Source organism: Leptopilina heterotoma, unplaced genomic scaffold (genome assembly GCF_015476425.1).
Source record: "Leptopilina heterotoma isolate Lh14 unplaced genomic scaffold, ASM1547642v1 Lhet_569, whole genome shotgun sequence".
In the NCBI taxonomy this organism is placed as follows: Eukaryota; Metazoa; Arthropoda; class Insecta; order Hymenoptera; family Figitidae; genus Leptopilina; species Leptopilina heterotoma.
In genome coordinates, this window is record NW_025111126.1 from 454,572 (window position 1) to 742,929 (window position 288,358).

At 28.1% G+C, this 288,358-nt stretch overlaps 3 protein-coding genes across 4 annotated transcripts; 1 reads left to right on the forward strand and 2 right to left on the reverse strand.

The window, feature by feature from the left end:
- Positions 1-45,392: 45,392 nt before the first annotated feature.
- On the reverse strand, positions 45,393-217,630 carry LOC122508760. Its single transcript, XM_043622282.1, has 7 exons — positions 217,570-217,630; positions 216,588-216,944; positions 216,332-216,463; positions 150,293-150,363; positions 149,959-150,195; positions 149,505-149,795; positions 45,393-45,442 (listed from the first exon to the last, which is right to left on the reverse strand). Exons 1-7 carry the CDS (start codon positions 217,628-217,630, stop codon positions 45,431-45,433), a joined length of 1,161 nt encoding a protein of 386 aa, XP_043478217.1. The 3' UTR covers positions 45,393-45,430.
- LOC122508752 lies at positions 59,335-74,269 on the forward strand. The gene is made up of 3 exons (XM_043622271.1): positions 59,335-59,814; positions 61,250-61,447; positions 73,745-74,269. Exons 1-3 carry the CDS (start codon positions 59,497-59,499, stop codon positions 73,751-73,753), a joined length of 525 nt encoding a protein of 174 aa, XP_043478206.1. The 5' UTR covers positions 59,335-59,496; the 3' UTR covers positions 73,754-74,269.
- A 19,525-nt stretch (positions 217,631-237,155) lies between the features above and the next one.
- LOC122508755 lies at positions 237,156-256,610 on the reverse strand. Of its 2 annotated transcripts, XM_043622277.1 has the most exons (7): positions 256,448-256,610; positions 255,877-255,904; positions 249,929-249,987; positions 249,688-249,850; positions 240,275-240,476; positions 239,310-239,501; positions 237,156-237,456 (listed from the first exon to the last, which is right to left on the reverse strand). In XM_043622277.1, the coding sequence occupies exons 3-7, from the start codon at positions 249,982-249,984 to the stop codon at positions 237,308-237,310; spliced, it is 762 nt and encodes a 253-aa protein (XP_043478212.1). In that variant the 5' UTR covers positions 249,985-249,987; positions 255,877-255,904; positions 256,448-256,610; the 3' UTR covers positions 237,156-237,307. The 2 variants fall into 2 exon arrangements, with proteins under 2 accessions (XP_043478212.1, XP_043478211.1); XM_043622276.1 differs by lacking the exon at positions 256,448-256,610 and having other exon boundaries at positions 255,877-255,973.
- Positions 256,611-288,358: the final 31,748 nt, after the last annotated feature.

The window sequence follows — 288,358 nt, forward strand, 5'->3', positions numbered from 1 at the left end:
CGCCTCTGGAAACTTTCTGGAAACTTCCTGGAAATTTGCTAGAAAATCTCTTTGGAAACTTATTGTTATTTACCCGTGGAAACTTCTTGAAAATTACCAAAGGTAGTTTCTCGGAAATTATCTAGAAATTTCCAAAACTTATTTAATTTTTTTGTAAATAAATCTACTATTTAAGAAGTTTTAAAAAATTATGAGATTTTTATATTTTTCATTGACCTAAAATAAAAAATTGTATTTAATGAAAAAAAACGAAAATAATAATCTTAAACGTGAGAGGGTGAGCAGACTCAAACCTTTGTATAGCCTGATGGATGAGTGTAAAGGTCTCAAGTCGGCTGCTGGGATAGCGCCTTAAGGGGGGAAACCACATAAGGTGGCTCATTTTTATGGATTTTTAAAAAAAAAATTTGGGGAAGGAAATATAAATTAAAATTCAATTACATTTAGGCATCTTTTTATTAGTGTTTTGAACAATGTTTATAAATTCTTTTGATTTATTTTAACTAGAAATAAGGCAGATGTGCTGTCATAACCACTGATGGTCCTGATATTTTTTCTCGACTTGCGTGACGTGTAGCAATTTTTATTTTTAACTATAATTTATAAAAAAATTTCTTACATTCTTAACTTATTTTCTAAGAATATAAACCTCAATTCAGGTAAAAATAATAAAATTTTTAAATTTTGAAGGTGTTTGAAATTTTTTCTTGAATTTTCACAAATTTTTTTACTCTAATTACACAAAAAAACACCCTTAAAATCGTAATATCTCCTTTCTATTTTACCAACTGTAGTAACAGTTTTTTTGGTAAGTGAGGTTATGTCATAGTAAAATGTTTACATTTACATATCAATTTTAATTTAATAGTAGTGTCAGTTTTATAATTGCTTATTACCTATATTACGCGAAAGTGAATATTTATTTTTGAATTAGTGTTTTGTGGTGTTGGTGTTTGTTAATAATAGAGAAAAAAATTGCGTCCTCATTTTAATAACCCTTATCATTATTTGTTTTAAGTTTATATCATACTTTTTAATACGTTTTTTATTATAGAAAATTTAGTAGACAATCAATTGTATGTAATTAATTTTTTTTTAATCATTAATGTATGTAAACTGAATTTTAATTTTTAAATAACATATTACATGCAGTTTTTATTTTTTATGAAATATGTGATTATACTTAGTGCCTTTTTACTAAACTATAAATTATTCACCAATATTTCTATTGATCAAAAAATGGGAGAAAAAATATATATTTTTTAAATATTTTAAATTAAAAAAATGCTAAATTGTGCAAATTTTGTTTTTGAAATTTACGTTTCATTTCGTTTCGTGTCAGCTCAAATATTAAGTCCAAAAAAACTTAAATATTTAGTGTTAGTCAAAAAATTACTAAAAAGAAAAAACAAAATTTTTTAAAATTTAAATGCATAAAAATCGTGTTCACTTTTCTCACTTTATAATTCTATTGAAGTCTCCTCATACAATTTTATATCTATTATAAAAGTTTTAATTCTATTATTTCTTAAAATATTGTATTTTGTTAGCTGTGATTTTTTAATTAAAACTAAATACTTGAGCTTCTAAAATATTTATTTTCGATGTGTACTAAAATAAATTCAATTTTTTTCAATTTTAATTTAGATTCTTTAGTTTAGTTTTGAATTAACACGAAGCTAGATTCAATTTATTAATTTAGTTTCGAGTCGTCACGAAACTAAATCTAATTTGTTAATTTAGTTTCGGGTCGTCACGAAACTAAATTCTGTTTATTAATTTACCTTTTATTATTTAGCTTGTTAATTTATTTTTGTGACAACTTAGAAACTAAAACGTAACTAAACTTTCGTAATGGTCCCTGATTATAATAATAAGAAATTTGAATTTTTCCATTATTTTTCAAAATTTTATGGATAAAGTTCCAAAAGAGCCCCCCCCCCCGATTTCAATGAAACTTGGTATACTTACGTATTTTGGTGCCCTGATTACGAAAATTATAGTAAAAATTGACGACTAAGTCATCTTTATAGTAAAAACCATAAAAAGCACCATAAAAATGCGGTTTCTGCATTTAACTTTTAAAAAACGAAGAATTTAAAAAAAAGTTATGTACAAAAGTTGTAGGTCTTAACAAAATAAATATTTTATAAAAACCATAAAAAAACAATAAAAATGCGATTTTTGCATGTAGCTTTTAAAAAACGCAGAATTAAAAAAAATATTTTCTACAAAAGTAGTCGCCAATTTTCACTATGATTTTCGTAATCAGGGTCCCAAAATACGTACGTATACCAAGTGGGGCCAAGATAAACGTATTTAATGTAGCCCTGAAAAGGACTGATTGATTTATTAAACTTTTACAAGCTTGCATTGAGTATGTTTTTAATGTAGCCCTAAAAAGGGCTGATTGATTTGTAAAAGTTTTGCAATCTTTCATTAGCTATGTTTTTAATGTAGCCCTAAAAAGGGTTGATTGTCAATTAGTCTGTGGAACCAGGATAAACGCTTTTAATATTCTTTAGTATCTGCGAGAAGGGATCAATTTGAAGTTTTTTATTTCTTCGGTGCCAAAGAAATTCACATAGGGGTCAAATTTTCTCAAAAAAATCAAAGTTGGTCATGGGTCTTTCAATTTTTTTTAAACTTGGTATAAAGGTAGTGTTTTATGACAAAAGATTTTAGGAAAAAAAGATTTTTAAAAATTTTCAAAATTGTGGATTTTACCGGGCAGTAAATATTAAAGCACATTTTTTTTGAAAAACGAATAATTTTTATCGATTTAGTTAGATTTTGTTTATATTTTAGGTAATAATAGTTGATTATATAACAATTTAAAGTGCAATATTAAAGAAAAAAAAATCCAAAATTTGCCCGGAAAAAAAGTCAAAAAAAATTTTGATTTCATTTTTTCGGGCATAAGCACCCCTTTGATTTTTTTGTAACTATAATATTTGGAATATAATAATATAATATAATATAATATTTTGAAGATATTCTCCAGAATTTTTTGCAAAAAAAAATCCCTGGAGACTTTAAAACTAACCGAAATATCGAATTTTTTGTCTCGAGGTGCACAAATATCGATCTCGCGTAAACACGCCTGAGATGTGCACCAAACGTTTTGAAGCGTGAATTTTCGCATTCTATAATGTTTTTGTTAATTTTTAGTACACAAGGAAGGTTTAAAATCAAGTTTTGCAATTATAAATTTGTTATTAAACAATTTTGAATCTCAAAATGTGTATGTAATATATAAGGGGCAAATTTTCTCAAATGTACCAATGTCAAAATTGCAAGTTGTTAGATCGGGCTAATATTTTCACAGTATTTAGAACTATAAATGAGTACTTAAAACCACCTAGTAATTATGAAATTTTTTTAAAAATTGTAGGGGGGAGGGGGTTGAAGAGTTTGGATAAGTATAAACAGTGAGTTTTATAAAAAATCGTAGCTTTTATATAATAAAGAAAAAATAATTGTGACCTATATGTTTTTGGTAGGTTTTTTTCTGCTCTTTCAAATGGTGAGAATTTTTTTTCAAAAATTCAAAATTTAACCCTTCTTTTGAAAACTAAATTTTTTTTTATTTTTCTTCAAAAAAAGTCCCCTTTTTTTTCTTGTACCAAAAGAAAGCTTATGATGTGTACTTTCAATATGTGAAACGAAAAAATGACGTTTTTTTGTTTTTGAATTATTAATTAATTAATAAAAATTGAAATATTTTACAATATGAAGTATTTTGACTAAATTGACGTTTTACAAATAAATATTTATAAAAATAAAGATAAAGAGTTAGTTTTTTTTAAACAAATGTTTATATAATTTTATTCTACTTTAAAAAAATATATTCCAGTTATTTGCAACGATTGTTTAAATAAAATATTCAACACCTTATGCATGTATCACGCTTGATACAGATATTAAAATAATTAAAAATTATTCTGATAAAAAAATCATCTCTTCTTACATCAAAAATGTAAAAATTAAAAAAATATACTTTAGAAAATGTCAAAAAATATTAAGCCTTGAAGTTTAGTTAAAAAAGTTTAGAAGTTTAGTTTTTTAGAAAAAAAATTTTTTATTTTTAAAAGAAGGGTTAAATTTTAAATTTTTGAAAAAAAATTCTCACCATTTGAAAGAGCAGAAAAAAACCTACCAAAAACATATAGGTCACAATTATTTTTTCTTTATTATATAAAAGCTACGATTTTTTATAAAACTCACTGTTTACACTTATCCAAACTCTTCAACCCCCTCCCCCCTACAATTTTTTTAAAAATTTCATAATTACTAGGTGGTTTTAAGTACTCATTCATAGTTCTAAATACTGTGAAAATATTAGCCCGATCTAACAACTTGCAATTTTGACATTGGTACATTTGAGAAAATTTGCCCCTTATATATATTACATACACATTTTGAGATTTAAAATTGTTTAAAAACAAATTTATAATTGCAAAACTTGATTTTAAACCTTCCTTGTGTACTAAAAATTAACAAAAACATTATAGAATGCGAAAATTCACGCTTCAAAACGTTTGGTGCACATCTCAGGCGTGTTTACGCGAGATCGATATTTGTGCACCTCGAGACAAAAAATTCGATATTTCGGTTAGTTTTAAAGTCTCCAGGGATTTTTTTTTGCAAAAAATTCTGGAGAAGATAACGAATCCAAATATTATAGTTACAAAAAAATCAAAGGGGTGCTTATGCCCGAAAAAATGAAATCAAAATTTTTTTTGACTTTTTTTCCGGGCAAATTTTGGATTTTTTTTCTTTAATATTGCACTTTAAATTGTTATATAATCAACTATTATTACCTAAAATATAAACAAAATCTAACTAAATCGATAAAAGTTATTCGTTTTTAAAAAAAATGTGCTTTAATATTTACTGCCCGGTAAAATCCACAATTTTGAAAATTTTTAAAAATCTTTTTTTCCTAAAATCTTTTGTCATAAAACACTACCTTTATACCAAGTTTAAAAAAAATTGAAAGACCCATGACCAACTTTGATTTTTTTGAGAAAATTTGACTCATAGATGGTCTGCAAGGCCATCTTTGTGAACTCCTCCTCGTGATAGAAACCGACGCATCCACCTCCAAGAGGACTCGATATTCTGCGTGTGGGCTCCTGTATCGTGGTTCACGAACTCTTCGGAATGATTTACGGTTCCATGCACATAGCCATGCTCTTCTAAATTGTTGTACCCTTTACACAAATCTGTATGGATTTCTGTCCCAACAACAACGTGTTTCTTTATAAGTTCGATTAACGTGTTTTGATCACGTTTGTTGTCAGGACAAATCTCCAAACGATATTTATGTTCATGGCCCTGATGAATCATTCCTAAGATTTACGAACCTTCAACTACACGTCCTCTTTCATACTTGCGGCGACCAATCTTGCATTCGTCGATTTCTACCTCCTCACCTACTCCACCAATTTTACCTTCTTCTTCGAAATTATGGTCAAGTACGAGCATACAGACCTCCCGACAATATGAAAATCTGACAGCAACTGTTTCGCGAGACAAATGCTGATTCTCAACTACACTGCATTCACGTATATTTTGTTCAAAATTAAAATTGACGGCAAAGCTATACGTGAGCATTATGCAAGTTGCAGCATGGCTACTTTAAAACCGTGTATTTAATGCAACACTTTTTTTATGATCGTACTTGACGACTGGTCAATTTTTTTAAAAGCTAAACCTTTACAAATCGTATAACAGCGAAAACAATACTAGGCAATAGTAGAAGTCACAGAGATAATGTCAATATTGCAGTCAGACTTGATATGAGCAGGAGTACCTCCAGTAATGAAATGGTAAGAACAGGAGTGGAATGTGTAAAGTTGTTTCGTTACGGGGGAAGAAAAAGGGTTTTTTTACTGTTGTAGGGGGATTGGTTCTGTGATCAAGTACCTTTTAGTACCAACTAAAAAGTAAATTTGAATATCTTTTTAAATAATATACATAGAATACAATAGAAGTAGATGCGGCGGACTTCGCCCGCCGAAGCGTTGTTTCGTTGAGTGGGCAAAAAGAAAGTTTTTATTCTACTGTTTTAAGGGGCATTGGCTCTGTATTTAGTACCTTCTAGTACCAAATATGAAGTAAATTTGACTCTCTTTCTAAATTAATTAATTAATGAATTTAGAAAGAGAGTTTTATTATAAATTTTATTGTTTTTTACGTTTTTTTCGAAAACAATTCACTGTTGGGCAAAAATGTATTACATAAAAAATTTATTTCGTTAAGACCTACAACTTTTGTAAAAAATATTTTTTCATATTCTGAGTTTTTTAAAAGCTACATGCAAAAATCTCATTTTTATGGTGTTTTTTATGGTTTTTACCATAAAATTCAAATTTTTAATATGATTTTTATAATCATCTACCTGAATTACACAAATGTTACTGATTTTCTTTAATACTTACTTGTTTTTATTATAATTCATATTTTGGACAATTTTATGGTATTTTATTTTTTTTACATTTTTCTTAAAAACTATTAACTTCTGGGCAAAAATGTGTAGAACATAAAATATTTACTTTGTTAAGACCTACAACTTTTGTACATAACATTTTTTTAAATTCTTCGTTTTTTAGAAGTTAAATGCAAAAACCGCATTTTTATGGTGTTTTTTTTATGGTTTTCACTATGAAGATGACTTAGTCGCCAATTTTTACTGTAATTTTCGTAACCAGGGCACCAAAATACGTAAGTATACCAAGTTTCATTTAAATCGGGGGGACCTCTTTCGGAACTGCACCCTTTTTTTTGTTTTTGCAAACAATAGACAACTACTTATATTTTTCTTTAAAAAAATAACTTTTTTAAATTTAAAGTCGCTGAGCAATTCAGACGTTTTCTTCATTTTCACTCCCTTCGGTGTCAGTGCTGCTACCGTTATCATCATCAGTCATGCGTTCTGTTCCATCATTTTCTCTTTGCTGTTCTTTATCCATCTTTTCCCTAAACATAAGAATATATTTAATGGGCTGTCTAACAAACTCTTAAAGATTAAGATTAACATAACTTTTTTGAATTATTATAATTGATAATTTCGGCAAATTTTTAAGGTAATGCACTTTTGCGAATTGTTATTGTTGTTAAGAGGAGGGACCGGTGAAATTTTAACTCATCTAAATTTTTGATGTTTATAAGTGGTTAATGTTTTTTCTAACAAATTTTGGTATTTTAAATTGTAATATGCTTCAAAAAATAAAAAAAATTTAAGTAATTAATCATTTTTTAAATAAATATCAAAATCTTCAAAAAATAAAAGTTTGAGCGAACGGTTCAATTATTATTTTCAAAAAAAAAAAAATAAAAATTTTACAGAAATTTAATTATTTGCCAATTTTTCGCTTTAATTCAATTATTTTCGCAAAATAATAAAATTTTTACAATGATTCAAATATTTTCGTAAATAATAAAATTCTTTTTAGGAATTCAATTATTTTCATAAATAATAAAACTCATTGCAGAATTTTAATTATTATTCTTAATACAATTTTAATCAAATTCCTCGAAAAATGAATTTATTTTTAAAAATTTTATTAAAATTCTTCAAAAGAATTCAATTATATGAAAATTTATTAATACCATTCTTTATGAGAATTTAATTTTAAGAAAAATGCAATAATTAACTTCTAGTACAATTTTGAAAAGGGTTTAAAATTAAAATCTTTGAAAATAAAAAATTTTAACGTAATTCTTCGAAAAATTTTATTTAAATAACAAAAATTTTCCCATAAATTCAATTTTTTTCAGGAATTTTAATACAAATCATTGCAAAAGTCAATTATTTCCAAAGTAATAAAATATTTCGTTTAAATTTAATTATTTTCAAGAATTTTAATAAAAATCATTGCAAAAGTCAATTATTTCCAAAGTAATAAAATTTTTCGTTTAAATTCAATTATTTTCAGGAATTTTAAGAAAATTCAGTGCAAAATTCAATTATTTTCAAAAGAAATAAAATTCTTCTTGGGAAAGAAGAAAGAAGAAAAAATTCAAATAATTTCATAACAATTTTAAAATCTATTTACAACTTTTTTATGTAATACTACTATTTGGGTACTTTTTTAGATTTCAGACCACTAAAATCTACTACTTTTGTTGTTTAGAGAATTTTCATTATTTTAAATTTGCTAATATTGGAAATTAAAAAACTATTCTTAAAAACTATAATAAAAAAAATTCTTTAAAACGATTCAATTAGTTTCCAAAAAATACTCTAAATTCAATTTTCATAAAGTTTTGCAAATTAAATATCTGTAAATTTAAAATACTTTTGAAGGATAAGTAATCTGATATAGTCAAGTGAACCTATAATAAAGAATATGGAGCATGTGACCACTAACTAAATAACATAACCTTAATTCTAAAACAAAAATTTCTTCTAGTTTCTTCATATTGTTGATGCTTCAGCAAAACCCCAATCAATAGGAAAATTCAACGAGGGAACACTTTCTTATGAACTCTTAATTTAATTCAATACTGTTATTACCAATTACATGATCCCTATAAGTGAAGTATAATGTACGGTAGTAATACCAAAATTCACAGTATTTCAGGAAATTGCCAGTGCATCAACAAACATTATCCGTAAGTTATTAATTATAAATGTTGTAAATTTGAACTATGCATTTTTAATCCTAGAAGGTGTGTTAAATAGTAAATAGCTATTGCTATTGCTGCGGGAAGAGAAGAATGAGAAATGGCATTTACCAAATATTGCTGCTTTCTACTGGTTCCTTCTTCTTATTAATACAAAGAATAATTTAAGGTAAAGTTTGTCTCACTTTTGAAAAACCATATAAATGATTTTCTCTTCTGCGAAAGTTAAAACAATTTATAATCTACGAAAGTCAAAAAGCTTTTTGTATTTTAATTTTTGAATTTTAATTATCTATTTATTTATTTACAACGTTTCAAATGTGTATTACTATTAATTTATTTATTGAAAGGAATAACAACGCTTTATACCTATATCAATTATTATTTGTAGATTTCATTATTTCATTATTTCTTTCTGATACCATCTGACATCTTCTATTATTAATAATATATATGGATCCTAGAGGTGAAATTTCTTAACTTCATTATTTTGAAATGAATTATTTTTGTTTTATATTCTTTATATATACATATAAATATTCTTTATAACATCAAAAAAGCCTTGATGATGGCTCTCGATTAGAGGCCGAAACGTTGGCTACTGTAATAATAAAAATGCTAGAAAGGAAAAACGTCATCATTATTTCTTTCTGATATCATCTGACATCTTCTATTATTAATAATATATATGGATCCTAGAGCCATCATTATGGCTTTTTTGATGTTATAAATAATATTTAAGAAATCTTAAATTATTTAAAAATAATTTCATTATATGCCGTTACCCAGACTTTACCTTTTGTGTTTCAATTATAAAAGTATATATATATATATATATAGACATTTATCTATAGTTTCCCTTGCTATGAAGGAAGACACAGGTCTCCTTAGTGGTGGGCAGGTTATTTTAAAATGTAACGCTACAAACTTGGTGAGGAGTTGTTCCAAATGACTTTCAGATTCTAAAATTTCAAACCGATAAATCATACCTGATCCTCTTTTCGAATTATCTCTTTTACAGATAGTCGGAAACTTAAAAATATATTATCTTAATGTGGAAGCTTTGATTCAGAAGACTGCTGATTTTTCGTTATTAAAAATTTTTTATACAAAGATTTTATAGATAATTATGTTCATGATTTTGAGAAAAGTGTGGGTAGGGGAGAGTGGGTCAAGACGGGGTACTTAAGGTTTAAAGCGCAAAAAAACGAAAATTATCGAATACATATTTTGCTATTTTATTTAATAACCATCTTTGAGAATCAGTCTTTAGTAATAAAGGCGCACAAAGGCCATCTGTTTCTTAAAAAATCATAAAATTAATAATATGGAAAAATTGCAAATCTCCCCACCTTGCCCCACCGCACCGGCGCGGTACTAAAAAAGCAACCTACTTCTGTCGACAAATTTCACAAGTAAAGGTTGCATCTTCATCTTCGTCATTGGCACGAGCACAACGGCACAAAGCCCATTGGCCGCAGACAGAACAAGCAGCCCAGCTTTCATTCGAGTCTAAATAATAACCATTACAATTTATAAAGACAAGGTGTATTTTCCACTTTACCATCGCTAATTATTGATTTAACCTGACAAGCTTTTTTTTGGTCACTCTTATTTTATTCAGTTTTGGTTTAAGTAGTTTTCTTAACTTCCCTTATTTCTCTTTTCTTTTGCTTCATTTGTGTACCCCGCCTTGCCCTACTCTTCCCTACCCTATCTTGCCCGCACCTACGAAATTTAATAAAATGATTAATTACTACAATTTACGATTCAACAAAGAAAAAAAGATATGCTTCCCTTCTTCTGTAACCCTTGTCAATTATAAAAAATTTTATATAGTTCATTAACTGTTATTATTAAATAATAAACACCTCCTAAAAAAGTAAAAAATTCACAAGAAAATTGTCGAAAACAGTTTTTTTTAGTAAAACAGATAAAAGATTTGTTCTCATGGCTTTTAGGTTTTGTAAACAAGAAACTATCGTCTCGGTGCAGCATTATGTAAAATATAATCGCGATTGGTTGATTCGTTTGTTAAATAGGGCCGGTACCTCGTCTTGTCCCACTCTCCCCTATAAATCCCAAAAATCACTTTTTAGTTTTTGTAAATACAACTGTTTTTATAAAATGATTGGATTGGTTTAAAATTTGTTACTCAGGGGTTTCGGGGTCGCTGATTGTGAATATGAATATTTTTTGATGTCAAAATAAAAAAATCTGTGGACAAATTTAGGTCAATTTGTATGCAGGACAACTGTTGAAAAATCAATTTTGACAGTTAATTTAGTTTATTGTTGGCAATATCGCTATATTTTCGTAAAGTAGAGGGTCCAAACTTTAATTTAACTCATATGACAAGTCTGTACCACGTCGGATTTACCCAGTATACATTTTCAAAAACTGCTAGGAAATGATTGTTCGGTACTTTACCCCCAATTTTCTCAAAATCCTGACGTAATGGGAGGTTTTTGTTAAATGTTAATTCGGATTTAGCGCACAAAAAGCTACGGTGAATGACTTCTTGATCTCAGACTACGGAAATTTTTATTTTTTTGCAGGCTTCTGAAATTATATATATATTCATATATGTAGCACTTTAGCATGTGACAGACGTGTCCAAATTCAAAAAATCAAAAAGTTTTTCGAAGAAGAGACAATTCGGAACCATAATTATCTATAAAATCTTTGTCTAAAAAATTTTTAGTAACGAAAAATCAGCAGTCTTCTGAATCAAAGCTTTCACATTAAGATAATAAATTTTTCAAGTTTCCGACTATCTGTATAAGAGATAATTCGAAAAGAGGATCAGGTACGATTTATCGGTTTGAAAATTAGGAATCTGGAAGTCATTTGGAACAACTCCCCACCAAGTTTGTAGCGTTACATTTTAGAATAACCTGCCCACCTCTGAGGAGACCTGTGCGGAGTGATCAATTTATTATTTTTTTTAAGAATTAAAGATAATCTAGGGATAAAATTATTATTTTATATAAGAATATTGTTACTCTAATTTTTTCTAAATTTTTATTAGAAAATTTTATGAGAATTGAATTATTTAATTACAAAAATAAATGAATTGTTTAATAATTGAATGTTTCTTAAAATTTAATTTTTACGAAGAATTTTATTTTGAAAAAAATTAATTTCTTTTAAGGAATTTAATTAAATTTTTACTAAAATTAATGACATCAAAGAATTTTATAACAATTTTTGAAAATAATTTAATACTTTTAAAATAATTTTATTAAAATTTTTGGAAATAATTGAATACTTTAGAAGAATTTCGTTATCTATTTATAAAGATAATTTAATTGTAGAAATTTTTTTTAAAAATTTGCAAATAATTTAATTTCTGCAAAGTATTTTATTACTTTTCAAAGTATTTGAATTCTTGCGATAAATTTTGATTTCCAATAACCTCGAAAATATATTGTGCAAAATGTATACAAAAGAAATGTCAAACATAGAAATAAAACAAAAGAATCCACAAAAGTCTAACTTCAGGTGTGGACAGAGATCTAGAAATCCGGATACGAAGATTATTATAGTTTAAATTTAAATTTTAATAAAAAGTTTAATTTTACTTAATTACTTAAAATTTTAATTTCATTTAAAATTTTCATAAGAACTTTATATTTTTATATAGCTTTTAAAAATAATCAAGTATTTCAGGTTAATTTTAAAATCCCGCACGGAGAGAATAAAGTCGTCAATTATACTTAGTACTGAATAATAATTGCCAAACAATATTGTAACATTTTCGTCATATTCGTTCAAGAAAACAAATAGTAACCTTCTCTAAACGTCCGTTTAGTTACTCAGACTACTAACAAGATAAGAATATCGCCTCCAATATGAACTGTCATATCTGTAATTCTGTTTACAATTTTAATTAAATCAAAATTAACCTCTTCATAATAGATACAATAGTTAATCCAAATTAAAAATTAAATTTTTTTTAATGATAAGTTTAAAAAAGAAAATTATAAAATATATTTCTTAACAAAATATATTGCTCTCAAAATTAAATAAAAATTAATTTCTACAATTACGATAACAGTAACCTAATAGTTTTTTCAATAATAAATATAAATAATAATAAGTATTACAAGAAATAAAGTTTTCAATAATGTCGATTGATTTTTTAATAATTTTTTAATTAATTGAAATATATTTTTAAAAGTTAAATTAATAATTTTATTAAAAAACTTTGAACAAAATCAATTTTGTTTTATTGTTAAAAAATTTTTAAATGAGACAATTCTAGACAATAAATTATATTATTTTCTGCGTGTAATAATCTTAGAATCATTGCTGATAAATTTCGTTCTTTATATAACCTTTAAAACTCTTAACTTTTTCGGAATTTGGTTAAGGGTAGTCTGATCAAACTGAGGATTCATGCAAATGTGTTTTTTCTAATGATATGTTATATTCTTATTAACTAATACTTACTTTTGACATAAAAGGGAACATATTAAAAAGAAAATTTATACAACAAAAAATTAATTTAATTACACATATAGATATAGTAGTAACAAGCAAAAATTGCGAGAAAAATAGAAGTAAAATTTTTTTTTCATTTCTTTTATTCTAATTTTTTTTATAAAAAAAATCATAAAAATTAAAGATCTGGAAATAAAATGAAATGTTTACACTTACCGACAAGAATACACAATATTATTGTCTTCATTTTTAATATAAACTTTTGCGAATTACAAACTGCGAGAATCTAACTGAACTAGCCTGCGTGAGACCGACTAATAGCACATTTGGGCATATGCTCTAGAGTGCTCCAAGATGGCTCCGACCAAGAATAATGTGTTCGAGTTAACATTAACTCTACTCTGGGACAAATCAGGTGGCGTATTTGATTTGAAAACATCCACCCGGGAGCAGACTGAAAGCGAATTTGTGTTACATATTTTGCCTTTAGTAAGAGGAATTGTCATATTCGAGAAACTTTGCTTTAAAGCAAAGAAAAAAACGTATTCAAGTTTTTCTAAATATTCGCCCTAAGGTTAATATAGGGTCATTTTTCGTGAAATTTTCAGTAAAAATTTTTTTTGATATAACAATTTTTCTCGAATTCTATACGAAAAATAAGTAAATGGGTGACTTCATTTAAAAGGGAATATTGCTGTCCCCCACTCCAAAAATTGACTTGTAGGCTTGTTTTTGCTAATATGAAGTTTTTTCGCGGTAGTTAGTGATGTAATAAATTTATTCTCCAAGTTTGATACCAATTGACAAAATAGAAAACGAGATAACCCATTAGAAACAGGCAAAAATAGGCAGAAATGTCATTACTGTCCCTGTCCCTGGGCTACTTCTGTAAGTTTCAAACGTTCATACTGTTCTCACATGTTCACTGAATCTTGAAAAAAATTCTGATGGCTTTGTCTACCCTCTAGTCTGATAATTCGAAGTATTTTGACAAAATTTTTCAATTTTTGTACGCAAATAAAAATCCCGAACAGATGTCCCTCGCTTTTTAAATTTCATCTTGGAAAAGACATGCTTACCTTTGAAGTCTCTTTACAATTTTTTAATCTCACGTATTGGTTTCAGAGTTAAATTTTTTTAAAATATTGATTTATAATTTCGAAAATAAAAAAAAATTGGCTCCCTTTGGTTTACTGTTATAATTTGACAGACAGGCAGAAAAATCGGCAGAATATTTCAACTTTTTTTGTCATTGCTGTCCCGTCTGCCCAAAATTCAGGAAATGATGAAAAATAGTTAGGAATAACGAATTTTCAGGTGGATTTGCAAGCATTTTCGAATACCATTGACAGAAATATTTTAAAACACATATTTAATGAATAAAATTTAATTTTCGGCAGAATGTCATTGCTGTCCCTGTCATTATTGTCCCCCATTTTTAGTATAATTTATAGAGTTTGAGAGAAATTAATTGCGTAATGACTTCAGAATGTGATATCTATACGCATGTGTTCGAATTTATGTGTGTATGTGGATATCTATCAACAATTATACGTCAATATTTGAAGACGACATTATTTGTACAGTATCAAAACCGACAAAGTTGAAAAAGAACAATTTGTTCTCTCTTAAAAATTACGATAAAGTTCTCAAAAACATGCGTCAAATTTAAATTTCTTTTCTGACAGCAAAATATTTCTTAATTGTTTATGTCTGATATGTTATTTTTTAATTTAAATTAATGTTAATTACAATAAAATAAATTCTATAATACTCGTTTGCTTTAATTTAACATAGTTCATATCCAAATGTCATTACTGTCCCTCGGTTCAGTTGATGATTTTTGCCCTCGTGATGAAAAATTTTACTGGAAAAAAGGAAAAGTTTGTTTTGTTACGTCTAGTGGGAGGTTATTGAAGAGTTATCATGTAGTTTTGATTAAAAAAGTGTGGATTTTAATACTCTCGCAGAATTTTGAAAGCAAAATCTGAAGTTTTAGAGTCAATTTCTGTCTGCTTCTGTACTTTTCTACTGTTCTACTTGCATACACATAAAAAATCTGTGAAATTATTGTCTGCTCATATCTTTAAAATATGATGAATAATTGAGGGGCTGGATGCTATAATGTGTTACGCGCCATGTTAAGTGAATGGCGCGTAACACATTATAGCATCCAGCCCCTCAATTATTTTGTAATATTCAAGATTATAGATTCTCAATAAAGGTTAATTTGTCAAGGTAAAAATAGGCAGAAAATTGACGGTTTTCTGCCAGAAAATCATTTTTTTTTACAAAGATGTTGTCATGTTATGCTCAGTGAATATTATTTTCGTAATTTTAAATATATAAATAACCCGAAAATAATATTGACAACCCCTTAATTGAAAATTGTGATTCCAACATTCCACGGAGGCAGAATTCCCTTTTATTTGAAGTCACCCAAATACCTGTTTTTTTATTTCTTTATTTGATAAAAATTACGAATATTATGATTTTTTTCTCTGTTATACCAAAATATAAAAAATAATATTATATATGAAAATTATTTGTTTTTTCTTGAATATTTCAAATAAGTAATAAAAAATAACATTAATTAAGCAGAAATATTAAATAAATTTGAATATATGTCGTCTAAAAAGTGACTTTTCTCAAAACCGAAGTAATGAATTTTCAATTTCATTCTTTTATTACAATTACTGATAAATAAAGAACCCAATTTTTCTAACTAATGACAAAGTGGTGTTCTTTTGGGTTTAAGGCATTTGTTTTGTATTGTAATTGAAGGTTAATATTTAAGAAAGTGTAAAATTTGAATGGGACTCTGTGCAACCACTGAAAAGATTTTAAATATCATTTGAGGAGCCGGGAAGAAGAACTCGCTGAGCGCTCAAACGCATGCGTTAACACCAGTCGGGTAGCAGTGCCAGGCCCAGAGGCGCTCACTGCTCCCCGACTGAAATTATAAAATACGTTCTTGCGCTCGGCGAGTTCTTCTTCTCGGCACCTCATTTAAACCCTAAAGAACACCACTTTCACATAAGTGGTAAACATTTTTTTATTTATCAGTGATTATAATAAAAGAAAAAATCGAAAATTCATTACTTCGGTTTGTTAACCACTTCAGCGGCAGGGCGTCAGAATTGGCGTTAGACGTAGAAGTGACAGAAGCGGCAGAAAGGCGTCAAGACTTCACTCCGATTTTATAATTCTGTAAGGAGATTTATAATATCAAAATAAAGTATTCTTTTTTTTAATATAAAAGAACAGACTTATAACTTCTTTAATCTTAAAAAAATACTTTATTTTGATATTATAAATCTCCTAACAGAATTAGAAAATCGGAGTCAAGTCTTGACGCCTTTCTGCCGCTTCTGTCACTTCTACGCCCGACGCCAGTTCTGACGCCCCCGCTCAAGTGGTTAATCTTTAAAATACAACTTACTATTATTGAAAAAATTTTGTCACAGTTTTAACAATCAATTGTACGTCTTAATTTAATAACTCGTGTTTGTCGTTAGAACTTCAAAAATGTTTTACTTGATATGATAATTTTAATTAAAAAGTTATGCACTTTAAGATTAAAATCATTGAATATTACGACCTTGCGTAAAAAAATTTAAATTTATTATTTTTATTAAGAATTATTTCGAATAAAAAGTACAGATTCGAAGTCTCTATGCTATGTATTGTATATATTTATATAGGCAATAAAAAATGAGATAATACATATTTTTTATTTTAAATAAGAAAATAAAACGTTAGGACTAAATTTTCTTCAGACTTTTTGACAAATTCCTCCTAAAGTGCAATGGTTCAGGAGTATTTTAGATAATATCTATCTAAAGTTACTCTCTTCCTTTCCTTCCTCTCTCTCTCTGTCTTTTACGACTTTTTTATTATTGTTAAATTACTCAAAGGAACCTATTTCGATTTTCCAAAGGAAATATTCAGAATTTTGTTCTCATTTGACATTTTGGAATCACCGGACTTAGTAGTGTGATGGATTCTGATGTTGAAAGTATCGTCAGAGAATTGGAAGAATTTATTAGTATGAAAACAAAGTTTTTTAAAATTCGTAATAAAAGAATTAGAATTCCTGATATTTGGCAACTAGAAATTCGGGAGTCATTAGTAAATGAAGCTAAATATCAAAATTTAAAACATGGATTTGATGGTGCCTTATTTATAAATAATTTGTTTTGGTGTCTGGAAGATGAGTTTCTAAAAAACGTAAGTAAACTGGAAAAAATATAATTAGATAAAATAAAAAATTATCAATAAACAGTAATACCTATCAAATGCAAACTACTTCTATATATAAATGTAATAATTGAAGCTGATAAATAATGCTTTAAATCGGTTATAAAAATTATTATTTTATTCGAAATTTCTTGTTTTTTAAATGAAATAAATATTTACTTGTAGGAATAAATATTTGTTTTGAATAACTAAAAATTTTCTTGTACCAAAGTTTCAATTATTAAACATAATTAATTGTGTTAATTGAAACTCAACTATTTGATTCAATTTTTGCATTAAAAGAAAACATATTTTGATACAAATAAATTGAAATTAGGCTGTAAGAAGGTTTCAATACAAGGATATCGTAAATAGATAGGAACCAAATGCAATATACTCAGAAAGTGCTATATATAATTTCTGGGACGCATGATTATTCCCCAAATGTAATTTTTCCGAAATGTCATTTTACCGAACTGCACTTTTGCGAATAGTCAGTTTTGCGAAAAGCTATTTTTGCGAATTGTCATTTTTGCGACATGGCATTTTTGAGAAATGTCATTTATGCGAATTGTCAATTTTGCGAATCGACATTTTTACGAATTGTCACTTTTTAAAAAAGTCATTTTTGCGAATTGTCTTCTTTGCGAAAAATGTTATAGTGAATCTATATATACCTATAAGTCTACTATTGTAATTTTCGCAATCATAACAATTCGCAAAAATGACTTTTCGGAAAAGTGACAATTCGTAAAAATGTCGATTCGCAAAAGTGACAATTCGCAAAAATGACAATTCGCAAAAATGACAATTCGTAAAAATGACTTTTCGCAAAATTTACTATTCGAAAAAATGACTATTCTCAATAATGTCATTTCGCAAAAATGACTGTTTGCAAAAACGATTATTCACAAAAGTGCAGTTCGGTAAAGTGACATTTCGGAAAAATGACATTTGGGGAATAATCATGAGTCCCATAATTTCTTTTGAAAATTTCGTGCAACATAATTCTTATTGAATTTTTATATCCAATAAAATGTTAAATAAAAAAATGTTAAATAAAATGTTAAAAATGTAAATTGTGTTTAATAAAATTTTAATTTAATCGTAAGTTCAATATTATGCTTATTCGAAGAAATTTTTTTTTATTACTGAATCTTATTTTTCCAGATAAATGTTAACAGAATTATCTGGAACGATAACTTACAGCGGAAATTAAAAAAGCAAAGGAGTTTTAAAATCACAAATTCAGGGAAAGAAATATCTATTTTATTGCCATTCGAATTGGAAGTCGATGGCAAAATAAGACATTTATATAAGTTGAATATCTCTTTAAAGGGAGATTTTGTCTTCCGCAACAGATTATGGCGGGTAGAAAATAATATTATGATCCGTGTAAGATTTTTTATAATTATACATTATTCTTTAATTCAATTCATTTATTTTAATTGCATAAATGATTATATAATTAATATTTTTTAGGTTGGTGACGTGAAAAAAATTTATACTTGAAGAAATTGCCATATTCAGATCAAAGAAGAGCAGAAAAGATTTGAATTTAATGGTATATGTTTGATTGCGCCCTGGGAATGGATCATTTCTGGGACGCATACATTCGATGCTGCTCAAAAGCACATGCGTAAAAATTTATTTTTTTCTTCTGAAGGTTTCCCGCTTTTTCTATTTAAAGGAAAACGATATACAATTATTAATAACGAAGTTATGGAGGTAAGATTTTATTTGTTTTATATATTCAAGTATTATTCAATACACTAAATCCTCCGAACTTTAGACTGCTCGGTACTGGTGTCTAAAGTTCGGAGTGGACACCTTGACGCCAAAAAGTATAAACACTCAGAGCCGTACAGTGCATGAATGCAAAATTGTGTTCGATATAAATTTTATTTTTCTTTCAAATGTTTTCTTTATTAACTCTCTCGTCTATTCTCTTTAATATTTCACGTTTTTCTTTTCAATATCAAATGCTACGTATTTTTATTTTCGATTAATTTTTAAATTTTTACACGCAAAAAAGAAAGTCACAAAAAAGGAACACTTTAAATTTACGCTACTGGTCCTAACCTAAAATCCGCCATTACATTCCCTCGACCCCTCTCCCTGCCTCGCCCATACTTGATGTCAACACAGTCTAATGTTCGGAAGTCTAAAGTTCGGGGGTTTCAGTGTATAAGTAAATTAAAAAATTATGTTTCAAGTTTTATTAAATTGTAAAAATAAATTATAATCAAGATCAAAATCATGCACTGCGTAGACAAAGGGAATTAATATTCTTTTTTAGTTTGTTTCTATTGAAAATTGATGTTTTGTACATTACATCTCTTTTTTTGCGACGCGTCACATATTTTTAGAATATTTCCTTTCTTTTCAGTGTCTACATTGTGCAGACGATTGACTACTGCTACGCAGTCTATACATATTTTTCTTACCCGTGCAGAAATTTTGACCGGTGCCAAGATGGAGGGATGAAACAGGGAACCCGGTCGTGGCTATGGAAAGAAGCCCGATTTAAATGGAAGTCAGGACCAGGACTAAAAATTTCTATACTGGTACTTTCAAGACAAAAAAATATAAAAACTAACAATATAGTAATTGAACATTTATAAAACTACATTAAGTCATTGTATGCAATTATCATAAAAAGAAATGTGTAAGAAAATATATCCATCCTTAAATTAACCAAATACGGCAAATCCACTATAATAAATATTTAGATGTTATACTTAATTATACTTCTTTAGTGTATTATGTATACTATCTTCAAGTATCCATATTTCACTGTTAAATTTTTTTGAATTGCTGTATGTATTATTGTTCAATTACTAAGTGCATTGCAGACTTGAAAATGTAAATTGAAGACGTTATGAATTGTACATTCTTGTTTCGACATAAAACAAGAATATTTTTTTATCGTTTTGGATTAAAGGATACAAGAAATTCACAACTACTTATTATATACAGTAAATTAGAATAGGTAACTAATATTGTTCATAAAATCAATGACAATAAATTTATTTCAAACATTTGTAACACTTTATTTTTATTCGAATGGAGAAAAGCAAAGGGAGCGTTCACAAATGATGCCACGCAATTTTTCAGGATTTTAGACCCCCCCTCCACCCTGTTACGCGATTTAATGCAATTTCACATGTTAAAATACATTGTGTCACGTTTAGTAGAATTCTCCTCCTCTCTCCCCAAAAACGTGACATCATTTGTGAATGCTCCCAAAGGTAATTACTACTCAGGCGAGATTTCGGGACTTCAGCGACATTTTTCTCAACTTTGGCTTTGGCTCGGGCGCGAAATTGTGTCCCCTTGATACAAAAATAACTATTTTCATCGCCTAAATTTTTCGCACAATCAACATTGCGAATCATTAAATTTAAATTTTATATCTTGCAATAATACTGTCTCGTCATTAATTAATGCTTTATCTGTTTCTTTTTTACCATTTGCTTCTAATGTGTTTTGTAATCGATTTAAAGACTTCAATAACATTGATATTATTATTGTTGTTATTGTTGTTATTATTGTTATTAGTATTAATACCGTTAATAATATTACTGCAAATATTTTTTTTTCATGTAAATGTATTATGTTATTACTTGCAATATATTTGTTCATTAAAATAATTTGGTTTTCTAATAATTGCAAATCAAATTCTTCATTGTTTGGTAGTTCGTTTATTATGTCTATCAATGAATCTGAGAAATGATTTGTGTAGTTTATAAAAAAATTATCTGGAACATGCAAGGATAATGAAGAGAATAGGTTATATGTGTGGTTTTGCCTGTATGAGAGCAAGTATGATGACTTAGAAGGGGTTATTTTACATGAAGGATGAATTTTTAATATACCTTCATTTTGAATTTTGAGTGAATAGTTTTGCGTATTTTCGCAAGATAATTCAATTTTTTCAGGAAGAAAATTGGAACACAGTAGAACCCGGTTAATACGATTCTGTAGGGATCGCACTAAGAATGCATCTTATGCGGAAAAACGTATTAGGCGGGATATAAAATGTATGTCTTTAATTGCAGGGACCACCATAAATGAGCGTCTTTAGCGGAAAATCGTATTAAACGGGATCGTATTAACCGGGTTGTACTGTATATCCATCCATAATAATTTTCTAACGGAATCCATTTGTTTTGTGTTCTAAAATTGCAATATCGTTTACAGCTTTTACTGCTAGAATTAATAAACATTTCTATTTCACAATTTTTAGATTCAAATGTTGCAAAACTCGGAGTATTAATAAAACAGAATAATCCTTTTGTTGTTTGATGACAAGACTTTTTTATTTTATTATCTTTGAGTGGTATATATGTTTTATTATCGTTTGATATTGCTATATATGATAATTCTGATTTCAGGTAAATTGAAAAATTTTTTTTTTCTTTGAATTTTGTAAAAAAAGGTATTGAATGAATTCTGAAAAGTGTAAATTGTGGAGAATAGGGTTTATAAGTAGACAGGTGACTGATTATATAATTTTTATAAGTATGCACATAGAATTTTGAGAACGGTATTATTTCGGTGATATGGCCTAATTTTAGTGAAGAAACCAATGAATTTGGAAGTAGAAGTGGATCCCAAAGTCCATTAGAAACATGTACAAGTCCATTTTATAGATCTAACAGAAATTTAATATAACGGTCTTGAGCTTCGTGAATGGCAGTAAACACACTTGTGCTATCATCAAAAAATCTGAATAAGTTACTTTTATGCATTGTTTTATTTTTTTCTCAATAATGTTTAACTGGATCAAATATGTTTATTGTTTGTGATAACATTGTGTTTTGAAGTAAAAGGGAATTGTTATCCTTTTTGTGATAGAAACCGCTGTGATTTTCTATTTCAGAAAAAAAAACCTTTAACATTGTTTAAAAATTGTAAATTTGTTTCATTTGGCAATAAGGTATAAATTTTATTTATTGTTTTTGTTATAATACCCTGTTTAAAAGTAAAAGTTTCTTGTTTCATCTCTGTATCACAATGGGTACAATTAATTAAAAGCTCTTCATAAGCTTTTCCTATGTCATTTTTCAAATCAAAAATTTTTGAGATATCAAAAAAGAGAAAATGTTAAATTTCTTTCCTAATGCCGCAAATTCAATATCTTCTTCAAAATAAAACCCTCCGGGCTGACCGAAGGGATTATCGATGTAGTCACAATTGCCATTTTGAAATAAGAAAATAACAAAAAATAATTTTGTTTGAAGCAGAACATGCATTGTGGTTTCTGAAACAAGAAAAATGAAATAAGATGTGATTTAATTGAATCATGTTATATTTTTATTTTATTCTTATACAACGTAGAAGTCTACTGAGTATTGAAAATCTATTAGAAGTGCTTTCATTCGAATTGCGGATCGACTTATTACAATTGTTTGTACATTTATGTTTGTTTTTTCTACATTCTTTAGTGGAATGAAAAATTGTTTTACAAAATTTACATGAATCTCTCCATTCTACCAACTTTGGTCGCGGATCTGTTTGTACAGATTTATTTTGACTTTTATTACTATCTAAATATTTAACATGTTCTTCATCGCATAAGTCGTAATTTCTCAATAATAATTGTAATAAATTTAACGCAGCCCTATCTTCGGACAATGCTTCTGTTTCTCCTACTTCAAATACCATAAGATGTAATATTATTAATTTTGTTACAAAAAAATGTTTATTATTATAATCTTTATTTTTGTACGTTGAAACTTCCGGAAACGGAAGTCCAAATCTTAAAGTAAAATTTGCTAAAAGTAGCATATTATTTAAAATTTGTGTTTTATTCAGTTTTATGTTTACGTTTTTAGGAACTTGATGATGTTCGGCATACATATTCTCCATTTTCCAATCTTTTATTACATACAAAAGTTCATAGTAAGTTAGAATTTTGATACGAATGAAAATTTCAAAGCATTTTTTTTATTTTAATTATTTTTTAACATGTTTTGTAAAAAACATTTGATTAGTAAAATATTTGTCTTTAAATTTTTTTTTTTTAAATATATTACTTATTTTGTTCAAATTGAGCAGTGTAATAATTATTAGTTTGTTCTTGATTTATTTTAGAGTAATGGTGTTTAAGAGATTTTGTATTCATTTCTTCATTACTTGTTACTACTTCCTTTAAGGGAACTTCTTCTTCAAATTTGTTTAGGATGTCTGATGAATCTTTATTAGTTTTTTTTCTCAAATATTCATCTGCTTTTCGATGGGCCGCCAAATGCAGCAGAAGATTTGTAACTGAATCCCAGAGAGCACCTAAAAGATGAAATGACCATCCAAATAAATTATGTAACGCGTAACCATGAATTACTGTATCTGCAATGAATTTGATTCCTCTTATAATTATAAATAATCCGATAAATGCGGCGCTAGTGTTTCCAAAGTTTGAAAAGATTGTCCAAAATCGACCCCATGTAGAATAAGCAATTTTTTCAACAAACTCTTCATCGACAAAATTTATTAAAGACATACCGTGGTTTTTTATTGATTGCCCATTAATCCCCTACCTACTGTACTTAATATTCCAGGTTTTTCAACTGGAAACATTATATGGCTTTGTAATCTGTCAACATCAGTTTGAGAATATATACCGGACGTAGCCAAGGAGGATGGATTTGTGTATGTCCAAGTATCTTTCATTTCAGGCCTCAATATTTCAGGTTTTTGTGCTTTTGTGGGATTTGGAAATTGATACCATACATCTCCAAGGAAATACATTTGGGGAAGGAAAGAATTACAAGGTATCGGAGATCCTTTGCTTAACAAAAGTTGAGTTCGCGGTGATAAAATATGCGACTCATTCTTAAATGATATGGGAATTTCAAGGTAACACTCTTCTGTGTTTCTATACTTTACTTCGATTGGTACGCATTTTACAATATGCACAACCTCTCCAGCTACAACGGCTATGAAACCTGGTTCTTTCATCAAATGAAAAGCGAATAAATCTGGTGCTAAAGTTGCCAAAGCCAAGGAATTTCTTAGAACTTTTTGCTCTAATTGACATTTGTGTTTAAGAATATCCCTATACATTTTTTTAATTTCTGTACAAATATGTCGTTCTGTATACACAAATTTAGAATTTGTCCATTTTTTGAACGTCAAGTTTTTCTCGTTTAAGAAATGAATTTGTTGGAGTAGTTTCCAAAATTATAAGTTTAGGATGTTCTGTTTGAACGAACATGAATCCACAGTGAGGAACTTTACTCCTTTCAGCAAGAGAAAATACAATTTCATTAGATACTAGAGAATATATAGTTTCTGGTGTTGATGCTGATGTATCAAAAGTTTTATTTGCTGGTCTTTGGTAAAGAACGTCATATTTTTTAGTGTCACAAATATCTTTTGGAAGCGTGTACTAAAATGTGTGACCACCCTCTACATCTATACATCTTGATTTTGAAAAGGCACATACAGTTCCTGACCTCAAGTGTAATTTGTCAGAATTAAGACTTACTACTGCTACATATTTTTGTAATGTTATAGTGTAAGATGCTTAAACCACAACGTTATCCCAAGTTCCGTAACTGTCTGAGTATTGTGTCCCGTCACATGAACCATCAGATGAAAGTGATCCTGCTAATGTAACACTTCTTTGGTTACTTACATTTTGTACTATTTGATTTAAATGAATGTTTAGAGTTATGAGAATTGATCCAGTAGCATGTAACATTTCGCATTGGTCTTTTGAAATTTCTTGTATACATGAACTTAATCCATTTAATACGGCAGAATTATGCGAGTGCATACCGCAATGAAATATAGTTCGTATAACTTCTACCTTGCATTAGTCGACATCTGTTTTTGAATATTCATTTATTTGCAACAGTTGTACATAAATATTATCAACTTTAATTGTACTTGTTGATTTTGGTAAATCGCACTCTTCTACTTGCAATAACGACAAAGTTGTTATGTTTGCTTGGGCTGAACCACAGTCATATCCAACGATGCAAAAAATCATTGGCGAATTGATTAATATTAATATTAACGAATAGAATCCTTGGAATTCCATTTCTGTAACAGAATGGATCCACTTAATTAACTGTATTTTGCATACATTTATTTATATATATATATATATATATATATATATATATATATAATACATTTGTATCTTTTTACAACTGTGGATTAACTCGCATCCCTCGCATAGTGAGAAGTTTCCTCACCCAATTTCTTTTCTATTTATAATTTATTATTGTGAGTAGTTTGCTCACCTGCGACTGGTCGCGTTACCAAATATTTTTTATTTCCGAGCAAAAATTTCTGTCAAATACCGGTATTCACAACAGGCGCAGTATTGCACCAGTACTGGCATGCCAACAGTTGGATTGATAGTACTGATTCAGTACTAGCTTCAATAAAATTTATGTACTATGCCAGTACTGCACTTTAAGACTGATATGCCAGTACTGTGCCAGTATTGCGAAGACAATACTGCCATACATTTACTTTACTATTATTATTAATTATTATTATTATTTTTTCATAATCATTAATAACTATTAATACATACATAACATACATTTACTTGACTATTATTATCAATTATTATTATTATTTTATAATCATTAATAACTATTATAATCAAGTACGTATATATAACCAATCTCTAAATTTGAATAGGGAGTTTTCATCCAAAAAAATTTGTTATTTAAATCGACAGATTAGGTCTTCTTCATATAACAAATTTTTTTTCTAATAATTTTTTAATGAAAAATAAGTGTATAAATAAATAAAAACAGTTTGCATAATTTGAAAATGTCGAAAACGGTCCGGAAATAACCGAATACTACCGGAGGGACTGTAACATCAGAGGTGCTTATATAGTTATCCATGTTGCCACACGGAGACAAATCTTTTGCTATTATTGCTTGCAGAATCTTTACAAATTTTATTAGTCACTGCTAAATAGAATATTAGCTTGAGGTTATAATAATTTATATACGAAATCATCTATTTAATGTAATGGAGAGTTCGATGCAATAAAAACAAAAAGCAGCTGCTAATTTTGCACGAAATCTTTATTATAACGAGAACGATCGTGCGCTCCAGCGCGCGCGTTTTTTCTCTTGCGCATTCCTTTTTTTAATATTTTAATTTTTTTAAACAAAAATACTTACAATGAGAATAATGGCGCAAATATAATAAATGTTTTAAAGAAAAATTGGAAAAGAAATGTTTATGAGAATGACAATCAAGATCACCATCAGCAGTTGTAGTACAAATTGCTGCAACTTCATTCACACTTTGTAAATTATAACGTCTACTATCCATCCCAGGCTTTAATGAAAATAATAATTGCATCTCAGGCTCAATTTCTGCATTATTTTCAGTCATTGTTTTTTTAATTTCTTCATGCATCATACGGTAGGACTGTGCAAATAGGTTACAATCCCGAAGGGCTGTATCTATTCCATCAACAATATCTCGGTTTCATTGAACATTATTCTTACAACGAATTTCGAAAGCTTCGTTTTGATCAACAATAAATAACTGTCCAATTGAAGGAGTATCGTTTCTTTGAGACGCATGCTTATTCCTGAATTTTTTTTTAGTCAATTAGTTATTTGATATAAAACTACTTAACTTAAAATTCACATAATATGCACATTATTTGACATAAATTTCATTGCACACAAAAACCATTTAACATAAATATCATTTGTCATAGAATTCATTAAACAGAAATATTATGTTACATAAAACTCAGATAACTTAATTCCCATTTGACATAAAAATTATGTAACATATATTTCTATTGACATAAAAATCATTAAACATAAATTTTTTTTGACATAAATCTCATTTAACGTAAATTTTATTTGTTATAAAATTCATTTGACATCAATTTCATTTGACATAAATGTCATTTAACGTAATTCTCATTTGACATCAATACCCAGTAAAAAAAACTAATTCAAACGGATTGAAATGAATTAAGATTTTGGTAGAAAGCGGGATTCATTTAAGTTCTTTGTATATTCGATTGAATTCGATTTAATTTGCCTGAAGTTGTGCAAACGAATTCGCATTCGTAAGAAATGACCAAGGCATGCATTGAATTCGTGCTGACGAATTGAAAAAAATTAAAGGCCCCAAAACTTGTCTATTGAATTAGTATGAATAGAATGTGTAGAAGTTCAATACAGTTTGCCGAATTCAGGAAAATTGCAGCATAGCTTCAATTCGTATTTGTCACAAAGCGGGATTTACTGAAACTCTTTGTAAATTCTTTTTAATTTATTTCAATTAGTTTTTGTTTACTGGGTATCATTAGACATAAAATTAGCTTGACATAAATTTCATTTGACGTGAATATCATTTAACATAATTATTATATAACGTAAAATTAAATTTATATAAATTTCATTTAGCATAAATTCCATTTAACATAATTCTCATTTGGCATAAAATATACTTGACATAAATTTCATTTGGTATAAATCTCATTTAACATAATTTTTTTTTGACATAAACTTCACTTGATATCAATTTCATTTGACGGATAAGTCATTACACATAATTCTCATTTGACATAAAATTCAGATGTCATAGATTTCATTTAACATAAAGATCATTTGACCTAGAAATATAGGCGCGAATTTCAAAATTGGCGAATCACAATGTTGTTGATAATATCTAATTGGTTACTTTTAAAACTGGCGCCGATATTTTTATGTAAAATGTAATTTGTGTGAAATGATTTTTATGTCAAATGAGAATTTTGTTAAATTACTTTTATGACAAATGAGAATTGTGTTAAATGTCTTTTATATCAAATGAACTTTATGTCAAATGAAAATTATGTTAAATGGGATTTACACCAAATGAAATTTATGTCAAGTAAATTTTATGTCAAATGAGAATTATGTTAAATGGTATTTATGCCAAATGAAATTGATGTCAAATGAATTTCATAACAAATAAAATTTACGTTAAATGAGTTTTATGTTAAAAGAAATTTATGTTAAATGATTTTTATGTCAATAGAAATTTATGTTGCATAATTTTTATGTTAAATGGGAATTAAGTTATCTGAGTTTTATGTAACATAATATTTCTGTTTAATGAATTCTAAGACAAATAATATTTATGTTAAATGGTTTTTGTGTGCAATGAAATTTATGTCAAATAATGTGCATATTATGTGAATTTTAAGTTAATTAGTTTTATATCAAATAACTATTTGGTCAAAAAAGATTTCGAGAATAAGCATGCGTCTCGTTTCTTTCTGCATACAAAGATGTATTCATTTGATAATAAACCTGACTATGTATTTTGAAACAATATGGTCCTGGTCGTCTATTGTTAAAATTAACTAAGTTAGCGTTGAAAGAAGCAAAACCAAATGAATTATTGTAAGGTCGTATATTATGAAGAAAATGTCCAGATAATTCTTGGGTGCCATCAAATAAATTTTGTAATATGAGTGGAGGAGCAGGTAGATCTTCAAGAATGACTTCGCCATGTTTACAACAATCATGAAATGAATTTTTTTTATTAGATACTCTTTCTGCTTGGAAATGTTTAGCATTATAATGCTCACATGAAATGTTTATCGCACCAGCAAAATGTTCTTCTATATGCGAGACTGAAATACTGTCAGAGAAATTTTGATTCTGTGTAGAATTCCGTTTTTTTTGGCGATAAGTTCTTTGATAAGCTGCATTTTTTTGATGACCAGAAATATTAGTATTTGATAAATTTGCTGTAATAGTTACATTATCTTTTGCTAAAGATGTATTAACAGTTGTAGAGGATTTTGCTGAATTTATATTTGGTTTAGCCACTGTAATAATACTATCCTTTGTTTGGATTGATTGAGGATTAAGAATTCTATTATTATCTTGTTTTTTTTGTCGAAACTTTCTTTGAAAAGCAGCTTTCTTTTGACGTTTCATGACTTGATGTTTTTCTTCTTCCTCTAAAGAACGTATTATTATTCTTTTTTTTACTTGATTTTCATTTTTTAAATTAGTATATTTTGTAACATTTCTTGAATCAATACAATTATCTAATGATCTCGAAGTCATGCATTGTAATTGTCTATTATTAAAAGTTTCCTCTGAACTGTTGATTTTTGAATTAATTGTTGTATGTTCAATAATTACATTATCTTTGTCTTTATAATTTCCTTTGTGTATTACTTCTCCTGATGTACTATTATTATTCTGCGCTGATGTTGAAGGCATACTTTGCAAACTTCTGTTTATAATAATTTCTCCCTCATTTCTATTAGTTTCTGATTTTATAAATAATTCACTGTTAACTTTATGTTCACAAAGTTTTACATAAAAATGATCACGTGTAATGTTCATTTCATTACAATAACCTGTCTCTATATGTGACTTTGAAATAATATCAGATTGATTTTGTTTTTGAACAGAAGTATGTTTATTTTGTCGAGAGGTGCGCTTGTAAGCAACATTTCTGTCACGAATTGACGTTTTAACTTTAGAAGTAGAAATATTTTCTTCTGCTGATGATAAAGCTGTGGATGTGGTTTGGGGCCTCTTATTTAAAGTTTGCTCTGCACTAATGAATTCATTAGAATCCAATGATCCAGAGCGAACAATTTTATTATTTTCTCGCTTTTTTTGTCGAGGTTTTTTTTGATAAGCAGCTTTTTTTGACGTTTTATGATTTTATATTTTTCTTCTTCAGAAAAATGAACCATAGCTCTTTTTTTCGTTGATTGATAAATTATTGTCAACAATTTTATTTTCTTCATTTTGGAAACTTTTTTCTCTAGCTCGATTCCTAAGATGACACTCCCAATTATATTCAACAGTCATAGTTCTAATATTAGTCGACCTTACTGACGGAAATTTACTTAAACGATTGTTTTTGAACATTAACATTAAATGATTTCTCATCTTATAATAAGAGTAATTGACAGAGTGGGGCATAATATTAAAAAATATCGATGTTGCGAATGCTATTGCATATATTCCACAAGCAAGACTATTGTTTGGTTGTTGATCAACAGTTGTGAAAACTACTGGAGGTTTAAAAGGATATAATCTACTTAAATATTTCCTTTGATCTTCATTTAAACATCCTTCATTAAGACTATCATAAATATAATGTCTCATTCCATCATAATAAGTGCAAATCCAATGACCTTTCTTGATAGGTCCACTAAAAAGTATTTGAATATGCTTTTTACCTTTTTCAATCAGACTAATAAATTCAAGCGTATATAAATACAAAGTGCTTTGCATGCTAAAAGCAGAATTTGATTCTCTTCTCAATAATTTTTCGAATTCATCAATATGAGTATCATTTAACGTTCCTTCTTCAGTAAGTATAATATTAAAATCTGTAACACTTAAATTAACAGTTTCTTTTTTGTTCGACATGATTTCTTTTAATTTCTTGAAAAGATATCGCTTCTAAAAAATAGTTTTTCATAAAATTAACTAATTCAGAACACATGTAAATAATGTTACTATTGTCACATTTAACAGTAACTGGAATTTTTATCTTTTCCTTTCTTATTGAAGATTATTAAGAATGTAAAGAATGTATCTTCATCTATTAATCTAATTTCGTCTTATCTCAAGAATGTAAGGAAGGTATCTATTCATCTTTTCATCTAAATTTGTTATGTATTTATTTATACTTTCTCAACAATAAATATAAGTATATGTTTGGTAAGTTTTTCTGTTTTGTATCTGTTTATATTTTTTATTCTTTTATCTTTTATTCTAGTATCTGTTAATCTAGTAGCTCTTGGCTAAATCTTTGTTTACCAAGTATCTGGTATCTCGTAATCACATGTTATCAATAGTACTTATCTTTAATTTTTATATATTTTATCAACAATAAATATATGCGTACTTTTTGTAAGCTTTTCTGTTTTGTATCTGGTTTGTTTCTGTTTAGTATCTGTTAATCTAGTATCTGTTAATCTAGTACCTCTTAACTAAATCTCTGTTTATCAAGTATCTGGTATCTCGTAATCACATGTTATTTTTAGTACTTATCTTTAATATTTATAAAGTTTTTTCCAAATAATAATAACTAACTACCAAAATGTTGAAAAATCAATAATTAAGATTAAGAAAACAAATATAAATCAATATTAAATCACAATTATTACCACTATAATATAACTATGTAATGTACAAACATCAGAATAAAAAAAAATCAATCAATATTCTACATTCAGAAATCAAAATAACAGGCAAATGTCCTTTATTCCTTTAAACTTTAATTAAATTAATGTCTTTAACTTTAATTAAATTAATTAAATCCTTTAAATTAATAAATCAAATAATTCACATTATATTTACAAACTCCTCCTAATTAATATACAAATAATATTAACAAAAAATTTAATTTGTATTTACATGTATTTTAATACTTACGTACGTATCGTATGTAATGTACTTTAACTTTTTTTCAATGTACAAAAAACAAAACCACAAAATTCACAATCAACACTTTCAGAAGAAAAATCACTCGGCAAATAACAGTCCATACTTCTTATCGAAACGATACACGTGTCACACTTTGCAAATGGCTGACAATTGCTAACACTTGTAACATTTTGTAATGTTTCGTACCAAAAACTTTGCGTTTCACACTGAGGTGAGGATACATAGCTGTAGCGAACAAACAATTTTTGGTTGGAAAAAAGATGCGCGCGAAACAATTTTGAAGCGTCTAAAATGAATCATAAAATTAAATATATTTTAATATTAAACTTTTAATTTATTACAAACCAAACCATAAATAAAAATTATTATAATAAACTACTTTTAGTTAATTTTTAGTTAATAATTTTAATTAATTATTTTTTTAATTTTAAAAAAGAAAAAAGAAAAACGAAAATATAAAAGTGTGAGGTCACTATCATTATAAAATTCAGCCAATGAGGAAAAAGTTCTACACTTGAAGTTAGCTGCTTTGACATCAGTAAGTAATGTCACGATTATATCCAATCAAAGTAAAGGATTTTGAAAAAGAGCCAATCAAGAAAAAGTTCTACACTTGAAGTTAGTCCATCTTACGCACCTCGTTTTTACGAAAGGAATATAAAGAGAACGTGCTATAAAAGTATTAGATTCTTCTTATAAGAATCGCTCGAACTCCAACTGATTTTCAGGCGGACTTTATACAACACAATCTTACTTGCGTGTACGCACATATAACTCACACACACATATATTTCTCTGGATGGTTTCGAGAAACGGAACGCGTACAAAGCAGTGACGTTTGCAATAACATAACCTAACAATTTTCACATGTTGCTTATATATTCAAACACGAATAAAAATGCAATAATTTTTAAATAATATACTTACTATTATATAAATATTATCTTTTTATAACAGCAACAAGTATTAAATACTACATATAATATATAATGTTTTACAGGACAGAGAAATATCAAATATAGAGAGAGAAATATATGTGTGTGTGAGTTATATGTGCGTATACACAGGTAAGATTGTGTTGTATAAAGTCCGCCTGAAAATCAGTCGGAGTTCGAGCGATTCTTATAAGAAGAATCTAATACTTTTATACCACGTTCTCTTTGTATTTATAATAAAGATTTCGTGCAAAATTAGCTACTGTCTCTTATGCTTATTGCATTGAAAGTATTTTTACAATAAGTATATGAATCCATGCTAAAAATATAAGAGAAACGTTAAGCAATTTAAGTAATGTGCTCTTTCGAGTAATATTAGCAGCAGATTTCTCTCCGTGCATGAATTCTTCATATAAAACGTAACGTGCAACATAATTTTTTTCTGAATATTTTTATACTATTGAGAAAAAGAAAAGACATAAGACGTATTTTATGCCAGAATGTATCAGCCAACAATCAAGACATCAGAAAAATTGTTTTTTTCTTTACCACAAAAAAAATCAGGAGACAATGACAATTTGCTGTTGTTGAAAACCAAATTTTTCTGCTGTCAAGATCATTTTAATTTATATATTTACATTGCAATAATTTTAAATTACAAAATTATATTTTGAGATATGCAAGAGTAAATAAAAATTTATAATATTATTGTATAATGTAAAATTGAGTAATAAACATAACCAAAATAAAATAGTAAATCGATATTTTTTGTCAAATTCGATGAATATGCTTTTTCAAATCCCTGGTCTAATTCATACGTGGCATTTTTTGATAAAAATAAATCACTTATTTTCACTTTAAATAAAGTAAAATAATTTAAAAACCGTAAATCTTTAAGAAAGATAATGCATGGATCATGCAGTAGAAGGCACGAGAATAGGCACCTGTGACGTCACTATTTTTTAAAAAAACATAAAATTTTTTGGATGACTAAAAAAAAAATTTCTTAATTTTATGACAGTAAATTTGTTTTAAATTAATAGAATTTATGAAAAAAATTAAGTTTGACAGATAACCTTTTAATTATCTCAAAACATGTCGCGTCCGATTTCCGTGAAACTTATGTCAAAATGAAGCCTGAAAATTCTAGTTTTATTCCCTGTAAACATTATAATGGGCAACTCATTAAAAGATAAATTATTTAAATTTTACATAAATTTCGAAAATTATAATGTATGTACTGAGAGGAATTTGTTTTTTCAAATTTTTACACAGCTTAACCTCTGATATATTTGTAAAATTAAATTATTTTTTAATTTCAACAGAATTATCCATTAAAATGTTTATAGAGAATGAAATTAGAATTTTTAAGCTGCATTTTAAAATAAGTTTAAAGAAAATCAGACGCGACATGTTTTGAGATATTCAAAAAGCTACCTTTCAAACTTACTTTTTTATAAATTTATTTTTTATAAATGTAAGAAATAATTGAGGAGCTGGGAAGAAGAACTCGACGAGCGCAAGAACGTATTTTATAATTTCAGTCGGGGAGCAGTGAGCGCCTCTGGGCCTGACACTGCTACCCGATTGGTGTTAACGCATGCGTTGGAGCGCTCGGCGAGTTCTTTTACCCGGCTCCTCAATATTATTTAAAAATTGCTTTACATCCCAGGTGGAAATTTACAACCGACTCGGAGTAACGGTAATGGCTGGGAACCGCCCGAGAACTGGTATTCTACCAAAAGATAACTTGGCCAGGAGCGGGCTGGCCATCCGTCTCGGAACTGGCATTCTACCGCCTGACAAACGGCTCAGATCAAAATAATTATTTCAACAAATATCAATAACAAAATAATAATTAATTGCAAAAGACAAATACTGATAACAATTTATTGATAATTAACTTTACACATTTTTTTATACACTTAACGCTGTTACTATTATTATTATTATTATTATTATTTTTTTTTTTTGCTTAGGGAATTTTGGGAAATCTGCCTACAGATACCTTGGACTCCGCACTCCAAGGTTATGTGGGGTTGGTGTGATAAAACAAAAGGAAATAAAAAAAAATTGAAAATTAAATATATAAAATAGTAAATTTAATAAACTGGCGACCTACTGCCAGCCCGACCCACTAAAACCCGTAACCCTTCTTCTGGAGCCCTTTACCCTCCCTCGGAACTGTCGTAAGACTTTAGCCTTCGAGGGTGGCGCTCCAACTCTGTCGCTAATGCGACTTTCTGCTTTTCTCTGCGGTTATCCTGCGTTAATAGTTAAAAATTTAAAACTATTTCAATATAAAGCGGAATTAACAGCACAACAATAATTAAAAATAACAAATGTGTAGGGGAGTGTAAGGTATGTAACGTCACATCTGAAGCGCCTTATCACTATAGTCGATGTCTTTTATCGTGATGACATTTTATATGCAGTAGTATTAATGATCAAACGCGTGCTTTGTACTTTAAGTGATTTTGAATAAAAAAGTAGTGAAAAAAAGAAAAAAAGTTTTATTGGATATGTGTGTTAACAGTGCCAGAGTGAAGATTTTTTGAAAATTAAGTCTGGTAAATGTATGGAACGTATTGTTTAGACCTTGGACAACAGTTTTTTGTATTTTACATTTTTCTCAATTCGCGTTGTATGAAATTAACACCATCATATTTTCATCAATAGCTTGTAAGGTATGATGGCGCAATTTTTGCAACGTACAGTGGCGGATCATTTTTTGCACGAGTTTCAATTGTCTTTGCATTTTTTGTGTACTAATGCCTCATGTGCTCTAACGCAACAATTCTCGAATATGTGACACTTGCGGTCTTCTCTTATTCTAGTTGCGTTAAAACAGCCACCAGCTACTTCACATGTCCAAAATTGTAACCATAACTGAAGTGAAACTTTTTTTTCTATAATGTAAAATCATCAGTTTTCTCTACTTTTGTTATTTTTCATCATTTCTAGTAGTTTTAAAAAATAATTTTAACATCTACATAATATTTTAGTTAAATACACCAAATGCGCCACCATACCTTACAACTTTCAAAAATAAAAAAATCAGTTTTTTGCGCCAAGAGCTGTAAAATTTCACTGAATTTAAATTTTAACAGCCGCTTCTGACAGAAATATGCTTAATAGATGTCAGCAACTGCCTGCTTTTGAAATTTTGAAAAATATTGTTTTTTGAGAGAGAGAGACGCAAAAAAGAAAGTGTCCGCCACCATACCTTACACTACCCTAATTAAGTGTAAAAAGTCAGAAGATAAAATTATAAACGGATATATAAAAAAAAGAAAAAATAAACGCGTATAAAAAATTGAAAACATAAAACTGTAAAAAGATGAATAAAAAAAACACAAACAATTAAAAAATGTATAGGGACAAATAAATCACAAAATAAATTAATAAAAAACAAACGAACAAAATTAAAAGCTGTTTAAATTACGCTTTTTGGCGGCCGTCGAGATCCTTCCTCGACATAACCGAGATTATGAAGTTCTCGACTTGCCGCCAATTCTCTTCCGACTGGGTCATCAGCGATACCATGTTCTCCGGTGTAACTTGACTGTTTACACCTTCGAACATGGCCCGCCTCTCCAAGTCCCAATTCTTGCATGAGAAGAGGGTGTGCTCCGCGTTGTCCTCAGGGAACTGGCAATATGCACACACCTCGTTCTCGCGTAATTTAAAGCGACACAGGTACGAGTTAAAACACCCGTGACCTGAGTCAAGTAATAGGAAACCTGACCGTGTTTCCTATTTATCCAGGTGGCGAGTGCCGGGATAAGGCGATAAGTCCATCGACCTTTCTCCTCACCATCCCATCTTTCTTGCCATTTTTCTATGAGCCTGTGCCTCGCTTCTTTGCGGATCAGGCCCTTGCTTGGTCTTAATTCCTCATCCAAGGAACTTCTTTCTTTAGAAAAGAGAAACATTTCTTCCCTTTCCCTCGCCAAAAGATCTGCTGGCGGGACACTTGCAAGGACATGCACAGCACTCGTAGATACCGTCTTATATGCAGAGATGATACGCGTTGTTATCGATCTCTGCGCCGACAGTATCTTTTCACAGATGGTAACACATCTTTTGCTCCTCAGGGATGGGGCCCATGCTGGTGCTGCGTAGAGCATTTTAGCATGGGCGACACTCGCCACCAGTCTTCTTTTTTGTTCACAGGGTCCGCCAACATTTGGCATTAACCGTGAAAGATTAGCCGCACACTCGATCGCCTTATTTGACGCCGAAGCCATGTGGTGGTGGAAGTTTAACCTTCCATCCAACTCCACACCAAGGTATTTAATTTGTTTACTCCACTTGACCTCGAATCCGTCTATCACGATTCGTGGGAGCTCATAACCACGTCTGTCTGTGACCAGCAGTTCCTCGGTCTTTTCCAGGGCCATTTCAAGACCTCTGGTATCCAGCCAGCTTTTTGCTAGTCGCAGACATTCGTTCACCAATGTCCCAAGAGCCTCCTCACTCTCGGCAGTGCACACGAACAACGCGTCGTCCGCAAAGCCGATGATCATCGCACCTTCGGGCAGATCCATTCGCCGAAAATCATCGTAAGATACATTCCATACAAATGGACCCACCCTCGAGCCTTGAGGAGCCCCACGCTGCATCTCTTCCCTGAGAGTGCAGGTGTCTCCCTCATATATAACCCACCTGTCGCTAAGATAATTATCCATTATCCGCAACAAGTAGGGCGGCATGTTTTTCTTTTCCATCGACTCGATGAGATCTTTCCATCTTGCGGAATTCAACGCGTTGCGTATGTCAATTGCTACCAACGCGCAGAAGCTCTTCTTTTTCCCAGGTCCCAATTTGTTTTTTCCTGCTTTGGCTATGTCCACAACTGCCTGGATGGCATCAACCGTGGACTTGCCTTTACGGAAACCAAATTGGTGATCGGATAGACGATTCTCTTCGGTCAAGTGGCTTTGCATTCTCTGCAGAACCATATCCTCTAGAAGTTTACCCATCGTATCTAGCAGGCATATAGGCCTGTACGATGAAACCTTATCTAGAGGTTTTTCACCTTTCCTTAGTAGGACTAACCTCTGTCGCTTCCAGTCGCGGAAGAACTCTCCTCTCTCAAGGCAAAGATTGAAGCATCGAAGCAGAATCTGGGGTGAAGTGTCGATTACCAACTTTAGGATCTCGTTACTTATCCCATCGATTCCAGGCGCCTTGCCTGTTTTCAATCTTTTGCCTGCTTTTTGCAATTCGCTAAGTGTGAAGAGTTCTTTCTCTCCGACTTTGCAAAAACTCCAGTCCCGTCTAAGGTATGGTTCTGCAGGAGGAAACAAAGAACTTATTATCTTTCTGACCCAATCGGGATTGTCCAGGCCGGGGGTCTTTTGCCTTGTCACTAATTTCTTAGTCACGATTTTAAAAGCCAGACCCCATGGGTCCTTATCGACTTCCTCGATTAGGTCCTTCCAGATACGGCGTCACGACTTACGGATCTCTTTCTTGAGGTTCTTTTTCGCCTCCTTGAAAGCCTCTTTCAGCAAGGGCAACACCCTTAGATCGGGTGTATGTCCTTCTTGCTTTGAGGCATTCCTTTCTCAAGGAGGCCAGCTTTTCTGACCACCTGTGCAAGGATTTTTTCCTTGGAAAGGCTCCTTTGCGACGTGGCATCGACGCATTGCAAGCGGTGAAGATTATATTTCGCACCGCTCGCACCTCTCCATTTAGACTTTTCGGCCTCCTCACCCAACCAAAATCCTCAATTAAGATAGATTCTTCTAGGGACCGGCTGAACTTCTCCTTGTTGAGTTTCTTAATGTTCCACGAGGAGGTTTTGCGACTAGGAGCTTCCTGTCTTTTTCCTCCTCGTGTGTCTCCCATTGAGACTGAGAACTCAATGTACTGGTTGTCACTTGCGGTATATTCCTCAGAGACCCGCCAGTCGCTTATGCGGCTAAATATATTAGACGATGCGATCGTTAGATCTATAATCGATCCGATCGCACCACGTCTAAACGTCCATGTTTTTCCCCGGTTTACAACTAATAAATCGTTCTTGGAGATCATTTCTCCAATCAGAATTCCTCTCTTGTCGAGCCTCGTCTCACCCCACTCTGGCGACTTTGCATTAAAATCGCCAGTGATGATGACATCCAGCTTGGATTCTATGAGGCTCGATTCTAGGTCTTCTATATTGGCTTCGAAGGTGGTCAGCGGGTCGTTGGGTGAGAAGTAGCAGCTATACATACGTATATTAGCCACCTCTATCCACACAAACCCGCTGCTTGTCTCCAAGAACTTGTCAACCCGCAATTCTGGGTTGCACAGCTTGATGGCGGCTCTCTTCGCCTTATCCTGATACCAAGGTGCGAGGTCGCTTCCTTGATACTGCTCACTGCAGAACAGGATATCGACCTCATTTTCCTTAGCTGTTTGCATCAGGAGCACCTGTGCATCCTTACTTGTATGCAGGTTGACTTGAAGGAGCTTTAGGGATTTGCCCTTTTAAGTATCTCCAGTTCCTCCTTGTAAACCGGGCAGGAAATTCTTCCAGGGATATGGTTGACTTCCGTTTTTCCCAAATCTGTACACGTAATGCACTTTGGCTTGTCGCCAGTACAACTCTTGGCGAAATGTCCCGCTTCGCCGCATCTCCGACAGTTTTTTGTTCTGTCGGGGCCCTTGCAAATTCGGGTCACGTGTCCATAGGCTAGGCACTTTTGACATCTTGTCACTTCTAAGTGCGTTCGGATGGATGCGTTTATCCAACCAATACCGTCTATTGGAGACGGTTTCAAAGTCTTTTTCGTTTTCAGGCTTATTTTCCACAGTTGCCTCCGAATAAGAAGCAACCTTGGCCGAAGCAGCCTTACTCACCTCCGTCTCCATAACAGTAGGGTTTGGCTTTGTCTCCTTGCTCTTAACCCTCTTACCCTTGGGAGTGGTCACAGTAGAATCAGTCTCCGGACCTTCATACTCTCTAGGGCGCTTCTTTGGGTCGATGGGCTTGCTCTCGCCAGATGTGGCGTGAGACATCGATCTAGGAATTCCAGGATTCGACTCTGGTTTGCTTGGGCTAATGAAGGGCCTAGGTATAAAACGCAGGTTACTGCGAAGCACCTCGTGCACCTTCCCCAATCCCACCATTCCATCCTGAACATCCTTGCTAATGTTTCTTTGTTTCCTGCAAGCACGCCACATGCTGTCAAGTATTTTTGGGATCAGATCGACCTGTTCTAAAACATTTTCTTCGAATCTGCTAAGTCCCACATCCTCAGAATTTTTGCTTTGGCTCCCTCCAAAATCCTTGGAGCCGTCTGCACCGACTACCGGGGCTTCAACCCGATCAGAATCGGTGGTGGGATTACCCTCTACAGAGGTACCCACTTGGAGTAATTTAATTGATTCTTTATCCATTTCATAATTTTTTTTTAATTCTTTGCCCCGTATCGAGGAAACGATCGAGCCTAAACAGGGTACTACCATCTGGCCAAGATGGACCCTGAACCGCCTCCGTTAGTTACATAGACGTTATAGCATTGCCGGAGCATTGATGCGACGTCTATGATATCCAAGGGCACGTGAACATGAATGTTCGGACGTAGAGGTCGATGTGTCTCTCCAAGATAGCAGGAAGTTTCCGCAAAGGAAGTGCTAAATTTTTTCTATGAAAATGGTTAATAATATTATCAGAGAGTAGATTTTATAAAATTAATCGAGATATAAAAAATGTCACTTTCAGAAGAATCAGCCATAATTAACACATTGAAGTTTTTGTTAAATTACTATAGCCTATCTCATAAAGATCACTCACAATCTTCATTTCATAAAAAGTAACATTTTTGAAAAGTAAGATTAAAAAATCCATTTTTTCTTAAAAAAAATGTCAATTTTGGTCTAAAAAGAATTGGAAAAGTACTAATCGCTGGGAAATTTTCCAAAGAATCCAATTCCGTTCGAATTTTAGAGATATTTCAAAACGCATGCGCAGTCGATTAAAAAAACTACTTTTTAAAATAAATTTATAACTCAAAAACACCTTTTACGATTTTGCTCAAATTTTTAGGAAAAATAGTTGAAAAGCCATACTTTAAAATGATTATTTCGGAAATGTGGGTATTTTGAGTTTTTAGCCATATTTTTGCAAAATAGTGAGATAATTCGATGTTTTTCAATATTTCCTTACGGTTTTTTCCTTTCTGTGCTTATACGCAGCTATATAGAGAAAATCTGAGCCCAAATTTACAATCTTTGGAAAATTTCCAATCAATTATCTATAATGAAACTTAATTTTATTTATTTTAGACAAATTATAACAGCAAAAACAAATACAAGTTATAAGTAAAGAGTATTAAAAATGTGCGCATGACGATTAAGGTGGCCCAAAAAATTTTTTTTCTGTATCCCTTTGCCGAAAGTGCTGTCTTCCCGGTCTGATTTGGAGCCGGGAATAGCGACTTTTGTGGCCGGCTCGACAGACCCAACGAGCGCTCTGATTGGTTACAAGAATTTCAACACACGTACATGTTAGCATAACAACCACACAAACACGTTACTTACAGAGCTCACGTTTTGAAAACAACTGACAGTCATCAAAATAATGCATGAAATTTCTTATTTTCTTTTATTTATTATTATTATATTTTGTATATTATTAAATATTTATTTGTAAAATAAAATTTCTTGTTTACTATTTTCTAAATTTTACTTCCAATTATTTTTTACTTATAATTTTTTTTCATGCCCGCCCCGACCAGCTAAGTCTCGGCTTCGCCCCGACTTTGCAAAAGTCGGGCGGGCAACTTATTCAGCTATTTTATTATTCAAACAATAATTATTTAACGTACTTTCGGCTGGGGATACAGAAAAATTGTATACGACACACGGCCAGAAATTTGGATAACCTAGCGAGCGTGATATATAAAGCCTCGGCTTCGCCTCGGCCTTATATATCACGCCGGCCAGGAAATCCAACTTTCTGGCCTAGTATCGTAATATACTATATTGGAAAAAAGCAAGTAACTCTTGCAATTTATTCCAGTGACAATAAAAATAAATACGTATTTTTTATAAACACAAAATCCGACAAAAAAGTTTAAAAAATCTATATTACACCACAAAAACACATTAAATTATAAATATCCAAAAAGGGGAAACTTTGGGTAGTGCTGTAGAAGGTAGGGGTGGTAAAAATTGAAAGTTATATAGGTCAAATTACTTGTCGGAGAGCTCTCTATAAATCCTAATAGCTTAATGTTAACTTTTTTGAAACTCTTGCAAATGATTATGATTTTTCGAAAATTGAAATTTTTCCCATACATTTTACATAAAAAAATTGAAGTACTCGGTGGCACCTGTTAATATCAATATTTATTCAAATAAAAAAATACGTATTTATTTTTATTGGCATTGGAACAAATTGCAGGGGTTTCTTGCTTTTTTACACTCAAAAATTTTTTTTGGCTACCCTAATCATCATGCGCACATTTTTAATACTCTTAATTATAACTTGTATTTTTTTTTGCTGTTAAAATTTGCAGCCTTCGCACTCTTCTACTAAAAGCTACTATTTGCTAATTTTTTGCGCCTAATGCTACTAAAAGCTACTTTTCTGAACAAATAGTCAAATTTCGATTTTTAGTTTTCACATTTTCATTTAAAAACAGTGTTAAAAACTAAAATCGTTCATGAAAAACGACCGTCAATAATATATTAGGAAATAATTTTATTGACATTTACTCTATCAATAGTGACTGATTATAAATTGTGTTTAGATTTTCTTGCAAATGATAGTCTTTAGATTTCCTGTTTTTCCCGGTTTTATTTTCTCATCAAATTTAAATTTATTTGATTTCGAACATAAATAAATCTACAAATGGTTTCAAAAATTTGTGTTAGATTTTCTATGAATAATTAAATAGTTTTGACGAGTTTCTTCAATTTTTTTGCAAATAATGTTTTTTTTAATAATTTTAATTTCAAATTTGGAAAATAATTGAATTAAACAAAGAATTTTTTCAATTTTTCAAAAAAAAATCTTGTCTGTTCATAATTATAGGGGAACATAGTCTAGGTCGGCCACCTTTTTGACTTTTGTTTATAACTTTTTTTTAAAAATGAATTTGGACAATTGAAGTATATGGTTGGAAAGTCCTGTTTAATAGGAACATTTTTTCTGTACAAAGTAAATTGACAGGTTTAAAAATGAAAAAGTTATAAAGATTTAAAAAAAAAAAATTTGTAGTCCAGGTTGGCCATTACAGTCAAGGTCGGCCATTTTTAAAATTCAAAGGGCATTAATCGTTAAAAAATAAAATAACATGTTTGGAGTTACGGAAAATTGATTCTTTATTGTTTACAGTTTGTAACTTAATGAAATAACAAAATAATAACAATAAACAATATAAAAAAATAAATATAAATAAAAAAAAGTTTTGCACTAAAATATTTATAAAATTAAATAAAAATATTAATAAGATGATCAATTATATTATGAGTTATACAGAATTGCAGTTTTTGCAAATGAAGTAGCTCGTCCTCAACTTTGCGCATTTTAAACACATAGTGGCCGACCTTGACAGTAAGTAACATTACCGAATTGTTGTAACCATAAAGAAATACGTTTCGGGATTCGATTTTTTACTTTGTTTTCCTTTCAACCATGAGTCCCACAAATTTTCTGCATACTTGCCTTGACGATTCAATTTGTTTTTTATCTTTTATTCATGGTTTTTCACATTATGCACAAAACTTTTTTTGAGCTTTTTTTGTACCGACGTCACAGAAAACACAATTTTCGATTTTCCGAAAATGTAATTGAACAAAAAGTAAGGTTTCACTAAGACAAGCTTCGACAAAAATGCGCGTAGGTGGCGCTAGTGAACTTGACAAAAAAACGCGAGTGGCCTACCTAGACAGTAGGCCAACCTTGACTACATTCCCCTAATTGAAAATTTGATTAATTCAATTTCATTAAAATTTTTGAAAATAATTGAAAATTGTAGAGAACAATTTAATTATTTATAAAGATAATTGAAATTTCGAGGATAAACTCTATTTTAAATAATTCAATTCCTATGAAATTTTCATTTTTTTAGAAAATAATTGAATATTCGTGTAGAATTTTGTCAAAATTGTTTTTAAGTAATTGAATTCTTTTTGGAAATTTTATTAAAATAGTAGACATACAAATTCTTGAATGAAGAAAAATTTTTGAAAACAATTAAATTCTTGTGGTGAAAATAAATGAATTCTTGTTATTTATAAAAATAATCGAACTTTTGCAATTAATTTTATTTAAATTCTTGAAAATAATTTAGTTTTATCGAAATTTTACTATTTATATGAAAATAATTTAATATATTGCGAATTTAAAAATAAAATTATAATTATACAGAGACTAACTTCCCTTGATTATTTTCAAAAATTTTAAATAAAATTCTTTAAAAGAAGTAAATTATTTGTTGCAGAATGTAAAGAAATTTCAATTACATTAACAATTTTCAATTATTTGTTTATAAAAATTCAATTATCTTGAAATAACAGAATTAAAAAATCTTATTTTTCAAAATTTTCAAAAAAACTTTGCAAACATTCAATTTTATTAAAAAATTTGAAATGTGTATCTTTTAAATTAACTAATAAAACCCAAGTAGCACGTAATATTGGGAACATTTTAGCAATATGCCACGACATTGAGGGAATATTGGTAATGTTAAGGCAATGTTCTCAATATCGCTGTAATATTGCGTGCTACTGGGGAAAATTTCAATTATTAATCTTCGCACTTAGAAGCATGAATTCATTAGGGCCAAAATAAGTGAAACCGGCCGCTTGAAAAATTTTTGTCTCTAATTTTTAAGGTATCTATGATTTTTGGTCGATATATGAGTACACTTTTCCCCCCTAAAATATTTTTAAAAAAAAATTTTTATTTTTGAAGTAATCAGGTATTGAAGTTTTGGGTCATTTTATTTTCATTTTATTATTACTTTGAAACAAATAAAGATAATTGAGTAAATTTTTTTTAAATTAAAGCTTAAAGTCTATACTTTAAAGATGAAATGAAGCGATTGCTAAAAAATGAAAATTTATAATTGTTATTAACAATTCTTTTAAACAATTGTAAATTGAAGAATGTTCTCAATGTTTTTGAAAGATTAAATTACGATATATTGATGCTCAAAACTCCAAGGATTAATTTAAAAAAAAGAAAAATCAGTAACCTGATCCTAACATCCGTCATTCTTCTGTTTCGTGTCAGTTGCATTTTTGGATTCGAATAGGTATTCGGTACAGACCATCGGTTTGTAAACTTCAACATTCATCCAACTTTTCCTCCTGGGGCAATGCCAATTGTTTATAAGATGGTTCGTTTTGAAATGGAATGCCCCATACATATGTATTTTATATATTATATATATATTATTATATATTCTTCCGTGTTCTAGAACTAGAACATACTCGTTCGATGACAGTGTTCACAGGGAATGTAAAATATTAATAAAATCCTATACAATGGGGCAAAATCGAACCTGCGACCTACAGACTTATAGACTAACACTCTAACCACGTCAGATACAGACAAATTAAAACAGTAAAAATGAAAATCAACTCCAAAAGAGAGTTAATCTCTTTGTTAAATTTATAATAACCATATCTTACCTGTATCGTGTCTTATTAATCTTTTCAAACAGGAATGGCGGCAATTGTATTGTGTGAATGAGTATAGTCCTGTCCACCTGTCCTCAATGATGCGCCAACTGACAAAAATCTTTAAACGGCTATCTGTAAAAAATTAATCATTTTATATATTACATTTGGAATTCGTAAAGTTAAAATGATAATTTGTACGTTAACATTTCTAACCTGAATATTGAAAATAGTAGACTATATAAAATGCAACACACTGCTTTAAAAGAAAACAGATATTAGACATAAAGTAACTTTCGGTTCAGTTTTCGGGTATATATTGTAACGCTTTTTTCTATACATTATTATAAGCAAACTAAATATGGAACATTAATAATAAACAATCATTTGTAAATCCAAAATAGTCCTGAAACTATAATTTTAAAGTTACTGTAACTAAATTCTAAGACAACTTTACATACTCAAAATCTAATTTTAACCGAATTTCAATATTTAACCAAAGAAAACGTTACTTGTGCAATCTAGTTCTTTATAGTTTGTCTAGGCGGTCCCCGGTAGGGCGCCAGACAACTTTTGTATCGCCGGTATTGTCAACCGGACTAAAACATAATTAATCAAAAATCATTAAATCAAACATTACTCAATACTCAATTAAGACCGACTAAACAAACATTAATATTAACTAGATTTTTTGCACGTGCCGGTACTAGTCAGCTATGCTGGTCGTGGAGAGAGGGGTGAGTTTTTTATTTAAGAAAGGGAAGGTAGTTTAAAACACAGTGACGGAATTATAAATAAATTAACAATTGATTAGATAAAAATAATTAAGTATATTGTACCAACGAAATTCAATTGACAAGTTACAATAAATAGTGATGATCATTTTGTCGTTTATAATTAATAATTAAAATAATAAAAAACCATAAGCAGAATTACTTGAGTATTCTGGATTATAACAAAGAACCATAAATAATATAAATAACTTACAGATTTTGTATCGATGATAAGTTGACTCGTGATAGGGATCATGATTTCATTTTACACTTTTAATTTATTATTTATTAAAGAAAACATTAAACTAATAATTAATTGGAATATTAAACTCACTGTAACATATTATTTAACAATTCGAAACCATAAAAGAATTAAACTATAACTAAACTAGAACTGATTCTAAATCTATTACATTTTTACTAAAACCGGAGAAATTAACTAACGATGTTAACACAACAAGGGATCGATGACAAGAGAGAGATTCAAAAAGGTTTTTCAGAATTATTTTAATTTGAAATTAGTACTGTATTTTGGCGTTAGGTGACTTATCGGTATTCTCGATATTTTCATACAAAAAGGAGGTTTTCTCCTACCTTGCTTCTCCCAGAATTCTGAATTACTAATACTATGATACTTAAACTAAAACGACTTTTCCTATGGCAAGATTGCGACCTTCTAGACCATAGGAACCTGTCAATTAACCCAATAGGAGAGCTTCTTTGCCAAACGAAGTCGCTTTCGTTTGACAAAGCCTGCCAACTCACTAAAACTAAACTAATTTATCAAAATTCCTTAATGTGGAGCGCCAATGTTTCAATTGGACTTCTGCTAAGTGTAGAATAATTATTTAAACAAATACTAAAACAAACACTGTAACAAATTTACTTTAACAAAGACAATTAATATTACCAAAATTCAAATACTAGAAAAAATGTTCTCAGATTAGTGTTATTGTGACGTAAATCGTAAAAATAACGTCACAACTCGCCTCTCAACGGAAAGATTATTGAAGGGAAAAATATACGTGAATAAATATCCTCTAAAATCCGGACACCAACTATTCTGAACTTTAAACGGTTATTGGCATAACAAGAAATATAAACGAGACTCTATTACTATAAAACTAAATTTCACAAGGTGCACTCCCGATACCGAGCTAACGCTCTGGAGGTTCGAAAAAAAGGGACTACTCTCAATTGACTACTTAGGTTTAAATAGTAATGAAAATTGGGGATTGGAAGTATCGGTTCAGATAAGACAACATAACTTTTAAATTCAACACCAAGTACTTTTTATCTCAGAGACTGAAATCTAATGGTACAAATAGTATGATAGCAATGGATGTTGTATCAACAATGGTCATAGGGACACTGGGCTGGATTATTAGTGAAGTAAGGGACAATAATATATTGAAAGTTATAGTGAATTAAGTGAATTAAATGAAGTGGTGAAAATTATCTTATTTTATTATGAAATTAGGACTTAAAGTAGGTACGTCCAAAGGCAACAGAATCCAAGTCTGCGGAACAGAAAATTATGAATATGGAGGCGTTGCTTTAGATTGAGAAGGAAAATTCTTAAGTTTGTTTAAAATGAGGGTAATGAAAATTATGAAAAATATTACAAAAGCAAATTGCGTCCAGAAATGTTGCAAAGATTTACTTTTAAATTAACACACTTGTACTGTAACGTAAGTAAAACGAAAACAAATTGCTTCCAGAAATGTTGCAAAGATTTACTTTCAAATTAACGCACTTGTACTGTAACGCGTCGTTCCGACGCCTTGTCACCAAATTTTCAAAAGATTTAATAATAATAATTGTGTTAATCACAAAAGAGAAAGTTATCGTAGAAATCATGGGATTCTATCACGAGTCATTACAATGTGACAATGTGGATTTAACTGAAGTTACAATTCTCTGAGTCAGGAAAATTTGTAACACAAGGAGTGTTCTCCCCCCGTCAAAATTAAATAACATAGTGAATATACGGTGAATATGAAATAGAGTGAGAAATGAGTAATTATAAATTAATATCAAGTGAATATGAGTGAAGGTCAATATAATTAAAAATTAAGTGAATTATAAGTGAATATAAGTGAAAAATGAGTGAAAAATTCAAGTGAATTATAAGTGAATAAGTGAAGAATTCAAGTGAATTATGAGTGAAAGATGAGTGAATATAATTCAGTTAAAGTGGGTGAACAATGAGTGAGAATGAGTGAAAATTGATGAAAAATGGGTTAACAATATTCTTATTTTTATAAACCTAGCACTAGCCTGAACGGTGTCGCCGGTACGGATGGTGGTGGTCCCTGGGGATGTTTGTTCCATACTTCGGGACGTATGGTCCCATCGCCGCCCATGTTTTTGCGTCTTTCGGGCAGGTTCTTGCGGTGTAGTTCCGTCAGCCACACATTTGGCAAAAAATGGTCCTCGGGTAAGGGCAGTCGCTGAAGGTGTGTCCCGGCCTCTGGCAATTCCAACAGAGGCGTCGAGGGGCTGGAACCGGTACTTGGTCTGGTTCTGGTCCTGGTGCTCGGCTTGGAACTGGTTCTCTGGATGGACCTGGAGCTGACCTTGGTAATGGGATAGAAGTTGGTCTTGGTGCCGATGTGCCTAAAACCGGTTCTTCTCTACTATTCCGGAAGCACGTGGGTTCGGGTGGCCAGATGCGGGTACCTTCTTTTACCCTTCGACGTGGAGCCCTTCTCCAGTGTTTCTGCCCTCGTTGTTGGAAACGCGAATCTGAGTGGTAACTCGACGAGTCACCCTCCGTCCACCAGTCAGGCTCTTCATCGCGTTGCCTCTGCTTCCGAAATTTGTCGAACGGGCCTTCCTTACTTTCTGAGTCCGACGAGACTGACTCACACTCCATCGCCGCTGTAGAGTGCCCAGGCATTGGTTCCCTAGATGGTTTTGGGAGGGGTTCCGGTGAAGACTCCGGACAGGCTCCCTTCCTCGTTTGGGTGGCGGTTTCTTTACTGCTGGACACGGTTTGTGTTGTTTGGTCGTGCATCACAGGATCCGGCAGCGGCCAGTCCTGCACCTCGCCTGCAAGTGCTGTTCTCCCAGCTAGGTTGGTCCGCCATCGGATGGGACACTCGGTGTTGTCTCGGTGGCTGCACCTCAACACCATCTCCTGCAGCGACCGGAACAATCCTGGCTTTAATTGCTCTAACCATACCACTGATGGCAGGAACGGCCGAATGGGATCCTAGAAAGAGTCCTCCTCCAATCTAATCTCCAGTTCCTCCGGCGGTCCCTGGATTTCGTCTGGACCTTCGATGTCTGGCTCGGGCGAATTCCAAGGGGGTGGTGTTGGAATTTGGGGAATCTCTTCGGGTTGGTTTTCGGGTGCAGCTACTCGAGGTTCCTCCTCCATTGGCCAGTCCCCATTTTCCCGTTCTTCTTCCCACATATCCCCATTGTACTCCATTTCCGCCTCATCTCTCGGTTCACCCATCTCTATCACCTCGATGCTTGAGGAGCTCGACGAATTTGGTGACGATGGCGGCCGGATGTCGTCCTCTTCCTCTCCAAGAAGGTGGCTATCGAGGCTGTCTATCGTCGATAGGTCGTCCTCCGAGTCGGAGATTTGTAAAATCTCTGCCTCATCCTTTTGACACGCGGAGTCGGGTGGAGGGTATTCCATTATAAGTCTGTAACATTCTTTTATTGTAATTTTCGAATACACTTACAGGATCCACCACCTGGACGGTAACAAAACGACTTTACTGTAACGTTTACAGATGGACTGTAACTTTGTTAAAATACTGGAACACTAGATTATACTGTAACTTATTCTGGACATGAATGTCATACCAAAATACCACATTTGGAATTGGTGTACAGGAACACAAGAAACACAAATATAGACAAGTACAAAGACAAACGTTGAAACTCGATGTTGAACATACTGAGTCCTGAGGAATACTGTAACGTTAATTATGTAAGACATTTTAAATTCTGTAACGATTTTTGTTAAGTACTGTAACTAATTTATTACTTTAGGTTAATCTGGATTATCTTGGAGTGGTGCATGGTAAGGTTTTAGGTCATGTACCGAAAACTTTCCCATCGATTGCCCCTGTAAATCTTCTAGAACATAAACCACATTTGATATGCGCTTAGTGACAATAAAGGGACCGTGAATTGCATCTGCTAGTTTCGCCATGAAGTGTCTATCTGCAGACGATAGCACGCGTTGCTTTTTCCATACTAAATTACCGACTTCGTATCGTTGGTCGCGTCGTTTGCGGTTATAATAGAGAGATTGTTTTTGGAAGGCACTGTCTAGAGCGTGAACGATACTACTTCGCAATTCGTTAAGCTGTTGCATTCTTTTAGACCAAGTTAGTGGGGGTTGGTGGACAATGTCCATCTCTCTTTCTAATTCTCGGCGTAGGGATATCGCGGCTGATGGTTCGCGCTCGAAATTAAGGAACGCTGGAGTACTTTGGATTGAGGAATGGTACGCTGTGTTGTGTGTAAAACGAAATTCTGGGAGGTGTAGGTCCCATTCACGGTGACTTCTTTCTATAAATGCGATTATCATGGTGCGTACTACTCGATTTACTCGTTCGACAGGGTCGCCCTGAGGTCGATAGGGTGGAGTGGTCATGTGTCGAAATCCTATTTCAGTCGCTAAGGCTTTCATGTTATTGTTTACAAATTCGGTACCGTTGTCTCTAAGTTAAACTTTAGGTGACCCCTAACGGTTAATAACTAAGTCCTGTAACGCTGCTGATATTGTTAGACCTGTAGCTTTTCTTAAAGGCTGTATCTCTATCCATTTGGTGTAAAGGTCTTGAATGACCAAAATGTACACGTTACCTCTGGAACTAGGAGTCAAAGGTCCCATTATGTCTGTAGCTACCATTGTCCAGGGTTCTTCAACAGTCTTTTTTCCCATAAAACCAACAGGTCGGATTTGCTCGACCTTAGTGCGTTGACAAGTTTCACAATGCCTAACAAAAGAAACAACATCCTTGAACATGCTTGGCTAATAGTATTGAGTTGCGATTCTGCGATGAGTCTTCTCTACACCAAAATGCCCTGACTGAGGAGTTGAATGGTTTTCTTGTAGGACCAGTAGACGACATTCCCTGTAGAGTACCAACTTCCAGGCATTTAGATCTGTGACTTTGGTTTCTGGAAAATCAGCTGGTTTATGGTAATAGAGCCGATTGAGACGATGAATTTTTCCCGAAAAGCCAACTGGCAGAATGGTCAATTATCAGAAAAGCAAACGGCAGAAACCTCAACTAGCAGATGGGTCAATATTTAGAAAGATCAACGGGCAGAAACGTTATCTGTTAGAAATGTCAGGTAGTCGAATGCTCACTTGTTAGAATGGTAAATGAGTTGAAGCCTTAATCCGCAGAAGGGTCAATCGTCAGAATCGTCAATATTTAGAAAGATCAACGGGCAGAAACGCCATCTGTTAGAAATGTCAAGTAGTCGAATGCTCACTTGTTAGAATGGTAAATGAGTAGAAGCCTCAATCCGCAGAAGGGTCAACCGTCAGAATCGTCAATGTTTAGAAAGATCAACAGGCAGAAACGCCATCTGTTAGAAATGTCAAGTAGTCGAATGCTCACTTGTTAGAATGGTAAATGAATAGAAGCCTCAATCCGCAGAAGGGTCAATCGTCAGAATCGTCAATATTTAGAAGTAATTTTGTTGTGCAAGTTTCCTCTCTATGTTACATGTTGATAAATTAGATGACCAATAGATGTCTATAGTTTGATAATTTATGGACAGTCACATAGTAATTATGAAGAATATGAAAGGTTATTTAATCATTTTTATTAAAGAAATCAATTATTTTTAATAATTTTATTAAAAATTGTTTACAAAATCAATCATTTTCAATTTTAACAAAATTTATAAATTGTAGAGGAAACAGTATAGTTTTAATAAAAATTTTATTACATATGACATTTTTTTTATATGATTCAACTTTTTTTATAATAAAATAATAATAATGAAAAATAAAGAAAAGAAGACTTTTTGATTAAATAAAAAGAAACTTGCGTTAAACACAAATTCGTATGATAATTTTTAAACAACACATTTTATGTCTTTTGCAATACACCAATGAGTTAAAGTCAATTACAATTATTATTTTGAAAATATAAAAAAAGTATTAAAAAACAGTGTCATTGAATCCGAAAATTTTTACATTCTGGAAAATAATTTTCTTTTTTCGTTTCATTTTTTTTATCAATAATTCTCGGATAAATATTTTTAAAAAATGTAATGTTACCGAATTTTTAATGAATCAGTGATTTCGATATGGTATATTTAAAAATAATGTTCTCTTCAATGAAAAAAAAATTTTTATAAATTGTATTTCAAAGACATATTTCCTTTTGTAGATTGGACATTTTCGCGGAAATATGTCATTTAAGATGAAGAAGAAAAAGAAGAAGATATTTGTCCGTCTGCTTTGGCATGCAGAGTATGTAATTATTATACCTGCTACAAAAAAGAGAAAAAACAATACAAAATTTTAACTCTTTGTATTATTACTTAACAATTATTAAATTTTTTTTTAAATTTTCATTTACTTTATACTCTCTGTCGCTTGAAATAATTTTGTTAATAGTTGTAGAAACAATAAAGAGTAAGGGATGGTATCAATTATTGTCGAATTAATTGTCTACATTTTTTAATTATTTTAATAATAATTTTAAATAAATTTCTCGAGAAATCGTATTACTATTAAAACTTTTATAAATATTCTTTAATAAAATTTAATTATTTTTAAAAATAATTAAAAATTCATCATTATAAGTTAATTAGCCAAATTCAACTTTTTCAACAAAGAATAAAAATAATAATTTCCTTAGAGAAATTTCATTACTTTAAATTCACTAATACTAGAAATAAAAAGAATATTCTCCAAAAATTATAATCAAATTCTTTAAAAAAATAAAATTATTTTAAAAAAAATATTCAAAATTCAATTATTTTCAATATCTAGTATTTTTTCATGAAATTTCGCAAAATAATTCAATTAATTTAAAATAGTATTTTCAAAAACATTTCAAAAAAATCCATTATTTAACAAAATTTTATACAATTTATTTTTTACAATAATTCAATTCAATTCTAAGCATTAATTTAAATTATTTCATAAATGAAAAACTCTTTAAAGAATTTCAATAATTTTCATACTGTTTTAAATTAATTAATCGAAAAATTCAGTTATTTTCGCAAAAAAAGTTTTCCACAAGAATTCAATTACTTAAATTAATAAATTTTCATAATATTCATTATATATTTCGAAAAAATTAATTATTTGAAACAATGTTCATAAAATTCTTATAAAGAATTCAATTACTTTTAAAAATAACAAAAATTTTCACAGAAATTCAATTCTTTTTAAACATTTTATTTAAAAATATTCTTAGCAACTATTCAATTATAATTGAATAGTTGCTTTGCGAAAAGTTTTTAAAAATAATTCAATTTTACACAGAATTCTATTACAATTTTTTACAATAATTGAATGTCTGTTGGAAATTTTATTACATTCATTGAAAATAATTGAATTCCTAAAAAAATCATATTTCTTGGCAACAGATACATTAATATCAAACAATCCGTAATAAAATTTTAAAAAATTTCATAAAATTCATAGCAAAATTTTATTTAGGTATTTTTACCATTATTTTAAAACATTCATCTCTTTAAAATGTCAATTATTTTATAAATAATAAAATTCTTCTCCGAAATTCAAATTATTAAAAAAAAATTTAATTACATTCTTCTCTGAAATTCAAATTATTAAAAAAAAATTTAATTACATTCTTCTCTGAAATTTAATTATTTTCAAAAATAATAAAATTCTTCGCAGAAATTCAAAATATTAAAAAAAAATTTAATAAAAATTTCATTATTTGCAATAAATTTTAATAAAATTCTTGTCAAAATTTCAATTACCCTTATAAATAATAAAATTCATGCTAGAAATTCAATTATTTTTTATTTTTCTTTAAATTTCTCGTCAAAATTTTAATTATCATTATAAATAATGAAATTTATCCTGGAAATTTTATTATTTTTAAAAGTTCTGATAAAATTCTTTGCAAAATTCAATTATCTTCAAACATACGAAAATTCTTTACGGAAATTTAATTTTTTTTAAAAGTCCTAATAAAATTCTTTTTAAAATTCAATTGTCCTCAGAAGAAAATTCTAGGCAGAAATGAAATTATTCTCAAAAATTTATTTCAAATTCTTCTTTAAATTCTAATTATCTTTATAAATATCAAAATTCTTCTGCAAAATTCAATTATCTTTAAAAGTAATAATATATTCTTATCTAAAATTCAATTATTTGCAATAAATTTTAATAAAATTCTTGTCAAAATATAAAATATCTTTATAAATAATAAAATTTATCCAAGAAATTATATTCTTTTTTATTTTTCATTACATTTCTTGTCATAATTTTAATTATCTTTATAAATAATGAAATTCATCCTAGAAATTTAATTATTTTAAACAATTTTTCACAAATTCTTCTTAAAATTTCAATTACCTTTATAAATATGAAAATTCTTCTGCAAAACTCAATTATCTTTAAAAGTAATAAAATTCTTCTCTAAAATTTAATTATTTGCAATTAATTTTAATAAAATTCTTGTCAAAATATAAATTATCTTTATAAATAATAAAATTCATCCAAGAAATTTTATTCTTTTTTATTTTTCATTACATTTCTCGTCATAATTTTAATTATCTTTATGAATAATAAAACTCATCCTGGAAATTTAATTATTTTCAAAAGTCCTAATAAAATTCTTTGTAAAATTCAATTGTCTTCAGAAGTAAGAAAATTCTTGTCAGAAAATAAATTATTTTCAAAATTTTTTTTCAAATTCTTCTTAATATTTCAATTATCTTTATAAATATCACAATTCTTCTTCAAAGTTCAAATATCTTTAAAAGCAATAAAATTATTCTCTAAAATTCAATTATTTTTTATTTTTTCTTTAAATTTCTTGTAAAAATTTTAATTATCTTCATTAGTAATAAAATTCATCCAAGAAATCCAATTACTTTTAATTTTTCTTTAAATTTCTTGTTAAAATTTTAATTATCTTTATGAATAATAAAATTTATCCTGGAAATTTAATTATTTTCAAAAGTCCTAATATAATTCTTTGTAAAATTCAATTGTCGTCAAAAGTAAGAAAATTCTGTGCAGAAATTAAATTATTTTCAAAAATTTTTTTCAAATTCTTCTTTAAATTTCAATTATCTTTATAAATAATAAAATTCATGCTGGAAATTTAATTAGCTTTAAAAGTCCCAATAAAATTTTTTGTAAAATTCAATTTTCTTCAGAAGTAAGAAAATACTTGGCTGAAATTAAATTATTTTCAAAAATCTTTTTCAAATTCTTCTTAAAATTTCAATTATCTTTATAAATATCAAAATTCTACTGCAAAAGTTAATTATCTTTAAAAGTAATAAAATTCTTATCTAAAATTCAATTATTTGCAATAAATTTTAATGAAATTCTTGTCAAAATATAAATTATATTTATAAAAAATAAAATTCTTGCTAGAAATTCAATTATTTTTAATTTTTCTTTAAATTTCTTGTTAAAATTTTAATTATCTTTATGAATAATAAAATTTTATTTTATAAATTTTATAAATTTTATTTTTGTATACCTTCACGCTTACCAAGAAATGCTCCATTATTTAAATTAAAATTAGCCAGAACCAATTATGTAGATAATTCGGTAGTTCATAAATTAAGTCGCGAGGCGAATAACTTCTGTCACGATTTAGATTTCTATGGCGTTCAACTAAGTTCCTTTCTTACACAGTTGAGCAGAAAATTGTATTATCACAATAATAGTAACGATAATGTTAGCAATGCGGCTATTTAATGTATTTTCTTTTGTAACACTCCTAGTACTTTGTACGACTGGGCTCTGCTAAAAACTTTGCCCGTTTATGAATAAATAATAAATTATAAAATTCATCCTGAAAATTTAATTATTTTCAAAAGTTCTGATAAAATTCTTAGCAAAATTCAATTATCTTCAAACGTACGAAAATTATTTACAGAAATTCAATTATTTTCAAATTTTTTGTATCAAGATAATTGAATTCTTTGCAGAGTTACTTAAAAATTTTTGAAAATAATTGATGTATTGAGAAGTTTATTTAAAAATGTGTTAAAAATATTTGAAATTCTGCGATAAAAATAAATGAATGTTTTTATATAGAATTGTATCAAAAAATTTGTTTTAAATAATTAAATTATATAATAAATTTTATGAAAATAGTTAATATTGAAAATCATTGAATAGCGATAAACTTTTGAAATTATTGAATTTTTGATAAGAATTTTTTTACTGTTGAAAATAATTGAATTTTTGTTATGAATTTTGTTATTTATGAAAATAATTGAATTTTGCAGAGAATTTCATTAAAATTTCTAAAAATAATTGAATTTTCAAGAAGAATTTTGTTATTTTTAAAGATAATTGTGTTAAAACGTTTGAAATAATTAAATAATATTAAAAAATTCTTTTTTGTTAGAAATAGAAAAAATTGTTGAAGGTTTTGCATTTGAACTCGTGGTAGTTTCATAATTTATGAAAGAAACAAAAAAAAGACACCAAAAATTCAAAATTTTCTTACAAATTCTAAAAATTTAATTTTTCCCAGTACTTTTAATAAAAATCCCTGGCTTCTTCTTGACCAATTCTACTTTCCCTGACCTGTGGTATCTCTCATAATATTGATGTTCTTTACTATGCATTTGAGTTTTATGTTTTTAGTTATTATGAGTGTTGTCAAGTGAAATAAGGTACCTGCATTGGTCGTGCTGTTGAGAAGCTGGGAGAAGAGTTTAAAATTACGATACATCATTTACACGATCCAGATGAGGCCTCTAATAAAAAACGTGAATTCAAACAGAATTTATGTCGACGTGTTATGAGAGAAGTCTCGAAAAACAAACAAATATACAACTCAGCACGTTTGGAATAAGTTTTTATTCAGTTCTTACTCATTTTGGGTTAATTAAATTTTTTTGGTTAATTATTTTTCGCAATGCTAGACTTATTTTTATACAGAATAAAACTAAGAAGCTTAACGCTATAAAAAGATACGCGCGAGTTATTTAACATGGCGTCTATTCCATTATAGCATCCAGCTCATCAATTATTCTAAAAAATTCAATTATTTTCATTATAATTTAAAAAAAAAATTTGAAAGAATTTAATTATCTTTAAAAATTATAAAGAAAATTAAAAATTCAATTAATTCGCATGAATTCGAGTATTTTCATTACGATATTTATAAAATATTTTGTTATAGTGCAAATATTTTTAAAAAATTGTAATAAAATTGTATGAAGAATTTATTTATTTCCAAAAAATGTTAATAAAATTCAATTGTGATGAAAAATTAATCATAGACAAAATTCATAGAGGAATTTTTGTATAATTTTTGAAAGATAGAATTTTATAGGTGACAAGTTTTCTTCAAACAAAATACCTTGTCTAAGAAAATTTATTTATTATTATTTTCATTCAAACTACTTACCATAAATATAATTTTTTTCATAAATACAATTGCATTTTTGTAACCCATTTTTGGTTCTTTTTAGGACTGCGGGGCTGTATATTCAATAAATAAAAAAAATGTAAACTTGCTACAATTTTTATGAAACAGTATGCCATTTAGACGAATTTTTAATAAGACATAGAAATTTTTTTCAAAATATTTAATATTATGTAATTGGAAGTTATGTCCAATTAAATTTTAGCAAAGTGTACTTCTAATGCATAATACAGAAAATTGCTAATGATTCGGCAAAGAAAAAATTCTTTTTAATAATTTTTAAGTCCCTTAAAAGTTTGTCCGAATGACATTCTGTTCAATAAAAATTCTAGCAAAGGAAATTATGATAAATTAAATTTCGATGTAATGCATATTTTGTTAAATGACTATCTTGAACTATGGAAATTTAAAAAAAGTCATAGTAACTAAATATCTATAAAAAAATTTAAGTTTAAGAAAATTTCTAACATGTAGCATTCTGTCTTTCCAAAATTGATTTACAGGGCTCGGATCGTCTTTGTGAATAATAAAATTCTTCTCTAAAATTTAATTATTTGCAATAAATTTTAATAAAATTTTTTATTAACCTTATAAATAATAAAATTCATTCTAGAAATTCAATTATTTTTTAAAGTTCTAATAAAATTCTTTGCAAAATTTAATTATCTTCAGATGTAAGAAAATTTGTGGCAGAAATTAAATTATTTTCAAAAAATTTTTTTAAATTCTTCTTAAAATTGAAATAATCTTTATAAATATAACAATTCTTTTTCAAAATTCAATTATCTTTAAAAGTAATAAAATTCTTGTCAAAATTTCAATTATCTTTATAAACATCAAAATTCTTCTGAAAAATTAAATTACTTACTATAATGTTTTATAAATTTCTTTCCAATAATTCAATTATTTTCATAAAAAATAAATAAAAAAAATTTTTTATAAAGTCCTATAATATAAAATATAATGATTTCATCACTCGGTCATCTTTAATTGTTATAAAATATTAAGACATCGATTGTTCCGAGTCGAAGACTCGGAGTGATCGATTTCTTCATGTTTTATAACAATTTTTTAAAAGTTGTTTAATTTTAATTTTTCTATGGAAAAATAATATTAAAATATTTATTTTAAAAAGAATTTATTGATGTTTTTGAAAAATTTGAAAGAAATTTGTAAATAAATGTAACAAAACATTTTTTTGATTCAAACTTTTTCCTTTAAATTTAAATTTTTTTAAAATTTGAGTCTTATAGGGTAAGTGTACCAATTGCCGAAGGTGTTCCATTTGTCGATGTTACCATGGTAATAACCAAAAAATATTGTCTAAAATGTCTTATTTGTTTGTGGATATAATATTAATATATTTTTTTCACATTTATAACGCATAAGAAAATTAATATTTATCACTTTTTTACATTTACAATGTGCTACAATGTTTAAATAAAATTCAAAGTTTGTTTACTCGACAACAGGAACCATCCTCGACAATTGGTACGTTTACCTTATTACTAAAAAAAATCTTGAAAAAGTCGATTAGTCGCATTTTTTCACAAAAAAGTTAAAAAAAATCACATTTCCTTCGAAAAGTCGAAAAAATTCGAAAAAGTAGTACAATCCGAGCCCTGTTATTTATAAAATATAATAACGCGCCTCTATGATCTATACTACTATAAAACTATATTTAGTGTATTTTCTTTTAATGTTATTGAAATTAAATGAAATTAATTTGAATTAATTAATTACAATTAAAATCATAGCTATTAACTATTTAATTTTAAGGGACCCTGAAGCTGCAGTTGATGTCACTTTTTGCATGGTTGAAAGAAACATGTACAAATGGCGTGAAAGAACATTACCTCCATTGCCTCCTGTTCCGCAGTCTGTGCAACAATTGTCCGATATTTTAAATTCAGAAGAATACAATGAATGGACACGATTTAATGGGGGATCTTTTACAGTATCACCAATTACTGATAATAACCAGTTTACTTCAGTAATTTTTATAGATGTCCCGTTTGCCAGAGAAATAATTGCGAATAATGATGTTCTTTATTGTGATGCTACATACAAAGTCAAACCTACGATCACGGATGCATACCAGCTGCTAACATTTATGATAAAATTCAACCATGTAAGATAATTTGTTTTCACTTAAAATATGATTTATTATAGTGATTTTATTCGATTGTAACTTTTTATCAAGTGGAGATTTTTTGGAAAAAATCAACTCATCTTTTAAGATCTATTATTTATTACTTTTTCACGATTCGCTAATATTCTGAAACTTTTTCTAATTTTCTTAATTCTTAAAATTTGCTCTACTTTAAACCCGTTAATATTTCAATTGAAAACATTTATTTTTTCCAAAATTCTTTTAAAAAATTCAATTATTTGACAAAATTTAAATAAAATTCTTTGAAACAATTGAATTATTAAAATAATTTTTAATAACATTCTTTAGAAGAATTTAATTCGACATCATAATAATTGCAAAAATTGTAGGGTCAGTTGGGGTAAATAGAAACAGATTTGCCATCTTTTACCAATATCATGAGTTTCTTCTTTTAAATCGGAATACTTACGGTTTTTTGTGTATTGAGTTATTATTACACATACGTGGAACAATTTTATGGAGTAGTAGAAAATATGGGTATCATTAAATCAATAGAAACAATTTTCTCTCTTTCAATTATAAAAAATATTATTGAAATTTCTACTGTTTCTATTTTCCCGAATTTTCACTTTTTAAGGGTAAATAGAAACCATTTGTAATTAAAGTTTGCAAAATGAAAACATCAAAGTTGATTTTTGTTGTATTATTAATCAGAGATAATTATAAATTTTAGTAAAATTTTTAGTTTATTTTTCTCCAAATGCGAGTCAAAAAAGTGAAAGGATGCCTTCTTTGATTTTCAATTTTTCATGCAATAGGAAATATTTCTGTATATACTGCCGCTAATTGACAAACGGAAAATACATACAACCTGTTGGGGGTGATCAGAGGTTCAAGGTTTAAGGCTGTATTTATTTTTAAAATTTTTTATTTAACTGAAATAACTCTTGATTCGATTTATCCCTTGTTTTTATGTACCCCAACTGACCCTAACATTTTTCAAAAAAAAATTTTGTCTTTTTAAGTTAAAAAAATTATTATTAAAATAGTATCTAAATGTGAATTTAAATTTTGAATTTAAAATTTGTAACTAATTATGTAGGACGAAAATGATGTGTAATTCCTAAAAATAATTTTTTTTTAATTTTACATAGAAGAAAACTTTTAAATAAGTGAATAATTGGATAATTTTATTTATAAAATTTTTTAAATAGCTGAATTTTCGAATTTTAATTATCTTTAATAATTGAATTCTTTCGAAAAATTATTTGTGTAAATAATTGAATTAAAATTGTATTTAAAATAATTAATTTCTTTCGAACAATTTTATTACATTTTTGAAAATAATTATTCAATTCTTCTATAGAATTAAAAAAAACATTTTTTAAATAATTTATTTTTTATAATAATTAATTTGGCTAGTTAATAATATTAATTTACTTAAAACATTCAGGGGTTTCCAATCAGCTATGCATTAATGGAGAGTAAAAGCCAATCAGCTTATGAAACAGTTTTGACAGAGGTACGAAGGGTCCTTCCGCAATTAAACGTTACAGCGGTCATGACAGATTTCGAAATTGCACTACAAAACGCAATACAAGAACATTTCCCTGAATCTGAAGCACGTAGGTGTTTCTTTCATTATATTAAGGTAATTTTATATATGTATGCTTACACATTTAAAATTTTATACTTTTTAAAATCCTAAGATATTTTCTTGCTCCTGCGGTCAGTTGATCATTAAACATGCAGGTCTCGGATGGTTCTACTTTTTCGACTATATTCTGAAAAAAGAATCTAATTTAAACTTTTTTTTTAATGTACATTTTCCATTTTTCCTCCAATTACTACGACAAAATAATACTCCTCTGGTATAAAATGCAAATTTTCCAATTTTAATAACATAAATAAAAACTAGTTAAATTGATTAATTTTTCTTAAAGATAGTTGCATTTTAGAAATATGCAATTAAAAAATTGTCAAATAATCGGAATTTTGTAAAATTTTATTAAAAATAATTGAATTTTTTAAAAATATTTCAGACACATTTTTAAATGTAAAATTTTGAAAATTTTAAAAATAATTCACTTTTCAAAAATTATAAAAAGAAATCGCAGGGGGAAATTGATGTTAGAAAATAACTTATTGATAAATTATTTTCTAAAAACGTAATTTTTAAAATTTTTGTTTTTTAATTTCAATTATTTTTAACATTTTCAATTACATTATACACCAATTGTCCAAAAAATATATTATTTTTTAAAAAATAACATAATTATTTAAAAAATGACATTTTTTCTAATATTTTCCTCAAATTCGTTTAAAAAATTGAATTTTTGTTGAAAAATTTAATCAAATTTCAGTTTTCTGGAAATTTTCCAAACGAGTTTTATAAAAATCTATTCTTTTTTATAAATTAGTTTTCAAAATTTGTTAAAAACTAATTTTAACAATTTGTAAATTTACTCATCACAATTCGAAGTGTATATATCATAATGCAATGACGCTTGGATTGAAGAGATACCTAATAAGAAATCCTGAAGGAATGAATACGGTTAGGCAACTCATGGCTTTAGCTCTTTTGCCACCTGAAATGATTACACAGGCACACAAAAAAATAAAAAAGTCAAAACCCAGAGGTCACACCCCCCTATCCCCATGTTTTTGGGGTCGCTGAAACCGAATATGACCATGAAAAATTTTTTTCATCGGCCATTTTCCCGCTACAACCCCCTTACACCTGCTCCCGGGGGTTGAAATTTCAGTTTAAAAAAAAGTGGAGTAGGGTGTCTATTCCTATGTTTTTTGGGTCGCTAAAACCAAAAAAGACTACCAAAAACAAATTCTTCCCTCCCTTAACCCCCTACAACCCCCTTAACATCCGAAAGGTGGGGGGTCGAAATTCGAATTTTCACGAAAAGTCGATTACGGTGTCTAAACCTACGTTTTTTGGGTCGCTGAAACCAAAAAAGACTACCAAAATCAAATCCTTTCCTCCCCCGACCCCCTACAACCCCCTGCAATAATTTTTTTTAAATAAAACGAACCGATTTTTGGGAAATTGAAAATTAAATATTAATTATCAAAAATTATTGCAGGGGGTTGTAGGGGGTCAAGGGTGGAAAGGACTTGCTTTTGGTAGTCTTTTTTGGTTTCAGCGACCCAAAAAACGTAGGTTTAGACACCGTAATCGACTTTTCATGAAAATTCGAATTTCGACCCCCACCTTTCGGATGTTAAGGGGGTTGTAGGAGGTTAAGGGAGGGAAGAATTTGTTTTTGGTAGTCTTTTTGGTTTTAGCGACCCAAAAAACATAGAAATAGACACCCTACTCCACTTTTTTTAAACTGAAATTTCAACCCCCGGGAGCAGGTGTAAGGGGGTGGTAGCGGGAAAATGGCCGATGAAAAAAATTTTTCATGGTCATATTCGGTTTCAGCGACCCCAAAAACATGGGGATAGGGGGGTGTGACCTCTGGGTTTTGACTTTTTTATTTTTTTGTGTGCCTGTGTTATCGATACATATGAAGAGATAAAATTGTCTAAAAGTGCTGAATGTCTACGAAGATTGCGACTTTTATTAGAGTACTTTGAATATCAATGGTTGCAAGTGCGAAGGCCTGAAGGCTTCAGCGTTTTCGGTCTACGAAGGAGAACAAATAATTTACTCGAATCTTATCACAAAGTTATAAATACTCAATTTGGGAAGCATCCCAGTGCTTGGAATTTCATAAGTTAGTATATTTTTGGTATCCTTAATATGAAACGAGTAGATATGCAAATTAGGTAAAGAGAGACAGTCTAATGTTACTTATCCTCGAAAGAGAAAGAAAGCAATAGCGTTAGATTTACTGCGTTATAAACAGAGACCGAATTATGTTATTTCTATTTGGAAAGAGGAAGAAAGCAATAGCGTTAGATTTTCTGCGTTATAAACAAAGACCGATTTATGTTATTTCTATTTGGAAAGAGGAAGAAAGCAATAGCGTTAGATTTTCTGCGTTATAAACAGGGACGAAAGGTCTGCTCGAGTACCTGGCCTATTGTCTGAAGGGTTTCTTTCAACCAGTAGGCAGTCTATTGAGTGACCAGTGAGCAGAGAGAGAGAGAGAGAGAGAGAGAGAGTTGCATTGGTAGTCTATTTTATACTTGAGTATATACATATATACACTGTAAAAAATTTAGGGAGTTAACGGACTCGGGAGTTTGGAGTGAAATTTTTCGAGTTGAAAATCAACTCCAAAAGAGAGTTAATTTCTAACTCCTTTCATTCAACACCCGCGCGAGTTATTTTTTCATTGGGGAGTTAGCATTTGGGTGTGAAGTTTTAACTCTCTTTATTTAACTCCCCTGGCATTAACTCAACAATGGGTGCCACTTTTATAGAATCCCCTGGGAAGTTAAAATTTAACTCTCTTTTTTTACAGTGTAGTTACAGTTTATTAACAGATTTTTGCATTATATAATACAGAAAAATAAAAGTGTAAAGTGAAGAACACTTTTTTTCTCTTTTCAGAATTAAAAAGAATAAGAAGAAAAAAATTTTTGTGATTAAAAATAAGGATAAGGAGGTAAGTTTTTAAAAATTGTGTGAAATACTACTTTTTAATGATATAAAATGATTCTTTTTGTAATTTAGAAATGCAAGTAATAAATTAACAACTTTCCCGTCTAAGTCACTAAAATTATCTACTTTTTCAACAATTAAACTTGTAAAGAAATTTAAATAACTTTCTAGAATCATTATAAAAATGCTTGATCTCGTCCTTGAGTTTGCCTTGTTTTATTAAAAAATTTATATAATTTCAGTAATACTTTACATGGTTTAATATTTTTTTAATAAATCTTAAACAAGTACCCAGTTTTTTATTATAAAAAAGTTTATGTTGTCTTAAACAAAAAAAGAATATTTTTTATTTCAGTTCAAAATTAGAGTCTTCAAGGTAATAAACAGGTGTCATAATAATAAGGTGCCACTTTCAGAATCATGTGTTTGACTTATTTTGAAAGTAATTTTGATAAGTGATTTTTAACTTTAAATTCCTAAAAATTGGTAAAAATCTAAAGCTTAGAGTGACCGTCTCGACGCCCCCCGTTCATATAATGCTTATTAAAAAGCGAATGCAAGATCATTCTTATTTACTTTTTGGTGCAACATAATTCTTATTCGATTTTCCGTGCAAGAAAAGGTCTTATTCAAAATTGTGTGCAAAACAATTGCCACTGACAGAGCAATAAATGTAACCCTAAATCTTCGTTTTAATATTAAATTACAATTAAATATTTGAGAATTTCAGTGCGTATGTATTATTATAAGAAACTTTAAACATGGATTCTCTCTTACGTATTAAGAAATATTTTTTTAGCAATTGTAATTAAAATTTATATTGAAATGAAAATTTCATAAAATTCATAGTGTAAGCTAATTTCAGATTGTACTTTTTTGCATAGAATTTTGAATAAGCATTTTATTGCACGAAAACTTTAATAAGAATTGTTTTGCACTAAAAATTGAAAAAGAATGATCTTGCATTTGTTTTTCTATAAGCATTATATGAACGGGAGGCGTCGATCTGTACTGTTAATTTCAAAGTATTTTTATAATAGTATTTAATGTTAAAATACTTAAATAAAACTAAAAATGACTTAAGGGGGGAAACACTAGACGTCTGAAAAAATCTATTTTTTCTTTTTTGCATAAATTGTTAGTTAAGGTATTCAAAAATAGGCTAACAAAGTTTTTAGAGCAAAATTCAAAGTCCTTGCTGTACTAGCGATGAACGGAGCGCGCTCCAGGTTACCGTAGATTAGTAGAATAAGCGTAGCACTTTTGAGACTAAGGAGAGCAGAAAGTCACGAAAAGAGGAATTATTAGACTTACATGCTACTTATGAAGCACATGAAAGGATATATATAGTGTTGAAATAGCCGATTAAAGTGTAATCACTTTAAAAAATTTTTTTGTATAAATATGAATTTTTGATACTATTTTTTCAAATGCGTTTTTCTCAAAACAGGATTTTTAAAACTGCCGTACAGTGTAGCTCAAAAAGTTATTGACCGATTTTAAAATGAAAAATTGGAAATTGTTCGTTATTAAATTTATTATTAAGTGAACTAAACTTGAAAAGAAAAAAAAATTTGGAGTACCTTTTTTAAAATAAAAAAGTTGCAAAAAAGTAGGCAAAAAATCGAATTTTTTTTTAAAAGTAGTGTCAATTTTTCAATTTTTAATATTTTCACTTAAAAGTTAGTTCACTTAATAATAAAATATTTATAAAATATGATTAAATTTGATTTTTTGCTTTCGGACAAAATTTGTGGGCTCAGGACTGCACGGCAGTCATGAACTCCGGCGGAGCAGCTCTATATAATAATAATAATATATAATAGCTCCCAATTTGGAAGATTTTTTATATAAACGCCTATAAAAAATATGAATTACAGTTAAATATTTGAACAACATAGTGGAAATGTTTTATTTCATTCAAAAAAATTCGCGAAAAACGGCAAAAAACAGCGTTCTAAATTGGTTTCCCCCCTTAACTGACTAATATTCAAATTTTTTTTATTTTATAAAAATTTTGTATTTTCTTATAAATCTAAATTTAAAAATAAATTAATATAAATAATATAATTTTTTAATTTTTAAACTTTATTATAAAAATGTTTTTTGTGTAAAAAAAATTAGGTAGGATAGTGTTGTATTACTATGATTACTATGAGTAAAAATGAAAAATTTAAAAAAAATTTATATTGTAAATGTTTTAAAAAAGACAATTTTTGATTTAGCTTGATACTTTTTTAACCAGAAATGGCCAAGCATTTAAGTTAGGATAATACATAAAATTCTGTCATGTTTGGCTTTTTTATTTGCATATTTACTTGTAGATTTTAATGTTAAATACTATTAGCATTAATTAATACTATTGACATTAATTTTATTAAAATAAACTGAATGCTTCTTTCAGCTTTATCCAAAGAACATTAAAACATGTAAAGTATTTCTAAAATTATATTAATTTTATTAAACAAGACAAAGTCAAGAAATTTTTTAATGATTTTGGAAAGTTAATTAAATTTTACTTTTAAGGGCATGTTATTCAGTGTGACGTTTTTCCATAGTAAAGTACATGGGGCACGTGACCACTGAATAACATAACCTTAAGTTTAATTTTTGAATACTTATATTGAGTTTTAGTGTCTTAGACGGGAAAAATGTTAATTAACCCATTAACGCCCACCAGGACACAAAATGTACCATGATTTCACGACTCTTATTTTGTATGAAATATTTAGTTAAAAATTTTAGGAAATACCATTTCCGACGTAAAATTTATCGCTCTTTCTGAATATGAAGCTAAAATTTGTTTATAATTATCTCAAAAAAATTTATAACATTTTTATTGCAAAAAAACACACTTTTTTATGAAAATTTTTTTTTCAATTATTATTTTGACATGGAAAACAAAAGAATATGGCCTCCAAAGCACAAAATATCGCGTCGTCGAACTCTCAGCTATAAAATTCCATAATTACTTTTTATTAAATTCAAGATGGCGGATTCGCTTGAAAATAGTTTCTCGGGGGTTTTTGGGGTCGCTGATTACGAATCTGATGTTACTTTTTTAAAATTCAAAATGGCGGTTCCAATATGGAGGATATATTTTTTAAAAAGTGATTGGATTTGCTTGAAAATAGTTACTCGAGGGTTTTTGGGATCGCTAATTACGAATCTGATATCACTTTTTCAAAACTCAAAATGGCGGATCAAATATGGCGGACATATTTTTTAAAAAGTGATTGTATTTGCTTGAAAATGGTCATTCCGGGGTTTTTGAGGATGCTGATTACGAATCTAACATCGGAACAAAAATATGTTTATCGTTGCTCTTACCACCAGGAGGTCGAAGTGCAAAAAAGCCAGTTTTTTTAAATTTTATTTACAAATTTTTTTTTTGTATTTTGCCTCGAAAAATATAGCCACTATCATGCAAAGTGCAACAAAAGGACACAAAAATTGTGTATTCAATGTGGCATATATATGTGCGTCACTTGTTTTTAATCAAACCACATGTTGTGTTAGTCTCTTTTTTATCTTTGTATAAAAAATGTCAAAATAAAAAAAATAAAATAAAAAAATAAAAAAAAAATAAAAAATGTTGAAGCAAATACAATTACTTTTTAAAAAATTGTCTGCCATATTGGATCCATTATTTTTAGTTTTGAAAAAGTGACATCAGTTTCGTAATCGGCATCCCCAAAAACCCCCGAGTAATTATTTTCAAGCGAATCTAATTACTTTTTAAAAAATTGTCCGCCATATTGGATCCGCTATTTTGAATTTTAAAAAAGTGACATCAGATTCGTAATCAGCGACCCCAAAAACTCCTGAGTAACCATTTTCAATCAAATCTAATAACTTTTGAAAAACATTACCCGAAAATTTTTTTCGGCCTTTTGCATTTTGGAAAAATGGCCATTTTCGTATCCGCCATCTTGAATTTAATGAAAAGTAATTATGGATTTTTATAGCTGAGAATTCAAAGACGCGATATTTTGTGCTTTGGAGACCATATTCTTTAGTTTTCCATGTCAAAATAATAATTGAAAATTTTTTTTTCATAGAAAAGTTTGCTTTTTTGCAATAAAATTGTTATAAATTTTTTTGAGATAATTATAAACAAATTTTAGCTTCATATTCAGAAAGAGCGATAAATTTACGTCGGAAATGGTACTTCCTAAAATTTTTAATTAATTATTTCATACAAAATAAGAGTCATGAAATCTTGGTACGTTTTGCGTCCTGGTGGGCGTTAATGGGTTAATACATTTTGCAAAATGAAAAAAATATTTATAGCACTAAAATGTAGCATTTACATAATTTTTGCAGATAGTGTACAATTAATTAAAATTGCTTTAATAGATGGTAATAAATCATTAATTAGAGAATAATTTAATCCCAACAAAAACATCTTTGATGTTTTAATATAATGGGTTTTGACCCAATAAGGAAAAAAGAATTTTTCCTAATAAGGGAAACTTTTTTAAAAAAAAATTTTATTATCGAAGTAATTTGGTGTTAAAGTTTTAGATCATTTTATTTTCATGTTATTAATACTTTGAAACAAATTAAGAAACCGCTGACAAGTTATATATTTTTTTATAACTTTGGTGCGCTCATTTCATGAATACTTTGCTTCCTCATAGAGATAATAGTAATAGGAAAATATATGAATAACTTTTAATAAATATGGTAAAAGTAATTGAATCTTGGGTCAGTCAATGTATTTTTAAATACTCTACAATATAGTTTTAATAGTTTAATAGTTAAACAACAATTTTCAAACAAAAAGTTGAGAAAATGTCATTTTCCACAATTTTTGGTTTTTAAAATACCAATAATGTCGAAATTTATTATCGAATTAGGTTCAAAAATAGGTCAATCGAATCGTTTTATAATGCTCTACCAACTGGTAACGACAATTTTAAGATTACTTTTACATTTTTTAACAAAATTTTCAAAAAAATATTTTTTTCTAAAATTTATGATTCTTAAAAGTTTAATATCTCCGGTTAATATGGACGAAAAATTTTCAATTAGGACTTAAAAGATGCGTTTAAAAAAACTCTACAAAAGTATGGAAAAAAATTTATAGGTGTCCTAACAGTTTTTTAAAGTTTTGGGCAAAAAACGTTTTTTTTGGAAAATTAAAAATCCAAAAAAAAAAAATTAGTTAAACTTTATTAATCTTTCACAAAGTACTCTCACTTTATGTCCGCAACTCCTGAGGTCAAATAACATAAAGATATATCAAAAAATCGAACTCGAAAAATTTCGGTATTACAATACTTCCTCTATGAGAAAGTAATAATTAAGTAATTTTTTTTAAATTAAAGCTTCAAGTCTATACTTTAATGATAAAATAAAGTTATTGTTAAAAAATTAAATTTTAAAATTGTTATTAACAATTCTTTAAAACAATTGCAAATTCAAGAATGTTCTCAATATTTTAGGAAAATTAAATTACCCTGTATTGATGTGAAAAACTCTAAGTATAAATTTTATAAAAATTTCGCCTGTATTTTGGCAGAAAAATCTACACAATTTCTATAATATAGAAGGTTACTGATTTTTCTTCTTTTAAATTAATCCTTGGAGTCTGTACATAGTTTTTCAAGTCATTTGATCAATATTTTATTTAGACATTTTTAAAAAATGATAATTTTCAATGTGTTACAAAAATTTTAATGACTTCTAAAATACTGAATGCTTTTTAATGATTTTAGGCTTATTTTAAAGGTGATTTTCTCCAGAATGAGAATTTTTTATAGGCATTAACGTGTAATTTTTTATAGAAAATTCAATTCGTCAATCTTAGATTAAAAAAATTAAAAAATTTTATACAATCTTATTAACAGAAAAATAATTTTTAAAATATAAACATATGTTTTTATTAAATTCAGATTTAATTTAAGGTTATATTAAGGTTTTATTTTGTGTGGTAAAAAATCAGGAGTGGGCGCGCGACGCGCGCCCTTTTGGTTCTAGTAGTTTTAAATAGAGGTCGATTCCAAATCGAAGTTCGATTCGAACTTGTCAATTCGAAATTCGAGGTTTCGAATTGCGAGTTGCACAACTCGACTCGGTTTATTTTCGATTCGAATCGGCCAATTCGAAACTTTGAATTTCGCGAATGTCGAATTGCACCACTCGACTCGATTTGCTTTCGATTCGAATCGGCCAATTCGAATCTTTAAATTTCAAATCGTACGACTCGGCTCGGTTTTCAAATTAAGTCGGTCAATTAGAAAATCGAAGTTAAACTTTAGAATTGCTTTGTAATGCGTGCTACGTTGTGTGTGCAGTATATTGTGCAATTCAAATTTCGAAGCTTCGAATTTCGAATTGACCGATTCGAATCAAAAGTAAACCGAGTTGAGTTGTGCATATCTCAATTAGAAATTTCGAATTGGCTGATTTGAGTTCAATTATCTCCGATTGGAATTTTCTGTTGTTTAGTCTCTAGTTTTAATCTAAAAAAATTTATTTAATTTTACAATAATAAGAATTACACAAGTCGACATGAAATTTGCAGCTTGACATTTAAGATATTTTTATGATAGATTTATCGACAGATATGATAAAAAAAATTATATTTTATCAAAAAGTTTGCTTTTGTATAAAGGAGAACGTTTTTACCATATTTTTGAAAATTTATGATTTTCTGAATTAAATGTTCAATCAAAAATCTGTAAAGTACGTAATAAAACGTACTCCACAGATTTTTGATTGACCATTTCATAAGTATTGCATAAGTATGGATGTGCAAAATAAATATATTTTTTAAATTTTATTAAAAAATGGTGGCTGTGCAGCATTTCATTAGAAAGCGTCTCGTTTCAGGATTCCATGTCCAGACAACTATCGTCTTTAATTTTTGATCTGGAAAAAAACGAAAATGTTGTCATTTTCTATACATCAACAGCTATCGACACACTAAGGTTTTTTTATATTACTTACTTTTATTTTTATCAACAATTTTTAGAATTATTTTTTTTTTTGAAAATTGTCATTTCAATCACGCAACATTTTGCAAAAAATAAAAATATCGAAAAAATCCTATGTGTGTCAATAGCTGTTGATGTATACAAAATGACAACATTTTGGTTTTTTTTAATTAAAAAGCGAGGACGTTAGTAAGTTGTTCGGCCATGGAACCCTAAAAAACATACGTCTTCCAATAAAATGCTGCAACACAGCCATTTTATAATGAAATTATTTTGAAAATATATAGTTTGCATATCAATACTCATGGAATAAAACGTACTTTACAGATTTTTAATTGGCCATTTCATTGAGCCAAAAAAATCCCTGAAATATGCCTAATTTTCGTGATTTTCCCCCTTAAGGTCATGTTATTCAGTGGTCACATGTCCCATATACTTTACTATAGGAACACGTGACCACTGAATAACATGACCTTAACATGTCTGCAACTACTACAAAAGCAAATTTTAAAAAGAATGTGTATATTTTTCCTTTATTTTAGTGAATAATAAATAGAAAAATCATTATATAACCCCAGGCGCAAAAATCTTTCGTTTTTTTGTTGAGCTATGTTATATAAACAAAATTTTTTTTCATTATAATTTGTACCAGAGTCACTGTTGATCAGTATATTATTTATAAGAAAATGCTAAATAGTATTTTCAGTATGGGGATATAAATATGTTTTGGGATAAAGTAAGTCTACTCTTGTAAATTTTTTAAAACAACGAATCATAACTATTACTTTCATTCTTTAAAATTAAAGTTTTAATATTTAACGCAAGTTTTCTCTATACTAAAATAATTTAAAATTGTTTTCCAATGTTTAATTACTGTTAAAAGAGAATAAATGTTTTTTATTTTTTTTTGTATACATATTTAAAAGCCAAAGGATTTTTAAAATAACTCTCAACAAAAGCATTTTAAACTTGAATTTTGATCTTTTCCAATTCTATATTGTTTAATTCCAAATCAATACTTGTATACTATATAACCTTTTCCTTGGCTTTTAATTATTTTTGAATTATTTTAACGATTTTATTTGACATTTTTAATTATTTTACAATTTTAATTATACCAAATCCAAGAATACTTTGACAATGGGTCAGGAAAGAAGGTTATCTACACTTTGAATTTAACGATTTAATTAAATTTTAGGAAAGAAAAGATTTATTTAAGCGCCAGGATATTTTGCACTAAAATATCCAAAAGATTTATTAATTTAATTTTAATTTTGCCAGCTAGTTCAGAAAAATTATTAGGAGATTATAAATCAATTTCCTAATAAAACCGCGGAGAGGGGGGAGTAAGGAGACAACACAATAATTACGCAGTCACAGAATTTAATTGTTGTTAAACAAAATCATTTTTATTCAATTAATTTTACTCTAAGTTTAAGTTTTAATTTTAACAATTATATTCGGCAGAAGGCCGAATTTTCAATTTAATCTACCGCTTGACAAGGCGGTGACAAGCATCACTTTTCACAATTTCGAAAATTTTTATTTTTAATATTGCCAATCTGGCGAGAAAATGGCAAGTTGAATTTACTGGGACTCACCGTCGATGCGACGTCGACCCCTCATGGCTCCTCGTCCAGACATTGCACTTAAATTTATAATTTTTTATTTAATTTTTAATTTAATTGGCGTGATGCGCCTGATCAAACTACCAAAACGAGAATGACGAAAAATGGCCGTGTGTCTGGCTACGAGAGCGTCGCTACACATACGCTTCTTTATAGTTTTTGGTGAGTCCCCGGCGTACTATTATTTTATTTTACAATTTATTATTATCTGCCCGAGATAAGATATCCGCCGCCGGTATTGCAGAGCGCCCACTTATTGGTCGCTGTCGTTCGCTTCGTTGGCCTTTAAATCTAGATGGCCGCAGTCAGTGTTTTGACAGGCCCAAAACAATTGATCTTCGTCTTCCTGGTGGTCTTGAATATTCGGGAATCACTTCCAAATATATACACCAGGAAGCACTTCCCTTGTTGATTACGACCAATTAATAATCCGCGATGGACCGGCGAATTATCGGTGAAAAATATTCTCGGGAACATGAAAAAAAACAAAATACGAACGGCAGAAAATGTTCCAACTTCAAGTTTATTTATTATTTTTGATCTGACGAGTTGGCAAGTTTATTTTACACAAAAATCAATTATTTAAATAATTGATTTTTCAAGGTATAATTTTTTTGTTTATTTTTAATTTTTTAATTCAAAATTTTAATACTATTTTTTTTTGTTTTTAGGAAGGAAATAAGAAGATTCTCGTTTTGATAGAATTCCTATCAAAACATTTATTTTGCGAAATTTAAAAACTTAATATTGTACGAGGCAAAATGCCGCGTCACAACTATTATTAATATTTTTTATTCTTCTTTTTTCAGAAAAACTAAAAGACTTTCAAAGTGGCTTGAGGTATGATTATAAATCATTGTCTGAAGGCAAACGAATAACAAGGCCGGAAAAAAAGATTACGTTGATGAGAGACGAATTCGTTATTCGTCAGTGGAACGATTTGGATGAACAACATCCGCCCACTGGATTAGAATTTGTTAATCGCATTGTAGAGTTTAATGCAAATCCAATCGACGAATATATAAATCTATTTGCACTTTAATCTCTTTTCAAATTCTAGACGTCGAATTACGCTCTTTTTGTTTAATTATGTATTGAATTTGCAGTTAAACTGTGTCATGTTATTAAACAAAACAAAATAAGTTTGAAAGGCTAAGTTTACGCGTGTAACTCCTTAACATTTACTCTTTACATACAAAAAATCATTATAATAATCATCTTCCAATCATTTCACTTATTGTATAAAAAAGAAAATGTACTTTTGTTAAATTGTTAAATAAAATTTAATAACAAAATTTGCATTCCTAATTTGTTCAAATTATGCTCATGTTTGAACATTAATAACAAAAAAATCTATAAGTAAAAAGTATTTTAGACTTTTCTACGTGAAAGAGAAACTCTAAACCTATATAGAGTACTATTAAAACTCGCAATTAATTTTTTTGGAAGCTAAGGCACCCAAAAAAACTTTTTGTCGTGGACCGTCATATATAAAAAAAATCGTGATGATCTATTTTTTCTTACATTTGACCTATCATTTTTTCGATTAAGTAATCATTTGATAATTTAAAGGTACTGCCACAGCTCTTTATCGACAGCTGCCTGCGCAGGCAGCTGTCAACAAGATCTGTGGCTGTACCTTAAGTTCCATGGCTGTTGGACTTGTTGACTCGAAATAAGTATGGAATTCCCCTGTACTATCCGCAGTGGTGGATCCAGGGGGGTGTCATAGGGGTCAAGACCCCCCCTGGGACGAAAAATTTACATAAAAAAGGTCAGCTAATAGACCTTTTCATCTCGAATAATTTTTTCTCAATAATAATAATAACTTCCGGTCGGTCATATTCAAATTTCCCATGTTAATACATGGTGAATTTTTGAATATAACCGACTATCATGGCGGACTAAGATTGCGCATTCTTCATTTCCTATTCGAGATGAAAAGGTCTATGGAGCGTTTACACCTTCTGTGAAAATTGTCCAGAAAGGAAAATTTGCATTAGAGTAAGAGAGTCAGATACAAAGTCTGTCTCTCTTACTCCAATGAAAAATTTTCCGTTCGGGAAAGACCGAAGGTGTAAATGCTCCCTAATTATGGTCGTCGCTCGCCTCATCTATAGATGATCCCCCCTGGAGTAAATTCTGAATCCGCCACTGCAACTATGCATATGTATTGGCATGCTTGCAGAGCTGTGAGAGCGCCTTAACTCATTCTCATATTCTCAAAGTACCACAATTGGTGTGTGCATTACCCAGCTTAAATAGACCAAATCGCAGAAGAAGAACGAAGAATATAGACTCAACGGCGGAAGGAAGAAATACTTGTATTTTCAATTAGGGAAGAAATGCAGGCTGAAAAGTAAGTATTGTATACAAAAAAATGTTAAAATAAATTTTTATCACATTTTTTGTCCTGAAAATAGTTTTCTGATATTAGAAATAATTAATATAAAAATGGCGGAGTTCGATTTTCACCTCCTTTTACCGTCATGAAAAAAAATTTGCTGATAATGAACAAGGAAGAATTCTATTGTTTTATTATCATTTTTAATGAAATCATAATTGTTCTAATAGTTAGGGGAGAGTGGGGCAAACCAATTATGTGTCAATATCTCTGAAATGGCGAAATTGGCAAAAGTGCTATTTAGAAATTTGAAACAATCACGTGTTTTTATCGAAAAATGAAATCGGTTGATTCGTTTAGTCACAAGAGTAAATAAAACCGTTAGTATGGCCGGTTTGGCTTACTCTCCCCTATACAAAATTTTTTAGCATTTTCCTATTTTTCTAATTGTTTTTTTGCTAACCATACATATATCTAAATTTTTTTACATGTTTCACACATGTACTCATAGTTGTAGACACAGCCTATATATAATTGACATAATAGTAGAAGTTTTTTTATCAAATATAAATTTTACACAAAAAAAACTTGCCTGTTCCGATTAAGGTTTAAATTTTTTCTTAATAGGTTTTGTAATTTTTTTTCCTTCATTTATAAAAAAATTTCTTGAAAGCATATATTTTTGGTCCTGAATTGAAGGTGCCGATGAAAGAAGCGTTCCTAAAATTTTTAGTTTAAAAATAATTTTCAAATAAAAATTTGAGAAAGTTGTAATTAGGGGAGAGTCTCCAGTTGTGAGACACCTCCAGTTGTGAGACAGTAAATTTTTTTTAACATGCAATATTAAAATGCCGATTGGTTTATATAAAAACATTTCTTTTTATATGAGCCAACTTTTTCGTGTACGCCGAAGCGGATATATAAACTGTTTTTGTTAAATACCAACACTGTGTGTGATAATCGACTAAAAAGCGTTTTTTCAATAAATGCAAAGTACTTTTTTTCCAAGTTAATTAATTGAAAAAGGTAAATGTAATGCATTTTCTTTTAGTGTTTTCCTTATATTTTGTGATGCAATATTGCATTGTTCCAATCTACGGTTGAAAATAATTTAATTTTCCTTTTTCAAAATAGCGCCAATTTCTGGGTGTGAGACACAGCATATCACCAGTTGTGAGACGGTGTCAACACCCATCTGGGCAGCATAAAAAATACGACTTTGCAGGCATACTATTTAAATGTTGTTTTGTTTTTTTTCTAGTATTTTTGGGTATGTCAAGTGAAAAAAGTCAATTGATTCAGAAGAAATCAATTTTAATGCTCTTGTTGAAGCTATTAAATTGTGTTTATTTGATAGTCATATTTTGGCGAATAAATATTATTATTTAGTATATAATAATATATATTATTAATACATTTAATTATTTCTACAAAACATAACGTTTTATGTCAAACTTATTAAATTTTAGCAATTTTTAATGAGTGTCTCACAACTGGAGACATTTTTTTTTTTTGAAAAAAGCGCTGTGCTCGGAAAATGTATCGTAAAATTTTTTGACTTCATCGAAACACTATACTTTCTTTTAATAAAAGTTGCGTATTTCTGTTACCTTTCGAACAGTGTATTTTATTTACAATTTCGTTAACCCGTTTACAATTTACGGGTCAAAAATAAAACCCGTCTTACAACTGGAGACTCTCCCCTATAAAATTGGAGGAATTTTTTTCTAATTTTTATACAAATACGAAATGTTTACAAAAAATTGTAATCTAAAATTCTTTTTTTATTTAGGAGAGAAGAATTTTGAGGGTTTAAAAATACAGCAGATTCTTTGATTGGAACCCTCAATTTCTTTTTTGAAATGTCTTTTTTAAAACTTTTTCTTATATACAACATTACGATTTTTGATAATAATTACACTCGATTCTTGTTATAACGACAATCTCGATGACGGAAGGAGAGAATCAAAACGTCAAATACGTGCAAAATTTTTCATAAATTTTTTTTTTCTATTTATATTAAAAGTTTCTCAATTATGGAATCAGTTTAAAGAAAAAGTAAGTATTTTTAATAATAATAAGATCACTAGATTCTTTAGGTTTAATAAAGTTAAGGGTTTATTACCTTTGTCGTTTTTTGAGTTAACCAAAATTTTGGTTAAATTAAATTCTTAAATTCGTTCGTGTTTGTTTGTCGTTGTATTGAGAATTTTAATGTTCGTTATAACGAGAGAACGTTGTAACGAGATTCGTTATAACAAAAATCGAGTGTATGTATTTATAATAGTCAAAATTGTATTTTCTGAAATATATATATATATGTCGTAGGCAAATAGAAAAATCTGGCATTTAGCTTAATGCCTAGGCATTGGGCTAAATGACGGCAAGTAGATAAATGAATCGTGAAAAATGGTTATTTTTCTAATTGCCTGAAATCAATTAGTCATTTAGCTTATTGACTAGGCGTTAAGGAAATTGTCTAAGTAGCACCCGGCAAATAGAAAAATGAGAATATGTGCATGTATCACTCAACAGAAATATTTAAAAAAATCTGTCAAAATTAATTAACACAAATATTTTATTATCAATAATAATTAAATTTTTTATTTATTTATTGCGGCATGTAGAGGACTGATGACACCGCGAGTTACATAGTATTTTAGCCTTGTAACAAGAGCATTTGTTTGTTTGACATTGATTAAAAGCTGCCTTACAGTTACATGTTTTGTAACCCTGTCCACCAGTCATAGATTGCTGAGACACAGCTTCCCTTAAAGTTAATGTAAATCTTTACAATATACGTCGTCAACTTTTATAATTTCGGTTCCCGATTGCACAATGTCAGTTCGAGGAAACCAACATTATATAATTCCACCCTTAGTTCCTATCTGATAAACACCATTTTGAACATCTAAAAAGACACCAAAAATAGTCGCGAAATCAAATGGTCCACGATCTACAGCCGGAACCGAAAGAGTTATGCAAGACCCAATTTGTGTTAATTAATTTTGACATATTTTTTTTTAACATTTCTGTTGAGTGACACATGCACATATTCTCATTTTTCTATTTGCCGGGTGCTACTTAGGCAATTTCATTAACGCCTAGTCAATAAGCTAAATGACTAATTGATTTGAGGCAAATAGAAAATAACCATTTTCCACGATTCATTTATCTACTTGCCGGCATATAGCCCAATGCCTAGGCATTAAGCTAAATGCCGGATTTTTCTATTTGCCTACGACATATATATATCAATATCTTACTAATGGTTTCATATTTTTCTGTTACTGCGAATGAAAATTAAGCTCCTTATCAGTTCGATGGATATTATTATGTAAAATCTTCAAAAAATAAGTTTGGAGTAATGTGTTACGGGTCTTTTTAAATAAATTATTAAACAATCAATTTATTTATAAACTTTCACAATAATATTATTTATTCAAACTTATAAGTTTTACAATCGGAAGAAATAGTTTTCGTTGTGTTACATAAAAGGTCTGCCGCAGCCTAGACGCAGTTACATACTGCTGGAAAAATGCATAGACAAACGTCAGGGACCTTAAGGGTCTCAAGTTAGGGAGAATTATCTATGGAAAGAAAACCGGTTTATTCTATTTTAAGAAAAGTCTCTATTCTGACAACGCCCAGCGTTACAAATGTGAGTGAAATTTTATTTGATATTATTTGATATTATTTTATTTATATATTATTCTTTTATAGTAATTTAAATTAATTTTTGAAAATAGTTTAATATTATTGTCTTAAAGTATAATTATAACTTCACCAAAAGAGATTTAAGGAAATAATTTCTTTTATAATTATTATTGTTAAAATAAAAGTGGACGGAAACTGGGAGATCCACAGTATAGTAAGTTTTACTGACACTAGTACGTAAAAAAAGAATCCAGCTACTAATTATTATGAAGATCTAAATCTAAAAGTAAAGCAGGAATATAATTTTAATACTTAGAACGACATTGATTTGATAAAATTTTTAAATTATTCGATGCTACCTTTGAATTTGATATTTTGAATTTGGAAAATCTGATGTAAAATTTTTAATTAGTAGGTTTGTTTATACACCTTAAAGGTTTAAAATAATGTAAATTGTGAATTAAATTGGTTATTTCAGATACTATAAGTGCAATATGTCCAACACGTTGCAATGCAAAGGAAGTGGGAAAATTGTGCCTGGCCGCGAATTTTCACCCATAACAAATCATTCACACGATCCAGATGTATATTTGGAAAATGAATTGTCATTCCGAAATGAACTTCTGTCTGCCGCTGAAACCCAAACTCAACCTTTATCAGTAGTTTATCAAGAGATTAGCGAATTGTAAGTATATATGCAAAATTAATTAATTTAAAAAATTGTCTTTTTAAAAAATACGATTTTTCGGGCAGTTTTTGTTTTTGAACTAAAAGGAACTTGAGAATTATTTTTAAAAATTTTTTAAATTTCTGAATTAAATTGTACATAACTTCGACAATTCTTATTAAATACTTCCTCCATGAGAAAGCAATAAATATTGAAAAGACTTACTGTCACTTATATTTTTCAAAATGAATGGAAATCTCAAATAATTTCAATTTTAAAACCTTTTGAAATTTTATTATTTTTAAAAATTGCAACACCACAATTTTTCCAAAATTAAAGAGCTACATAAAATAAGGGGACGAACGCATGGTTGATAGGGATAATATCAGTCAGGTAGCAGCGAGCGGCTCAAGGTTTGTCACTGCTACCCGTACTGAAAAAATTACATTCTAATTTTAAGAAAAACTTATTAAGTATGCGCCAAGAATATTCCCCACTTAAATGAAGTGGGAAATATTCTTACAATAATAATGTTCTTCTTATTGTAAGAATATTTCCAACTTCATTTAAATGGTGAATATTCTTGGCGCATATTTAAGAAGATTTTCTGAAAATTAGAATGAAATTATTTCATTGCGACTGGTAGTATCCTTTCCAAGCCTTGCGCTTGTCCCCTTATTCGGAGAAATTTGAAAAATCAGGGTTGCCACAAATATTTAATTTTATTTTTCCCTGATTTTCAGACAAAATTTTGACTTTTTCCCTGACCATAAAGAACATTCTAAATCACTCTAAACATTATTAGAAAAAACATTATAAAAAAAACATTCTATTACATTTACTTACGAATTTCTTAAATTGTAAAATTATTCGCAAACATCAATAACTAAATTTTTAAATAAGTAGTTAATTATTATTTTTCCATAGGAATTTAAATTCTTTAAAACATTTAAATTCAAACATTTTTAAAATTAAACAACTTATAAGAATATTATTATAAAACATGAAGATATAAATTACTCTGAGTCGAAGACTCGGAGTAATTGGTATTTTCATGTTTTATAATAATTTTAATTCCCATAAAATTTTTCAAAAAAAAATTTAATTATTTACAAAAATTATAATAAAATTTTAAGCAATAATTCAATTATGTTCATAAATAATAAAAATTCTCCATATGGTTTCGATTATTTTTCATACAATTTTAAATAAATTTCTCGAAAAATAAAATTATCTTCAAACATTTTTTTGCAAGAATTAAATTACGTACATTTCATAAATAATGAAACTGTTTGAATTTGAATTTTTAATCTGTTCCCGCTGAAATGTTTTATCGGCCTCTGCCGTTTCTTTTTATGTACTACTGTTTTTCAATATGGCGATTAAAAAGATGTTCTCGCACACACGCTTTCGTCTTTTATTCGAATTTATTTGTGAAACCCAGCTAAAATAAACTAAACAAAATGGTCCTTCGAGCCGGATGGCTTAGGTGAAGTTATTCGGACGTTATTTGTGAAGTTTTGTGACAAATTGCAAGTTGAATCTAACAATCAAACTTTCTATTGTGAGACAAGACGGCGTGGTTAGATAAATGCGCAGTGCGTGCATTTAGACCTTTTTTACTTTGCAACGCCGTTACAAAGGCATACAAGTTTCGTTTTCGTTTACATTTGATACAAATAATAATTGTTCCTGTTTTCGCAACAGCCGTCACAAAGGCAATCACAACGTGGTAAACTATTTTACTTAACAAATTTGGATTACATTCGCACTACAAATCGCCAAACATCTACATTCAATAATTTGCATCGTTTCAATCTATTCAACACGTCAAACAATTGGAGATCAACAGCGGAGAGTGGAAGCAGACTTCCTGTGAAAAATAAATCATCTCATTTCGCATCCTGAATCAAGACGGGAAGTATTGACGCCATTTTCGAGCAGCGATCAACGCAAGGCGTCCCGGAAGGAAGGAGAATCAACGCAAAGGTCACGTGAGCATTCCTAGTTCTTTTCCCCGTTCCTTGTTTCGTTTCCATTCCATCAAAATGGCCGAAATAAATCAATTAGTTAAAAAACGCGGTAGTTGTAAATTAAAATTAACAAGTTTTGCAAAACATGTCAACAAAATAAAAACAAGTAATCTTGACAATCAAATCCCATTAGTAGATGTCGTTAAATTAGAATTACAAAATAGAGTAGACAATATTAAACAATCTTTTGTCGATTTTGATAAAATACAATCAAACATAGAAGAATTGACAGACAATGAGGGGGACACTGTTGATTATCGCGAAACATTTGAAAAAACTTATTTTGAAAGTGTAGCTTTAGCTCAAAGTTTGATAGCTCAGGGAATTCCGGTTGATCGAGCTCCTCCTGGCATGCAACAACGTAACGCTCAAAATAATCAACAAGATAATGCATTGAACGTTAATTTTCACGCGAATCAACCACTAGGTGTTAAACTGCCTACAATTGAATTACCAAAATTCAGAGGCGAGCTCTCAGAATGGTTAGGTTTCCGCGACACCTTTTCTTCCCTTATTCATGACAACAACCAAATTAGCAACATACAAAAATTCCATTACTTGAGAGCAGCGGTCGAGGGTGATGCCGAACAAATTATAAAATCTCTCGAGTTCTCGGCAGCAAATTATTTAGTGGCATGGGAAGCTTTACGTACGCGTTTCGATAATACAAATCTTTTAGTTCAAAATCACTTGAAATCAATTTTTAACATCGAGCCAATTCAAAAAGAAAGTGCTTCCCAACTTCGACAAGTAGTAGACACTTTGAATAAACATTTAAGGGCTCTAACCGCTTTAAGATTACCCACTCAACATTGGGACGCTTTATTAATTTACATGATTTCCACTAAATTAGACAAAATAACTGCTCGCGCGTGGGAGAAAGAAAAAACTGATAATGAAGTAATTACTCTCGAGAATTTGAAGCGTTTTTTAAAAGGTAGGGCAGATATGTTAGAAACTTTAGAGATTAACAATTTACAAATTGACAAAAATACAAAAATAAAACCTCCTCAATCTAGCAGCCAGACAAAAGTCAAATCCTTTCTGACCAAAAAATTAAATTGCTTGATTTGTGATGAAGATCACCACTTACAAAACTGCTCCAAATTTCTTTCACTTTCTCCTCAACAAAGAGTCGAAAAAATAAAACCTTTAAAAATCTGCTTAAATTGTTTAAGACCCAATCATTTCATAAAAGATTGCAAATCTCAGGGCTGTAAAAAATGTCAGATGAAGCACAATACACTTCTACATTTTGAAAAGGCAACTACTTCCGATGAAACAAATTCTTCCAGATTAAATAACAGTAAATCGGTGACGTCGTGTTGTATTAACATTGCAAATGATGGGGTCTTATCGACTGCTTCAGTCCTGGTAGAAAATTCAAACAAAAAATTGAAAACAGCCCGTGCTATTCTCGACAATGGTTCTCAAACAGGCTTAATTACCGAAAAGTTCGCTAATTTCCTCAATCTTGAGAAAATTCCAATCGATGTCACTTTAAATGCCGTCAACAATTTAGCGTCAAATATAAAATATAGATGTGTTGTACAAATTTCATCCAAGCAGTGCAATTTTACATTCAAAATTTTATGCCTCATTGTCCCGGAAATCACGACTCATTCTCCGCATTCAGCAATTAAATCTTTAACTTTGGAAATCCCTTCTTATCTTCCTTTGGCTGATCCTGATTTTGGAAAATCGGGAAAAATCGACATATTAATAGGAAACAATATATTTTGGAATTTAATCTCGTTAGGTCAAGTGAAGTTAAACAATGAAGGTCTATTGCTTCAAAAAACAAGGCTTGGTTGGATTTTGGCAGGTCCAACGCCAAATCTGTGTTTAAACCCCGTTTTGAACACTGTCAATTGCAATTTAATTCAAACCTTAAATTTGGAGACGCAGTTAACTAAATTTTGGGAATTAGATGAGCATTTTGAAAGTAAACCAAAAACTCTTAATGACAAATATTGTGAATCGTTTTTTGAAAAAACCACTAAACGAGACGCCCTCTTCAACGTATTTTGTGGCGTCCTGACGAAAACGGTCCAATAAAAATTTACAATTTGAACACCGTCACCTACGGCACCGCGGCTGCGTCGTATTTAGCTATTAGGTGACTGCACCAAATTGCTTTTGATTGTAAAAATACTCTTCCTGAAATAGCAAAGGTTATTCAACATGATTTTTATGTGGATGATTTTGTTTCAGGCTCGGACTCAATTGAAGGAGCTAAACGCATAGCGAAAAAGGTTTTTGAAGTCTTATTGACAGGAGGGTATGAACTCCGAAAATGGATTTCTAATGACCCGCGTGTCATCGAGGATCTTGTAGATTTCAAAAATAACGCGGAAACAATCAATTTTTCGAATGATGATCAAATTAAAATGCTCGGTTTGACGTGGCAAGCTAATTCTGATCGTTTACTTTATTCCGTTAATGTTTCGAGTAGTAACAAAATTACAAAAAGACAAATTTTGTCTGACATCGCGCGAATTTTTGATCCGTTGGGTCTTCTTGGTCCTTGTATCGTAATTGCGAAGATTTTACTCCAACGGCTTTGGCTCGAAAAGGTATCTTGGGATGAATGTCTTCCGGTAGAGATTAACGCACAATGGTTAGAATACAGAAGACAACTCCCAAATCTAAATGCGCTGTCGATTCCTCGACGTATAGTTTGTTTAGAACCTGCAAATATCGAAATTCACGGTTTTTCCGATGCTGCGAAAAACGCATACGGAGCATGTGTCTATCTTCGTTCGGAAGACGCGTCAGGTAACATTCAAGTGCAATTGATTTGCTCCAAATCTCGAGTTTCCCCGCTAAAAACTAAGTCTATTCCTCGTCTCGAACTTTGCGGTGCTCTCGAATTAGCGAAATTGACTGCTAAGGTTACAAAGGCTTTAGACACCAATATTAATAGTACTTATTACTGGTGTGACTCGACAATAGTTTTATGTTGGCTAAGAGCTCAGTCTGGTGCGCTCGAAACTTTCGTAGGAAATCGAGTCAGTCAAATTCAAGACTTAACAGAAATTGATAGTTGGAGACACGTTAGGAGTGAAAACAATCCAGCGGATTGTATTTCTCGAGGTGTTGCTCCGAATCTTCTCGCTAGTTTAAAATTATGGTGGCAAGGTCCTGAATTTCTATTTAACGATAAATCTGAATGGCCTTCCAATGTGGTCTTACCTGACGATGTTCCTGGTTTCAAAAAGGGCTGTAATTTATTAACAAAGGAAATTTCAATCGATCAATCTCTTTTCAACAAATTCGAAAATCTTCCTCGAATTATAAGAATCGTGGCATATTCCAAACGATTTCTCCACAATTTAAAATCAGAAAATCTCAAGTTATTAGGCGCTTTAAATCCCGTTGAACTAGAAGATGCAAAACTAGATTTGGTGCGAATTTCTCAAAAAAGAACGTTTTCGAATGAAATAAAAATGTTGTCTCAAAAAAGTAATAACTAAGGGAAATTTGTCTTCGCTTAATCCTTTCCTTGACGATAAAAATATATTGAAAGTTGGTGGTAGATTGAACAATTCCGACTTTAACGAGAACAAAAAGCACCCTATGCTAATTTCTGCATCTGACAAATTTGCTAAATTACTTTTTGAAAACGAACATAGACGTTTAATGCATGCGGGTCCTCAATTATTGCTTTACACTATTCGTGAGCAGTTTTGGCCATTGGGGGGACGCAATCTTGCTAAAAATGTGACTAGAAAATGCATTACTTGCTTTAAAGTAAAACCGAGAATAACGAATCCTATTATGGGTGACTTGCCGAAAGCCCGTGTTTCCCCGTCACCTCCTTTCTATAACACTGGAGTGGACTACGCAGGGACCTTCATGATAAAGGACAGAAAGGGTCGCGGAGCAAAATCTAGCAAGTGTTATATAAGCGTATTTGTGTGCCTTGCAACAAAGGCCCTTCATTTGGAGCTCGTCTCTGATTTGACTTCCGAAGCGTTCATTGCTACACTTAGACGATTTGTTTTTCGTCGAGGAAAACCGGGTCACATGTATTCAGACAATGGTTTGTCATTTGTGGGAGCAAGGAATGAGCTCGATCAATTAGGAACCTTTTTAGCTCGAGAAAATGAAAATTTGAGGGATATCGTACACGACATGGGATTTACTTGGCACTTTATTCCGGCTTATTCTCCACATTTTGGTGGAATTTGGGAAGCCGGAGTAAAGTCCACTAAGTACCATCTAAAACGAGTTGCCGGCAACCAAGTATTAACTTTTGAAGAGTTTTATACTCTTATTGTACAAATTGAAGGTCTGTTAAATTCTCGCCCCTTAACTCCTCTTTCCTCAGACCCACACGATTATTCTCCTTTGACCCCAGCTCACTTTTTGCTAGGGAGACCTACAGTTGCTGATCCAGATTTGACGCATCTACCCGAAAACAGACTCTCCAGGTGGCAATTAATCCAGCAAATTCAACAGCATTTTTGGAAAAGATGGAGCCAAGAGTATATTTCCGAGCTTCAGCAAAGAATTAAATGGAGAAAACCACACCCGCAAATCAACGAGAATGCCCTAGTGTTAATCAAGGACAAAGATCTTCCCCCCCTAAGATGGAAACTAGGAAGAGTGATAGAACTGCATCCTGGCAAGGATGGAGTCGTTCGTGCTGTCACTCTTAGGACGTGTTCGGGCAAAACTCAACGAGCGTTAACGTCTGTCTGCCCGTTGCCGATCGAATAACGAAAGACTATGAAGTAAAAAAAAGGGATTTTTGTAAAATTATAATTATTATTATTTGCTTTTACTTCAAAGTTAAATGTTCCAATGTTCCTTCAAATTTGTGAATTTAATGTGTTGTTTTTAAATTTATGTAAATTGTATTCACTCTTTGACGATTTATATCTTAATTTTGAAAGCTAGATCTTTCAAGTTGGGGGGCATGTTTGAATTTGAATTTTTAATCTGTTCCCGCTGAAATGTTTTATCGGCCTCTGCCGTTTCTTTTTATGTACTACTGTTTTTCAATATGGCGATTAAAAAGATGTTCTCGCACACACGCTTTCGTCTTTTATTCGAATTTATTTGTGAAACCCAGCTAAAATAAACTAAACAGAAACTCTTCGCTGAAATTTGAAAATTTTCAAAATTTACATTTTGAATACAAGTTTTCCAAAGAATATAATTATTTAAATAAAATGTAATAAAATTCGTTGCATAAATTTAATTATTTTTACAAGTAATTAAATTTTCCACATGAATTCAATTATTTAAAAAAAATTGATAAAATTCTTTGTAAGAATTACATTATTTTCAGAAATTATAAAATTTTTCGGAGGATTTCAATTTTTTATAATACAATTTAAAGTGAATTCCTAGAAAAATGGAATTATTCTCTTAATTTTTTGTAAGAATTCAATTACATTTCACGAATAGGATAATGAAATTTTTCGTCGAAATTCAAATATTTTCACAATCTACTTTTTTAATAACAGTTCTCAAAAGAATTCAATTATTTAAAAAAATGTAATAAAATTCGATGCAGGAATTCAATTATTTTTATAAATAATAAGATTCTTTACATTATTTCAATTATTTAAAAAAAAATTTGAAAAAATTCATTGCAAGAATTCAATTACTTTCATAAATTAATAAAATTCTTCACAGGATGTACATTATTTTTAATACAATTTTAAGTAAATTCTTCGAAAAATGTCACTATTTTCAAAAATTTTGTTAAAATTCTTCGAAACAATTCAATTATGTATTTTATCAATTATGTATTTTTAAAAATTCATGCTGTAATGCGTTTAATATTCAATTATTATTTAAAATTTTAACTAATATTTATTTTCAAATCAATTTTTATTGGAAAATTTTACAAGAATTCAATTATTTAAATAAAAAAATAAATAATTTATTGAATAAATAAATGTTTTTCTAAACTAAATTGTCATAAAGAATTTTATCAACAAATTTGAATTTTTTTGAGAAATTTTAATAAAATTTTCAAGAATAATTAAATTTTTCGAGGAATTCAATTAAAATTGTATTAAAAATAATTGAAATTCTATGATGTATTTTATTATTCATAAAAATAATTGAATTTTTGTAAAAAATATTATTATTTATGAAAATAATTGAATTATTGCGAAGTTTGCTTAGAATTTTATCAAACTTTTTCTTTTAAATAATTTAATTCTTTTGAAATTTTTTTTTTAAAACTAGAAATTGAAAATCATTGAATTGAGAAAAAATTTTTGAAAATAATTGAAATTTTGCAAAGAATTTTATTAAAATCTTTGAAAATAATTGAAATTTGGAGAAGAATTTTATTATTTTTAAAGATAATTGAATTTTGACGAGAATTTTTTTTTAACTTTTGAACATAATTGAATTTTTACGAAGAATTTTATTACTTTTGAAAATAATTGAATTTCTGCAATCATTTTTAACTTCTCCAAAATTCAATTTTTTCCAGTTACTTAAATAAAAATCCCTGACTTTTCCCTGACCAATTTTACTTTCCGTGACTTTTCCCTGAATTCCCTGATTTTTCTGACCTGTGGCAACCCTGAAAATAGATACTCGCGGAGTCCTATGGACCCCGCTTTGTCTACAGTTCGTTCCAATAAAAGCGCTCATTCAAAAATTTGCAACTGCTCGCACTCGTTACGACATATACTATTTTATATAATAAAATTAATGAGAAAATTGCTCTCCTTGCGATTTTTTTTCAGTGGAATGGTTTGAAATTAAATGCCTCTAATATTAAACAAGGTACTTTTTTTAAATTTTCAGACATGGTGAAGCACCGAGGGACTTGCCTTACTCCAAGGTTAAAAAATCTATGGAGAGAAGAAGGAAGAAGAACATTCCTAATGAGGTTCAAGATTTAACAACATTTGTTAACACATTAAATATGCACAACTGGAGGCGCCTCACAGGGTGTAAAAATGTATACTTAGAATACAGACTAGTAGACGACAACCAAAATCGATCAGTTTTAATAATGGATTCAGAGTTTTCAAATAATCTTGTTATGACTCAGGGAGAACGTTTTATGATGCACGTCAACAACTTTTGCATTCCACAATTGCATGGATGCAAACAGTTGCTATCGATCTCGAAAGTTGTTAAAAATCACGTAATGTATTATAATTTTTTATGAAATTGGTTTGAAAACTTGTATTCTTTAACTAACTTCTAACGTTTAATTTTTTCAGATTTTCCCTTTTGCTTACGTACTAATGAAATCATGTGAAGTCAATGATTACGTATTCATATTCACTGAAATACAGGATAAAATTCCAATACTAATAATTGACAACATCATCACCACGGATAACCAGAATCTACGAACTGCAATTTCCTTGGTATTTCAAGAAACAACAGTCACACTAGATATCGTCACATATCTAAAAGTATTATTATAACTAATCACATTTTCTCAATGTTAATTCTTTTAAATTGTAATATTCCATTTTCTACAGATTGTACGTAACATGATATCCAGGGACAGATTGTTGGAGGAATATTTCAGAAATGAGGAAATGACAGTAATTAAAAAAATTTTAATTCAGATTATGGCATTACCTTTCATAGAACCAAATTATATGGAAGAGGCATTTGAAGAGCTAATAAATAAATCGAAAGACGAAAACCAATTCCCTCATATGCAACATTTTTTCGAAAGTTTTGAAAGAAAAAAGTTCAAAAGTTCAAAGTTTCTCAAAAGAAGCGTTGCATATAAGAAGAAGCATAGAAAATATTTTAAACTGTTTTCAAGAATATGACAACTTACTATTAGGGAGTATTGGCTCCTTGCGAAAAATGTGGAAATTCACAGGTAAACTGTATTGTATTATTATTATTCAATGTTTAATAAATTATTAATAAAACAGTAAAAATAATTACAATCATGATTACAGAAAAATTGGCAAAATTCAACTACACCGTTCAGAATGATTTTAAATGTGCAATGAATCCAATAAAAAAAAATCTCGTAAGAATGCTAAAAGTTTTAAGAAGAAGCATATGTGCAGATTTAAAACAACAGATAGATCTTTTCAATGGACAACCAAACAGTAGATCCGATTTCATGTTTCAAGTGGGAAGTATTCTGAAAAGAAACATAATAGTGTATTTAAATACAACCGTACAAGAAGATGCGATAGTTCATGTCAACATGCATGTAGACCAAGGATTGGAGAACGGTAAAATATCTACTTTTACAGGGCTTTTCGAGATTTTTTTTAGTAAAATGCGACAGAAATTTAAAATTTTTTTAAATTTAAAGGAAAAAGTTTAAGTAAAGAAAATGTTCTGTTACATTTATTAACAAATTTCTTTCAAATTTGTCAAAAACATCAATAACTTCTTTTTTAAATAAATATTTAATAATTATTTTTCCATAGGAATTAAAATTTTTCAAAAGATTCAAATTCAAACCTTTTTTTGTAATTAAACAACTTATAAAAAATTGTTATCAAACATGAAGAAATCGATCACTCCGAGTGATCTCGAATATTCGAGATATTTAAAGAAAATTTTGAAAATAATTGAATTTCTGCAAAGAATTTTATTACTTTTGCAAATAATTGAATTTCAGAGAAGAATTTTATTACTCTTAAAGAGAATTGGAATTTTGAATAGATTTTTTTAAAAATGTTTAAAAGTAATTGAATTTTGCAGAAGAATTTTAATATTTATAAAGATAATTGAAATTTTGAGGAGAATTTAAAAAAAAAATTGAGAATAATTTAATTTCTGACAAGAATTTTCTTACTTTTTGAAGATAATTTGAATTTTGCAAAGAATTTTATCAGCACTGTTGAAAATAATTAAATTTTTATGATGAATTTTATTATTTATGAAGACAATGATAATTTTGACGAGATATTTAAAGAAAATTTTAAAAATAATTGAATTTCTGCGAAGATTTTTATTACTTTTGCAAATAATAATTGAATTTCAGAAAAGAATTTTATTACTCTCAAAGGTAATTGAAATTTTGAACAAAATTTTGTAATAATGTTTGAATGTAATTGAATTTTGCAGACGAATTTTGATATTTACAAAAATAATTGAAATTTTGAGAAAAATTTAAAAAAAAAATTTGAGAATAATTTAATTTCTGACAAGAATTTTCTTACTTTTTGAAGATAATTTGAATTTTGCAAAGAATTTTATCAGCACTGTTGAAAATAATTAAATTTTTATGATGAATTTTATTATTTATGAAGACAATGATAATTTTGACGAGATATTTAAAGAAAATTTTAAAAATAATTGAATTTCTGCGAAGAATTTTATTACTTTTGCAAATAATTGAATTTCAGAAAAGAATTTTATTACTCTCAAAGGTAATTGAAATTTTAAACAAATTTTTGTAATAATGTTTAAATGTAATTGAATTTTGCAGACGAATTTTGATATTTACAAAAATAATTGAAATTTTGAGAAAAATTTAAAAAAAAATTTGAGAATTATATAATTTCTGAGAAGAATTTTCTTACTTTTTGAAGATAATTGAATGTTGTAAAGAATTTTATCAGAACTTTTGAAAATAATTAAATTTTTAAGATGAATTTTATTATTTATGAAGATAATGATAATTTTGACGAGATATTTAAAGAAAATTTTGCAAATAATTGAATTTCTGCGAAGAATTTTATTACTTTTGCAAATAATTGAATTTCATAAAAGAATTTTATTACTCTCAAAGATAATTGAAATTTTGACGAGAATTTTATTAGAACTTTTAAAATAATTGAATTTCTGCGAAGAATTTTATTACTTATAAAAATAATTGAATTTCAGAGAAGAATTTTATTATTTATAAAGATAATTGAATTTTAGAGAAGAATTTTATTAAATTTTTTTTTAAATAGTTGAATTTAGGAGAAGAATTTTATTATTTATAAAAATATTTTACATTTTAAAAAGAATTTTTAAAAAAATGTTAAAAATACCTAATTAAAATTTTGCTTTGAATTTTATTAAATTTTATTCCGGATTGTTTGATATTAAAGTATCTGTTGTCGAGAAATGTGATTTTTTTACAATTTTGACAATTTCGTGTTCCCTTTTTGTCGTTTTTTCTAAAATTCCATGCGACTTTTTTACGACTTTTGTTGTGAATTTATGCGACTAAAGCGACTTTTTTTGAGTCTTAAAGTCGATCCGAGCCCTGCAAATATGCTTTTTCTACTTTATTCTACTCCCACAAGAAGAGGAAAAAATAGTGCACCACTTATATTTAGTCATGGACATAATTGGAAATTAAAAAAAAAAATTTTCCATTTTTTTCAGAAAAAATTGATTTTTTGCTATCTATTTTTCTCGTTTTCTGACCAAATATTCTTTTTATACTTTATTTTACTCCCAGAAGCTTAGGAAAAAGTAGTGCACCACTTATTTTTAGGCAAGGAAAAAATTAGAAAATTTTTACAAATTTTTTTAAAATTTTTTTCAGAAAAATTAATTTTTTACTATTCAATGTTAGCGTCTTCTGAGCAAATATGCTTTTTCTACTTTATTCTACTCCCATAAGCTTAGAAAAAAATAGTGCACCACTTATTTTTGGTCAAGCAATAAATTAGAAATTTTTTTCAATTTTTTTCAAAAAAATTGATTTTTTCCTATTTAATATTCGCGTCTTTTGACTAAATATTCTTTTTCTACTTTATTTTACTCCCAGAAGCTTAGAAAAAAATAGTGTACCACCACTAATATTTAGTCAAGGAAATAATTAGAAATTTTCTCAATTATTTTTCAGAAAAATTGATTTCTTACTATTCAATGTTCGCGTCTTCTGAGCAAATATGCTTTTTCTACTTTATTCTACTCCCAGAAACTTAGGAAAAAATAGTGCACAACTTATTTTTAGTAAAGGAAAGAAATATAAATTTTTTCTATGTTTTTAAACTTATTTTATCCTGAAAAAATAATATTATTTATTTATATTATTAATATTTCTTTTAAACTACAATTTTTTATTATTTATATATCAATTTAAATGTATAAATAATAATCATTTATTATTTGTATTTACTAGTGATGTTTATTTTAGTATTATTGAATATTAATTTAATGGTTTGCTTTCCGTTAGAGCCCTGTTGAGCGCCTGACGTTGGTTTTCTTTTGTTTTATTGCCAACCCAAATTTTTTAAAAATTAACTGGTTGCTAATAACTGGGTGCCAGCTTCAGCTTCATCCGAAACAATTCTATTATTTGAAAATTTGAATTAAAATAAATTACTCATTTTAAAAAATGTTTATATAAACTAGTTTATTTTTGCAAATTGTCTACAACGATTTCAATTAGTCGGAAAATATAATTTTTCGATAGCAAATTTTTTATTACTATCCCCCATTTTAAAACTACTTTTTGATTTTTTTTGAAACTATTGTTCCGAAGCTTGTTATCAAAATTTTAATAAACTAAATTTTATAAACTAACTCAAATTGATTTGTTCTTATTTTTTAATTTTCTAGTAGATAATGAGAGCCTTATATCTGATACGGAAGAGAGTTCAGACGATGACCAACAGGATCGTTAAGAAATAGCAGGTAACATTTAATAATACATTTAATTAAAGAAATTTATTATTTGGTCGGTGTATGTAATTAAAATTATTTTCACCAATTTCAATAAGATTATTGAGAAATGTAATTTCAATGTCTTCAATAAGATTTTAATCCAATTATTAAACGTAGTCAATACGATTTGTTCTAATTTTTTAATTTCCTTTTAGGTGGAGATGTGATACATATATCAGATGAGGAAGATATCATCGAAGGAGAAGAAGCAGATCCAGAAAACGAGCCGGAAAATGAAGCTTTAAACTCGGACGAAGCAGCAGGTAAATGAATATAATTTTTTAAACCAATTTATTTTTTAATCGAAAATCTTTTTTCAAAATTAAATTATTTTCCACAAATAATAAAATTCTTCGCTGAAATTCAAATACTTTCAATACTAACAATTTTGATAAATTGTTTTAAAAGAATTTAATTATTTAAGAAAAATTGATAAAATTCGTAGTAAGAATTCATGTATTTTAAAAAAGTAAAAAAAATTTTTTTGCAAAAAATATTAAATTCAATTAAAAAAGGAAACTTTTGTCAAATTTCCAATTATTTTTATAAATACTAAAATTTATTTTATAACTTTTAATAACATTATTCAAAGAAATTCAATTGATTTCAATTAATTTAATTATTTTCTAAAATTATTAATATTCCTATCTGGAATGAAATTATTTATCAAAATTAATTGCATTTTTCACATAAATTGAATTACTTTTTAAGAAATAATTCAATTTTTCCAAGGAATTAAATTGTTTTCAAATATTAATACAATTCTTAGTAAAAATACAACTATTTTCTAAAAATTTAATAAAATTCTTCACAGAAGTTTAAATATTTTTAAAAAATAATGAAATTTTTCGCCAAAATATTAAATTAAATTAAAAAATAGAAATTCTCGTAAAATTTTCTATTATCTTTTAAAAATAGTAAAGTTTCTTAAAATTATGCAATTATTTTCTAAAAATTAATGAAATTCTTCTTATAAATTCAATTATTTTTAAAGAAAATAAAAATTTCAATAACATTAGTTAAAAAGAATTCAACTGGTTTTACAAATGTAATAAAAATTCCTCAGAGAATGTCAAATATTTTTAATCTAAATTTTTAAACAGGAGCAGTTAACATTTAATTAAAGAAATTTATTTTTTGGTCGATGTATGTAATTAAAATTATTTTCACCAATTTCAATAAGATTATTGACAAATATAATTTCAATATCTTCAATAAGATTTTAATCCAATTATTAAACGTAATCAATACGATTTGTTTTAATATTTAAATTTCCTTTTAGGTGGAGATGTGATAAATATATCAGATGAGGAACCCGAAAACGAGACGGAAAATGAAGCCCCAAACTCGGAAGAAGCAGCAGGTAAATTTATTAAACGAATTTACATTTTTTGTCTAAAATCTTTGACAAAAATTCAATTATTTTCCAAAAATAATGAAACTCTTCGCTGAAATTCAAATACTTTCAATACTTTCAATTTTGATAAATTTTTTTAAAAGAAGTTAATTATTTAAGAAAAATTGATAAAATTCGTAGTAAGAATTCAATTATTTTCAAAAGGTAAAAAAAATTTTGTCAAAAAATATTAAATTCAATTAAAAAATGGAAATTTTCGTCAAATTTCCAATTATTTTTATAAATACTAAAATTCATTTTAAAAAAACTTTTATTAACATTATTCAAAGAAATTCAATTATTTTGAAAGATAAATAAAATTCAACAGAGGAATTCAATTGTTTTCAATTAATATAATTATTTTCTAAAATTCTTATCTGAAATTTAATTGTTTATCAAAATTAATTGAATTTTTTAATTGAATTGTTTTTAAAAAATAATTCAATTTTTTCAAAGAATCATTCTATACGATTGTAATCTAATTTGTGAACTAATTCAAATTATTTGGATTTTATTTTTCAATTTTTCAATAGGTAATGATAACCTTGTTCCGGTTGCGGCAACTTCAGCGGACGGACAACAACATCCTATTCAGCGGCGAAATGAACAAGACAATAGAAGCAGCAATGGAAATATAGGTAAAGTAGTATAATTTTTACAAAATCTAAAAAAATTCAAAACATTTAATACATTTTTTCACAGAAATTCAATTATTAAAAAAATAATCCAATTATTCACAAATATTCAATTATTTTTAAAAATAAATAAAATACAACAGAGGAATTCAATTTTTTTCAATTAATTTAATTATTTTCTAACATTATTAATATTCGTAACTGGAATTTAATTATTTATCAAAATGAATTGCGTTTTTCCCTTACGGAAAAAAATGACATGAAAAAAATGACACTCATGAGTGTCGTATTTTGAGTGTGGTTATTTCGCTACCACACTCAAAAAATGACACTCAAAAAACGACATGGAAAATGATACTTGATAAACATCGCTTCAAAAATTATAATTCTAATCAATAATAATAATAATAATAATAATAATATGTCTGATTTAACAAATTAAAATTATTTGCATCGAGTGCAAAAACAGGAGAGATAACGAATAGAATAAAATTCCGCGAATATTCGTAAGAATGCTGCCTCCTTATATACTTTTTAAGTTTCGTGTTAGTTGCGAAAGAGTTTGAAACAACACCTCCTACGGAGCTTTGAGCGAACTACGTAAAGAGTGAACAATTTACGTAGTTCGCTCAAAGCTCCGTAGGAGGTGTTGTTTCAAACTCTCTCGCAACTAACACGAAACTTGAAAAGTATATAAGGAGGCAGCATTCTTACGAATATTCGCGGAATTTTATTCTGTTCGTTATCTCTCCTGTTTTTGCACTCGATGCAAATAATTTTAATTTGTTAAATCAGCCATATTATTATTATTATTGATTAGAATTATAATTTTTGAAGCGATGTTTATCAAGTATCATTTTCCATGTCGTTTTTTGAGTGTCATTTTTTGAGTGTGGTAGCGAAATAACCACACTCAAAATACGACACTCATGAGTGTCATTTTTTTCATGTCATTTTTTTCCGTAAGGGTTCACGTAAATTGAATTACTTTTTAAGAAATAATTCAATTTTTTCAAGAAATTAAATTGTTTTTAAGTATTATTAAAATTCTCATTAAGAATCCAATTATTTTGAAACTTTTAATAACATTCTTCACAGGAATTTAATTATTTTCAAAAAAAATAATGAAATTGGTAGTAAGAATTCAATTATTTTCAAAAAGTAAAATGCTTCGCAATAATTTAACAATTTCAAAAAATTAATAAAACTCTTTGTGTAAAATTCAATTATTTTTCAAACTTTTTATAAAGTTCTTCGCGTAAAATTGAATTATTTTCAAAAAATTTAATAAAAGTTTTCAGACATTCTATTATTGAAAAAAAATTATAAAATTATTCACAGAAATTCAATTATTTTAAAAAAGAAATAAAATTTAACAGAGGAATTCAATTGTTTTCAATTAATTTAATTATTTTCTGAAATTATTAATATTCTTATCTGGAATTAAATTATTTATCAAAATGAATTGCGTTTTTCACATAAATTGAATTACTTTTTAAGAAATAATTCAATTTTTACAAGGAATTAAATTGCTTTCAAATATTAATACTATTCTAAATAAAAATACAACTATTTTCTAAAATTTTAATTAAATTCTTCTCGTGAATTCAATTATTTTAAAAAATAATGAAATTTTTCGCCAAAAATATTAAATTAAATTTAAAAATAGAAATTCTCGTAAAATTTTCTATTATCATTAAAAAATAATACAGTTTCTTAAAATTTTGCAATTATTTTCTCTTTTTTGTTGCAGGTACAATTGCTTGCTGTGTTTGTCAAAACAGACTGCCCACCATTTGCCTTCCAAACTGTGGGCACATTCCATTTTGTGACATATGTTTTACAATTTACAATGAAAATTATGTGATCGACGAAGATGAGGAAAGCTACGAGCAGAATCCATATTTTCGCAAATGCCCTATCTGCAGAAGAAAATATGATTTTCAAATGCAGTACATAAAAGTATTTTTTAATTAAAGAAAACATTTCCAAATACACCATAATATTTAAATTTGTGGCTAATCCTATGTAAAATAAATAATTATTTTAAAAAATCAAAATCACTGCTTTTCCCGCCTTCGATCTTCTTGCAAATTTTTTAATGATTTCTCTATTATTCAATTATATTCATGAATAACAATATTCATTACAATAATTCAATTATTTTTAAAGTAATAAATTTCTTCTTGGAAATACTATTATCTTAAAAATAATGACTCCAAGTCTTAATATTTTATAACAATCAAAGATGACCAAGTGATAAAATCATTATATTTTATATTATAACCCAGTGGGCAAAGAACCATCATTGTTTTAAAAACGTTCTAAAAACGTTTTTAGAACGTTTCATGTCTGCCGAATAACGTTCTGAAAACGTTCTGTGTTTCTAAAACGTTTTGAAAACATTGGAACTTTTTTGGAACATTATATGGCAGGCATGAAACGTTCTAAGAACGTTTTTTGTAACGTTCTTAAAGAAATGATGGTTTTTTGCCCACTGAGAAGACTTTATAAAAAAATGTAATTATTTTTTATGAAAATAATTGGATTATTGGAAAAAAATTTATAAAACATTAGTAAGTAATTGAATTTTGCAGAAGAATTTTGATATTTAAAAACATAATTGAAATTATAAGAATTTAAAAAAAAATTTGAAAAGAAAATTGCATTTCCGTAAAGAATTTTCGTATGTTTGAAGATAATTGAATTTTGTAAAGAATTCTATCAGAACTTTTAAAAATAATTAAATTTTCAGGATAAATTTCATTATTTATAAAGATAATTAAAATTTTGACGAGAAATTTAATAATAAATAAAAAATAATTTAATTTGTAGCATGAATTTCATTTTTTTTAAGGGTAATTTATATTTTGACAAGAATTTTATTAAAATTTATTGCAGATAATTGAATTTTAAAAGAAAGAATTTTATTACTTTTAAAGATAATTGAATTATGCAGAAGAATTTTGATATTTATAAAGATAATTGAAATTTTGAGGAGAATAAGAAAAAAATTTTTGAAAATATTTTAATTTCTGCCGAATTTTCTTACTTCTGAAGATAATTGAATTTTACAAAGAATTTTATTACGACTTTTAAAAATAATAAAATTTCCAGGATGACTTTTATAATTTATGAAGATAATTAAAATTTTAACAAGAAATTTAAAGAAAAATTAAAAATAATTTAATTTCTAGCATGAATTTTATTATTCACAAAGATAATTGAAATTTTGAACAGATTTTTTTTAAAAGTAATTGGATTTTGCAGAAAAATTTTGATATTTCTAAACAAAATTGAAATTATGAAAATTTAAAAAAAAAATTGAAAATAATTGAATCTTTCCGTAAAGAATTTTCGTATGTTTGAAGATAATTGAATTTTGCAAAGAATTTTATCAGAACTTTTAAAAATAATTAAATTTCCAGGATAAATTTCATTATTTATAATAATAATTAAAATTTTGACGAGAAATTTAAAGAAAAATAAAAAATAATTGAATTTCTAGCATGAATTTTATTATTTATAAGGGTAATTGAAATTTTGACAAGAATTTTATTAAAATTTATTGCAAATAATGAAATTTTTATTAAATTTTTTTTTAATAATTTGAATTTCTGCGAAGAATTTTATTACTTTTGAAAATAATTAAATTTCAGAGAAGAATGTAATTAAATTTTTTTTAATAATTTGAATTTCGGAGAAGAATTTTATTATTTATAAAATAATTGACATTTTAAAGAGATGAATGTTTTAAAATAATCGTAAAAATAACTAAATAAAATTTTGCTATGAATTTTATGAAATTTTTTAAAATTTTATTACGGATTGTTTGATATTAATGTATCTGTTGCCAAGAAATGTGATTTTTTTTAGGAATTTAATTATTTTCAATGAATGTAATAAAATTTCCAACAGACATTCAATTATTGTAAAAAATTGTAATAGAATTCTGTGTAAAATTGAATTGAATTATTGTAAAAAATAAATTGTATAAAATTTTGTTAAATAATGGATTTTTTTGAAATGTTTTTGAAAATACTATTTTAAATTAATTGAATTATTTTGCGAAATTTCATGAAAAAATACTAGATATTGAAAATAATTGAATTTTGAATATTTTTTTAAAAATAATTTTATTTTTTTTAAAGAATTTGATTATAATTTTTGGAGAATATTCTTTTTATTTCTAGTATTAGTGAATTTAAAGTAATGAAATTTCTCTAAGGAAATTATTATTTTTATTCTTTATTGAAAAAGTTGAATTTGGCTAATTAACTTATAATGATGAATTTTAAATTATTTTTAAAAATAATTAAATTTTATTAAAGAATATTTATAAAAGTTTTAATAGTAATACGATTTCTCGAGAAATTTATTTAAAATTATTATTAAAATAATTAAAAAATGTAGACAATTAATTCGACAATAATTGATACCATCGCTTACTCTTTATTGTTTCTACAACTATTAACAAAATTATTTCAAGCGACAGAGAGTATAAAGTAAATGAAAATTTAAAAAAAAATTTAATAATTGTTAAGTAATAATACAAAGAGTTAAAATTTTGTATTGTTTTTTCTCTTTTTTGTAGCAGGTATAATAATTACATACTCTGCATGCCAAAGCAGACAAACAAATATCTTCTTCTTTTTCTTCTTCATCTTAAATGACATATTTCCGCGAAAATGTCCAATCTACAAAAGGAAATATGTCTTTGAAATACAATTTATAAAAAATTTTTTTTCATTGGAGAGAACATTATTTTTAAATATACCATATCGAAATCACTGATTCATTAAAAATTCGGTAACATTACATTTTTTAAAAATATTTATCCGAGAATTATTGATAAAAAAAATGAAACGAAAAAAGAAAATTATTTTCCAGAATGTAAAAATTTTCGGATTCAATGACACTGTTTTTTAATACTTTTTTTATATTTTCAAAATAATAATTGTAATTGACTTTAACTCATTGGTGTATTGCAAAAGACATAAAATGTGTTGTTTAAAAATTATCATACGAATTTGTGTTTAACGCAAGTTTCTTTTTATTTAATCAAAAAGTCTTCTTTTCTTTATTTTTTATTATTATTATTTTATTATAAAAAAAGTTGAATCATATAAAAAAATGTCATATGTAATAAAATTTTTATTAAAACTATACTGTTTCCTCTACAATTTATAAATTTTGTTAAAATTGAAAATGATTGATTTTGTAAACAATTTTTAATAAAATTATTTAAAATAATTGATTTCTTTAATAAAAATGATTAAATAACCTTTCATATTCTTCATAATTACTATGTGACTGTCCATAAATTATCAAACTATAGACATCTATTGGTCATCTAATTTATCAACATGTAACATAGAGAGGAAACTTGCACAACAAAATTACTTCTAAATATTGACGATTCTGACGATTGACCCTTCTGCGGATTGAGGCTTCTATTCATTTACCATTCTAACAAGTGAGCATTCGACTACTTGACATTTCTAACAGATGGCGTTTCTGCCCGTTGATCTTTCTAAACATTGACGATTCTGACGGTTGACCCTTCTGCGGATTGAGGCTTCTACTCATTTACCATGCTAACAAGTGAGCATTCGACTACTTGACCTTTCTAACAGATGGCGTTTCTGCCCGTTGATCTTTCTAAATATTGACGATTCTGACGATTGACCCTTCTGCGGATTGAGGCTTCTACTCATTTACCATTCTAACAAGTAAGCATTCGACTTATTGACCTTTCTAACAGATAGCGTTTCGTACCATTGACCCATCTGCTAGTTGAGGTTTCTGCCGTTTGCTTTTCTGATAGTTGACCATTCTGCCAGTTGGCTTTTCGGGAAAAATTCATCGTCTCAATCGGCTCTATTACCATAAACCAGCTGATTTTCCAGAAACCAAAGTCACAGATCTAAATGCCTGGAAGTTGGTACTCTACAGGGAATGTCGTCTACAGGTCCTACAGGAAAACCATTCAACTCCTCAGTCAGGGCATTTTGGTGTAGAGAAGACTCATCGCAGAATCGCAACTCAATACTATTGGCCAAGCATGTTCAAGGATGTTGTTTCTTTTGTTAGGCATTGTGAAACTTGTCAACGCACTAAGGCGGCGATGGGACCATACGTCCCGAAGTATGGAACAAACATCCCCAGGGACCACCACCATCCGTACCGGCGACACCGTTAAGGCTAGTGCTAGGTTTATAAAAATAAGAATATTGTTAACCCATTTTTCATCAATTTTCACTCATTCTCACTTATTGTTCACCCACTTTAACTGAATTATATTCACTCATCTTTCACTCATAATTCACTTGAATTCTTCACTTATTTACTTATAATTCACTTGAATTTTTCACTCATCGTTCACTCATAATTCACTTGAATTCTTTACTTATTCACTTATAATTCACTTGAATTTTTCACTCATTTTTCACTTATATTCACTTATAATTCACTTAATTTTTAATTATATTGACCTTCACTCATATTCACTTGATATTAATTTATAATTACTCATTTCTCACTCTATTTCATCTTCACCGTATATTCACTATGTTATTTAATTTTGACGGGGGGGAGAACACTCCTTGTAAAAAAAAAATTGTAACGCTTTTTTCTATACATTATTATAAGAAAAATAAATATGGAACATTAATAATAAACAATCATTTGTAAATCCAAAATAGTCCTGAAACTATGATTTTAAAGTTACTGTAACTGAATTCTAAGACAACTTTACATACTCAAAATCTGATTTTAACCGAATTTCAATATTTAACTAAAGAAAACGTTACTTGTGCAATCCAGTTCTTTATAGTTTGTCTAGGCGGTCCCCGGTAGGGCGCCAGACAACTTTTGTATCGCCGGTATTGTCAACCGGACTAAAACATAATTAATCAAAAATCATTAAATCAAACATTACTCAATACTTAATTAAGACCGACTAAACAAACATTAATATTAACTAGATTTTTTGCACGTGCCGGTACTAGTCAACTATGCTGGTCGTCGAGAGAGGGGTGAGTTTTGTATTTAAGAAAGGGAAGGTAGTTTAAAACACAGTGACGGAATTATAAATAAATTAACAATCGATTAGATAAAAATAATTAAGCATATTGTACCAACGAAATTCAATTGACAAGTTACAATAAATAGTGATGATCATTTTGTCGTTTATAATTAATAATTTTATTCAAATACTAGAAAAAATGTTCTCAGATTAGTGTTATTGTGACGTAAATCGTAAAAATAACGTCACAATATATATATATATATATATTCCATCTGACAGCTGCAAGTTTGTTATTATCTCCTTCATATTGAATAATAAGTGTAAATATTAAGTGAATTTAATATTTTTAATACAAAAGTTTCTAAAAAAAAGTGAGAAGTGTATTTAACACTAGTGATTTTAATTATGATTCGCCTTGATGAAGAGTGTTAATTTAAATAATAAAAGTTGTAATGGGATTTTCATAACCATTTTTAGTCTTACAATAAAAAAGGGCATGTTATATTATAAATTATTATCGCTCCTACTATAATATATAATTTATTATATATTTATTATTGCTGCAATTATATTTATTTCTGTTATAGCATTGTATTTGAGGTTAACCATAACCTTCAAAAGAGGAATTTTTCCAACTAAACTAACTTAACTTAAATTTTAAAAGGGATTTATAAATTATAAAAACTAATAAAGATGAAATCAAGCACAAATATTTCTGAAGATACAAACTCTACATATTTTCAAAATCAACTGTCATAGAACTTGCACATAACCAAGAAAATTGTAAACAAAACAAACACACATTATCTAAAGATACACAGATAGAGTTTATACAGTTATTCATGTGTTGGGATGTGCAGAAGACTAGTGCGCCTCGGGGTAGTACCCCCAGTCGTCCGTTAAAATCGGGACCACTGTTCTCTATGAACATTAGGGTGGTCCTTAAAAAGGTTTTTTTCGAATTTTCTTGCTCCCAGGGGCTTAAATGCTTCCAAATTAATATAAAAAAATTCCCTAAAAATTTGAGCTCTTAATATTAAGTTTTAGATAGTCCGCACTCAAACTTAAGTTTAAAAATTTTTTTTTATTTTTTTATTTTTTATTAATTTATTTTGATAAAATTTGGAAGGTGAATCAATACTGAGGAGTATTACGGTCACAAACACCTAAAATCAGACAAAAGGATCTTCAAAAATATCGAAACAAATATTTTTTAGCAATTTTTGAATTTTTGAAAAAAATCGATGATTTTTGTATTTTTATAAATAACTTTTTTATCTATTAATATTTTCATTAATTCTTGTCAAAATTACATTCCTGACATGAAAACAAATCGATTAATGTATGGGGCATTCCAGGCAAAAACGGAAATTATTTTGCTTTTGCATCTTAAATTTTTTTTTAACATTTTTTTTCTTTTAGTACTTTTTGAAATGAGCTACCTTGATTGATTTCAAATTTTTTCATAAAGCGGTTCAGGAGATCCAGATTTTTGAAAAATAACGTTTTTTACGTAATTTTTTTTAAATGCTTATAACTCGGTCAAAAATTGATCAAATTGTTGGACGTTTTTATAATAGAAATTTAAAAAAAAAATTTAAATAATTTACAATAAGATTTAAAAAAATTTTTAAATAAAATTTCATTTTTAACAATATATGTATCCATCAATTTTTTCAAAATTTTTTGTAAGAAACTAGCGCTAAATTAACAATTTTTAAGCCTTGTCCGATCGTGGTCAAACGATGGGATCTATTTATGTTGAAATTTTTAATTTTTATATACGCAGTGGTGGCCAAATGACTAACTTGCCATTTGACAAAATCACACAAATTCTTCACAGCAAATGTGTTTTTAGGCTGAGTCTCTCCAAACTTAACCTTCTTTCTGTGTAAAATTGAGATTTGGTCAAATGACAAGTTTGGCCTACCGTTTTCACTGTGTATATAAACATTAAAAATTTCAAATTAAATAGATCCCATCGTTTTCCCACGATCAGACAAGGCTTAAAAATTGTTAATTTACAGCTAGTTTCTTACAAAATATTTTTAAAAAGATTGATTGATACATACATTGTTAAAAATGAAATTTTATTTTAAAAATTATAAAATCTTATCGTAAATTAGGTATTTAAAAAAATTTTTTTAATATTTTTATTGAAAACTACGCGTGAAAACAAAACTTTTCATTATAAAAACGTCCAATTTGATCAATTTTTGACCGAGTTATAAGCATTAATTTAAAAAAAATTTACGTTAAGGTATTAGTCGCGTAAAATGGTTTTCGTCAGAATTTTTTCAAATTTTGCATACTTATTCCTGGAGTCGGGCGCATGATTATTCCCCAAATTTCATTTTTCCGAAATGTCATTTTACCGAACTGCACTTTTGCGAATACTCAGTTTTGCGAAAAGCCAATTTTGCGAAATGTCACTTTTGCGAATTGTCATTTTTGCGAATCGCCATTTTTACGAATTGTCAATATTCCGAAAATTCATTTTTGCGAATCGCCATTTTTACGAATTGTCATTTTTGCGAAACGTCATTTTTGCGAATTGTTATTTTTGAGAAATGTCATTTTACCGAACTGCACTTTTGCAAATACTCAGTTTTGCGAAAAGCCAATTTTGCGAAATGTCACTTTTGCGAATTGTCATTTTTGCGAATCGCCATTTTTACGAATTGTCAATTTTCCGAAAAGTCATTTTTGCGAATCGCCATTTTTACGAATTGTCAATTTTCCGAAAAGTCATTTTTGCGAATCACCATTTTTACGAATTGTCAAATTTCCGAAAAGTAATTTTTGCGAATTGTCATTTTTGCGAAAAATACAATAGAAAACTTGTAGGTCTATAAATTCACTATTGTATTTTTCGCAAAAATGACAATTCGCAAATGTAGCTTTTCGCAAAAACGACAATTCGCAAAAATGACAATTCGTAAAAATGACTTTTCGCAAAAATGACTATTCGCAAAAATGACAATTAGTAAAAATGGCGATTCGTAAAAATGGCCATTCGCAAAAATGACATTTCTTAAAAATAACAATTCGCAAAAATGGCAATTCGTAAACATGAGTTTTCGCAAAAATGGCTTTTCGCAAAAAATGACAATTCGCAAAAGTGACATTTCGCAAAATTGGCTTTTCGCAAAAATGACTATTCGCAAAAGTGCAGTTCGGTAAAATGACATTTGGGGAATAGTCATGCGTCCCTTCTGGAGTATTTATCTACAGAATGAGACCAATTTCATTAATTTTGACCGTTTCAAAGCTTCAAAAAATGAATTCAAAGTTCATACATTTTGCATGGAGGGAGCACCCTATGCATGTATTGATTTTGTTTAATAATTATTTATATGATAACTAATCGTCAGATTTTCAAATAAAAGTACCAAAGTATTCAATTAGATGAAACAAATAATTAAAAAAAACATGACATTTTTTTACCGCGCCAAACTATAAATAGTTATTAATAGTTATTAATTGTTATTTTTTTAACTTTCTGTCAATAGACAGAAAGTTAAAAAATAACTAAATTATTTGAATTTTCATACGAACGAATAGAGTGGGGAGTTAAACTATCTCTCTCACTCTCACTGCCCCACTCTAGTAAGCGGCCCGGTAAACTTTTGACCAGAGCCAACTGCGTGACTAATACCTTAAAAACGTCATTTTTCAAAAATGTGTATCTTCTGAACCGCTTTATAAAAAAAATTTGAAAAAAATCAAGGTAGCTCATTTCAAAGAGTACTAAAAGAAAAAAAATGTTAAAAAACAAATTTAAGATGCAAAAGCAAAATAATTTCTGATTTGGCCTGGAATGCCCCATACATTAATCGATTTGTTTTCATGTCAGGAATGTAATTTTGACAAGAATTAATGAAAATATTAATAGATAAAAAAGTTATTTAAAAAAATACAAAAATCGATTTTTTTCAAAAATTAAAACATTGCTAAAAAATATTTGTTTCGATATTTTTGAAGATCCTTTTGTCTGATTTTAGGTGTTTGAGACCGTAATACACCTCAGTATTGATTCACCTTCCAAATTTTATCAAAATAAATTAATAAAAAATAAAAAAAAAAATTTTAACTTAAGTTTGAGTGCGGACTATCTAAAAGTTAATATTAAGAGCTCAAATTTTTAGGGAATTTTTTTCTATTAATTTGGAAGCATTTAAGCCCCTGGGAGCAAGAAAATTCGAAAAAAACCTTTTTAAGGACCACCCTAATGAACAAGCAGGCGAGTTGGTTCTCCTGTCTCTACACTGAAAAAAATTCTGTGTCGCTACCTTACCTACGAATGTGGCTACCACACAGATCAGATGGTAAGTACTATCCCGATTTCGGAAGGGAGATTAGCTCTCAAGGGAACGCTACCTCACCGCGAGAAAATACCACGTGCTCAATACGAGGTTGCACCAATCTCGAGATATCAGTATGACAGCCTCCCCGTCTATTCGGGAAGGCTACGTGCTCTCGAGATTCGTTGACGCACCTGAAAACCGAAGGGCAGAGCACTCGAGGCAAGAGAATGTAGCGCCATCACCACACATGTGTCAGCCACACAGAATTTTTTTCAGTGTAGTCTTCTTGCGCAGACGTCTTCGAAACAAACAAAATAGAATGGCTAAAATAGAGATATCGTATCACAGTAACAAATCCAACAATACAATACGGCAGTATTAGCCAAAATTCTCGGGATCTTCCATATATTACGTATTACATGGAGGAAGGCAAAATTTTCAAAAATTATCGTAACGTAGTATATGGACGGCTCCCTCACAGTAATCACGAATAATTTCTTTCAGTATACGTACTAAGCCAGTAAAATGCCGGAGTTCCTAATAGCACAAGTTATACAGAAAGTCAGTACTGAAAAATAGTATTATATTAGTAGTGGATCGTTCATCAACTACGTTTGATAATGGAAATTTCTGCCTGGACAACTATTTTTATAGATGTAATTACTGATTCACATTTATTAATTCTAAATAGTTGCGTTTGACATGGAAAATATTAAAATTAGTTAGCTAAATAGACGGAAGAATAAATTCCACTTCTACTAATAAAAAACTAGTTGCCTAAACATTCATTTCTCTTAATAATAAATCCGCACGAGTGCTTGCCATTAATGTTGCTACTCAAGGTAACTTTAGTTATCTTCACAAGATATTGATCTTTAAAAATAAATATTTCTGATTTACTACTTGGAAAGGTGGGGATAAATTGCGAGACTTTTTGAAGAATTAAAGCATTCCACATCACGTGATTTTAAATGTTTAGCAAACTTGTCAAGAACAAATTCTAAGTTAAAATCAAAGTTATTAGGATTCATATTTTCCCACAATTCAGAAAGACCACAAGGATACAAAAATTGACACCTTAATTGAACCAGCGAATTAAAATAATTCTGGTTAGTTTTTGCCAATTTTAATAACTTTTCAAAATACCTCCTAGGGTACGGTGAAATGTCTATTGCAAAAATTTTATTTACCCAGGAAATTTTGAATTTAAAAATTTTGTAAGAAAGATGCAAACTGTCTGTTTCCAGTCTTGCCGCATAATTAGGTGAACAAATAGGGAGAGACAACAGTTTCTTGAAAAAAGAATGTTGCACCTTCTCAATGCATTCTAAAAAGCTGACTCCCCAAATCTGTCATCCGTAAAATAAAATGCTCAATGACAATGAATCAAACACTTTGACACAAGATTCACATAAGCTAGATTTAATTAAATAAATTATTCTCAAGATCGATCTTACGGCGTTGTTAGCATCACTGACGAATTTTCTTGCTGCAGGTTTAAAAGAACAGGAATTATGAAAGGGGATACCCAGATAAGTATATTCATTCACCACCTGAACATTTTTCCAAATTCCAGAGGTGAATCAGCAAGAAGAACATAATCATCCGCATACCCTAATATATCAATTTCAGTATAATTATCAACTGAAATACCTCTACAACCTCGATCAATGAGAAAACATTCCATATCAGATATAAAAGAAATAAATGTAAATGTTCTGAGGACTTCACCATGTAGAACACCGGATGTAACATTCATCTCATCCGTCGAACCCTCACTACCCGCGTGGAAATAGTCAACTCTGGGATCACCCTTGCGGAATATGTACTATAACGAAGATAAACCTTGGGAAAAGTTGTAACTAACCCAATAAGAAATCCTAGCAAAACCATGGCTTATGAACGAATACAAGAGAGATGCTAGGGCTGGCAGAACCATAGGTCTTTAAATACAACAGTTTGCCAATATGTAATTTATTAATTTAAGACAAAACTGGCACTACCTTGGCAAAAGCATTTTTATATTTTGAATGACATAAAACTGGGAAAAGCCAGTATCAACTTTTCACCAACCCAAAACTGGAAATACCGCCGCAAAAGCATTTTTTATTTTAAATGACCTTTAAAAAACTGGAAAAAGCCAGTATCAACTTCTCACAAACCCAAAACTGGAAATACCGCCGCAAAAGCATTTTTATATTTTGAATGACATTTTAAAAACTGGGTAAAGCCAGTATCAACTTTTCACCAACCCAAAACTGGAAATACCGCCGCAAAAGCATTTTTATATTTTAAGTTACCTGTTAAAAACTGGGTAAAGCCAGTATCAACTTCTCACAAACCCAAAACTGGAAATACCGCCGCAAAAGCATTTTTATATTTTGAGTGACCTGTTAAAAACTGGGTAAAGCCAGTATCAACTTCTCACAAACCCAAAACTGGAAATACCGACGCAAAAGCATTTTTATATTTTGAATGACCTGTTAAAAACTGGGTAAAGCCAGTATCAACTTCTCACAAATCCAAATCTGGAAATACCGCCGCAAAAGCATTTTTATATTTTGAATGACATTTTAAAAACTGGGTAAAGCCAGTATCAACTTTTCACAAACCCAAAACTGGAAATACCGCCGCAAAAGCAGTTTTATATTTTGAGTGACCTGTTAAAAACTGGGTAAAGCCAGTATCAACTTCTCACAAACCCAAAACTGGAAATACCGACGCAAAAGCATTTTTATATTTTGAATGACCTGTTAAAAACTGGGTAAAGCCAGTATCAACTTCTCACAAATCCAAATCTGGAAATACCGCCGCAAAAGCATTTTTATATTTTGAATGACATTTTAAAAACTGGGTAAAGCCAGTATCAACTTTTCACAAACCCAAAACTGGAAATACCGCCGCAAAAGCAGTTTTATATTTTGAGTGACCTGTTAAAAACTGGGTAAAGCCAGTATCAACTTCTCACAAACCCAAAACTGGAAATACCGCCGCAAAAGCATTTTTATATTTTGAATGACATTTTAAAAACTAGGTAAAGCCAGTATCAACTTTTCACCAACCCAAAACTGGAAATACCGCCGCAAAAGCATTTTTATATTTTGAGTGACCTGTTAAAAACTGAGTAAAGCCAGTATCAACTTCTCACAAACCCAAAACTGGAAATACCGCCGCAAAAGCATTTTTATATTTTGAGTGATATTTTAAAAACTGGGTAAAGCCAGTATCAACTTCTCACAAACCCAAAACTGGAAATACCGCCGCAAAAGCATTTTTATATTTTGAATGACCTGTTAAAAACTAGGTAAAGCCAGTATCAACTTTTCACCAACCCAAAACTGGAAATACCGCCGCAAAAGCATTTTTATATTTTGAGTGATATTCTAAAAACTGGGTAAAGCCAGTATCAACTTCTCACAAACCCAAAACTGGAAATACCGCCGCAAAAGCATTTTTATATTTTGAGTGATATTTTAAAAACTGGGTAAAGCCAGTATCAACTTTTCACCAACCCAAAACTGGAAATACCGCCGCAAAAGCATTTTTATATTTTGAGTGACCTGTTAAAAACTGAGTAAAGCCAGTATCAACTTCTCACAAACCCAAAACTGGAAATACCGCCGCAAAAGCATTTTTATATTTTGAGTGATATTTTAAAAACTGGGTAAAGCCAGTATCAACTTCTCACAAACCCAAAACTGGAAATACCGCCGCAAAAGCATTTTTATATTTTGAGTGATATTTTAAAAACTGGGTAAAGCCAGTATCAACTTCTTACAAACCCATAACTGGAAATACCGCCGCAAAAGCATTTTTATATTTTGAATGACCTGTTAAAAACTTGGAAATGACTGGCTCAAAGTTAGACGACTCATAAAAGTATAATTAATGCTACGAAAGCTATTTTTTCATTTATACCAACTTTTTTAAAACAGCAGGGATCAATGCTTGAGAAAAAGTAAGTTTTTATTGTGAATTATAAGTCATATTAAATAATTATTATAATTGTTTTTATTATTTTATTTTGGTAATTGGTAAATGATATTATTTTAAAAAGTAAGATTCAACTTTGAAATAATTTCTGATAGTTCAAATTAATATTGATTGTCTTTCTTGTTGGAACCTTTCCTTTTTCTCTTACTGAGAGTTCACTCCGGTTTTGTCCGAATTGATGTTTTCTTTTTCTTTTCTCATCAAGATTATCTTTTCCTGCTTAGTTTTTTTTTCTCTACGCGATATTATATTATTATTATTTTCGTCATTTCTGTTTTACCACTACCTTCTTTTCTTGTATCACTTTCCTTTGCTTTTACAGCTACCTTCGATCTTGTCCTTAAAAAAAGTTGAATTTTAAAAAATTATCAGTAATCTTTGAACAAATTAAAATTTACATTGTTTGGGAGTAACAATTTAAAAAAACATGTTTTGAATTCAAGCAACATTAGATATTTAAAAATGTAACTTTTTATATTTTTACAAATTTCATTTTCTTAAAGATTTAAATATTTTATAAAGTCTTTCCCAATACAGAAGTAAACAAAAACATATAAGAAAATGTCAGTAGCAAATAATAGAAATTATAAAAATGTAGTTAGAAAGATTTTTTATGTATGATCGATTCAATAAATATTTAAGTGATTTATTTTACCTGCATTTTCTTCCATTGATCCCATTTGAGTGGTGCTGACTACTCGTTTTTAAGTTTCTACATTTACCCCTTTAAACTTTCTTCTTCTGTTGCTCATTTTTATCTTTCATAATAAGTAAAACAATATTATAATGCTAAATTGAAATTAATTGCAATAAAAATGTCTATAAAAATTTATTCTATTAATAATTTTATTATATAAAAGCTTTGTGACATATTTGTTAATGTTTTTAAAAACGAATTACCAATTTATGTTCAGAACTGTTTTTAAAGTAACCATCTATTGAAACCATTATTATTCACCATCATCAACAATAAGACAATTTTTTTTTAAATTTGTATAATAGTTATTAAATTAGATAAATATGTAGGTAAATGTTATTATTTCTTATAAATATTGTGAACTATTTTTGATAAAATTTCAGGATACAGATATTTGCCATCGACAAAAGTTCTCCTGTGTAAAAAATGACCCAGAGTGTCATAGTAAAATAATAATTAATAAGTAAAACAATTGTTATTAACAAAAAAGACCACCTTTCCTATTTAATTTTGTAAAATGTTAACAAAATTTAACCATAAAATTATAATAATTACACAAATATCACTCACATTCATCGTAAAGTTTCCCACATAATACAATAATGAGCTCCTCGTTCTATTAATATTGTTGAGTAATGTTAAGTGCAATATTTTTTTACATTATTTATAACAGAATTTTGACCTAGTAGTAACGATAAACTTCGAATTCTGAACCATTGTTGTCATGTTTGCCTAAAAAATGATAAAATATGTATGAAACAGATGTATAAATTGAAAGTAATTTTCAATGTGAGATGTAGACAATAAAATATTTTATCTTGAAAATTGAATAAAAGTTTGTAATATTATTTTACCTTTACACGTATTAACTTGAATCAAAAATATTAGCGATATGTTTCTATTCATTCTCAATTGGTTTTAGAAAGCCAAAATTGTGGCGCATGCATTGTACGACTATACATATGGTGAATAACTCGAGTCAAAAATAGTATCAATATGTTTCAATTCGAATAAAACAAGTCAGAAGTAGTATAGCGATATGTTTCTATTCATTCTCAATTACGTTTACTGGTTTAACAGCAAATGTTGATAAATTATTTTGTTCTTGTGTAGTTATGAAGAAACAAAGATTTTGTAAAAATGCTACATCTACAACATCCATTTGTTCTGGGATTTGGAATATTTTATAAACAAAATTCAACCCTATTTGTGGTACAACTGTTGACGGAAACGCAAGTTCAGAGTCATATTTTCTAATTACGGCATAGTAGTTTGCAAGACAATTGCAGTGATTTCGGCATTCACAAAAAGAAACTTTAATAAATAATCTTATAATTCCAAATCTTCTTTCATTGTTTACAGTGTACTCTGCACATGTAGAATTAGTGACCTTAGCTCTAGTATATATCTCCGACATATAAATCATTTTATTTTTCATTAATTTTCTGAAAATCTTGTATTTCGTGCCTTGAATTCGGTTAACTAAAAGCGCTTGACGAACATCGTCTGGTATTTGCATTCTAGAAAACCCACCAACAACATAAGCACCTTCATAAATCTGACACAATCTCAATTGTTTGGTACAACAAATATGCTTCTTGCAGAATGCATAAGGCTTTGACTCTTCGTTAAGCTGATCTTTACTTAAGGTAAATGTATTAATGAACAAAGAAGTGCCAAAATATATTTGCAGTTGCGCACCTTTGCTTCCATGAACTAAATTTTTAAGCTTCCCCTTAATATCTTCATATGTGAAACACGAGTATACGAACAGAGGACCCAATTCGCGAACAATTTCAGGAAAGTGAATCAGAGAATGTAAACAATTCGTCATGTAACGAACATCATACAGATTTTCAAATCGTGAAACAAATTCATGTAACATTCGGCTCGAATTTTGTATCATATCTTCTGATATGCTTCTTTGACTCAAAAGATATACAGCACCAACCAGTAGTTTATAATGCTCAAAGTATTGCGATTGTAGCATACCTTGCAAAACTGTAAGCGACACGTAAAAGAAAAAAAACTTTTAATTCCGAAGCCTTCCAGTAAGATAGATGTTCTTTTATGGAGCGAAGTCGTCTTTGCACAAAATATGGTAACTTGATTTGACTAATGCGTAGATCAACTGCATCTACTTTATCGTAAATAGAAAAAGGTTCATCTGCGTGATTGGGATCAAACCATAGAGTTAAAAGATATTTGAAGAAAACTCCAAAAATAGTATGCATTGGGTCGACTGCAGTGCTTCTAATCCATTTATAAGCTAAAGCAGATAAAATCGTAGGACCTTTTACACCACAAACAGAATGACCAGGAGTAGCTTCTTCTGCATGTCTCAAAGTTTCTTCCTCAGTTCGAAGTTCAACATTACATTGATACCTGTATACCTGAATATTTCCTAGCCTAGTACCTTCAAGTTTGCACTTGTGACACCCAAATCTTCCATTGTACTGCTTCATATTGAGAAACAATGCCTTAGCTGGCAAATCACATGTACCTGATAAAATAATGCCCTTTACATTAATTGATTCATACTCATCTTCAGGTATATCTACATCGATGCCATCCATTATTTGAGAAATTTCATGATAAATGGGTAGCAAAAATTGATTTGGAGAAGGTTTACTTTCTCCGAACCAAAGTCCAGCTAAAATCAAATTTTCCTTTTTAAATCTCTCTTCATAGGGAAGCTCATTTATTGTCAGGTAAATAGGCCAAAATGAAAATTTTGATGATTTGAAGACTTTAACTCCATCTGTGTACCATGAGAATGAAATGTTGTTTCTCTCGGACAGAAATTTTCCAGGTTCAGACAATTCTTTGTAAATTCTACCATCATATATATCTTCTATGTAATCTTCATGAAATTTAACTCTGTTAAATCGATATTCTAATTTTTGACGAAAACCACGGCGCTTAAAAAGAGCTTGAATTTGAGCAATAATAGAGATTGTGATGAAGTAGTCACTTTTTTTTTCTTCTAAACAATGTGGACACTGTAATAATTCTCTCGGGTGATTGCGTAAACATGTAGAGCAATAGAAATGTCGCGTAAGTGGGCTGTGTAAATGTTCAAAATATTTTTTGAATTTATACAAAGTTGATTTGCAATTATTAGGTTCAGGACAATGCATTGCAATTAACTCCAATATAGCAGCTGTCACTACACCTGGCAAAGAGAAACGTAAAACTAGGGCAAGAATAGATAAAACGCTTTCTTTAATTGAAAGAGGTGATCCAGGAAATAGTGGAATGTCGTCTTCATTAACATTTTCTTCATCATCATCAATATGTTCACTATTATCGCTTTCCGAAGTATCATCAGAATTTAAACTTAAATTATCGACTTCTTCATTATCTTCAGCATCAAGAAATTCTAAATCGTAATAAAAATTAATTAATAAATCAGCAAATCACGTATGCTTCTGATTTGTGTGTAATACTTTAATAATTTTACACAATATTATATATGGGTGATTTTCAAATAACTGTGATTTTTTGAATAAGACATTTTCCCGTTAAAATAGTGAACCAAATTTGACTTTCTTTATATATTTCAATAAATTTTTGTTATTGAAGTATATTTTCAGATGAAAATTACTCTTAAAAACCCCTATTTTTTTAGTTTTAACTATGATAATGATTAGTTAATGAACTAAATATTAAGTATCTCTAAGAACAGACTTACAGTAAGTGGTTAAAAAAAGAATTGGCAAAAAAATCATTTTAATTGTTATTTATCTTTGGGGGCATGCAAAAATCACAGTTACTTGAAAATTACCCATATAACAATAATATCACTCGGTATTAAAATATTAAAACGATATTAGTAATATCGTGAAATAATAATACTGAAAATATACAAGCAGAGATTCAAACCAATGAACATTAGAGCTTCCAGGAAACTTACCGTGCCCGGAGAAAAATGAGTTTGCTATTATATGGATAGCGAATTTTTAGCTATTATACCTAATAATTAGCTGTTTTAGCAAAACAAATTAGCTATTTTAGCTAATTATTAGCTGCATTAGCTAACAATAATTGCTATTCATATAATAGCAATTAAGGTTAGCTAAGGTAGCTAAAAATTAGCTGAAATAGATAATTATTTTTTTCTATGTGGAAACTTGCTACAAGTTGGAATCGAAAACTTGGTGCAAGTTTGTATTGTAAATTTATCTCAAGATTGTAGTGAAAATTTATAAAAATTAACAAAAAGTGCAAGCTTGACAGATAAGCTTGCTGAAAGTTTTCTACAAGCTTATGGGTTGATTGGATATACAGGAAAAAGCACATTAGGTACAATAACTATATATTTCAAAATTCAAAAAACACGTATACTCCCCTCTTACGCTCACAATTTTTGAGCTAAGTAGTTCGTCTACATTTTTTTGTAAATCAAATAAGTTGATTTAGTTTACTGAAGAGTTATTTTTTGTATTACGGTCAATAGTTTTAAACGTTGAAAAATGAAAGTACAATACCTAACCCCTCTCTTTTTACATATAATCAGAGTAACACATAATATTAATGAAATTAATTTTTGTTGAAATTACGATGCATTTATGACGGCAACTTATCAGAAAATTGATGAAATTTCGTCTTTAAAACAATTACATACTTACCGTCATATGATACATCACTTTCTTCCTCAGATTCATCAGTACTGTCTGATAAACTATAATGACTGCTACTACTATTACTTGTTTCAGTAGTACTCATATTATCATTATAAATACCCATATCGATATCATTACACAGGTCAACAAAAAAAGACTTACTTTTTTTTTATGAGATAGCGGAATGGTTTCCTATGTATTTTTGGACGCTGAACACGATCCCGACTTCCAAAATTGCCCATCACGTCAGGATTTTGAGAAAAGTGGGGGTAAAGACCCCAAAAACGCTTTTTTGAGGAATTTCAACATTTATTTTCTCTTTAACCTGACGTGCTAGAGACTTCCACAAGGTCTTAAATTAAAGCTTATAATGTGCACTAAAAGACCAATATCCATAAAATAAAAAAAAATAAAAATTTTTTTTAAAAAAATGGGATTGAAGACACCAAAAATTTGTGTTTTTGGATTGCTTTAATAGACTTTTTGCAATTGCTTGGATTCGCATGAAAATGGTTACTTGGGGTTTTTGGGGTCACTGATTACGAATCCGATATTAGTTTGCAAAAATTAAAAATGGCGGATTCGTAATCAGCGACCCCAAAAACCCTGAAATAACAATTTTCAAGCGAATCCAAGCAATTCTTAATTTTTACATCTGCCATCTTGGTTTCGCCGTTTTAAATTTTTGCAAACAAATATTGGATTCGTAATCAGCGACCCCAAAAACCCCAAGTACCCATTTTCAAGCGAATCCAAGCGATTGCAAGAAGTCTATTAAAGCAATCCAAAAACACAAATTTTTGGTGTCTTCAACCCCATTTTTTGAAAAAAAATTTAATTTTTTTTTATTTTATGGATATTGGTCTTGTAGTGCACATTACAAGCTTTAATTTAAGACCTTGTGGAAGTCTCTAGCACGTCAGGTTAAAGAGAAAAGAAATGTTGAAAATCCTCAAAAAAGCGTTTTTGGGGTCTTTACCCCCACTTTTCTCAAAATCCTGACGTGATGGGCAATTTTAGAAGTCGGGATCGTGTTCAGCGTCCAAAAATACATAGGAAACCATTCCGCTATCTCATAAAAAAAAAGTAAGTCTTTTTTTGTTGACCTGTGTTATCAATTTCCTGTTGTACTATAGGGTCTTCTACAATTTGGTTCATTGGTTCATCTTCTTCACTTTCAGACTAATCAAATAATTTTGAGTATAAGAAAGCAAGTAAATTTGGTTAAGACTTCCTTAAAAAAGGTTAAATAATTTAATATCGTTAGAAAAGGTAAATTTAAATTTTTCAAAAAATATTACGTCAAAATTTAATTCTATTTTAAAGCCCTCCTCCTCTTGGAGACCCTTACATAATTAATAAATGGCCCCTATTCCTTGGAGAGAATTCCCCAGATATTCTCTATGCAATTCTATTGAAATACATAGAAAATCTACTCCCCAAAATAAACTCCATTAAATTATATGTATATCTATATTAATAATAGTTTGAAGTTAGTTGCTGTTTGCTTTTTTGCTTCCTAACTTTTTAAAAAAAATTTCTTTTTCAATACTTTCAATTTTAAATATAATAAAAATCATTTGGAATTCTTGCAAAAAATTTGAGAACAATTGAATTCCTTCGAAGAATTTTATTATTTATGAAAATAATTAAATTCCCTAGAAGAATTTTATTAAAATTTTTAAAAATCCTAATTAAATTTTTTAGAATATTTCTTTGAATACATACATTTTTGTAAAACAATAAAGTTTCTTTAATAATTTTAATTGGAAATTTTAAGAGTAATTGAAATTTATGAACAATTTCTCTCAAGTCTTTAAAACAATTCAAGTTTTCCTAAACAATATAATGTATTCAAGGAATGTTATTAAAATGTAAAAAATAATTACATAAATTCTTTCGAAGAATATAATATAGGTGGAAGTTCGCTAACGCCGGACGGCACCTAGCGCCGGACACTTCTAGTTCTTAAACAAATGACAAATCATCGGATTAAAAAATTGTCAAAAAAGTCGCGGAAGAACGTAATAATAAAGAATCAGAGTGCTCGGTTTATCAATAACGTGAATGACCACGATGAGAGCACTAAATTGTTTTTTTAGCAAGAAGACGTTGTATCGTATAAATTTTAAAGTGCGATTACTACTATACTTTTGGGCTTACGTGTTTATTTCAACTTGCATTAAAGAGAGGGTTTAACTATAATTCCAAGACTGTAAAAGTTTTTTTTAATTTCTTGACGGTGTTAGTATAAAATAACATAATTTTAAGGATTGCTTGTCCCCTAGTACCGGACAGTTAAAAAATTGGTTTTTGTAGGTAAAGTCAGCCAATAAGTGAATAGTTAAGTCACTTTTGTTTTATTTGAATATATTAGATAGAAATATTCGTTGAACCAATCATACACTTAATGTGAATGTGTTTTTGGTAGGATGCACTGTAAAATTCAAATAAAAAATTTAAAAAAAGGAAAAAATTTTTTTTCTAAAGTTGGTTATTTTATTTTACAATATCGTTGGCAATAACACTTCATTAAACGTCTTTGACGTTTAAGTATTAAATTTATAAAGTAAAGTATTTAAAGTATTTATTACGTCTTTGATCGCTGCATCATTTCTCAATAATATCTTACGCGTAAAATTAAAAGTTTTAGACTGTCCGGTACTAGGGAACAATTTCAAAATTGTAGTATTTCGATACAAAAACTAAATTGAACTTAAAAAAAGAGTTTATCAAAATATTCTATTTTTGCTAATTGATTTTGGTGTTATATATTGTAGAGTTAATTAATTCATAAATGAAGTCATATTTTTTGAAGTAGTTTTAATTTTATTTCATGAAAACCTTAGGTGTCCTGTACTAGGGGACTTCCCCCTATAGATACTATTTAAAGGGTGACATAACAAAATAAGAAATCAAGTGACAATTTCATGATTTTACAGGAAACGAAAATAACACATTTAAACATTTTCCTGATCGTTTAGGAAAAATCTAAAAAAACCGTTTCGAGATATTATTTTACTTTACTAGTGAAAATACAAGTTATGAAGATAAACCTACATTGAAAAATAAGCAAAAGTTGGCAATTTTTGAGTTACGTCAAATGCGCATATTTTCTTACAAAATTAATTTTTAAAAAATTATACAGTAGAAAAACTAAAAAATTAGATTTTAATATTAAATTGGAGAATTCAATGCAAAAAAGTTTGCATTAAAAAAGCTGTTTGTTTTCAAGAAATTTGTTAATTAAATGTTTACTAATAACAGTAAACAGTGACAAAATTTTTAAAAATAAATTGCAAACAGAAATATTTAAAAATTAGCAGAAAAATAATATTTAAATTGTTAAAAATTTGATAAAAAATAAAACTATTTCTAAATAGGTATAACATTTTTCCTCAAAATTTAATATATATATGTTTAATGATATGTGGACGTTCACATGAAAAGGGCCCATTTTGGTACTATTGGAGTTATCTATATAGGCGTATTCCTGTCAAAATTTGGAAAATTTTGTGTGGTCTTAGAACTTTTTTGGTTAAAAATTCGCTGAGTTACGGAATTTCAAATTTTGAACGCCAAAAACCTCATTTCGAGAAAAACGGAATTAAAGATTGCGATACCAACTAATTGTTGTATCTCAGGTTCTTCTTGGAAGTTATTTAGATAAGAATTGTTTCCAGTTCAGGGCACCTTGAAGATAAAAAACCAACAGATTTAAATTTTTAAAACCATCCCCCCCTCTTAATTTTGAAAATACGAAAAACCGACAATATGGGCCCTTTTCTAAAAAGGACAGTTTTTCTAATAAAAAACCATTTTTTACATGATTAATGATTAGGTACAATTTTATTGTGTCATTTGAAGAAGAAGAATAGATATTAAACTTATTAAAAAATTTTTGACAGCCTCTATTATAAAAAAATTGACGCAATATCCAAATTTTCATTTCAAAAATTACGAAAAAGACTCAATATCTTTGGTTCTTCTGGGAACTTATTCAGATAAGAATTGTTTAAAGTCCAGGATACCTTAAAGATGAAAAATCAAGAGGTTTTAAATTTTTCCACATCTCCATTTTTAAAATACGGATTACTTTTACAAATGACCGACAAAATGGGCCCTTTTCATTTTTCTAAAGAACCAATGAAATCAAACAGTTAAATCATCGATAAATTAATGAAAACCGCATGATTCGTCTTGTCAAAACATGTAGATTGATAATAAAAAATAAAAAAAAAATTAAGATTTTGCTCCAAAATTACTAAATTGCGATTATCTCGAAAACTAGAACCGACAATATGGGCCCTTTTCATGTGGACGTCCATATTTAGTTTATTATTTATAAAAATAATTGAATTCTTCCGAAGAATGTTATTTATGAAAATAATTGAATTATTGCGAAGAATTTTAATATAATTTTTGAAAATGTAAACAATTATAATTGATTATGAATTTAATAAGAAAATTATTAAAATTTCGATTATAAAATTATTCAAAAATTTATATTTAAAAATAAATTTTTTGTGATTTGCATAATAATAAATCTAAAACAACATTCCACGCGCTATAGCGCGCATAACATTTGCTAGTTCTAATAATAATTTGTTATTATATTACAACAATGTTATAAATTCTTGTTTGAAGTGTTTTAATGAATGAACTTTTTACTTTTTAATGAATAAATTTTTGTAAATAATTTTTTGAGAGTAAGAAATGAGGGTCATATACAGCACTTTTTACAACATTATCAAAAATTAAATTATAAATCCCTTCAAATTAATAAAATTACATAGAGATTTATTTTTTGTTAAATAATTATTTACTTTAAATAATTTAAGAATAAAAATGACGAAAATTAAACCCACTATTTTATTTCGAAATATATTTTTAAAAACCCATATAATAAATAATGTAATAAAAAAAAATAATGCAACAAATTTTTTAAAATAGTTAAAATCAACATTTATATTTTTTTACAATAAGTATCGAATGTAAAAGGATTGAAAATTCCATCATTAGGATTACTAATTATATAAAATCATATAATTTTTTAATGTTATAAAAAATTGTGATTTTTTTGGATTTATAGAGCTTTTTCTATGAAACTTTTTTTCTAACCTATAATAAAATACGAGCTTGTAATATTTCAGTATTTTGTACATCAGTATAGCTTTTGCAATTTTGTCATGTAAAATGAAGAGTTAATTAATGAAGCAAAATCAAAATTATTGAAGCAAAATCCTTTTAAAATTCTATAAGTAATTTACCATTATTCCACTCCCGCAAATCAATTCCCTAGAGTTTCAGTTTCAGTTTTAATTTAAAAAAATTAACTTTTTACTTATGATATATTTACTTACTTATTCATAAAAACTATTATATTTATATATTTTATGTTAATTTGTGCAATATTTTTAGAATTATTGATTTCATTAATTTGTTAAGTTATAATAATTTTTATAAAAACTCTTTTTATATACACTTTATTTTTAATTTAATTTAACCAATAGAAAATTTTAACAATAAATAATTATTTTGAAAAAAACCTCTAAAAATTGAACGTGTTTAGTTGGATAAATGTGAAGTTATTTTTACAAATTAGATTGGAAAGAACCGCTAAAAACCTATGAAATTATTTAATTAAATAGAAAGTTGATAAAAGTATTAACTTGGATAACCCCAAAAAGACTTGAGTATTATATCATATCAAATCCAATAAAATTTCGAATATTAATTTAATTGAGTAACAAATATGTTAAATACTGAAGTTCAAATATCTTACAGAATCAGACGAACTTGGCAAATTTCTATTATTCTGCTGATTGGCTAACAAAATTCTTCTCTGTGTAGAAATAGAATAATTTTCGAAATTCCTATTTCTTCTCATTTTGACAAAATCTATTTTGTCATTAATTAATTAAAATTAAATTATAAAGCAAACTAGAATAAACAAATATTTACATTTTTAATTATAACTAATATTTATTTTTAAACTTTCTGTTCAGATTCTTTTGACAAACTAATAAACGTTTTTCAATTTTTAAAAACATCAAAACGCGCATATATGCCAATTAATTTATACAATCTTTATTTTCACATTTCTGTAAAATTTTTTTTACTTTTACTTGTGTACAGATATTCTAACGACCAGAATTGAGTACTTTTTAAAATAACATAAAAGTTTTGAAAATTTTATTTCAATATTCATTCGAAAATAAACGCGTAAATTTTACTCTTTGAAGTTAGCATTCGTTTTATACAATTATTAACTGTGTTTCTTTTTTTATTCATTACAATCTGTCAGTTCGTGTCAGATGGTAAAGACATAAATTTTATTCTAATAAAGAATTAATTAGGATTATTTTATCCTAATCGAATAGCAAAAATGTATTGCCTTCTATTTTGGAAGAAAGAAAAAAATAAAAGTGTTGTCGAACAAGACGATAATTTGAAAATCAAGGAGGAAGGAGAAAAAATTTGGATGACTTTCGATGGAAAGGATTATGCAGCAATCCTTCTCAAAAGAAGTGGTAAGTTTAGGAAATTATTATCACATATATCAGACTAAATGACATCTTTAACTTAAATAACATTTTTTTCTTTATAAAGTATTATCATTTAACAATCTAAATTTTTTAAATTGATTCAAAAAGCTAAATTTTCAATTAATTATTCTTAGTTATTTATAAATTCAGATTTTATTTATTTCTTCAATTTATTCTTTTGATTGTTTTGAACAATATGACACATTTTCGAATATTTATATTTATTTTTTCATACACAGGGTTGCTACAATTTTTCTCGAATGAAATTCCCTGACTTTTCCAGGTTTTCCAGGTCTCAAACAATATTTTTCCATACACATTATAAGTGTGATTTATATAAAAAGTAATTAATTAAAAAGCAAAATTTATGCAAACATAGCATATTTTATTGTTATATTAATCACTTCTAAAAAAATAACTCAGTTTTAAACATTTTTTCATTGGCGAAAATAAAATATTTCAAAATTTTATGGTTTTCAGGGTGTTTATTATTTAAATCTACAAATGGCTTTAAAAGTTTTTTTTATTTTTTATGAATAATTAAATTCTTTTGACGAGTTTCTTGAAATTTTTGAGAATAATGTTTTTTTTAATAATTTTAATTGAAAATTTGGAAAATAATTAAGTTAGACAAAGAATTTTTTTAACTTTTTAAAAAATAATCTTGTCTGTTCATAATTATAATTGAAAATTTTATTTTTCAATTTTATTAAAATTATATTGATAGGGTAGAGTGGGGTAAAAAAGCCATGGTGTAAAAAAGCCATTTGAGTTTTATTTAAAAACTATAAAGCCGATTTATCAGCTGTTTAGAATATGAATACTATTAGGTAATACGCAACTTTTGAATCTAGTTTGAATGTTGTACCTAGATTAATATTGTTTTTATTGTAATTTTAATTTTTTGTTGCTTTTTTGAAAACATTTTGGTGAACTTTTCAAACATATTACAGTCTGATTAAGTGAACGAATATTAAAAATAAATGTTTGTACATAAGGAGAAAAGTATACCGAAAACGTATACAATGTTAATTTTTGGAAATTGAACTGAATTAACAATTTATTTTTGCTTTTCTAATAACTGGTCTTGGGTGTAAAAAAGCCAGGGCAAAAAATCCATTGAATATTTTGTGAAATTCACTTGTTTTCTATTTAAACTAACCTTCTTATTTTACAAAATTTCTCGTGTTTATTTAATAAAATTAATTAAATACGACGAAAAAGCAGTTCAAAGTGCATTAAAAAAATAAACAATGAATAAACGGTTGCAACGAAATATGTTATCTGTGGTGAAACTTAAAGAGAACTTCTAGAAAAGGTACGAAAAATTGGCAGTGCAAATCGAAAAAAGGTAAACTCAATATAATTTTCAATTTTGCTTGCTAAAAACTCTTTCATAATTATTAAAATATTTTTCAAATAAGACTATTTGTTATATAAATAAAGGAAAACTATAAAAATACCTAAATTGATAACATGTTTTGCTAAAATCATAGGGTGGCTTTTTCACCCCACCAGGTGGTGCAAAAAAGCCACTTACAGTGCTTCCGTAAAACTCTTATAACTTAGTCCTTTCATGAGATAAAAAATATTTCCGTCAAGAATTTTCAAGCTTAATAACTAAACTTTCAATAACAATTTGAAATTTGAGAAAAAAATTTTAAATACAGATTTTACAGCATCAAAAGTAAAAATGTGGCTTTTTTACCCCACTCTACCCTAATAATTGATTTTCTGCAAGGAATTTGACTATACTTTTTATGAAAGTAATTAAATCCTTCCAAAGAATGCTATTATTTATGAATATAATTTAATTTTTGCGAAGAATTTTATTAAAATTTTTGACAATACTAAGCAGTACCTAATAATTAATTATTTATTTAATAAGTAAATAAATAAAAATAATTAATTAGTGAATAAATAAATAAAAAGTCTTACATTCAGCCTAATTTCAAGGTTGAATTTAAAGTGTAAACGGAGTCAGACTGATTTTATCCTGTGTAATAAAAATTTAATTTGCTCAAGAAATAAATAAATATCATTTATTTGATCATTCAGAAATTTAAAATTATAAAAACTTAAGAGAAGTTTAATAATCATAATTATTGAATAATAACATAATAATATAATTTAAATAACATTTTTTAAAAGAAATTAAATTATTTTCAATAAATAAAATTAAACGTAAAGAAATTTCAATTAATTCAAAAATTTTGAATTTTTTGTTTATAAAAATTCAAATATCTTGAAACGATAGAATTAAAAAATTTTAAAAATCTTATTTTTCAAAATTTTCAAAAAAAATTTGCAAAAATCCAATTTTATTAAAAAATTTTAAGCGTGTGTTTATATAAAATTAACCAATAAAAATTTAAATTATGAATTTTGAAACTAAATAACAAATACATTAGAATGTGACTCTTTATAAAATTCAATTATTTATCAATTGTTAAATTAAAATACTTTGAAAATTCTATTTGTTAAAAAGTTTCTAATGAAATTCTTTAACAAATTTAATTATTTTCAGTTGAATTTCACAAAATTTCTATTGATTCCATAATTTTTTTAAATTTATTTACATACTTTATTTAAATCAGTGACTGATTTTTTATTATCAAATAAATTATTTTTACATAATATTAACAGAAAATTATTTTCCAGGTGTTTTCTCATTTTTCCCTGACTATTCCCTGACTTTTCCATACAAAATAAAATTCCCTGATATTTCCAGGTTTTCCAGGTTTCCAGACATTGTAGCAACCCTGATACAGTAAAAATTAGTTAAAAGTAAACATTAAAAAGTTAATTTTTTAAAACTTTTAGAAGATAAAAAGTACCTTGAAAAATTGAACGTCACAAAGACTGGAGAAATTTTGAAAGAAGGCAAACGAAAGTCCGAGAATAGTTCGACATTAGCAAAGGAAAAGAAAATTTTTAAAGAAAAATCAAAAATGGTCAACAATGAAAAAAAGAAGGCACAAGAGAAAGTAAACGAAGTGATTTTCAAATTACCTCCAGTTTTTCCTACTACAAATGAAGGTAATAAATGTTAAATAGAATCAAATTGAATTGTTAAATAAATAAAAAATAATAAAAACTAATTTTAAAAATATATATATTAATAAAAATTTAAATAATTTAATTTAAATTTAAATAATTTAATTACAAATGAAATAAAATAAAATTAAAATAAATTACTATTCAAGATGAAACATTTTTTAAATATATTTAATTACAAATGAAATAAAATAAAAATTAATCAATTAAATTTTAAACAATTAAAATTAAAATAAATTACTATTCAAGATGATAAAATTTTTAAATATATTTAATTATAATTGAAATAAAATTAAGAGCAGTATAACCTTTTAATGGAAAAAGTGATCTAATAACAAAATAATTAAATAATTTTATTTTTCAAAGCTTAAAAAAATTATAATGTAATTAAAAAAATAACTTAAAAAATTAATTACTCATAACAATATTTGTTGTCGGTTAATTAATTTAAGTAAAATTATAGTATAATTAAAATTAAATATATTTTCTAATATGTTTTTAATTTCATTAGGTAAAACTAAGCCGGTTACTGCTGGAAAATCGTCACAAATTACCGACCCAGAAACATCATCGAAAATAACCGACGATATGACAGATGAGGAAAATTCTGCATCAGATCGAGACTTCGACGATGAAAAATTGACTGAAGCTGACACTACAGAGACTAAAGGAGCATCTAAACGTGATAAGCAGTCAACAACTACTGTTTCGTCGAGAAATAAAAGTAATTACAATTTATTATTAAGTGTAATTTAATTCATACTAATTTTTGAAAACGTTATTTTTAAAAGTCTAGTTTTTCAGTTCTTCAAAAATAACTATTATAATGTGAATTTAAAGAAGTTCTTTTTTAATTTTTTTCGAATCTTTTTAGAAAACACTAAACCGGTCGTGGAGAGAAAAACTGTAAAAATTGCGGATCCAGAAATTCCTCCCCCTGCAAAGTTACCTAAAAAATCGGCTCAAGTCAAAAATTTACCAAAGAATGATAAACTGCGAAATATTGCTGATGATTTGAAACATCAAAATTATTGTAATTTATTTCAATTAACTTTAAAAAATATTATCAAACTAGAGATATTTTTTATGTAATTAAAAAAATTATTTCCATTTAAAACTATTTCTGCAAAATTTTCTGGAATTTAGAGATGTATAAACTTTTCCATTTAAAAATATTTTTATATTTTTCAATTTATAAGTTTCTATTGTAGTAATAATAAATTAATTATTTAAAGAATATAAACATTAATTTATAAGTATTATATAACCAAAAAAATTACATTTCTTAAAAAAATGGCTGCTTAATTATCGAAAATAACCCAAAATAAAAAAGCAATAATAGCTCCAGATTTTGCTCTATGAAAAATTGACTTGAACTTCTATTGAAATAAATTGAAATTATTTATGCATAAATGTTTTTTAAAAAGAAATTTTCTAATATGTTTTTAATTTCATTAGGTAAAACTAAACCGGTTACTGCTGGAAAATCGTCACAAGTTACTGACCCAGAAACATCATCGAAAATAACCGACGATATGACAGATGAGGAAAATTCTGCATCAGATCGAGACTTCGACGATGAAAAATTGACTGAAGCTGACACTACAGAGACTAAAGGAGCATCTAAACGTGATAAGCAGTCAACAACTACTGTTTCGTCGAGAAATAAAAGTAATTACAATTTATTATTAAGTGTAATTTAATTCATACTAAATTCTGAAAACGTTATTTTTAAAAGTCTAGTTTTTCTGTTCTTCAAAAATAACTATTATAATGTGAATTTAAAGAAGTTTTTTTTAAATTTTTTTCGAATCTTTTTAGGAAACACTAAACCGGTCGCGGAGAGAAAAACTGTAAAAATTGCGGATCCAGAAATTCCTCCCCCTGCAAAGTTACCTAAAAAATCGGCTCAAGTGAAAAGTTTGCCAAGGAATGATAGACTGCGAAATGTTGCTAATAACTTGAAAAATCAAAATTGTAATTTATTTCAATTAACTTTAAAAATACTGTTAAACTATACAGATTTTTTTTATATAATTTAAAAAGTATTTCCATTTAAAACTATTTCCGCAAAATTTTCTGGAATCGACATATGCATAAACTTTGCCTTTAAAAATATTTTATTATTTTTTCATTGATTAATTTTTATATAGTAATAATAATTATTAATAATTAATTATTTAAATAATAAAAACATTATTTTAAAATATTATATAACCAAAAAAATTTCGTTTTTTTATAAAGTGCCTGCTGAATCATCGAAAATAACCGATAATCAGAAAAAAGTAGAAGAAGCTCCAGATTTTGCTCTTGAAAAGTTGACTACAACTGACACTGAAATCAAAGACACATCTAAAACGACTAACCAATCAATTACTGCATCAACTTCTAACAATTCTGCATCAACAAATTTGGAAAATGTTAACGACCAAAAAAGAACGTCTCAAGGAACCACGATTTTTTTTTCCAAGCGGTTTGCTAAGTTTTATTTTATTTACAATTTTATATAATGAATTAAAAAAATATAATTGAAATTTTAAACTGGTAAATTAATAAAAATATATTTTCTTTGATAAGACTATATTTTACAATTTCAAAATTTTAAAACTAATAAACAATATTTTTTTAGTGTCTGAGGAAACCGTTGTGTTTATTGAAACTATAGCTGGCGCTCTTCGTGGAAAACTAGAAGGAAAAAATACTTCCAATTACTTTCAGGTTCTTGAATAAGAATATATATTAATATATGTTATGTTGTGTATATATACAAATTAAAAAACAAATTTGTTCTTATTTAAGGGATCGAATTTCTCTGGACAAGATAATATGAAAATAGCGGAAATAAGAAATGATGAATTGTATCTAAATCCGAGAAGAGAAGCTGAAATAACAAGATTTAAATCACGTCCAGAAGAAATGATAAGGAGGCTCATGCTCGAATTAGTTGGACCAGAGGAACTGAAAACTATGACAGCGCTCGGACACAGCAGAAAAGGAAGACCCGGAAAAGCCATTCCTGTATTCATAAGAAACGCAGTCTATAGTAAATATCCGTTTAAAATTGAAAGATTGCATCTAAAATTGTAAAATATTTATGAATTTAATTGTTCTATATATTTATACATAAAATATTTTTCACTATAGATTATATTAAGGGGAAGAATAAAAAATATACTTATGAAAAGTACATAGAGGTCTTGAATAATCAGTGTTGCACGCTTCGACACCCTAAAAATAAACCTGAAATAAAAGCAGAGAAAAAAGATGAGAAAGAAAGTCAGAAAAAAGAAGAGGAGAATAAAGAAGAGAGTGAAAATGAAGAAAAGTCTTCCTCTTCTGAAGAAGAGGAGGAAGAAGGAGAAGAACAAGATGATGAAGATGAAGACACAATTTAAGATTTGAAATATTATTATTATTATTATTAATTAATATATTTTCTATTAATTCTAATAATTACGTTTAATTCTGATAATATTTTAATACCAGTGATAAATAAATCGCTGATTAATAAAAATTGAAATTACAAATTTAAATTTTGAATAAATTATTATTTAATTTATTATTTAAGTAAATCATTCACTGTTGACAATCACAAAATTTACAAAATATTAATACAATTTTATAACACAAAAACTTTTTTTATTATAAATAGTTCCCACTTTTTAAAAGGTCATTTAAATTAAAAAAATGCTTTTGCCGCTGTAATTCCAGTTTTAAATAGGTGAAAAATTGATATTGTCATTTCCCAGTTTTTAAAAAGACATTTAAATAAAAAAAATTCTTTTGCCGCTGTAATTCCAGTTTTGAACAGACGAAAATTTGATATTGTCTTTTCCCAGTTTTTAAAAAGTCATTTAAATAAAAAAAATACTTTTGCCGCGGTAATGACAGTTTCGGATTGGTAAAATGTTGGTACTGGCTTTTTCCAGTTTTTAAAAGGTCAGTTAGAATAAAAAAATGCTTTTGCCTTGATAATGCCAGTTTCGGGTGGGTGAAAAGTTCATATTGTCTTTTCTCAGTTTTTAAAAGGTCATTTAAATAAAAAAATGCTTTTGCCGTGGTAATGACAGTTTTGGGTTGGTGAAAAGTTGGTAATGGCTTTTCCCAGTGTTTAAAAAGTCATTTAAATAAAAAAATGCTTTTGCCGCTGTAATTCCAGTTTTGGATTGGTGAAAAGTTGGTACTGGCTTTTCCCAGTGTTTAAAATGTCATTCATAATAAAAAAATGCTTTTGCTGTGGTAATGACAGTTTTGGTTTAGAGAAAAGTTGGTAATGGCTTTTCCCAGTTTTTAAAGGGTCATTTAAATAAAAAAAAATGCTTTTGCCGTGGTAATGACAGTTTTGGGTTGGTGAAAAGTTGGTACTGGCTTTTCCAAGTTTTTTAAAGGTCATTTAAATAAAAAAAAATGCTTTTACCGCTGTAATTCCAGTTTTGGATTGGTGAAAAGTTGGTAATGGCTTTCCCCAGTTTTTAAAAGGTCATTTAAATAAAAAAAATGCTTTTGCCGTGGTAATGACAGTTTTGGGTTGGTGAAAAGTTGGTACTGGCTTTTCCCAGTTTTTTAAAGGTCATTTAAATAAAAAAAAATGCTTTTACCGCTGTAATTCCAGTTTTGGATTGGTGAAAAGTTGGTAATGGCTTTTCCCAGTTTTTAAAAGGTCATTTAAATAAAAAAATGCTTTTGCCGTGGTAATGACAGTTTTGGGTTGGTGAAAAGTTGATCCTGGCTTTACCCAGTTTTTAAAATGTCATTTAAATAAAAAAATGCTTTTGCCGCGGTAATGACAGTTTTCGATTGGTGAAAAGTTGGTACTGGCTTTTCCCAGCGTTTAAAATGTCATTCATAATAAAAAAATGCTTTTGCTGTGGTAATGACAGTTTTGAATTGGTGAAAAGTTGGTAATGGCTTTTCCCAGTTTTTAAAAGGTCATTTAAATAAAAAAAATGCTTTTGCCGTGGTAATGACAGTTTTGGGTTGGTGAAAAGTTGGTAATAGCTTTTCCCAGTTTTTAAAAGGTCATTTAAATAAAAAAAATGCTTTTGCCGTGGTAATGACAGTTTTGGGTTGGTGAAAAGTTGGTACTGGCTTTTCCCAGTTTTTTAAAGGTCATTTAAATAAAAAAAAATGCTTTTACCGCTGTAATTCCAGTTTTGGATTGGTGAAAAGTTGGTACTGGCTTTTCCCAGTTTTTAAATAGTCATTTTAATAAAAAACATACTTTTTCCGCGGTAATGACAGTTTTGGATTGGTGAAAAGTTGGTACTGGCTTTTCCCAGTTTTTTAAAGGTCATTTGAATAAAAAAAAATGCTTTTACCGCTGTAATTCCAGTTTTGGATTGGTGAAAAGTTGGTAATGGCTTTTCCCAGTTTTTAAAGGGTCACTTAAATAAAAAAAAATGCTTTTGCCGTGGTAATGACAGTTTTGGGTTGGTGAAAAGTTGGTACTGGCTTTTCCAAGTTTTTTAAAGGTCATTTAAATAAAAAAAAATGCTTTTACCGCTGTAATTCCAGTTTTGGATTGGTGAAAAGTTGGTAATGGCTTTTCCCAGTTTTTAAAAGGTCATTTAAATAAAAAAAATGCTTTTGCCGTGGTAATGACAGTTTTGGGTTGGTGAAAAGTTGGTACTGGCTTTTCCCAGTTTTTTAAAGGTCATTTAAATAAAAAAAAATGCTTTTACCGCTGTAATTCCAGTTTTGGATTGGTGAAAAGTTGGTAATGGCTTTTCCCAGTTTTTAAAAGGTCATTTAAATAAAAAAAATGCTTTTGCCGTGGTAATGACAGTTTTGGGTTGGTGAAAAGTTGGTACTGGCTTTTCCCAGTTTTTTAAAGGTCATTTAAATAAAAAAAAATGCTTTTACCGCTGTAATTCCAGTTTTGGATTGGTGAAAAGTTGGTACTGGCTTTTCCCAGTTTTTAAATAGTCATTTTAATAAAAAACATACTTTTGCCGCGGTAATGACAGTTTTGGGTTGGTGAAAAGTTGATCCTGGCTTTACCCAGTTTTTAAAATGTCATTTAAATAAAAAAATGCTTTTGCCGCGGTAATGACAGTTTTGGATTGGTGAAAAGTTGGTACTGGCTTTTCCCAGTTTTTAAAAGATCATTTAAATAAAAAAATGCTTTTGCCGTGGTAATGACAGTTTTGGGTTGGTGAAAAGTTGATAGTGGCTTTTTACAGTCTAGGAAATTTAAGTTTAACGAAAAATATTATTTTGCCATGGTTGTTACAGTTTGAGGTGTGTGTAAGCTTTGAGCCAGGGTTTTTCAGGTTTGTTAAGTTTAAATGAAGAAAAAGAAAATAATTGTTTGTGCAACTCAATTGCCACTTTTGTGCCAGGCACACCTTGAGGTAAGATTTTCCCAATATTTTAAAGCTTTGTTTATTTAAAATTAGTGGGTATTTCCTGTGTCCACTCTTTTGCCAGTCTTTTTTTGCAGTCGTAAATTAATAAATTACATATTGGCAAACTGTTTTTTTTAAAGTCCTATGGTTCTGCCAGCTCTAGCAATTGTCTTGTATTCGTTCATAAGCCACGGTTTTTCTAGGATTTCGTATTGGGTTGGTTACAACTTTTCCCAAGGTTTATCTGTGTTATAGTACATATTCCGCAAGGGTGATTCCAGAGTTGACTATTTCCACGCGGGTAGTTCTAATTTTTGTCAAAGCTTTAGAATAAAAATCACGCATAATATTAATCAGTTTAGAACTAACTCCTACTAAATACAATTGAGCCGCCGGATCGTAGAAGGGCACGTAAATTCTTCTCGGCCGAAATCTAAGTCTCCTGAACAATCAAAATTCAACTTTCTGAATTTAAATATTTTAAATACACATCCTTATAGAAAATTTCATTCCGCATCTTTTTTTCTTATGAAATTTTTTTCTATTTATTACCGTTTTCGAATTATTTGGGAAAAACTGTTTTTTTAAACTATAAATTTAATGACATTTTTCAGTTCAACCCGCAATATTTCAGCCAATTTAAAACATTTTTCAATGAAACAAAAAAGAAAATACGTCTTAAGGTATTCTACGAATGATAAAAAAAGAAAAAAGTGGTTTTCTTTATAAACAAAATTGTTATTAATTTTTTTCTTTATTAATGTAAAAATCACGAATTACAATCTTTACGGCTCTCATTTAACGGACGAATTTTGAGTAACAGAGAAATTTCAGTCAGAAAGTTGTTCATTATGATCCAAAAAAGTTTTCTGGAAAATAATAAGGCTAATAATTAATTAGTGTCAAAATGGTGAATGTTTAAAGTTGCTAGTGACCAAACGTATAGCACGCGTCACTCGCCATATGTGCTTGGGAGTGTTGTGTCATAGGTTATGGCCAGGGGTGCGTGATACATGTTCGGCTGTTAGCAACTTTAAACATTCACCATTTCAACACTAATTAATTATTAGCCCTATGATTTTCCAGAAAACTTTTTTGGATCATAATAAACAACTTTCTCACTGAAAGTTCTCTGTTTGATTTGTCATGAGAGCGCTGTTTTCTCTGTATGAAATGCAGCAGTGGCGCCGCAAACGTCGAACGTTTTTACTTTTTGAAGAGTATCCGTTTTCTTCTCCACACAAATAGAGCTGTTTACTTTCCAAAAGTGCATCCATTTTTCCAAAAAAGGAGAACCATTCTCCCCTCTAGAGTAAGCAGCGCGCTTTACTTCAAGTCGAACAGCTGATTCGCGTTTAACGCAACTGCTCTACTGGCAGGTAGAGGTAGTTTACTTTTTTCTTTCCGTGTATACGAATATAGGAGGAGAATTTTCACATTACAAATGCAGGACACAAATGGTTTTTCCTGGTGAGGTTCTTGCAACGAACGATTAGGCCACGCCTACCAATTTTTAGGAGATACACTGAAACCCCGATTATTTAAACATGGCCCACGCAATTCGACACGAACTGTCGCGTTTATTATTTGTATTTTGGTAGGCATAATGGAGCGTTCAGACCTCTGCAGCCTGTCTGTCTGCCTGCAGGTTTCAAGGGTAACGTGTAAGAGTAAGAGAGTAAGGAAATTTCAAATTTATTGCACCTTCTGCCTTACTCTTATTGCTTTTGGCTGCCCAGCCAGACAGCCTGCAGAGGTCTAAGGCTGGAGTCCCATGACAGCGTTTTGCGTTGCGTTTTGTAACTAGGCAATGAGTGCAAATATAGCAAACATATATCTCCATCTTTCTAACACTCATGGCCTAGTTACAAAACGCAACGCAAAACGCGGCCATGGGACTGTACCCTAAATGCTCCTTTACTTATGTTGGTGACGTAATTCGATAAATTGCACTGATCTCTATATACCTCTGGATTGGAAATGCTGTGAGGAAAACTTTTACCACGGCGGCCATCTTTCATTATAGTAAAAGTACAAAATTATGGCGGGAAAGCCTTGTATTTGAAGTAATAATAATAATAATGATAATAATAATTATCAATTTTAACATTTTATATTCTATTCATGAGTTGTTTGTTCATACGTCTGCTTACAATTAAAAAGAAATTTACTTTGTAATATGAAACAAGGCTTTCGCGCCATAATTTTGTACTTTTACTACAATGAAAGATGGCCGCCGTGATAAAAGTTTTCCTCACAGCATTTCCAATCCAGAGGTATATAGCGATCAGTGGTCCGCAGCCACATTAGGGATGTAAAATTTTCTCATTTCATACCGATTAAAACCTTCATAACTCAAAAGTTTACACCTACACGAGTGTAAAAATGTGCGTCTGGCAGTTCTGGGGTGGGGCAAAGTACGCACAGGTCTTCTCAGAGGTGGGCAGGTTATTCTAAAATGTAACGCTTCAAACTTTGTGGGGAGTTGTTCCAAATGACTTCCAGATTCCAAATTTTCAAACCGATAAATCGTACCTGATCCTTTTTTCGAATTATCTCTTTTACAGATAGTCGGAAACTTAAAAATGTATTATCTTAATGTGGAAGCTTTGATTCAGAAGACTGCTGATTTTTCGTTATTAAAAATTTTTTAGACAAAGATTTTATAGATAAGTATGTTCATGATTTTGAGAAAAGTGGGGGTAGGGGAGAGTGGGTCAAGACGGGGTACTTAAGGTTTAAAGCGCAAAAAAACGAAAATTATCGAATACATATTTTGCTATTTTATTTAATAAACCATCTTTGGGAATCAGTCTTTAGTAATAAAGGCGCACAAAGGCCATCTGTTTCTTAAAAAATCATAAAATTAATAATATGGAAAAAATTGCAAATCACCCCACCTTGCCCCACCGGCGCGGTACTAAAAAAGCAATCTATTTATGTCGACAAATTTTACAAGTAAAGGTTGCATCTTCATCTTCGTCATTAGCACCAGCACGACGGCACACAGCCCATTGGCCGCAGACAGAACAAGCAGCCCAGCTTTCATTTGAGTCTAAATAATAACCATTACTATTTATAGAAACATGGTGTATTTTCCACTTTACCATCGCTAATTATTGATTTTACCTGACAAGCTTTTTTCTTTTTGGTCACTCTTATTTTATTTAGTCTTGATTTAAGTAGTTTTCTTAACTTCCCTTATTTCTCTTTTTTTTTGCTTCATTTGTATACCCCGCCTTGCCCCACTCTTCCCTACCCTATCTTGCCCGCACCTACGAAATTGAATAAAATGATTAATGACTACAATTTACGATTCAACAAAGAAAAAAACATATGCTTCCCTTCTTCTGTAACCCTTGCCAGTTGTAAAAATTTTTATATAGTTCATTAACTGTTATTATTATATAATAAACACCTCCTGAAAAAAGTGAAAAATTCACAAGAAAATCGTCGAAAACAGTTTTTTTAGTAAAACAGATAAAAGATTTGTTCTCATTGCTTTTAGGTTTTGTAAACAAGAGACTATCGTTTCGGTGCAGTATTATGTAAAATATAATCGCGATTGGTTAATTCGTTTGTTAAATAGGGCCGGTACCCCGTCTTGCCCCACTCTCTCCTATAAGTCCCAAAAATCACTTTTTAGTTTTTGTTAATACAACTGTTTTAAAAAATGATTGGATTGGTGTAAAATTTGTTACTCAGGGGTTTCGGGGTCGCTGATTGCGAATATGATGTCAAAATAAAATAATCTGTCGACAAATTCATAATCAGCGATACCCCGCGAGTAACGTGTTTCAGGCAAATTGAATCGATTTTTAAAAGTCGATCGCCATATTGGATCCAACATTTTGAGTTTTTAAAATCTGACGTCATATTCGTAATCAGCGATCCCGAAAACCCCCGAGTAACAAATTCTTAGCGAATCCAATCATTTTTTAAAATAGTTGTATTTAGGTCAATTTGTATGCAGGACAACTGTTGAAAAATCAATTTTGACAGTTAATTTAGTTTGTTGTTGGCAATATCGCTATATTTTCGTAAAGTAGAGGGTTCAAATTTTAATTTAACTCATATGACAAGTCTCTAGCACGTCGGATTTACCCAGTAGAAATTTTTAAAAACTACTAAGAAATGATTTTTGGGTACTTTACCCCCAATTTTCTCAAAATCCTGACGTGATGGGAGGTTTTTGTTAAATGTTAATTCGGATTTAGCGCACCAAAAGCTACGGTAAATGACTTCTTGATCTCAGACAACGGAAATTTTTATTTTTTTGCAGGCTTCTGAAATTATATATATAATATATGTAGCACTTTAGCATGTGACAGACGTGTCCAAATTAAAAAAATCAAAAAGTTTCGTGAAGAAGAGACAATTCGGAACCATAATCATCTATAAAATCTTTGTCTAAAAAATTTTTAGTAACGAAAAATCAGCAGTCTTCTGAATCAAAGCTTCCACATTAAAATAATAAATTTTTAAAGTTTCCGACTATCTGTATAAGAGATAATTCGAAAAGAGGATCAAGTACGATTTATCGGTTTGAAAATTTGAAATCTGGAAGTCATTTTGAACAACTCCCTACCAAGTTTGCAGCGTTACATTTTAGAATAACCTGCCTACCTCTGAGGAGACCTGTGTACGTCTGGCAAAGGGTTAAACACGTAAAAAAGTCGAAAATTTTTTCTGATTTCATACCGATTAAAACCTTTAGAAATCAAAAGTGTACATTCAAACAAGTGTAAAAATGTGAGTCTGGCAGTTCTGGGGTGGGGCAAAGTACATCTGGCAGCTCTTCAAAGATGCGGCAAATGGGTCAATAGGTGAAAAATAATGTAAATATTTCTCATTTCATACCGATTAAAACCATCATAACTCGAAAGTTTACATCTATACGAGTGTAAAAATGTACGTCTAGCAGTTCCGGGGTGAAGCAAAGTTCGTCTGGCAAAGGGTTAAACACGTAAAAATCGAAATTTTTTTTCTCATTTCATACCAATTAAAACCTTTAGAAATCGAAAGTTTATATTCAAACAAGTGTAAAAATGCACGTCTGGCTGTCGTGAGGTGGGGCAAAGTAAGTCTGGCAGTCCTTCGAAGATGCGGTAAATGGGTCAATAGGTGAAAAATAACTTACATTTTTCTTATTTCATACCGATTAAAACCTTTATAAAACTAAAGTTGACATCTACGCGAGTGTAAAAATGTACGTGTGGCAGTTCTGGGGTGGGGCAAAGTACGTCTGGCAGTTTTAATCGGTATGAAATGAGATTAAATTTTATGATTTTTTAAGTGATTAACCCTTTGCCAGACGTACTTTGCCCCACCCCACGACAGCCAGACGTGCATTTTTACACTTGTTTGAATATAAACTTTCGATTTCTAAAGGTTTTAATCGGTATGAAATGAGAAAAAAATTTCGATTTTTACGTGTTTAACCCTTTGCCAGACGAACTTTGCTCCACCCCGGAACTGCCAGACGTACATTTTTACACTCGTATAGATGTAAACTTTCAAGTTATGATGGTTTTAATGGGTATGAAATGAGAAATATTTACATTATTCTTCACCTATTGACCCATTTGCCGCATTTTCGAAGGGCTGCCAGACGTACTTCGCCCCACACCAGAACTGACAGACGTATATTTTTACACTTGTTTGAATGTAAACTTTCGATTTCTAAAGGTTTTAATCGGTATGAAATGAGAAAAAATCTTTCAATTTTTTTACGTATTTAATCCTTTGCCAGACGTACTTTTCCCCACCCCAGAACTGCCAGACGCACATTTTTACACTCGTGTAGGTGTAAACTTTCGAGTTATGAAGGTTTTAATCGGTATGAAATGAGAAAATTTTACATTATTTTTCACCTATTCGCCCCCCTGCCCCAGCACCGGCCTGCCAGACGTGGGATTCTGTTATTTACATGTCTTCAGTAATCTATACTCAAATTTTCAGCCGGTATGAAATGAGATAGTTGTTTTGGTCGCTAGCTCCCAGACTATTAACCATGTTAAATAACAAACTTTTAACTTAAATATCTTGTTTTAGAAACGGCCAATTGTTTTAAAATTGTGCAAGTTTGTAGATCTTGTTATTAACTATTCAAATTTTAAATTTCAGGGAATTCTATAAAAAAGTGCGATCGCGAGCGTACTACCTTAAACGTAAAAGATTTTAAAAACTAATATTCTCACTATTTTTCCTGGAAACAAATTGAATTCTACATTAATTAAAGATCAATATAAGTCGAACAACGTTAAAAAATGATAATTAACTTTCAAAAAAATAAAATTAAGAAAGGAAATCAAAAAGATTTTTATTCTCTTTCTTGATAAAATTATGTGTCTTATGCTGAAATATAATATAGTGAAAATTAATTATAATTACAAATCAAATATGTGAATTGAAATTTTTTCAGATATGAAAGAAATTTGGAGTCAACCACGTACATTACTGAATTTAAACAATTCTACTTTTCACAAAAATGGAACAAACTTCTTACCTAAACTAACGATATCAAGAAATGGAATTCAAGTTAAACGTGAATCTCAAAGAATTCGTAATTATTTGTCACAAGAGCTTGAAATTTGTAATAGAGGTTTATCAAATAATTTCGACGAGCCAGACTCTGAAAAAATTTAAATCAAGCAATATAAATGCCGAAACGGAAATAAAGAATATTACAATAATTAATGAAACCAAAGCTCAATTAAGAGATAGAAATCAGAAAGTACAAACTTACTTGAAACAGAAGCAATGTATTAATACTGGACATTTATTAACTAATTCCGCCGAGAAGAACTCTGCGGATGAATGTAAATTAGACAATCAAGTTGCTGAAAAAGAGGAAAATAATAATTTAATTATTAATAAAAATTGCAGACAAAATATAGATAATCATAAAGTTCGAACTCATCTGATAAAAAGTTCTCATAATCGCAATGAATATTTATTAACTAATTCCGCCGAGAAGAACTCTGCGAAATATTGTAAATTAGACAATCTAGTTACTGAAATAGAAGTAAATAATAATACAAACTTTAATAAAAGTGTTGCACAAAATGAAGTCAATCATAAAGTTCAAACTCACTTTACGCAACATCTTGAACCATGCAAGAAAGATTTATCAAGTTATTCCTTCGAGCAGGATTCTTTGGAAAATTGTACAACGGAAGACATAGTTCCTAATAAAGAAGAACCTTATGTTCCAATTAATAACAAAAACAAAGTTCCACCTAAAAATGACAGTTTCGAAGTTCATTCCCATCAGACACATCCATCTGCACTTTGCAAAAGAGTTATCTTAACTAATTTTGCCCAGCAGAATTCATCTGAAGAATGTAAGTCCGTTGACCGAGTGTTCCTGAAAAAAAGAGTTGCTATTTCAATTATTAATCAAGACTATCTTTTAACTACATCACCACAGCAAAATTCTTCTAAAGAATGTAAATCCGTTGACGAAGTCCCTAAAAAACAAAAAGTAATTAATTCGATTAATAATAATGACAACATTCAATCGAAAAATGGAAGAGTCAAAGGTCATACGAACCTATTTCAGCAATCTGGATATTCCAATGGATTTTTTTAACAAATTCAGCCCAGCAGAATTCTTCTGAAGAACGTAAATCCGTTGATGGAGTCTCTAAAGAAGAAAACTGTGAATCCGTTGACAGAGTCACTGAAAAAGAAAAAGTTGTTAATTCAATTAATAGTAACGACAACGTTGAATCGAAAAATGGAAGAGAACCTATTTCAGCAATCTGGATATTGCAATGGATTTTTTTTAACAAATTCAGCCCAGCAGAATTCTTCTGAAGAACGTAAATCCGTTGATGGCGTCTCTGAAGAAAAAAACTGTAAATCCGTTGACAGAGTCCCTAAAAAAGAAAAAGTTGTTAATTCAATTAATAGTAACGACAACGTTGAATCGAAAAATGGAAGAGTCGAAGGTCATACGAACCTAGTTCATCAATCTGGATATTGCAATGGATTTTTTTTAACAAATTCAGCCCAGCAGAATTCTTCTGAAGAATGTAAATCCGTTGATGGAGTCTCTGAAGAAGAAAACTGTAAATCCGTTGACAAAGTCCCTGAAAAAGAAAAAGTTGTTAATTCAATTAATAGTAACGACAACGTTGAATCGAAAAATGGAAGAGTCGAAGATCTTACTCACCTAGTACAGCAATCTGAACATTGCAATGGATTTCTTTTAACGAATTCAGCCCAGCAGAATTCTTCCGAAGAATGTAAATCCGTTGACGTAGTCCCTGAAAAAGAAAAAGTTGTTAGTTCGATTAATACTAATAACAACGTTGAATCGAAAAATGGAACAGCCGAAGATCTTACTCACCTAGTACAGCAATTTGAACATTGCAATGGATTTCTTTTAACGAATTCAGCCCAGCAGAATTCTTCCGAAGAATGTAAATCCGTTAACGTAGTCCCTGAAGAAGAAAAAGTTGTTAGTTCGATTAATACTAATAACAACGTTGAATCGAAAAATGAAACAGCCGAAGATCTTACTCACCTAGTACAGCAATTTGAACATTGCAATGGATTTCTTTTAACTAATTTAGCCCAGCAGAATTCTTCCGAAGAATGTAAATCCGTTGACGTAGTTCCTGATGAAGAAAAAGTTGTTAGTTCGATTAATAATAATGACAACATTTAATCGAAAAATGGAAGAGCCGAAGATCATACGAACATAGTTCAGCAATCTGGACATTGCAATGGAATTTTTTCACCTACTTTATCCAAGCAGAATTCTTCTGATGAATGTAAATCCGTTGACAGAGTCCCTGTAAAAGAAAATGTCGTTAGTTCGATTATTAATCAAGATACTATTCTCGAGACAAATGAAAATCACGAAAGTACTACTTACCATGCGACAGCAATCTGGACATTGCCATGGATTTCTTTTAACTAATTCAGCCCAGCAGAATTCTTCTGAAGAATGTAAATTTGTTGACGTAGTCCCTGAAAAAGAAGATGTTGTTAGTTCGATTAATACTTATGACAACGTTCAATCGAAAAATGGAAGACTCGAAGATCTTACTCACCTAGTACAGCAATCTGGATTTTGCAATGAAAATTTTTCACCTACTTCAGCTGAAGAGGACATTGTGAAAATTTTTGAATCTTTAAACGATTTTCCCAAAGAAGAAGGAAAATCTGTTTTAAACAGGAATGATGGCCTTCAGCTTAACGATAAACTTCTTGAATTTGCTTCTGACTCTACTTCTCAGTTTAAGCATCGTAACGAAGATAAAAATCTAGAATGTAAAAATACACCTTTGGAAGTTAACGATGCTAACGATTTGATAAATATTGATAATTGTGAGATAATATTTCTGGATCAAGATCATGAGTTTAAAGAAGTTGATAATTTTAGGGAGTGTAAATTAGTTTCTGCAGAAGATAATATGAGTTTAGATGCCTATTCAAATAGTAGTACAATACCAAATAATTCAAATTTGGCGAAATCTAGTAAGCCTAAAATTATTGACGTTGTAGTTATTCCTCCGGGAGAAAAACTTTTAAACCTGTCTACAAACAATAATGAAATTAATTCTAATACCTGTGAATTAGATGAAGAAGAAGAGATGATTGAACTTCCTGAAGATGATGAAGAAGAAAGTGATCTTTGCGATGCAGATTATTTGCCTCAGAATGAAGAAGTTGATGATAGTGACGAATCCGAAACCGATGAAGTTGACGAGGGCGATGTTAATGAAGATACTTTAAACTCAACTGAAAAAAGTCAGATTCAAAATTCCACTTTAAATTCATCTAGTTTTTCGTCCCTTTATGCTCTTCCTGGAAAATCCGCAATACCGCCAACTGGATTAAAAGTTCTAACTTCTGTAGGTAAGTCTGGAAAATCAAAACAGTATTTTTGTTACTTCTGCAAAACCTTGCAATTTTCAATCGCATTTTCAATTGCTGAGAAAACAGCAGATCAGATAGTAAATTGTCCCCAATGTTCTGGGTTTTATACCCAAAATAATTTGCGTCATCATTATCTCGATTGCATAGAATCGAAGTCAGGAAAAACAAGAAGCTTATTACAAAAAGCTGCTCAAAAAATTGGGCGGGTGCACAAAGATGCTAGTTACAAAATGAGAAATGCTAAACTACCGGTTTTAAAGAAGAACTGCGAAGTTACAAATATAATAAGATATGACAGGTTGATTATTCTTTTCGAAAATCTGATTTCACTCAAGCACAAAGAACCTCACCAGGATAACATGGTTCGATCGCAACTACGATTGCTAGGAAGATTTGTTTTGGCATTAAGAAAAGTTGATAATAGGTTCATAGATTTAGCGACCGCCTTTCACCCAAGCTACTTTGAAGACGTGTTAAAAGCTGTAAATATCGTAGCACGATTTGATGAAAAAACACAAAAATATGGCGTTCCTAGTACAGCTTCTGCTATAGGAACTGCCTTAACAAAGTGTAGTAACATTTTAAGGTGTGAATACATTGTTCTAATGGATAGAACCAAAAAGGCCTTGGTGGAAGATTTTATGGTTGTATTTAACACAGAATTCAGCATCTACATTAATAAAAATGTTGCTACAACACAAATCGACATGAAGAGAAAGAAGAAAGTTGTACTTCCTACAGTTAATGATATTAGTATTCTGATATCATATTTGTTAAAAGAACGGAAATCTGCTTACGAGGCTCTTATAAAGGAGTTTTCCATTGAAGAATGGAAGCGATTAAATGAAGTCACTCTATTGTATTTAATGATGTTCAATCGTCGCCGTCATGGTAAAATTCAACTTCTCAGTTTGGAAGACTACCATAATCGTGAAGAAATTGATGAAACTGATGATGTTTATCAAGCTTTAGAAGAAAAGGGTAAGAAAGCTGCCAGAGAATACAAACGTTTGTTAATTCGAGGGAAAAAAGACCGTCCTGTTCCAGTACTTGTTTGTCAAGAATCATTAGAGTGCATGACACTCTTAAATAAATGTCGAAAGAAAGCTGGGATTAATAGAAACAATAAATACTTTTTTGCTGTGCCAAGCTCTGATGGAGATAGGTGCCAACCCTTGGAAGCATGTGAATTAATGAGGAGATACTCTGTTTTATGCGGTGCGGAAAAACCTGAAACACTATGGGGAACGACCCTTTGAAAACACTTAGCAACAACTTGCTCCACAATATGTTCCGAAAAGCAAATTTCTCAAGTAGCTAATTTCATGGGCCACGACTTGAAAATCCACAAAGACCAACAACCTACTGTGGCAGTCTATATTGTGGGAATTTCTGATGTTCTCAAAGAAGCTCAAAATTCGAATCCTTGTACGTACTTAGTAATTTATTTAATTGTTAGATTACAAAATTGATATTTTATTATTACTTTTATATAGAGCCGGGTTCTACTTTACTATGAATGTTTCTTTTATACTGAAAAAGAATAGATATGAAACCATCTATGCTTTTAAAACTTGAAATAATCATCTTAAAAACTTATCTACACTTCAACAATTATTGATTTCTTTTCCTTTCATGAAATTTGAATCCTCTAAAACAATTGTTTATACTTTTGAATATTGTATATATTTTTTTTCTCTTCTGTTTCTCCGTCATATTGAAACTCATTACGATATCTTTGAACCCTCTTTGCTATCCTTCCTTGCTACCTTTAATAACTTTTTTAAATTGATTTAACTGTGTGTGTGGGCTGGAGCCCACACATCTGTCAACATCTCTTGATACTGCGCGGCATTGAGATTTCCTTCTATAAAGAAAGGACCAATAAGCTTGTCGTCAATCATCCCGCACCACACATTCACTTTTTGCTGGTATTGAGAATGTGTCGGCACCATTTCTCGCGGATTAGTTCTCGACCAAGTTCGCATTTGTTAAACGTTTCTTTTTCCATCAATCCAAAATGAACATTCGTAGGTCCAAAGAATTTTTTGTTTTATTGAGGGATCTTCTTGAAAAGTTTGAAGAAGTCGTTGACACATCTCGACTCTCAACGGTTTATCAATATCTTTCAAGATTTGTCCGCTTCTTATTTTATAGGGAAAGTAGCCGTTTTTTTAAGACTTTTAAAACAGAGAACTTCGAAACGCCAACATCTCTGGCAATTTGTGCAGTTGTAGCATGTGAATTCACTTTCACACAGCTACAAATGCGTATTTCCATTTTTTCAGTCAGAACGTAGGGAGTTCTTCTCTGTAGAATGAAATATTAATGCGGTGGTCGGTTTTTGAAATTTTTTTACATTTTATTTTATCAATTAATATCTGAAGTATTCATTTACCTGTGGCCCATTGTGCGAAGTATCAAGAGATGTTGACAGATGTCATTGGTCCTGCAGTTGTTGACGCGCTAGGAGATGAAAATATTGTGAGATGATCAATAATTTTAAATATTATTTTATTGTAAATATTATTATATTATTTTAAACTATCAAGAAGCGAATAACAATAAAATATGAAATAAGGAGATAAATAAAATTTAATGATTAAAAATGAAATTATTAAGGAAAATACTAATAATTGACAATTAATAGGAAGTTTGGTGGCAACAGGATGGAGCTCCAGCCCACACTGCTCGTTGTGTTCGACAACTTTTAAATGATATGTTTGCAAATCGCTGGATAGGCAAATTCAGCCCCTCCATTCCTTGGTCACCACGGTCCCCCGACTGCACTCCGCTTGACTTCTTTTTCTGGGGATATGTTAAGACGAAGCTCTATAGATTCAAGCGAATCCAAAATATTGAGCAATTAAAAGAGCATATTTTGGAGATCTCGAGAAACATAAGCCCAGAAGTATTATGAAAAGTAACGCAAGAGGAAGTACGAATGAGATTGCGAATCTGCATTCAAGCCAATGGAGGGCTGTTTGAATATCTGATGAGATAAAAGACAAGTTTCCTTATTCAAGAATTTTTATTTAACATTTTGTCTTATCATTATTATTATAAGTACAATTTGTCAATATAATTGTAACAAATTATTATAATATTATTAAATATTTTTCTAGACAAAAATGAACTGAATTGCACTAATTCTAATCCTTTGTTGAACAAATTAATGTAATTTTAAAATAAAAGATAGAAAATTGTGAATTTTGAAAACATTTTTCGTAGCAAATTCAAATTTCCGGAAATTAAGCGAGTTGAAAAAATTAATTTAAACTGCAAAATATTTCTCTCTAATTAAATCAACTAAATTGCATCAATTATAACCTTCTATTTAACAATGGAAAGCATTTTTGAGACGAGAAAAGGAAAATTGTGAATTTTGAAAACATTTTTAGTAGCAAATTCAAATTTCCGGAAATTAAGCGAGTTGAAAAAATTAATTTAAACTGCCAAATATTTTTCTCTAATAAAATCAACTAAATTGCACCAATTATAAGCTTCTATTTAACAATGGAATGCACTTTTTGAGACAAGAAAAGGAAAATTGTGAATTGTGAAAACATTTTTCGTAGCAAATTCGAATTTCCGGAAATTGATCAAGTTGAAAAAATTAATTTAAACTGCCAAATATTTTTCTCTAATAAAATTAACTAAATTGCACCAATTATAACCTATTTAAAAATGGAAAGCATTTTTGAGACGAGAAAAAGTTAATTGTGAATTTTGAAAAGATTTTTCGTAGCAAATTCAAATTTCCGGAAAATAAGCGAGATGAAAAAATTAATTTAAACTGCCAAATATTTTTCTCCAAATTAAATCAACTAAATTGCACTAATGAAAACCTTCTATTTAACAATGGAATGCACTTTTTGAGACAAGAAAATGAAAATTGTAAATTGTGAAAACATTTTTCGTAGCAAATTCGAATTTCCGGAAATTGATCGAGTTGAAAAAATTAATTTAAACTGCCAAATATTTTTCTCTAATAAAATTAACTAGATCGCACCAATTGTAACCTTTTGTTTAACAAAGAGATTCATTTTTAAGACAAGAAAAGGAAAATTGTGCATTTTGAAAACATTTTTTGGAGCAAATTCAAATTTCCGGAAATTGAGCGAGTTGAAAAAATGAATTAGAACTGCCAAATATTTTTCTCTAATTAAATCAACTAAATTGCACCAATTAAAACCTATTTAAAAATGAAAAGCATTTTTGAGACGAGAAAAGGTTAATTGTGAATTTTGAAAACATTTTTCGTAGCAAATTCAAATTTCCGGAAAATAAGCGAGATGAAAAAATTAATTTAAACTGCCAAATATTTTTCTCCAAATTAAATCAACTAAATTGCACCAGTTAAAACCTTCTATTTAACAATGGAATGCACTTTTTGAGACAAGAAAATGAAAATTGTAAATTGTGAAAACATTTTTCGTAGCAAATTCGAATTTCCGGAAATTGATCGAGTTGAAAAAATTAATTTAAACTGCCAAATATTTTTCTCTAATAAAATTAACTAGATCGCACCAATTGTAACCTTTTGTTTAACAAAGAGATTCATTTTTAAGACGAGAAAAGGAAAATTGTGCATTTTGAAAACATTTTTTGGAGCAAATTCAAATTTCCGGAAATTGAGCGAGTTGAAAAAATGAATTAGAACTGCCAAATATTTTTCTCTAATTAAATCAACTAAATTGCACCAATTATAACCTATTTAAAAATGGAAAGCATTTTTGAGACGAGAAAAGGAAAATTGTGAATTTTGAAAACATTTTTCGTAGCAAATTCAAATTTCCGGAAAATAATCGAGTTGAAAAAATTAATTTAAACTGCCAAATATTTTTCTCCAAATTAAATCAACTAAATTGCACCAATTATAACCTTCTATTTAACAATGGAAAGCACTTTTTGAGACAAGAAAAGGAAAATTGTAAATTGTGAAAACATTTTTCGTAGCAAATTCGAATTTCCGGAAATTGATCGAGTTGAAAAAATTAATTTAAACTGCCAAATATTTTTCTCTAATAATATTAACTAGATCGCATCAATTTTAACCTTCTATTTAACAATGGAAAGCATTTTTGAGACGAGAAAAGAAAAATTGTGAATTTTGAAAACATTTTTCGTAGCAAATTCAAATTTCCGGAAAATAATCGAGTTGAAAAAATTAATTTAAACTGCCAAATATTTTTCTCCAAATTAAATCAACTAAATTGCACCAATTATAACCTTCTATTTAACAATGGAAAGCATTTTTGAGACGAGAAAAGGAAAATTGTGAATTGTGAAAACATTTTTCTTAGCAAATTCGAATTTCCGGAAATTGATCGAGTTGAAAAAATTAATTTAAACTGCTAAATATTTTTCTCTAATAAAATTAACTAAATTGCACCAAATCTAACCTTCTATTCAACAATTGAATCCATTTTTGAGACTAGAAAAGGAAAATTGTGCATTTTGAAAACATTTTTTATAGCAAATTCAAATTTACGGAAATTAAGCAGGTTGAAAAAATGAATTAGAAATGCCAAATATTTTTCTCTAATAAAATCAACTAAAGGGCATCAATTTTAACCTTCTATTTAACAATGGAAAGCATTTTTGAGACGAGGAAAGGAAAATTGTGAATTTTGAAAACATTTTTCGTAGCAAATTCAAATTTCCTGAAATTAAGCGAGTTGAAGAAATTAATTAGAACTGCCAATTATTGTTCTAAACCAAAATCAACTAGATCGCACTATTTCTAACCTTTTGTTTAACAAAGAAATGCATTTTTGAGACGAGAAATACAAATTTGTCAATTTTAGAAACATTTTTTTGGAAGAAATTTAAATTCCCGGAAAACTTTCAAGTCTAAAATTTTGGATAAAACCCCTAAACAATTTTTTCTACAAAAATAAACTAAACTACAACTATCCTTTTCTATCAACAAACTCTAATCTGCGAATTTCGAAAGGAGAATATTTTCTCAAGATAACCTAATATTCCCCTTTTTTCTCAATCTCAGTTGAGAACTATTGTTTTGTTGTCATTTCCTCTTCTTTTTTATTCCCTTTTTTGAGTCTTCTTTTTATTCTTCCAACGACGTTAAGTGGAATTTATCTTCTTATTTCAATTCTTCTTTGCATATGCGGGAATCTAAAAAATTCAGTTTCCTATTATTTTCATGGAAAAAAATTCGAAATATTGCAATAATTCAAAAATAGAAAAAATTTTTTATATTATTTTGTGTTTATCTGCTTCTGCTTCAGCTTCATCTTTGTTGTTATCAACAGTAGTTAGCGTTGATCATCATCATTTGAAATCTCCCAGCTATCACATGTTTTTGTCATCGTCACCGTCATCGTCGTCTTCATCGTTATCGTCTTTGTCATTATCTCCAGCATTATTAGAATTGGCAGCAACTTTAATAATTGGCAAAATTGGCAGTAACTTAGAACAACTGGAAGCGTCAACTCCTCGATTATGATCACTGATCTGTTCAAAGTTGCTAAAAATAAAACAAAAATTATAATTGTTAAAAATATTTTAGCATTATTGGAAGTAACAGACTTTATTTATTTTCTCCTTATTATCAGCCATTGTTATTTAGTCGTTTTATTGCTTCTTTCCTAAAACAAAAAAAACCCACAAGATAAAGAAAATCAATTTCAATCTCATTTTTTAAATTTTATTATTTAATGATAATAATAATTGTCATTAAATTTTTCACATTTCATTAAAAATATTAAGATATCAAATCCGTTGTATTCAATATTTTTTCAATATCCAAACTTTTTTTTATAATAACATTAATTCTTTTCAAACATTTATTTTCATTCAAAGTATTTTATTTCACTTTCAGACAAATTCCATAATAATATCAAATATCTTTAAATAATACTCACCAATATTCAAAAATTTGATATCTTGTTACATCAAACGTTTTTTTCTATTCCTTTTTGGCATAAATTGCCATAAACAATCACTAAACATAAACATTTATCACTTTTTGGAGTGGGTATCATTTTCACACAAATTTTTTTAAGCTAATTGCATTAAAACTTTTGTAATAATTAATAATTAAATAAGTAGTAAGTAATAAATTAAAATAAATAAACTTCTAAACATAATTGAGACATGACTTCACCAAAATACTAATCTTACAAATTTTATAAATTTAATGAAAAATTTCATCGATCATAAATTTTAAGATTTGAAACTTTCAAAACAAAAGTTTACAATTGAATGTTTTAACGGCACTTTGATAAATTTGGTGTAAACTCATCATTAAAAGATAAAAGAAAAAAAAAGAGGGAATTTAGGGGAAATTTTCAAAATAGGGTTCGTTTAAGGGCCTAAATTTAAAAAAGGGGACTTTTAAAGAAATAGGGAACAGACTGTGAAGCCTGTTATTAACTACATAATTAAATTTGGTAATGAAATTAAAATAACAAATAAGTTATAGAATTTTAAGAATTAAAACCGAATCGATTTAAACATAAGACAAAAATAAAGAATAAACTTAATGAAGCCGAAGCAAATATGTCATAAACATGAAGATATGTCAAAAAATCGTACTCGAAAAATTTTTGTATTACAATACTTTCTCGATGAGAAACTAATATTTGAAAAATCGAATAAGTGAATTTAGTAAAAAAGATTTTAATATGAGATTAAAATTTTCATTAAAATTAAAATCTTTTTTAAAATTACTGTGTAGCCTCGTTGAAATATGTATATCTTAATTGAATTTATTTTAAATACTTACAAATTCAGTGTCCTGCAATATTGGATACTTGTCAAGCAATTCTGAGGAATTTTTTATTTTTTTTAAATCCTTTTGCCTTTCATTTCCAGTTTCAGAAAGAAGTTTCTTTAATTTCACTTTATCGATTTTTGTTTTCCCATATTCCTCGATTAGTAATTGTAAAGTAGCCAACGAGGTCTCGTTAGAATTTTCGTCACAGGTTTCTATTGAAGTTTTGTTTTTAGAACTGCTAGCCTTTCCTCTTTTTTTTCTATTGGTTAAGCACTGCTTCAAACGTATCTCCAGTCTCCTCTGAAATTATAAATATTATGTACATTATAAATCCAAACTTATTTTCACACATTACATAAAACTTTCCATATAAAAAAATCAATGTTGAATATTGAAATTGTAAATAATAACAGTACTGAAAAATTTCATAATGAAAAAGTTTAAAATATTCTTGTATACAAACATGACTTGATAATGAAATTGACGCTCTTAGACCAGGAAATCTGCGAGACCCAACGATCGCAGCTAACAAAATGTATTGTGGATCAGTTTTTCCTGCCTCTTGTAATTTATCAGCAATCAATTTCACTACTTTGCAAAATTTAGCTTTTGGCAATTCCTTTTCCCCGAATAGTTCTGTCATAATATCATCGCAAAATTGTGAGTTAAAGTTATGTGGAATAATGTCCTCCATTTTAACCTGTATTTAAAAAATTTTAATAAATGAAAAAATAATTATTAATTGCACTGATAAATGTGTACGAAACATTTAATTGTTAAATAATTAATCATTATACCAGTTTAATTTTATACTCCTCTGGAAGATTGTCAAACGCATCCTCTGTTGTGTTATTTCCAGAAATGTGATCTATAAATTTTATTTTTTTATAATTGAGAAACTGCAAGCACCTTATTATTATTTTAAGACACAAATTGTACACCAAAATGAATATATATATATATATAATATGAAAATCTGATCTCATTACTTAAACTTTTATATATTATCTCATAACTTTTCTTTGATTATTAATTAGATTGTATTTAACTTCTATTCCGTGGAAGGAAACTTTTATCGACTTTTAAAAATAATTTTATAAAAAAATGAATCTTGACTCTAGCTAACTAATAATTTTAGTCCTGTCACTTGTTCAAGTGTCCTACGCACTTCCAACAAGGTTGTTTTTATATTCGAGGAATAGGGGCCGCTTTATTGAGGAAACTACCTCTTGCCGATTGCAAGTGTAGTTACCGTTCCCTAGAAACTCGACTTTAGCGAGTACAAAAAAAATATCTAAAATTCGCACTTTTCGCAGATTCAGTATCTCTGCATAACAAAATTTATTTCTGAAAAGAAAGATTTCATTAACAACAATTTTATTTAGATAAATAATTGGTGCATCAGCACGAAATTCAATTCATTGTGTATTTGCGTTTTGTATAATTGTATAAGTGTCAAAAAAAATATTTTCTTCTAAAAATAACTATTTCCTACCTTTATAAATTTGTATTCTTTCAATAAAATATAAAAGGGAAATCCCACCGCTGCCACCATTAATGTTATATTTGAATTCGATTGTTTATGATTTAATTATTATTAATTTAAAAGATTTTATAATTTAATCGAATTTGGACTTAACTGTATTAAAAAGAATTTTTAATAGTCTTAAATCAATGAAACACTCAGTATTTTATAGTAAGAAATGGATGTTAAATTTATTTCAAAATAAATACTGTTATTAAAAATTAAGGATCCCCCCTTTAAGTACGTTATTAGTTCAACGTCTCCGATTAGACGGTACTTTTAGTTGAAAGAGAAAAAAAGGAAAAGGTGGCAATAGTAAGGTAGAATTTCAATAAAGACACTGAGTAATATGTGTAATATGATGTTACAAGAGTCTATTTATTCAGTACGTTTAAAAAGATTAATGTTAATCTTATTACAATTGATATTGTCTTACTATTATTACAATGTGCACCCTTTTTAATTTTGAATAATTATGTCTTAAAAGAAAAACATACCCTTTATAAAATTACATTTGATAAAATAAAGTCCAATACTTAGAATTATGACAATAGAAAAATTATAACTTATGAATATACTTCTGTTTTAGACAGAAATTTATATTTAAAGAAATTAACTAATAAGTGTATGTGTGTGTAAATGTGTGAAAGTAATTACAGAATAATTATTAATTAACTCACCAATTATAACTTATTAAAATTTATATCTTTTTTTTTAAAGACAGAAAAGTCTCTTATTTCTATGTCTTCCAGTTACACCTGTAGTAGTATTCACGTATTCACTTTTACTTCTCCTTTTTAATTTATCTCTTATATTCTTTTTTTAATGGTCTTTAAATAAATTCTTTTTTTATTTTTAGAAAAAATCAAAAAATCAAAATTGATTTTAATATTTAAAATTTTGGGGTCACCAAATTTTAAATTTGTAATTAATTCTGAAATCCTTTATTATACGTAGAATGAAAGAAATAAATCTTCAAACCACAAAGAAACGAGGTTCAATATTTTTATTACTTTTCTTTGCTATTAAAATTCTTTTTTTTGTTAATAATCTTTATTAATTTATTCTTTTCTTCGCACAAACTGTTTTCTCAAATATTTTTCACTTTTAATTCTATTTATCTCGAATAACTTCTTTAATATTTCCTTTTATCTTTATATTTTCAAATAAATCACTTTGTTTCAATTATAATCTTCTACAATCAACTTTAAATAATTATTATTTCACTCAATATTATATATTTTCACAATAGTAAACAATTAAATTCAATTAATTCAAATTATATAAAATCAGCCTTTAAACTTGGAGAAATAAAATACAAAAACCTCCGCCTTTTTGCGGGAATAAATCACAAAATATAAAAAAATGGTAACGTCCGCTCTGCGGGAAATACTCATTAAGACTCGTCGATTAATTGGCGTGGACAATCGGTCACACCCTGGTAAATCGACTAAAATCGGTAAAGTGGGAGAATCCGTTGCACACGGCCCACCAAACCTTGCTGTTGCCAAGCAAGCTTTTAGCAAACTTGCAAATTCCTCAAGAATGGCGTGATATAGTTTGATACATTGTGTCCTGTTTCGCCAATATGCCTTCAATTTAGGTATTCTTCACAGTATTATTTAAAAAAAGAAACTCCTTTCTTTAGAGAAATATCTTTTTAATTTAAGGGAGTCGATAAATTACCAAGGGTTGTAGTCGATTTCCATACTTGATAACATTTATTTTGTATTTCCCAATCACCCAATATTTAGGTAAAAACCATTAAAAAAATGTTAAATTTCGAATTTTCTCAAATTCAGATATTATAAATAAAAAATTTGATAAATATAAGTAATCAATTGATGAGAGAATCATATAAAGAATCCTTTTTACCCTTTTTTATGTGTATGTGTTACTTAATTTAAATTAACAAGTTTACCCATTTAATAGATTCTATATAATCTTAAGAATATTAAAAAAATTAAAGTAGTTGCGTTTTGAACGTAACACGATAACTTAGAAAAATTAAAACAACTTTTCTCTACAAAATTTTTTCATAAAAAGTCAAATTTTAGTGTTATAGGCTCTTAAATGGTCAAAAAAACTAAAAAATCCCAAAATAACTCTAAAAATCAAATTATTTTCAAAGAATTAAAAGTAACTTCAACTATTTTTACATAATCTCACCCAAATACACCCAAAAAACATATTTATAGACATAAAACTGTCAATTTCTCGAAAAACCACTATATATATACTATATATATATACTTTCTAATTGAAGCACAATAGGTAACGTCTGGGTAACGGCGCCAGTAACGCTTGCTTTAGTAACGGCTACCTTTCTTTCTTTCTCTAAAGGAAATATAAATAAGAATGTCTCTCTTTACCTAATTTGCATATCTTCTCGTTTCATATTAAGGAGGATTTGAAATTCAATCAGTATGAGTGACATCATTGAAATAAGCCGGGTACCCAAAAACAATTTCAACTATGAGAAAAACACATTATAAAGAAATATTAATTTACTGACGTAACTATAATAAAGTGTTTATGACAAATTTAAGCATTTTTTATTTAAGTGTCTGATAAATTTCATCGTCTTAAGACATTTATCTAAAAACTTTTTTGACGATTCTTTGTAAAAATTATAAGCTCTTCTAATTTACTTGCACCAAAACTAGCATAATGTTTATTTTGTTGGCTAATACCTGCATGAATTCTATAAAAGAAAGCTTTCTCCTTCTTAATAAATGAATTGAACAATCAATAATAAAACATAAATTAGGTATATTTTAAAACTAGAAGACTAGAGACAATCTTATAACCTTTTGGTAGATGAGTGTAAAATGTAGCATAAAATAATAATGAATAATTTATTATAATTTTACTACATAATAAGTAAATTTTTATAGTTATATGAGAATTGTCATTTTTTTGAATTTTTCGAAATTAACAAAATTTAGGTTTATAATATTTTAACAGCTTACTCCTCATATTATATAAAAAAAGTAAACAAAAATTTAAAAAAAAAATTAATAATTGAAAAAATGTATAAATGTGCCAAATATGAATATGAAGAGAAAGTTAAAAAAAATATTATGACTAATATTGGTCTTTGGAAGAAAAAAAGTTTTTAAAACCTTTAATTTAAAAAAAGAATTTAAGATATTTCAGTCTTTGTAAACTTTAGTCCTCTAACAATTACAATAACACAGATAGACAAAATTTTTTGCGAATCTCAGAAACAAGAACCTGACAATAATTTTCTGAAGATTTTTGACGTGGTGCTGAATCCGAATCTGACATCAGAATTACCTTAGAACGTCAGGTTTTTTAAATATTCGTAACTAGAAGTGACAAAAATACGTTTTTCGACATTTTTAATTTACTGTACAATCAACAAAGGTTATTTTTATCTCTAAAACTTAATTGTGGCATTTGAAAGTAATATTCTTTATATTTTAAAGGCCTTTTGTTAAAATTAAACAAATTTTTATTTCTCACTAAGATATGGTAATTTGAAGTTTTTTAATGTGGTAAGTTGGTCAATATTTGTAAAATGACTAAATTCAAAAACTAAATGACTATATATCATTGAAAAATAAATTTTTTTTTTAAACTTTTAAAACGCTTTTTAAATGGGAAAAAGTAGTACTTTAATATGAAGCAAATAAATTTAAAAAAAAATTTTTCTTTCCACACAGTATATGACATTTCATAAATATATTTCCTTAATATTTCACTTAAAGATTGAAATATTTCAGTGCAAAGTTTTTGAAATATTGCTAAAAAAAAGTAAAATGTTCGACTATGTGAAATATTGAAGCGAAAGTTTAAAAATTATTTAATTGAAATATATATTTTGAAAATTTTCAAATAAAATTATGCGGACTAATTAAACTCAATTTTTATAGAATGTAGAGCTGAACAATAGTTTTTAGCTTTCTATAAAATAAAAATTTTAACAAAAAATAAATTATTTATCAAATTTGTTTCAAAACATAATAAAATTTATTTTATACAAATTGTTTCATAATACAATTAAAAAAAAAGTCAAAGTGGCATAATTTTAATTTCATTTTTTAGCATTTATTCTCCTGCTTTCATTAAAATATTGTAAAGAAGATTTTATAATGACTTAATTATAGTGCAATTTAAAAAAACAATTCCAACACGCTTGTTGATATTTCTTTTTTTTTTACCAAATCCTGTATATCGATTATACATGAAAATAATATTAAAATTATTAAAATATTAAAGGCATTTAAAATTAAAGAATATATTATCAGGATGTCTACAAATAATGTTAAAAAAAATTTCCACAACATTTTCAGGTTTTCCATGGCTTATAAAATATTTCAACACGTTTTAAGAATCGACATAATAAGGGATTAAAAAGAAAATTGCGGACCATTCACAAATAAAAATATAAGCAGTCAGAATCAAATTTAAGAAAATTTTACTTTAATTTAGAAATTAAATTTTTCATAACCATAAAACATGAAGATATCGATAACTCTTAGTTTTAGACTCGGAGTCATAGATTTTTTCATGTTTGTTACGTCCGTAACCTATTACTCTATAAATTATATTACTAATGTATGTGTGTTCTTATAATATATTATATTTACCTTATATATTTTTAACTCTTATAATCTATATTTTAATTATTGCATTATATTCAGTATATTTCTCTATTAAAATATTGTAATTATCATTTATATACATTTCTATTTTAGTATTATATTTAATACATTTTTCTATTTTAAGATTGTATTCTATTGTCATATATTATTTGCATATTTTACTATGTATTTTGAAACTATAACAATTCAAGAAAGGAAAGTAATATTATTTACTCATGTAAAAAGAATAACGATGAAGCGACAATTCGACAACATTCTAAAACATAGGCAGGACGAAAGAAAGGAAAAGCAGCAAACCCCGAGAAGTTTAGGTGAACAACAAACGCCGAGAAACTTAATGAAAGGCGATGCGTACAATCTCCTGGAGGAAATATCGACAACGCATAGAGAAATTCTTTCGCTATTAACTAGCACAAGGAGAAACAAATTTTAGCACGTGTACAATTTTTCGGCATCATTACAGTTATGAAAATTCAATATAAAAAGGGCAAGCAGTTTCATTAAAGCAGAGAGTAATAATTTGAAAGCCAACCTCATAACATCTTCAGTAGAGAGAGTAATTTTTTGGGAATCAACCTGTAATTATCGTAAACCATCGCTCTAGTATAAAGAGTATATCATCAACGAGTGAATTACATCTTCAAGTTTTATTTTTGAAACGAAGTTCGAATCAGTGATTCAAAGTACATCTTAATAATTTCCAAAAATATATTAAATTGGAAATAAACCCAAGTATCAACGAAAGTATAACATTGAAACGCAGTTCCAAGTTTCAACAAATCTTTTATTGAAATATTACAAATTTCGAAGCATCGAAATTTGTTCAAGAGGCGACAACTGTCTGGAAGAAAGCAGATATTTTCAAAATACAATACACTATCTCATTAGTGTAAACAAGAGGATCAACACTCAACCATTAAGGATAACTGTCACAGCCCCCATTGCGTCTAGCCCTCAACACCATTAGAGATCGGACAACCAGATACAACCACCAGTTCAAACAACACCAGTAATCGTTATTCTTTAAAAGTAAGATTTTCTAAACTCAATTATACTCATTGTATTTTGTCAATTCTTTTCTTTCTTGTTGGTTTTTAAATAAATTATTCTCTCAGTACATTTAGTAGGCTCATTGACTTATCCTCATCCCAAATTAGATTCATTTATGAAACTAATTTAAAACGAGGAACGTTAGGAATAATTAAAAAGGTTTCTTGTTTATTTGACGTAACAGAAGCCCTTTTAAATTTTGGTGCATCGGCCCGGGAAAATTATTAAGTCGATCAGCCATTATTTTGTCAAATTTTTAATAAAATTCGAAAATTTTAATTAATATAATTTTTAAATTAATAAAATAATTAAATAAAATAAATCAATGAGTATACCAATTGTTAAAAAAAAGGGGAAAAATTTTTTTTAGTAATAAATAATAATAACAAATAGTATCAACATACATTAAAAAAAATAATCAGTAACATTTAATAAAAGAAATAGATTTTTTTTATTTAATTTAGTACATTTCATGCTAATTGATAATATAATACAAGATTTAAGTCGCAAGGTGCATTCATAAATATACATCATATATTGGTATTGATGAATAGAGGTTCGAGTCCACTTAACTTTTTCAAGTCGCACGGTGCATTTGTTAGTTTAATTCTATATTAATATTAAAAAATAGAGGTTCGAGTCCTCTTAACTTATAATTATTAAAGTTGCAAGGTGCATTCATCAAATTAAATCCTGTGTTATATTACTGAATAGAGGTTCAAGTCCTCTAGACTTATGGAATTTTTTGTCTTGTATTTGAATCATTTTTGATATTTAATTGTGCTAAAACGAAATTTATTTTATTCATTTAATTGTGATTTATTATTATTATTAAATGTTTGAATATATTTTATTATACTGAAGCAATATAAAAATATTAACCACAAAAGAGAAGTGTATTTTATATTGAAGAGAAAGGATTGACAATTTTACAATTATTACGTATATTATAAATTTTGATAATATGACATTTTTTAATGTCTTCTTCGAATAAAAATACTACCGATTTCTCGTATTTAACTCGTTTTCAAATAAAAAATAATCCAGATTTAGAATTGAATTCGGGAATTCCTAATTATAAAACAAAACCATCAACAAGTACACCCAGATATTCTAAAGAAAACCCTAATCCCTTAGAATTACAGAAACAGTTTGACTCAGGCTATATTAATTATCAACTTTTTGATACTGACGATAATTCTTTCGACAGTGACAGTAACGATAGTGAAAATACCATTACAGAAAAAACCTTAGTTGAACAAAATTGAAATAAAAGCTTAAATAAACCTTTTACTGACGATATTGAGACAAACGATAACTCTGAAAATAATTCTCTCGATAACACTAGAGATAGTAATAACTTTGAAGAAAACATGGCTCTTCCAAATAATCAGCAAGTGTCATTACGCGACGCTTTAGAAACAATACCAATGTTTGACGGAAAAAACATACCACTATCTATATTTATTGAAAGTTGCTTAGAAGCAAAATCTATGCTTCCTGATAATGCACAAGTACAAACAAATTTAGTAAAATTAATTAGGAGTCGAATTTCGGGTGAAGCAAGAAGAATTATAATACGAAATAATTTTAATACAGTAGAACAGTTAACAGAAAGGTTAAAACAAATTTACGCGCCAGCAAAATCTGTATATCAGTTACAAGGAGAACTAGGAGCAATATATATGTGGGAACACGAAAATGTAATTTCTTATGGGTCAAGAATCGCAGAAGCAGCAGAAAGAATATTAGACGCGCACAGAATTAGCAATGAAAATAGAGTAGATGAACCATTTAAAGCAAGTTTAGATAAAACAAGTGTTGATTGTTTTTCGCGAGGACTTAGACCAGAAATTGAAATACGAATTGGAACAGCAGATACATTTCAAGAGATAGTTAATAAATCAGTAGAAATAGAAAGAAGATTGTTATCACACCGCGAACTAAGAAAAAGTGAGCATAATACTGAATATAATTCTCATCTTAAAAATAATAAAGATTTTGCTAAAACAACAAAAATTAATATCGCTCAAGATAATATAATAACTTGTTTAGTTTGTGGAAAGAAAGGTCATTTTGCAGTAAACTGTTTTTAACTTAACCCATTAACGCCCAAATGTCCAAAATTTTTGACTGAATTTCAAGGTAAGAATTTTTATCCTAAATAATTAGACTTTTAAAAACCCTTCAGTACTAGGGGGTATTGAGGTCCGCTCTTTCAGAATCCGCGGTCAAAGAAGTATTTCGACCATCAGGGAAACCAATATGGCGCCCAAAATGGAGAAAATACCGAAAAAATCGTAAGGTTTTTTTTATGAAACACGCTTTTCACATCAATAAAAATTTTTTTGAGCGGGTCTCATGTATGCCATAGGTGGATAAAATAGTTGTACTTTTGAACTGTGTACTTGACAACTTGAAAATTCAAGATGGCGGATCCAAAATGGAAGAAAAATCAGAGCAAAATACTTGATAAATAGCAAATGCATCATCAATATTCAAAACTTGATTTAAATCATTTGAAAATTACTTGTCGGGGGTTTTCGGGGTCGCTGATTACGAATACGAAGTTTAATTTTAAAAATTCAAAATGACAGATCCAATATGGCGGATAAAAATTTTTGAAAATCCATAAAACTGCATGAATTACTCATAAAAATGAAGAATGGGATGATTGGTTAGAATTAGCCATGTTCTCATATAATACTAGCATTCATGAAGGCACCAAGTGCACCCCGTACGAGTTAATTTTTGGAAAATTAGCGCGATTGCCAAAATCTTAAACTCGGTGATGAAGTATTTCTACTACACGGAGGAAAAATTCATAAATTTGCAAATCAATATACAGGACCACATAAAATATTGGAAATTTTAAATAAAGGAAACGTTAAAATACAAGTTAAAAATAAACAAAAAATAGTACATACAAACAGACTTAAACTATTACGAATTAAACAAGAGTAATAAAACTGGATTATTTTTTTTATAAAAATAACTATTTGTATAAAATTATTCCTAATTTTATGTTTCAGAAAAGGACTAAAAAATTGAGTTATTTTTACTGAATTCAATTTTTATAACTAATAAACAAAACTTTTAATTATATTTTTTTACTATAATAATAATCTAATTGAAAAAAATACTTCTTTAAAAAAAATTCGCAAATTTAAATTCAATTTTTATAAAATTTCGACAATTTTTTTTAAATTTGTAATGACTTTATCTTAGATCTTAAGCACAATTGTACATACTTATTTTGCACTAAAAGAAATTGAAACTGAATTTTTTTACACAGTAAATTAAACTTTGTTACTTATTTTATATCAATTTATTGAAGAAGAAACTAAAAATGTCATTATTCAAAATTCTATTATCAAAATAAAATTATTTAAAATTCGTTCTCAACACATATTAAATTATGTCCAAATGTAGCATGAGAACAAAAGAAAACTGCATAATGTAACAACTAAAAGCAACAAAATATAAGAAATAAAGACACATTTTAAAAATTGTTATATCTGAAATGTAAAATGCGTCTTAAATATAAAAATTTAATATTTTCTATCTGTAAAATTAAAAGTACCTACAAAATTTTGTTTCAGAAATGTAAAAGAAAAATATTGTATTAAAAAAGAAAATATTAAAATCGACAACGATTTTCAATTATAAACAAGTTTCGAATTTTAGAACAAAAGTTTTTTGATGTAATTTAAAAGAAGCACAAGACTCATATTTGTAAAACAATTTGTATAAACAAATTTTCATTTTTTTTAATTGTTACGTTTAAACTCGTTACGATTTTTATTTTTATTTTATTAAGAAATAAGACAACTTTTATATTATATAACTTCAAAGGAAATTTGGAAATTATTATTGTTTTAGAATTAAGTATTTTTCACACAATTAATAGAAAAGAGGTATTTTCTTTACTATTAATCCACTCAACAATTAACGATTTATTAATTAATCTCGAATCATTAACCTACATTAAAAATAAGCAACCTAACTTCAATTGCTTTTTTTTACCTTTTTAATATTATCAGAATAATATTTTAAAAATTACAAAATATTATAATTTTAAAGAATATAAAATCTTTCAACATCTATAAGAAATTGTCAGAATCATCAAAAAAACAATTTCACAGGAAAGACTTTTAAATGTATTGGTAAAATACCAAGGAAAAGAAAATACCTACTCATTGGCAATATAGAAAAGAGAACATCGAACTCTATCACGCCATTTTTAAAGAATTTGCAAGCTTGCAAAAAGCTTGCCTAGTAACAATAAGTTCGAGGGGCCGTGTGCAACGGAATCCCCCACTTTACCGATTCTGAACCGAATTCGAGGGTGTGACCAAAATCACAGGTGGAATAATCGAAGAGTCTTAATTATCATTTCCCGCAAGGCGGATGTTTGATATATTTTATTTGTTTTATTTCCCGCAAAAGGCGGAGGTTTATATTTTTTTTGTCCCCAGAAATAAGGGTTGATTTTGAATTGTTTTAATTGATTGAATAAAGTGAATTGAATTGAGAATTTCTAATATTTTACGCGAAATTAAAGAAATAAATAATTTAAAAGAATACAAATACTAAAAGTGAATACTAAGTGAAATACTATTTAAAAAAATAAAAAAAGGAAACTAAAGCAAAGATAATCAGTTAAGAATACATTGTGTTGATAAAGTGAATTAACGAAAAGTGAAATTAAAATAAGCTAAGTAAAAAGGGAGTGTTAAATATGAAACCTCCGTCTAGTGCTTTTTAAGAATATTTTATCATTTGTCATTGTCAAAATAATATCAGGTTTGATTACAAGTTTAAATTCGGTGACCCCGAACTTTAAACATTAAAATCAATTTTTGATATAATTTTTTTATAAAAGTAATTTAAAGTATAATACTGATAATAATAATAACAAGGAACTAGAAACAAAAAAGAAACAATTGAAGGAAAATACGAAGAAAATAATTAAAAAAGAGGAAGAAATAATTCATATAAGGAACCTGTCCCAGGTGTGAATCTGAGTGATTCACTTGAGAAAAGTAACAGGATACTTTTCTGTACTTAAATACAAAAATTAATAAAATTGTAAGTTGGTGAGTCGATTACTATTTATCACATTATTTTATACATGATTACATTTACACATAACCATATTCTACACGTATAAAAATATATATACAAAAAATTATCTTGTATGCAACAAATAATAGTTAAGTTATTATAAAAGTTGTATTGTTATACACGATTTGAGAATTCAAATAGATCATGTTTTATTAAGAAGGGATATTTTACAATAATAATTATTACTTGTTATAAGCATAAAAGATTTTAAGGGGAATTAAAAATCTTGATCATTTGTAAGATTTTATATTAATTTCAATCGCATTAAAATTAATAAAACTGAGTATATTACATTCCACTCATATTACATTTAGTGTTTTATTACAGTTGTTATACTGTTGCCACCTTTTTCTTTTTTTAAATCTTTCAATTAAAGTACCGTCTAATCGGAGGCACTGAAGTAATAGTGCACTTAAAGGGGGGATCCTTTATTAAATTCTAATAATAATAATAATTATTACTTTAAAGAATTTAAGGTTTTATTTCTAAAGATATAAATACTGAGTATTTTCTTTTATTTAAAAATTTATCGAAAATCTCTTTTCGATACAGTTAAGTCTAAATTCGATTTAATTTAAAAACTTTCTTTTTTAATAATAAATTCAAACAATCGAATTTAAACCTAACATTAATGGTGGCAGCGGTGGGATTTCTTTTTTATATTTTCTTGAAAGAATAAAAATTTATAAAGGTTGGAAATAGTTATTTTTAGAAGAAAATATTTTTTTTGACACTTATACAATTACACAAAACGCAAACATACATATCGAAATGATTTTTTTTTTGTGCTAATGCACGGGAAATTATGTAAAAGATTTTATTATAAATGAATGTTTATTTTCAGAAAATATCGAATTATTAAAAGTGCGTGTGTAGATTTTTTTTGTCTACTCGCTAAAGTCGAGTTTAGAGAACGGTAACTACCCTTGCAATCGGCAAGCTCTGGTTTCCTCAATAAAATCGGCTCTTTTTTCCTCGAATAGAAAAACAACCTTGTCGGAAGTGTGTAGCCACTTGGACAAGTGAGAGGATTAAAAAAAAAAATAATTTACGAAAATTGATGTCGGGCAACTTAGGATTGACTCAAAATTAAAAAATAAAGTATATAAAAAGGTTTATAAACCTATACATAAAGAAATAAGTATTCAAGATTTTTTAATAAAAATATTTTTGCAACAAAGTTTAATTTAAATAATTAAGATATTTATATATTCTTGTTAACGAATAATAAATTTAAATCTCATAAAAAGGCAGAATTAGTCGGCGTAAGCATGCTATAGAAGAAATTTGAGACTTTACTGAAACAATTTTATTTATCTTAATTTCTTTATTTTTTAAAATAATAATTAATTAATATTTATAAACTTTTTTTTGGGTTTATTTTAATATAAAGATTGAATAAATAAAAGGGAATTGTTAATCTAAAATAAAAAAAAAGTTTTGCATTTTTTTTATTAATAAATAATCAAGTTTAAAATAAAATAAACCAATCATAATTTTGTTGACTTTTAAAAATCAATTGACTAAATATTGATAATTGATCATTATTGGTATAAATGTGATTAATGCACCTTGAGTCATGAAATAACATACAAAATAATTCCAAGATTGAGGAAGAGTGCTGACGATTCAAATTGGGTAGAATTGCAAAGTCAAGGCCGGTCACAACTAGCAAAGAATTAAAGAGGACAATATATATAAATTTATTTCAAAAAAAAACTGTTGGCATTTTTTTTATTGAAAGATAATTAAAATAATAATTGTAATTTTAATTTCCATTTTGAAATAATAAATTATAATAATTAAATAAATTTAAAAATATTGTTTTTTGAATAAAATAATTTATTTAAAAATAAATCAACAAATTAGTGTTAAAATTCAAAAAATAATTGATCAATTAATACAGTAAAAAAAAAAACTGCAAAAAAAAATTTTTTTCAAGTAATTATGTCGGTCAAGCAATTCTATAAATTATCAAAAACGGTCAAATGGTATAAACTTAAAAAAGCAGTAGAATTTTGTAACTTGAGCGGATATAAAAAAATAGTGTTACCGCACTACGCTTCAAAAAAATTGTTATCGATATTTTAAATTGAAAATCTCTTCCAACTAAAGAGAAGTTAAACGAATCACTTATTTTTCATTGTTTATGTTTGAATTGTATTAATTAAAAAATGAAATCACTATATGAAGTACTATTACAAGAAGGCCACATAAAAAAATTGAAATCGGAGGGATATAATGTTGAAATAAAGGACTATGAAAGTATTTTTAGAGATCAATGTTACAAAAATGTGTACCAAGAAAACTGTAACATTAGGCAGGATAGTCACAGGATGGAAGAAAGTGATTATGATCGAGATTTTGATTATTTTAATTATATTAAACCACAAATGGATCATGAGAATCGGTACTACCATAAAAATGCGAAAAACCAAGGTAAAATGTATGAACTAGATGCACCAAAAAAATACGAACAACCATGTAACCGACAGCGGAAAAGAGGAAACCAACGACAAAGGCAACGAGTTCGTAAAAGGGTCCATGGCCATAATGAATTTTATAACCAAAATAGGAACACGAATTTTGAAGAACATTGTCAAAATAGGGACATGACATCGGAAGGTTATGAAAGAGAAATTTTTTACAACAGGGATCAAAATTGGCAAGAATATAACGTTGAATCCAGAAATTTACAGCACAGATTTATCGACGAAGAAGAAAGTATTTATCTCAGAGACGAATGTAGAAGACACAACAACATACAGGATGATTACGGAAGAGAGGAACATAGAGATTATGGATGCTTTAACTATAATGACTCGTATATGAACTATGAGGAACCATATTTTGTAAATGACAATTTCGAAACAAATTATTTTATAGAAACCAGGCCTAAAAATAAAAAAATATATAATCATGATTTCACAATACCACCAATTATTTTTAAAGATTCGCCCAGAAACCAAAGCCCTTTAAAGGACAAAAAACAATTAGATCATAATGTATCACTCTCCATAAAAGAACCACATCTTCAAACAGAAAACGAAGAATCAAGTGACATGAAAGTAATTCACAATCCAGAGGAAACTTCAGAAAATGAACAAACGGCGTTGTATGTAAGTCGCATTACAGATACTACAGAAGAAAATATCAGTATCAATGAAAAACTTCCAGATAATAAAATAGTAGATAGAATCAGGAATTGTATTAAAAAAGTAGATTTGTTAAAAGCGGAAAACCAAAATTATTTCCTGGACAACAAAATTGTGGAAGGCAGTAAAAAAAATAAAAAGGACACTTCACAAAATACTGATTCGAAAAGCAGCAAACTTACAATTGAGGTAGGGAAAGAAAATCAATTGAAAAACTATACCTGTCCTAACAACGAAACTTTACTACTAAAAAATGATATTTCGGAATCTAAAGTTATCCATGGACTAAATGAAATAAAACCAGATCAAAAAAGAAATGAAAAAGTAATTAAGAAGAAGAAAGAACTTTTAGATAATAAAGAGACTAATTATGAGAATATCACAGGTATAAATAATTCATATCCAATAATAAAACATGTAAATTCAGACAGTCCTATTATCAAACTAAGAAAGGAAAAACCCCCGGGTAAAATCAAATCATTAGGTGAAGAACAATTTGATGTGAAAAGTGGAGAAGGAAGAAAAGAAGAAGAATTTAGTGGTCAAATGGTAAATGAAAACGTCATCATTTTAGCAGATACATATGCTGAGGAAGAAGAATTTCCCATAAATAAGACTTTTTCATCTCACAAAAGTGTTAATCAAGAAAGTTTAGAAATGATTGAAAGAAATAGCAAATTATCAGTAAAACATCAAAAACATTTTTTGAATAAATTTTTACTCGAATCAAATGAGAAAAACAAAATAAAAAATAAAGAAATATACAAATTAGAAAGGAAAACAGATACTATAAACATAGAGAAGAAAAAGAAGACAATGACACTAAACACTCTTACTCAGCAAAATTTTCGCACAACAAGACTATTGCCATTTACACAGAAGAACATTTTGGTGAACCTGAATTCAGAAATATATGACAAAGGAATGAATCTTAGTAGAAATTTAAAGCACAAGTTAAATGTGCATTATTTTCAAGAAAATAAAATATTACGAAGCAAAACACCAAAAATACTAGAAACAAAACTTAGCTTCAAAAGGTTGGGCATTGGTTAAGCATAAGAAAGCTTAAATTTTTTTATTTGGCTATAAATATCATAAACGAACTATATAATAATCGATTAATTTAAAATAAAGGGTACTTATAGAATACTTATAGATATAGAATTTAAATGGGGTTTTCTCAATGTTCCAAGAGATGCATTTGGAGTTATTAAGTGACGCACATAGTAAAAAAAAATTAATACATAGGTATAAATACAAAATATGCATGCTTTATAAATGTTTACTAATAACAGAAGTAGGTTATTTTTTTTGTGTAAAATTTTTATAGATTTTACATGTGAGTGTTATTGGGGTAAATTTCAGTAAATATCTTTTGTCCCGAAATAATTTCTGTATAAAAAATTAACAACATAAATTAAATTACTTGTAAATATTCAGTTTGATGCTATAAATAGACATAAACTTCATTTAACACAACATTAATGTTTTAAAATAAGAGTAAAACTAGATTCCAATTTTTAGTAATATTGACAAACAAGTCAAATTATAACTTAACTATAACACTTGTCCTTTTCAAGTAATTTTCGTTAAGGATTTTATTTTATTCATAATAGACTGTATTAAATTCGTAATTGAATATATTTAATGAAATAATTAAAATTAAAAGTCTTACATACAACTTTTTTTTACAAGGAAATATCGAATACTATTATTTTATTGAATAACCATCGAAATTTCAAGCTGAATTACTAATAAAACAAATGACATTTAAGCACTAATCAGATTATGCTTTTGACTAACTTGTAAAATGTAAAATATTTGCAAATAATATTTTTAAGAGAATTCTTTAATACAAGACAGCACTAAAGAAAATAAGCCTTAAAGTTTAAAAAAAACAGTAAACATATGTCACTAACATTAATAAATAGCTAACATTAAACTACTAATATTAAAAAAAAAAATTTCTAATGACTTAATCACAGAAAGACAAATATACTCAAATATTGTTAGACATTTAAAAAAAAAAATTTTTAACAAAGACTCAACTAATACAAAAAAAAATTTTCGAAAGGTTTGCTTATAGTCATTTGTCATACTAAAAAAAATGAACTTTAGAGTTTCAAAGATTTCAATGTTTTTGAGTTCCATGCTACAATGTTTTTATTGTTCAATATTATGCATAATTAAAACTAAAATTAATTTCTGGATCAATTTTTTGGAGGGTCCTATCACAGTATAATTTTTAAATACAAAAATTAATAATTGAAATAAAATATAGAGAAAAATGTATAAAATTAGACAGGTGTACGAACTTGGATACGCGACACTGTGTAAGGTTACATCTCAGGTGACTAGGTCAGGAGGAAGTATACATTGAAAGAAATACCTACATAGACAATTAAATTCTCATTCACTTTTACGTAATTTAAATGAAATATACATTTCTTATTATTCTTGTTCTCTAAAAATTATAGGCGACAAATTAAAAAAGTATATTTTAATGAAATTAATAATCAAAATATACACAGTGTCTAAAAAGCAAAGTCATAACGCATATAACAATAAAATCTATCTCAGCATTTTAATAACCTTCAAATTAGGATACATAACTTTTCTTTAAACATTAATTTGAGGCAAATAAATAATTTCAAATTAGCAAAAAAAATTGAATTACAATTTCAAAAAATCAAGAATTCTATTTAAAATTTTAAAATTAAAAAAAAGGTTTAAATATTAGAACATTATTGAAAACACAAATTTATAAGAAAACAATTTCTCATAAAAATTAAAAAAATATAGAAATTAAACCGCTTAACAAGCTTTGGAAAATGGTTTTCTCCAAATTCTAAAAACATAAATAAAACACCTACACTAAAGATTGCTATTAAAATAAAAATTTTAATTAAAACAAAACTTGCATGGTTAAAATACTTATTCAACGTTATGTATAAAATCAAGAAAGCCCTAACATTGTATCAAACAACAACTGTATATATAATCTTTATTAATACTAAAAAATTAACCAAATTTATGTTCAAATTGAAGTTCAAAATATCAGTAATATGTCTTAATAATGAATAATTATAATATTCATTGAAATATTCAATAATTACGTTTTATGGATGCTCTGATTAAAATATGCTGAATTGTAAATTAAAATATGCTTAAAATACTTCTAGAAAATGCAACTAATTTTCTTATAACACTTTAAAAACCATAAAACAGTAATATCAAAGAAAGAACACTACATTTCGAGCATAAATGAAACTGTTGTAACATCAATAACAAATTATATAAATTATCAAGTTTAAAAATATTAAATTGAAACTTTTAATATTGAAATTTTTTTTTTGTAAAAGATAAAAGCAGAAATAAAATTATTTCTTTTTGAAAGCTAAAATAAGGATAAATCAATCGAAATACGATGCAAAAGCAAATTCTTAAAAACATTTTACACAGTGCTTTTACATTAAGAAAACAATTTAATTCTTCCTCTTTTTATTAAAAAAAAGAAGAATATTAAATTATTATAAACATTACATTTCGTATTAAAAAAAAAATTTAAAAAAAAGCACAAAATTAGCATTTTTTTATAAATCTTAGAACATTTCATAAACAAAATCAAGATAAACTATGGCTAAATATACACATTTTTTTTAAAGTCCCAATTAAACTAAAATTTTCTCGCTACTCTGTTTTGTAAAGATTCAATAAACATAAAATTTAAGGACTATTTTGAATACGTTTCCTTTGTCAGAAGTATTATAAAATTCAAAAGAAAATAGTAAATGATTTACAAACTACGTGTGAAAACAAAAATGTTGATTATAAAAACGTCCAATTTGATCAATTTTTACCCGAGTTATAAGCATTAAAAAAAAATTTTTTACGTAAAAAAACGTCATTACTCAAAAAACTGTATTCTCCTGAACTGATTTAAAAAAAAAAATTTTGAAAAAAATCAAGAAAAAATATCAAGAGTACCCAAAATTAAGTTTATTATGAAAATACAAAAAATATATATTCTAATGTTGTATAATAAAATTTTCTTTTTTTTGTAAACAACTTTATAAAACCAGTACAAATTATACTTTTCCAAAAAAACTAATAATTCTCGCTTAATTTAGAAAACAAAAATTGTATACAAAGTAATTTTTTTAGTTGAACGCAACAAATTATAAAATTAAATTTAAATATTGTGAAGTTACGTTATTAAATTTGTTAAAAGAATAATTTTTCATATGTATTCTTCGTTTAAATTTAATAAAAAATGTGTACTTACACTGTTAATTATAAAATAATATGTACGTTTATCAAATTAAAATAGAAATGAAATTAAAGCAACCAAAATTATCCAAATCTTAAACATTGTCAATCAAATAAACTAGGTTATTTATCCGAAAATAAAAAATATCTAGTTTGGTAAAATACAATAAATTTATGTAAAATTAAATTTTAAAAAAAAAACATTTTTTTACCACGCTAGATCTTTGGATTAAATTCTAAATGTTAAAAGTTTTACATTCAATACAAACAAAGAAGGTACTAATCAACGTCATTACTTTCTGACATTGTAAACCAAATGAAATAAAAGCAAACATTTCTTTAAAAATTGTCATAAAATAAAGTAAGAAGAAACAAACCATTTAATAAAAAGTTTGCCTTTATTTAAAAGAAATATTTCAAATGCTAATAGAAAACAACGAAAATAATTTATTTGTAAAAAAAGGCTGTCAAGGGACGACAGTGCATAAAAAGGGGGGTATGAGGTAGAAAATCAAAATTTTCAATTTGCTTTAAAAATACGATATACAAATTATATTCATTTTGCGATCATTATTTTTTTGCTCCATTAAAACTCTTGTTACACGGCTACAAAATAATATTAGAAAAACAATGTTTAAAACTAACATTATTGCTTTAACATTCTACAGCATTTAAAATTATACAAACTGGTGGTTAATACACGAATTATTAACCTAAGCGATTAGTTTGATTTAAAAAAAAAAATTACTCAAAATTTTAAGAGCATAATATCTATAAATGAAACATACTTCTTGTTAAAATCTTGTTATAGACATAATTTTAAATCCATAGGCAATATTTTAACAAATAATTCATTGAAAAAAAGACAAATTTAGTATTGTTCAGATCATAGAAGTTTAAAATAATGACATTAATTTAATTAACAGAATTTTGTAATCGACGTAACACTTTATTTTAAAGCACAACATTTTAGGATTATTTTTGCCGACGAATAATAATTAGCAATAATTAACGAATTTATGAAAAATTATAATTCCTTAAACAAAATGTTAAGTAAATTCAAATATCAATTTAGTGCTAAAATTTTATATCAATATTTTGGGCAAAATGTTATTCTTATGCATTCTTGAATTAAAACTAATATAAAGTTTGGGCACTTACATTGAAAATACAAATAGATACTACCTTCTTGAAACAATATAAATCTACAAATCTAAGGTAATGGTTCAATTAAATACTGTAAATAATAAAAAGAGAAAAATCAATAGAAATGTAAATGTTAATTACAACAAATATCCAGCTTGCTAAAATCGAATAAATATTTATGAATGATTAAAGTGACATGATGTTCTCAGTAAATTAAATAAATCATAAGTTTTTTTAAGAAAATGTATTCATTTTGCCAAGCTGGATATTAAAACTTAAAAAGGCATCCTGTCAGACTAAACATTCAATGTATTGACCGTCAAAATCTCTTAGTAGTTTTCATTTTAATTAAACAAAAGCAAACCGTATTTATCCAAATTAAAAAAAATCTTCCTTAAAAAAAGGTAAACGATAATTTAAAAAAAAAAAGGTATTGACGTTTTGTTTCGGTTTAAATATTTTTCTTTTTTTTATAGGAATTTTGTTCGTTTTGTAAAAGCTATGGTTCATTAAATTTCATTAAATGGATATTATGTCATATAAAGTGGGACCAACAAAATCTAACATGGTAAAAATATAATAAATATATAAACTATAAATAATTGTTTAAATTTTCAGTTAATTAACTAAAGGAAATTTTGTAAAAATATATATATTTAAACTCAATTTTTAACCATGTTTGATTTTAAAAATTAAAAAAAAAACTATAAAATGCAAAGATCTTTTCTTACTAAACATTTTTTTTTAAATTTTTCTTTTACTCTAAATAAGAATAAATATCCAGTTTGGTAGAACAGAACAAATATTTTTAAAATATGTATAATAAACAAGTTCTGTTTACTACAAACTATGTCAGAAATGAGTCTTCCTATAAAGAAATTTTGTTCGTTTCACCAAGCTCGATTTAAAAAAATAGAAAAGGGCATTGAATTTCAAGTCAACGAGTACTGTAAAAATCAACTACAAAGTCAATAAACAAAAGCAAACTTTATTTTCAAAAAAATCTTCATAAAAAAAAGGGAAACGATACAAAAGATAGGACAAAAAGTTTGCCTTTGTTAAAAAAAAAAATACTTTATTTTCAGCAGAAAACTCCACAAGGTACATCTTATAAAAAATAAGAAAAGAAACGATTTTTATTTTTATTTTATTAAGAAATAAGACAACTTTTATATTATATAACTTCAAAGGAAATTTGGAAATTATTATTGTTTTAGAATTAAGTATTTTTCACACAATTAATAGAAAAGAGGTATTTTCTTTACTATTAATCCACTCAACAATTAACGATTTATTAATTAATCTCGAATCATTAACCTACATTAAAAATAAGCAACCTAACTTCAATTGCTTTTTTTTACCTTTTTAATATTATCAGAATAATATTTTAAAAATTACAAAATATTATAATTTTAAAGAATATAAAATCTTTCAACATCTATAAGAAATTGTCAGAATCATCAAAAAAACAATTTCACAGGAAAGACTTTTAAATGTATTGGTAAAATACCAAGGAAAAGAAAATACCTACTCATTGGCAATATAGAAAAGAGAACATCGAACTCTATCACGCCATTTTTAAAGAATTTGCAAGCTTGCAAAAAGCTTGCCTAGTAACAATAAGTTCGAGGGGCCGTGTGCAACGGAATCCCCCACTTTACCGATTCTGAACCGAATTCGAGGGTGTGACCAAAATCACAGGTGGAATAATCGAAGAGTCTTAATTATCATTTCCCGCAAGGCGGATGTTTGATATATTTTATTTGTTTTATTTCCCGCAAAAGGCGGAGGTTTATATTTTTTTTGTCCCCAGAAATAAGGGTTGATTTTGAATTGTTTTAATTGATTGAATAAAGTGAATTGAATTGAGAATTTCTAATATTTTACGCGAAATTAAAGAAATAAATAATTTAAAAGAATACAAATACTAAAAGTGAATACTAAGTGAAATACTATTTAAAAAAATAAAAAAAGGAAACTAAAGCAAAGATAATCAGTTAAAAATACATTGTGTTGATAAAGTGAATTAACGAAAAGTGAAATTAAAATAAGCTAAGTAAAAAGGGAGTGTTAAATATGAAACCTCCGTCTAGTGCTTTTTAAGAATATTTTATCATTTGTCATTGTCAAAATAATATCAGGTTTGATTACAAGTTTAAATTCGGTGACCCCGAACTTTAAACATTAAAATCAATTTTTGATATAATTTTTTTATAAAAGTAATTTAAAGTATAATACTGATAATAATAATAACAAGGAACTAGAAACAAAAAAGAAACAATTGAAGGAAAATACGAAGAAAATAATTAAAAAAGAGGAAGAAATAATTCATATAAGGAACCTGTCCCAGGTGTGAATCTGAGTGATTCACTTGAGAAAAGTAACAGGATACTTTTCTGTACTTAAATACAAAAATTAATAAAATTGTAAGTTGGTGAGTCGATTACTATTTATCACATTATTTTATACATGATTACATTTACACATAACCATATTCTACACGTATAAAAATATATATACAAAAAATTATCTTGTATGCAACAAATAATAGTTAAGTTATTATAAAAGTTGTATTGTTATACACGATTTGAGAATTCAAATAGATCATGTTTTATTAAGAAGGGATATTTTACAATAATAATTATTACTTGTTATAAGCATAAAAGATTTTAAGGGGAATTAAAAATCTTGATCATTTGTAAGATTTTATATTAATTTCAATCGCATTAAAATTAATAAAACTGAGTATATTACATTCCACTCATATTACATTTAGTGTTTTATTACAGTTGTTATACTGTTGCCACCTTTTTCTTTTTTTACATCTTTCAATTAAAGTACCGTCTAATCGGAGGCACTGAAGTAATAGTGCACTTAAAGGGGGGATCCTTTATTAAATTCTAATAATAATAATAATTATTACTTTAAAGAATTTAAGGTTTTATTTCTAAAGATATAAATACTGAGTATTTTCTTTTATTTAAAAATTTATCGAAAATCTCTTTTCGATACAGTTAAGTCTAAATTCGATTTAATTTAAAAACTTTCTTTTTTAATAATAAATTCAAACAATCGAATTTAAACCTAACATTAATTGTACGTAATTTCAAAATAAGATAAAAAAACTAAACATGTTAAATTTTTATAAATTTTTGTTTATGGTCAATTTAAATGATAATTGAAAATCATACATTAAAAGAATAATTATTGTAATGAAAAATATCGAGAGATATAAGATAAATTTAACTGAAAATTATTTTTCTAAATATTGTTTGTAAAGAATAAAAAAGAATGGATTGAATGCATGCATAAACGGTCATGACATTTCCTCTACAATATACGTTTTTGAATTGTTTGAGCATGTTTCGTTTCTCTCCCATGCTCAATCTGAGAAGGGAGGTGTTACGTCCGTAACCTATTACTCTATAAATTATATTACTAATGTATGTGTGTTCTTATAATATATTGTATTTACCTTATATATTTTTAACTCTTATAATCTATATTTTAATTATTGCATTATATTCAGTATATTTCTCTATTAAAATATTGTAATTATCATTTATACACATTTCTATTTTAGTATTATATTTAACCCATTAACGCCCACCAGGACGCAAAATGTACCATGATTTCACGACTCTTATTTTGTATGAAATAATTAGTTAAAAATTTTATAAAATACCATTTCCGACGTAAAATTTATCGCTCTTTCTAAATAAGAAGCTAAAATTTGTTTATAATTATCTCAAAAAAATTTATAACAATTTTATTGCAAAAAAACACACTTTTTTATGAAAAAAAAATTTTTCAATTATTATTTTGACATGGAAAACTAAAGAATATGGTCTCCAAAGCACAAAATATCGCGTCCTCGAACTCTCAGCTATAAACATCCATAATTACTTTTTATTAAATTCAAGATGGCAGATATGAAAATGGCCATTTTTCCAAAATGCAAAAGGCCGAAAAAAATTTTCAGGTAATGTTTTTCAAAAGTTAATAGATTTGATTGAAAATGGTTACTTGGGGGTTTTTGGGGTCGCTGATTACGAATCTTATATCACTTTTTCAACATTCAAAATGGCGGATCCAATATGGCGGACAATTTTTTAAAAAGTAATTGTATTTGCTTGAAAATGGTCATTCCGGGGTTTTTGAGAATGCTGATTACGAATTTAACATCAGAACTATATTAGGTTTATCGTTGCTCTTACCACAAGGAGGTTGACGTGCAAAAAAGACACTTTTTTTAATTCTATTTAAATTTTTTTTTTATTTTGCCTCAAAAAATATAGCCACTATTGTGCAAAGTGCAACAAAAGGACACAAAAATTGTGCATTGAATGTGGCATATTATATATGCGTCACTTGTTTTCAATCAAACCACGTGTTGTGTTAGTATCTTTTTACCATTGTATAAAAAAATGTCATAATTATATAAGTGTCATAATTATCGTCGATTCAGATTTAGAAAGCAGAATTAAAATTTTATATTATTTATTTTAAAAAATATTAAAATATACAAAAAAAATTTTTTAAATAAAAGAAACAAACAAAACTTTAAAAATAAAATAGAAAAAGTAGCTTTTTTGCACGTCGACCTCCTTGTCGTAAGAGCTGGGCAACGTCATTAAAATTTTATTGACGGCTTACGGACGTGGATGATAAACATAATATTGTTCTGAAGTCAGATTCGTAAATAATATCCTCAAAAACCGCCGAATGACCATTTTAAAGCAAATGCAATTACTTTTTAAAAAATTGTCAGCCATATTGGATCCACCATTTTTAGTTTTGAAGAAGTGACATCAGATTCGTAATCAGAATCCCCAAAAACCCTCGAGTAACTATTTTCAAGCGAATCTAATCACTTTTTAAAAAATTGTCCGCCATATTGGATCCGCTATTTTGAATTTTAAAGAAGTGACAACAGATTCGTAATCAGCATCCCCAAAAACCCCCGAATAGATCATTTAATGCCAATCCAATCAGTTTTTAAAAAAATTAACAGCATATTGGATCCGCCATTTTGAATTTTGAAAAAGCAACATCAGATTCGTAATCAGCGACCCCAAAAACCTCCGAGTAACTATTTTTAAGCAAATCCAATCACTTTTTAAAAAAAATGTCTGCCATATTGGATCCGCCATTTTGAATTTTGAAAAAGTGATATCAGATTCGTAATCAGCAACCTCACAAACTTCCGAGTAACCATTTTCAAACAAATTTAATCACTTTTTAAAAAATTGTCCGCCATATTGGATCCGCAATTTTGAATTTTGAAAAAGCAACATCAGATTCGTAATCAGCGACCCCAAAAACCCTCAAGTAACCATTTTCAATCAAATCTAATAACTTTTGAAAAACATTACCCGAAAATTTTTTTCAGCCTTTTGCATTTTGGAAAAATGGCCAATTTAATATCCGCCATCTTGAATTTAATAAAAAGTAATTATGAATTTTTATAGCTGAGAGTTCGAGGACGCGATATTTTGTGCTTTGGAGACCATATTCTTAAGTTTTCCATGTCAAAATAATAATTGAAAAATTTTTTTTTTCATAAAAAAGTGTGTTTTTTTGTAATAAAATTGTTATAAATTTTTTTGAGATAATTATAAACAAATTTTAGCTTCATATTCAGAAAGAGCGATAAATTTTACGTCGGAAATGGTATTTCCTAAAATTTTTAACTAATTATTTCATACAAAATAAGAGTCGTGAAATCATGGTACATTTTGCGTCCTGGTGGGCGTTAATGCGTTAATACATTTTTCTATTTTAAGATTGTATTCTATTGTCATATATTATTTGCATATTTTCTATGTATTTTGAAACTATAACAATCCAAGAAAGGAAAGTAATATTATTACTCATGTAAAAAGAATAACGATGAAGCGACAATTCGACAACCTTCTAAAACATAGGCCGGACGAAAGAAAGGAAAAGCAGCAAACCCCGAGAAGTTTAGGTGAACAACAAACGCCGAGAAACTTAATGAAAGGCGATGCGTACAATCTCCTGGAGGAAATATCGACAACGCATAGAGAAATTCTTTCGCTATTAACTAGCACAAGGAGAAACAAATTTTAGCACGTGTACAATTTTTCGGCATCATTACAGTTATGAAAATTCAATATAAAAAGGGCAAGCAGTTTCATTAAAGCAGAGAGTAATAATTTGAAAGCCAACCTTATAACATCTTCAGTAGAGAGAGTAATTTTTTGGGAATCAACCTGTAATTATCGTAAACCATCGCTCTAGTATAAAGAGTATATCATCAACGAGTGAATTACATCTTCAAGTTTTATTTTTGAAACGAAGTTCGAATCAGTGATTCAAAGTACATCTTAATAATTTCCAAAAATATATTAAATTGGAAATAAACCCAAGTATCAACGAAAGTATAACATTGAAACGCAGTTCCAAGTTTCAACAAATCTTTTATTGAAATATTACAAATTTCGAAGCATCGAAATTTGTTCAAGAGGCGACAACTGTCTGGAAGAAAGCAGATATTTTCAAAATACAATACACTATCTCATTAGTGTAAACAAGAGGATCAACACTCAACCATTAAGGACAACTGTCACAGCCCCCTTTGCGTCTAGCCCTCAACACCATTAGAGATCGGACAACCAGATGCAACCACCAGTTCAAACAACACCAGTAATCGTTATTCTTTAAAAGTAAGATTTTCTAAACTCAATTATACTCATTGTATTTTGTCAATTCTTTTCTTTCTTGTTGGTTTTTAAATAAATTATTCTCTCAGTACATTTAGTAGGCTAATTTTAACTAAAATTAATTTTTAAATAAATTTCTATTATTAGAATTCTATTATTAGAATACAAAAATAAATAATTAAATTAATTGAATATTTCTTAAAATTTAATTATGATAATTAATATTATCAAAAATTTTTTAAAGTCATGGCGAATTTTAACAAAATTTTTAACAATAATTAAATTTTTTAAAGAATGAAATTAAAATATTATTAAAAATAATTGAAATTCTTTAATGATTTTTATTATCTATGAAAATAATTGAATTCCTAAAAAGAATTTTATTATGTACGAAAATAATTAATGGGCGATATGCTATAATGGGATACGCGCAATTTTAAGTGAATGGCGCGTATTCCCTTATAGTATCCAGCCCCTTAATTGAATAGCAATAAATTATCAAGATAACTTAAATTTTAACAAAAAATTTTAAAAATTTTGAATATAATTGAATTTTTAACAATAATTTTATTAATTTTGAAAATAATTAAATTTCTACAATCATTTGTAATTTTTCTAAAATTTATTACTTAAATTTTATCGTACAATTTAAAAAATTTTTCGTCCCTTTTCAATAAAATTGCGGACTTTACGCACCTTTCTAAAAAAAGGACTTTTACGGGATTTACGAACCTAGTTCGAGCTTTGAATTATATATTTTAAAAATAAATTTACTTATTTTAGGAACCAAAATTTTTAAATGCCATTATTTCTGCTTTTCTTTTGATATTTCAAAATTTGAAATAGTCAATCTTTTTTTGTTAGATTAATTATATATGCCTGTTGTTTATATTATTTCTCAAAATAGAATAGAATTACAAATTATAAAGGCAATATTAATTATTACTCTTAATTATTTAATAAAAATTTTTTAAAACTAATTGTGGACACTAAAAATATTATTAAAAAGTATATCAAGTCATAATAAAAAAAATTCTCTGACTTTCGAAAAAATTCCCTGACATTTACCGGTTTTTCAAGGACATTTTTAATTTCCCTTACATTTCCCGGTTTTCCAGATGTTTTAGACACACTGATATTATTAATTCTATTTTAAATTACTTAAATTAAAAAAACAATATATATTTAATATTATTTTTTTTTAATATTTAAATAATGAATAAATATATAATATTAAAAGTCGCCAGAGTGGGGTGAGACGAGACTCGACAAGAGAGGAATTCGTATTGGAGAAATGATCTCCAGAAACGACTTATTGGCAGTAAACCGAGGCAATACATGGACTTTTAGACGAGGTGCGATCGGATCAATTATAGATCTAACAATCGCATCGTCTAAACTATTTAGCCGCATAACCGACTGGCGGGTCTCAGAGGAATATACCGCAAGTGACCACCAGTACATTGAGTTCTCAGTCTCTATGGGAGACACACGAGGAGGAAAAAGACAGGATGCTCCTAGTCGCAAAACCTCCTCGTGGAATATGAAGAGACTCGACAAGGAAAAGTTCGGCCGGTCCCTAAGAGAAGCCCTTTTAATTGAGGACTTGGGCTGGGTGAAGAGGCCGAGCAGTCTGGATGGGGAGGTGCGAGCGGTGAGGAACATGATAGTCACCGCTTGCAATGCGTCAATGCCACGCAAAGGCGCCACTCCAGTAAGAAAATCCTTGCACTGGTGGTCAGAGGAGCTAGCCTCCTTGAGAAAGGAATGCCTCAAAGCAAGAAGGACATATACCCGATCTAAGGGAGATCCCTTGCTGAAAGAGGCTTTCAAGGAGGCGAAAAAGGACCTCAAGAAAGAGATCCGCAAGTCGCGACGCCATAGCTGGAAGGACCTAATCGAGGAAGTCGATAAGGACCCATGGGGTCTGGCTTTTAAAATCGTAACTAAGAAATTAGTGACGAGGCAAAAGACCCCCGGCCTGGACAATCCCGATTGGGTCAGAAAGATAATAAGTTCTTTGTTTCCTCCTGCGGAGCCATACCTTAGAAGGGACTGGAGTTTTTGCAAAGTCGAAGAGGAAGAACTCTTCACACTTAGTGAACTGCAAAAAGCAGGCAAAAGATTGAAAACAGGCAAGGCGCCTGGAATCGATGGGATAAGTAACGAGATCCTAAAGTTGGTAATCGACACTTTACCCCAGATTCTGCTTCGATGCTTCAATCTTTGCCTTGAGAGAGGAGAGTTCTTCCGCGACTGGAAGCGACAGAGGTTAGTCCTCCTAAGGAAAGGTGAAAAACCTCTAGATAAGGTTTCATCGTACAGGCCTATATGCCTGCTAGATACGATGGGTAAACTTCTAGAGGATATGGTTCTGCAGAGAATGCAAGGCCACTTGACCGAAGAGAATCGTCTGTCCGATCACCAATTTGGTTTCCGTAAAGGCAAGTCCACAGTTGATGCCATCCAGGCAGTTGTGGACATAGCCAAAGCAGGAAAAAACAAATTGGGACCTGGGAAAAAGAAGAGCTTCTGCGCGTTGGTAGCAATTGACATACGTAACGCGTTTAATTCCGCAAGATGGAAAGATCTCATCGAGTCGATGGAAAAGAAAAACATGCCGCCCTACTTGTTGCGGATAATGGATAATTATCTTAGCGACAGGTGGGTTATATATGAGGGAGACACCTGCACTCTCAAGGAAGAGATGCAGCGTGGGGCTCCTCAAGGCTCAAGGGTGGGTCCATTTGTATGGAATGTATCTTACGATGATTTTCTGCGAATGGATCTGCCCGAAGGTGCGGTGATCATCGGCTTTGCGGACGACGCGTTGTTCGTGTGCACTGCCGAAAGTGAGGAGGCTCTTGGGACATTGGTGAACGAATGTCTGCGACTAGCTAAAAGCTGGCTGGATACCAGAGGTCTTGAAATGGCCCTGGAAAAGACCACCACATGGCTACGGCGTCAAATAAGGCGATCGAGTGTGCGGCTAATCTTTCACGGCTAATGCCAAATGTTGGCGGACCCCGTTAACAAAAAAGAAGACTGGTGGCGAGTGTCGCCCACGCTAAAATGCTCTATGCAGCACCAGCGTGGGCCCCATCCCTGAGGAGTAAAAGATGTGTGACCATCTGTGAAAAGATACTGTCTGCGCAGAGATCGATAACAACGCGTATCATCTCTGCATATAAGACGGTATCTACGAGTGCTGTGCAGGTCCTTGCAAGTGTCCCGCCAGCAGATCTTTTGGCGAGGGAAAGGGAAGAAATGTTTCTCTTTTCTAAAGAAAGCAGTTCCTTGAATGAGGAATTAAGACCAAGCAAGGGCCTAATCCGCAAAGAAGCGAGGCACAGGCTCACAGAAAGATGGCAAGAAAGATGGGATGGTGAGGAAAAAGGTCGATGGACTTATCGCCTTATCCCGGCACTCGCCACCTGGATAAATAGGAAACACGGTCAGGTTTCCTATTACTTGACTCAGGCGTTCACAGGTCACGGGTGTTTTAACTCGTACCTGTGTCGCTTTAAATTACGCGAGAACGAGGTGTGTGCATATTGCCAGTTCCCTGAGGACAACGCGGAGCACACCCTCTTCTCATGCAAGAAATGGGACTTGGAGAGGCGGGCCATGTTCGAAGGTGTAAACAGTCAAGTTACACCGGAGAACATGGTATCGCTGATGACCCAGTCAGAGGAGAATTGGCGGCAAGTCGAGAACTTCATAATCTCGGTTATGTCGAGGAAGGATCTCGACGGCCGCCAAAAAGCGTAATTTAAACAGCTTTTAATTTATTCGTTTGTTTTTTATTAATTTATTTTGTGATTTATTTGTCCTTATACATTTTTTAATTGTTTGTGTTTTTTTTTATTATTCATCTTTGTACAGTTTTATGTTTTCAATTTTTTATACGCGTTTATTTTTTCTTTTTTTTATATATCCGTTTATAATTTTATCTTTTGACTTTTTACACTTAATTACACATTTGTTATTTTTAATTATTGTTGTGCTGTTAATTCCGCTTTATATTGAAATAGTTTTAAATTTTTAACTATTAACGCAGGATAACCGCAGAGAAAAGCAGAAAGTCACATTAGCGACAGAGTTGGAGCGCCACCCTCGAAGGCTAAAGTCTTACGACAGTTCCGAGGGAGGGTAAAGGGCTCCAGAAGAAGGGTTACGGGTTTTAGTGGGTCGGGCTGGCAGTAGGTCGCCAGTTTATTAAATTTACTATTTTATATATTTATTTTTCTTTTTTTTATCTCCTTTTGTTTTATCACACCAACCCCACATAACCTTGGAGTGTGGAATCCAAGGTATCTGTAGGCAGATTTCCCAAAATTCCCTAAGCAAAAAAAAAAAAAAAAAAAAAAATATATAATATTAAAAATTCCTTCAATTCTGATGCAAAGTTAATGGAGATTTTATTTCAAAATTTCTTGAAACAAATTTTTATATGGACATCCATTATAATTCCCGTATACAAATATTGAATTATTAATAATACTTAAGCAACTATAACTTTTATAATTTGCTTTTTTTCAAAGTAGGCCGTAAATATATTTGATATCTATCTATATTAATAAAATCAGACTTTTGTCTGTACATTGCACGAAATTAATTTTTAATAGCATAATTTATTTATTTGAACAACGGAGAATCCAAAAATGGTAATAGAAAATTTCCTGTATGTATGTATGTAAGTGTGTGTGTATGTATGTATGTATGTATGTATGTATGTATGTATGTATGTATGTATGTATGTATGTCCGCAAAATTTTGTTCGCGTATAACTTGAAAACGTCTTGACCGATTGAAGTAAAATTTAGCAATCTTTTAGGTATTGGTCTAACTTAAAATATTAGCTATATTTGATGAAAAAATATTGAGCTAAACAAAAGTTATGAATTTTTCAAAAACTTCAAAAAAATTTTTTAAAAAAATTTTTGCAGATTGGCATACATTTTTTAATTTATTAATCATTCAAATGATTATAAAGATATATAACAATAAATTAAATTAAAAAATTATATTAATATGAAAAAAAATTATAAATTTTCCAAAAAATTCGAAATTTTTTTTTAATTTTGACAGATTGCTGTAAATTAATCAGTTATAACTTTTATAAGATATATATAAACAATAAATTTACAGATTTTAAACATATTAATTAGAACGGGAGGTATTCAATTTTTTCAAAAAATTAAAAAAATTGAAAATTTCCAAATTTTATATTTTTTATTATATATCTTTTAAACTTTCTGTAATTAAATATTACATGTTATTTAGTCATATTTTAGCATAATTTTGAAAAAAATACTGTCCTATAACTATAAGATGGAAGTATAAGTATAAAAATGTTTTTAATATAAAAAAATTGAAAAATTATAATTGACAGACCAATTACTATTAAGCTTAATTCAGTAGTATTTTTGGGGTCTCTGATAAACTTTTGACTTCAAAATAATGGAATTTAGAATTATTTGTTTATCCAATTAATCAACAATTTTCAATTGCAAAAATTTTGAAAATATTAAAAATTGAGATTTTTTATGATAAAATTGATATTGCAGAAATTCAAGAATACCTCTGTGATACGATACTTGCATTATGCTACTATGGGAAAAAACTTAGATAGTAAAAAGTTTTGTTATTTTAATTCTTGATTTAACTTTTAGGGATGTTTTGAGCATTATGTAAACGCAAAAGTTAAACAAGGTGTCTATTATTATTTTTGTTTAACAAACTATCCTGTTTTTCCCAGCTTTGTCCAAATTTTTACAGGTGTATCTTTTCTCATCAAATATAAATTTTCTTGAGAAGAATTAACATTAAATAAATCTACAAATGGCTACAAAAATTCACTTATTTTATAAAAATACTCTTCGACGGGTTTTTGTTTTTACTAATACTTTTAACAGGGGTTCTACCAACTGGAAAAAACGGAAAATATGCAGGAATTTAATTTAATCGGGAAAAACTGTGAATTCAGCCTGCAATATAGGTCTTATTTTAGATTTTAGCAATTATGATACAATTAATTGTGGATGGAAATTTTGTTTGGATATTTAAAAAGTAGTTATGTTGTAAATTTTGTTTATTATAAATCCATAATTTATTATACTCCCAGCTGATACAATTAGTTCGAATTTGACTTCACTGTAACTCCAAAAACTGGTGGAAATTTTGGATTAACTTATAGTACAATAATTAAATTTCTACAAATAATTGACAAACATTGTTCTCTGCATTTTAATTAATTAAAAATAAATTATTTAATGATAAAAAGTCAATCACTGATTTAAAATAGTAATATTTATCTAATGAAATAGTTAATGGTAGCTAATTATAATTTTTTGCGGTCAAATTAAATTCTCCGCTATTTCCCATTTTTTAAGACTGGTAGACACACGCTATTTAATGTATTTGAAGAAACTAAAACCCGTCGAAGACGGGTACGACAGCTAGTTATATAAATATTTTTTATAAAAATTTATCAATAGTCATAATTTTAAGAAATTCATTTTTCCAAAAATAATTCAAACGTTAAAATATTTGTTGGCCCTGAAAATGGCCGATTGATAAAAGGTTTTTTTATAATGTTAATGCAACAAACATTATTTTTCTTATTATTTCTATAAAGAAATTATTTTTCAAAACTGTATTTAGTAAAACTCCTACGTTGGACTGCAAAAATAACATCCTTCTCGATAATTGTACTCCTCTTGTAGTAATTGGCGTATGTTAATGCGTCACGGATAACATTTTCTAAATAAACTTTAAAAACACAAAGCATAATTCTACATATTAAAAGTGGAACACGTTCAACACCACATTGACGAGCCAAACGACGAATTGTACAAATTTTAATTCCAATATCTTTATTAGATTTACGTTTTTTCCGTTTTTGTAGGTGGGACGTATATGTCCCATGGGCGTGAAAGGGTTAAAGCAAAACAGTCACTTGGTCCATGACTTCGGACAAACTTGATGTACACGGAAAAACTTTATTCAACAAACATTCTTGAATTCGTTTATGAATTCAAGATATGAAAATCATTTAGGAAGAACTATTAAAGCCTAAACAGAATTATTATTAACGCTTTTTCTAGAATAAATATAGAAAAATTCTGTGACTATTTATACAATATTTGAATGCTAAAAGTTTATATTACTATATTAATTAAACAGTTTGTTTCAATAAAATAATTAATTGACTAATAAATCATTTAATAATAACAGTTATTAACGGTTAATTAATTATACCATTTAAAAAATTAACTAGTCGGTTACTATCAACACGAGAAATTTAAAAAGAATTTTACAATTAATGAAAGAAAAGAAGAAAAATTTGTTTAAAAATATTTAATATATTTCATTTTTTTATTTTATATATAAAAGGTTTTTTTTTAATAAATTCTAATAATTTTTTCCAAAATTCCCATGCATATTGGACAATGTGGTAGATTATAATTGTCCGCGAAATTTACACAAAAGCATTTGTGACCGCAAGGTACACAAGCACATAATGGTATTTGATCTAAACAGATGCACAATTCATTTGAATTATTTTCATTCACTTGAGGCACATTGTTGTTAACTTGAATTTGAAAATTTTCCCTTATATCCTGTCCATTCACATTAATTAGAAAAAGATCCATTAATTGATCTGAAAAAAAAATTATATTTTTTAAAGATAATAAAATTATTTAATACTAGCACAAATAACGCACGCTAAAGCGCGCGTGAAATTTCTTATTTCACTTTTAACATATATTTTATATAACAATAATGTAATGTTTACATTACATGTCACATGAGAATAAAACTTAAATTTCTATTCCGTTAAGTATGTTATATTTTAAGGTTAACTATTGTTCATAGAAAAGCGTGATTGCCAATAAGACGATAATAAAAGATATGTTTAATAAAGTATTTTTGACTTATTAAGTAACAAAAATAAATTACACTTTATTACAATTAATTACTTATTTGTTATTTTGTTTCTAATAGTTTTCTAGTCAATATTAAATAATATTATTTTCATGTCATTAACATTAAAAAATTATTTATTAATTTATTAAAATTATTTATTTGACTTGGAGGATTGATAAATTTCTTGACAATTAATATTAAAAAATTCAATTATTCAGAAGAATTCTACAAAAAATCACTATTTTTCTAAATTTATTCAGGAAAATCTTAAAAAAGTCAGAAAATTTCGTCAAAAGTGCTGGAATAATATATTCAATTTCAAGAATTCATAAGAAAATTATGAATGTTATTCTTCAGCGTTGAAAAGATTTTATTTATTTCAAACTTTTCATAGTCTTAACAATAATTAGACTTTACAGATTTAAAATTGATTTTTTAAAATAATTTAATTATTGAAAACCTGTCGAGAAAAAATGATTCTTTATGAATTATTTTGGAATAATTTTTTATTTACACAAGAAAAAATAAGTGTTATTTTAACACTAAAAGTAGTGTTAACACAACACGCAACATTTTTAACCGATACTGTGTAATTTTAACACTTCATTAGTGTTAAAATAACCCTAGAGCGTGTAAAACTAACATGAGAGGGTGTTAAATTACTATACATTTTAAATGGGGTTAGAATAACACCAAAATTGTGTCTTAACAACACCATCTGAAAACTACACACAACAAATTTAAGACATATTTTTTTATGTGTTAAAATTAAAAAATAATTGAATTTTAAGAAATTTGTATTTAAAATTTTTCTATTAAGTAATATAAATAAGTAGCAACTGTCACGCCCGAAAATGAAGTATTTAATTTATTATTATTATTACTCAAAAGGAATTCAATTATCTTTACAAGATTTCAATAAAAAATTCTTCGAAAAATTTATGAAAAATTACAAAAATGTTATCTTTTTAAATTATTGTATAGGTAACAGCTAAACAAACGCGCGCGTGTAGTTTCTCTTAGTATCAATAGATAATTAATAATAATGCGTATAATGATAGATCGTCCAACATCCTTCCGGCAGGACGAAAAAGTCTCAGGTGAGTCCCTCCGAAATCACTAAAGAAAACTAACATGGATTCAGATAAATAAAAAATGATATATATCATTGGAAAGGTAACGAAACAAGCTTTCAGTGCATATAAATATCGAGCTTGTAAGTTCAAAACTAAAAGCTGGGTAGTTTGAAGAAGTTACATGTTCCAAAAATTCACATAATTTTTAGTCGCAGAATGACGAAGCCCGGTCCTGCCGGCAGGACGCTTTTCGCTTTATTTAAGAGACTACCTAGCCCAGGTTTATAAATTTAAAGACTCGATATTTATATCATTTGAAAGCTTGTTTCATTACCTTTCCAACGATATATTTAGTTTTATATTTATCTGCTTCCATATTAATTTTATAGAGCAATTTCGAAGGGACTCTCGCCTGAGTCTATACTCAAATATACTGAAAAATATTAAAAATGATTTTTTCTTAATTGAACAATTGGGTTTCATTATTTGAACGTTTCTGAAGAGAAGGAGACTTGTCCGGTCAAAAAATATTGATTTTTGGGGATTTTACATTAAATTTACGAAAAAATGTTTTTTTCACTGTTTAGAAACATAGCAAGTTTGAAGGCTTTGAAAAATGGTTTAATATTATTATTTTAAAAAATCAAAAATATGTATTTATTCGTCTTTTCGTCTACTTTAATCCCAAGGAGTGCCAGAAAAGAAAAGTTGAATTTCCTTTTTTTAAAAGCCTTTTTTTCGGAACGTCCTTCCGGCAGGACGGGCGTTTGGACGATTTATCATTAGATAGATGAGAAAGTACCCTCCTTAACATAAAGGTGCCCACAACCGGGAATGACAGTAATTTTTTAAAAACACCAACACATTTTGTGATGCTGGATTTTTTTAAAACACGAAGGTACATCACAAAATATAATGACATCACTGCAAAAAAAAAATTTTCTGAATGAATCTACACCCACATTTTGGTCTTCGAAAACAATACAAAATTACTTTTTTATTTATTTAATGCAAATTTTCTTTAATATGCTCACAACTATTACACAAATGGATACATTTGTATAGTTATCAATACGAAAAGTCCGTATTGTCAACGAACACGACTTGCAATACTTAAATTAGTAAAGTCTGCTTGCCGTCAAAGTTTACGTAGGGGTGGACTTAACCGGCGCACTTCCCCTATTTAGAATAAAACTATTTCATGCATAAAATAACTAAAATTAATGGTACATAAAAAAAAAGAAAAAAATTTTATTACCTTCTTTAAATTTATTTGGATTCTTATCTTCAGATGTATCATTCAAATGAAAAATCATTTTATTTACTTTATTAGAAATTAATTCGAAATTTCTAATAAGAATTACTGTCAGACAATTGTTCCTTAAAAAAATATAAATAATAAATAAATAAAGAAATAAAAAGTTATAATTAATTTAAATATAATATTATTTTTTTTAACCCTTTCACGCCCATGGGACATATACGTACCACCTACAAAAACCTCAATATCTTTGAAGAAACTTAATATTTTTGAGTCTAATTTAGTGCGTTCTCTTCAGGAAGAATAGGGTTTTAAGGGGATCCCACTTATCGATATTGCAGATCTAAAATGGTTAAAAATTTGCAACGACCGTTTCTTGGAAAATATAAGATATTATTACCTATAAATTTGGAAAACTCATTTTTTATCATAAATACACAGGATGAGTATTTTATTTGTTGTAATTATTTGAAAAAAATTATTGTTAGAAAGTTAAATATGGGCAGTTCCCCTGTAACAAATCTTTGACTACTATCTCAAACTGCAACGACCATTTCTCGAAAACAACGAAACAAAATAATTTTTCCATTTAGGAAATTTAATTTTGTAGGAAAATACGGAGGATGAGACTCATTTGCCATGCAGAAATAAATAAAAACTTTATTTTTTGTAAAGTGTATATGTGACAGTTGTTCGGTGACACATGATATTTAATTTACTAACATTAATTTTTCTTTAACAATTTGAACAAAATAAATGTCTCATATTGTGTATCTTTCATCACTAATGAATTTCCACCCGAAAAGAAGACATAATATTTTATTGTTGTTAATTTAAAGTTAAAAATGATCAAAATTTGTCACTTTTGGAACCTTTGGCGCCATCTCTTGGTTCTATAAACTACTAAACATCTGTCACATGTGTTCTTGTTGCAAATTTATATACAAAACAGTTTACATAAATTGAAGTTTTTTATTGTTGTTTTCAAATATGTAATGAATCTTATTATGTGTATTTTTTATTAAAATTAAGTTAGCCAAATGGAAAAATTATTTTGTTTTGTTGTTTTCAAGAAAATGTCGTTGCAGTTTGGGCTCTTGGAAACTGCCCATATTTAATTTTCTAACAATATATTTTTTTTAATAAATACAACAAATAAAATACTCATCCTATGTATTTATGATAAAAAATGTCTTTCCCAAATTTATAGGTAATAATATCTTATATTTTCCAAGAAACGGTCGTTGCAGATTTTTAACCATTTTTGATCTGCATTGTCGATATGTGGGATCCCCTTAAAAATAAGTCACCTAGATCATGTTAAAAAATTCCTATTGTTTAAAAAAATTCATAAATTATTGTTAAAAATCATGAATTTTTAAAATATTTTAAAATCGCCTAAAAATTCTTACTCGGGCGTTTTCGGGGTCGCTGATTACGAATCCGGTGCTAGTTTTTCAAAATTCAAAATGGCGAATCTAATATGGCGGACGACAAATGTAAAAATTAAACGGATTGGCATGAAACTTGTTAATCGGGGGTTTTTAGGGTCGCTGATTACGAATATAATATCAGTTTTTTAAAATTGAAAATGGCGGATCCAAGATGGCGGACCATTATTTTTAAACATTTTAATTTCACCTGAAAATTGTTACTCGGTGGTTTTCAGGGTCGCTGAATACGAATCCGGTGTTATATTTTTAAAATTCAAAATGGCAGATCCAATATGGCGGGCGTTATTTTTAAAATCGTTTAGTTTCACCAGAAACTTGTTACTCGGGGGTTTTCGGGGTCGCTGATTACAAATCCAGTGTTTTATTTTTAAAATTCAAAATGGCGGATCCAAGATGGCGGACAATTTTTTTTTAAACATTTTAATTTCACCTGAAACTTGTTACTCGGGGGTTTTCTGAGTCGCTGATTACGAATTAAGTGTTAATTTTTAAAAATTCAAAATAGCGGATCCTATACAGTGGACGACAAATGTAAAAATTGTTTGGATACGAGGGAAACTTGTCACTGAAGGGTTTTTATTGTCTCTGATCACGAATTTGTAGTTTATTTTAAAATTGCGATTGTGTATTTATTTATTTCTGTGAGTAAAAAGTAAAGTATGATTTCATTGTATGCCCTTTCGGGCCTTTACAATCTCCTCAACATCACTATACTAAATTCTTCTAACTCACAAACTCTTCCTCCATATCCCTACTTTTGCGGCTGCAGCCGACTTAGGTTAGGAGTACTCGCATTCGCCTGGACATTCGGCCAGGGGAGAGGAAAACTGCAGAAAACCTACTTCCCAAGTACAACCGGTTTATTGACGTCGAGTCATGAATGTACATTTGGATAGCCATCACAAATGCACAAACATAACCTCGGCATCAAACCTCCCGTTTGATATATCTCATCAGTGAAAAACACCGAAACTGTAGCGATTCACAGAGGGTCACCCATCCAAGTACTAACCGCACTCAAAGTGGCTTAACCTCTGTGATCGCAAGCAACGGGATTCCACCAACCGGGCTATACCATCGGTTATTTTTATTTCTGTCAGTAGATGGACTTGTTTCTTTCTACTCTTACTGGATTCGTAATCAGCGACCCCGAAAACCCCCGAGTAACAAGTTTCTGGTAAAACTCAACGATTTTAAAAATAACGTCCACCATATTGGATCCGCCATTTTGAATTTTAAAAACATAAGACCGGATTCGTATTCAGCGACCCTGAAAACCCCCGAGTAACAAGTTTCTGGTAAAACTAAACGATTTAAAAAAAATCGTCCGCCATCTTGAATCCGCCATTTTGAATTTTTTAAAAATGATGTCATATTAGTAATCAGCGACCTCAAAAACTCCCGAGTAACAATTTCCAAGGCAATCCGATCAATCTGTAAAAAAGTTGCCCGCCATATTGGATACGCCATTTTAAATTTAAAAAATTTTATAATTCTGATATCAGATTCGTAATCAGCGCCCCCGAAAACTATGAATAACGTTACACTTACGTTTTTTTAACCGTCCAGTTATGCCTGGGTGTGAAAGGGTTAATATTTACCAATCAGGATATTTGACTTTATCAATGTAGACCATTTGTTGACAAACTTGATACTCCGTTATCTTAATGACATCAAAATTTTTGATAAGATGTTGATGAATAGCAAAATTAAATGAAGTTAGAAGAAAAAACCGGTTAAATTGATAGCAACTATCGATCATAGTTAATTTGTAAATATTGAAAATTACAGATGAGTTTATTGTAGCCTCCTTGCATTTTTCAATTTTCTTATAGATTTAAATTTGCCATTACTTTTGATTGTAAAATTTTTCAAAAAATATAATTTAAAACTTTTCTGAACTTTTTAAATTAAATGTGTGACTTCTCTCTTATAACATAGTAAACCGTGAGTTATTAAAAAGTAATGCAGATTAAATTAACAACAAAAAATATTAAAATAATCAATTTTGGTGTTATTTTTGTAAAATGAATGAAATTTTAGTTGATTTAATATTTTATAACTTGCTTAATTTCAAAAGGGTTTGAATTAAAAATATTTTCCAAAATATTTAATGTAGTGTTAAAAAAAATGAAAAATTTTATAAATTTTGATAAAATTTACACTTTCTATACATTAATCGATTCATTTTCTTGTCAGGAATTTAATTTTGAGAATAATTAATGAAAATAATAAAACTAACAATAGTAGGGGAGGATGGGGCAAGGATAGTTAAGGGGCAAGGATAGTTATTAGTTGCTGTCATGCTTAGACGGCTTGCTCGAAAAACGCGTAATTCATGGTATATTCGCGTTTTAACACCAAAAAATGATTGTAAAAATTGCAAGTAAATCTGTCACCATTTGCGAAGTTGGGAGATTATTTTTGAAAAAAATCTGTTTTGATAAAATGTCAACGTAATGTTTATCATATTGTTTTCTACATTAGAATTTCAGAATATTTTTTTTACGTAACTGTGTTTTCCGGAGTAAAATTTCCTGCTGAACACGAATATCGTATTTATTTTTAAATTAATTCACGTCGATCATTAAAATTTATAAAAAACTTAAATATGGGCTCACGGGGCAAGGGTAGTTAGAGATAATACAGCACGGTAAAATCCTGTTAATGCCATTGCAAATTTTAAAAATGTGTTTAATTGTTATTTTTAGGTTGATATACATAATGATGCGTAATTATATACGGAAAACGAAGCTTATGTGACCAAGAAATTGGTGGACGTCAGAAAAAAATTGGTTAAACCTCTGATTCTAGTTCAGATGAATTTTAATACAATAATTTCAATTAAGAAAATGTTCCATACATATTTTTAATATTTGAGATATCAATATTGAATATTCTAAATCCAGTAAAATAAAGAAATAAAAAATTTACTAATTTTCTATAACATTTTTAGCATTCGAATTTTTTCAACTATCCTTGCCCCGGTACTGGGGCAAGGATAGTTAAAAATTTTTGTTTACTTTTTCATTCATATCTCGTAGGGATTTGAATCTACAGTAAAATAATTTAAAGCAAAATTATATCCAAATAACCAAGCTTTCAAAAATTATTTTTATTTGCAGATACATATTCAAGTTTGGCCGCTAGGTCCGAAAAGGTCTTACCTAACTATCCTTGCCCCATCCTCCCCTACATCATTATTGAGATTCCCTAAATTATATCATTGAACCCCTTTCCTTTCTCCTTTTTACGCTCGATGGCTTTTGTGTCGTCAATAATGGAAAATGTTTGTATTAATAATGTTGTATTTCTGACTATTTATGATGACAAGAATTTACAACTGTAAATTCGTTGACGTGATTTATTTATTTATTTATTATTTTTTTTAGTAGGTTGTAGATTTATCGTCATGGTTTTATTTCTTGTTGTTGTTGTTATTGTTGTTGATGTTGAAGCAGAAAGTCTCTAAAGTTGTTCAAAATTAAATAGCTTTTATCTAATACCTTCTCAAGTCCCGCTGTTTCAAGTATTAGTCGTTTTCATTGTCTTTCAACATAGGTTTTTTAAAAAATCAATAATTCAAATTTTTTAAAAATCAGTTGATTTATTAATTTATAATATTCAATTTTCCTTCATAAAAATTCTTTAATTAAATATATGAAAATATTTTTAAAATAATATATTATTTGTCGTGTATATATTGGAAGAATATAAAAATATTAAAATTAATAACATAATTTGACAAAATAAACGAGGTTGCTTTTTCCCCCCACCAGTTGATTAGAAAAAAGCCACATGCACATTTTTTGTTCTTCTTTATTATTTATTTTTTATAAAATGATTTAAATTACATTTGTATTAGGTATTGAAATAATTTTTTGTCTTTATTTTTATTTGAAAATTAAAATTCACTTAAACATATTAAGTATGCGTTATATTTATATAATTGACTTCAATTTTAATTGCCTCATCATTATTAAATATTTTTCACTGTTATCTTTGCAACAGTGCAAAGATGTCGAATATTCGACATCCGAACTAGGCTAGTTCGAATGTCGAATATTCGACATTCGAACTAGGCTAACTCGAATGTCGAATTTTCGACATTCGAACTAGGCGAAAAAATTCGAACAGTTCGGTTCGAATTATTTTGCACAGCACTACTTATTTCCATAAAAATTCATGTCGGGAATCTTGTAAAAAAATTATATTAAGCAACAAGGGTATAAAGGCAGCCATTTGTTTACGGTGATTTTTGTGACACGAGTCGAGGCCGAGGGCGCCCCGAGACCTCCATTCGTGTCACAAAAATCATCGTGAACAAATTGGCTGCCTTTATTCCCGTATTACTTACAATTTTTTTTAATTCTAATGCACAAAAGTGTCGATTTCAGATAACAGACGACAGGGAGTAAAAGTCATTCACTTGTTCGACTTGTATGAAAATGGCGGCCTTTTTTACCTTGGACAAAAAAAGCATGGGACCAGCTGTTTTTTTGCCCTTGGAAAAGAATTTGCCACAATTTTTAGCAAAAAAATGCAAGTTATTTTGATTTTGATAATGCGAAAAGTAACTATAAACAATTAAAAAAAAATTTTTGAATCATTTTTTAAGACATAATTAAATTTTTGAAATATATGTATAATAAAAATCTTTCTGAATAGTTGATATTTTATAAAATTGAATTGAAAAATAATAATTAATTTTTTAAAGCATTTTGTTATAATTTTAAAAAATTAATTTTCAAGGGGACATTCCACTTCAAAACAGGCAAAAAGAAGGCTTCTTTAGTATATATTATTAAAATAACTATGCCTTTTATTTAAAAAATTTCTTTAACATGTAATAAATAATTTATTTAAGAATTTGTAAAAAAAAATTTTTTTCATTTCTATTTCAAAATGGCGGCGATATACGCCATTTTTGAAAATGCCCATTTTCGGTAATAAGATCGATTCCAAACAGATAAAATATCCTATAACAGATAAAATCAAAAACGAAGTGACATACTCTTCGTTAGATATTTCTTAAGGGTGGAACCTCAAAAAAGTGGAATTTTCTTTCCCCCCTTCCCCTTTTTTAGAGTACTTTTTCCCCAAAATATGCAAAAAAGGTGTTTTTATTCAGAATTTCTCTTATACAAAATTTAGTTCCTCTATACTTATTATTGTTTACAATATTAGATGTACAATATTTAAATTTTTTTAGTAACTTTTTTATTAAATGATTTTAATATATTTTTTTAATTGTTTATTTTAATTCTACCAATTACCGATAAATGTTGCAGGTATTGTTTTAACCCTTTAACGCCTGCGGGACATATATGTCCCACTTACAAAAACCACTGTAACTTTCTTAAATATTAATATTTTTTAACCGGGTTGGACTTGATTTCCTCAGAATCGGTCCAGGTATCCAAAAAAAATTAAAGTAAACAATAAAAAAAATTTTTAATATAAAAAAATTATAAAATGTTTATGCAAATCGGAAAAATTGTTTAAAAAAGTCAGTTAGCTCATGTACAGACGCTGAAGTCAAAAAATTTTTTTGAAGCTCACTACGTGAAGTGTTTTGAACCACTGAATTCAAATATCGTCGCCATTTTGAAAAATTCGCAAAAATTTAAAAATGGCGTATTCAGGATGGCGCACACTTCGAAGCAAAATTGTCTTACATTATCCCAACATTAAAAAATTAATAAAAAGAAAGAAAAAGCTGCTTAAGGTTTTCGGGGTCGCTGATTACGAATTTGATGTCAAATTGACATTTTGACAGTTGACAGCTGTCAGAAGAACTGTCAACTTTTGCATTACTGATTTATTTTTTATAAAAAGGACTCCATAAAGGGTTTTCGGAATCGCTGATTACGAATTTGATATCAAATTTACAATTTGACAGTTGACAGCTGTTAAACCAACTGTCAGCTTTTATAAGACTGATTTATTTTTAATAAAAGTGACGGAAAAAGGTTTTTAGGGTCGCAGATTTTGAATTTGAACTCAAATTAATGATTTAACAGTTGACATTTGATATAATTGTCAATTTTATAAGAAGCAATTTGGTTTATTTAAAAAAATCCGTAAAAGGGTTTTTACATTGCTGATTACGAGTTTGATATCCAAATGACAATACGCAGACAATACTGGCATAATAACAAAAAAAATAATAATTTCGTTTGTGAACAGTAATCCACATCACCTTCTAGGTTCCGATAAAGATGCTGTTACGTCCGAAGATATAACATAGTAAAAAAATAGTTAATAATAATTATTAACTAGATATTTGAACCTAGACTCTAAAGTCCAATAGTTCGGGAAACTTTTAGTCTAAACCTTGATTAATTAAATTATCTTAAATTTGAGTATTAAAAAAAAGGAAGTTTAAAAGAAAGAAGAAAAGAAGCTAACGGAAGAGAATTGAAAATGTATAGCCTACGCGCTTAATAAAATAAGGTTAGCAACTATACATATCAATACCGCGCGTTTTCCCTATTCAAAATTGTCATCTTGAAACTCGGTTTAACAAGTTTCTATTTCAAACGAAAAAAAATGTAAAGAGTAGAAGAAAGTAAACTTGTGTAAAAAAAGAAAATGAATGAATGTAAACGAATTAATTAATTTTATAACATTTATTCATTAAACTTACTTTTATTGTTGTAATTTGAATTTTTCGGCAAACAGAATAGGCAGCAATATATTTCGTCGTTCAATCTTTGATAATTTCTCCTCAAGATTTTTTTTTGTAGATTGTAGAAATTTTTAAAGTATTTTGACTTTGTAAAATTTGTCAAAATATTATATAAAATATTAAATATTAAATATAATATATTTAATATATTTAATATAATATTTATATTTAATTTAATATAAAATTTAATTCAAAATTTATATTTATTAAAGAAATAATATTTTATTTAATAAAGAAAATAGATTTGAAAAAAATTAATGTTAATCTATAAAAAAAAGTTAATGTTCTTAAAATAAGTAAAGAATTGAAATAAAGGGAATTAATTATAATTTAAAATATCTTTAGATATATTTTTGATTCCACAAATCAATATTTTAAATTTAAATTATTTAAATAATAAAAATTTATTGTTATAATAAATAAAGGAATTAGGTGAAGTAGTAAAGCTAAGAATTCTTGTATTGAGATTGAAATAAATATATTAATATTTTTATTTAAAATTCCATGTTGTGTTGTTATAAAAAAATATATTGAGTATAAAACACTTGTAAATAATCTTAAAATTATAATTAAGGGAATTAAATTTAGTCTAAAATTTAAGATTCTATTAATTAATAAAATTTCACTAATTAAATTAAGAGAAGGAGGGGCCCCTATATTAAAAATATTTAATATAAATCAAAATAAAGTTAAGGAAGGGGTGATATTTATTAAACCTTTATTTAAAAGTATTCTTCGTGACTTTAATCGTCTATAAGAAATATTTACTAAAAAAAATAAAGCAGATGAACATAAACCATGACTAATTATTATAATTAAGCTACCTAGGATTCCTGTTAATCTTATAGAAATTAAACCAGTAATTATAAGACTTATATGGACTACGGATGAATAGGCTACTAATTTTTTTATATCAATTTGTTTTATACAAATTAAAGAGGTTAATAATGCTTCTAAAAGTCTTAGGGTAGAAATAAAGAAGTTGTAAATTGAGTTTAAATATTCTGAGATAAATATCATTCGTAAAATTCCATATCCACCTAATTTTAATATAATGGCAGCTAAAATTATTGATCCTGTAACTGGAGCTTCTACATGAGCTTTAGGTAATCAAAGGTGTAAAAAAAATTGGGAGTTTAACTAAAAATGGGAGTAATATATAAAGGTAGAAATAGATATTTTTTAAAAAATTTAAATTTATTAATAAAATAATATTTATAAAATTAGTTATATGATATAATTTAATTAAAATAATTATTAAAGGTAAGGAAGCAAATAAAGTATAAATTAGTATATAAATTCCTGCTTCTATACGTTTAAATTGAGCTCCTCATCCTAGAATTAAAAATAATGTTGAATTATTCTTGCTTCAAAGAAAATATAAAAAGTAAAGTAACTTATGGATAAAAATGATAGAGTTAATGAAATTATTAAAGTGATTAATAAAGTGAAATAAATTTTTTTTAAATTTATATTAGATCAAATTAAAATTATTAATCTAAAAATTCATATAGTTAGTAAAGTTAAATAAAATGAATTTTGATCAATAAAAATTATATATATAATTTTTATTGACGAGTAAAGAGGAGTAAAACTTACTAAAAATAAAAAAGATAAAAGGAGGGTTCAATTTAATAATGATAAAAATATTAAAGGGGTGAAAAAAATAATAGGACTTAAGGTTAAGATAAAAATTAATTTCATATAATTTAAATTATTAAATTTATTGAATTTAAAGTTCCTTTACCCCTAAATTGAATGATTATAATTAAAATTGTTAATCCTAGAATTCCTTCACAAATAATAATAGGGATAATAATTATAATAAAGTATTCAAAATTAATTAATAGTAAAATATAAAATATAGATAAGATTGAGAAGATTATTATAATTTCTAAAGATATTAGAGTTAAAAGTAAATGGGGGTATAGATTTGTGATTAAAAAAATTGAAGATAAATAGAGTATTAGGATTAAAATAGGGAAGGGCATTTAGCTAAGTAGTTTATAAAAAACTTTAATTTTGTAAATTAAAATTAAATTAAGAATTTTTTAGCTATTTCAAAAAAATAAAAAATTATATTTTTAATCTCCAAAATTAAAGTTTTTATTTAAACTATTTTTTGAATGTATAATTATTATTTAATTTTAATTTTTATTATTCTTTTAATTCTTGTTAGGTTGATAAGAATTGAAGAAAGGCACTCTATAATGATAGGTGTGTCTATATTTATAATTACTATAATAGTAATTTTAGTAATAAGAGTTATTAATAAAATAAGAGTTTATTCAATAACTTTTTATATAGTTATAATTGGGGGGATTTTAATTTTATTTCTTTATTTTAATAGATTTGCTACAGATGGAGTAATTATTATCAGGTATTTTGATTTATTAAATACATTGAATATACTTCTTACTTTGTGTTTAACTTATGTTATTATATTAAAAATAGATTATTTTAAAAGGTTAGTTAGGAGTAATGATTCAATTATTGAAATAAAAAATTTTGTTTTAGAGAGAAATTTTAATTCTTTTAAGTTAATTTACATTAAATTTGATTTAATAATAGTTTTTATTTTATTATATCTTTTATATCTTTTGGTTATAGTTGTAAAAGTTTTATTTTTATTTAAACCTAAGTCTATACGACAAATATTATAATCAAAATAATTTTTTGTCAGAGTAATTTAAAAAAAGAATTATTATATTTACCTACACCAATTAATATTAATTTAATATGGAATTTTTGATTACACACGTTACACACGTTCAGAGGGAATCGCTCACCACATTGTAAAATAAGCAACATTACAACATAAACAAAGGAATCAACAAAAATTTAGTTTTAACACAAACTTACAAATATGTAGTAAATTATTCTAAATTATAAAATTAATCAAATTAATTTTCGGTCTCATAAATAAAAATTAATTACACGAATGCACATCTTCAAAGAAATTCCACTCGACATGTAAAAATAATGTAACATTAACAAATAAGCAAAAAAATCATTAAACAATTTATTTTAATTATATTTATAATATAATTTTGTCATCAACCAACAGTGGAACAAAAAATGTTTTTAAAACTTGATTTTTTTATTTAACATAACCTCACTTCTTCGAGTTTCTTCTGGCTTTGAAGCTTCATAATTAAATATTAATTATGTTTAAACTAAATGTTTTTTTAGAAATGTGTTGAGGAGTAAATTGTCGAAAGGTATAGAAACTGATTTTATTTTGCAATGAGGAAAACAAAAGTTATTTAAAAAATACTGAAACCGTAGAGGGAATCCCTCCCTAGGTGCAGCATAAAATGATGTCCGTTTAAGACTATAAGAGAAGTCAAAGGTAAATCAAATGGCATAATAATAGGACACCTTTCATTAAAATCCAGATCAGCATGCTTCAATCTACCTCCCAGTCTTAACAATCCGTTGTTATCTAAGAAAGGAGACAAAGACACGAGGCAACTCGATGACGATACCCTATTCCGCCTATGCAAATCGGCAATTTCCTGAGAAAAATGATGCGATTGTACATTCGCGATTAAACGTTCACGAGCTTCTTGAAGTGCTGATGCAGAAGAGAAAGGATATAGATCCTTTGAAACTCCTTTCACTCGTTTGATGAAAAAAAGAATAATCGCGGTCACTCGAATCAACATAGTCAGAGAGGAATACCGACTCAAAAATTCCCAAGGTAAGTTTTCCGTTGCGGCATTGATCGTTTTAACAAATTTTTCTTCCAGATGAGGATCATCTACAGTAAGGTCATCTGAAATAGACCACGAAGAACAAGGCTGGGCCAACCAAGCTGGACCACTCCACCAAAGCGAATGATCTTTCAAGGACGACGTAGTTATTCCTCGAGAAGCGCAATCTGCCGGATTATCGATTCCTGATACATGATGCCAATAACCAGTTGGAAAAGAGGTTTGAATTTCAGTAACTCGGTTAGAAATGAAGGTATTCCACCTGCTTGGATGACTTTGGATCCAAAAAAGAGTATTTTTGGAATCCGTCCAAAAGTGATGTATCACTTTGGAAAAAGAATCAAAGGTTGAAGTCACATGCAACATTAGCCGAACAAGTAATACGGCAGCACAAAGTTCCAGCCTAGGAATGGAAACTTCTTTTAATTTAGCGACCTTAGTTTTTGCAGTGAGCAAAGAAACAGAAATAGAATCATCCCGAAATAATAAGAGTAAATAGATTACCGCTCCTATAGCCTTTTCCGAAGCGTCTCCAAACCCATGTAGTTCACAGGCGATTACGTCTTTGGAATATTTCAAATATCGCGGGATTCTAATATCATATAGAGTAGAAAGCTCTGCTCTATGTAGAGACCATAACTTCAACAAACTATCAGTCAACTCGTCATCCCATTCGAGTTTGAGTTTCCACAACTCTTGTAGAAAAATCTTTGATTTTATGGTTACTGGTGACAACCAACCGAGAGGATCGAAAATTCGAGCCACATCTGAAAGTACAGATCGTTTGGTAGGAAGTTTCGAATCGTGCGGAAATTGCACTCGAATCTAAAAACAGTCCGTCATCGGGAACCACATTATACCAAGAGGTCTATAGCAAATTTCGGATTCAGGCTCCCAAACTGAGGTGGTAGCTTTACAATCTTCTGGAATGTATTTTAAAATCTCTGGATTATTTGAGATCCATTTTTTAAGAACAAAGCCACCCGCCCTGAAGAGTGAATCCACTTCATGAACCTTATCGATGGCTGTCTCAACCTCAAATTCACCCGAAAGCACATCGTCGACATAAGTTTCCTCCTCAATCACATCCTCTGTGAGGGGGAATCGATCACCCTCATCAATTTTCAATTGAAGAAGCGTTCGAAGAGCAAGATACGGGGAAGAAGCGAAACCAAAAGTGACTGTGTTGAGAGAATAAGTTTTTAATTCGTCTTCTGGACTTTTTCTCCATAAGATTTTTTGGTAAGTTCGATCTTCTGGATGAATCCACACGCGACGAAACATTTTTTCAATATCGGCAATAAACACTAACGGATACATCCTCCACCGAAGAAGAATCTTGCTAATATCGTTTTGAAGTTTAGGACCCAAGCAAAGAAGACCATTTAAAGAAACGCCTAGATTAGTTATCTGAGAAGCGTTAAAAACAACCCGAAATTTCGTGCTGGTACTTATTTCCCTGGTAATACCGTGATGTGGCAGAAAATAACCTTTTTCTGACTTTAATTCATTCAAATCCGTAATTTCGCTCATTTCGCCCAAGCTGATATATTCTTCGATACATTTAACATAACTCTCTTTAAAAGACAAATTTTTCTCGAAACGTTTTTCAAGAATCATAAACAATTTATACGCGATAGTGCGAGAATCTCCCAAATCAGGATTGGGTTCTTTAAAAGGAAGACGAACCATGTAACGACCTTCCGACTCTCGTTGATACGTTCGACAAAAGAAATCATCGCATTTATCGTCCTCTAAAGTAAATTTACATATTTTAGGAGGTATATCCTCAATCAGTACATAGCGGCGCCAAAGTTCATACAAATCTTCGTCAAATTTGCATTGTAAGCCTATTAACGAAACACTGTTTGTAGATAATTCTTTCAAAATAGTTCCCGTAAGAATCCAACCCAATGATGTTTTTTGCGCGATAGGAGCACCAAAAGGACCCTTAATTAATCCCGATTCAATTATCTGAGAATAGATTTCTGCTCCCAAAATAATATCGAGCGATAATCGCTTGTGTACCATCGGATCGGCTAAATTTAAACCTTTTATGTGAGAACATTTTGTTATCGATGAATCTGTAACAGGTACATATGTAGTAAGCTTATTTAATACAACCGCGTGAACATTAAAACTGATATAAGGATTGTGATATGAGAAAATCTTAAATGTTACCAATCCTTTGACCATGAGAGGCTTTGAGCTTCCTATACCGGTAACCTGTAGGTTAATTTGGCTTCTTTTGAAATGTAGTTGGCGAGACAAGGCTTCCGATATGAATGACATTTGTGCTCCTTGATCAAGTAAGGCTCTAGCGAGATGTTTGGATCCATCAGTTGATTCCACATAAACCATAGCTGTTGCTAGAAGCACCTGTTCATTTAGTCATCTATTTTCTGAAAATTCACCCGCCATATTAGCGTTACAATGAGTAGAAGTGGAAGAAGGTGGAAAATCAGATGCGGAAGGATTTAAATTAGAGCCACTTGGATAAGATGAAGTGGAAGACAAATTATTTTTATCCGGTTTTTGTGAAGAAGGATTGGAAAAGAAATGCAACATCGTATGATGCGGACGATTACATTTTTGACATCGTTTGGACGAATTACAAATCTTTATATGATGCTTACCCAAACAGTTAAAACACAAACCAAATTGTTTTACAATATCCTTACGTTCCTCAGGTACTTTGGCACGGAAAATGGGACAGAACAGAATAGGGTGTTTCTCTTCACAGAGAACGCAGAGATTATCCTTAGTGGAAGCATTGTGAACTTTTACGAAGGAAGTTCGTTTCTGAGCCTTGGAATCTCCATACTGCGTTTTAAAGGAATTTGATTTTGACATCGAAACGTCCGTAACCTGCAAAGTCTCCAGAGTAATCACCTTAGCAGTAAGGAATTTTTCCAACTGATTAAAGGTAGGATAAGTCAGCGAAGCACCTAGATGATCTTCCCATGATTTTCTCGTCGTAGGATCCAAGCGTTGAACGGTCATAAAAACCAATAAATCGTCCCAATATGTTATTTGTCTTTTTAAAACTTTTAACGCACCAATAATTTCAACAGTGTAATTTAATAAAATTCTCAGACTCACCGCACTTTCTTGGGAAACCGATTTTACGTTAAACAATCTATTCAAATAATTATTAACTAAAAGTCTTTCGTTGTCGTATCGATCAACTAAAAGTTGCCACGCGCGATCAAAATTCTCATCCGTAATTGAAATATTTGCGAGTAATTGTGCCGGCTCTCCCGACAAACTAACCTTTAAATAATGAAGTTTTTGAACAGGCGGATATTTATTACTCGAATGCACAACGGATTTAAACATATCACGATAACTCGGCCATTCACTTAAGACACCCGAAAATTTCGGAACTTCTAATGGAGCCAAAGTCCTGGCCAATATAGTTTCCTCAACTCTCGACTCTTCCGCAATGTTACTTTTCTCCATATTTAATTTAACAAAATAGTCCAAGTAATCTAGAAGATAAGCTTTGGTTTCAATATACTTATCCTCCACGGATTCATAAACATTATCCTTAAAATATGGTTGGTTTTGTTGTTCCTTCTTCACTGTTATTAATTGGTCATGATTCGCACAAAACTTAGACCAATAAGTTTCTAAATTTACTAATCGCGCTTTCACCACATTAGAAGTAATTTTATCTTTACCTAATTTTTTTAAATTCGTAGTGAAATTAAAAATGAGTCTGAAAAGTTCAGTCTGAGAATTGAAAATATCCGTTGGATCCATAATTTCTTAAATTTATTAAAATAAGTATAAAATTTATTAAAATCAATGATAAATAGTATTAAACTTGAAAGAATGTCTTAGCAGAAATAAATAGATTCTCAGTGCTTGAAATTATAGTGTCGAAATGTGTGTAAACAAGTCTCATATGCTGAGCGATCAGGTGTTATACTTGCTGTCGTGGTTATCAAAGTGTGTGTGTCTTGAGAACGAAGAACGGACATTACTTTGAGTGAATTGAAATACTTCACCACTGTACACTCACACGTCTTTACATATAGTCATGACATAAGAGGACGATTTATGATAACTGAAATTGTTTAAATGTTTATCGGAAGTTACCGTATAAAATCTTGAAAAAGGGATGCACCACTGCACTTTATAGATGCACCAGAACAGTGTCCACTATTTATAAAAGTTTATAATAACCGGTATCCGGCTCGAAGGACCATTAATGTATAGAACATTTTTAGGTTAAAGGATAGAAATTTTGTTTAGGCATTAAAACATTGTTATAAATAAGTCTTCAGAGTCACTAAATAAGTTTACAAATATAACGCGTTTATTAACTTGAAATTTCTCAGAATAAATATATATATAAGAAAAATAATGATTAAAAATTAGATAACATACAATATAAAATACACACACGAGACATATAACGACTATCGCCTGTCTCGTATATTTCGACACTGAATTTCCAGTCCCACCCTAAGCTACTCAGTCCACTTAAAAGAGAAAAGGAAGACAGTATCGAAGACAGAGATATCGTTCACGGCTACTCATACATGCATACAGAGCGACACACAAGAGAAAATCAATTCAAACTTAAACAGATTTAAAATTTTAAAAAAATCATGCAATTAATAGAAATTTTGTGAAATTCAACTGAAAATAATTAAATTCGTTAAAGAATTTTATTAAAAACTTTTGAACAAATCGAATTTTAAAAGTATTTGAATTTAATAATTAATAAATAATTGAATTTTACAAAGAGTCACATTCTAATTTAGCAATTATGATTTTTGATGGACAGATTAACAATTAAAATTTTTATTAGTTAATTAAAAATTTTAAAAAAGATACACGCTTAAAATTTTTTAAATAAATTTGAATGTTCGCATTTTTTTAAATTCTGAAGAATAAAAATTTTTTAAATTCTTCAATTCTATTATTTCAAGATAATTTAATTTTTATAATCAAATAAATAAAAATTTTCGAAATAATTAAAATTTCTTTATATTCTGTTAATTAAAATTTCTTCGCAATATATTCAATTATTTTCATAAATAGTAAAACTCATTGCAGATTTTAAATTATTTTTAATACAATTTTAATTGTACTCCTCGAAAAATGTAATTATTCTTAAAATTGTTATTAAAATTCGTTGAAAAAATATAATTATTTCTAGAAACTGTAAAAAAATTCTTCTCAAAAATTAAATTATTTCCATAAATAGCAAAATTCTTCAGATTTACTTAATTTTTTTGAATATTCTAAAAAAAATTCTTCAAATGTATTCAATTATTTTCATAAAATTCTAAAAATTAATTAAATTATTTTCAAAAGTAATATAATTCTTCGCAGAAATTTAATTATGTTTAAAATTTGTTTAAATTTTCTTTAAAATTTCAATTATCTTTACAAATAATTAAATTGTTCTCCACAATTTAATTATTGTTAAAAACTTTAATAATATTCTACGCAAAACATTTAATTATTTTCTTAAATATGTAATAACATTGTTTGAAAGAATTACTTTTATAAATAGTAAAATTCTTTGCAAAAATTTAATTAGTATCAATACATATTAAAAATTATTTTAAAAAAAACATTTTTTCAAAAAGTTTATAGAAACTTATCAAAAGAATTTAATTATTCATAAAAACTCTAATAAAAATTTTGGAAGCCATTTATAGATTTATTACTTATGTTCGAAATCAAATAAATTAAAATTTAATGACAAAAAAACCGGGAATTATGTTGAACAAAAATAGTAGACACCCTAAATTTTTGTAAATACTACTTGAAACATTAAAATTTTTTATAGATCAACGTTGAAGATCTTCTTCCGTTGAATATACCAGAAAATATTCAAAGGCTCATAGATGCTGGAGCAAAATTACAGGAAAGCGAAAAATCATTTTTAATTCGTGAAACTTGTAAAAATCTGCTTAAAAGAGGAATAGTTCTACCACACATGGTAGAGGAAGTAGCAAAATTATTATGTGAAAAATATCCATTCTTAGAGGGTCCATTCGGGCCAAAACATGTGAGTGTTAATATTTTCAATACATTATCGAAAGAGTTCAAAATTCAAGGTACCGATCAAAGATCCGGTTATAACTTTTTTCAAGCACTAAATCATTGCCCTGTAAGTAAAAATTTAAAAGTTTCAATCACAACTTCTTGAGAAACATTCTCGTATTATCTTTATGTATGTACAAAATTTTTACAAGAACTTGAAATTAATAATATCTTCTTTATTTAGAGGTTGTAAATTTTTACTTCTAACTGATAACTTGTAACTGGTTAATTGATCGGGACCCTCAATTTATTTTAAACAAATTACAATTTCTATTGTTACAGATACAAACCTTTATGAAAATGAAGTGTTCAATGAAGTATTTGAAAACTAAAACCAAAAATCAAAGCGGATCGTCCTCAAATTTTGTCCATGAAACCTTGTGTCTTGAAATGAAAGACGAAGTGAAGAAAGAGGTTTCATCTATTAATGAAGACAAATTAAGAGAACTATTGGAAACAACAAGAACAATTCGACAGAAGCAAGTTGGGAAAATGCCAGCATCTGAAATTTTTAAAGCTTATCCGGCTTTAAAATATAATGAAATGGTAAATAATTATTATTGTAATTGATAAATAACACAGTGCAACACATAAAATGTGCATTAAGTTTTGACTGTAGTTTCTAAAAGTACTTATAAACTAGCAAAAACCTTTAAATTTAAATTTTGAATTTAAATCGAATTTAAATTTTGCTAGTTTCGATAACTACTTTTAGTAGAAACTGAAGTCAAAACTTTGTGCACATTCACAAATTTATTAATTCAATTAGTTTGAACTTAGTTAAATTTTTTAGTATGTATTTAATTAAAATAAAAAAAGAAAATTATTAATAATACTTGTTATTTGTATATTTATTGTATAGCTCATTTGGGAATTTTCCAAAATAGTGGATATACCTGTTGCAACGTTACGTACCAACTGGATTGACGCAATTCCCAAATTTATTTCAAAACTGGATTTCAAGAGTGATCCTAACCTGAATACGAATGGACAGTGTATTCAAATCCTTCTTAATTTGCCGCAAATTTTCAAAGGAACTAAAGCAAAATTAGAGACAGAAATAATTTTGAAAATGTATCCAGTAAGTACATAAATATTTAGTTTTAATTTCAAATTTAATGTAATTTGAAATCTTTGTAATGTTTATACAGGCTTCACAGTCTGTCCCCTATTTCCCTATAAGAGTCCCCTTTTTTTAATTTTGGACCCTAAACGTACCCTATTTTGAAAATATTCCCTAAATTTTTCGTACTTTTTCTGTTAACTTTTAATGATGAATTCACACCAAATTTAGCAAAGTGCCGTTGAAACTTTTGTTTTTGAAATTAAAAATATTAAAAATTCAATTATTTTCATAAACTACAATATTCATCCCAAGAATTTAATTATTTTCAAAAGTAATAAAATTCGTCGAAGAAATCCAATTATTTAAAAATTTTTTTACGAATATCTCGCCAAGAATTCAATTATCTTCATAAATAGCATAAAATTTTTCACCAAAAATTAAATTATTTTCAAAAATTTACAAAAATCTTTGCAAAAGTTCAATTACTTTCAAAAGCCTTTTGAAATTCAATAATTTTCAATATTTACTATATTCCTAAAATTTATAAACAGATTTAATTATAGAAAAAACTTTTTGATACAACTCTACGAAAAGATTCAATTATTTTCATAAATAATAAAATTTCATTTACAAATTCAGTTCTTTTCATAACAGAATTTCAAATATTTTTAATACGATTTTAAGTAAATTTCTTGAAAAATGCAATTATTATTACTAATTTCTTTAAAACTTGAGGAAAGAATTCAATTTTAAGAAACATTCAATTATTGAATAAAACAATAAAATGCATTGCAATAATTTTCATAAATAACATTAAATAACATTTAATTCGTCGCAGAAAATCAATTACTTTCAAAAATTGTTAAGTAAGTTTGCCAAAGAAATCAATTAAATTCTTTTGAAATTAAAATTTCTTTTTATCATTCAGCTTGATAAACAACAAAATCGCATAAATTCTTCCCATAAAATGAATTATTCTAAGGAATTTTAATAAAATTCTTTTCCAAAAGATGCAGAGCCGGAAATATCAAAATTCATCACAAGAATTCAATTTTTCTTGAAAGGTAATAAAATACTTTGCAGAAATTAAATTATTTTCAAAATTTTTTAAAAATTCTCGTCAAGAATTAAATTATCTTTATATAAATAAATTGGAAAAATTCTTCTCAAAAATTAAATTATTGTCAAAAATTTTTTAAACATTTTTCTCAAGAAGTCAATTATTTTTGAAAATTTTAATAAAATTCTTCTCATGAATTCAATTGTTTTCATTTTTCAAAAATTATTATTTAAATTCTTCTCAAGAATTCAATTATTTTTAAAAAAAACTCAATAAAATTCTTCAAAAAGTTTTCAATTATCTTAAAAAATTGTTATAAAATTCTTAAAAAAAAATTTTTATTTAAATTTTAATTAAATTCCTCAAAAGAAATGAAATATTTTCAACAATTATTAATATGTAAAAATTAAAATTTAAGAAACATTCGATATTATTTATTTATTTTTATATTTAAATAATTGATTTCTCATAGAATTAAATTATTATTTTTCGTACTTTTAACTGACAATTCTATAGAATTAAATTTTTTGAAAAAATTTAATTGAATCATAATTGATGTTATTGATTTAAAGTAGAATTTTAATTAAAAATTCTAGAAAATGTTAATTGAATTGAAATGATGCAAATAATTTTGAAGAAATTACAGTATCAATATTCTTATAATCATAAACTAATGATTTTGTCAGTCGGTCATTTTTAATTATTATAAATATAAATAAATAGATCACTCCGAGTCGAAGACTCGGAGTTATCGATATCTTCATGTTTTATAATAATATTCTTATGAGGTTGTTCAATTTGAAAAAGTTTGAATTTGAAATTTTTGAACATTTTAATTCCAATGAAAAAGAAATGATTAAATATTTATTTTAAATAAAACTATTAATGTTTTTGAATAATTTTACTTTTGAAGAAAATTAGAAATAAATTCAAAAAGACATTTTTTGAGTATCTAATAATTTTTATAGTGAATCGAAATATTCTTTAGGGTCAGGAAAAAAGTGAAAGTTGTGTTTGGAAATCAGGGAAAAATAAAGTTAGTTTTTTGTGGCAACCCTGTATAAATAAATTATATTTTTATCTTTATTTAACCAATTTTTATGGTCCCCTAAAAGCCCACTTTTTTAATTTTTAGTCCCCTATTTCCCCTAAAATACTTTTTAGGGGCACTGTGAAGCCTGTTTATATCATAAAAAAGTGTGCTGTGAACTGAACCATATTTGATGTCTTGATTATAAAATAATAAATTAAAATTTACATGAAATATTTAAAAATGACGATAGATATTGTGTATCAAAAATTACAAATAGAATGCTTTACTGTTTTTAAACCGAGAAACAGTTTTCATTTTATATGGATTAATTCACACACCAACCATTAGATTTTGTAAAAATATTTTATACTTTGCAAAAAAAATGCAACAAAGCAAAATTTTGTTACAGAAAATATTAAATTTTAAAATAAATTGTATATTAAATTTAGTATATAGTTATATCAAATATCGACAATATTAATAATATTTTAATACAACTTTACTAAATTTGATTTTTAAAGTATCAATACAACTTTTTATATAAAAATTTTGATTTATCGCATTTTTTTCAAAATTGTAAAATACTTTTACAAAATTCTACTTTTTTCGCCTTCCTGTAGAGTAGAATATTAAAATAGTATTAAAATAAAATAATAATATAAATATTTTTTAGGCAGCAACCACATTGTCAGACGTTATTCCTTCTCCAGATGACCCACCGATTTTATTAGCGATCTGCAATGATTCATTCAATGAACAAAAACTACTATCTTACATTGATAGTGATTGTGCATTTTCTGCAAACGCGTTTGATGCTGTTTTACTTTTAATTTCCCTATATTGGGTGTTCAACATATCATTTCCCTCACGTTCAAAACTTCAATTCTCACTTTTGGCAATAGCCATCATGCGAGAAGCAAGTCGCAAAAAAGATTTTGTTGACGTTTTAAAACTAGTATCATTTACAAAAGCTTTAACTAAAGTTGGGTTGACAAAATAAAGGGAGTAGAGGTCTTCTCTTATAATCTGAAACAGTGAAAAATCTGATAATTACTAAAATTTGATTAAAAACAACCACTTAAAAATTACTGGACTATAAGTAATTTTTACTGATTGTCAAATAAAGAAATTATTGGACATTCCTGTCATATATTAAAAATTTTCGTTATTTTTTAATTGTCCGATTTGTAAAAGAAAATACAAATATTTAATCATTTTAAAATGATTTTCAGTAAAATTTCTCTGAGTAAGTTGTAGAGAGTACAAAAATCACCTAATTTTTTTGTTAATAACCATTTGTCACTTGTTCAACAAGAGAGCGACTCTTAACTTACAATAAATACAATTTTGACATATTCAGGTTTAGAAAAAGGGTTGACATTCAAGGAATATAATATTAAGTCGAATAATAATTTTTATTTGTAAAACTTACGTGCAGGCTCAAATTCTGTATATATATGTATATTGAAAAATTTAATTATATTTCACTCATTGATGATATAATATTAATAAATGTGTTTTGTAAAATATTAAAATATTGTTTCAGTTTTTTATCTATTTGAAGTTCTCTTTACTGCTCCTCTCCTTCTTCATCATACCTTCTTAAACTGAATCATACGCATAATATAATATATTTTAATGGTATTCCCAGCTATCTAAAGTTGTATCCGCAGTATAGGTGAGGTTTATGGTATTTCTACAACAACCTTTCTTTAATCGCCATAAACAAATTAAATACCTAATTTATAATTAATTAATAAAAATAAACTAATAAATTTAATTAATTTATTTTATTTATAATTTATTTAGTTTAAATTATTTTTATTTACTCAACTTAACTTATTCTTATAAATTTATTATTTAGTTTTAGCTTTATTTAGTTTGGATTTACTAAATGTAATTAAGTAATAATAATAATTGATGAAATACAGTACCCTCTCATTAGGATAAATTTCTATTTTTCTCCATCATAAGAAAAGTTCTATTTGGTATAAAGATATTATATTATACTTATTGCAGTGAAAAAAAATTATCTCTTGGGGAGGCTAATATTAAAAACCTATTCAAATTAAGTGTAAAATAACACCTCAGAGATAAAGTTTGTTGCAGGTGATTTTAACTCCAATTTAGTGATAAAATAACACTCACTTGTTTCTGTGATAACAGATAAAACCAAAAACGAAGTGGCATTCTCTTCGTTAGATATTTCTTTAGGTGTGAAACCTCAAAAAAGTGGAATTTTCTTCCCCCCTTTTTTTAGAGTACTTTTTCTCTTAAATATGCAAAAAAAGGTGTTTTTATTCAGAATTTCCCTTATAAAATAAAGAGAGTTGGAAATTTTCCAGTTTTTGAGGTTCCACTTATAGGCATGATAACGCTGAATCAAAAGCCGTTTGATTTTTTAAAATCGCTTTAGAAGAACTCGAGATATCACTCTTTCCAGATCAAAAAAAGACATTTTGAGAAAAACGCATTTTAAGTTTTTGTTCATAAGTTTTGAAATTTTTTTAAAAAAATCATCGAATTTGCTTGAAAATCGTTACTCGGGGGTTTTCGAGGTCGCTAATTACGAATATTGAATCAGATTTTTAAAATTCAAAATAGCGAATCCAATATGGCGGACATTTTTTTTTAAAAATCATTGGATTTGACCCGCTAGGTGGCGATGTGAAAACCACGTTTTGACTTTCATTTGCGAGTATTTGATCTTTTTATGTAAAAGTTTTCATTATTTTCTAGTAAATTTGTGTTGTTCGTGTTAAAGAAAATTATATTTTCCAGTGGAACTGGGGTTTTTGCTGTACTACATTGATTGACTTTACAATTTATCTTTTTGTGTTTTTAACCTCAAAGTGAACTGCAAAATGTCTCAGTCAGTCAAGTGTTTTAAGTGCGCGAAAAATGTATCCGAACCGGAGAATTGCATTAGATGCAACAAACCTTATCACACTAAATGTGCATCACTGGTTGGTGTAAATAGTGACGGTTCTTATATTAAGTGTTGCAAATCTTCTAACCCTGGTGATGATTCTGCTGTTCTCAAGGCACTCGCTGATATGCAAAAGTCGTTCCATACAAGATTTGACAATGTTGATACCAAACTTGACGACTTAGTTAATCGCATTTCAAATAATGAAATTAAAGTGGACAATCTTACTGATCGTATCGCTACTGTGGAAGGTAAGCTGAATAAAATTGATAAAGTTGAGAATTACAATGATCTTGCACGTCAGTGTTTGGTGGAAGTCGAAAGGCGTGAGCGAAGGAAAAAAGTCTTGTTTTGTTTGGTTTCCCTGAGTTTGACTCGAGCTCTACAATAGCTGACAATTCTGTAGAAACTAATAATAGTCTTCTTGCATCAATAACAGATTTGTTTGTTAAATTTGTGCCTGATTATCAACTAGAGGACATTAAAGTACATAGACTGGGTATTTATACACAGATGCAGCAGCAGAAACCTCGCCCTATAAAGATTCTCTATGAGACGGAGGAGAAGGCACGAGCAGTCCATCAAATGTTTGTAGCTGCCAAAGTAAATGTGTCTCAGTCTCACTTTCTCAAAAACATATGCCTTACTCCAGACAAAACAAAGATGCAGCTAGAAGAGATAACGGAGAAAAGGAGCGAACTCGCTGCTCGTCTTCATGGTGGGGAAGTGGACCTGAAGTTGGTGTTCAGAAACGGCAATCCAGTGATTATAAAACAAAAACCTTAATTCAAAAAGTTGACAATTGCAATAGCTATAAATTAAATAATTTTGATTTCACATCTTTCGTTTCTCCATCACACTTGAATGCACACACTGTTTCTGTGTTATCTGACACATCTCAGTGTGAGTGTTCGGACAAAAACAGTGATGCATCTTCTATCAATGATCTTACATGTGTTGGTGCAGAGAGTACAGTTCCCTCTACAGCTGTTATTGATTATTCTTTTTTTGACATTTCTGTTTACTATCAAAACGTCAGAGGCCTTCGAACGAAATTACATACGCTTCGCCATTCTGCTGTATTGCCATCATATGACATTTTGGTTTTTACAGAAACATGGCTTAATGATAAATTTAATTCTTCTGAACTTGGTTTATACGATTATAATGTTTTTCGATGCGACAGATGCAGTTTATCAAGTTACAGTCTACGTGGAGGTGGAGTTCTTATTGCAACACGCACACATTTACATGCAACACTTCTTCCTAATAAATACCCTTCAATTGAACATTTATTTATCAAGTTTTCATTTAAATCTATTTTATATATAATTGGTACTTTTTATCTTACACCTTACTTGATAGTGGATGATTATATTGCCATGAGCAGAGCTCTTGAAAACATTCAGGATCAATTTCCTTCTGCTGTGATTTATATTCTTGGAGATTTTAATATGCCGTAATTATCATCCTTCATTATTATTAAAAATTCATACTAATGTTTTGTTATCATCTTTAAGAAATTAATCAACAAGTCATTTTAAATATGACTTTAAAAATGCAAATATACCTGCAATATGTACTTATTTGGATAATGTTAGTTGGGATACTGTACTTGATCAATTTGATGTGGATGTAGCCGTGAATATTTTTTATGTCCATGTTTATACAGCATTTGACTTTTTTGTTCCTGTTAGAATTATTCGTCGATCTAGTTATCCACCTTGGTTTTGTGCTGAACTTAAGCGTCTCATTTATTTTAAGAAAATTGCGCATATTAATTATAAGCGTACTGGTAGTTCTGCAGACTATTTACATTTTTCATATTTACGCTCGCTTTGTAAGAAATTAAGTAAGTCGAATTATAACAAATATCTTACTTTCTTAGAAAACTCATTTAATAAGAAACCTAAACAATTTTGGAATTATGTTAATTGTCTGAGAAAAGAGTCTAGCATTCCTAAGGAAATGTTTCTTGATAATCACACGGCGGATAATAGCAAAGATGTTGCTGATCTTTTTGCAAATTATTTTGCTTCTGTTTACTCTGAACATGGTTCTAATGCTTACGCAATAAATTCTAATCATTGTGATACTTTTTATCTTGATAATATAGTTATTGGAAAGGAGGATATTTTCGCTAAATTAAGTGCATTAGACACTTCTAAGGGCCCAGGTCAGGATGACATCCCGTCTTCTTTTTTAAAGATTTGTAAAATGTCATTTCTGCATCCATTATTTTTATTATTTAATAAATCTTTATCCAGTGGGGTTTTTCCTCATGAGTGGAAGAAAGGTATTATTATACCCATTTATAAGAGTGATTGCAGGAATGACATTCACAATTATAGACCTATAACACTTTTGAATGCGATTTCAAAAATCTTCGAGAGTCTTGTATGTGATGTCATTTACAAATATTCTATTAATTTCATCATTCCTGAACAGCATGGCTTTATGAGGGGAAGATCCGTTATTACTAATTTGTGTATTTTTACTAATTATGTGATAAATGCATTGGAAAATCGTTCTCAAGTTGATGTAATATACACGGATTTCTCTAAAGCATTTGATAAGATTGATCATGATATTCTGGTGGCAAAGCTAAGGACTTTGGGGTTTTCAAATATTATATTAAAATGGATAACTAGTTATCTAGCTGATAGACCTTCGTGCGTTCGTATTCTTCATGAATACTCATAAATAATTATTCCCACATCAGGTGTTCCACAGGGCTCCAATTTAGGCCCACTATTGTTTGTTTTGTTTATAATTGATGTCTCTTCTGTTTTTGAGAACTGCTTGTTCAGCCTATTTGCTGATGATCTTAAACTTTATAAATTTATAACTGATATTAAAGATTTTGACAATATTCAAGCAGATTTGGATAAATTTTATAAATGGTCAATTAACAATGGTCTTCCTCTTAATATCAAAAAATGTTCAACTATTACTTTTACGAAAAAAAAGAATCCAACATCATTTGTTTACAAAATTAATAATGTTGAACTCACGAGGGTAGAATCGATTGATAAACTTGGCATTACGTTTACAAGCGATTTCTCAATGAATGATCATATTTCTAAAGTAGTTAGCACAAAACTTAGATCTATTGGCTTTGTCACTAGAAATGCGAATCCTTTCTTTAGACTGTCAACGTTTAAAACTTTGTATTATTCTCTTGTACGTTCTAACTTAATATGTAATTCAATCTTATGGTGGCCTTATCAGGAGGATGATCTGCTTCGTCTTGAACGTGTACAAAACAAATTTCTTCGCTTCCTCGCGAAACAATTAAAAATAACTAGAGACATAACAAATCATGACTATTCTGACCTGAGGCAATTGTTTAATATACCAAAAATCTCATCTACTTTTCTGTATTCGGATTTAATTTTTTTGTATCGAGTACTTAATGGTTATGTGGACTGTCCTGAGATTCTTGCGAACATAAATTTTTCAGCACCTTCAAGATTATCTAGAAATACTAATTTGTTTAAACTCAATTTTCATAGAACAAACTATGGTGAAAATTCAATTTACCATAGAATTTGCAGTGAAGCTAATACTTTTTGTACTGACTTAGATTTCTTTAACTTATCATTATTTTCTTTCATTTCTGCTTTGCGTTTGTTGGTTAAGGAATTGTAAACAATTAGTTACCTAGCTCAAAACTTACACTTTTTGTTATTTTTATTGTCTCATTAGACATTCTCTTTTTTTATATACTTATATTTAATTCTAAGTACTATTTGTACTAAAGGGCATTTTTTTGTAAGCCCGTATACATTTACTAAATAAATAAATAAATAACTAAAATCGTTACGGGGGGTTTTGGAGTCGCTCATTACGAATATGACATAATTTTTTAAAAATTAAAAATGGCGGATACAATATGGTGGACGAAAAAAAAAATTAAACGAAAAAAAAAATTACAATAAAAAAATTTTTTTTTCCGCCATGTTGGATCCCCCATTTTCAATTTTGAAAATTTTATATCTAATTTTTGATCAGCAACACTAAATACATTTTTGTTTGTCTTTTTTAAAAAATGCAAATGAGAAAACATTTAAATCATACGATTGCTTATCCGCATACAAAAACATCTTTGACATGGCGAAGAATAAGGATGTATAATTTTTGTTTTACTTCGAATTTTGCAATATTATTTTAGGAGAGTATTCTTGACACTATAAAAAATCCGCCATTTTGAATTTAATTTTAATTAAAATTTTCGAAATTATGTGTCAAATGCTTAATAAATAAAGCATTAACTAACAAATTGAAACCAATTCAACGCATGTAACGCGGCAGTGCAACCGCCCGTGAAACTGCACGCTCCATGTCTTTTTTACAGCGCGTAACAGGCTTAAAAAACCATCGGTACACTTCAGAAAGCCTTACCCATTGTTCGAAGATAATTGAATCTTAAATAATTATACGAATTAGTTTTTTAAAATATTTGCGATTGTTCACAACTGGAGGCGGGGTGGGAGTCAAAAATTGATGAAAAATTGTCCATTTGGTTTATGGAACAACGATAAAATTTATACCTCTCACTCATACCTCGTTCTCGATCTGCCTTTCTTTTACTCCTTAATCTATCTGTGAGTGAAAAAAGAAAAATAATTAGCCAATAAGGAAATAAGACGCCCATTTCGTATTTTGGCTTGAAAGTAAAATTCCCCACTTTTCCTTCCCCTATCAAATTCTGTTCCTCTCTTTCTACCTGACACGGAAAATGGAGAAAACATGGTACCCCTTCTAAACCCAAAAAGTGGGAATTACTTTCTTAACTATTCGTCTCTCTTTCGCTCCTACTCTAAACTAAAAGGAGAGACAATACCTCCCTCTCTCTCTTTCTCTCTATCAACCTTTCTCTCTCACTGCGGACAGAATGTACACGCTCTGGACAGACTGAATGAAAGAATACGAAGATTATTATAGTTAATATACTTACAATTTTTTGAAGATTTTTCCTTTTCATCGATGTTGCTTTTTAATGATTTGTGAGAGAATAAAAATTGGATTTCTTCATACAATTTTGCACATGAATTCTGTACGTTAATAGTATCATTAAATGTTTTTTCCTCTGTAACAAAAATTTATAATATCAATATTATGTAATTATTTTTTTATTTATATTATTAATACATGATTTTCTTAATTACATTTCAGTTAAATATTTTATATTATTATAAAAAAATTATTTTCACCTTCTACTACTTTTGAATTTATCATGGCATTCATTTTTGAAACATTCTCATACAAACTGGTTATTTTTTCTTTTATTTTTTCCATTATTTTACATTGCCTGTTGATTTCAAGTTTCATTTCTTTATTTTCGTCACTATTTATTTTTTCAATTCCTTTTTTCATGTCCATCTCTTCTCTTTTTATCTCTTCTCCATTTATAGTTTCTGTGCTTGAATCTTTTAATTGTTTTGATAATTCTTTTCCTGGTTGTTGTTGTATTTCTGAAAATTCTATTCCAACTCCTTTATTATTATCTTCAATTTTAATAGTCGTTGATAATGATGTTGGTGATTTTGTTGTTAGTGGTTTTACTGAATCTGAAACAATATATACAAAATTTTAAAATAAAATAATATTATTTATTTATATTAACAAAAATTTTAATTTCAAAGCAAGTTTTATTTAATATTTTGAATGAAATTAATACTTCAAAAATTAATTAAACATTAAAGTATAGAATCTCATAATTGTAACTTTATTTCTAATGCTACATTGATTTGCAGCATCCAACTAATAAACGTAAAACTATAATAATGTCAATTAAATAAATGCAAAACCTAAAGAAACATAAAGATATAATAAAACACACAAATCAAGAAATAAAATAATGCTTACGTAGGAGATCAATATTATTATAACGAGACCATTTTGACAATTGTGTCAAATAACCTAACAGTTTTTCAGGTACTATTATGGATTGTTAAAGTTGTCAATAACCTAAAAAAATATAACTTAACTACTTTTAGGTTAATACAATTATTCCATATTAAACATTACAGTATAGAATCTCATAATTCTAATTTTATTTCTAATGCTACATTGATTTGCAGCATCCAAAAAATAAACGCAAAACTATAATAATGTCAATTAAATAAATGCAAAACGTAAAGAAACATAAAGATATAATAAAACACACAATTCAAAAAATAAAATAATGCTTACGTAGGAGATCAATATTATTATAACGAGACCATTTTGACAATTGTGTCGAATAACCTAACATTTTTTCAGGTACTATTATGGATTGTTGTGTCAATAACCTAAAAAAATATAACCTACCGATTTTAAGGTTAATATAATTACTCCATATTATACATTAAAGTATAGAATCTCATAATTGTAACTTTTCTTAGTATATAAAAATCTAACATCTGTACTGTAACAATTAAAACTTGTTTATTATCACATTTTGCATTTGCTTGCAGCAGCTAAAGTAATATTATTCCTAGAAAACTAAATGTAATTGAACACAAAAAATAATAAAAAACACAAATCAAGAAGTAAAGTATTGTCACTGTGGAAAATAATGATTACTATATTTGAAGAATGTACATAACGCTGAATGGGTTGTAACCATTTAAACCAGGATTATAATATAGGTTATGGGCGGTACATTTTATTTCTTTATTCAACGTTGTGTTGTTGTGGCCTTTGTGCAGCATCTAGAATTGCTTGGTTTAGGCTAGTTAAAGGATAGTGCACGTTATTTTCGTGTCGTGCATAGCCGAGAAACCACAACACACTTGCAATATGAGCACAAGTTCCAAGTGTACGAGCGCCTGATTTACAAGTACAATAGTATCCTTGAATAGGTTCTGCATCATCGTTGGGTTCGTTTTCGTCACTTGAGACATAAGCAATCCACAGCTGGTATTTCGTTCTATTTTGGAATCTAGAGTATAGTCGAACTCTGATAAGACCTCTCTGTGGTATTGCATTCCGATTTAAATCATTTACTACTTCTAACTGGAATTCCTCTTGTTGCTCTCGCTGTAACTTGTCTTGTACACATGATGGTGCTAAATGTACTTGGTATACACCAACAGTAAGATCTCTTAGAAAATCCAGCGTTAATTGAGGAAAATCTAAAACTGCATCGGAATTTAAAAGGATCCATCTTTGCCCACCTCGTAAATGCAGTCTCTCTAGTTCAACGAATTCTTGAAGAACGTTTACTTCTTGTGCTCGTGCAAGCATTTCCCTTGCTTTTTCGGCGTTCGCTCCGTTCATATGTATCAATGGGTGGAATCGGTTAATGATGGCTCCTGCAATTCGATAAAAGTCACCCAAGTGGAGGGCATGCTGCAGTGAGGTAGTTTTTTTGGAAACGGGAACATAGTGGTAATGTGACCATTTCTAGCCTCATTTATCCACCTAGTTTTTGTGATTAGGCGTGCTTCATTAGCCTCTTCTGTAGAAAATTGCCTCCTACCACGCTCAAGTAACGCGGGCATGTGCCACGAGATTCCCAATTCCTGCAACCATAATGTCGCATCGCGATAACCTCTGTCCACAATCTGTCCATTCTCTCATTGCTCTCGCATCTCGATCGAATTCATTTCGAAGCATTGCAGCATCGTTATTTTGAGAATCTGAGAAGTATGGACCCTGTATATTCAATATGTATCCATCAGGAGCAACCAGGAGAGCAGGTTTTAATAAATGTTTTCATTTATGTAAACAATAAGACTGTCGCAGAGTACAAAAGTTTGTGCTTTTATCTATATTACAGTATGTTCCGTCTACATAGGAAATGACTCTGGGAATCTCAGGTTGCGGATTGTACAGTTCATTGTGGAATTCTGGAACATGGCGTTCTATGTACTCTTCTTTTGTGATTGCGGTAAACCCAATATTTTCTGGAACAAATTGAATCATCAGAGACTGACATACAGTTGCCACTGCCATACTGACAGCTTGTCTGCTTGTGTAGTTAAACATTATTCTCAAAAAATCATCAGGTAGGCCTTGTCTCATTTTACACAAAAACATTAACAGGTCTTTTCTACCAACATACCGGAATCCTCCTTGATGTGGAACAGGTTGAATGAATGTTAACAATTCTTTAAACTGATCTTTTGTGAGTGGAGCTAGGTGGCAAAATTCGTTATCTGAAAAATTATCTTCGTGTTCATATTTGTTATTTTGTAATATACAGTTACGTAGTGCCTCAAAAAACATCTGGATTTGTTGACCAGGTAAAATGTATGGTCTCAGAATAGATCTAAAACCGTTTATTAAAAGTTCGAAAAAAAGCCTCTGTCATCCAAGTGATGGAGGCATGCTCTTACGTCTGGAGGAAAGTAGATATTTCTTTCAACAAAAATATTAATTCTGCACTCAAGTGACAAGTTATAGACATTGTTTACGGCATTACAAATGACGCAAGTGCGATTTCCAGTTTGCGTTATTATATTTAATCTCAAACAAGAGGGGTCATTTTCGATTAAGATTAATTCCTCCTGATTCAAACGGTGTCAATTCATACATATTCTTGTACGCTTATCTAGAAGAAGAGGAGGCAAGTTTCGCTCTTCTCGTCTTGTGATGGCAACATCGCGTTTGGCCTCATCTTCGTCTCTGTCAATTCGTGATAAAACACCTATATTAAAAGGTCTCAGAATCAATCTACGAGTACGAAGAGGATACTCACGTTTAGGGCTTACCACCTAAATATTGTAACGCTGTATATTTTACATCTCGAAATTCCTCGACCGTGATGTGGACGTGAAGCCCCCTTTTTTATTATTAATAAATTGTTAAGTTATGAAAGGGGTTATTACAAAATATGTAAATACAGAAAATACACATAATGGCAAATTAAATAATATTAACCTGTCAAAGAGTTCGAGAGCACATCCGAGAAATAATATCAATTAAGAATAATTTCTGCCGCATTGTTTTTTTATTTGTTTAAGCCTACTAGATGCGACCTAAACTGCGCAACGAAACTAATGAGAACTCTCAGAAGGAGCGAGCAGAGTTCAGGGAGCAGTCTTGAGGACGAATATCAATTAATGCAGCCAAAAGTTCTTTTATAAGAACTATCATCATTAAACAGAATATTGTTTAATTATTTATGTTTACAAAATTATTTTAAAATCTTATTGCACTGCTCCAGGCTCATTACGTGATAATTAATGTCACTAGTCCAAGATTAGCTGTTTTCCTTAATTTAATATTAAGATTAATATTAAGTCGCGCATACAAGGCTGCAACCCATTAATCGCTACTTGTGGATGTATTAATCTACATTTATCGACAGGGTGGCCGTTGAGTAAGAGCCGCGTCTAATAGGCGAAAAGTACGAGCAGCCGAGTGGCGCTTGTCCTTCACGTTTTGTACATTACGGTGGATGGTTGATTGTTTTATAAGGAGAGGAAAAATTAAGATAAAGAAAGAGAAAGAATTATTTATTGGAAATTCCAAAGTTGAAAATAAGTTTTAAAGCAGAAATTGTTATTTTGTTTCGTGGAATAATGGTGAGTTAGACTATTAATTCGCCATAGTAATAAATTTGCTTTGTTTTCTTCTTGAAAATTGCTCGCTCTCCGACTCTTAGCAAGTCTGTTTCTTTTGAATAATAAATGTCTCTTTAAAGTTTTAAATATTTAGAATAAATGTGAGTTATGTGTGTAAACTAGTGTTTATTTATTTAACAAAAGCCACTATTCGTTCCCATACCTAGTCGGCAAACTATTTAATCGTAAATTCAATTTATATATTCTAAACGTTCTAATCAATTTCTAAATATAGCTTGTATTTTCTTATATTATTAGAGGAGCAGCCAGGCGCTCAAAATTAATAAAAATATTAAAGATCGCCTTTATAATTTCTCGCCACCGGAATTGTTTTCCCCAATTTTGAGATCATAATTTCCATAAATGAACCGGCGTGGCGACAGGTTATAAATGGCGCCCAATGTGGGGCGAACGTTTCGATATCGGGAATAATTCTGACCGTATTATTACTACCGTCTAGTAGTAACTTGAATACTCGAATAGCGTCCATACCGAGAATGCACTCGTAATTAAAATCTTTTACTATCACAAAAGGAAGTTCTTTAATTACGGTTCCTATCTCACACGGTAGGTTAACTTGTCCTACTGTCGACTGGGAAGCGCCATTTGGGAAAACTATCGCTTTGATTTTGGATTGTGTTAAGTTTAGACCTAATTTTTCGGACAATTTTACGCCGTTTTCATTTAGTATAGATCTGGACGATCCGCTATCTATAAGTGCATTTAGTTCCGTATTCCCGATTTTTCTTTTTACGAAGAATCGTTCGTTTAAATTACTAATGTTTAGAGCAGAGCAGTCTGAATCGATAATAGGTAGTTCTGCTTGTACCCTTTCCTCTCCAGATTCTGGCGACCGCGAATAAAGGAGTTCATCCGGCAAGGCCGATGACGGAGGTAGGTCGGATAAACTATGCCCAGTGGGGACCGTGCTCACTGGGCACGTTTGCCGTTTCCCGGTTTCGATTTTGTTTGACATTGTGGTGTAGGGCACTCGGGAGTTTTCACTCCGAGTCTACCACATTTGTAGCAAAATGTTAGTTTTTCTTTTTCGCAATCAGTAGCAAGGTGACCGTGTGGACCAGGAATACCATGACAGAGACAGTTGCGGCACAATAGTGCGCATGTGTCTACTGGTAGTGACGAAGTGGATTGTATAGCTGAAACGTTTGTTTTAGGTTTAGGGGCTACTGTTTTACGCGCCTTATTCCCGTTTTTCTTCGGAGTATTTTCTTTTGATTTGTTTTTATTTTGCCTATCGGGATTTTTGTTTTGTAACGCGGCGCATTCAGTTTCAGCTGGGGGAGTTGTATTAGTTTGTGGAGTCTCACTAACAGCTGCGACTTTAGCGCTCGTCGTTTTATTTTCTTTGTAGGCAAATTCTGGTAAAAATGAAAATTCCGGTGTTGGTCGGGGCTTGTATTCTTTTATTGTCGCCCATTCTGCTTCCCATTCCTGGCCTATTCTAGCTAACCTGTCGAAACTAAACACTTCGTTTCTTTTTATAACACGTTTAAATTCCGGTCGAAGTCCACGGTGTGCGTAGTCTAGTTGTTCGTCGAGCGGTATTCTTCGATGTAATTTATGGTATAACCCTTGTAAACAAGTCAAATAATCTTTGACTCGTTCTTTCGCGCCTTGTGTTCGCGTTCTTATCTGATCGCGTAGGCGATAGTCGAAATTTTCGTCACCGAAGCGCAGTCGGAATGATTGTTTAAAATCGTACCAATTTTCCCACAATTCCCCTTGATCTCTACAATTTCTATACCAAATTAGGGCTATATCGGTGAGTAAGAGCGGCAGTGCGCTTATTATGTCTCTGTCCGAGAGTGGGAAAAAAATTTGGCATTCGTCGATTTTTGTCAAAAAATTTACTGCGCTAACATTTGTTGAGCCGTTAAATTTTATGTCCCAATGTCGAACTATTTTCCCGATATCATACCTATTGCTTTTAGTATATGTAGGTTTGTTGAGAAGGGTTTTCGAGTTGGTTTGGTGTTGATAATTGATCCGGTTGTGGTTGTGGCGCTGTTGGCGCGGTATTTGGACGATGAAAGTGATCGCTAATATTTTCGTAAGGATTAAGAACATCGTCGGTTGCGTTAAGAAAATAATTGTTGTGTTTGAAGCTTTGTTCGTTAGACGGTTTGCTAGGGTTTCCTAGTTGTTCGCAAGAGGGCGTGTTATCAAAAGTCTCTTCCTGTATTTTGTGATAGTTACTTGAATGCGCTTGTGGCATATATAAGTTCGATCTACCGTGTAAGTGAGAACTGTAATTTTGATGGGTGTCCTGCGAATGATTTGCGAATGAAACCGAGGCATTAGGTGGTCGTGTATAAAGCGAGCTTGTTGTGACAGTTGTAGTGTTAGTTGTAGTGTTATAACATGTCGCCACGCCGGTTCATTTATGGAAATTATGATCTCAGAATTGGGGAAAACAATTCCGGTGGCGAGAAATTATAAAGGCGATCTTTAATATTTTTATTAATTTTGAGCGCCTGGCTGCTCCTCTAAGAATATAAGAAAATACAAGCCATATTTAGAAATTGATTAGAACGTTTAGAATATATAAATTGAATTTACGATTAAATAGTTTGCCGACTAGGTATGGGAACGAATAGTGACTTTTGTTAAATAAATAAACACTAGTTTACACACATAACTCACATTTATTCTAAATATTTAAAACTTTAAAGAGACATTTATTATTCAAAAGAAACAGACTTGCTAAGAGTCGGAGAGCGAGCAATTTTCAAGAAGAAAACAAAGCAAATTTATTACTATGGCGAATTAATAGTCTAACTTACCATTATTCCACGAAACAAAATAACAATTTCTGCTTTAAAACTTATTTTTAACTTTGGAATTTCCAATAAATAATTCTTTCTCTTTCTTTATCTTAATTTTTCCTCTCCTTATAAAACAATCAACCATCCACCGTGATGTACAAAACGTGGAGAACGTCCCACGAAAGCATTCCTTGGCACGAACTCCAAGCCGAGTGATTTCATTCTCTTCTTTTCTCTTCTCAACCTAAATGGAAAATTTATTTTCTTTATTATTTTCAAAGGAAGTCAGAATGACTCCTCTCTTTCTACCTTTATTTATCATAAGAATTTAATTTTGTTTTCCTTATTATTTTCAAAGAAAGTTCTAAATTTTATTTTATTATTGAAAATTCTTTTGTTTTGAGTTACTAATTTTATTTTGTACACAATAAAACTGACTGGTACCAATAAATGACCCCATTGTAATAAGTGTCTCATTTATTGCATGATATCCATGTAAGCTATCTCACTGCTTCCTTACCATGCTTTGTTTATGTTGCTTATTTTATTTATTTTCAATTCCTTTTCTTTGCAATGGATAGTCATAAACAGGATTGCTCTCGACTCGGACAGCGAACACTAATTTAGTTCGTATATTAATAAATTCAAAAGTCAATTGGCGAGTTGGTATTCTGACTTCACCCCACAACTTCGGTCTGGGAAGGGGTGTTGTAACGCTGTATATTTTACATCTCAAAATTCCTCGACCGTGATGTGGACGTGAAGCCCCCTTTTTTTATTATTAATAAATTGTTAAGTTATGAAAGGGGTTATTACAAAATATGTAAATACAGAAAATACACATAATGTCAAATTAAATAATATTTACCTGTCAAAGAGTTCGAGAGCACATCCGAGAAATAATATCAATTAAGAATAATTTCTGCCGCATTGTTTTTTTATTTGTTTAAGCCTACTAGATGCGACCTAAACTGCGCAACGAAACTAATGAGAACTCTCAGAAGGAGCGAGCAGAGTTCAGGGAGCAGTCTTAAGGACGAATATCAATTAATGCAGCCAAAAGTTCTTTTATAAGAACTATCATCATTAAACAGAATATTGTTTAATTATTTATGTTTACAAAATTATTTTAAAATCTTATTGCACTGCCCCAGGCTCATTACGTGATAATTAATGTCACTATTCCAAGATTAGCTGTTTTCCTTAATTTAATATTAAGATTAATATTAAGTCGCGCCTACAAGGCTGCAACCCATTAATCGCTACTTGTGGATGTATTAATCTACATTTATCGACAGGGTGGCCGTTGAGTAAGAGCCGCGTCTAATAGGCGAAAAGTACGAGCAGCCGAGTGGCGCTTGTCCTTCACGTTTTGTACATCACGGTGGATGGTTGATTGTTTTATAAGGAGAGGAAAAATTAAGATAAAGAAAGAGAAAGAATTATTTATTGGAAATTCCAAAGTTGAAAATAAGTTTTAAAGCAGAAATTGTTATTTTGTTTCGTGGAATAATGGTGAGTTAGACTATTAATTCGCCATAGTAATAAATTTGCTTTGTTTTCTTCTTGAAAATTGCTCGCTCTCCGACTATTAGCAAGTCTGTTTCTTTTGAATAATAAATGTCTTTTTAAAGTTTTAAATATTTAGAATAAATGTGAGTTATGTGTGTAAACTAGTGTTTATTTATTTAACAAAAGTCACTATTCGTTCCCATACCTAGTCGGCAAACTATTTAATCGTAAATTCAATTTATATATTCTAAACGTTCTAATTAATTTCTAAATATGGCTTGTATTTTCTTATATTATTAGAGGAGCAGCCAGGCGCTCAAAATTAATAAAAATATTAAAGATCGCCTTTATAATTTCCTCATAATTTCCATAAATGAACCGGCGTGGCGACAGGTTATAATATAAGAACGAAAATTTAATTTAAAAATCATATCGTCGATTATTTTCCTTCGAGCACGTTCTACGTGTCTTTAACGAAATTAAAGTATAAAATTTTTTTTTGGGAAATAACTCACTATATGTGAGTGAATATACCCTGTTTAAAAATCCAACATTGGATATGACATCGGAAATTACATAAGAAATGATGTCGTAAATGATATCATAAATGATGTCAAAAATGATATCATAAATAATATTGGAAATGATGTTGTATTTTGGGACTATAAACGATGTAATTTTTGATATTATTTCTTATGTAATTTTTTATCATTAATTATTTTTAAAAATTAAAACGTAATAATTATTTAGGAATTTTGAAATTTTCTAATCGAAATAATGCAAAAAGACATACATATATACAAGACTATTTAATATTGAATTCAATTTTAGAAAATACAAATCAGTTTTTCGTAATAATATATACAGTGAAATATATCAATAATGGCAAATATTCATTTTGAAAGCCATATTTCACCGTTGAAATTAACTTTTATTTGAGTAACATTTCTATTCCCAATATTTTTCTTTTTACTCCAACCGTTTTTTGGTTTCTGTAAAAAGAACTTGGGAAATCAACCTAATTATAAGAAAAATAAATTCCTTTTGATAAATAAGTGTACATTCCAAGATGCAAAATTTATGCAATATTTAGTGTAAAACAATGCTCATTGATCACATTATTAACATTTAGGGTGAGAATGATAAGAATTACATAAATAAGTATTGATTTACACTAAATATTGCATAAATTGCATCTTTAAATGTGCATTTATTTATTTCAAAAGCTTTTTTCATCAGATTCATTTTACTTCCCAAATTATTTTTACAAGGACCAAAAACTTAAACTTCAATAAACACTTAAAACCATCCAAACCACAACCAACGCTGCTTGATTTAATGACGCTATCCGCCATGACACTTAACAGCTGGGTAGATCAACGCATGCGCATATTGTGATTTTAGGTATCATGGCGTATAGCGTCATTAAATAAAGCAGCGTTGGTTGTGGTTTGGATGGTTTTAAGTGTTTATTGAAGTTTAAGTTTTATATTCTTGTAGTTTAATGTAAATGTACTATGGTTTGGTGTTTTGCTGTATATTTGATGTGTCCCCTGGCGATTTAGTGAACCAAAGGGGATTTGGTTGAATTCACTTTTGGTTCCTGTAAAAATAATTTGGGAAGTAAAATGAATCTTATGAAAAAAGTTTTTTAAATAAATAAATGCACATTTCAAGATGCAATTTACCCTTACGAAAAAGTATGACCTGTAATTTACAACATGAACAAGTGTTGTAATTTACGTGGCGTTTTTTTGCCATTATTGATATATTTCACTGTATATATTATTACAAAACACTGATTTGTATTTTCTAAAATTGAATAAAACTTAAATTTAATATTAAATAGTCTTGTATATTTGTATGTTTTTTTGCATTATTTCGATTAGAAAATTTCAAAATTCCTAAATAATTATTAAGTTTTAATTTTTAAAAATAATTAATAATAAAAAATAACATAAGAAATGATATCATAAATGACATCGTTTATAGTCCCAAAATACAACATCATTTCCAATATTATTTATAATATCATTTTTGACATCATTTGATATCATTTACGACATCATTTATGATATCATTTACGACATCATTTGTTATGTAATTTCCGATGTCATATCCAATGTTGGATTTTTAAACAGGGTAAAGTTAAATAAGTGAATTATCAGTGAATACTTCGTGCATTAGTAAATAGTGATTTAGTGAATAGTAAGTATTAGTGAATATAATTAAATAAGTGAATAGTAAATAATAATAGAAATACATTAAAATACTGTTTTCTAATTTTTTTCAATCATTTAAATAATTATGTATTTGAGTTGTGTTTAGTTGTTGAAGTTAATTAATAAAGTTAAAAAATTTGTTCTTATTTTTTTTTATGTTTATTAATAAATTAAAAAATTTGTTATAATTTGAAAATCGTCTGTAATTGGAATCCAAAGTCAAAATTAAAAGTTGGTTATATTGGATAAAAGGCAAAATTGGTTAAATTGGTTATATTGGATAAAAGGCAAAATTGGTTATATTGGTTTTATTGGTTTTATTGGATAAAAGGCAAAATTGGTTATATTGGTTATATTGGATAAAAGACAAAATTGGTTATATTGGTTATATTGGATAAAAGGCAAAATTGGTTATATTGGATAAAAGACAAAATTGGTTATATTGGTAATATTGGATAAAAGGCAAAATTGGTTATATTGCATAAAAGGAAAAAATTGAAAATTGGATTGGTTATATTGGTTATATTGGATAAAAGGCAAAATTGGTTTAATTGGATAAAAGGAAAAATTGTAAATTGGTTGTTACTTTCTATAAGACGTAAAATTTGGTAATTTTGATTTTTGATGTTAAAATTCTAATATAATATTACTATTTTAAAAATTTTGATTCCTTAATATAAGTAACATTTTTTATAAAATAAAAAGAACAATGTCTAACAAAGGAGAAACTGTTAATTTGACTACTCAAGATTTAAGTATTGTTGTCACTGAAGGAGCAATGCTAAATAATGATCATATGTATGAATTTTAAAAGCTATTGGGAAGACAATCACATTTTTTTATAATATGCAAAATACTTTGTGTTTACAAACACTTGATTTGATAGTTCCAATCGAGAAAAGTAAGCAGCACATTCAAATACTTTTTAGTGAATCTTATAAATCTAATCATTGGATTTGTACGTATTATGATGGAAGAAGCCTTTACATTTTTGATAGTCTTAATAAAAAATGTTTAAATCATGATCAAAGAAATTATTTAATTAGATTATATCCTTTTGAACCACCAGTAGTTTTCACAACTGTTGATAAACAACCAGAATATAGTCTTTCTTGTGGAGTATATGCAATAGCATTCGCAACATCGTTGTTTTTTAATATTATGCCCCACTCTGTCAATTACTATTATTGTAATATGAGAAATCATTTAATGTTAATGTTTGAAAACAATAGTTTATGTAAATTTCCTTCTGTACAACTTTCTAACAGTAGATCTTGCATAGTTGCGTATGACTGGAAATGCCTTTTAAATGAAAATGATATTCAACTTCAGTATGGAGAATCAAACTTTTCTAAAAACTCTATTAAGAAGGAAATTTCTTTCCCGAGAATAATAAATGAAATAAATGAAGTAAATATTGCATCAACAACACTTAAACAAAGTAGGGCTGAAATTTAAAAAAGTTATAGTGAGAGGCAAAAATTAAAACGTAAAATTGATAATGCAAATTATTCACAAGAAGCACACACTTCCATTTCTTTCCCGAGAATAATAAATAAAATAAATGAAGGAAATATTGCATCAACAACAGTTAAACAAAGTAGGGCTGAAATTCAAAAAAATTATCGTGAGAGGCAAAAATTAAAACGTACAATTGATAACGTAAATTATTTAGGTGAAAAACACACTTCAACTAAGAAAAAACTTCAAGTCGAATCCAAAATTGAATATGCTGAGAACCTTAAATTAAAAAATGAAAATAGTGATACAAGTTCTTTGTTAAAAACAAAGAATCAAAGAAATGATTGTGCAGGAGTAGTAAAGCATCAAATTCAAAATGAGTTGAATGTTGAAAATTATCTAGGTCCGATGAATAATTACTGCACACATTGTCAAGCTAAACATTTTAAAGATGAAAAAGTTGCTGGTAAAAAAGTTAGTTTTAATGACTGCTGTAGTCATGGAGGTGTTGTGTTAACTTCAATACAATATCCAGATGAATTAAGGTTTTTGTTAGAAGGGTTTCATCAAAAATCAGGTCACTTTAAAAAGAATATAAGGCTGTATAATAATTCTTTTTCTTTTGCATCTTTAAATGCTAATGTAATTAATTTTAATGGCAGAAGAAGAGGACCATTCTGTTATAAAATTCAAGGTCAAATTTACTATCAAATTAATAGTGCTTTATATCCGGATAAAGGTGAGGATCCATGTTTTGGTCAATTATTTATTTATGGCCCTGACGAATCAATCAGATACAGATTAAAAAGTAACGAAAATTTGGATGAAGATGTTTTAACATCTATAGAAAATATTATGAGAAATTCTAATGCATACACAAAATCTTACATGATGATGTCAGAGGTAATTCAAATAGAAGCTGAATTAGCAAGACAAAAAAATGAAGAAATTCCTGAGTTACAATTATTGTTTACGTTGAAAAAAGGCTTTGATAAAAATAGATACAATTTTCAAAGTTTTAATGAAGTTGCTGCAATTTTTAATACAAACTCTGAAGGAGAAATACCAGAATCTTATGTAACAGTTTATGAAGGAGTTTACACCGTAAGCCTTAAATATAAGCCTCCGCGAGCATAAACGGATATGCCTCCATGAGGATATACTTGCGTCTGCGCAAAGTGTTTGCCTGCAGCTGTGTTGTGAAAGAGTTTGCCTTGACCACGTGTTCGCGCAGGCGCAAATATATGCTCCTGGAGGTATATCCGTTTATGCGCGCGGAGGCTTATATTTAAGGCTTACGGTGTAAACTCCTTCTATAATAAATCTACAAAGGAGTTGAAATTAGTTAGTAATTTAGATTCGAATGTTGAACCATGGATTTATCCCATATTTTATCCACTTGGAAATAAGGGTTATAATATTAATATGATTCGTAGTGATAGTGATTACAGAAGTAGAAATCATACTATTTCTAGGTCTGCCTACATTAAATACAAAATTGCTGTAAGAGATAAAGAATTTAATCAATTTTTATATGGAGGTAGATTGTTTCAACAATGGGTGGTTGACAATTATGTAAAAGTAGAAAAAGATAGATTAAGATTTTGTGCAAATAATCAATCTCAATTGAGAAGTGAAACTTATAAAGGACTGATGGATTATTTACACATTCATGAGTTGGAAAATGATGTACACGTCGGAAAAACGCTTATATTGCCTTCTACTTTTATAGGATCACCTCGCAATATGATGCAACAATATCAGGATTCGATGGCTATTGTTGCGCGTCATGGTAGACCAGATTTATTTATTACAATGACGTGTAACCCAAATTGGAAAGAGATACAGGAAAATTTATTTCCCCATAAAACTGATGCTGATAGACCTGATATAGTAACTAGGGTTTTCGCATTAAAATTAAAACATCTACTTAAACTTATTGTTGATAATAAATTATTTGGAGAGGTCAAATCTTATGTTTATGTTATTGAATTTCAAAAGCGAGGATTGTCACACATTCATTTGTTAGTTATATTGAAAGAAAATTCTAAAATATTAACAGTTGAAAGTGTTGATCGTTATATTTCTGCAGAAATTCCTGATGAAAGTATCAATCCTATTTTACATAAAATAATAATGCAAAATAATATTCACGGACCTTGTGGAGATTGGTGTTTAATTGATGGGAAATGTTCAAAAAAATTTCCAAAAAGTTACCAAGAAGAAACTACAATTGAAGAAAATTGCTATGTTCATTGTCGTCGAAGAAATAATAATAAAGTGTATGAACGACCAAATGGATTTATTGTTGATAATTCTAATGTTGTTCCGTATTTCCCTAAACTTTCAGAAATATTTAATTGCCATATTAATGTAGAAATAGTTTCAAGTATCAAGTCTGTTAAATATTTATATAAATATATTCTCAAAGGGCATGATGCTGCATCTATTGTTATCACAAATGCGAATGGTGACGTAACTGTTAATCATAATGAAATACATCATTATGAAGAAAATAGATATGTTGGTCCAGTTGAGGCAGTTTGGAGAATTTTAAGTAAACCTTTAGGGAAAAAGAGTCATAGCGTTAATCGCTTACCCATACATTTGCCAAATGAACAGAATGTTATTATTCGAAAAGAAAAAGATAGTAACGGCATTTCTTTCGATTTAAATAAAAATACAAAACTTTTGGATTACTTTAAACTTAACCAGCGAGATAGTAATGCTCAAAAGTATTATTATTCCGAAATACCAGAGCATTATACATGGGTAGCAAAATCTCTTGAATGGAAAGAAAGAATTCGTAAAGAAAAAGTATTGGGCAGAATGTATTCTGTTAATCCATACCAATTGGAGTTATTTCACCTTAGATTATTGTTGCTTACAGTAAAAGAAGCAACTTCTTTTGAAAGTTTGAGAACAGTTAATGGAGTTGTTCATGAATCTTTTACAACTGCTTGTTTGGCATTAGGACTTGTAGAAGATGATAGTGAGTGGATTAGGACAATGGAAGAAGCTGCATTATGGATGATGCCTCATTCACTTCGTCAATTATTTACAAGAATTTTAATTTATTGTCATCCTGTACATCTGGATAAACTATGGGAACAATTTAAGGGTCAAATGTCAGAAGATTATTCAAAAATTAACGACATTAAAGCTGAACAAAGGGCTTATAGAAATATTAAAACAATGTTATTTAACGAAGGATATAATTTAACTGATTTTCAGGGATTATTAGATATACAAGATGAAATTCTTACTCAACAAGTTAATGATATAAGTATTGCAGAACATATTAACATAGGAGAACAGAATTATGCTAAATTAAATGTAAAACAAAAACTTGTAGTTGATTATGTACTTGATGCCCTAAAGGATTCTTCTTTTGATGGTTCTAAGTGCTTATATGTTGATGGTTGTGCAGGATCTGGAAAAACATTTTTATACATTACGCTATGGCATTTATTAAGAAGTAAAGGAATAAATGTTTGCAACATGGCATTTACAGGTATAGCTGCGACTCTGCTTCCTAATGGAAAAACTGTTCATAAAGTTTTAGGCTTACCCGTTCCATAATACAGTGATTCATCTTTAAACATTAAAGTTCAATCTAAAGAAGGCCTCTTTTTAAAAAATATAGATGTTTTTATTTGGGATGAAGCACCAATGGCTCCAAAATATGCTTTAGAAATTATGGATTATCTATTAAGAGATATAATGAATTCCAACGAACCTTTTGGTGGTAAAATTGTAATTCTAGTAGGAGATTTTCGATAAACTTTACCAATTAAAGAACGGGGCACTAGATCAGAAATAGTAAATTTATCAATAAAAAATAGTAAACTATGGAAATATTTCAAAAAATACTCATTAACAGATAATATGAGAGCTTTACCACAAGAATCGGAATTTGTAGATTTTTTACTTAAAGTTGGCAATGGTGAATTAAATGATGCAGATGATAATGTTATATTACCAGAACATATTATTCAAGAAGGGAATGTAGATATTGCTGAAGAAATGTATAGTCAGTTTATACAACAAAATAAATTTGAGGAGATGTCGGAGTGTGCTATTTTAGCACCTAGAAACGTTGACGTTGATGATATTAATAAGAGAGTGGTGCGTCTCTTAGACAGTAAAGGTGAAAAAATATATAAAAGTATTGATTCTACTGAAAATTGTGATAATGGAAAATTTACTGATGTATTCTTACCAGAATATTTAAACACTCTCTCTCCACCTTCTTTGCCACCTCATGAATTGCATTTAAGAATTAATTCTGTTGTAATGCTTATTAGAAATCTTAGTATTAATGAGGGATTGTGTAATGGAACAAGGTTGCTTGTTTTAGACTTATCACATAATGTTATTAAATGTCAAATATTAACGGGCGATAAAAGTGGAAATATTGTCTTTTTACATAGAGTAACTTTATATTGTGAAAATTTATATCCGTTTACTTTTGAAAGACGATAATTTCCTATAAAATTGGCTTTCGCAATGACTATTAACAAATCTCAAGGACAAACATTTAACAGAATATTTATTGATTTAAGAAGAGATGTCTTTAATCACGGTCAGATGTATGTTGCATTATCAAGGGTACGTTCATTTGATTCCGTAAAAATATATTTGGGAGATAATAGAAGTGATATGTATATAAAAAATTATGTTTATATTGAAATTCTCGAGTCATTTTAATTAAGTTTAGTTTGTTTTACTAAAAAAACTAAAAAAAAATGAATTTTTAATATTTTTACTATTTATTAGAGTACCAACTTTTAAAGTTTGAACGAGAAGATGACAGTGTCAAAAATATATAATGTAAATTTATTTCTTGGCTTTTTTCATTCACATATTTCATTAAAAAAATTAAATGATTTTAACATTACTACTTAAAATTTCAAATCTGTTAAATTTAGTCGAATTTATACTAATTTGAAATTAACAATTTTACTTAAAATAGCATACATTTAATCTTAGAACCAGAAAATTTTTGGAATTATAGGCCTCCTAGGTTACCTAAAATAAAAGTATTTTTAGCTCGATTCGTAAAGTCTTTCTACAATTTTTTGAATTTGTTTGCCATTTTGGAGTCGACATTTTGAATTTTTTAATTTTGACTAAAGAGTTTGATATAGAGACCTCAAAACCTTCCGAATGAGTATTTTCAGCCAAATTTATAAACTTTAAAAAATTGATAAACGAATTGATATTCGTACTTCATTTATCACAGTGATTTTCCTTTTTTGTCATACAAAAAATTGTTGAAAAATAAAATTTGTTATCAATATATTGAAAATCAAAAGAAAAATTAAAATGTAATAAATAAACTTTATTTTTGGCTTGATAACCATTCCAAATATTAAATTAAAGTGAGTTAATTTGTAATTATGAACTCTATTTTTAAATCGATGAAAAATATTAATTCATAATATTTTAAAAATGTCTTTTGGATTATCAAAATTGATTAAAAAAATAACTTTGAAAAAAATTGTAACTTAATTATCTATGAAAATATTTCATTTTTTTAGCATAAAATGCAGAGTCAATTTTAGGATTTGTTTAACAAGCACATTTTTATTGCTACTTTTTTCTTCAAAAGAGCATAAAAATACTAACTAATCGTTTGACAACAATTCCACTTTCGTTTTTAATTATGACATTTCTACAATAAAAAATAACACAAGTAGAACAACCTGCTGGCCAATACAACATGTAAGCCTTTTTTCTAATATAATTTTCTTATTACGGTAAGTTTGCCCGTAACATAATCATCAAGCCGACTGTAATATTAATGTAACACAACGTGCTATTTAAATAGATATCCAAAGCGTTGAATAATGATCAGATCACATGTCAATTGTGATTAGAGTTACAGAAGTTATAAATTTTACACCTGATCTTAGTTTAACAGTATGTTGAATTAAGGGGTTATATACAGTCACGATTTTTAAAAAATCGATTATTTTTATTTGCATTTTCTTAAAGTATATATATTTGCCTGTTGTGAAAAAAAATTTTATTAAGATTCGAGGAATTCTTTCGAAGTTGCAGACAAAACTAGAAACGCGTACCGCAGGGTGTAGAGTAGGTGCAGGGTCTTTAAGGGGTTATATACAGTCACTATTTTCAAAAAATCGATTTTTTTTGCATTTTCTTAAGGTATATATATTTGCCTGTTGTGAAAAAATTTTTTATTAAGATTCGAGAAATATTTTCGAAGTTGCAGACAAAACTAGAAAGGCGCGCCATGGGGTGTAGATCAGGTGCAGCGTCTTTAAACTCGCTTTTCTCAAAACTATGTTTTTCAAGTCAGTGAACACGATTTCTCAAAAACCGCTGAACCGATTTAGCTCTAATTTTCACACTGCATTTTTCCGACCGCCTGACTGTATATAACCCCTTAAAAGGATTAAACTACTATGGCTATCCAATAGCATATCTATATATTAAAAATATTTTTGTTTAAAATTTATTATTTGCATGTGCTTAGAATCACTGAATACTATTTTAAAATAATTTGTTGTTAAATTTATTCATTTAAGATGTTAGTTATTTTTATACTGGCACAAAAATATAAATGTTAAATATTTCGAGTAATAGGAATTTAAAACTTGTTTACAATTTGAGTCATTTTAAAGGAGATTAGGACGGAGATAAGTTTTCCATTTTTATTTAAAAAAAGAAATCTCTTAATAAAGAAATGTAGTATATTGTTATCAGTGCTTAAGAAACTCACATTAATATAGAAGTAGAGTATTAGCAATATTTTATATTTCTTAAGAAAATAATTACCACGAAATTTATTATTTTGTTGGTCAAACAACAATTTTCGTATTGATTGATCTTATAAATTAATAATAAGCAACAGTTAAGTTATAACAATATATATTTTATTACTAAATATAATTTTTAGAAACTTTCATTTTAAAATATGAAAATCATGTTAGAATTATCATTACTAGAAGTAAAATAAAAAGTCAGTGTCATATTTTAACAAATGTATAAAATTTATTGAACTGTGATTACATTACTTATTATAATATCACAAATTTCAATTAATACTGCCATTGATATAATTAAAATAATAATTAGATATTACATAACGTCATAAATATATTCACCTGTGGTCACAAAATGTAATATATTATGTTTTGTCAGAATTTTTATATAATTGACTTTCATGTGAAATGTATGATTATACATTTCACGTGTGAAAATTACGTGCTTTTATAAACAGCATTTTAGTTATATTTGTTAAAAAGTTTCAATAAATGATATGGAACTGAAAATATTTTTTTGACAATTAATAAAACTAAATTTTTATTCTACGCTTGAAAACTTTATATTATATAAATTTTTCTTACATGATATTAACGATTTTAATAAGTCAATTAGATAATGAAAATGTCGCTTTAACAAAAATGTTGATGTATTAATTTTTATGTATAAATTTCAACAGAGATTTTATTCTAATAATAGTCTGTTTTTCTCTTTATATTTCTTTGAAATAATAAATGAAATATTTTATCTTAACATTATTGGCGATTATAATAATTTTTGTAGCAGAAATAATATTTCATGTTATATTCTATACACTTGTCGTAATTGTTAAAAAAAAGTGTGACAACCAACGTGGAAGATAATAAACTTAATTGCGTACAATAATTCATTTAATTTTTAATTATTTATATGTCATAAGTTTATATTAAAACATCTTTCAAACAAATGACATTAATGCTATGAAACACTTAACACTATTTTGTTTTAACGATAAATAAAAATATATTCATTTAGAAAAATTAAATTATTGAAAATTATATTTTACTTTAGCATGAATAAATATTATTCGATATGTTATTTTGATATTATATGAACATTATAAATTTTTTGGTTTCAGTTATTTAAATAAATATTATTTCTTTGAAATAATAAATAATAAATTAAATATCTTTTCTTAACATTATTGGTGATTATAATAATTTTTGTATCAGAAATAATATTTCATGTCATGTTCTATAAATTTGTCGTAATTGTTAAAAAAGTGACAACCAACGTGGAATATCAAATTATCTTTCAAACAAATAACATTATTGCTATGAAATAAATAACATTATTTTGTTTTAACGGTACATAAAAATACTTCTTATATGAAGAAGCAATATATACATTTAGAAAAATTAAATTATTGAAAATTATATTTTACTCTAGCAATAATGTATATTATTCGATGGTATTTTTGATATTATATGAACACATTATAAATTTTTTTGTTTTAATTAGTTAAATAAAAATAAATTTTGTAGATATATTTGTAAAAAAATTTGTAAAGAAAAATGTATCTTAAGCTTTCACGTTATGACGAGATAATTCAGTCATATATTTTTTATTCTGGATCTTCCCTGGAATTTTGTCTGTCGCATACTCGCTTCAATTCTCTGTAACCAAACATCAAATCTCGCACTGGCAATCGTTCCGTTTCAGGTACAACTTGTACATCATTTTCTGTGTTCACTTGAAGATATATCCTGGGTCCTATAAAAATACATTACATCATATTAATCGAAGGCAAAATAATTATGTAAAACTAAAATTTTTTAGAAAATTTTTTCTCCTGTATATCACTAAAAAAGTTAGAGGTTATTGTTATTAGGAATGACTTTATATATAGTTTACTTTACTATACAGGGCTCGAACTAGGTCGTAAATCCCGCAAAAGTCCGTAAATTTTCTGGAAGTTCGTAAATGTCCGTTTTTTTTAAAGTCTGTAAAGTCTGTAATTTGATTAAGAAAAGATGAAAAGCTCCTAAGTTGTATGATATAATTTGGAGAATTTTAGAGAAATTACAAATGATTGTAGAAATTCAATTATTTTCAAAAGTAAGAATATTCTTCGCAGAAATTCAATTATGTTCAAAATTTTTTCTAAATTATCGTCAAAATTTTAATTATTTAAAAAACTTTCCTCAATTCAATGATTTTTAATATTTAGTATTTAAAAAAAAATTTCCAAAAGAATTCAATTATTTAATAAAAATTTAATAAAATTCTACGCAAACCTTTAATTATTTTCCTAACATAATAAAAATTTTACAGAAATTTAATAATTTACGAATTTTTTATAAATTTCTTTTCAATAATTCAATTATTTTCATAAATAATAAAATTTTTACATAGATTAAATTATTTTCGTAAATAATACAATTTTTTACAGGAATTCAATTATTCATGTGAATAATGTGTAATTGTATTAGAAATACACTCCAACGCTAGTTTAGCGGACTGTCTGGGGAGTTGTCTGTTAAAGCGAACAATACCTTTGACAAGGCAGGACAAAGAAAATCGTAAGTCACGAACCAAAATGTCCACTAAACCGGCGTTGGAGTGTAATTGGATTTTAAAAAAGTTTTAAATTAAAATTTTTGAAAATCTGAATGTTATATAGTTTTAACTAACAATTCTGTGGAATTAATTTTTTTTTAAGAAAGTTTAATTGTGGATTTTTTAAAAAATTATTTCAAGTTTTTATTTTCTAATATATATTTAATTATAGAATTTACGAATAATTGAAATTTCGTAAAATTGAATAGTGAATAAAGGAATTTGATAATTCTCAAAGAACTTATTAAAAATTATTAAAAATAATGCATATATATACAAGAATGTTAGTTAAAAACACAAAAAAATTGATTTTTGGATATAAATTATTGCAGAAGTTCAATTCTTTTTAAGAGTAATAATATTCTTCGTGAAAATTATATATATATTAAAAACTAATAAAATACTTCTTATGAATTCGATTATTTTTTCAAATAATAAAACTATCGCAGAATTTCAATTATTTTTAATATAATTTTAATCAAATTGTACTTAAATAATTTAATTTGTAGTAGAATTTTCTAAGAGAAATTTATATAAAAATGAAATTCAGTTAAAATTTAAGATAATAATTAAGTTGTAAAAGCAATATAGTTTGAATATTTAGAAATAATTTGATTTTGAAATTAATTATTTTGAAAAAAGTTTTATTGGATTTTTTGTTTTATTTTACGTTTTTATTTTCTAATAAAGATTTAATTGAAGAATTGACAAATAATTGAAATTTCGTCAAATTAAATATTGTAAAGAAATGGGTTTGAAAATTCTGAAAGAACTTTATTAGAAATTATTAAAAAGTAATTAATTTAAAGAAGAATTTTAATTAAAAATTCTTGTAGATAATAATTTTATCACTCAGTTATTAATTATTATAAAACATTAAGAAACGATCACTCAATGTTGACTATATATAAATTAAATTCTGTAAAATGTTAGAGTAAATAGAATTTTATCATCGTTATAATTATGAACAAAATGATTTCTAATGTCTTTAAAAATAATAATGTTACCTTGTGAACGGATTTGTCCAAGTATATTAACTGGATCGCCTTTCTCACAAGACATTGTGTTCCGAAAAGATGCGATTCTTACTTCCAATTTGAAATTTCCGTCTGTGACGGACCCACATCCATATGTTCCCAAGTTTTGATTGCCACCAATCGATTGATAAACAAATTTGCTTTTAATGTATGCAAATAATTCTAAAAATTATTGAAACGAATAATAGTTATTTTTCAATTAATAGTTTTTTCACTTATCAGAGAATGAAATTAAAAATATAAAAATAATATATAATCAAAACTTTATTAGTATAAAAATAATTTTAAGATAAATAATTTTAACTTTATTTTCAAAGAAAACCGTTTTATTTTTCTCTTTAACGTAACAATTGGATTTAAGATGTATATATAAAATGTATATAAAAATTATGTATATTTTATATTTATATATTTTTTTTCAATGAAAAAATTTGTAAATATTCATTAAAAATACATTAAATAGGATTTCTAATATTTTGAATTCAATAATATTTAAATTTCTTAATTCAAATCAACTGCACTTCTTTTGTTAAACTATTAATTAAATAATTATTATTTTTAAAATGAAGAACGTAATTTTTTTATTTCCTTCATCAAAAGTTTTACATGTTAAATTATATTTGCAATATCTACTACTCTTTAAAGATAAGAATAAAATTTATTATTTTTTTAAGTCATTGAATTGTGAATTTCGAAACGGGTTCAACTCTAAAAACCGTAAGTATCATGTTTATATAACAAAAGACAATGAAAAGGATTCTTACGATTTACATAGTGAAGCCTTTTCGAAATTCACGATTCAATTTGTTTTCCTATTTTAAAGAGCAGAAAACGACTTTTTAAAATCATAAATAGTTTCCACTGTTTTATTAAAACTAATAATTATTTTAACATTAATTAATTAATTTATTTGCAAATAGTAATTTTATATTTACTTATTGTTTCGTTTTCATGGTGTACTATATCATCCATCTCAACCTCCAAAATGTTTTCATCTGCCACTACTGCTTCCAATTCTCGTGGACCTAATGAAGTTACTACAGTTGTAGAATACAACTGTAATTCGAAATTGACATTTCCTTTGTTGTAGCCTTCTTTTATCGGGACTCTAGCACATGCGCCATCAATATGCAATTTCTAAAAATTTTTAAACATTTGAATAACTTTCAATTTTTACATAGGGTAATGTCACATTGAGTGGACTGACACTTTGAGTGGACCACCTGAGTTTTTAAGTTATCTGGCAGCGGAAACGTGAAATAAATAAAACGAATAGCAACACCGCATCTAGAAACCGTAACAATTTATGTTCCGCAATAATCATATACGTTATTGTTTGATGTAACGCATTTTTAAGAACACAAACCAAAAAAGAAGTCGCTCTTACAATGAGTATAGTTATTCGGAAGTGTAAAAGTAGTGTAAAATTTAAATTTTAAAAGGTAACTTATTTTTTTCCTACTACTTTGGACATTGAAATTGATTGTCTTAGTTTATTTAAGTGATAATTTTGACTCAAAAAAAATTTTGGTGTCTGCCATAAAAAGTTGCATGTCACCATGAGTGGACCACAGTTTATAACCATAAGTGGACTGCCTATTTTTTTATATTTTTAATGTCAGTTTACCATTTTTATGGAAATAAATTGACAATAAATTAGTTCGAAACTGTTTTATGTTCTTTATTAATTTTTTTGTGATTTTGATGTGATATGTGCCAAAATTATTGAAAATGGTTTCGCTTGTAAACATTGCGACATAAACATGGTCTGAAGCTGCATAAGCATAAATTTTGTTTCAATATCTCAGAAATATTAAATACATTAAAGAATTTAGAATAACTTTCACAATTTTTTAAGAGTGGTCCACTCAAGGTTACACTTTTTTCATTCCTTAAAAATGAGCTACTTTTTTAAAGTCAATTGTTTTTCCCAAATAAAAAAAAATTAAAGCTATTATGGTATAAACACTTATCTAGGGATCTAAACTAAAGCTTGGAATAGAAACCTCCGATCAATTTGCTGTCATAAAGAATTTTTTAGAAAAAAAGCTTAGGCGGTCCACTTAAGGTGACATTACCGTACTTTAAAATATTAAAAAACAATATCTTCCTAATAACTGTTATATAATGCTCAATGCTTGAAAAATTTATTTTTTTAAGATAAAAAGTTAAATTATTTTTCTAAGAATAAATTTTTATTCATATATATTTAAATTAAATCAAATGAAATTAAAATTTTAATTAATATTAATAATTTCAAAATAATATTATATTATTACACAGGCCTGCATCATTTCGGGATAATGAATGCGACTAGGTGTTTCCGAAGGAAAATTTTGCCCTGAACACGAATCCGAGGTCCAAAATGCTCCATCACGTCAAGTTTTTGAAAAAAATGGGGTTGAAACCCCTAAAAACAGCGTTTTTGGCACTTTTTGAAAAATTGTGGGGCAAAATCCTGACGTGATAAAAATTTCGCTATTATCAGAAATTAAAGCTTAATTCATGCCCTTTTAAATGAGCCCTCAGCCGATTAATATCCTTCAACCCTTAAAGCAGGGGGTGTGTTTTTGTCCAGGGGTGCGAAAATTTTAAAATACTGTACAAAAAAAATTATTTAAGGGATTTTTTAGGGGTTGTGAATGGAGAAAAATTTTGAAGCTATAGGTTTAAGTACACGGCTACCCCTAAAAAAAACCTTAAATAATTTTCTTTGTATATGTATTTTAAAGTTTTTGCACCCTTGGACAAAAACACACCCCCTGCTTTAAGGGTTGAAGGATATTAATCGGCTGAGGGCTCATTTGAAAGGGCATGAATTAAGCTTTAATTTCTGATAAAAGCGAAATTTTTATCACGTCAGGATTTTGCCCCACAATTTTTCAAAAAGTGCCAAAAACGCTGTTTTAGGGGTTTCAACCCCATTTTCGTCAAAAACTTGACGTGATGGACCATTTTGGACCTCGGATTCGTGTTCAGGGCAAAATTTGCCTTCGGAAACACTTTGTCGCATTCATTATACCGAAAAAAAGTTTCATTTTGCAGGCCTGTGTTATTATTATTTTTATTATATTATATTATTATATATTATATTAAAATATTGTTAAGTATTAGGTATATTACATTATTACAGGGTTGCTACAAAAATCTAATTTTCTTTTTTCCCTGACTTTTCCCTGATTTCCAGATAAAATTTTGGCTTTTTCCCTGACCCTAAAGAATATTCTGATTCACTCTAAAAATTATTAAATACTCTAAAAAAAGTTTTATTAGGTACATTTATTTAAGAATTTCTTTAATTGTAAAATTATTCGAAAATATCAATAACTTGATTTCTTTTTTAATCATGATATTATTTTTTCATAAGAAAAAATATTTCAAAACTTTCAAATTCAATAACTTAAAAGAATATTATTATAAAACATGAAGAAATAGATCACTCCGAGTCGAAGACTCTTTTTTCTCTCTCTTATTTTACTGTTTCTTTTTTTTTCCTGTTTTTTTAGTAATTAACCCTTTAACGCCCAGTGGTACATACGCTGTACCACAAATGCATTAAAGTCATCATAACTTTGAAACTAGTACATATTACTACAAATTTTAAATTCTTAGCTCTAGTAAAACTCTTCCAGCAGATAATTAAAAAAAACAAAAGTAAAAAAATAATAATAAATAATTAAAATAATAATAAATAAAAAAGTGTCAAGATACATTTTCTCCTATGACGGACAAAAAAATTTTTAAAAATTAATCAGATTCGATTAAAACTTGTTACTCGGGGGTTTTTGGGGTCGCTGATTACGAATATGAAGTCAAAATTGCAAAATTCAAAATGGCGGATCCAATATGGCGGACGAAAAAATAAAAAATAATGGGATTTATATGAAACTTGTCACTCGGGGGTTCTTGGGGTCGCTGATTACGAATATGAAGTTAAAATTGCAAAATTCAAAATGGCGGATCCAATATGGCGGACAAAAAAAATAAAAATTAATGGGATTTATATGAAACTTGTCACTCGGGGGTTCTTGGGGTCGCTGATTACGAATATGAAGTGAAAATTGCAAAATTCAAAATGGCGGATCCAATATGGCGGACAAAAAAATAAAAATAATGGGATTTATATGAAACTTGTCACTCGGGTGTTTTTGGGGTCGCTGATTACGAATATGAAGTCAAAATTGCAAAATTTAATTTGGCGGATCCAATATGGAGGACAAAAAAATAATGGGAGATATATGAAACTTGTCACTCGGGGGTTTTTGGGGTCGCTTATTACGAATATGAAGTCAAAATTGCAAAATTCAAAATGGCGGATACAATATGAAAGACAAAAAAATAACAAATTAATGGGATTGACATTAAATTTGATGCTTTGAGTTTTGGGGTTTCTGAGGTTAAAATGTTAAGAATCATAATGGTGGATTTAATAGAGCGAATTATGTTTAATAAAAGTAAGATATTTAATCCATTTGTGAAAGGAAACCTGGAACGCTTGACTCGAACGAAAAAGAACAAATGAAAATCAGCTGGCCAATCAATAAAAACAATTGACAACCCTGGAGCGCATGACTTGAATGAAATAGAACAAATGATAGTCAGCTGGTAACAATATTCAAGTAAATCCTATTTAATTTTTAATTCTCGTCCGCCATTTTGGATCCGCCATTTTAAATTTTGTAATTTTGACTTCATATTCGCAATCAGCGACCCCAAAAACCCCCGAGTAACAAGTTTCATATAAATCCCATTATTTTTTATTTTTTCGTCCGCCATATTGGATCCGCCATTTTGAATTTTGCAATTTTGACTTCAGATTCGTAATCAGCGACCCCAAAAACCATTATATACCAAGTGTGGTTGAAATCGAATCGGTGGAAATAATTCGGGCTTTAAAGGGTTAAAGATGACCATGTAATAAAATCATTATTTTATATTTTAATATAAGAATGTTGTTACTGTAACTTTTTAAAAATTATTTCTCTTGTTTCAATTCAATTTCTAAAAATTTAAAATAAAATTCTATTTTAAATCAGGTTTTAATAATATTTTTTAAAAAACTTCTTCTTTGAGAATTTTTAAATCCACTTGTTTACAATTATATTATACGTGAAATTTTAATTATTCGGAAATTCTTAAATTAAATATACATTAGAAAATAAAAACATGAAATAATTTTAAAAATTTGTAATTAAGCTTTTTGAAAATAAAATTAGTTCTATAGAATTTTTAATTAAAAGTATGAAAAATTCAAATTTTCAAAGATTTTAATTTAAAACTTGAACAAATTTCAATTATTTTTAAAAAATTGCAATTATTAGTAACTTCTCCAAAATCCAATTATTATCTAAAACTTTAACTAAAATTCATTCATAAATCAATTATTACTAAAAAATTCAATGGTAATTGAATTATTTAAAAACAAACATAGATAATTGAGTGAATAATTAAATGTTTCTTAAAATTGAATTGTCATATATAATTCTATTAACAAATTTTTAAATAATTGAATTCTTTCAACGAATTTTAATAACAATTTTAAGAATAATTACTGTTTTCAAGGAATTTGATTTAAATTTTATTAAAAATAATTAAAATTCTGCAATGAGCACTATTTATTTATGAAAATAATTTAATTCCTAAAAAGAATTTTCTTATTTAAGACAATAATTGAATCCTTTTAAAAATTGTATTATTATTTATAAAAATAATTAAATTATTGCAAAGAAATTTTTTAAAAAATTGTAAATAATAATTGAATATTTATTTTAATAAAATTTATTGTAAATAATTGTATTTTTTAGAAAATTTCATTAAAATAGTAGATATTGAAAATCATTGAATTGGAGAACATTTTTGAAAGAAATAAAAATTTTGCCAATTTTAAAAATAAAACCTTTTCAAAATTCAATTATTTCTAAAAATTCAGGTTTAAATGTCTCTAAATATTCAATATTATCTAAAATCTGAACTAAAAGCCATTTTTGAATCAATTTTTATTTTTTATTAAGAAATTCTAACAAAATTTAATTATTTAAATACAAAAATAAATAATTTATTGAATAATTAAATGTTTCTTAAAATTGAATCCTTATACATAATTTTATCAACAAAAATTTTTAAATAATTGAATTTTTTTGAAGAATTTTAATAACATTTTAAAAAGAATTACAGTTTTTAAGAAATTCGATTGAAATTTTATTAAAAATAATTAAAATTCTCCAATGAATTTTATTATTTAAGAAAATAAATAAATTATTAGGAAGAATTTTATAAAAAAGGTTTCAAACAATTATTTTAAAAAAAATGTATGCAAATTCTATTTTTAATAATTCAATATCTGTGAAATTTTTATTTGGTTGAAAAATAATTGATTTGAATGTTTGTTTTAAATATTGTCAAAATTGTTGTTTAATAATTGAATTCTTTTGGGAAACTTTATTAAAATAGTAGAATATTGAAAAATCATTGACACACCTGTCTTGAAAGAAAAAAAAGTTCGTCCCCGATGACTAAAAATAATAGTGGTATATTATGAATCTTTGGGCCTTAAATAAACAGAATTTGATTGTTAGAAAATCGTATGTGATCCTCCTGTACTATTTTTCATGGGTTGAATGTTCATTTAATTCATTACAATAAAAAAATTATTTTTTGATGAGTCAACGTTTCTTACAAATATTAAGATGGGCAAAGGAATAATAATTTACTATTTAAACTTTCATAAACATAATTTAATATTCAACAGCTTAAAACTACAATAGTGTACATAATGTAACCAAATTCAAATTACACATGTTTTGACGAAAAATCAACAACAGCTTTTTTTAATCGTTCGATATACGACTTATCTTTAACATTTTTTATTTCATATCTCGACCAGTAAATTTTAAACTCCCTGTGTACTGACTCGCCTGCTTGCTCAGACCACAATCCTAACCCATCATTGTTTTCCAAGAAATTTAGCCCTTGTTCTATGTGACCTACTGCAACGTGTACTTTCAATGTTTCCGAAACATTGTCCAAAGCTCTTAAGGCTTTTTTCAAATCAATCACTAAATCTCTTACATTTGAACCAACTATTTTAATTGAGAAACAACTCTTAACAATCTTATCGATGACCTTGAACGCTGATATGAAAGGGGCAACAACTATTGGACCTCCAACATGCTTGCAAATTTCTTGATTTTCCAATAAATCAGCATGTTTCAGGAGATTTCTGCAAGCATTTCCTTCAAATATCTTACCATGGTAATTTTTTGCTACACAGTTAATCGACATGGGCCACAACAAAGCTTTTTCCTCACCCAAAATTGGCACCAAACCATCCCAAAATAGATGGTTCACCAAACCTTGCAATATGTGCAATTCCGGTACAACACATTTCTCTACCACATAAACATCGTCACTTTCTTCAAAAAGGGGTTTATTGACTGTGCTGTTACATAATTTTGCCTTTTTTTTGTCGGAACCTAATGATTTGAATTTCAAAAAGTCTTTTTTTAAATCCCCATAAGTTTTTAGCGCAAAATTTTGTTCGGTATTGATCAAATCTTCCTTATCTTTCAGATTCTTCAAGGTTATGAAACAATAAGGACACGGGTAAGTTGCGGTAGCTGTTTGCTGTCCGTTCACAATCAATAAAACTTTGAAATCAGCAACGAATTTGAATGAAATATTATTGATCTTAGTTAAATTAAATAGAATTTCGAAATTTTCGTATGTTTCTTTCACGTCTGGAACAATACATAATAATATCAACTTACGGACGCTTGTCGTTTTAATTTCACCGCCAAGAGAACCTCCTTCAGCATAAGTCTTCCGTTTCTTGGTTGAATTTGAATTTTCGTTTTCGTTTTCAGCATTATAATCCATCGAACAGGTCTCAAAAATTGACATAGAAATTTTTAGAAAGTTTTGACCACCATCAGCCATAATTTTGATAACGTGATTATTACCAATTAAACCTCTATCTTCTATAATTTTTGCAACTAATGTCTCCGCATCAGCATAAACAACTGGTCTTATATCCTTTTCCTTTGTTTTTTCATGTGCCTCTCCAACGTCAAACAACAGCTCTTCGGTTTGATAGTAATCGCTCAAGGATGAAGTCCTTTTTACCAGATGATTGGAAAAACCTTTAGGCAAGGATTTTCGACCAGCTTTTGTCCGTATAAAGTTTCCAAAATTTTTCATTGCTTTATTAGAAATACCTGTCTGATTTTGAAAATTATCCAAACACTGTTCATCAAAAAATACTGAATTTTCTTTATTCTTCACAAACAATTTTCTCTTACGTCCAGCGGTGCAAACCTCGAAACTTTTTGATGAAGTAGATGCGGCTTCAAAATCTTCTTTCAGTATTGACGATGCAACCTGTTGTTTTTGGTTTTTTGGAAGCAATTGTATCTTTTCTTCCAGATTCTTGCGTTTTAATACCTCTAGCCGAGCAGTGCGTGAGCTACAAGAATGCCGTATTCCTTTACCTATTTTCGACTCGCATTTAGAACAAACTTTTTCTACGACCATTAGAGTTGATTTTTTTTCGGTTGATTGACATGACTTTAGTGCATGAAGATCCTGATGATTGTTGGGAATGTTAGATAAATTAAGAGTTTCACCTACTTTTAAAGATTTCTTGGTATTCATGGAAGAATGATTTTTCGACTTCGCAGTTTTACAAATGATACAATCACATAGAAGATCGCCAATTGTATTTCGTATTGCGCTTCTAAGATCTTTTTCTAATCGAACATTTTCCTCAAAATTCGGCATATTTTTAAACGGTCGCTTCGAGTTACCATTATTATGTTCATATAATATTCTTCGACAATTGACGCACATACTCGATGGAAATTTTAAATTGTTTAAAGAAAAACTTTTGTTTACAAAACATTTAATCAGATTCTCTTGATTTTCTGTGATAAAAAAACTCTTTAAATTACCGTCCTTATACACAATTTTTCTACCGCATAAAGCACAAACTTTCTTTCTATTTTCATCATGACTACACGCGTGATTTAACTTGTGATAATTAGACATTTTTAAACCCGTGTAGAAATTTTCCGACTTTGCCCTAGCAGAATTTGATTTCTGGTTGAAGGCTAACTAGGCTCATAATTAACCTTTCTTAAACGTCAAAACAAATGAAAAATTAAATGAAAACTTTGGCTTGACGTTGCCGATTTTTTCTAACCCACATTAAATAATACTTTCTTTTTTAATAATAATTAACCCTTAAAGTACACACTGAGTACAGATCGCCCCGATATTTTGTTCAAATGCGTTTTATTCTTATAACATGTCTATGTCATTTCCTATAGATTAAAAAATTGACGAAATTTCATCAATTTGAGACAAAGATAGAAAGTATCAAAGTAATGCAGGGTACAAATCGAACATGTATATATGTATAGAACATAAGTTTTTGAAGTCTGTACTTTAAGGGTAAAATCTCTTAAATATTTAAGCAAACAATTATGAGTTACTAATAAAAATATTGAAAACATTAATGTTGAATTAAATTTCATATCATAATAAAGCGTTTTTTATAATGAATTAAATGAACATTCAACCCATAAAAAATAGTGCAGGAGGATCAGATACGATTTTCTATCAAACAAATTCTGTTTATTTAAGGTCCAAAGATTCATAATATACCACTATTATTTTTAGTCATCGGGGACGAACTTTTTTTTCCTTCAAGACAGGTGTGTTGAATTAATAAAATTTTTTTAAATAATTGATATTTTGACATGAATTTGATAAAAATTTTTGAGAATAATTGAATTTTATTACTTTTAAAAATAATTGAATTTTTGTGACGAATACTATTATTTATAAAAGTAATTGAATTTTGTCGAAGAATTTTGCTATTTTCATTTATAAAAAATAAGTAATTTAAATGTGAATAATTTTTTTTAAACTCTTTAAAAATAATTGAATTTCTGAGAAGAATTTTATTAATTTTGAAAATAATTGAATTCTTGTGATGATTATCGTTATTTATGAAAATAATAGAATTTTACAATGAATTTTTGCTATTTATAAAGATAATTAAAATGTTGACGAGAATTTTTTAATCATTTTTGAATATAATTGAATTTCTGGAAAGAAGTTTAATATTTATTAAGATAATTGAATTCTTTTAAATAATTACGTTCGAATTTTAAAAATTGAAATTAATGTTTTTTAAAAAAAGACACAAAAATTGAGAATTTTCTTATTTATTCTAAAAATTTAATTTTTTCCAGTAATTTTAATAAAAATCCTTGACTTCACCCTGATTTCCCTGACCTGTGGCAACCCTGTATTAATATTATTTAGAAATATTAAAATTAATATTTACGGTGTTCTCAACGATGTTCCTTTCCAGAGCATCGATATCCTGCTTGTTCCATATGACACATTGAATTTTTTTCCCTGTGTCATTGCAGAAGAAAAATTTTAGTAATTCCGTGTTGCCTGATACTATTCTGGGAAATACTTTGCCAACGAAGCCTACTAATTCTCTGAAAACATCATTTAAATTAAATTATATTGAGAATTGCGATCGTTATTTATTTTTATTTAATTTATTTTATTCTTACACAGTCTTGTCCCAGAATTGTATTGCGTCAATGACTTCATTTGTTGAAACTTTCATTTTCTGTAACATTGAATTTTCTTATATTAATCATGGAATTCAATTGCATTTTTAATAATTATGATTCGATTTTTTTTTCTGAAATTTATTTATACTTTTTAATATAAAGATTTTCCAAAAAGTTACGAAATGCGCCTTCTATGTTTAATGAATTTCAAAATATTCTGTGTTTTATATTATATTTAAATTTAGGTTTGTTTAATGCATATATAATCTTTTCCATTTCAGTACTCTTTAGATAATGTCTGTAAAAAGATTTTTTTTTAAATAAAAAATGGGGTCTAAAGTTAAAAAAAATTCATTTGTTTATAATTTTTTTTAACTTTCTTAAAAGTAAAAAGAAAAAAAATTTTTATTTTTTGAAAATTTTTTTTAAACTTAATATTTTAAGATTTATAAACTACTGAAAATAGATCAATTTCACATTTAGTATAAATTTCTATAAAGAACTTTTTCTATAAAATTACTGAAATTTATTACTGAAATTTTCAAGGACTTAATACATAAACATGTCCCTACTTTCGATCCAAATTCAAAAACTCGTAAGAGACAATATCCTCCATGGTTCACAGGGGATATTATAAGTGATATAAAATTAAAACGGACCTTGTTAAGACGTTATAGTCAAAATCATTGTGACTATTTAAAATTGCAGTTACATTCTTTTAGTTTAAATTTAAAAAGTAAAATTCACACAGCTTTCATTAAGCATCAAACAACCCTTGAGAATCAAATATTCTCAAGTCCTAAGCAATTTTGGAAACCAATGAAAAATAACAAACATAAATCTCGTATACCCGAGATAATGAAATTAAATTATAAAAATCTCAATGGTTTTCAAGAAGTTGTTGATGGTTTTGCTGATCTTTTTTCCTCTGTGTACCATTTGGATCTTGTTTCACACGTGAACCCTAATCCCTTTGTACTTTCATCCACATCATCTTCCATTGATTTTCAATTATCTCCCGCAAATGTTAATAGTGCTATTAAGTCTTTGAAATCTACTTTTACATCTGGGGTTGATGATATTCCTGCGTTTTTATTAAAGGATTGTCGTCCCTTTAGTTGTGATTCTTTATGTACTATATTTAACAATATTCTAAAAACTGGTTATTTCCCTGATTGTTGGAAAACAACAAAAGTTGTTCCTGTTTTTAAATCAGGGAAGGTTGACAGTGTTTGCAATTATCGTCCTATATCTGTGATTACTAATTTTGCTAAGATTTTTGAGAAATCCATTGCTTCACAAATAACTTCTGCATTGTCAACACAATTGTCAACGGCTCAGCATGGTGGTGTAGCAAAAAGATCTACAGTTACAAATCTTATTTCAATTACGCAATTTATTAATGACTCTTTTGAAAATAACAATCAAGTTGACGTTATCTACACTGACTTTTCTAAGGCGTTTGACAAAGTTGACCATTCTATTTTATTTGACAAATTATCTCGTCTGGAAATCCCTTCTAACTTAATCAAAACTCTAAAATCTTATTTAACTAATAGAACAAATTTCGTAAGTTGTGAGGGATTTTCATCTAAGCCGTTTCTCTCAACGTCGGGCGTGCCACAAGGGTCTGTTTTAGGTACAGTTTTATTTACAATTCATATTAATGACGTTGTGGACGTCACGATGTTGGGAACAACAAACTTTGGGAATAACAAACGTTGGGAATAACTCTCGATGTTGGGAAAAAAAAAAATTGAAAACAAACAGTTGATGACTTTAAAATCTTTGCTAGGATTTGTTCATTAAGTGATGTTGAACTTTTGCAAAAAAATCTTGACACTTTGTCAGATTGGTGCACATGCAATAAGATTTTAGTTAATCCACTTAACCCTTTAAAGCCCGAATTATTTCCACCGATTCGATTTCAACCACACTTGGTATATAATGGTTTTTGGGGTCGCTGATTACGAATCTGAAGTCAAAATTGCAAAATTCAAAATGGCGGATCCAATATGGCGGACGAAAAAATAAAAAATAATGGGATTTATATGAAACTTGTCACTCGGGGGTTTTTGGGGTCGCTGATTACGAATCTGAAGTCGAAATTGCAAAATTTAAAATGGCGGATCCAATATGGCGGACGAAAAAATTAAAAATTAATAAGACTTATATGAAACTTGTCACTCGGGGGTTTTTGGGGTCGCTGATTACGAATATGAAGTCGAAATTGCAAAATTTAAAATGGCGGATCCAATATGGCTGATAAAAAAAAATAAAAAATAATGGGATTTATATGAAACTTGTTACTCGGGGGTTTTTGGGGTCGCTGATTGCGAATATGAAGTCAAAATTACAAAATTTAAAATGGCGGATCCAAAATGGCGGACGAGAATTAAAAATTAAATAGGATTTACTTGAATATTGTTACCAGCTGACTATCATTTGTTCTATTTCATTCAAGTCATGCGCTCCAGGGTTGTCAATTGTTTTTATTGATTGGCCAGCTGATTTTCATTTGTTCTTTTTCGTTCGAGTCAAGCGTTCCAGGTTTCCTTTCACAAATGGATTAAATATCTTACTTTTATTAAACATAATTCGCTCTATTAAATCCACCATTATGATTCTTAACATTTTAACCTCAGAAACCCCAAAAACTCAAAGCATCAAATTTAATGTCAATCCCATTAATTTGTTATTTTTTTGTCTTTCATATTGTATCCGCCATTTTGAATTTTGCAATTTTGACTTCATATTCGTAATAAGCGACCCCAAAAACCCCCGAGTGACAAGTTTCATATATCTCCCATTATTTTTTTGTCCTCCATATTGGATCCGCCAAATTAAATTTTGCAATTTTGACTTCATATTCGTAATCAGCGACCCCAAAAACACCCGAGTGACAAGTTTCATATAAATCCCATTATTTTTATTTTTTTGTCCGCCATATTGGATCCGCCATTTTGAATTTTGCAATTTTCACTTCATATTCGTAATCAGCGACCCCAAGAACCCCCGAGTGACAAGTTTCATATAAATCCCATTAATTTTTATTTTTTTTGTCCGCCATATTGGATCCGCCATTTTGAATTTTGCAATTTTAACTTCATATTCGTAATCAGCGACCCCAAGAACCCCCGAGTGACAAGTTTCATATAAATCCCATTATTTTTTATTTTTTCGTCTGCCATATTGGATCCGCCATTTTGAATTTTGCAATTTTGACTTCATATTCGTAATCAGCGACCCCAAAAACCCCCAAGTAACAAGTTTTAATCGAATCTGATTAATTTTTTAAAATTTTTTTGTCCGTCATAGGAGAAAATGTATCTTGACACTTTTTTTATTTATTATTATTTTAATTATTTATTATTATTTTTTTACTTTTGTTTTTTTTAATTATCTGCTGGAAGAGTTTTACTAGAGCTAAGAATTTAAAATTTGTAGTAATATGTACTAGTTTCAAAGTTATGATGACTTTAATGCATTTGTGGTACAGCGTATGTACCACTGGGCGTTAAAGGGTTAAATGTTGTGTTATATCTTATTTTAAATCAAATTTATCACCAATAATTTCTGACTACACAATTCAAGGGACGAAAATACCTCGCAAACAATCAATTCGAGACCTTGGGGTAATTTTCTCACATAATTTAAATTTTAATGATCATATTTTGGATGTTTACAGCTCTGCATCTAGGGCCTTAAGCAATCTTTTTAGAAACACTCGCAATTTAAAGAATATTAAAGTTTTGAATATTTTATTCAACCTTTTTGTTAGAAGTAAAATTGAATATGCTTGGCTCGTTTGGGAACCACATTTTAAAAAAGATTTGCTTCTCTTAGAAAAAATTCAAAAACGTTTTCTTAAATATTGTACTTTACTTAAAACTAATAATTATCCTCCTCAAGGCTCTGATTATCCTTTACTTTGTAAAGAACATAATGTTCTTACACTTGACCAACGTAGTAGTATTACTAAGTTCAAGTTTATAACTAATCTTATAAATAACTCTATTGACTGTCCAGAATTGTTATCTTTTTTAAACTTTAAAATTCCGAGATTTAATAGTAGACACTATCAACCTTTTCTTAATGTTCTACCTTCTTCGTATACAAGTTTTCATGCGCCTATGTATAATGTCACAGAGACTATTAATTTTTTTATAGAAACTCTTCAATTGATATAGATATCTTCACATCTGCGATTTCAGTAATTGTTAATCAACTAACATGTTTACATTCGGACACACCATAATTTTACTGTATCTCAAACTTCGTACTTTAAAAAACTTTATTTTTGTTTCATTATTCAACATTATAATTGTGTTTTATAATTAATAGTTTATTATTTTGTTTGTATTGCCCATTAATGATCCTTGTGATTGAGGGCTTAGACTTAAATAAATAAATAAATGGGCAATTCTCTGGAACCTTTAACATTTAGGTGTCTTATATTTATTATGCAATTACTCAAGATATATCAAATGTTTTATAAAAAGAATTATTGTTCCATGTAAAGAATGTTTAATAATATTAAAATATGTTAGTTTAAAAATTATTAAATTATGTTTAGTAATTAATATATATTTTTTAATGTGGAAAAGTAAGCAAATCACGAGAGTCCCTTTAGGTACTTTCAGAAACATAAACTAATTTTATAAGTTGGCACATCAACATAGAATAAAACGACGAATACATAAATGTAAATGAATATCTAAGGATTATTTTAAAAGTAATTAGAAGATTATACGCATTTGGAAAGTAAAGATATTTAATTTCGAAAAATTTCCCTTATTTTCGTGTCAGGACCGTAACTGCAAACGTACTTGCAGATATTTCAAGAGTGCTTTAATAAAATGAATTCAACAATACATAGAATGAAAGCTTAAAACTTACTAAAACTGTAGCCAGTTGAAATTTTTATGTGCAATAATTTATATTGAAATTATTGAAGAATATTGTTCTTGAATTCGACAGAGAACCTGGTTATGTCAGGACCGTAAATGATTCGGCACAATTAAACAAAACTATAAAAATTTATCAAACCTGTACGCACATTCGCACAATTATATTTTTTACTTGTGTGTAAAAGCACGCCTTAAAATTTTCAATAATTATCGAGATACAAGGAGGTACACGTGAAAATGTCAGGACCGAAATTGTCAGGACCGTAAAAAACTAATTTTTTGTCGCAATAAATTAGGATTTCAAGGTTGTCAGTGTGATAAATTGATAACTTCACTATTGACCGTTCTGTTTTTAAAGTTCAAAATAGAAATATGTAATTCGTAAAGTTAAAAATAATGATGTCAATGAAAGAAATTTAGAATAAAAAGCAGAACAAATGAGGGAAAAAAGAAGAAAAAAAAGGGAATAAGAAGCAGAATACAATTTGAAAAACTTGCATCAGAGAAGGAAATTATTAAGGTTATCTAGAAAAAATATTACAATTAAGATAAATTTAATTAAATAAATAATAATTAAGTTCACTAATTTTTATTAAAATATTTAAATTTGACCAATTTAATTTAATTTTAATAAAACTCTAATAGAGAATATTGAAAAATAAATAATAAATATTATAAAAAAGTAAAGACAACCAAAATATTTAAATCCAAAACAATCGAAAACAATAGATTTTAACCTGTAAAAAATCGTCTTATTAAAAAAGAATAAAAATAGATGAGACCTTCGAAATATTACATTTTTAACTGCAAAAATAAATTCTAAATGCTAATTTTAATTTATATACAAATTTTTATTAATGTGCTAGTAAATTTTTTTTTTTCAAGTCAAAAGTTAAAGGTTCCAGAGAATTGCCCAAATAAATAAATAAAAGGAAATCAATAGAATTTAATCCGAATAAGTTTTAAAAAATTATATGCTTTTAGACATAAATTCCATGAATTTTAATTATTCATTTCTTTCTTTTATATACTCACTTTTTCTCTTCGTATTTCTTTCTTATAGCTGAAAAAATGTAAACATAATTTAGATATATACATGAAAAAATGTTAACATAACTAAGATATATTGTATTGATTTGATGTATAATAGCTACTTTTCTTTCTTTCCACAAATTCGCTTACATTACTTTTATTTAATATATTTAATATTTCTCTATCATTTTAACATTTTTAAAATTTGCAATTAATTTATTTCTATTCTATTTTCATTAAAAAAAGACTAACATGTGTTAATAAAAAAAAAATATATATATATGTAATCTATTTAATTTTTGTATTATTTATATTTTATGTTTATATATTTTATATTATTATTATATTTTATAGTCATAATATTTTACATTATATAATATATTTAATAATTTAATTTTGAATATTCCCTATATTTCTATTAACATATATTAGTATTTTTTTAATAAAAATAGAATAGAATAAAAATAAATTAATTGCAATATTTAAAAATGTTAAACTGAAAAGGAAATATTGAATAAAATTAAAGTAAAAAGAATTTGTAGAAAGAAAGGATATACATTTCTATTATTCTTACCTTCTAAATTATTCTTCCTTGCGGAACGTCCTTCTGGGTCGGCACTTGATCACGAAACTGACTCAAAATTCAAAATGACTACAGTTGTACGTAGAAAAATCGAAATTTACTATAGTGAAGAGATGGATATTCTGAAGAGTGTTACGTGGTGGTGGTAGGGATAACCAAAGAAGAATGTCTTTAGGGCGTTAATAATGATCTATAATGCAGATTTTAACATATTAGGCAACTATTTTCTCTTGAAAAATATTAAAGATTATGCCTTATCTATTTGGAAAAGTCATTTTTAACATTGATACATAGGTTGAGTATTTTATTTGTTGTAATTATTTCTAAAAAATAATTGTATATTAACAAAATTAATGTTTTACCTTGCGTCTTTTTCACTAATAATAATAATTTTTTTTTAATAAATAGGACATTATATATATATATATTATTAATAAACTAGCAACTTTTAACTATTTTCTTCATTTTATAAATAAAACTAAAAATTTTAAAAATAATAGCATTTAAAATTTTGAATTCAAATTTTTGTTGAAAACACTAAAATAATTCAATTTTGGAGAAATTGCAAATAATTTATTCCAGAAATTTAATTATTTTCAAAAGTAATAAAATTCAATTATGTTTAAAATTAAAAAAATTCTTGTTAAAATCCCAATTATCTTTGTAAATAACAAAATTTTTCTGAGATAATAATAAATTTTTTTTAATAAATAGGACATTATATATATATATTAATTATAAACTAGCAAGTTTTAACTATTTTCTTCATTTTTAAAATAAAATTAACAATTTTAAAAATAATAGAATTTAAAAATTTGAATTAAAATTTTTGTTGAAAACACTAAAATAATTCAATTTTGGAGATATTGCAAATAATTTATTCCAGAAATTTAATTATTTTCAAAAGTAATAAAATTCAATTATGTTTAAAATTAAAAAAAAATTCTTGTTAAAATCCCAATTATCTTTGTAAATAACAAAATTTTTCTAAGAAAAAAAATATTAAAATATTAAGAATTCTATAGGAATTCAATTATTTACAATTAATTTTTATAAATTTCTTCGCAATAATGCAATTATTTTCATTAATTTTTAATTATTATAAACATAAAGAAATCGATCACTCCGAATCTTCGAATCTTCATTCCTGTGGAAAAATAATACTAATTAAATATTTATTTTAAAAAAAAATTATTGATGTTTTTGAATAATTTTACAATTAAAGAAATTCGTAAAAATGTAACGGAAAATATTTTAGTAAAATTTTTTTCTTAAGTTTCTAAAAATTTCATTTTGAATGAAAATTTGTAATTGACAAATAGAATTTATAAACATTTGTTTAATTTATTTTTAAAAATAAACTTTGAATTTTATTAAAACAATTGTAATTAAAAAATTAAAATAATGTAAATGATTATTCCCTTATAAAAATTGAAAATTTTCTACAAAAATACTAAGAAACGGGAATATGTAAGGTTTTTTTCCCAAAATAAAAGAATGAGTTTGTGAACAATATTGTTATTGAGAAATAAAAAATATGTATAAAATGGGTATTTATTTACTATTTCTCAATCATAATTTTTTAACAAATTTTATATTTTTTATAAATAAACAAGAGAAAAATTTGTATAATTTAGATCAGTCAAACAAAATTTGTTATAAAAAAGCATATAATAAACAAAATGAGTAAATTTTTAATTTGTTATTCATCATTTTTTAAAAATTTTCTAATTTCTAATATTACTTTATTATGAATCATAAAAAAAAAATACCTGTATATTTTCAATCCGTCAAAAAAAATTTTTTTAAGAAAAAAAAACAGAAGAATATACAAAAACTAACTTCAGGTGTGGACAGAATAAAAGAATGAATAAGACGATTTTTATAATTAATATTTGAATTCATTACTCGGCCCTAATAATAATAATCAAGTATAATTACATGTGTGAATTTGAAGATATAAATACATATGTAATACACGTGTTAATACACATTTTTACTAGGGGGCCGTCTTAGTTAAAATATAAAACATTGAGTTGAACAATCATTTCGATGACATATATTATGGTTTTACACTGTAAAAAATTTAGGGAGTTAACGGACTCGGGAGTTGGGAATGAAATTTTTCAAGTTAAAAATCAACTCCAAAAGAGAGTTATTTTCTAACTCTCTTCATTCAACAACTGCGCGAGTTATTTTTTCCTTAGGGAGTTAGCATTTGGGTGTAAAATTTTAACTCTCTTTATTTAACTCCCCTGGCATTAACTGCCCAATGGGTGCGACTTTTATAGACCCCCCGGGGGAGTTAAAATTTAACTCCCTTTTTTTACAGTGTACATTTAAGATAAAACATAAGCATTAATTTATTATTTTAGGTAATTTTTTGTCCATCTTTTTGTTTTATAAGAAAGTAATGTACCTTCAAACATCTGATACCTATGTTCATTATGTTTCTGATATTTATACAAGAAAGATTATGTGGTTTACCTAAAATAACATTTTTTGTTCCTTTAATATGTAATAAATGGGTCATTTCGCAGGAGAGTTAAGGTTCATGTCTCAGATTTTTTTTATATTTTGCTTATTAATAGTATTTTGGGTCCTAAACAACTATACCAAATTTTAATTAAATATTTTTATTATTTTTCAAGATATTTGCATTGCAAATTTCTTGACATGTTTTTTTCATTTTATTATAACTCACTTATTTTTAAAAATTTATTAAATTTGTTAAGAACCTTTTTTACGTAAAAACCATTGAAGTTTAATAAAAAAAATTGAAAATTAAAAAATATCAATTTTTTTAATTATTTATTTATAAAATTATATTTATTTTTAATGTTTAAGCATGAGCCCTATCAGATTTTGTTTAAAAAAAAATCTTATTTCAAAGTTTAAGATCTCATTAAAAAACCGTGAAATTTTTAGAATGGCATCTGTCTTTGTTTTTTAGTAATAAATTGTCAAAGTTTTAATTGCACTATCGCGCGCCGGCTCACAGTTGGATTTTTTTACAATTTACTGTTTAAAAATGACTACAGCCTACAATTTTTAACCGATTTGAGTGTTTTTTGTTTTAAATTAAAGGGGACATCCTGGGAGGCCATTTTTTTAAATATTAGTTGTTTATAATTTTTTATTTTAAAAAAATTAATACCATTTTTTTAAAAAGGACGTTTATTTTCTTATTCCGTTACTGCACATGATCTATATAAGTTCAAAATAATCCAATATATCCACCAGACAATTAATAAAACAAAGTAATTTATTTAAATTGTTATAAACAATATTAATTAACAAATAGTTAACTTTGATTCCTCTTCAATAAAAAATGTTTTTTTTCACATTTACTTTTATATTTAGGTTCATTTAAAAAATATATGTCCTTTCCTTGTTTAAATAAGTTATTTTTTAAACAAGTAGGACATGTATTCTTGAAATAAAATTAAATCAAAAAGAAAATGTGGAAAAAAACCTTTTTTAGTGAAGAGGAATCAAAGCTATCTATTTGTTTAATTATATTGTTTATAACAATTTACATAAGTTACGTTTTGAACAAGGAGGACATATAAATGATCCTAAATATAAAAGTAAATGTTAAAAAAAACATTTTTTAGTGAACAGGAATCAAAGTTAACTTTTTGTTAATTAATATTGTTCATAACAATTTCAATAAATTATTTTGTTTTATTAATTGTCCGGTGGATATATTGGATTATTTTGAACTTATTTAGATCATGTGCAGTAACGGAATAAGAAAATAAACGTCCTTTTTAAAAAAATTGTATTAATTCTTTTAAAATAAAAAATTATAAACAATTAATATTTTAAAAATCGGCCTCCCAGGATATCCCCTTTAATTTAAAACAAAAAACACTCAAATCGGTTAAAAATTGTAGGCTGTAGTCATTTTTGAACAGTAAATTGTAAAAAAATCCAACTGTGAGCCGGCGCGCGATAGTGCAATTAAAACTTTGACAATTTATTACTAAAAAACAAAGACAGATGCCATTCTAAAAATTTCACGGTTTTTTAATGAGATCTTAAACTTTGAAATAAGATTTTTTTTTAAACAAAATCTGATAGGGCTCATGCTTAAACATTAAAAATAAATATAATTTTATAAATAAATAATTAAAAAAATTGATATTTTTTAATTTTCAATTTTTTTTACTAAACTTCAATGGTTTTTACGTAAAAAAGGTTCTTAACAAATTTAATAAATTTTTAAAAATAAGTGAGTTATAATAAAATGAAAAAAACATGTCAAGAAATTTGCAATGCAAATATCTTAAAAAATAATAAAAATATTTAATTAAAATTTGGTATAGTTGTTTAGGACCCAAAATACTATTAATAAGCAAAATATTAAAAAAATCTGAAGCAAGCGCTTACGCTTATTTTAAAGGTCATTTGCTACATCAAAAATTATTAAATGATGCAGATGATAATATTATATTACCAGAACATATTATTCAAAAAGGGAATAGGTATACAAAATTTAAAACAAAATTTAATCTTTTAAAGACAATTTAGGTATACAAAATTTAAAATAAAATTTAATCCTTTAAAGATAAAATGTTTTTAATAACTATGTGTGTATCTTTAAAGTAATATTATAAACTTTTCGGTGTAAAAACATTTCCATTTTGAATAGCAGAAAGAAAGGGGCGTGCGTAGCACGCAATGTTAGTGACTAGTCTAAGATGACGATACTTTATATGTATGTAAAAAAATTAACTGCTACTAGTTTAAAAAAATTAAGATCGATTAAAATGATAAGTTTAATTGAAAGAAGATGTTTAAAGATGGCACAGTTGGAAAAAAAGTATTTTGTTGTCAAAAGTAACCTTATAATTCCAAGCAGAACGGTTAAATATAATGCATCAAACTATGTTTCTCAGTCGACGGCTGAAAGAGAAGTGTGGAACAAGAGAACTCTCAACGTCGACAAGTAGTAGAGGGGAGTGTAGTGAAAGGAAAAGCGAACGTGATTGGTCTGTAGAGCGTAGAGACTAAGAAGTGGGAGTATTTACAGACAGAATTCGAACAATTCCAGTTTAAAAACAACCTAACCGAGTTTGGTCAGATGTTTTATTTCTATATATGTTTTCTCATTATACTAGGACAGAAGTTTTTTATTATAATAATCTATTTTGGTGAATGGACGCTAAAGACGGCGAGCCTGATTACCGTAGTAACTAAAGCGGACTTTTTATTTCATTTAATAAAGTCACTTTACAGAATAAAACTGAGATTTTTGTCAAATAAAAATTAGACTTTTTCACCAATCAAGAGAAAACCACTTTTTCTATTTTTAAAATGCATAAAAAGAATAAAGAAAATATTTTATTTTTAAAAGAATAATATTTGTTTCGCTGTACCTAAAGGGTCCGCACACATAATACGTCACGCGATTTTTGACTATTTTAAACTCCCCCTCCCCCATGTCACACTCTGTCCCACATATTACCGCCATTTTTTCTATAGCTCGTCACAAATATCTTGACCCTCCTCCCCCTGCTCCCGTGACAAAAATCATCGTGAATAAATTGGCTGCATTTTAGACCCGTGTTCATTACGATATTTTTTATTTATAACAGCGGTTCCACATGTAGGCAAAAACGCAGCGACGCGACGTTGCGATAGTCGTGTTCCCACCTTCCCATCTACTCAATGCACTCCCCGCCTGTGACGTCATGAGGGGAAAGCATTGAGTAGATGAGATGGTGGCAGCACGCCAATCGCAACGTCGTTGCGATTTTGCCTCCATGTGGAACCGCTGTTATGCACAAAAGTGACGATTGTAGATAGCCAACGAAAGGATGTAAATATTATTCACTTCTTCGACTTGTATGAAAAAGGCAGTCATTTCATTTATTTTTACCTGTCGTCAGCTAACTATAAGGGCCATTTTTGTGTAAACCATATTTTTGTGTATACAACCCATAATCTAAGAAAATGTTAGGTTATATTTGACATAATAGTCATAATGGTCTCTCGTTATATTAATATTGATCTTCTACGTAAGCATTATTTTATTTTTTGAATTGTGTGTTTTATTATTTCTTTGTTTCTTTACGTTTTAAAAGTTGCTGCAAATCAATGTAGCATTAGAATGAACATTCATTAGAATGAATATTTTTCAAATATTAATTATTTTCTTCATTTTGTTTAACTTAACCAACAAAAAGAAAAAGTGATTTTGAAAATAGGAGGAGTTTGTTTCTTATTGGTCCAAAGAAGCAACCATTTTTTCTTTTGGGTGTTGGAAATATATGTATGTTTTATTTGTCAAATATTAATTATTTTCTTCATTTTGTTTAACTTAACCAACAAATAGAAAAAGTGATTTTGAAAATAGGAGGAGTTTGTTTCTTATTGGTGTCAAAAAGCAACCATTTTTTCTTTTGGGTGTTAGAATTATATGTATGTTTTATTTGTCAAATATTAATTATTTTCTCCATTTTGTTTAACTTAACCAACAAATAGAAAAAGAGATTTTGAAAATAGGAGGAGATTGTTTCTTATTGGTGTAAAGAAGCAACAATTTTTTCTTTTAGGTGTTGGAATTATATGTATGTTTTATTTGTCAAATACTAATTATTTTCTTCATTTTGCTTAACTTAACTAACAAATAGAAAAAGTGATTTCGAAAATAGAATAGTTTGTTTCTTATTGGTGTAAAGAAGCAACCATTTTTTCTTTTGGGGGTTGGAATTATATATTTTTTTTCCAAATATTAATTATTTTCTCCATTTTGATTAACTTAATCAACAAATAGAAAAGTGATTTTGAAAATAGGAGGAGTTTGTTTCTTATTGGTGTAAAGAAGCAACCATTTTTTCTTTTGGGGGTTGGAATTATATATTTTATTTTCCAAATATTAATTATTTTCTCCATTTTGTTTAACTTAACCAACAAATAGAAAAAGTGATTTTGAAAATAGGAGGAGTTGGTTTCTTATTGGTGTAAAGAAGCAACCATTTTTTCTTTTGGGGGTTTGAATTATATGTATGTTTTATTTGTCAAATATTAATTATTTTCTCCATTTTGTTTAACTTAACCAACAAATAGAAAAAGAGATTTTGAAAATAGGAGGAGTTTGTTTCTTATTGGTGTAAAGAAGCAACCATTTTTTCTTGTAGGGGTTGGAATTATATGTATGTTTTATTTGTCAAATACTAATTATTTTCTTCATTTTGTTTAACTTAACTAACAAATAGAAAAAGTGATTTCGAAAATAGGAGGAGTTTGTTTCTTATTGGTGTAAAGAAGCAACCATTTTTTCTTTTGGGGATTGGAATTATATATTTTATTTTCCAAATATTAATTTTTTTTCCATTTTGTTTAACTTAATCAACAAATAGAAAAGTGATTTTGAAAATAGGAGGAGTTTGTTTCTTATTGGTGTAAAGAAGCAACCATTTTTTCTTTTGGGGGTTTGAATTATATATTTTATTTTCCAAATATTAATTATTTTCTCCATTTTGTTTAACTTAACCAACAAATAGAAAAACTGATTTTGAAAATAGGAGGAGTTTGTTTCTTATTGGTGTCAAAAAGCAACTATTTTTTCTTTTGGGTGTTGGAATTATATGTATGTTTTATTTGTCAAATATTAATTATTTTCTCCATTTTGTTTAACTTAACCAACAAATAGAAAAAGAGATTTTGAAAATAGGAGGAGATTGTTTCTTATTGGTGTAAAGAAGCAACCATTTTTTCTTTTAGGTGTTGGAATTATATGTATGTTTTATTTGTCAAATACTAATTATTTTCTTCATTTTGCTTAACTTAACTAACAATTAGAAAAAGTGATTTCGAAAATAGAATAGCTTGTTTCTTATTGGTGTAAAGAAGCAACCATTTTTTCTTTTAGGGGTTGGAATTATATATTTTATTTTCCAAATATTAATTATTTTCTCCATTTTGTTTAACTTAATCAACAAATATGTAGAAAAGTAATTTTGAAAATAGGAGGAGTTTGTTTCTTATTGGTGTAAAGAAGCAACCATTTTTTGTTTTGGGGGTTGGAATTATATATTTTATTTTCCAAATATTAATTATTTTCTCCATTTTGTTTAACTTAACCAACAAATAGAAAAAGTGATTTTGAAAATAGGAGGAGTTTGTTTCTTATTGGTGTAAAGAAGCAACCATTTTTTCTTTTGGGTGTTGGAATAATATGTATGTTTTATTTGTCAAATATTAATTATTTTCTCCATTTTGTTTAACTTAACCAACAAATAGAAAAAGTGATTTTGAAAATAGGAGGAGTTTGTTTCTTATTTCTGTAAAGAAGCAACCATTTTTTCTTTTGGGTGTTGGAATTATATGTATGTTTTATTTGTCAAATATTAATTATTTTCTCCATTTTGTTTAACTTAACCAACAAATAGAAAAAGAGATTTTGAAAATAGGAGGAGTTTGTTTCTTATTGGTCCAAAGAAGCAACCATTTTTTCTTTTGGGTGTTGGAATTATATGTATGTTTTATTTGTCAAATTTAAATTATTTTCTCCATTTTGTTTAACTTAACCAACAAATAGAAAAAGTGATTTTGAAAATAGGAGGAGTCTGTTTCTTATTAGTCCAAAGAAGCAACCATTTTTTCTTTTGGGTGTTGGAATTATATGTATGTTTTATTTGTCAAATATTAATTATTTTCTTCATTTTGTTTAACTTAACCAACAAATAGAAAAAGTGATTTTAAAAATAGGAGGAGTTTGTTTCATATTGGTTCAAAGAAGCAACCATTTTTTCTTTTGGGTTTTGGAATTATATGTATGTTTTATTTGTCAAATATTAATTATTTTCTTCATTTTGTTTAACTTAATCAACAAATAGAAAAGTGATTTTGAAAATAGGAGGAGTTTGTTTCTTATTGGTGTAAAGAAGCAACCATTTTTTCTTTTGGGGGTTGGAATTATATATTTTATTTTCCAAATATTAATTATTTTCTCCATTTTGTTTAACTTAACCAACAAATAGAAAAAGTGATTTTGAAAATAGGAGGAGTTGGTTTCTTATTGGTGTAAAGAAGCAACCATTTTTTCTTTTGGGGGTTTGAATTATATGTATGTTTTATTTGTCAAATATTAATTATTTTCTCCATTTTGTTTAACTTAACCAACAAATAGAAAAAGAGATTTTGAAAATAGGAGGAGATTGTTTCTTATTGGTGTAAAGAAGCAACCATTTTTTCTTTTAGGTGTTGGAATTATATGTATGTTTTATTTGTCAAATACTAATTATTTTCTTCATTTTGCTTAACTTAACTAACAATTAGAAAAAGTGATTTCGAAAATAGAATAGCTTGTTTCTTATTGGTGTAAAGAAGCAACCATTTTTTCTTTTAGGGGTTGGAATTATATATTTTATTTTCCAAATATTAATTATTTTCTCCATTTTGTTTAACTTAATCAACAAATATGTAGAAAAGTGATTTTGAATATAGGAGGAGTTTGTTTCTTATTGGTGTAAAGAAGCAACCATTTTTTGTTTTGGGGGTTGGAATTATATATTTTATTTTCCAAATATTAATTATTTTCTCCATTTTGTTTAACTTAACCAACAAATAGAAAAAGTGATTTTGAAAATAGGAGGAGTTTGTTTCTTATTGGTGTAAAGAAGCAACCATTTTTTCTTTTGGGTGTTGGAATAATATGTATGTTTTATTTGTCAAATATTAATTATTTTCTCCATTTTGTTTAACTTAACCAACAAATAGAAAAAGTGATTTTGAAAATAGGAGGAGTTTGTTTCTTATTGCTGTAAAGAAGCAACCATTTTTTCTTTTGGGTGTTGGAATTATATGTATGTTTTATTTGTCAAATATTAATTATTTTCTCCATTTTGTTTAACTTAACCAACAAATAGAAAAAGAGATTTTAAAAATAGGAGGAGTTTGTTTCTTATTGGTCCAAAGAAGCAACCATTTTTTCTTTTGGGTGTTGGAATTATATGTATGTTTTATTTGTCAAATTTAAATTATTTTCTCCATTTTGTTTAACTTAACCAACAAATAGAAAAAGTGATTTTGAAAATAGGAGGAGTCTGTTTCTTATTAGTCCAAAGAAGCAACCATTTTTTCTTTTGGGTGTTGGAATTATATGTATGTTTTATTTGTCAAATATTAATTATTTTCTTCATTTTGTTTAACTTAACCAACAAATAGAAAAAGTGATTTTAAAAATAGGAGGAGTTTGTTTCATATTGGTTCAAAGAAGCAACCATTTTTTCTTTTGGGTTTTGGAATTATATGTATGTTTTATTTGTCAAATATTAATTATTTTCTTCATTTTGTTTAACTTAACCAACAAATAGAAAAAGTGATTTTGAAAATAGGAGGAGTTTGTTTCTTATTGGTGTAAAGAAGCAACCATTTTTTGTTTTGGGGGTTGGAATTATATGTATGTTTTATTTGTCAAATTTAAATTATTTTCTCCATTTTGTTTAACTTAACCAACAAATAGAAAAAGAGATTTTGAAAATAGGAGGAGATTGTTTCTTATTGGTGTAAAGAAGCAACCATTTTTTCTTTTAGGTGTTGGAATTATATGTATGTTTTATTTGTCAAATACTAATTATTTTCTTCATTTTGCTTAACTTAACTAACAAATAGAAAAAGTGATTTCGAAAATAGAATAGTTTGTTTCATATTGGTGTAAAGAAGCAACCATTTTTTGTTTTGGGGGTTGGAATTATATATTTTATTTTCCAAATATTAATTATTTTCTCCATTTTGTTTAACTTAATCAACAAATAGAAAAGTGATTTTGAAAATAGGAGGAGTTTGTTTCTTATTGGTGTAAAGAAGCAACCATTTTTTGTTTTGGGGGTTGGAATTATATATTTTATTTTCCAAATATTAATTATTTTCTCCATTTTGTTTAACTTAACCAACAAATAGAAAAAGTGATTTTAAAAATAGGAGGAGTTTGTTTCTTATTGGTGTAAAGAAGCAACCATTTTTTCTTTTGGGTGTTGGAATAATATGTATGTTTTATTTGTCAAATATTAATTATTTTCTCCTGTTTGTTTAACTTAACCAACAAATAGAAAAAGTGATTTTGAAAATAGGAGGAGTTTTTTTCTTATTGGTGTAAAGAAGCAACCATTTTTTGTTTTGGGGGTTGGAATTATATATTTTATTTTCCAAATATTAATTATTTTCTCCATTTTGTTTAACTTAACCAACAAATAGAAAAAGAGATTTTGAAAATAGGAGGAGTTTGTTTCTTATTGGTCCAAAGAAGCAACCATTTTTTCTTTTGGGTGTTGGAATTATATGTATGTTTTATTTGTCAAATTTAAATTATTTTCTCCATTTTGTTTAACTTAACCAACAAATAGAAAAAGTGATTTTGAAAATAGGAGAAGTTTGTTTCTTATTAGTCCAAAGAAGCAACCATTTTTTCTTTTGGGTGTTGGAATTATATGTATGTTTTATTTGTCAAATATTAATTATTTTCTTCATTTTGTTTAACTTAACCAATAAATAGAAAAAGTGATTTTGAAAATAGGAGGAGTTTGTTTCATATTGGTTCAAAGAAGCAGCCATTTTTTCTTTTGGGTGTTGGAATTATATGTATGTTTTATTTGTCAAATATTAATTATTTTCTCCATTTTGTTTAACTTAACCAACAAATAAAAAAAGAGATTTTGAAAATAGAAGGAGATTGTTTCTTATTGGTGTAAAGAAGCAACCATTTTTTCTTTTAGGTGTTGGAATTATATGTATGTTTTATTTGTCAAATACTAATTATTTTCTTCATTTTGCTTAACTTAACTAACAAATAGAAAAAGTGATTTTGAAAATAGAATAGTTTGTTTCTTATTGGTGTAAAGAAGCAACCATTTTTTCTTTTGGGGGTTGGAATTATATATTTTATTTTCCAAATATTAATTATTTTCTCCATTTTGTTTAACTTAATCAACAAATAGAAAAGTGATTTTGAAAATAGGAGGAGTTTGTTTCTTATTGGTGTAAAGAAGCAACCTTTTTTTGTTTTGGGGGTTGGAATTATATATTTTATTTTCCAAATATTAATTATTTTCTCCATTTTGTTTAACTTAACCAACAAATAGAAAAAGTGATTTTGAAAATAGGAGGAGTTTGTTTCTTATTGGTGTAAAGAAGCAACTATTTTTTCTTTTGGGTGTTGGAATTATATGTATGTTTTATTTGTCAAATATTAATTATTTTCTCCATTTTGTTTAACTTAACCAACAAATAGAAAAAGAGATTTTGAAAATAGAAGGAGTTTGTTTCTTATTGGTCCAAAGAAGCAACCATTTTTTCTTTTGGGTGTTGGAATTATATGTATGTTTTATTTGTCAAATTTTAATTATTTTCTCCATTTTGTTTAACTTAACCAACAAATAGAAAAAGTGATTTTGAAAATAGGAGGAGTTTGTTTCTTATTAGTCCAAAGAAGCAACCATTTTTTCTTTTGGGTGTTGGAATTATATGTATGTTTTATTTGTCAAATATTAATTATTTTCTCCATTTTGTTTAACTTAACCAACAAATAGAAAAAGTGATTTTGAAAATAGGAGGAGTTGGTTTCTTATTGGTGTAAAGAAGCAACCATTTTTTCTTTTGGGGGTTTGAATTATATGTATGTTTTATTTGTCAAATATTAATTATTTTCTCCATTTTGTTTAACTTAACCAACAAATAGAAAAAGAGATTTTGAAAATAGGAGGAGATTGTTTCTTATTGGTGTAAAGAAGCAACCATTTTTTCTTTTAGGTGTTGGAATTATATGTATGTTTTATTTGTCAAATACTAATTATTTTCTTCATTTTGCTTAACTTAACTAACAATTAGAAAAAGTGATTTCGAAAATAGAATAGCTTGTTTCTTATTGGTGTAAAGAAGCAACCATTTTTTCTTTTAGGGGTTGGAATTATATATTTTATTTTCCAAATATTAATTATTTTCTCCATTTTGTTTAACTTAATCAACAAATATGTAGAAAAGTGATTTTGAATATAGGAGGAGTTTGTTTCTTATTGGTGTAAAGAAGCAACCATTTTTTGTTTTGGGGGTTGGAATTATATATTTTATTTTCCAAATATTAATTATTTTCTCCATTTTGTTTAACTTAACCAACAAATAGAAAAAGTGATTTTGAAAATAGGAGGAGTTTGTTTCTTATTGGTGTAAAGAAGCAACCATTTTTTCTTTTGGGTGTTGGAATAATATGTATGTTTTATTTGTCAAATATTAATTATTTTCTCCATTTTGTTTAACTTAACCAACAAATAGAAAAAGTGATTTTGAAAATAGGAGGAGTTTGTTTCTTATTGCTGTAAAGAAGCAACCATTTTTTCTTTTGGGTGTTGGAATTATATGTATGTTTTATTTGTCAAATATTAATTATTTTCTCCATTTTGTTTAACTTAACCAACAAATAGAAAAAGAGATTTTAAAAATAGGAGGAGTTTGTTTCTTATTGGTCCAAAGAAGCAACCATTTTTTCTTTTGGGTGTTGGAATTATATGTATGTTTTATTTGTCAAATTTAAATTATTTTCTCCATTTTGTTTAACTTAACCAACAAATAGAAAAAGTGATTTTGAAAATAGGAGGAGTCTGTTTCTTATTAGTCCAAAGAAGCAACCATTTTTTCTTTTGGGTGTTGGAATTATATGTATGTTTTATTTGTCAAATATTAATTATTTTCTTCATTTTGTTTAACTTAACCAACAAATAGAAAAAGTGATTTTAAAAATAGGAGGAGTTTGTTTCATATTGGTTCAAAGAAGCAACCATTTTTTCTTTTGGGTTTTGGAATTATATGTATGTTTTATTTGTCAAATATTAATTATTTTCTTCATTTTGTTTAACTTAACCAACAAATAGAAAAAGTGATTTTGAAAATAGGAGGAGTTTGTTTCTTATTGGTGTAAAGAAGCAACCATTTTTTGTTTTGGGGGTTGGAATTATATGTATGTTTTATTTGTCAAATTTAAATTATTTTCTCCATTTTGTTTAACTTAACCAACAAATAGAAAAAGAGATTTTGAAAATAGGAGGAGATTGTTTCTTATTGGTGTAAAGAAGCAACCATTTTTTCTTTTAGGTGTTGGAATTATATGTATGTTTTATTTGTCAAATACTAATTATTTTCTTCATTTTGCTTAACTTAACTAACAAATAGAAAAAGTGATTTCGAAAATAGAATAGTTTGTTTCATATTGGTGTAAAGAAGCAACCATTTTTTGTTTTGGGGGTTGGAATTATATATTTTATTTTCCAAATATTAATTATTTTCTCCATTTTGTTTAACTTAATCAACAAATAGAAAAGTGATTTTGAAAATAGGAGGAGTTTGTTTCTTATTGGTGTAAAGAAGCAACCATTTTTTGTTTTGGGGGTTGGAATTATATATTTTATTTTCCAAATATTAATTATTTTCTCCATTTTGTTTAACTTAACCAACAAATAGAAAAAGTGATTTTAAAAATAGGAGGAGTTTGTTTCTTATTGGTGTAAAGAAGCAACCATTTTTTCTTTTGGGTGTTGGAATAATATGTATGTTTTATTTGTCAAATATTAATTATTTTCTCCTGTTTGTTTAACTTAACCAACAAATAGAAAAAGTGATTTTGAAAATAGGAGGAGTTTTTTTCTTATTGGTGTAAAGAAGCAACCATTTTTTGTTTTGGGGGTTGGAATTATATATTTTATTTTCCAAATATTAATTATTTTCTCCATTTTGTTTAACTTAACCAACAAATAGAAAAAGAGATTTTGAAAATAGGAGGAGTTTGTTTCTTATTGGTCCAAAGAAGCAACCATTTTTTCTTTTGGGTGTTGGAATTATATGTATGTTTTATTTGTCAAATTTAAATTATTTTCTCCATTTTGTTTAACTTAACCAACAAATAGAAAAAGTGATTTTGAAAATAGGAGAAGTTTGTTTCTTATTAGTCCAAAGAAGCAACCATTTTTTCTTTTGGGTGTTGGAATTATATGTATGTTTTATTTGTCAAATATTAATTATTTTCTTCATTTTGTTTAACTTAACCAATAAATAGAAAAAGTGATTTTGAAAATAGGAGGAGTTTGTTTCATATTGGTTCAAAGAAGCAGCCATTTTTTCTTTTGGGTGTTGGAATTATATGTATGTTTTATTTGTCAAATATTAATTATTTTCTCCATTTTGTTTAACTTAACCAACAAATAAAAAAAGAGATTTTGAAAATAGAAGGAGATTGTTTCTTATTGGTGTAAAGAAGCAACCATTTTTTCTTTTAGGTGTTGGAATTATATGTATGTTTTATTTGTCAAATACTAATTATTTTCTTCATTTTGCTTAACTTAACTAACAATTAGAAAAAGTGATTTCGAAAATAGAATAGCTTGTTTCTTATTGGTGTAAAGAAGCAACCATTTTTTCTTTTAGGGGTTGGAATTATATATTTTATTTTCCAAATATTAATTATTTTCTCCATTTTGTTTAACTTAATCAACAAATATGTAGAAAAGTGATTTTGAATATAGGAGGAGTTTGTTTCTTATTGGTGTAAAGAAGCAACCATTTTTTGTTTTGGGGGTTGGAATTATATATTTTATTTTCCAAATATTAATTATTTTCTCCATTTTGTTTAACTTAACCAACAAATAGAAAAAGTGATTTTGAAAATAGGAGGAGTTTGTTTCTTATTGGTGTAAAGAAGCAACCATTTTTTCTTTTGGGTGTTGGAATAATATGTATGTTTTATTTGTCAAATATTAATTATTTTCTCCATTTTGTTTAACTTAACCAACAAATAGAAAAAGTGATTTTGAAAATAGGAGGAGTTTGTTTCTTATTGCTGTAAAGAAGCAACCATTTTTTCTTTTGGGTGTTGGAATTATATGTATGTTTTATTTGTCAAATATTAATTATTTTCTCCATTTTGTTTAACTTAACCAACAAATAGAAAAAGAGATTTTAAAAATAGGAGGAGTTTGTTTCTTATTGGTCCAAAGAAGCAACCATTTTTTCTTTTGGGTGTTGGAATTATATGTATGTTTTATTTGTCAAATTTAAATTATTTTCTCCATTTTGTTTAACTTAACCAACAAATAGAAAAAGTGATTTTGAAAATAGGAGGAGTCTGTTTCTTATTAGTCCAAAGAAGCAACCATTTTTTCTTTTGGGTGTTGGAATTATATGTATGTTTTATTTGTCAAATATTAATTATTTTCTTCATTTTGTTTAACTTAACCAACAAATAGAAAAAGTGATTTTAAAAATAGGAGGAGTTTGTTTCATATTGGTTCAAAGAAGCAACCATTTTTTCTTTTGGGTTTTGGAATTATATGTATGTTTTATTTGTCAAATATTAATTATTTTCTTCATTTTGTTTAACTTAACCAACAAATAGAAAAAGTGATTTTGAAAATAGGAGGAGTTTGTTTCTTATTGGTGTAAAGAAGCAACCATTTTTTGTTTTGGGGGTTGGAATTATATGTATGTTTTATTTGTCAAATTTAAATTATTTTCTCCATTTTGTTTAACTTAACCAACAAATAGAAAAAGAGATTTTGAAAATAGGAGGAGATTGTTTCTTATTGGTGTAAAGAAGCAACCATTTTTTCTTTTAGGTGTTGGAATTATATGTATGTTTTATTTGTCAAATACTAATTATTTTCTTCATTTTGCTTAACTTAACTAACAAATAGAAAAAGTGATTTCGAAAATAGAATAGTTTGTTTCATATTGGTGTAAAGAAGCAACCATTTTTTGTTTTGGGGGTTGGAATTATATATTTTATTTTCCAAATATTAATTATTTTCTCCATTTTGTTTAACTTAATCAACAAATAGAAAAGTGATTTTGAAAATAGGAGGAGTTTGTTTCTTATTGGTGTAAAGAAGCAACCATTTTTTGTTTTGGGGGTTGGAATTATATATTTTATTTTCCAAATATTAATTATTTTCTCCATTTTGTTTAACTTAACCAACAAATAGAAAAAGTGATTTTAAAAATAGGAGGAGTTTGTTTCTTATTGGTGTAAAGAAGCAACCATTTTTTCTTTTGGGTGTTGGAATAATATGTATGTTTTATTTGTCAAATATTAATTATTTTCTCCTGTTTGTTTAACTTAACCAACAAATAGAAAAAGTGATTTTGAAAATAGGAGGAGTTTTTTTCTTATTGGTGTAAAGAAGCAACCATTTTTTGTTTTGGGGGTTGGAATTATATATTTTATTTTCCAAATATTAATTATTTTCTCCATTTTGTTTAACTTAACCAACAAATAGAAAAAGAGATTTTGAAAATAGGAGGAGTTTGTTTCTTATTGGTCCAAAGAAGCAACCATTTTTTCTTTTGGGTGTTGGAATTATATGTATGTTTTATTTGTCAAATTTAAATTATTTTCTCCATTTTGTTTAACTTAACCAACAAATAGAAAAAGTGATTTTGAAAATAGGAGAAGTTTGTTTCTTATTAGTCCAAAGAAGCAACCATTTTTTCTTTTGGGTGTTGAAATTATATGTATGTTTTATTTGTCAAATATTAATTATTTTCTTCATTTTGTTTAACTTAACCAATAAATAGAAAAAGTGATTTTGAAAATAGGAGGAGTTTGTTTCATATTGGTTCAAAGAAGCAGCCATTTTTTCTTTTGGGTGTTGGAATTATATGTATGTTTTATTTGTCAAATATTAATTATTTTCTCCATTTTGTTTAACTTAACCAACAAATAAAAAAAGAGATTTTGAAAATAGAAGGAGATTGTTTCTTATTGGTGTAAAGAAGCAACCATTTTTTCTTTTAGGTGTTGGAATTATATGTATGTTTTATTTGTCAAATACTAATTATTTTCTTCATTTTGCTTAACTTAACTAACAAATAGAAAAAGTGATTTTGAAAATAGAATAGTTTGTTTCTTATTGGTGTAAAGAAGCAACCATTTTTTCTTTTGGGGGTTGGAATTATATATTTTATTTTCCAAATATTAATTATTTTCTCCATTTTGTTTAACTTAATCAACAAATAGAAAAGTGATTTTGAAAATAGGAGGAGTTTGTTTCTTATTGGTGTAAAGAAGCAACCTTTTTTTGTTTTGGGGGTTGGAATTATATATTTTATTTTCCAAATATTAATTATTTTCTCCATTTTGTTTAACTTAACCAACAAATAGAAAAAGTGATTTTGAAAATAGGAGGAGTTTGTTTCTTATTGGTGTAAAGAAGCAACTATTTTTTCTTTTGGGTGTTGGAATTATATGTATGTTTTATTTGTCAAATATTAATTATTTTCTCCATTTTGTTTAACTTAACCAACAAATAGAAAAAGAGATTTTGAAAATAGAAGGAGTTTGTTTCTTATTGGTCCAAAGAAGCAACCATTTTTTCTTTTGGGTGTTGGAATTATATGTATGTTTTATTTGTCAAATTTTAATTATTTTCTCCATTTTGTTTAACTTAACCAACAAATAGAAAAAGTGATTTTGAAAATAGGAGGAGTTTGTTTCTTATTAGTCCAAAGAAGCAACCATTTTTTCTTTTGGGTGTTGGAATTATATGTATGTTTTATTTTGCAAATATTAATTATATTCTCCATTTTGTTGAGTTGAGTTTTTTAAAACTGTAATCGTATTGTTCATTAGCAACCCCAAAAACTCCCAAGGAACTAGTTTTTAGCGATTTGTAGTTGATTTAAAAAAAAATTGTATGCCATATTGGATCCGCCATTTTGATTTTTGAGAATATAACTTTGGATTCGTAATCATCGACCCTAAAAACCCTCGAGTAACAAGTTTTGGACAATTTCGATTAACTATTTTACTTTTTTAGGTATTTTTCACCGTTTATGTACTTTTGCCTTTTACACTGAATTTCATAACTTCAATCTAACTTTACAAAAAATCTGTCCATTTTTTTTAGATTTTGCCATTAAGAGTTTTTGTTCAGAATGCCAAAAACTACAAATCTACAAAATTCCAAGAAATTCCACCGAGACATTTTTACAATGTATTTTGTGCGGGGTCCTTTGAATTTCTCTGAATTTTAATTGGTTAAAATAACTAATTTGATAATAAAAAGCCAATCACTGATTTAAATAGTAATATTTTCCTACTAAAATAGCTAATGGTAATTAATTATTATTTTTTTCTGGTCTAATTAAATTCACGGCTATTTCCTGATTTTTCGGATTGGTAGACACACTGTTAAATGTATTGGTAGAAACTAAAACCCGTCGAAGACGGGTACGACAGCTAGTTTTATATAAATAAACAGCACAAAATACTTGATTTAGTGTAGTGTGTTTTATGTATAGTCTTAGTGTCCATCCATTCCTTTGCATAATTTTAAAATCAATACATTGAAATTAATTTTAGAAACCCAAAAAAGTTATAAATGTGAAGTTACTAACTTTTTTTAATGAAAATTTTTTTTTACGATTTTACCCACGACAAAAACAATTCAAAGTTACTGATTTCCCGTCTTGAATCATCTTAAAATTTTTGTAAATGACTTCTATCATTAAAATAAATATTTAGTAATATTAAAAAACTCCTAACGAGTTGAGGAAATAATAATTTTGTTCAAATACCTGGATTTTTTGAAAATTTTGAAACATATTTTTGGTTTGCTTTTGGTCAGCATTTTTTAAAAAAATGGTCTGAAAAATATGGAAAAATAATTGAATTCTAATATCCATGTTTTGTAATAACCCTTATTATAATTTTAATTAAATTTTTATTGTAAATATAACATTTATAGAACTATTATTCTTTGAAAATGTTATTTTATTTAAATAAATTACCTTATTTTTTTATCCTTTGAAACTCTAAAATAAAAAGAAATAGGAAACATAAATTTTCATTTTTTGTTTTAATTTTCAAAAAAACCCTAATTTCATGTAATTCCTAATTCCTCGCTTTGAAAGAAATTTTTTTCTTTTGCCAGTAATTTATTTTTATGTCATTAGTTATTTAAAAAAAATTCTAAACGTATTTCTGAATTTCAACTTAATTAGAAATTTTCTTTTTATTATCAAAATTTAATTGATTTTTTAAAATTTTTATTTGGAGGATGAAGAAGTCATCCACTTTGGATTTATTAGAATTTAATAAAAAGAAATAAATTTATTAAATTTTGATAATAAAAAAGAAAATTCATAACCCAAAGTGGATGGCTCCTTCCTCTTTCAAATAAAAATAAATAAATCAATTAAATTATTATAATAAAAAGAAAATTTTTAATCCAAGGTGAATGACTCCTTCCTCCTTCAAATAAAAGCAGACAAAAATTTACAAATATATTTAATTAGTAATAATATATTTTTACTAATGGGCAAAATAAACCATTTTTTTTATTTTCCCCGTTTTTTTCCCTATGCATTTTGACTGACGGGACAAATAAAATATTCTTCTTATTTAGCTTAAATATCAACAGCGAATATTTATTTTATCTTGCAGTTTACAATGACAGTATTTTGCTAGCCAAACGTTTAATACCGTAAGTGAGGATAAATTCGCTCAATTTTTCAATTCTTTTTTAAATAACTTCGTGAAACAATGAAAATAAACATTGTCATCATTCCTATTACTGCATAAAGAAATTAAAATATGTTGCAGAAAATTATTTATAAGCCGTTTTTTTGTGAGCGACTTTTTACCTTTAAATGATGGGTAAATTCGCTCACCATTACTATTCTGGCAAAATATATTATAATCTGCAAAAAATGAAACTAAATATTCTTTAGAATCCATAATGAAAAAAATTAAGAACAATATACAAAGTTATTGGAATAAATATTTAATATTGTTTTATCAATAAGTAATTAAATTCAATCATTTAATCGAACGTACTCATAACCATAAAAAACAAGGTTATGTTTGACAGTTTAGTGCTTAAACAGTTTTAAATCTTTTTATTTTCAGTTATAAGAGTACTATTATTTAAAAAAATCGAATTATAAATTAAGGTAATTAACATACTTAAAATATCTAGGCCCAAACATCATTTTTTGTAGACTTATTTCCTGAGCGAATTTACACAACATGAGCGAATTTATAACCTTACTTACGGTACATTAATTTATTTTTATTTTTTTCATTAAATAAAATTAATTACCTTGCTTTAAAACATTGGTTGAAGAACTCTCTTCTTTTTTTTTATTCCAATAAATTTCAGGAAAATTATAATAACTTTTTTTTTATTATTATTATAAGAAAATAGTTTTAGTACATATATTCTAATTTCACCAAAAGTCTGAGGTAGTGGAACTTTAATAAATCTATTCACTATAATCACATTAATTTTCTATTAATGATTGTTTAAGTCGTCTATTTGTCCTTGAATAATTTTACATTTTTTATATAATATAGTAATATATTACAATGTATAATGCCTTACAGTTAAAGCAATGAATTTGTTACATAGAATAGTACATTACAACATTTTTAAATTCTTTAAGGTAAACATATAACTTTTACGTAAAGGAGCGTTTACAATAAGTCACATTAGTGACATTTTAAATATATTTTTAAATAAATGTTCTGATAATATCCGTGAGAGGCGTTGGTAATACTTTGTTTTTATTGAGTTTTCTTAAAGGTACTTTTTCACCTCGTTTATCTTCCTGTCTGCTTTTCTTTTTGTAGATTGTTATTGTAACACATAAAATTAATTGTGTCGAAAAATTAAAATTTGTTTCTTTCTTATTATCGTTGTGTTACCATGACAACCTACAGGCAGGCAGGCAGGCAGCTGAGTTGTGTTACCGTACCTTAAGCTCTTTTTACTTACGCTATAATTTTTAATTAGAGTAAGAGACAAAAAGTTAATTCTATTAAAATAAGCAGTATTTTTATTTTTTAATATGCTTCCTAGGGTAACTGTACCAATTGTCGAGGGTTTTAGGCAACATGTGACTTTGACATTTTTTTTCTCGGAAGTAAATGCACTTTAAAATTTGATTTTTGTATATTTGGACGAAGGATCTAATAATGTTTAATATTCATATTTATTTTTTTAATATAAACTAAATTGTTAAGCAAAAAATATATTTAAAAGTCAATCGAGCAAAAGCACCATTTGTCGATGGTCTTGTGCTAATTTCTCGAGGGTCTTTTCCAATTGTCGAGGGTATGACATTTTTAAACATATAACCCAATATAACCTAACAATTAACCTGTACAGATATTAGAAAATCGAGTAGATATTTATTTTTTCGATAAAAATATTATAGAACATTACCAGAAAACAAATATATTTATTTAACTATAATTGAATAATTTATAATATCGATATAAAACATTTTTATAGTAGATGATACAGGACAGAAAATTATTTAACTGTTTTTTAAACTTTTATAAATATAAGTTAATTAAATTTAATCAATTTTGATAATCAGACATTAATTGAAAAAATAAATTAATTTAAGTCACATTAAATTTGTAAACGAATAAAATAAACTTTTATTACCTACGAACTGTAAATATAATGGTTAATTATAATTAAACTATAGTACAAAATTTTTTAGTTTTAAATAATGCATTTTTTTATTAATTTTTTTTCGGTCTTCCTCGTTTTTTTGGTTGATTATTTTCTGTTGGTTGTAAATTTTTGGAGCATTTTTTTTCTTTTTCTCTGTACCTATAAATGTTTGGCATTTATGTTTGACGTTTAGTAAATAAACACTTAACCATCGATAAATGGTGCATCAGCGAAAAAAGTGACTACACCAATTCTCGAGTCATTACCTCGAAAAATGGAACTGTCAAAAAAAAAGGAACCAAATACCGATGATTTGCTTTTAAAAAATATTAAATATTTTTTTTAACAAAAAAACATGCATACAAAATTAATTTAGTTCGTGTACAAAATTATAATAATAATTTTGTACACAAAAAGTCATTATAAATACGTTTAATTTGCATTTCTAAAAATCTGTTTTAATCAACCTGAAGTATTAAGAAAATGGAGATTCGTGTAAATTTCACAGCAGTGAATTATAATATTAATTAAATAATTATTTTAGTAGAATCGCTACGAAATTTGTATATATAAATATACAGTTGAAAATACAAAGATTATTTAGAAATTTTTTTTGTTCTTAAATATTATATATTATACTATTTATCTAAAAAAGAAAATTATTATCCTCGACAATTGGAGCACCCTCGGCAATTGGTGCATTTACCCTATTACACGTGAGAGCACTTTTATTGTAATACTTTACATAATTAATATTATTTTGAATACTTAAAAAATGGAAATTTCTTTCATAAATGCTTAATAATAAATAATCTTTTCTTTTTTTTTTAATCATACAATTTTTCTATAATAAAAATTATTGTTATAAATTTTGTTATTTACTTTTATTATTTAATCATCTAGTATAACAATTGTATGATTATACCTTAATTCCTTACTGTATGTGATTTTATAAAATAAAAAATTTTCGATTAATTCTATAGCAAAATATTCATTTCTGTTATTTAAAATACAAAAAAAAGTAATGAAACATTACTTTTGAAATAATATATTTTATTACCTTTTTTTACAAAAAAATTGTATGCTTAATGCATGGTTTAGAAAAGGACAGCAATATATTTGTCTTTTTTCCTATCGCTTGCGTGTCTCGTTTACGGATGAGCTTCGCGAACCTATTTTGCGTTTGTTTTAAATTTTAAAAATTTGCGCCATTTTTAAGGCCTTAGCAGAATAGGTTCGCGAACACAAAGCATGAGTTATAAAAGGACAGAGATATATTTGTGTCCTTATCTATCCCATGCGTCTCGTTCGAGAACGACTTTCGAGAAACTATTGTGCGTTGAACTTTATATTACATAATATTCTGTGAACAAACCCTTAAAGAATTTATGCATTAACAAGCATTATTTGTTAACTATCTTTTATATTGTTTCTGTTCTAAGGGATGTAAATTATTTTGAGGTAAGCAAAAATTTTATTTTATGTTACATGATATTTGTATTAATGGAAAATATAAAATAATTACTTATTTTCATTTTTTGCTTCTTATTTCATTATTTATTTAGAAAATTTGTTCAAGATTAATGAAATAATTGTCGATTCTTTTTTCTAATGTGCTGCGTAAAATTTCAGAGCACATGTTTATTAAATTACTATTATAATTTTTTCTTCATACAAAGAAAAGCAATTTTTTAATTATTTTTTTCCAAAATTTTTAATTTATAATAATATAATATAGTTATAAAAGAAGTAAATAAAAAAAATTAAAGGAAAATTTAGGCCTACAATTATTTCGAAAAGAAAAAAAAACTGAAAATTTTTGCACACGGTTATTAGTAAAATAATAATTTTTTTTATTTTTCTTCCAGATTTCATAAAAATGGATAAGACAATTGTTAAGCAAGAAAGACGAGTTAGAAATATTCCGGAAGATGAAGTAGAATACTTGCAAGTTCTTGATGATGATGATGATGAGGAAGTTGATGGTGTATCTTATAAGTTAATTGCCACAATTCCAAAAGAAACTCATAATCAAGAAATTGTTCTTAATTATGAAGTTATAATAAAATGTGAATGTCAATGTCATTTGTTAAATGTTGATGTTAATTATTTAGTATTTGTGGATCGTACCTTAAAAAGGAAAAATTTGATGGACATGAATAGAAGAAATGCAAAAAATTTCTACGTATGTTCGTCGTGCACAGATGTTTGTGAGAATCCATCTCGTTCCATTAAATTCCAGCATATGAAATGCTTAGATTATATGCAGCATTCAGATCAACAAAAGGAATTTATAAGATCTAAAATGACATCCGACAAATTTGATACTTATATCGAATTGATTGATTTTGAATGTAAGCAATTCAAATTGTATTTCTACAGCAGAAGCAGGGATTCTGAAGACTTTTTTTTAATGAGGACATTGTTAATGCTGAGGATATTCCGCCTACTTTGAAAACAGAAGGAATTCTTCGGAATTACGTTTTAAGAAAGTATCTAAAAGAAGTTTTTCCTTTTTCACGTGGAATAAACATTAATGAATATTTTTGTTTCCTCCTGCATGATATTATGCAGAGTTTAAATTTTGAATACAACATTACAGTGTTTAAAAGTTGTTCATTTAATGAACAAATAATGGCTCAAAAGTTTCAAGCTTGCAAATCTTGGGGAACAGAAAACCGCAATAACATAAATCAATTACTAATTAGTAATTTTTCTATGGAAACTTTAATTTCATGCACTGATTTTCAAGAGTGTGTAATAAGTGGATCATCACTTTTCGACAGGAGTTATTTGACATCATTCGACTTCATTCTGGAATTAGAGGAGGAAGAGGAGTATTATAATAGAGAATACCAGAATGATGAAGCAATTTTAAAAAAAGGATACAATTGTTACACGTTTTACAAATTTTGTCAAATTTTACTGATAAATCATCGCTTGTTGCACATGTGGGATAAAAAAAGTTTTGCTTCGCAAATTTTAATGACTGGGGTAATTTTTTTTATTTAATATGTACATAATATAAAAATTTTTGAGAATAGTAGTTATAATAATAACTTTTTTTAATAAAATAATAATTTTGTATTTCTATTTTTTCAGTGCATCAGCGGGAAATGTGAAACATTGCAAAATATTGTCAAGACTGATCTTGTAAATGTTCTTTCTTGCGAACTAGATTTGGTAAAGTGCTTTTTTGGAAAAAGAATTTTTACGGATTACAACCACATTATCCAGTACTTTAAGAATCTTTATTCAAAAAAAATGATGTCATCAGAGGTTGCACGAAGAAACATGAAATTAAATGCTGAAAGATTTTTAGTTCAATCAATGCAAGAACGACTTAATGTTAAAACTAAAATTGCTGATTTGAAGAATTTAAAATTACGTATTGAAGGAGCAAACAATGGTAATGAAGGAGAACAAGCACGACCACCACAACAACTGCCTGATTTATCTTTAAAGAAACTGAACACTAAACGTAAACGAGGAAAAAATTTCATTATTTCTAAAAGTCTCCTCGACAGGTGTAAGAAAGCGAAATAAATTAGTTATAATGTTTTGATATTAAAAACATTTTTCTTCTTCTTTTTTTAAATTACATTATGTATACCTAATTGTTCTTTTTAAATATTTTAAATAAAATATTTTTTTTCACTTAAACAATTTTTTAATCCTTAATTTAATAATATTAATTTTATCCTCATAACCTTTCCATTTTATCCAATTTTTCTGTATATTGTTTAATTATTTAATTAATCATATGCATAAATTAATTTCTTGGTTAAATTTTGTTAATTTTTCTAATAGTATCAAAGAAATAAATTTTGTTTCATTTGAACGCTTAGGTTCTTTATTTTTGTTAATATTTAGAGCTGTTTGAATATAATTATTAAATCAAAATAAAATTATTAGTTTTATAGAAATGTCTCAACTGTAAAAAAATAATATATTATAAAATTAGCTGTTTCAATTTTTTTTCATTTTTGAATTATTTAATTGTATATATATATGAGCGATTCCATGTCAAGTGCTCAAGGTTTAAAAAATTTATTTCTCCAATCGTGCCTAAACTTGGGGCCTTTGTAGTACTAGTGGACATTTTTGGTAAAAATATTTTTTAACCTAGTCCAATATTTTTCGAGGGGGAGGGGATGAAAGTTTATGATTTTTCGGTACCTAGGGGTGATAACCCTCATACCTCCCCAGGCCTCAGTATGAGAGCTTTCCGACTTCGACGAGGACAAAGTCAACTCGTCGTCGGACACACTACGGCATCATCCTCACACCCTAACGTCCCCCTGCAGGGCAGCGCGCCTACGCTGGCTTCGTTACTTCGATAAACAGGAAGCGAATCATTCTACACATCCCCTTTCGGGGCAGTTGTCATCGCCTACTACATTTATCGAAGCAGCAGGATTAGTATTGTGCTGAAACACAATAAAAGTGCAAAGCGTACAAGGTATAAACAATGTATTTTTAAGGAATAAGATAGTGAAGGATAGAGGATATTAAAGTTCCTTTTTATCTCGCTGCTTAAAAATTTATTATTTAACTTTTACATCTTATTGTCACATTATTACCTCAATGAAAAAAGTTTTGTGCATTTGCCGAATTGATCTCTATGAAGCAATGAGACCCAACTGTCAGTTCTTGAGAGTAGTTCATTACAAAACAAAAAATTACAGTTCCCGCTACACAACACTCTACCAAAAAATCTTTCGGAGCAGCCACACGGAAAAAATTTCTGTGCACCGTTTATCTCTATATGTGCACCAATGGTCCTTAATTACAGTACAAATCTTACACTTTGAAAAGGGATCATATACGGCCCTTTTTAGAGACAGCAAACGCACTTTCATCGGACAACCTCTGCATCAACTGCACTGGAACTGAGACAAGCGGTGCACGGACATTTCTTCCGTGCAGGGGGTTCAAAATGTGAAAGTCTGACTATAGATTCGTAATCAGTGACACAAAAAACCCCTAGATACCAAGCTTGAAGCAAATCTATCAATTTTTAAAAAATTCGTCCGCCATATTGGATCCGCCATTTTGAATTTTGAAAATCTAACTTCAAATTCGTCATCAGCGACCCAAAAAACCCCTAGTTACCAAGTTTGAAGTAAATTCATTAACTTTTAAAAAATTCGTCCGCCATATTGGAGCCGCCATTTTGAAAATCTAACTTCAAATTTGTCATCAGCGACCCAAAAAACCCCTAGTTACCAAGTTTGAAGTAAATGCATTAATTTAAGAAAAAATAGCATACCTCTCAAAATCCGACAGATTTTTTGAGGTTAGAAAAAAATCCTGACGTGATGGAGCAAAACGGACTTCGGATTCGTGTTCAGCGCGTCAAAATACATAGGAAATGACTAGTCTGGTCTGCCGCGCACGACACTTTTTTTTATGGGGCTGTGTTATCAATTAAATTTTCGATAAATATAAAAAATGAATAAATTTGTTATTTAATCTTCACTTTCAATTGTGTTTAGCGTCTTGGACAAATTGTAAAAATATTAATATGTCGGACAATTATTTTTTTAACTTTAAAAATAAATGATATTCCAGTAAATTGAATAAAATATCAATTAATTATATAAATTTTTATCTCACTTTATTAAAATATAAAAAAATTGGACAAGTGCGAGTTGTACTCGCACTGCAATGGCGGGTTCCGTACACAAATATTAAAACAATACTTGCAACATTTATCAGTAATTAGTAGAATTAAAATAAACAATTAAAAAAATATATTAAAATCATTTGTTAAAAAAGAATAACTAAAAAAATTAAAGTATTGTATATATCTAATATTGAAAACAATAATAAGCAGAGGAACTATAATTTTGAAAATTTTGTTCCTCTGCTTATTATTATTTACAATATTAGATATACAATACTTTAATTTTTTTTAGTTATTTCTTCTTATCAAATGATTTTAATATATTTTTTTAATTGTTTATTTTAATTCTACCAATTACCTATCAATGTTGCAAGTATTGTTTTAATATTTGTGTACGGAACCCGCCATTGCAGTGCGAGTACAACTCGCACTTGTCCAATTTTTTTTTATTTTTAGTTAAGAAATTAAAGTCAGAAAACAATCTCTCATTTATTCTCTTAAAATTTCACTCTTTCTTAAAATATTTAATGCCACGTGTTTAAACTAAAAAAAATTAAAAAAAAATTTTTTCTAACACACGCACCGAAAGTACACCATTTCCTACGTGTCAAGCGGGAGAAAAGTGTATGATTCCCTGCGAGCGGGAGGGAATGTACATTCCCTCCCGGCTAGTGACGTCACCGGGAGGGAATGTAACATTCCCTCCCTGTGAGGGAGGAAAAGTAACTTGTTTTCTCGGTAATATTATTAGGAACGTAGTATAAATCAAAGTATGACCATTGGTGAATCAGTTACGTGAGTTACGTCAGCTAAGTGACTTACGTAACTTATGTGAGTTACGTAAATGGTGTAGTTACGTAACTTACGTAAGTTACGTAGTTATGTTAGTCTTTCGAGTTACAAACAATAAATGATTTACGTAAGTTACGTAACTGACGTAAGTTACGCTACTTGCGTAATCTTACGCTCTTTGGGTCAGTTCAGTTATTTCAAGCTTTTCACAAACTTTCAGTTACCACAGTTGTAACTATACCGCCCCCAGCTACAACTATACATTCAAAAGTAACAATCAAACTGCCGCGTTTGTACTTTCGGTATACGTGTGTTAGAAAAAATAGTATGTGCAACTCGGGAGGAAAATTGATTTCCACTCGTGTTTTACAGTTCTCGGCTTCGCTCGCAAGCACTCGCCTTCGGCTCGTTTGCTCGCTACGCCTCGAACTGCAAACTACACTCGTCGGAAATCATCCATTTCCCTCCCTTGATGCACAATCTACTATTTTTTTGAAAAAAAAATTAAAAAAAAAATTTTTTTAAAAAAAGTTTTTTAAATAAATTTTTTGTCGTCAGACTGTAATAATACACCAGGATACCAATTTCCAGATCATTAGGTCAAATAATGTAAAAGTTAGGGAAAACAAATTTTTTTTTTAATTTTTTAGTTTTTCCTTGACAACGCTATGGCCATCATTACATATCAAGTTCTCTATATTTTTCCTGTAATATTCGAGTAAAAATACACCAGCATGCAAAATTTCAGCTCTCCATGTCGAATAGTTTAGAAGTTAAGGGGGGGGGAATGGTCACTTTTTATGCATTTTTGACCAAAAATCTTGTTATTTCCTTGACAACGCTATGCTCATCACGTCCAATCACATTCGCTATATTTTTCCTGTAATCTACGAGTGAAAATACATATCTGGACCAAATTTGAGCTCTTTAGGTCAAATAGTTTAGCCGCTAGGGGGGGGACACGATTTGGCTACGGACAACAGAGTCTCACCAATAGGGTTCCGCCGATACACCGTAGGTGTACGGAACCCTAAAAAAATAAATATAACATTTAATTATTTTTCTTTTAATGTTTTAAATATTAATTTTATAAATATTTTTTAAAAATTTTATTATAACTTTTTTTTTATCTTTTAAACGTTTTTAAATTTTTATAACCTTTTTTTTCTTTAAAAAAAATTACGAAATAATTTGATTAATATTTTTTATATTTATTCTAATCATATATAATAATGATATTTTAAATTTTCAACAAGTTAAATTAAAATATATAAAATAGTTGTAAAAATTTTATAAAATTTTAATATCATTCTAACAAATATTCTGGTAAAATTTTAAAAAATATAAATTAATTCTCATTTCCTGTAAATTTGTATTTATTTTTATAATTTGACAATTACATTTTATTTATTTTATAATTTGATTTCATTTTTTAAAGAATTTATTTAGTTTTTTAAAATATTTTAATTTTAGAAATTATTATAATTTTATAATATAATTTACAAAATATATATTTTATTATTATTTTAATATGTTTCATTTCACTTTTTACAGATGAATAATCTTTATAACGAAATGGAAAATAAGATAGAACCTATTGTATGTCTTGTTTCTTGTTATAACGATCAATCAGATTTTATACCACTAGATTACAATGAAGGTGAAGTCATTAATATCAGCGACGATGATGAGGATTCAAAGTCTGAAACAAATGTTGATTCGTTTTGTTACGTCACTGAAGGTGAAGTTCAAAATCTTATTTTTACTAATTATTAAGAGGTGAAATCTATAAGAGATAACCCTCTGTGGATACTTGTTCTTTTAAAGGGGATACCAACCCACGCTGTGTAATTAATAAAAACTCTTTTATTTATATTAATTACAAATGTTCCAAATAAGTTTATTCCTTTATAATTATTTTACTTACAAAAATGTTTTAATGATGAGTGATCGATGTCCCTGGAGAAGGTTTTATCTTCTTTTATGAATAATTGAAGTTATAACTTAATATTTTATAAAATATCTATAACTACCGGAGTTTAGCAAAAACCGGGCAAAAACTTAAAGAAGAGAACGAAAGTTGACTTGAGCACGACAGGGGTTCTACTATTGGTGGACAAAGTCCAGCGAGAACTTGATCTAAGGCCTGTTAACCAAGACTTCGATCCGATTTTAAAAGATCAGAACTTGAAGATTTTCACTAGACTGACAAAAAAGGTGACTCCTAGGGCCTCAGGAACCTTTTTTCGCAAAAAGTGTATCCCTTCTTTTTTCGATTTTCCCCTACCCGAAGAGAGATTTCCTGCAATCATATTAAAAATGAAAACTGAGGAAAATCATGGAGAGGGTAGGGTTCAGGTCCCAGAGTGACTCATTACCAGGGGCCTGAGTTTATTACCGAGCATCTGTTTTGCAGATCTCGGTCTCTTACTTTTCGAGGTTTGAGTACACCTTTTTTTTATGACGTAGGATTAACTGTCATAAGTTCTAGTGGATATAAAAAATTGCTACGTGTTTTGACAAACGAAATCCTGGATTAAGAGGGACCAAAAATCTAAAAAATGTGGTGACAATGTGCTCAACTCTCGAAATCGTTCTCAAAGGTTGTTGAGATATATATCTTTATGATATGGCAATTACGGAATGTAAAATATCTATTCTCCAAGGATCTCGATCTCTTAAAATACATTATTGTTTAAGATGGTTCAATATTAAAATTAAACGAAGAAGTAGAAATACACTTTAAAATAATTACATCTATTAAACACTTACAAACATTAAACATTGAGGTAGATCAAATATTCATATGTGGGCCCACACTACACACACACATACATACAATTATAAAAATAAAGAAAACAATCATTGGTTTCTTTTCCTTAAAAAAAGGGGGGAAGGACGAACTGACACGTCCGGACGTAACAGTTTAATGTTGAGATTCCTAATTCAAATTTAAATGTAACATCTAATTTAAATCAAGTTAGTTTAATTTTATTTTAATATACTATATTTTAAATATTGAAA

Coding starts and splice junctions, on each gene's coding strand:
- LOC122508755 (XM_043622276.1), bottom strand. CDS start 255,939: ATGTATATATCTAAATTATGTTTACATTTTTTCAGCTATAAGAAAGAA. Junction 249,988..255,876: donor AAGAAATACGAAGAGAAAAA/GTGAGTATATAA, acceptor TCAATGTTACAG/AAAATGAAAGTTTCAACAAA. Junction 239,502..240,274: donor CCATGAAAACGAAACAATAA/GTAAATATAAAA, acceptor AATAATTTTTAG/AATTATTTGCATACATTAAA.
- LOC122508760 (XM_043622282.1), bottom strand. CDS start 217,630: ATGTTAGGTTATTCGACACAATTGTCAAAATGGTCTCGTTATAATAAT. Junction 150,364..216,331: donor GGAAAAATCTTCAAAAAATT/GTAAGTATATTA, acceptor TAAAATTTATAG/ATCACATTTCTGGAAATAAC. Junction 150,196..150,292: donor AGGAGTATAAAATTAAACTG/GTATAATGATTA, acceptor TTTTAAATACAG/GTTAAAATGGAGGACATTAT.
- LOC122508752 (XM_043622271.1), top strand. CDS start 59,497: ATGGTTGAAAGAAACATGTACAAATGGCGTGAAAGAACATTACCTCCA. Junction 59,815..61,249: donor TTATGATAAAATTCAACCAT/GTAAGATAATTT, acceptor TAAAACATTCAG/GGGTTTCCAATCAGCTATGC.